Source organism: Acomys minous (genome assembly GCF_964271855.1).
Source record: "Acomys minous genome assembly, chromosome: 7".
NCBI lineage: Eukaryota > Metazoa > Chordata > Mammalia > Rodentia > Muridae > Acomys > Acomys minous.
Genome location: NC_140488.1, coordinates 16612418 through 16894032, shown reverse-complemented (window position 1 = coordinate 16894032; position 281615 = coordinate 16612418). Strand labels below are relative to the sequence as shown.

At 38.9% G+C, this 281615-nt stretch overlaps 2 protein-coding genes across 6 annotated transcripts; one reads left to right on the top strand and one right to left on the bottom strand.

The window, feature by feature from the left end:
• Positions 1-134016: 134016 nt before the first annotated feature.
• F9 (coagulation factor IX) lies at positions 134017-163765 on the top strand. The gene is made up of 8 exons (XM_084789201.1): positions 134017-134147; positions 139202-139365; positions 139772-139796; positions 145410-145523; positions 150180-150308; positions 153005-153237; positions 161025-161139; positions 161490-163765. The coding sequence occupies exons 1-8, from the start codon at positions 134081-134083 to the stop codon at positions 162035-162037; spliced, it is 1395 nt and encodes a 464-aa protein (XP_084645327.1). The 5' UTR covers positions 134017-134080; the 3' UTR covers positions 162038-163765.
• A 21001-nt stretch (positions 163766-184766) lies between these two features.
• Positions 184767-278817, bottom strand: MCF2 (MCF.2 cell line derived transforming sequence). 5 transcript variants are annotated; one of them, XM_084790498.1, is made up of 29 exons: positions 278344-278817; positions 259187-259255; positions 255051-255165; positions 252752-252842; positions 235643-235762; positions 234723-234839; positions 233215-233364; positions 230510-230643; positions 229770-229884; positions 228571-228690; positions 225944-226135; positions 223794-223985; positions 221892-222063; positions 220422-220469; positions 217045-217088; positions 215426-215508; positions 212316-212382; positions 211529-211644; positions 211189-211258; positions 209712-209804; positions 202808-202900; positions 201679-201804; positions 199571-199792; positions 195279-195371; positions 192431-192509; positions 191125-191188; positions 190110-190228; positions 188113-188219; positions 184767-185511 (listed from the first exon to the last, which is right to left on the bottom strand). In XM_084790498.1, exons 1-29 carry the CDS (start codon positions 278594-278596, stop codon positions 185479-185481), a joined length of 3297 nt encoding a protein of 1098 aa, XP_084646624.1. In that variant the 5' UTR covers positions 278597-278817; the 3' UTR covers positions 184767-185478. The 5 variants fall into 5 exon arrangements, with proteins under 5 accessions (XP_084646624.1, XP_084646625.1, XP_084646626.1 ...); XM_084790499.1 differs by lacking the exons at positions 252752-252842; positions 255051-255165; positions 259187-259255; positions 278344-278817 and adding an exon at positions 247211-247621; XM_084790500.1 differs by lacking the exons at positions 220422-220469; positions 252752-252842; positions 255051-255165; positions 259187-259255; positions 278344-278817 and adding an exon at positions 247211-247621.
• Positions 278818-281615: the final 2798 nt, after the last annotated feature.

The window sequence follows — 281615 nt, the reverse complement described above, 5'->3', positions numbered from 1 at the left end:
TACCACTTGGAACAAGCTTTATGCCAAGGACAGACCACTTCATTCATACAATCTCTCAATGCCATGGCCTTTTGAGTAAATGACTCTCTGTCTTGGGGCTGAGATATTATGTAGCAATAAGAGTTTTTCAGAAGTTTTATTTTTCTCTTAATAAATACATGGAACCCCAAAATTCACAGAGGCTTTTAGAGATATAAATATTACTCTAGGTCTATGTATTATCAGTCTGAGGAAGTATGATCTTCTGTCCTCCTATTTTGGCCCACTATGAGCTCAGTTGAACCAGAGAAATGTCTGTAGATTCATTATAATTAGCCACACTTATTACTATAAGATGAAGGAACTAAAAACACAAAAACATAAAAAATCTTTTTTTTTCTAATGAGTTGACTAAGATTTTGAACACAGAAAGGAATTTCCCGAGCCCTCAGGGATAAAAAAAAAAAAAAAGGTAGTCCCAATTCAGTAGTAAATATGGAGAAAAATTCCTAGCCTTGTTTCAGTTACACAGTCAGTGTGGCTAGGTCCAGGGCAGGGACTGGGGACACATGAGCCCGGCAAATCCTTTGTTTGGATGTTTTCCACCTGTGGTTACTTACTAACTGCCTAAAACCCACCCTCCTAAACTTCAAACCCGAATGTGAAGGTAATTTTCCCCAGCGCCCAAACTATCATTGTTCTCTCGCTCAATCCTCCTTTTGGTGACTAAAAGACTTCCAAATGTCCCTTTTTTTCTCACATCCTTTCAACTATATGTAAAAGATAAGAGACATTTAAAAAAAATTTTTTTTTGCTAAGAAATATCAAATGAGTGGTATCCCTCTACTATCAATTACATTTTGGAGACATTAACTAGAAGTTACATTCAGGACAAACAGTGCCTCCAGGGAATGTTACCACTTCCAAGCTGCCTTTGATGTTATTTTTGTTATTGCTGTTGTTGAGAAATACTATGTATTACATGATGAAGGAAGGAAAGCCAAACATTTCATCAAGTCAAGCATCTCCAAGTGATGTAGCTAGGACCAGAATTTCAAACATATTATTAGATTTCTCATAATTTACATGAGAAATAATTTTGGTACAATTTAGACAGTGACTGTAAAAAGAAGATAGACAATTCCAAGACTGAATTATCAGGACTGATAGGTCTCTATTAACACAATAGTTGTATAAGACATTATTATATACTGAGCTCTGGATATGGAGACTCTTCCTGAGCATCGCAATAGTTACTCTTTAAACTATGACTTTCTCTAGTTTCATGAATGTATTCCAGAACTTCCCAAATGAATGACATCCAAGTGTTTGCTTCCTTTTTACCAAACACTCAGCATTCTGCTTCTTCCTATAGATCCTGACATTCTTCCAGCCTTATTTTTATCTGCTTATATTAAATATTAGTTATATTAATACTCTCACATTAAAATAGATATGTTTAGTTCCTTGAAGGCAATAGTCATGTCTCAACAATCACTCACCCATATTGGCATCACCCAGTGTATTACATTGCACTCACAATGTGAACAATAAATATTTTAAACATAACACATTGCAATAGTGGTAGGTTAATAAGAGAAAGGCCACAGACAATCAACTTTCATATGGGCAGGTGCCCCATTATTCCAGGTAGAGCATATCCAAAATGTAACACAGTATTTTCTTTTTTAAAATATATTTTATTAATTTATTCATATTATATCTCAATTGTTATTCCATCCCCTGTATCCTCCCATTCCTCCCTCCCTCCCATTTTCCCCTTACTCCCTTCCCCTATGACTGTGACTGAGGGGGACTTCCTCCCCCTGTATATGCTCATAGGGTATCAAGTCTCTTCTTGGTAGCCTGCTATCCTTCCTCTGAGTGCCACCAGGTATCCCCCTGCAGGGGGACATGGTCAAATATGAGGCACCAGAGTTCCTGTGTAACACAATATTTTCATAAACCAACCTTCTGTCTTATATTTGTCTTCAGTATCAGTGGCAGACAAAAGAATATTTCAGTCTCCTGGATTCCCTTGGTGGGGGGGGATCATCTGTGGCAATAAAACAAAGCTTGACTGCCTAACAGAATTTAGAAACTGCCACAGAAGCAGAGGGCTATGTTTAAGAGAGGTAGTAAGTCCTGTGCTTTTTCAGACTGGAGAGAGAGAAAATGAAGCAATACATACCAAAGCAGACATAAGAAGACAATAAAGAAGGGAGCCAGTCTCTAAAAAGCACAAATAGGCATTTGGTAAGTCAGGGATGAGTAAAGAGCTTAACAGAAAGCTAAAAGAACTGTTGTCACAGGCTAGCAAGATGGATCAATGAATAAAGGCACTTTCTGCCAAGCTGGATGACCAGAGTTCAAACCTCAGGACTCGGATAGTGAAGTGAGAGAGCCAACACTTACATATTGTCCTCTGAAATGATGCAAACACACACACACACACACACACACACACACACACACACACACACACACATGCAGTTAAAACTTGTTTTTAAGAGCTGATGTCAGGAACTCCCTTCAGAGACTTGAAGATTGTTTTCATACATATCTTTCACTAGCTTGGTTAGAGTTACCCCAAGATACTTTATGTTTTTGTGGCTGTTGAAAGGGTGTTGCTTCCTTAACTTCTTTTTCAGCCAATTTGTCTTGTGTATAAAGGAAGGCTACTGACTTTTTAAAGTTAATTTTGTATCCAGCCACTTTGCTGAAGGTGTTTATCAGCTGTAGGAGTTCCCTGGTAGAATTGGGGGGGGGGTCATTTATGTATACTATCTTATCATCTGTGACTAGTGATAGTTTGACTTCTTTCTTTCCAATTTGTATCCCCCTTGAGCTCCTTTAGTTGTCATATTGTTCTAGCTAGGTCTTCAAGAACTATATTGAAGAGATTATGGAAAGAGTGGACAGCTTTGTCTTGACCCTGATTTCACTGAAATTGACTTAAGTTTCTCTCCATTTAGTTTGATGTTGGCTATTGGCTTGCTGTATATAGCCTTCGCTATGTTTAGGTATATATCTTATATGCCTGATCTCCCCAAGACTTTTAACATGAATGGGTGTTGGTGTTTTTTTCAAATGCTTTTTCAGCATCTAAAGAGATGATTGTGTGGTTTTTTTCTTTCAGTGTCTGTATATAGTGGAATACATTGATATTTTTCATATATCTAACCACATTTGTATGCGTGGGATGAAGCCTACTTGATCATATTTTTGATATGTTCTTGGATTCAGTTTGTGAGTATTTTAGCATCAATGTTCATTAGGGAAATTGTTCTGAATTTCCCTTTCTTTGTTGGATCTTTGTGTGGTTTAGGTATCAAGGTGACCGTGGCTTCATATACTGAGTATGATAAAGTTCCTTATGTTTCTGTTTTGTGAAATAGTTTGAGGAGCTCTACTCTGAAGGTCTGGTAGAATTCTGTACAAATTTTATCTGGCTCTGGGATTTTTCCATTGGGAGACTTGATGACTGCTTCTATTTCCTCGTGGGATATTGGACTATTTAATTTATTTACATGATCTTTATTCAAATTTGGTAAGTGTAATTTAGCAAGAAAATTATCTGTATCATTTTGATTTTCAAATTTTGTGGCATATTTGAAGTAAGGCTTAATGATCTTTGGATTTCCATTGGTATCTTTCATGATGTCTCCCTTTTTGTTTCTGATTTTGTTTATTTGGATATGCTTTCTTTGCCTTTTAGTTCATTTGGATAAAAATTTGTCTCTCTTGATGATTTTCTCAAAGAAACAGCTCTTGATCTCATTGATTTTTGAATTATTCTCTTTGTTTCTAGCTTATTGATTTCAGCCCTGGAATTGATTATTTCAAGACATCTACTCCTCTTGGGTGTGTCTGCTTCTTTTTTTTTTCCTTATGGCTTTCTGATATTATGTTAAGTTGCTGGTATGAAATGTTACCACTTTCTTTTTTAAGGCATTTAGTGCTATGAACTTTCCTCTTAACACTGCTTTCATTGTGTCCCATAGGATTGGGTGTGTTGGGCCTTCATTTTCATTGAGTTCTAGGAAGTCTTTAATTTTTCTGTTTTTCTTTCTTTCTTTCTTTCTTTCTTTGGTTTTGTTGTTATTGTTGTTGTTTGTTTGTTTGTTTTTGGAGACAGAATTTATCAGCATAGTCCTGGCAGTCCTGGATGTAGACCAGGCTGGGCTCAAACTCATAGTGATCCACCTGCCTCTGCCTCCCAAGTACAGGGATTAAAGGCGTGTGCCACCACTGCCTGGCATTTCTTCTTTCATCACTGACCCAGTTGTCATTGAATAGGGAGTTGTTCATTTTCCATGTGTATGTAGGCTTTTTGTTATTTCTGTTGTTATTGAAGTTAAGCCTTAGTCCTTAGAAGGCTTAAGGTATTATTTCAATTTTCTTGTATCTGTTGAGACTTGCTTTGTGACCAACTATATGGTCAAATTTGGAGACGGTTCCCTGAGGTGCTGAGAAGGTAGGCATATTCTTTTCTGTTTAGGTGAAATGTTCTGTAGATATCTGTTAGGTCCATTGGATTCGTGGCATCTGCTAGTTTCATTATTTCTCCATTTAGTTTCTGTCTCAATGATCTGTCCATTGCAGAAAGTAAGGTGTTGAGGTCACCCACTTTTAACGTGTGGGGTTCAATGTGTGATATAAGCTTTAGTAATGTTTCTTTTATGGATATTATTGCCCTTGTATTTATGGCATAGATTTTCAAAATTGAGGAGTCATCTTGGTGGAATTTTCCTTTGATAAGTATGAAGTGCCCTTCCTGATCGCTTTTTATTAATTTTAGTTGAAAGTCTATTTTATTAGATATTAGAATGGCTACTCCATCTTTGCTTCTTGGGTCCCCTTGCTTGGAAAACCTTTTCCAGCACTTTATTCTCAAGTAATGTCAATCTTTGTGGCTGAGGTGTGTTTCTTGTATGCAAAGGAATGATGGGTCCTGTTTACACATCCATTCTGTTAGTCTGGGTCTTTTTATTGGAGAGTTGAGTCCATTGATGTTTAGAGATATTAATAACCAGTGACTTTTAGTTCCTTTTATTTTGATGATGGTTGTGATGGTTTGTTTGTGTGCTTGTCTTCTTATGGTTGTGCTTTAGTGAAGTTATTTATATCCTGTGTTTTGTGGGCTGTAGTTGACCTCCTCAGGTGGGAGTTTTTCTTCTAGTATCTTCCTATATTTGTTTACAGGTTTATTCATTTCCTCCACTATCATCTTCATAAGGAAAGAATTGAGGTCATTTTCTTGCGTTTCAGTTGTGTTAGGTTGTCCTCGGCTGACTGCTTTGGGATAACTGGGTTTTGGAGATGCCATGTTACTTTGGCTTTTGTTGTTTATGTTTTTACACTGGCCTTTAGCCACATTTGTGTCTCTAGCATTGTGTGGTACTTTCTAGTGCACTTCAGTGGCCACTGAGAGCAACTCCTAGTTGACTGGTTATAGGCTGAGACTGCCTCACCTGTGGGAATCAGGGAACCCTTCTGTGGATCAGCCAGAGGACCTGAGGTCTGACCTAGGAACTTTCCATGAACCAGCTATGTGACCTGAAGTCAAATCTACCCATGTTCAAACTGTGGGTTCTCCACTTGGCAAGGAGACTGAGACCCTGGTGTTTTCTGACCCACAGTTCATTCAGCTACACTAAGAGCATGTGCACTGATGTGTGGCCAGACACTGGGGACCTCACACCTTGGAGTACCCAGAGTACTCTCCACACGCTAGCTGGGTGATCTGGAGCCAGGTCTGCTTGTGTCCCACACCATGAGGTCTCCACTTGGCTGGAAGCTCCAGACGCTGGTGTTTTGTGGCTCACAGATCAGTATGGGACACTGAGTACTCTGTGCTGCACCCCAGTTTGTGGTTAGACACTGAAGACTGCTCACCTGCCTGCAGGACCCAGGGACTTTTCTATGGATTTTCTGGGTGTCCAGAGGCCAGACCCACCTATGTTCCACACCATGTGGTCCTGTTTCACCTAGGAACCACTAGCACTAGTGTTTTGGAACTCTCAGTTTGTTCCTTCAGTTACTGAGCTATCACTACTATCCTGCTGATCAGACATAGTGTGTGATTAGCTCTGCCATCTTGAATCTTCCCACTTTTTCAGTATTTATGTGTGTGTGTGTGTGTGTGTGTGTGTGTGTGTGTACATGTATGTGTATGTGTTTGTTTGTGTGTGTACATGCATGTGTACCTGCACACACATACTTTTTGTGGTGAGTGAGGTATGTGAAGGCATTCTTTCAGCACTTAGCAGTGTTAACTATGCCTTAGCCTTCACTTTCTTCTTGCACAGAGAATGACTGACAGCCAACAGTAATCAATACAGCACTTTTTCATGTTTACATTGAGTAAAGCCAAAAACGTATGTATCCTATATTATCAAGAATAAGTTGGGACTTTGGAAATTTCCAATAGACATTACTTATAGACATGTCCAATATGGAAATGTCTGGTAGACATTATTCTTTCCCATTAATATTTCTGGGCAGCCAATAGATTACCACATTTTTAATATATTGTCTCAGGAAAACAGTCTTTTTACACCAACTCATCTATGTGTTAAGTGTAATGATGACAGCCTTCAAAACCTAAATGCTTCCAGGAAACCATGAGACATATCAAATGACCACAATTCTTTGGAAATAAGGCTTAGAAAGCTCTTCTGTACCATCTGGCCCTATCTAGTGAGATAAAGCCATTTTCTTCCTAAGTAAACTTACTAGCCTGTTTTTAATTTCCAAATTTCTGAAACATTTTATATTCTCTCTCTCTCTCTCTCTCTCTCTCTCTCTCTCTCTCTCTCTCTCTCTCTCTCTCTCTCTCTCTTCTTAGTACTTTTCAGATGAAGAAATGAGATGAAATAAAGGCAATTATTTTCTTTTTAAAATACTTTCTTTCCTATACAAATAGAAAACTGCTAGAGTCTTTCCTTCTATTTTTTCATACGCTACTATCCATGGAAAGTCATCAGTTATTATTTTAAAAATTAATTTTAGTATGTTTTAATTGAAATAGAATTACACCAGTTTCTCCTTTCTGCTTCCTCCCCCAAGCCCTTTATATAAATATATACTGATTAGTCGGTTTCTATTGTGTGTATGGTTTCACAACTGGCCCATTTGCACTTGACAATCAACAAGGGAGGATTATCCTTGGAAAAGGTTATTTCTCCTTCTTTCAGTCAATAGTTGCCTATAGTTCTTTGTCTACTGGTGGGACTTTCTGAGATTTAATCTTTCCATGTTACTATGTTCGTTGATATGGGCATTCTTCTGGTCTTCTTTATGCAGCCATTTCTAGGAGAGACTGTTTCACAGTGGACTTTCTGGTATTCTGGCTCTTAACAATCTTCTCATCCCTTCGCCAGCACTGTTCCCTAATCCACAGATGGAGGTAGGAGCTGTGTGATAAATATGTCTGGGGATCTCGGCATTGTGTCCAGATATGGTTTTCTGTGCTTGTCTCCATTCGCTATAAAGAGAGATTTCTTTGAAGAGAGGTGGTAGCTACACTTGTCCAGGAAAGGTGCCTCACACAGAAAGGGTTTGTGAACCTTGGTTCTTGAACTAGGCTTGAGGGTTTGTAAATATAGGAGGATTGGGAACTCTGTTATTTTTTAAAAACATTGAAAACTTAATAATTGAATTATATATAATGCATTTCAATCTATTGTTTTTATAATTATCATATTTTAATTTACCTTCTGACAATGGGTGTTTCTTTAAGTCAAAGTATCCAGGATATTAAGATGTTTTAGATGCATCTTGTTCATTTCTTGCCTCTAACCATGAATCAACCATTTTTTCAAGAGACTTAGTTCTTTTTATGACATATTACAAAACTAAAATCAGAGTACCAAGGCTGCTCACTGCTAATAGATTCACCATTACCTTTGGGCCATCTCAGTAGACTAACAAGGGGGAACTACATGTAAAGGTAAAATAATTCTTGTTTTTATACTGACATTTTTATTTCAGATTCAGGAATATACACTTAATCTCTTATGTATTTCATTTGTATCTCATTTTTTTTCAACAGAGAATCTTGTCTTTTTCACTGAAATGGAGATAATAATGTTTCTCAAGAACCCTGTTTTGTCCTTTTGTAGGTGACGACCCCATTTAGAACACATGACCTGGAAGATTATGCAATTTCTTACTTGCTTTTTCCGTATAAGATGCATTAATATCAGGCATGGTAGTACCTTTAATATCAGAATTAGGGTGACAGAGACAGGTGAATCTCTGTGAATTCAAGTCCATCTGGGTCTACATTAATAAAATCCAGTCTCAAAAAGAAAATAATCTTCAAGGTCCTATCCCCTAAATGAAAACCTACAGGTAATTAATAGCTACTATAAGAGAAAGACTCAGTCTTCTCCAGATAGGAGCCTCCTGGTCAGTTATCCAACCTCAAGTGGAAGAGCAGCAACTGCTATTAATTAGCTATAGGCTATTGCTCCAGCTCCCTTTTTTGAAATGGTTCTCGTGGCTATTTCAACTTCACAGGTCCTCTTCTGTTACCTTTGTGCAATGTTAAGCAATATTGAAACTTGCTTCAGAGATTCCAAATGTGTACATTTCTTTAATTTTAATGTTGGCTTTTCCTTTCCATTTTATCTGTTATTTATTTCTAACATAATTTTAATCCTACTCAACTGTTAAGAATTATTTTCAATATAGGACTCCATCAGAGAATGCGTCTCCTTGTGAACTCCAGTTTCTATAGACTCATATCCGCCTTCTCTCTGTCTCTCTCTGTCTCTCTCTGTCTCTCTCTGTCTCTCTGTCTCTGTCTCTCTGTCTCTGTCTCTGTCTCTCTCTCTCTCTCTCTCTCTCTCTCTCTCTCTCTCTCTCTCTCTCTCTCCTTCTTTCCAATCTTCCTTCCAGTGTGTGTGTGTGTGTGTGTGTGTGTGTGTGTGTGTGTGTGTGTATGTGTAACCTAGGACATAGGACATTATGCATACTGGTCAGATACTCTTACCACTAAACTAAATCTGCGTCCTCACCTTAGATCTTCTTCATATAAACTCCAATAATTTGTTATTTTAAATTCATCTATTAAATTTGATATTTTGAATACACTTTTCCTTATATCACATTTTTCTTTATCTTAAGAATAGTCATCAGTTTTGTGTAATTCTATTAAGTTTAAAATGCCCTAAGTTTGTATCATCTCCATTAATGCCTATTGAGGTTATATCCAGATTTTCATGATAATAAATAACATATATTGCATTCCTTCTCCTGAGTTATAGCTTTAAAACAAGTGCCCAAGTATGAGATTATTTAGTAAAAAGGTATGAACATTTTTATGGCTCATGATAAAAACTGCCAGATTGTTCATCAAATTGACTGAAGTCATTTATAATGCCACTATAAATGTATAAATGTTTCAATTTCCCCAAAAGTCTCACCACCGGTTATAATATTGTTCCTTTATTGTTGCTAATTTTAGAGGTACAATGTGACATCTCATCATTATTTTAATTTTCACTTCATTTATTGTTGGCAAGAATGCACCATTTCCAATGTTAATATACTAATGGTGTTTCAGCTTATGTAATCATTCTTCATATTCTTCAATCACCACCCAGGAAACTTATGTAAACTTCTACAAACTGTCAATATGTCTTAAAGTACATCTAGATTCCTATATATTAAATACAATTCTCTATTTTGTCAACTAAATGCTCTCCTGATTTTTCTGCATTTTAGTTGTATTGATTTATTATATAAGACTACTTTTTTGTAATGTAGTTTTCATCTTAATCAAATATTACCTCCACGGATTGAATAAGTGTTCTATTTTCTCCTGGCTTTTTAATATCTAGTAATACTTTTAGTAGATATTTTATTAATATAAAAAGTATATACATGTGTGTTGAATGTATATTATATGTATGCAAGTGTCTATAGAAGGCAGAAGAGAATTTTGGGTTCTCTGGAGCTAGATTTCCAACCAGTTGTGAGCAACCAATGTGATTGCTAGAAATTCAGATCCCCTGGAAGAACAGGAAGCACTCTTAAGTTCTTAGTCCACCTCTCCATCCTTAAACCTCTTAATATTTTAGAGTTTATTTTTACTTTGTTTTACTTTTTAGTTAATTGTGAATATTGTATATGTGCAAGGGGTTGTATGCACATTCATCAGGTTACCCATGGAGAACAAAGGCAGATCCCCTAAAGATGGAGTAACAGAAGTTTGTGGCTCACAACCTTCTGTGCTAGGAATCCTCAGAGGAATAGATGTTGGAAATAGAACTCAGGTCCTCTAGAAGAGCAGCATAGCATGGGTTCTAAATCTCTGAGCCATCTCTCCAGCCCCATTTTACACTCTATTTTTGGCTATTGATGATATAGTACATGGGTATAAACTTATATTAAGTTTTATGTACAATAATGTCAATATATCCTGATATCTTTATGGTGACTCATTTTGTGCTGCCTTGTGTAATTTAGCTGGACACATAATGGGCTCTCATATACATTGAGTAGAGTCTGAGGTCTTGTTTTTCTGAGGGAATTCAATAAGATTCAAGCAGACTATACTATTTGGTTGCTTTTTTAGAACAAAAGCAAAATCCCTGTTAATTTAATCTAGTGTCCAGACAATAGCCATCTCTTGAGAAGTACTCACGCAGCCTTTCATTTCCCCTCCTTCCCTCCTTCCTTTTTCTATAAACAGCCTTTGACTTTATTTTTATGGAGACATAACAAAAGCCATGGGCTCTTTTGTGGTTGTGAGGAATAGAGAGAACTAACATGTGTCTACAGGCCTTTTCTTAGAAATCTCTCTTGCTCATACCTTCCTTGTTCTCTATTACCCAACTGTTTTCTGACAAAAGCAAGTAAATGACGTTGACTAAAAAAAAAAAAAAAGAACACTTTGAAGAGTTTGGAGTGACAACCATATTCCCATTCATTCCTTACATTATGCAGGATATGTGTTTGAGTGCAAAATGAGTCACTGTAAAGTGAGTTGTGTCTCATTGGTGGGCAGAACTCTTAACAGTTCTTTTCCCTATGGTATCACAGACATGTAACTCTGTAAACCAAAGTTTGATAGAGCAAAAACATCAGGCATTTTTGAAAATCACTTCTGAGTTTAATTTTTAATTATGCATGCATGTTCCTGAGGCTCTCTCTATATGTCTTAGTAGCTGAATATTTAAGAAGTAAAAGAGGAAAGAATGAATGTAAGAATGCTTGAGGTTTTACAAGGTACCCAAAGATAATATTGTACTTGCCTGTAACATCACAGTACTATAATTCCCCAAAGTGAGGTACACAATTCTCTGGTTATGTTTTATAATTTCAGAGGGTTCTTTCTTTTATTAGGTTTTCTTAAAGTAAGTCCCTCTGTAGAGGACACAGCTTGCCAGATCCTCTGGTATGCCAAAAAATGTAGACAGATATGAAGACGGCCATCAATAATTTTTGAATTAAATTAAGTCTTCATGGAACAAATTTGCACAAGAAGGGCTCTGTGCATTTGCCAGTCTTTGCTCTGTAGTTTAAGCTGGCACACTTCTGAACTTAGGTACCAATAAGATGAATGATCCAGAAACTGCTTAGGAGGCAAATTTCAGTCTTTAGCTATCCAGGCTAGCACTCTGGAGACAAACTTTCCTACTAGTCATTGGGCCTGCAATTAAAGAAAAGAACAGCTGTGTGGACACAGTGTCATACCTTACAGAAGAATATCCAGAGAAATTTCCAGCAGGAGAATCCCAATTTTCTAAACTCTTACTGTGAGTGGGACACTGTTTTAGAGACCTTAAAACATTCCTTCTGTTGTTCACAAAACCTTGGAGTGGTGGGAATATGTTAATAGATTAGGGAACTGAGGTTCAGAGGGGTTTGGAAACTATCCAGGTTCATATAAATTATAGATGATGCAGCTAGAATTGGGACCAGGGTATGTCTTACTCAAAGTCTCTACTTCAAACCAACTAAATCTCAATGGAACACAGGCAATTTAGCAAAGGTAAAGCTGAGATACAGCCAAAATTAGGGGATGCTGGTGCTCAGTCTTCTTGTTAGCCTTCTGTTTACCTGTAACAGTGATACAGTGGAATGGCCGGGGGGGGGGGGGAGGAGGTACAGTAGGCAAAAAGAAAGGCAGCAAAATAGTGAGCAATGATAAGTTGGCCTGTGGTCATCTTCATGACCTGAGAAGCAACAATGCCCTTATCTCTTGGTGGCATTTGAAGGCCAATTCTCTTAAGTGGAGTTACAATAGTATACAAGAAAAATTGAACACACATGTGCCTTACACCTATTGTAATATGCCATTTGTCTTAGTCCATGTGTTCCAGTCTCCCACTTGTGTCTCTGATGGGGGGACCCCTTTGTCATCATGTCTTTTTTGATATCTTCCCCTTAATCTCATCTTGACACCAGCAAGGTTATTTCATGGTCAGGTCTAAATGTATTTCAGTTTTAAAATTATGTATGTACATATATATATATATATATATATATATATATATATATATATGTATTTGTGTGAAGGCTATGTCCCCATAAGTGCAATTGCCCCTTGAGCTCAGACAGAGGCATTGGGTCCCTTGAAATTATAGACAATTGTGAGCCAGCCACCAGTCTTTGAGACTGCTAACCCAACCTTGGTCCTCCTTAAGAACACTAAGCCCTCTTAAGCACTGGACCATCTCTCCAGTCCCACATGTCTGCTCTAACCATTTTAATATACAGCAATGTTATGTATTTCATATTATTGTGGAACAGATCTCTACAGACCTTTCATTTGTTGAAACAAAAGCTCTAGATCCACTAAACTATTGTCCTTGTCCCTATTCTTCCATCCCCTGCCTCCCACCATTCTGCTGTCTTTGCCTGTGAGAATGACTGCTTTAGGTACATTACATAAATGAACTCATACATTGTTTGTCTTTTTGTTATTGGCTTATTCCACTCAACAGACTGTTCTCTGGTTTTACTCACATTATGACATAGGTCAGCATTTCCTTGCTTTTAAAGTTTGGCTACTATTTCATTGTTTGTATCTGTTGCATTCCTTTCTCAGTTAACCTGCATTTGAATATTTGGATATTTCTATTGTTTGGCTGTCTTGACAAATTCTATGAACATGGGTGTACAAGTGTATATCTCATCCCCTGCTTTCAGTTCTTCTGGGCATAATAACTAGACAGTGATAGTTTGATTTTGACTTTTTGAGGAATTACTATACTGCATTCCATAATGTACTGTGTTGCATTCCACCAACAGTGCATGAGAATTCCAACTTCTCCATCTTCCTGTAAACACTTAAAAATCTCCCAGATTTTTTTTCTTTGTATACAAACCATTCAAGCATATATGCAGTGGTAGTTCACTGCACTTGCCTGCTTATATTTCCCTAATGGTCAACAATGCTAAGCTACTTGTCATATATGTCTTAGCCAGTTATATATCTTTGAAGAGATGTCTACTTAAGTCTGTTTTCCTGGATTTTATAAAGAATATTTTGTTATTCTGTTATATGTGTTTTTCACTAGATATTAGCCCTGTCTCAAAAAACATGATTTGCAGATTTCTTCTCCTATCCATATTTTGTCTTTCACTCTCTTCCATTCTTTGTGGCTTAATTTTTATTATTTCCTTTATTTTTATATTATAGTTACATCATTTCCCCCATCACTTTCCTCTCTCCAAATATTCCCATATACCCATATTTACTAGGGTTTTTTTCCCATTTTTAAAGTTCTTTTTAGCAAAGTCTCTCTATGCACTTTATATTTCAGATATTCCAACTTGTGATTCCCCCTGCTGCAGCTCCCAAAGTATTAGGATTGCAAATGTTTCCCATCACTCCTGGTTCAGGCCTTCAGCTTGATATAATACAATGTATCTATTTTTATCTTTGTTATCTTGGCTTTTAATGTTACATCCAAGAAACCATTGCCAAATTAAATGTCATAAAATAGTTTCCTTCTATTTTCTTCTACAAGTTTTGTACTTTAGGCCATAGATTTAGATCTATTTTGAGTTAATATTTTCATATGTGATCAGGTTCAACTTTACTTTTTTCAGAGGGTCATTCTATTTTTGTGCAACATCATCTTTTGAACACAGTAATTTTTTCATAGCATCTTTTCAAGTGTGTGCCAAAATCAGGAATGGTGGGTTTGGCTTATACAATACTGCTGTGGATGTATTGCGATACCACACAAAACTAAAGACAGAATAACCAAATGATCCAGCTTTACCACTTATTCCTGAGTATTTATTTTAAAGGCTTAAGTCAACATATCACAGAGCTATTGGCACGACAGTGATTGTTGCAATGCTATTCACTTAGCAAAGTTATGGAATCAAGTATCCATCAACAGAGTAATGAGTGCCAAAAACTTTGTATATACACACAAAAAATTTTGAGCATAAAAGTGAAGTAATGACACTTTCAGGAAAATCAATGCAACTGGAGACAATTATATTAAGTGAATTAAGTTAGTTTCAGAGAATCAAAGATCATATGTTTTCTCGCATTTGTTGATAATTTGTAGGTACATAAAATCATATATGTACTTAGAAGTGGAAGTGAAACTATTCAGGGCTAAATGTGGGACTAACGTGAGAGAAGGAAGAGAAAACGTAAAGTAGCAGGGTTGGGGAGATATGCTCAAAGTAAATTATATACTTGCATAAAAATGGTCTCATATAATCCAATATAGTAAAAAGAATGCCAGCTTCCAGGTAAGACCCCAAGTGGAGGAATTAGGACACCAGCCTTGCCACAAAATCTCTGCCCTACAGTTTGTCATAGCTGCATGATATGCTGGGACTACAGCCTAGCATAATTATCGTCAGATACTAGAGAAACTTTATCCTGCAACTGATGGAAGCATTTGCAGAGACTCTCAACAAAATATTAAGAGGCGCTTGGGGAATCCTGCAGATTGTAGAAGCCAAATAGGTCAAGGACATCACAAGAACACAGCCCACAGATTCAACTAAACTGGGCTCATATGACCTCACAGAGACTGAACCAATTGTATGGGTCTGATCTAAGTCCTCTGCATATATGTTATGGCTGAGTAGCTTGGTGTTCTTGTGGGAATTCTAACAGTGGGAGCAGAGCTATCCCTGACTCTTTTGCTTACTCATGGAACCCTTTTCCTTCTACTGGGTTACCTTGTCCAGCCATGACATTATGTTTTGTGCCTGATATTATTGTAGGTTGTTGTACCATATTTGGTTGATGTCCCTGGAAGGCCAGTTCTTTTCTGAGGGGGGATGAAGGGGTGAGTCTGTGGAAAAGGAGAAGTGGTAAAAAGAGAGACTGGGGGAAGTGGATGTAAAGTATTAAAGAAGAATTTTTAAAAACTCAAATAAATAAAAATAAAAAGAATGTCTATGCCTTACACATTCAAAAGCACATAAAACCCTCTGGGTAAAGGTTGAAATTGCCTGCAAGGTAAATCAAGAAACTTCTGGATGCTGTGGGGGTATTGAGAGTGCTTATTGTTGTCAGTGTAGTGGAAATATGCCATTATTGTTCTACCTTTCTTTCCTTCTGTTTTTATTTTTAAAAATTCATCCAAAGCAGATACCTGCTCAAGTTCTCAGTATACTCCCCAAAACATTGCCACCCACCACCTCATTTTCCTGTACTCCTTTAGCTCTGCAAGTTTAAATTATTGAGTACAATATCTTGAAACTCTTAATTCCCTTCAGATGAAATTTTAGATAAGGTATATACACTTGTTATAGTATGTCAGTCATGAAGGCCATTACACATGAGTCAGAATATCTGAAGGAATAATTATACATTAATGTATGAAATATTTAGGCTCACTTTAGTCATGATCACATACATATGAAACTGATACGTGGAGCCAAGAAAAATGCCCTCATACTTTTACCTTGTGAATTACTGGGCACCTTCTTCCATTTCTGTTTTTCTATGCAAGGTTTTTAAACCTTTTCAAAGGCATAATTCTTTTTCAGTGAGATCTTAAGCAAAATCTTAAAAGATGACTAGATAAAATCATAGCTTCTCTGCCTTAGCAGGTGGAAGGGATCTGACTGATATTTTTCTCCCACTTCTCTACCATCTGTGTTAGTCTCAGAGGTCTGTCTTCAAAGTCATAAAGCTCCATATGACACAATTTGCTTCATCCTATTTCCATAGTAGAACCAAAGCTATCCATGATGTTTTTCTCCCTTGTTTTCAGTTTTAGCCTCAAACCTTCTTACTCTAATCAATGGTGTTGAATGTTTACAAAAATTTCACTTAAGCATCCATATGGCTTGGCAGGTGTAAATATTCCTACAGGGTAAAAGAGTGATTTATCAGGTCATGGTAATTGGCTGGAAATACACTCTCCAGTTTTCTTAATCTACTTACCATGACTCTGACTTAATCATGCATGTTTATGCTCTTTAAAAATCTCCTAAGCCTAACATAACTTTTGTAGTTTCCCACTAACACAAATTCCATTCTGAATTCCTCCAGGCAGGCCCAGGCCCAGCTAGGAGCTGTGCCCATATGCCGTCTTATTGAATCTGATCCAAGATCGACTTTTCCCTGTGCATCCAATCCTCCACTCTGACACTCTCCCTCTGAGCCCAGACCCAGGCAGGAATCATATCTGTGTTCTCTCTTCCCTATTCTAACACAGGATATTCACCCATGTATCCCGACAGGCTGCACTTAAAGTTCTAGGCTAGAGCCACATACTTGAGTTCTCTTGGTCCAAGTCCAGCAGAGATCCATATCTTCCTGCTCCCTTGTTGAATCTGACCCAACTCACTGGATCTGTTCTGCCCTCCAGGCCAAGCCCAATTGGGAGCCACATCCACATGCTTTTTTTCAAAAAGTCTTCCTAGTCCTTGGCCCCACAATGCCTTGCAATACTCAACCTCAGCTGGTAGCTGCACCTAGGTACTTTCTTAGATTTCACTCAAGCAATCTGTCTTGACATTTAAGACCCCAGTACCACATGATTTACCAATGAGTTGTGATCATCCCAGTCTTTTCAATCAATAATCAATGGTTAGTATCTGAAAACTCTTCCTACCTAATATTAAATCAACTAAGGTCTGGCAACAGCAAGAACATAACCAAACTTTTATTCTATTTAGTCCGGCTAGCCTCTGGTCAAGGAAACACGAATTAAATGAATCCACATGCCTAGGTCCCACTGAAAAACCATGATGCTATATCACTCCAAAAGATGACTGGTTGTATAGGAATGTACTCTAATAGGAATTATCTAGATGAAACTCACGAAACTGAGTTTAAGAATAAAATTATGAACATGATCAAGAAATAAGGAATTCAAAATGGATACAAGCAAACATCTGAGTGAACTTACAAAGGAAAGAAATAAATTTCTATAGATGTCAAAGAACACATAAAGGGCTAAGTAAAGTTACAAAACAATATAAGATTTGAAAATTGGATTCAATAAAGAAATACAAATACTAAAGAAAACTCAAAACCAAGTGAAAAAAGAACTGAAAAATTGAAAGACCCAATTAGAAGGCTTGGGGAAAACCTTTTGTAATAGACTGCATCAAATAGAAGATGTAATATTGGGACTTGAAGATAAAATAGAGGAAATGTATTGTTAAATCAAAGAAAATTCTACTTAAAAATGAATATGCAGGAACTTTGGAATAGTGTCAAAAGATCAAATCTATGCAGTATAGGCATAGAAGAAAATGAAGGCTCCCAGGTCAATGGCATAGACCAATCTTCAAATGATCATAGAAGAAAATATCCCCAAACTAAAAAACCACATGCCCACAGAGATACAACTGTTATACACAGATCTTGAGATCCCCAAAGATCACTCAGGAGACACTTCTGATGCAAGTACACAAGGGTTGTTCATTCAAGCCTAGGCAGGGATTCCCACCTTCAACAGCACAGCAGATTGGGAATGAGAACTCCCCTCCCCTCCCCGACCACACCGCATCCCCAAGCTTAGAAAATGTGTGATTTTTATAGGTTTTAGACAAAGAAATGGGTTTTACAGCATATGATTGGATGACATTTGAAAAGATAGACATGTCTGTCCCTGATTGGCTGTTGCTATGTGCCAGACCATTTGCAATCAGTTTGACCAGCAGAAACTATATTTGGACTCTGGATGCTTTCCCAAAGCGAGCTGATTGGCTGTTAATAGGTGAGCACCTAAAGAATGTAAGATCAGGTTCATTTGTGGTGGAAGTAACTTAGTACAGAAATTTTTTCCCAGACCTAGAGGTATAAACAATTTTTTTCCTTAGAACATAAACGTCATCCAGGGAGTTCTTTCTGGGGTACAATTGGAGATCTTTGTTATACAATGGAGTCTGGTAGACCTTTAACAGAGAACGGAGTTGGTCAGACTCCACATTCCCTTAAAAATGGAGGTTCCTTTTCAGAAAAGGAGATACACAGGCTTTACACAACAAATGTTTAACAAATATACAGGACAAAAAAATCTCGAAGGCCCATTATAGTTAAAATATTAAAATACATAGAACAAAAGGTTACAGTCACATATAAAGGCAAATATAACAGAATAACAGTTGACGTCTCAATGGGAATTTTAAATGCTAAAAAAAAAAAACCTGGATCAATGTACTACAGATTCCTAAAGACAACAGATGTCAAACCAGTCTGCTTTACTCAGAAAAAATAACCACCATAGTTGAGAGAGAAAAACTTTTCATCATCAAAGCAGGTTAAAAAAATTCTTGTCAACCAAATCAGATTTACAGAGAATGCTGGAAGCAATACTTGAAATGCAGAGAGACATAAGCATGACCAAGAGGTTATAGAAAGAAAACAAATGAAGCTATAATCACTGAAACAGAAAGTGGGACTAAGAAACACAAACATACCAAAAAAAAAAAAAAAGACAAAATGGTCAATCCAAGATGGAGGAGCTAATCATACATGTTATCTTAACAGCAAAAGAGCAGTGATTGCAAAGCAACAGACAGGCCTTGCTGTGGACCCCAAAATGCCAGTGTCTCTGTTTTCCAGGTAAAAGGAGAGCCCATAGTGAGGGAAACCTCAGGTCCAACCTCAGGTCACCTGCTTAATACCAGGAAATTATCCCAGGTTCCTGCCCGAGTATGATCTCAGCCTCTGGCCACGCACGTACTCTCACCATCCCCTGAATACCTACCAGATACCTGAGCTTCAACCTCAGGACTTCTACTGCCCAGGATCCACAGAAACAGCCCTAGCTGCTGCTTCAAAGCTCAACCTGTCTACTTAAGGAGACAAACCAGGCATCTGAGCTCACAGGCTTCACAAAACGACTATACCAGTGAGCAGTGTCTGAGCACAGTGTCTGGACAACTGGAACTCATTAACCTTATAACAAGAAAGCCAGTAGTGGGACAACAGGCTGTGGAACTACCCCTGATGGACTCTGGGACTACCTCTGATGAAAAGAGGGCTCCCAGCCTCCTGAGGAACCTAGTGGGTCCTCAGAATCATATTATCTGAGGAAAGCCACAGGCAATTCCCTCAGACTCAACCTGCCAGCCTTAGACCATATCCACCAATCCAAGAAGGGCTACTGCAGGAACATCCCGCTTCCTTCCCAAGGCTGAGCTCAGCTAGGACAAAGTCTGACCACAGTATATGGGCAGTTGGGTCTCATTAACTTGGGAAAGCCAGTAGCAAGGCGATTGACTCTGGGACTGCCCCTGAGGAGCCCAGTCAGCCCAGTCAACCCAGTTGGCCCAGTCGGCCCTGAGAATCATACACTAGAGGAGACCGAGTGCCACAGGCAATTCCCTGAAAACCATCCACTAGTCAGAGACACATCCACAAATCCAAGGAGGGCTCCAGCAGGAACATCCAGCTCCCTTCCCAGGACTCTCCCATGCTTGTGAGAACTCCAGCAGGTACCAGGATCTACCAGTCAATGCCAGAGTGCTCTCCAGGGTTTGAGCCATTCCTCCACCATGACCATCTGAGACCCCATTTATTCTGATGAAGAGCCACTGCTGGACACCCAGAGATTGACTGCCAGCCAAGGCAGTCAAGGCAGCAATGGCAAAGCTGCCTTGGCAGCCTCTGAAGCCTGCTTGATGCTAACTACCAGTGAAGCACCACCAAACCTGCATGTCACCAGACCTGCTTGCCAGCTCCTTTCAAATATCCACCTGCTTCCTCTTATAAAATAGACTTTCAACCAAAATTAATCAAAAGAGATGAGGAAGGACACTTCATATTCATCAAAAGGAAATACCACAAAGATCATATCTCAATTCTGAGCATCTATTCCCCAAATGCAAGGGCACCCACATTTGTAAAAGAAACATTAATAAAGCTTAAGCCACATATTGATCCCCACACATTAATAGTGGGAGACTTCAACACCCTACTCTCACCAAAGGGTAGGTCAATGAAACAGAAATTAAACAGAGAAATAATGATACGAACAGATGTCATAAATCAAACGGAACCAACAGATATCTACAGAACTTTTCACCCAAACACAAAAGAATGTACCACCTTCTCAGCACTTCATGGAACCTTTTCCAAATTTGATAATACAGTAGATCACAAAGCAAGCCCCAATAGATACAAGGTCTAAAATAGCTTCCTGAACAGAACACCAAGAGCTCAGGCTCTAAGATCAAAATTAATAAATGGGACCTCATGAAACTAAAAAGTTGTAAGGCAAAGGACACTGTCAATAGAACAAAATGACAGCAGAAAGACTGGGAAAAGGTCTTCACCAACCCTACATCCAACAGAGGACTAATATGCAATATTTTTTCAAAAACTCAAGAAATCAAATACCACCAAACTAAATAATCCAATTAAAAATGGAGTACAGAGCTAAACAGAATTCTCAACAGAAGAATCTCTAGTGGCCTAGAAACACTTAAAGAAATGTTCAATGTCATTAGTCATCAGGGAAATGCAAATCAAAACAACTCTGAGATTCCATCTTACACCTGACAAAATGGCTAAGATCATAAACTCAAATGACAGCACATGCTGGTGAGAATGTGGAGAAATGGGAACACTCCTCTATTGATGGTGGGAATGCAAACTTGTACAACCACTTTGAAAATCAAGCTGGGGCTTTCTCAGAAAACTGGGTACAGCTCTACCTCAAGACCAAGCTATACCACTCCTGGCTTTCATATGATCCACAGTACATTCAGCCTACACCTCACCCATGGTAACTACTAATCTATATTCCTTCTTTTGTATGTAGGTGTGTTTTTCCTCCATATATATGTATGCACCACATGAGTGCCTGGTGCCAATATAAACCAGAAGGGTCCATTGGATTCCCTGGAACTGGGAAACTACCATATGGATGCTAGAAATTGAGCCCAGGTGCTCTGGAAGAGAAGCCAGTGCTCTTAACCACGAAGCTATCTCCCAAGCACCATACATTCATCTTTTACAGACTTTTCTATTCCAGACATTTTATATAAATGCTATTATACAATGTATGGTCATTTTTGACTAGTATCTTTTATGTAGCATAATGTTTCAAAGTTAAGCCAGCAAAGAATGAGAGTTTTATGTTTTTCATATCCTCAAAAATAATTGTAACTACATTTTTTATTGTAGTCTCTTTAATAGACATGATGGATGTCCTACAATGTTTAACTGTGTTCTTCATAGGCTTTCCTACAAGAATGTTTGGGCTATTCTGGGTTCCTTAAATTTCCATATAAATTTAGATAGCTTTTAATAGACCTATTTGAGTCTCCAAAAATATTACTAGAGTAAAACCATGTCTATTTAAATCATGAAACATTTGGTGAGTACCAACTGTGTTCAACACTCTCTTATGGCTGCTGAAATGATGCAGAAATAAAGATAATGCAAATTAGTTATGCTTTTTAAATCTTCTATATTCTTATCCACTTCTAGTATATTTTTTAGTTTTAAGGAAATGTGTACTACTCTCTAAGATTTATGATTTTTCCTCTTTCCCTTTTCAGTGTGCCAGCCCAGTTTTGTCTTATTCATTTTATAGTTTGTGTCTAATATGTAAACTTTCATGAATACTAAACTGTTTTGACAAGTTACTGCCTCCATTAACATGAAATATAATTTTATTAATTAATTTATTTATTAAAATCATTTCTCTCATAAATAATGGCTTATTGCATGAATAATATTTACAAAATCAATGTTTGTATTGATTGCTACTCTATATGGTATTTATTATTACAGACTTTTAAATTAATATATGACTATCCCCTAAGTTTTATCTGCTTCATGTTTTTTAATATATACTTTTAAAAGGTCTAATCACTAGACATTCTTTGCAGTGTAAGTATGTCTGTCTTTTTAATAGCATTATACATGATGACAGAAACCACTGCCTGTCCACCAAAATCAATTTCCTTTTTAATTCACAGAAATGGAATTGTCACTGAGCACATGGGATGGTGACTGAGGTATACTTAGAGGAAACAGAGGTCCTCTGTGGCCTAGAATGTTCCCACCAAAAGGAAAATCTTATTCTTTGGGCCTATTTTTGGAATAGTAGCTCAGCATTATAATAATTAATTTATTTTTGCAATTTTTGACATGCTTACAATCAATCCTGTCATTTTGTGTATCCTCTCTTTTTTATTTCTAACATTTTTCATACAATTTATTCTGATCATGGTTTCCCTCTATTTTTTCTCTTCCCAGATCCTACCCACCCATGTTACTCCATGCTTTCTTTCCATCTTTCCTTAGGAAAAAAAAATAAAAAATAAAACAAAGCAAGCAGACAAAGAAAAGAAAGAGCATGAAACACACACACACAGAGACAGAGACAGAGAGAGAGAGAGAGAGAGAGAGAGCAAAAAACCCCATAAAATTAGAAAGCATGATGGATAAGTAAAAGACAAGAGCTCCTCTCTCTCTCTCTCTCTCTCTCTCTCTCTCTCTCTCTCTCTCTCTCTCTCCATCCCCCTCCCCCTCTCTCTCCCTCTTTCCCTCTCTTTCTGGCACTTCCCTTCCTTCTCTCCTCATACTCATATAATAAGCTTTTCCATATTATAAAAAAAGACAAGTAAGGTAAAAAGTACTCAAACAAATCATTAAAAGACAAAATATCTCCAAAACTGCCATTGAGTTTGTTTTGTGTGGGGCCTCTACTACTAGGCATAAGCCCCCCTTAAATGTAACTGTATACCCAATGAAGCAACATTAGAGAAAACTATTTTTTTCCTTTGCAAACAGTTGTCAACTGTAGAGAGCATAGGTCTCAAGTAAGACCAGTCATTAGTTGGCTACTCCCACAATTTTTTTTTGCCACCTTTACCATAGCATATCTTGGAGAGAGGACAAATTATAGGCCGAAAGTTTTGTAACTGGGTTAGAGTACCAATCCCTCCACTGGGAGTCTTGTCTGGTTACAGAAGATGGCTGACTCAACTCTATATACCCATTACTCAGTAACTAGGGTCACCATCATAGATTGCTGCGAATTTCCATTATAGTTTTCTAACTCATCACTGTAGCACCCCCATTCCAGTTGTCTCTCCCAGTATTTTCTCTCTCCATTCTCCCCATACTTTATTCCTCCTGTTTCTGTACCTACCAACCTCCAATCAACCTGAAATATCTATTATATTTCCCCTTTCTAGGGAGACTCATGTGTTTCTCCCCACCCCTTAAGCCCTACCTGTTACTTATCCTCTCTGGATCTGTGGATTTACAGCAAATATCCACTTATAAGTGAGTATATACCATGTTTGTCTTTCTGGGTCTGGGTTAACTCACTTTGAGTTCAAGCCTCTTCCACACTTTCTCTTCTGTCAGGTTCACTGTATCTGATGCTATGTTAAGGTCTTCGATCCACCTAGAGTTAAGTTTTGTGCAGGTAATAAATGTGGATCTATTTGTTTCTTTTACATTCCAACATACAGTTAGAACAGCACCATTTGTTAAAGATGTTTTCTTTTTTCCATTGTAAAAGTTTCATTTGAATGAAGGTTTTTATTGTTCCATGTTTTACTTAGTTCAAAAAACTTCTAATCTTTATATGTATATTAACAGATACTTTCAGATCTTTTAGTATTTTAATATCAATTTGTATTTTCTAATATGCTTAAAATATATCATTAACTCTGCCTTACTATATCTTAAAATTAGTTAACATAACTCACATGCATTTTTACTGTCTATTCTGATATTAATATTACATAGAATTTTATTTTAATCTAATTTAATATTAAAGTAATGTTTTATTACTTTATTTTGTGAGACAATGTCTTGCTATATATCTCTGGCTTGCCTGAAACTTGCTATATAGATCAGTTTGGCTGTATACTCACAGAGATCTGCCTGCTCTGCTTCTGGGGTAATACAACTAAAAGCATGTTCCACTATGCATGGCTTAAAATAATTTTTTAAAATAAGAATAATTTGTGGTGGTTACATAAACCATAAAATTCTTCATTATTTTAAAGTATGTGTATATGTAAAGTGGAATGACAACAGATAGCAATCAACATGTAGAACTTTCCTTCATCATTCAGACTCCGAGCGGTAATACGCAGCCAGTTCATTTGTACATATATCCTCCTTAGTCATCACCAATCTACTTTGTGAAACAATAATACTGCCTTTTTCAGAAATCCATCTAAATTGAGTCACAAAATCAAGTAGCTTTTGCTTGTAGTTTCCAGCATTTCCTGTGGTGCTTTGGAGATTAGACCATATTGTTTTTATCAGTAGTTTACTCTTGTTTGTTGCTATGAATTTCATTGTATAACTACATTACAGTTATCTAACCCAATCACTAACCAATGCACATTTAACTTGCTCATAATTTTTAAACTCTTTAGTCCACAGCACCCATGTGCTTGGGAAGAACACCACGGTAGCAGGAAAGTATGGTAGAGGAGATCTTTCACGTCACAGTACACAGGAAACAGAGTGAATGAAACAGGCACTAGAAGGCAGGCAACCTTTCCCTCCATGAAGTATTTCTTATAGCTAGGCCCCACTTCCTAAAGCTTTCAAAACTTCCTAAAATAGTGCATCCAGCTGAAGTACAAGTGTAGAAACATATAAGCCTGTAGGAGATATTTGATATTCCAACTACAAGAGCACAAAATGTGATACACAGATTAATTGCAATCCCCTACTAAGACTCCAAGTATTTTTTACAGAAATTTTTAAAAATCATAAAATTCATATAGACCCACGAAAGACATCATATAATCTGAATCAATTGTGATATTGAAAATTGAGCAAATGAAGCTGGGGTCACCACATAGCTTAACTTTAAAATATATTACATAAACATTGTAATTAGTAAAGCATTGGAAGAAAAACGAATTCACAGACCAATGGAAGAAAATATAGGCTGTGTATATTTGTTAAAGAGTTTAAATGAGATTCCCCTATAATGGAGAGAGAACGCCTCAACTAGAGACCACAGGCTAGTTAAAAAAAAAAAGCCCTGTTCCAGGAATAAGTTACCAATTTTGGAGTTGTTGACAATTGAGTTCCCATACTCCACCACCCCTAAACATCACAGACTATGGCCATTGTTCTTGGTTTTACTCCAGAACCTAATAATTAGCCTCTATTGCTGAAGACACCACATACTTAACTCATAGAACATGGGTTTATCAAACCGGTACTAACCTGGAAGCTTCATCCCTACAGGTTAGCTTTCATGATTCTGGAAGGTGCTATGTACTCTATCAGAGGAGGAAAAACTAATCTCGCCTAGCTGTGAACCCTGCAAATTACAGTGGCCTGCCCAGTAAGTTATGCCCACTAATGCAATAGTGGCATGAATGTTGTATGACTAGCCACATATTTTCTGATCAGATTTAAGGCTTGATCCATAACATGGAACCCATATTTGGCAATGTTAACAAGTCCAAGTATTGTGATAGACAAGTCAGAGGCCCTAATAGAGAAGAACCTACTATTATTGTTCTGAAAAATAGACACATTATTAAACTGACACCTAATGACTTAGATAACTGAAGCACTCAATCTTCATTAGAGATGCTTCTTTTCGTAATAGATGGTTATTAGAGATCCACAACTGATCAACATGCTGAGAACAAGAGCCTGTATAATGTTCAGTCCTAAATGGAATACCTATATCCTACTGCCAAAGGCTCAAAGATCATCACTGAAAGGGAGAAGAAAGATTGTAAGAGACAGGAAGTTAATCATTACAATGAAATAGTGTTTGCTAGGCACAAGAAAGAAGTTGAACCTATTAACTTAGTATTTTGTATTAACATACATAAGATCTGGGCAAGCTAAATACAGATGATAATCCCAGAATGGAGGTAAAGGTAGGCATGAGCTCTCACCCCTATCTCAGAAGCTATTGGGAATTGATAGCATCTGGGAGAAAGAGAGTCTGTTTTATTTAGGGTTGTGAAAACTATAGGTTGATCATGAGCCACAGGATGACATCACATGCATCTGTATTCACTGTATATGGTCAGCACTAATTGGAATCCATGAAGTTTGGTGGGTAGGAAGACGGGCATGACTCTGAGAGCAGCTGAGGGACAGGAATGAATATAATCAAAAGTTATTGAATGGAACCTAACACTATTAATAAAAAATAGTTTTAAAAAATAGAGAATAAAAAACAATTAACTAATCATCTACATATATTTCAATTTGAAAAATGTAAAAATAATAAAATAAAGTAAAATATAATAAAAAATAAAATAGGCCTTTTTCATAAGCCATTCATATATCAATCCAAAATTGATTTAGTACTTGAACAGAAAATCCAGTGCAGACATCAGAAGCAGTAGAAGAGAGGAGGGCTCCCCTTTCTGAGGACTATCAGGGGGAGGGAGGGGGTATAAAGGAAGGAGGGTGGGACCAGGAGACAATGATGGAAGGGGCTACAATCAGGATGTAAAGTGAACAAATTAAAAATAACTTTTAAAAAAGAACAGCATAAATGAAAAACAAAAACAGAAGACCCAGAGTTGAAAAGTTCTTAAAATAGAAAACAAAGGAAAGCTTTATGACTTTGATAGTGACAATATTTTCATGGGCACTATATTAGTTACTTTTATTTATATTAAAACCAAATTTATGTGTATAAGTGTTTTGCTTATATGTCTGTATGTATACCAAATGGGTGTATGGTGCTCATGGAGGCCAGATGAGGGGTGTCAAATGTCTTGTAACCAGAGTTCCTTACAGTTGTTATCAGCCATGTGGGTCGTCTGCAAGAAAAGTATGTTCTCTTGACCATTAAACCACCTTTCAAGCCCCAAGTTACTTTTTCTTTTTTCCTTTTGGTTTTCAAGACAAAGTTTCTCTGTGTAACCTTGGCTGTCTTGGACTTGCTTTGTATATCAGGCTGGCCTCACAGAGATCCACCTGTTTTTGCCTCCCCAGGTGCTGGGATTACAGTTGTACCCCACTATGTCCAGCATTGCTTTTTTTCATTACACTGAAAAAAATAGCTGGAAATTAGTGTTTATGATCCTGGGAGGTATTTTGAATGCTACAAAAGGAGAAAAGTGATCATCAATATCACCCAACTACAAAACTTTTAATCTACAAAGCAGACCTGTCTGAAATATATACTGCTCCAATAACGGCATAAATGTTGTGGTAGTAACCAACTATTTTTTATTGGATTTAAGGCTCATTCCATGAGATAAAACCCTTATATGACATTGCTAAAGTGACCAAGGACAAAGATTGTTCCATGTTGACTAAGGGGACCATCCATAAAGATCATAATAATCTTAATTGATTTTGTGCCTAGTCATGGATTTTCAAAATACATAAAGTAGTGAGCTGGAGAGATAGCTCAGTGATTAAGGGACTCTCTGCTCTTGCAGAGGACCCAGGTTCAGTTCTTAGCACCCACGTGGCAGCTCCCAACTATCTTTACATCCAACTGTCAGGCATCTGATGCTCTCTTCTGACCTCTGTGGGCACTGCGTATACATGGTCACTACACACATGTGGTGGAGAGACATACATGTAGACAGAATACGCATACTCATAAAATAAAAATAAACCTTTAAAAATATGTGTAATAGGGCTGTCAACATAGCTCAGTGGCAGAGCACTGGCCTACTATATTCAGGGTTCTGGGTTCTAGCCTCAGGGCAGTAACTAAACAAAACACCCTCAGTGGTCCATCTTTATTGTCAACTTGACTAGGCTTAGAAACATACAGAAGCTTATATAATTTGCATGGGTATCTATGGGAGTATTTCTTGAGACAATTAACTGAGGAGAGAAGAAGGCCACCAACAAATGCCAGCATTTCTTTTTCTTCTCTTCCTGACTTTCAAGACATGAACTGCACTGTTCCTCCTCTCTGACCCCTCTAACATGATAGACTGAATTCTCTGAAAGAGCAAGTCAAAATAAATCTTTTCCCCATTTTTTGTTATAGCAAAAGGTATGTAATACAGTATCTAAAGTACAAATTGATACAACTATAAGGAGAGAGATAAATATACAATTTTAGTGGGAGATGAGTTCAGTGTTTTATTTCATAATTTGCAGAGCAAGTAGAGAGCCAAAAAAAAAAGTGACAAGATGCAAGACTTTAAAACTATCTTGTCTTCAGTGACCCTCAGAGACTTGAGAAGGAATAAAACTTAAATTCCTAAGTAAACCAGCAGTGTGGGTTAGCAGCTTCCAAAATGTATAAATTGACTTAAGACAGTTTAGTGCCTGACCAGTCACCCAAAACACTTTATAGCATTGGAGCCTCATCTTTAGTTTTCTGGCCCAATATCTCTGCCAGACTTGTTCACAGAGTAGGAACTATTGAGGACTTGCTTACCCTGACTTGGCAGAGTGTGGCTGTCGACTCTGCCTGCATCTAAGTAGCCCATTTTTAGGCAGATTCTGTTTGTGGCAGGAATGAGGACATTTTGCCCAGTGGCTATTTTGCCACCTTTGAAGCCATGTCCATAAGGAGGCTCTTTGATGCTCATCATCTTCTTTGAGGTCCACTGGGTGTCATCAGGAGTTAACTTGTCTTGTTGTTGAAGAAATTTAGGATTGTAAGAACAGCTTTAAATGCCATATTCTGTGTGTCTCTGAGGCTTTTGAAGACCTTATTCAACTCTTTTACCTCATGTATTGATAGAGTCATATCTATCTGTTAGACTTAGGTTATATATTCTTGTGTTAAAATCTGCCAAGTATTTGACATGCCCATGATTTGTATCAATATACTATTTTACAACCAAGCTTAGTTGGTTAGGGGACAATATCATTTTAGATCAAGGTAAAGAAGTTAAGCTATTAGAGTTGAGATAGGATAAATATTGAATCTCATTCAGAAATTTAGACCAAACAAGAAGGAAAACCACTTGCTTCAAATGAGACGAATGCAAATGGCCAAGTCACTATGAATGTAACATATGTAGAACTCATTATTCTCATGATTGTCATATGGTTCTCCCTGCTGTATGTAATTTATCTTATACATGTGTAATAAAATAAAAAATAAATGAATAAAATAAATAAAATAAAACTGTGAGTCAACATGAACAAATAAAATTTATAGACCTCTACTCAGTAACTCAGAAATATGCATTTATTCCAGTTATACATAAAACATTTATTTATACAACAATCTTTCCAGACCTTCATCTTCTTATACTTGGACTTCTAAGATAGTCTTCTATGTGCTTTTCCTGATCTCAGGGTCCCATTCTCCTTATTCCCTAGTCTGTATTACCATACAATGATGTTTCTGTAGCATTCTCCTGTTGTATGTCTTGATGTATGTAATGTCTCCTATTGTATGTAATGATTCTCTGCATTAAAACATTTGATGGATCTCTAACACTTACACGATGCAATATAAGTATTTTAAGAGTCATTTATTTTATTTTTATGTGGAATACAATGTTGCAGGATATTTAATCCCATTGTGAACCTCGAGCCTATGAACTGAGAAAACCTGTTTCTAGTTGTGAAATGGCTCAGCCCTAGCACCCACATTTATTTCAAGAACTTAATGTTTGTTGTAAACAGGTGGTTATGGTATGTCTCAGCTCTAGTGCACACCTTTAATCCAAGACCCTTCTATACACAGGATTTAATAAAGTTAGCCCTAGGTCAAGAGGCAGAGCAAGAAACCAGTTGACAGGATTAAAAAGAAAGAAGGAACATTTGAGATGAAGGGTATTTAAGACAGTGTTGAGAAGGAGAATGGGGCTTTTGGCTTTTGGCTTTTTCCTTCTAGGACCGGAGCTGGGTAGAAAGGCTTTTTCCTTCTGGGATGCTGGCTGAATAGGAAGGTCAACTGGGTGCTTTCTCTGTCACTCTGAACTAGTAGGTTTTCAATTCAGCATCTAGCTTCCGTGTCTTTATTGGTAAAAATCAAATGATAAGGATTTTCAATCTTTATAACAAATGAGTTTTGCCTCAATGTATATCAGTGTACCATGTGAGTGTGTGAAACCTGCAAAGACAGAAGAGAACATCAGATCCATGAGAATTTCAAACTGTTGTAATAGTATTTTTATTACTTATATTGTGCAGTTTTTAAAAGTGTTTATATGCTTGCCATGAGATTCTACCACTCACTTTTCCCATTTCTGTCTTATTCCTATTTATACTGCACCTGTAGGAAGTTACTAATTGTCAAATGAACTATGCTTCTGTTTATCTTTAAATTAATATGCCTTCTACAAAGGCTTCCCACAACTCTTCTAAAAATACCACAATCCCCATCTGTGATATATAAGACTTTATATTTTGTCTATAACAAGGTCTTTTAGAATGGATAAGAGCACCACTGTGTAATTTATTGCATGTTTTTAATTAAGAAACACTGTAAGTTTATTTACATGCTCAAAGTGATCTAACGTTACACAATGATAACAATATTGGGTGACTACATAGACGAAGTGATGAAGCAAATTTCAAGTACTGGAAACTTTATGTGGAAGCATCACTAAGCATGATTCATCACTCACCTTTATATCCTCAATATCTACCATGATTCTCAGCAGACTAGTGGAGCTTCATAGTTGTTATTTAACAGTCAACAGAAAGATTTTCTTTTTTTTACATTTTATTTATTTATTCATATTACATCTCAATGGTTATCCCATCCCTTGTATCCTCCCATTCTTCCCTCCCTCCCATTTTCCCCTTATTCCCCTCCCCTATGACTGTGACTGAGGGGGATTATCTCCCCCTGTATATGCTCATAGGGTATCAAGTCTCTTCTTGGTAACCTGCTGTCCTTCCTCTGAGTGCCACCAGGTCTCCCCCTCCAGGGGACATGGTCAAATATGGGGCACCAGAGTACGTGTGAAAGTCAGTCCCACTCTCCACTCAACTGTAGAGAATGTCCTGTCCCTTGGCTAGATCTGGGTCTTCACTTACCAGGAAACTGGGACAGAGGGGAGGACATCCTATTGGGACTCTAGGTGAGAGAAGCATGGGAGAATGGCAAAATAGAAGGATCCAGAAAGTCCTAGAAACCTACAAGAAGATCATTATGATGGGCAGATCAGGGCCCAGGGGTCCTGCTCAAACTATGGCAACAGAAAGATTCTTAGGCACAAAAAAAAGGTTAACTTAAAATCAGAGGACTGTATTTTTATTTATGTGGTTTTTTCTATATTATTTTCCCATTCCTATATACAAGACCTACCCTCAGTAAAGTCCTCTTTGAGCCTAGTACTTTATTCTATGTTGAGGAATTTTAATCCAGCAACATGGCTGCTGTGGCAAGGAGTCATATCCAAAGATGTAGATCTGTGTGATCCAGCTAGAATAGAGATGTTCCCTTAGTACACACCTTTAATCCGTCTGGCTGGAATACACACCCTTAATTTTTATGGCTAGAATATAGACAGGATATACCTTTAATCCCTCTGGCTGCAATTTAGTAAACACCTTTAATTCCAAATAATGTTATATCTATCTGAAGGGCATACAAAAGGATGAATCAGAGAAAAATTGATAGGATACACCCAACTCTCATGAGAACACACAGGTAAAGGAAGCTACTTAAAAGCAGCGCAGAGAGTGACAGTACAGTAGAGTTTAGGAGTACAAGACAGCTGGGTGCAGTTCAATTCAGTTCGGTGCAGTTCAGTTCAGTGCAGTTGAGTTTGTCCAGTTCCATTCGTGGAGTTCAGAGACAGTGTTTTCCAAACAGGGCTGTTCAGTGAGAAGTAGGGCAAAGCCAGTTTGGATCAGTCAACATAGAGAGGAGTTTTGAGCCAGAACAGTTGAGTTGAACCAGCCACCAGAGTTCAGAAAGAATTAGGAAGGGCGAGCTTATTCCTCAGTAAATCTCTTCAAACAGAGGCTGGCAATTGAAGCCTTTGAAAGTTCGGGCTTGCAGATGATTAGATTGTAAGGAGGCTAGAAGATTCCAAGCTTAGGCTTAGGGATATTTAGATAGAAATACTCTGAGCTCAGTCCAAGCTATATATCTGTAAAGCTTGGGTATGGCTCTCATCTCATCCCATCATCAGAGGAAATAAAAACAACATTTATAATTTTAGATCATCAAAGCGCCATGAAGACTTACAAATTGTTCTCCCCTTAGTTGCTCCTCTGGAAAAGCTGCAATGTAGGCATCACTCCCATGTTTGATGGTTTTCCAGAAGTAACTTCAAAAGACCTGTATCAGTCTCCCAGATTCTAGTCTCTAGTTTTCATGACAAACATTCAAATCTACTCAAGTGGATTCAAATATGGTATATTAAGTGTGGGAACCCGTGCCAAATTCTGCCATGTCAGAAATTCTGTGCATAGGCTGTATGTTATGACCTTCAAGTTGCTGACCTTTACCTCACCATGAGGTCTTGTGTTCCAGGCTATCCTTGGACTACTTTGAAAGAAGTAGAGAAGTCTCAACTTGGACCCACCCAGAGGATCTAGGAAGTTCTTACAAGGAACTACTCAGAGAACTAGAATTTCTACAGGGAAAGATTTAGGCTATTGCATTCTTGCCCGGGGGCTAGGGTGAGTGAGATAAGAATAGATCCTATTGACCTTGCCCTATTTATGTTCCTGCTAGTGGGCAATAAAGTGAATCTTGATCAGAAATTTCCTGACTTGATTTGTTATTTCTCGCTTCTCTGTACCCTACTTTCAATCCCCACTCCCTCTTTCAGGTGAACCCTGATTCAATTTTTCCCACGGGCTGGGACCCGACAATTAAGCATACTTCAACTATTCTCATGTTAAGTGTTTCATCTACTATATTCTTGCCATATAGAATTAGGGAGCATGTAATCATTTTCCTAAGTTTGTTTAATTGATTATCTCTTGTAATGGCTTATCTGGAATCCCCCCTCTTCCACGGTGTCTTTGTAAAACATATTTCCTTAAAAGCACCTGTCTCCTCTATATGCCTGTTGCACTTACTAAAAGTCTCACTCATTGGAATGTTAATGTGTCACTTTATTGTCAATTAAATTCTTGACTATTGACGGCAAGGACACACGTCTTTTCTTTTGTTAAATTTTGTTTGGATTTTGTTATTGTCTTTACATAGCCCAACCTATTTGTCTTTAAATAGTAAATTCTAAATAAATCATGAAGGTAATGATGAGGTAGCTGTGGTCAATGTTGTTGGATATCTTTTCTTCCAGTTAACCTCAAATACAAATCAATATATACTTTAGGAAAGACAGTTGTGTTTTCTGTCTTACCAAGAAGGCTTGATGCAAACAGAAGGAAGACACCATTTCCAGAGATCCTTATGTCTGATAAAGGAAAAGGAAAATGTTACCAGAATGCTACAGACAGAAACTTAGGCATGTGATTTTATTTCTTGTTTAAAATTGTTTAGACAAGGATTTTGACAGAGGTGCAAGATTTTGGCACATATTGTAAAAAGCTCTCACAAAACTGGCACAGAGTTTTTTCCCACCCACTTCTGAGCTGCCAGTACTGTACTACAGGAGATTCGTAGGGCCGACTAAATTGCCTCACTGATTTTCCTGTGCAAATGAGTGAAAGCAATATTTTTTAACTAGGAAATCATGTGTGATATCTCTAAGTTTAATCACATCACCCATGCTCCACAGTAGTGATATCCTAAAGTAAATTGTATGCAAAATCCCATTCAGACAGATGTTGTCATCAATGCTGTAGTACCATTCAGAGAAGGGTCTCTAGGCAACTTACTCAACATAAAATGACTGAAAAAATCACAGTTGCTCCTTTCTTTATTGATATATACTCAGTCTACATAAAGCTAAGTTCCATAAAGACAATTACAATAACTACATACACAGACACACAGATACAGACTTACACAGACACACAGATACAGACATACACAGACACACACATACCATGATGTGTATCATATTTTCCCTTTTTCATGCCTTCCACTTTCTCCCCTTTTCTCCATTCCTCTAGTCTTCTTCAATCTGTGAGTCTCCTTTATACTTTCATGCCATGCATGTATACTGATGCTAGATATATATAATCTACATTCAACCTGAGAGAGAAATGATGAAATATTTGCCTAAGTCTGGCTTATTTAACATAGTAACATATTTTTGCATCCATTCACCTAAAGATGGTATAGTTTTCTTCTACCTTGTGGATGAAGAAAACCTATTCCATAAATACCACATTTTCTCTATCCATTCATCTATTGATTGACATATAGGAGAACCATGCCTTCTCTTTAAACAGCAAATGCACTTTGATCTCTGTCACATTTGCTGAGTGGCCCTTTATTTAGGATCTAAGTAATATAGGTAAAATTGAAGTAAAAAGACTTACTTTAATTTATAAAACATTTGCAGTGTCCCACATATTAGATATTTGGATATCCATACACATAGTTGCCCATTAATTCGTGCTTCTGTGTAAGCAAGATTGGTTTCTTCTAAGGTTTTTAGATTTATTTATGCTATTTTTTACAGATGTGCGCGCGCGCACACACACACACACACACACACACACACACACACACACACACACCATGTGCCTGCTTGGTACTTATAGAAGTCCAAGAAGGGTTTGGATCCCCTGGAATCAAAGTTTCAAATTGTTGTGAATCACCATGTAGGTGCTTGGAATTAAACCTAGTTCCTTTTCAAGAGTAATGAGTGTCCTTTACCACTGATCTATCTCTCCAGCACTAATCCACTTTAATTCATTCTTTTATATATGTTTTGCCCATTTTTAGGCAATTGTGTTGTCCTTGGCTGGTGCCTTAGTTTGAGTGGGACCCCTGGGCCCAAATCTGCCCATCATAATGTTCTTCTTGTAGGTTTCTAGGACCCTCTGGATCCTTCTATTTCCCCATTCTCCCATGCTTCTCTCATCTAGAGTCCCAATAGGATGTCCTCCCTTGGGTCAGGGAAGAAATAAAGAAAGAAATCAAGGACTTCCTGAAATTCAATGAAAATGAAGGAACAACATACCCAAATTTGAGCAATTGTATTAGTTTCTTAGGGATGGTATAATTAACTACAACCAATGTAGTGGTTTAAATCATCAAAAATTTATTTCCCCTCAGTTCTACATGCCAGAAGTCCAAACTCAGGATGTGGGTGAGGCCATGGCCTCTCACAACTCCTCAGTGAGACCTTTGCCTTGACTTCAAATTTCTGGTGGCTTCAAGGCACCCCTTGCTTTATGGCAGCATAATTTCTGTCTGTTTATGTCTTCCCTTTACGTATATGTCTCTTTTCCTATTTTTATAAGAAAATTAATTATATTGGATTAGGAGCACCTTACTTGGACATGACCTTTTAACTTGATTGAATCTGAAAAGAGTCTATTTCCAAATAAGTTTATGTTCACAGGGAGATTAATACTTCAATATACCTTTTGTGAGGGGGACACATTTCAACCCACAAAAATTAATAACACACCGTGTACTTATTGACTTCTGCTGAGTTAAAAAGAACACAGCTTTATAGCCTGATTCCTGTTTAATGTGCCATGACATTTTCCTTGAGTGTTCAGAGGCGGGAATGTGTGTATTAAATAGTTTTGAGTTTTAAAAAGTATTTATAATGAAGTGCCACGTAACTATGTAGAAACAGGCTCTCAGGAACTTTTCAGCTTACTAAGAAAATACTTTTGAGATAGAGGTTAAGGCATCACAAGAAGGAAACAAATTAACCCAGAAAATTACATTCCACCAGGGATTTTTTTTTCTGTTTTAAAAGTCCTAGTGCTTGTTGATAAATAAAGTCCCACTAATACAAGTCCTTTCATCATAACAAATGGGTTTGCCCCTAGCTGAGTCTTCTTAAAGGTCATGCACATTAAATCAAAAATCGAAAGATAAAAGGTATGATGATTATACCAATAAAAGCACTTTCAGGAAGCATTTTCTCTCTGAGTTACATCTCTGGCGGCACCTTTGACTCACAGGTAGTACCACAAACTGTTTGACATAGTTGCTTTCTCATAGACCTGATGAGTATGAGCAATCTATACCCTTTGAAAACTTCACTTTTTAACTTAAATGGATGTAAAGCCCTGACAAATCTGCCCCCTTCATTTTTATTACTAGTCCTTCCACTCACACATGAAAGGCATTCCAAGGACTGAAGACTCAGCTCCTCCACTCCAGACTCAGTTCCTTAATGTCTTTTCAGCCTTAACACTAAACCCTACCATACTTTATTATAATGCTAAAGGTAACTGACAATCTGAAATGCCAGTCAACTTTGAAAATCAAATCTAGCATTAGAAAATTACACTGGATTATAATAAAAGAATCTTGTCTGCATATTAAACAAGGAAATGTTAATTAAGAAAAGTTACTCATGAGATTAATTAGTTGGAATCAATGTTCTAACTAAAACCCTTGATGTATGTCTCCCCAGGAGTCAGGATGTCACTATGAGAATTCACTAAATGAACACAAATTCATATATGCTGCACTGAAAAGAATGGCTTCCCTCAGGAAGACAAAGAAACCATCAATATAATATAATAGCCCCAAATTTAATGAAAGTGTTCATTGTAAGTGGTTAATGGTGATGGAAGAATAAAGTGACTAAGTGTGCCTTATGAGTAAATTTGTTGCCTTGCAAAATAAAAAAAAATCATACTCAGATTTCTCAGATGTCTGGTAGAATATATGTGAATGAGGGAAGACCCTTGGCATCTAGGAAAACTTTCCGTCCTCCCACATAAAGGAAGGCATTGTCACCTGAAACTAAGGAAACTCATATCTTCCCTCTTCTTCCTGCTGAAAACATGATCAATTTCTCTAGAGAAAGAATAAAGCTAAAAAAAAAAAAAAAACAAAGAAGAATAAAAAGAGTTTAGATTTGGTGGGCCCTCTCTAGTCAGAAAACCTAATGCTTAATTTGTGATCTTGGTGAACTCAATTTAATACATTGCATTGTCCACTAGTTCTAAGCAGAGAAAACATATATTACATTGTCCAATTAGATGGCAATGGTAAGTCACTAGAAAGAGTAAGCCTGGAACATCTGACAAATAATGAAGAGAGTGGAGAGGCTTGCATGCTAGTAAGGCATGAGATAATGTAGGACCTGATGGAACATTGGCAGAACTTTTTTAATTTCAGCCTAAGTAAAATATAGTAGCAACGTACAGTGTTGAATAAGATACCCCACGGAAACAAGCCCTATGAGAATAGACTGTGAGGCCAGTGGGCAAAAGAAAGCAGAACAATGAGAAAGATGAAGCAATTGTATGAATAAAGGAAGATGGTGCATTAGATTAGTATAGTGGTGGGTGTGGGAAAATTCTAGAGTGATAGAGCAGGACAAAGGAGGACAGAAAAGGAGAGTGGGAAGAAAACAGGGGAAATGAGAGAAAGGGAAATGCTATAGATTTCACAGTAGATTGAAAGGGATTTTATCCAACGGATAGCATGAATATAAGAGGATAAGAATCAGAAAAGTGTCAAGGAGTTTCCAAATTTTATAGCTACATTACTGAAACGGAGGGCTGGAGAGATGGCTCAGCTGTTAAAGACTAGGCTCACAACCAAAATTGACTGTGATCTGGAAGAGAGTTGAGAGGACAGAGCAGGGAGTAAACACAAGTTCTGAGTTCTGCTTTCAAGATGTTAGCTTAGAGATGGCTATGAGCTATTCAAGATGTGCTTCATACAAGTAAAGCCTTTAGTGGACATATTTACGTGAATACTAAAAACTGGAAAAGAAAATCACAAGAGTTAAGATAAATACTTTTAAAAGTCCAAAGTGTAAGCTTTAGTCATGCCAAAGTCATGAAGTTAGAAGACTGCTGACCCACCGAAAGAGACTGAGAAAGAGTGGCTAGTAAATAAGGAAGAAAAAGCAACAAACAAACAAAAACAGTATTTTCAAAAGAGAGAAAAAGAAAAAAATCAGAGCAGGTAAAACATGTTGTCCAAGAAGAGGAGGAGATGATTGATGGTGGCAAGAGTTGCTAATAGATGAAATTAGATGTGGATAGAGAATTGACTATTGAATTTGAGACAAGAACTCCTGGTGACCCTTAGAAGAAGTTCATAGAACAATGAGTAGGGAAGCCAACTTGGGGGTGTTTAAGAAGTGGTGTGCCCATTACTTTTATATCATTGTGTCCAAATACTGCACAAAATCAACTTCAGGAAGAAATTTCTCACTTGGAGTGCAGTCCATCATGGTGGGAGACACATGGTAGCAGGGGTGGCAAAAGCTTGTGATGTGGCATTCACGATCAGCAAGCAAAGAACTTCACCCACAAGTGAAGCTTCCCCATAACCCTTAAACCCTAACCCTACAGTCCTACATCTGCCATCTGTGCTCCATATGTAAAGGACTGACAATCTCCCAAAACATCACCATGCATCTCTGAAATAAGGAGCTATTTCCATAAAGAAAGACCTGGGCCTTCCAACCAAGGGCATACTACACACTAGAAAACATGACCACAATGCAAAAGCATCAAGCCATATTTTGGGGTACTGGGGAGATTGCTTAATGGTTAAGCATGCTGACTGCTCTTGAAGAGGACTTGGGTTCTGTTCCCCACATCTACATTATGGCTCATCTCTGCCCAGAACTCCAGTTACAGGGGATCCTATTCCTCTTCTGACCTCCATAGGCTTCCTGCATGCACATGGTGCAAAAACATACACTCAAGCAAATACACATATACATTTAATAAATATATTATCTTAAAAACCCATTTTGAGCCAGACACAGTGTCACACACCTGTAATCCCAGTACTCAGGGAGGCAGAGGCGGAATTGCTATGAGTTCATGGCCAGCCTGGTCTACAAATCGAGTCCAGGACAGACACGGTTACACAGAGAAACTCTGTCTTAAGTAAACAAAAAACAAAACAAAATTTTAAAAAACATATTTTGTGTATTATTAAACCTTAAGTAGAAACAACATTACTTACATATTCTGGACAGGAAAGACGTAAAGGGGAATTACTCACATACTTCAGATGTAAAAAAAAAAGTTTCCCTGGAAACTTCTAGTGCAAAAAGACAGAGCTAATTATTTTATTAACAGTGATTTTATTGTTTCCCTTTTAGAATTCCATGCTTTTATACACTGTATTTTGATCATACCTAGCCCCATCTAAGTCTTTCTGTATCCCCCTCAACCTGCCACCTGCCAACTTCATGACTTCATAAGGAAAAACAAATGTGACTTCAAAACAATTTGCCCAGACAAGTGGTTCAAGTATAAAAGCAACAGGCAGAATATCTTAGACATTAATAAATTAAGAACTCAGAAAATGAAGCCCTAATGAGCTCTCTTTTCAAAAAAAAAAAAAAAAAAACTACTTGATAATGAAATTCAGTCAGCCAAGAGAGGAAGCTAATGAGGAACTTAGGGCAAGATAAAGTAATGGGACAGTAAGGATTGAATCCAATTAGATGTATAACTGAACTGAGAGAATTGTGACTGCAAAATAGCATGTAAATATTATAAGCCTTGATTAAATACAGCAGAGAAGCAGCAAAAATGTAAAGGAGAACAGAGGGACTCAGAAGAAATGAGAAAGCTAAGTTGCTCATCTAAGGAGGTGCTAAGCTACTCAATTCACACTGTTTCAAATTAAGATATGTAATCCTACAAGAAATGAGGATTTCAACTTTGTAATGATTCTCATAACCTATTTTCCTTATCTTAAAGTTATCCTTTATTGCTTTTGGCAAAGAAAGATTTTCCTGTGGTGTAGTGACTTCTTCATCTTAATTTGTTAAATCAGAAGACAAATCTAGTAGCCTTTCGTGTTAGAATAACATGCTGTTTATATGACCCACCCCTTCTTTTTTTCATGTTTCTACCCACACATCTACACATGAAAACAAACAGGACAGTACACTGTAATGTAATCCGCAATGTATGGTGTTATCACATGGCTCTAAACATTTAGATTCTTCAAGTGTATGTGGGGGCTGGTGATACACCTCAGTGAGTAAAGAATTTGCTTAACAAGCATGAGAACCTCAGTTTAGAACTGCAGCATCCATGTAAAAGGCTAGGCCCAGAGCCACACACCTACAATCCCAATGTTGTGGAATCAGACAAGAGCATCCATGTCTGATCTTAAGACTAACTACAAAGGCTTTCTGGTTAGCTAATCAAGCTGAATACCTGAGGTCCAGGTTCAAGGAGAGACTTTGTCTCAGAACCTAAGGTGGAGAAAAACTGAAGAAGACAACAAACCTGGCCCTTACATGCATAGGGAAGCATGAATACACATACAAATGTGCACTCTCATATATAAACTCCAATTTATTTTTAACTTCTAAGACTATATAGTTGGAATTAGAGTGATGGTTCAGCAGGTAAAAGTATTTATTGCTCTTACAGAGGTCCAGGTTCAGTTCCCAACACCATCAGTTGGCTCACCACTACCTGTAACTTTAGTTCCAGGGAATGCCAAGCATTCTGGCCTCTAGGGAACCTCCGTATGTGGAGGGCACATAAACTCATAAAGACATACATGCATACATAAATGAAATAATAAATGTTTGAAAGTATATATTCTTTATAATTTTATAATGATAGTGTTTATGATTTTTAAATGTCTATTAAGTAAATTAAGTCATTTCATGTTAGAGGAAAATGAGAGAAAGTAAATTAGCTAAATATTTATCTTTGACCCTAAAATGAGGCTTTAACCATAAGTTTTCTAAGTCAGATTGACTCTACATGGTCATCAGTTTGGTCACTTTCAAGTTTATTTAAGTCTATACTGTTCCAACATGTAATCCTTTCTCCCTTTGTTTGTGATAAAATAATGCCTGGCCAAGGAACCACTGATAGAAGATATAAATTATTCTGTGAGCTAGAGAGGGAACCAAGAACTTTATTGTCTGTGACTGTATTTAGGGAGCTATTCCGAAAGAAAACAAAGGATCCTAATAGCAGTCGCACTGTTGCTGCAACATAGGCTAACTGAGCCTTTGGTGGCTGTGCATTCTAGATACCACAAACATTGTGCCAGGCAGTGCCTAAGACAGACAATGCCTATTTGGAAGCTTGTAGAAACAGCATAATCCTGAGTCTCTAGTTTGTGGCTCAGAATCATTATTTATAAACTTAGGAATCTGAAGATGAATGAATTATCAGCCCATATAAGACATGGCTAGTAAAAGTGTGTGCCCTATGGAAATAAAATAGCAATGGAGTCTCCTCTTAAAGTCCAAGTGGGTCCTACCATTGCAGATAAAAGCCAGAGTACATCAAATAACCTCCTAATGGAGATGGCTTCACATGTGGCAAACAAACCACTGGGCAAAATGTCCTCATTTCTACCAGACTTCTATCTTAAAAAGGGCAAGCTTGGATGCAGGTAGAGTCGATGGCCAAACTCTGCCAAGACAGGATAAGCAAGTCCTCAAAAGTTCCTGCCTCACAAATATGTCTGTCAGATATAATGAGCCAGAAGGCTGAAGATGCTGCTCCAATGTTAGAGAGCTTTTGGGTGACAGGTAGCAAACTGTCTCTGGGAAGCTGCTAACCTGCACTTCCTGTATATTCAGGTAATCAATTTTATTCCTTCTCAAGTCTCTGATGGGGTTGAAGACCAGGTAGTTTAGTTTAACAATGAAGCTTAGTTGTTTAGGGGTTAAGATGTTTTTAGGTCTAGGTATATGTTTTAAGTTGATAATGATGAGATATGATAGATGTTGATTTACATTCAGAATTTTAGACTCACCAAGACAGGAAAGACATTTTCTTTAAGGCTGCCAAATACAAATTAGCTTGTATGGTACTAACATTGGTATGCAAGGTATTAACTTTAGCTTCCCTAATGGAGATCAAACCCAAGTGTAGTAAGTGCTTTTCTTTTCTTTTAAACTATCTAGGTAGCCTCATTATTGTCTTATTACTTAACATTATTTATAGAGGTCATTCCAAATTATTTCATTGATGGTCTCCTCACTGATTTTTTAAAAATATGTATAGTCATCCATTGTATTGATGTACAAAGATTTTTTTCAGTCACTGCAGAACTTTTTTATACTTCTCTTGAACAATAAACATTTCTTCTCATATTTAAGGATAAATTTTCAAATAATAAATCTGAAATAGGACTATATTTCCTCTATATTTCTTGGCAAATTAGGAAAACAATATATTCTCTTCACTTGGTAAGTAAAGCTAGAAATCTTCCCACTTCATTAGTGGTCTTGTGAATGTAAATATCATTTTGAAAATAGCACAGGAATGTGTAACCATCTACATTTGACTTACTAATTTAACTAACAGTAATTTTCTCTGAGAAAATAATTTAATGAAGGAGAATGTCTTGAAGCAAAAAAATGACCATAGAAAATGTATAAATATTAAGACTAGAAAACTTATATGAATGTCTAATAATGGTCTTATGAATTAATATTGGCCAATAAAATTTAATATTATGTAGTATCAAAAATCATTATGTAAACTACATAGATAGTAGATATAGTCTATATTATTATATCACCATATTATCAAGTGAAAAAGTACAAAATACTGTAATATGATTGAGATAATGCCAAATTGAAATAGCTGTTTGTAATTGTACCAAAGAGAATTGATTTTGGGAAGTAGCTGCCTCATCAAATAGTAAATTTCACAGTTCCCTTTACACCCTTGTGAAATCATATGAGTTAGTTCTAACAAAAAATACTATACAAAAAGAATTTATGTAATCAACTTCCCATCCAATATATTCATTAGTTCATTTTCATTATCTGTGAGTTGTATGGCAAAACAAAAAATGTATTAAAGATTATATAATTGGTGTCAGCCTGAGTCCCTGTACATTCCACAGTTCCTCAATTATACTATTTTTTCCAGGCTTTCATGAGCAAGAAGTAAGAATATATACAATGACAATTTACAATGTTCTCCTTCTTATCATAGTATTATTTTAACAGTGTGTAATTGCAGTAGGACTAGCAAATTATTTTACTTTAATTCTATTTTCGCATCAATAAATAATAAAAGAAGTTGACACTTCAATTTGTATGAAAAAAATGGGCTGGAGAGATGACTCAATAGTTAAGAGCATGTGATTCCCTGGTAAAGGACCTGGATTTGATTCCTAACATCCACATGGTGGCTCAAAACTGTCTGCAACTCCAGCTTGATGCCCTCTTCTGGATTCCATGGATGCCATGCACATACCTGGTGCACAGATATATGTGAAGAAAAAAGAAAAATGAAATATATATACATACATATATGAGAGAGACAGACAGACAGAAAGACAGACACAGAAAGACAGACGCAAGCAGGCAGAAAGACAGACAGACAGAGGCAAGCAGACAGACCGAAAGACAGAGAGAAAGGAAGTTAGGCACATGTCTTCTCTTTCCTTTGGTTCTCCATCAGAAAGATAGCCAACAGAAGCCAAACATATGCCATCCAAATGACTATTCTAATGAAGGTTTCAGAACATCCCTGGATACAAATGCCTATTTCTTTTGACTCTCAAAATACCACTCACAGGTCTGCCCAATCTACCAGGAACACAATGATCTAAGAAACTAAGACAGACAAACAGCCACAGGCAGACAAACTGAGACAGACAGACAGACAGACAGACAGACAGACAGACACAGACAGAGGCAGTCAGACAAACAGACACAGACAGACACACAAACACAGACAGACAGACAGACGGACGGACGCAGTCAGGCAGAGAGACAGACGGATGGATGAACGCAGGGAGGCAGACAGACAAGCAGACAGACAGACACAGACAGACAGACACAGACAGGCAGGCAGGCAGAGGCAGACAGAGAGACAGACAGAGAGAAAGGAAGTTAGGCACTTGGCTTCTCTTTCCTTTGGTTCTCCATCAGAAAGATAGCCAACAGAAGCCAAACATCTGCCACACAAATGACTATTCTAATGGAGGTTTCAGAATATCCCTGGATACAAATGTCTATTTCTTTTGACTCTCAAAATACCACTCACAGGACTGCCCCATCTACTAGGAACACAATGATCTAGGAAACTAAGACAGACAGACAGACACAGGCAGACAGACAGACACAGGCAGACAGACAGACAGACACAGACAGACAGACAGAGACAGACACAGACAGACAGACAGACGCAGACAGACAGAAATATGCAGACAGACAGACAGACGGACGGATGCAGGCAGGCAGACAGACAGACACAGACAGACAGACAGACACAGACAGACAGACGGAAACAGACAGACAGACATATGCAGGCAGACAGACAGAGAGAAAGGAAGTTAGGCACATGGCTTCTCTTTCCTTTGGTTCTCCATCAGAAAGATAGCCAACAGAAGACAAACATCTGCCATCCAAATGACTATTCTAATGGAGGTTTCACAACATCCCTGGATACAAATGTCTATTTCTTTTGACTCTCAAAATACCACTCACAGGACTGCCCCATCTACCAGGAACGCAATGATCTAAGAAACTAAGACAGACAGACAGACAGACACAGACAGACAGACACAGACAGACAGACAGACAGAGACAGACAGACAGACACAGACAGATAGACACAGACAGACAGACAGACAGAGGAAGGCAGACAGACCGAGGCAGGCACACAGACAGACCGACGGACAGACAGACTAAAGGACGCAGGCAGGCAGACAGACATGCACAGACAGACAGACAGACAGACACAGACAGACAGACAGACACAGGCCGAAAGACAGACAGAGACAGACAGACAGACAGACAGACACAGACAGACAGACAGATACAGACAGACAGACAGAGACAGACAGACAGATGCAAACAGACAGAAAGACGCAGACAGACAGACAGACAGACTAATGCAGGCAGGCAGATAGACATACACAGACAGACAGACAGACACAGACAGACAGACAGACAGACAGACAGACACAGGCTGACAGACAGACAGACACAGACACACAGACACAGACACACAGACAGAGACAGACAGGCAGACACAGACAGACAGAAAGACGCAGACAGACAGACAGACTAAAGGACGCAGGCAGGCAGACAGACATGCACAGACAGACAGACAGACAGACACAGACAGACAGACAGACACAGGCTGACAGACAGACAGAGACAGACAGACAGACAGACAGACACAGACAGACAGACAGATACAGACAGACAGACAGAGACAGACAGACAGATGCAGACAGACGGAAAGACGCAGACAGACAGACAGACAGACTAATGGACGCAGGCAGGCAGACAGACATACACAGACAGACAGACAGACATACACAGACAGACAGACAGACAGACAGACACAGACAGACAGACAGATGCAGGCAGACAGACAGACAGACAGAAAGAGAAAAAGGAAGTTAGGCACATGGCTTCTCTTTCCCTTGTTTCTCCATCAGAAAGATAGCCAACAGAAGCCAAACATCTGCCATCCAAATGACTATTGTATTGGAGGTTTCAGAACATCCCTGGATACAAATATCTATTTCTTTTGACTCTCAAAATACCACTCACAGGACTGCCCCATCACCCAGGAACACAATGATCTAAGAAACTAAGACAGACAGACAGACACAGACAGACAGACAGACAGACAGACAGACACAGGCTGACAGACAGACAGACACAGACACACAGACACAGACACACAGACAGATACAGACACACAGACAGAGACAGACAGGCAGACGCAGACAGACAGAAAGACGCAGACAGACAGACAGACTAAAGGACGCAGGCAGGCAGACAGACATGCACAGACAGACAGACAGACAGACACAGACAGACAGACAGACACAGGCTGACAGACAGACAGAGACAGACAGACAGACAGACAGACACAGACAGACAGACAGATACAGACAGACAGACAGAGACAGACAGACAGATGCAGACAGACGGAAAGACGCAGACAGACAGACAGACAGACTAATGGACGCAGGCAGGCAGACAGACATACACAGACAGACAGACAGACATACACAGACAGACAGACAGACAGACAGACAGACACAGACAGACAGACAGATGCAGGCAGGCAGACAGACAGACAGACAGAAAGAGAAAAAGGAAGTTAGGCACATGGCTTCTCTTTCCCTTGTTTCTCCATCAGAAAGATAGCCAACAGAAGCCAAACATCTGCCATCCAAATGACTATTGTATTGGAGGTTTCAGAACATCCCTGGATACAAATGTCTATTTCTTTTGACTCTCAAAATACCACTCACAGGACTGCCCCATCTACCAGGAACGCAATGATCTAAGAAACTAAGACAGACAGACAGACAGACACAGACAGACAGACAGAGACAGACAGACAGACACAGACAGATAGACACAGACAGACAGACAGACAGAGGAAGGCAGACAGACCGAGGCAGGCACACAGACAGACCGACGGACAGACAGACTAAAGGACGCAGGCAGGCAGACAGACATGCACAGACAGACAGACAGACAGACACAGACAGACAGACAGACACAGGCCGAAAGACAGACAGAGACAGACAGACAGACAGACAGACACAGACAGACAGACAGATACAGACAGACAGACAGAGACAGACAGACAGATGCAAACAGACAGAAAGACGCAGACAGACAGACAGACAGACTAATGCAGGCAGGCAGACAGACATACACAGACAGACAGACAGACAGACACAGACAGACAGACAGACAGACAGACAGACAGACAGACACAGACAGACAGACAGATGCAGGCAGACAGACAGACAGACAGAAAGAGAAAAAGGAAGTTAGGCACATGGCTTCTCTTTCCTTTGGTTCTCCATCAGAAAGATAGCCAACAGAAGCCAAACATCTGCCATCCAAATGACTATTCTAATGGAGGTTTCAGAACATCCCTGGATACAAATGTCTATTTCTTTTGACTCTCAAAATACCACTCACAGGACTTCCCCATCTACCAGGAACACAATGATCTGAGAAACTAAGACAGACAGACACAGACAGACATAGGCAGACAGACAGACAGACACAGGCAGACAGACGGACAGACACAGACAGACAGACAGACAGACAGACAGACACAGGCAGGTAGACAGACAGACGGACGGATGGGCAAGGCAGATCGACAGGCAGACAGACAAACACAGACAGACAGACAGGCAAACAGACAGACAGACAGACGCAGACAGACAGGCAGACAGACGGACGCAGGCAGGCAGACAGAAAAAAGGATGGATGGACACAGGGAGGCAGACAGTCAGGCAAACAGAGAGAGACAGACAGAGAGACACAGACAGACAGAGAGAAAGGAAGTTAGGCACATGACTTTTCTTTCCTTTGGTTCTCCACCAGAAAGATAGCCAACAGAAGCCAAACATCTGCCATACAAATGACTATTGTGTTGGAGGTTTCAGAACATCCCTGGATACAAATATCTATTTCTTTTGACTCTCAAAATACCACTCACAGGACTGCCCCATCACCCAGGAACACAATGATCTAAGAAACTAAGACAGACAGACAGACACAGGCCGACAGACAGACAGAGACAGACAGACAGACAGACAGACACAGACAGACAGACAGATACAGACAGACAGACAGACAGATGCAGACAGACAGAAAGACGCAGACAGACAGACAGACTAATGGACGCAGGCAGGCAGACAGACATACACAGACAGACAGACAGACATACACAGACAGACAGACACAGACAGACAGACAGACAGACAGATGCAGGCAGACAGACAGACAGACAGAAAGAGAAAAAGGAAGTTAGGCACATGGCTTCTCTTTCCCTTGTTTCTCCATCAGAAAGATAGCCAACAGAAGCCAAACATCTGCCATCCAAATGACTATTGTATTGGAGGTTTCAGAACATCCCTGGATACAAATGTCTATTTCTTTTGACTCTCAAAATACCACTCACAGGACTGCCCCATCTACCAGGAATGCAATGATCTAAGAAACTAAGACAGACAGACAGACAGACACAGACAGACAGACAGACAGAGACAGACAGACAGACACAGACAGATAGACACAGACAGACAGACAGACAGAGGAAGGCAGACAGACCGAGGCAGGCAGACAGACAGACCGACGGACAGACGCAAGCAGGCAGACAGAAAGACGGACGGATAGACACAGGGAGGCAGACAGTCAGGCAGACAGAGAGAGACAGACAGACACAGACAGACAGAGAGAAAGGAAGGTAGGCTCATGGCTTCTCTTTCCTTTGGTGCTCCATCAGAAAGATAGCCAACAGAAGCCAAACATCTGCCATCCAATTGACTATTCTAATGGAGGTTTCAGAACATCCCTGGATACAAATGTCTATTTCTTTTGACTCTCAAAATACCACTCACAGGACTTCCCCATCTACCAGGAATACAATGATCTAAGAAACTAAGACAGACAGACAGACAGACACAGACAGACAGACAGATGGACAGACACTGACAGACAGACAGAGACAGACAGACAGACAGACAGACACAGACAGACAGACAGAGGAAGGCAGACAGACAGAGGCAGGCAGACAGACAGACACAGACAGACAGACAGACACAGGCAGACAGACGGACTGACGGATGCAGGCAGGCAGACAGACAGACAGACAGATGGACGCAGGGAGGCAGACAGACAGGCAGACAGACAGACACAGACAGACAGACACAGACAGACAGGCAGACAGAGGCAGACAGAAAGACAGACAGAGAGAAAGGAAGTTAGGCACTTGGCTTCTCTTTCCTTTGGTTCTCCATCAGAAAGATAGCCAACAGAAGACAAACATCTGCCACACAAATGACTATTCTAATGGAGGTTTCAGAATATCCCTGGATACAAATGTCTATTTCTTTTGACTCTCAAAATACCACTCACAGGACTTCCCCATCTACCAGGAATACAATGATCTAAGAAACTAAGACAGACAGACAGACAGACACAGACAGACAGACAGATGGACAGACACTGACAGACAGACACAGACAGACAGACAGACAGACACAGACAGACAGACAGACAGAGGAAGGCAGACAGACAGAGGCAGGCAGACAGACAGACACAGACAGACAGACAGACAGACACAGGCAGACAGACGGACTGACGGATGCAGGCAGGCAGACAGACAGACAGACAGATGGACGCAGGGAGGCAGACAGACAGGCAGACAGACAGACACAGACAGACAGACACAGACAGACAGGCAGACAGAGGCAGACAGAAAGACAGACAGAGAGAAAGGAAGTTAGGCACTTGGCTTCTCTTTCCTTTGGTTCTCCATCAGAAAGATAGCCAACAGAAGACAAACATCTGCCACACAAATGACTATTCTAATGGAGGTTTCAGAATATCCCTGGATACAAATGTCTATTTCTTTTGACTCTCAAAATACCACTCACAGGACTGCCCCATCTACTAGGAACACAATGATCTAGGAAACTAAGACAGACAGACAGACACAGGCAGACAGACAGACACAGGCAGACAGACAGACAGACACAGACAGACAGACAGAGACAGACACAGACAGACAGACAGACGCAGACAGACAGAAATATGCAGACAGACAGACAGACGGACGGATGCAGGCAGGCAGACAGACAGACACAGACAGACAGACAGACACAGACAGACAGACGGAAACAGACAGACAGACATATGCAGGCAGACAGACAGAGAGAAAGGAAGTTAGGCACATGGCTTCTCTTTCCTTTGGTTCTCCATCAGAAAGATAGCCAACAGAAGACAAACATCTGCCATCCAAATGACTATTCTAATGGAGGTTTCACAACATCCCTGGATACAAATGTCTATTTCTTTTGACTCTCAAAATACCACTCACAGGACTGCCCCATCTACCAGGAACACAAGATCTAAGAAACTAAGACAGACAGACAGACACAGGCAGACAGACAGACAGACAGACAGAGGAAGGCAGACAGACAGACACAGACAGACAGACAGACAGAGACAGACAGACAGACAGACGCAGACAGACAGATGGACGGACGGATGCAGGCAAGCAGACAGACAAATGGATGGATAGACGCAGGGAGGCAGACAGACAGGCAGAAAGAAAGAGACAAACAGACAGACACAGACAGACAGGCAGACAGAGAGACAGACAGAGAGAAAGGAAGTTAGGCACATGACTTTTCTTTCCTTTGGTTCTCCATCAGAAAGATAGCCAACAGAAGCCAAACATCTGCCATACAAATGACTATTGTGTTGGAGGTTTCAGAACATCCCTGGATACAAATATCTATTTCTTTTGACTCTCAAAATACCACTCACAGGACTGCCCCATCACCCAGGAACACAATGATCTAAGAAACTAAGACAGACAGACAGACACAGGCAGACAGACAGACAGACAGACACAGGCCGACAGACAGACAGAGACAGACAGACAGACAGACAGACACAGACAGACAGACAGATACAGACAGACAGACAGAGACAGACAGACAGATGCAGACAGACAGAAAGACGCAGACAGACAGACAGACTAATGGACGCAGGCAGGCAGACAGACATACACAGACAGACAGACAGACATACACAGACAGACAGACAGACACAGACAGACAGACAGATGCAGGCAGACAGACAGACAGACAGAAAGAGAAAAAGGAAGTTAGGCACATGGCTTCTCTTTCCCTTGTTTCTCCATCAGAAAGATAGCCAACAGAAGCCAAACATCTGCCATCCAAATGACTATTGTATTGGAGGTTTCAGAACATCCCTGGATACAAATGTCTATTTCTTTTGACTCTCAAAATACCACTCACAGGACTGCCCCATCTACCAGGAATGCAATGATCTAAGAAACTAAGACAGACAGACAGACAGACACAGACAGACAGACACAGACAGACAGACAGACAGAGACAGACAGACAGACACAGACAGATAGACACAGACAGACAGACAGACAGAGGAAGGCAGACAGACCGAGGCAGGCAGACAGACAGACCGACGGACAGACGCAAGCAGGCAGACAGAAAGACGGACGGATAGACACAGGGAGGCAGACAGTCAGGCAGACAGAGAGAGACAGACAGACACAGACAGACAGAGAGAAAGGAAGGTAGGCTCATGGCTTCTCTTTCCTTTGGTTCTCCATCAGAAAGATAGCCAACAGAAGCCAAACATCTGCCATCCAATTGACTATTCTAATGGAGGTTTCAGAACATCCCTGGATACAAATGTCTATTTCTTTTGACTCTCAAAATACCACTCACAGGACTTCCCCATCTACCAGGAATACAATGATCTAAGAAACTAAGACAGACAGACAGACAGACACAGACAGACAGACAGATGGACAGACACTGACAGACAGACACAGACAGACAGACAGACAGACAGACAGACACAGACAGACAGACAGAGGAAGGCAGACAGACAGAGGCAGGCAGACAGACAGACACAGACAGACAGACAGACACAGGCAGACAGACGGACTGACGGATGCAGGCAGGCAGACAGACAGACAGACAGATGGACGCAGGGAGGCAGACAGACAGGCAGACAGACAGACACAGACAGACAGACACAGACAGACAGGCAGACAGAGGCAGACAGAAAGACAGACAGAGAGAAAGGAAGTTAGGCACTTGGCTTCTCTTTCCTTTGGTTCTCCATCAGAAAGATAGCCAACAGAAGACAAACATCTGCCACACAAATGACTATTCTAATGGAGGTTTCAGAATATCCCTGGATACAAATGTCTATTTCTTTTGACTCTCAAAATACCACTCACAGGACTGCCCCATCACCCAGGAACACAATGATCTAAGAAACTAAGACAGACAGACAGACACAGACAGACAGACAGACAGACAGACAGACACAGGCTGACAGACAGACAGACACAGACACACAGACACAGACACACAGACAGATACAGACACACAGACAGAGACAGACAGGCAGACGCAGACAGACAGAAAGACGCAGACAGACAGACAGATGGACAGACACTGACAGACAGACACAGACAGACAGACAGACAGACACAGACAGACAGACAGAGACAGACAGACAGATGCAGACAGACAGAAAGATGCAGACAGACAGACAGACTAATGGACGCAGGCAGGCAGACAGACATACACAGACAGACAGACAGACATACACAGACAGACAGACAGACACAGACAGACAGACAGATGCAGGCAGACAGACAGACAGACAGAAAGAGAAAAAGGAAGTTAGGCACATGGCTTCTCTTTCCCTTGTTTCTCCATCAGAAAGATAGCCAACAGAAGCCAAACATCTGCCATCCAAATGACTATTGTATTGGAGGTTTCAGAACATCCCTGGATACAAATGTCTATTTCTTTTGACTCTCAAAATACCACTCACAGGACTGCCCCATCTACCAGGAATGCAATGATCTAAGAAACTAAGACAGACAGACAGACAGACACAGACAGACAGACACAGACAGACAGACAGACAGAGACAGACAGACAGACACAGACAGATAGACACAGACAGACAGACAGACAGAGGAAGGCAGACAGACCGAGGCAGGCAGACAGACAGACCGACGGACAGACGCAAGCAGGCAGACAGAAAGACGGACGGATAGACACAGGGAGGCAGACAGTCAGGCAGACAGAGAGAGACAGACAGACACAGACAGACAGAGAGAAAGGAAGGTAGGCTCATGGCTTCTCTTTCCTTTGGTTCTCCATCAGAAAGATAGCCAACAGAAGCCAAACATCTGCCATCCAATTGACTATTCTAATGGAGGTTTCAGAACATCCCTGGATACAAATGTCTATTTCTTTTGACTCTCAAAATACCACTCACAGGACTTCCCCATCTACCAGGAATACAATGATCTAAGAAACTAAGACAGACAGACAGACAGACACAGACAGACAGACAGATGGACAGACACTGACAGACAGACAGAGACAGACAGACAGACAGACAGACAGACACAGACAGACAGACAGAGGAAGGCAGACAGACAGAGGCAGGCAGACAGACAGACACAGACAGACAGACAGACACAGGCAGACAGACGGACTGACGGATGCAGGCAGGCAGACAGACAGACAGACAGATGGACGCAGGGAGGCAGACAGACAGGCAGACAGACAGACACAGACAGACAGACACAGACAGACAGGCAGACAGAGGCAGACAGAAAGACAGACAGAGAGAAAGGAAGTTAGGCACTTGGCTTCTCTTTCCTTTGGTTCTCCATCAGAAAGATAGCCAACAGAAGACAAACATCTGCCACACAAATGACTATTCTAATGGAGGTTTCAGAATATCCCTGGATACAAATGTCTATTTCTTTTGACTCTCAAAATACCACTCACAGGACTTCCCCATCTACCAGGAATACAATGATCTAAGAAACTAAGACAGACAGACAGACAGACACAGACAGACAGACAGATGGACAGACACTGACAGACAGACACAGACAGACAGACAGACAGACACAGACAGACAGACAGACAGAGGAAGGCAGACAGACAGAGGCAGGCAGACAGACAGACACAGACAGACAGACAGACAGACACAGGCAGACAGACGGACTGACGGATGCAGGCAGGCAGACAGACAGACAGACAGATGGACGCAGGGAGGCAGACAGACAGGCAGACAGACAGACACAGACAGACAGACACAGACAGACAGGCAGACAGAGGCAGACAGAAAGACAGACAGAGAGAAAGGAAGTTAGGCACTTGGCTTCTCTTTCCTTTGGTTCTCCATCAGAAAGATAGCCAACAGAAGACAAACATCTGCCACACAAATGACTATTCTAATGGAGGTTTCAGAATATCCCTGGATACAAATGTCTATTTCTTTTGACTCTCAAAATACCACTCACAGGACTGCCCCATCTACTAGGAACACAATGATCTAGGAAACTAAGACAGACAGACAGACACAGGCAGACAGACAGACACAGGCAGACAGACAGACAGACATAGACAGACAGACAGAGACAGACACAGACAGACAGACAGACGCAGACAGACAGAAATATGCAGACAGACAGACAGACGGACGGATGCAGGCAGGCAGACAGACAGACACAGACAGACAGACAGACACAGACAGACAGACGGAAACAGACAGACAGACATATGCAGGCAGACAGACAGAGAGAAAGGAAGTTAGGCACATGGCTTCTCTTTCCTTTGGTTCTCCATCAGAAAGATAGCCAACAGAAGACAAACATCTGCCATCCAAATGACTATTCTAATGGAGGTTTCACAACATCCCTGGATACAAATGTCTATTTCTTTTGACTCTCAAAATACCACTCACAGGACTGCCCCATCTACCAGGAACACAAGATCTAAGAAACTAAGACAGACAGACAGACACAGGCAGACAGACAGACACAGGCAGACAGACAGACAGACAGACAGAGGAAGGCAGACAGACAGACACAGACAGACAGACAGACACAGACAGAGACAGACAGACAGAGACAGACAGACAGACAGACGCAGACAGACAGATGGACGGACGGATGCAGGCAAGCAGACAGACAAATGGATGGATAGACGCAGGGAGGCAGACAGACAGGCAGAAAGAAAGAGACAAACAGACAGACACAGACAGACAGGCAGACAGAGAGACAGACAGAGAGAAAGGAAGTTAGGCACATGACTTTTCTTTCCTTTGGTTCTCCATCAGAAAGATAGCCAACAGAAGCCAAACATCTGCCATACAAATGACTATTGTGTTGGAGGTTTCAGAACATCCCTGGATACAAATATCTATTTCTTTTGACTCTCAAAATACCACTCACAGGACTGCCCCATCACCCAGGAACACAATGATCTAAGAAACTAAGACAGACAGACAGACACAGGCAGACAGACAGACAGACAGACACAGGCCGACAGACAGACAGAGACAGACAGACAGACAGACAGACACAGACAGACAGACAGATACAGACAGACAGACAGAGACAGACAGACAGATGCAGACAGACAGAAAGACGCAGACAGACAGACAGACTAATGGACGCAGGCAGGCAGACAGACATACACAGACAGACAGACAGACATACACAGACAGACAGACAGACACAGACAGACAGACAGATGCAGGCAGACAGACAGACAGACAGAAAGAGAAAAAGGAAGTTAGGCACATGGCTTCTCTTTCCCTTGTTTCTCCATCAGAAAGATAGCCAACAGAAGCCAAACATCTGCCATCCAAATGACTATTGTATTGGAGGTTTCAGAACATCCCTGGATACAAATGTCTATTTCTTTTGACTCTCAAAATACCACTCACAGGACTGCCCCATCTACCAGGAATGCAATGATCTAAGAAACTAAGACAGACAGACAGACAGACACAGACAGACAGACACAGACAGACAGACAGACAGAGACAGACAGACAGACACAGACAGATAGACACAGACAGACAGACAGACAGAGGAAGGCAGACAGACCGAGGCAGGCAGACAGACAGACCGACGGACAGACGCAAGCAGGCAGACAGAAAGACGGACGGATAGACACAGGGAGGCAGACAGTCAGGCAGACAGAGAGAGACAGACAGACACAGACAGACAGAGAGAAAGGAAGGTAGGCTCATGGCTTCTCTTTCCTTTGGTTCTCCATCAGAAAGATAGCCAACAGAAGCCAAACATCTGCCATCCAATTGACTATTCTAATGGAGGTTTCAGAACATCCCTGGATACAAATGTCTATTTCTTTTGACTCTCAAAATACCACTCACAGGACTTCCCCATCTACCAGGAATACAATGATCTAAGAAACTAAGACAGACAGACAGACAGACACAGACAGACAGACAGATGGACAGACACTGACAGACAGACACAGACAGACAGACAGACAGACACAGACAGACAGACAGACAGACAGAGGAAGGCAGACAGACAGAGGCAGGCAGACAGACAGACACAGACAGACAGACAGACAGACACAGGCAGACAGACGGACTGACGGATGCAGGCAGGCAGACAGACAGACAGACAGATGGACGCAGGGAGGCAGACAGACAGGCAGACAGAAAGACACAGACAGACAGACACAGACAGACAGGCAGACAGAAAGACAGACAGAGAGAAAGGAAGTTAGGCACTTGGCTTCTCTTTCCTTTGGTTCTCCATCAGAAAGATAGCCAACAGAAGACAAACATCTGCCATCCAAATGACTATTCTAATGGAGGTTTCAGAATATCCCTGGATACAAATGTCTATTTCTTTTGACTCTCAAAATACCACTCACAGGACTGCCCCATCTACCAGGAACACAATGATCTAAGAAACTAAGACAGACAGACAGACACGGCCAGACAGACAAACAGACAGAGGAAGGTAGACAGACAGACACAGACAGACAGACAGACACAGACAGAGACAGACAGACAGACAGACAGAGACAGACAGACAGACAGACGCAGACAGACAGATGGACGGACGGATGCAGGCAAGCAGACAGACAAATGGATGGATAGACGCAGGGAGGCAGACAGACAGGCAGAAAGAAAGAGACAAACAGACAGACACAGACAGACAGGCAGACAGAGAGACAGACAGAGAGAAAGGAAGTTAGGCACTTGGCTTCTCTTTCCTTTGGTTCTCCATCAGAAAGATAGCCAACAGAAGCCAAACATCTGCCATCCAAATGACTATTCTAATGGAGGTTTCAGAACATCCCTGGATACAAATGTCTATTTCTTTTGACTCTCAAAATACCACTCACAGGACTGCCCCATCTACCAGGAACACAATGATCTTAGAAATTAAGAAATTTGGGAATATAAATGTTGACTAACAATATATCAGCTTAATCTAATTGTTGAAAAAAAAGATATATGAGACTGAACAGCTGGCTTAGGTTTGTCAGACATTAGCTGACCCAAACTTCCAGACCCTGACAAAACTCCAGGGTTATATATCATCAGTCTTACTATTGCAACCACATCTATGAACAGCAACATGTCTTATGTTGAAATGCCTGCTACATTGTCTCTTGTGACTTTGTGCTGCTAGTTCCTTACCATGTTTAGAAGTCAGAAGCTGGACAATCCAAATTGCCATTTAAAGGAATCTATACCATTGAATGTCTCAGATGAGTGTTCTACTTCAGAGAGCTACCTCTAGCTCAATGAAAATCCCTGATATCCATGGCCTTTTAGAACTTACTCAGTATGTATGCTATTTTTTGTGTGTGTTTGAGATGTATAGCACATATGTTCCTGGCATCGCCTTCAAATCAATGTTCTACGTCTCTTAAGTAGTACCAACTCTTCTACATATCTTCTTATTTCAGAACAGAAGGGAGTAAAATAAGTCTCCTACATTCATTTATTTTGTATGTGAAATACATTACAGCCACACAAATGTCCAATACACTCCAACTGAAGGATATTTTCATTTCAGTAAGGCACAGATCCAAAGAAGTCGGCATATTGGGGGAGCCTAATAAGTTATTTATTTGTTTCAATTGGGAAATTTTTCCATATAAATATTTCTTCTGATTAAACTGACTATAGCTGACAAATCAAACTTTCTAATGAAACACTTTTTTCTTTTGTGTTTGGTTGCAAATAATTAATTTGGTTAGTGTACTTTCTCATTCCTTGATGTAACCAAGTGTGCAAATAATCAGTTGTTCAGGCTCATCATAGGTCTCTTATTGATTCCTTTATGGTTTCAGTAGTGTAATATTGCTGCAAAACTTTTGACTTATGTCCATTTTACAGAGATGCAAATTCAAAGAATTAATTGAATTTATTATGTCATATGGAACACAATCAACAGTAGAAGAACTGAATTCGGTTTTGTCAGACTCCAAAATCCAGATTTGTCCTGAGAGAGAAAAACAAAACCTGAGTGTGAGTGGTTTCTCTGTGCAGAATAGATGTTGTCCTTGTATGCATACACAATATGTACTGGTATGTGTGGGAGCACACGCCTACATACACAGAGCCCACGGGGGCTATGGGGGATTCTGCTCTATCACTCTCTGACATTCCTTTGAGATAACATCTCTCACAGAATCTGGAATTAGGCTGGCAGCCCATCTTCTGAAACTTCACTGCAGTTACAGGTGCTCATACAGCCCTACCCAGCTATTTACGTGAGTTCTGGGGAGCTGAACTTCAGTCCTAGTGTTTGCACAGCAAGTGGCTTTATCCACTCATCCATATCTCTAGTCATAGATGCTGTCCTCTAACTGTTGTAGCAGGAGTATCGGAGAACAAAGAGCACTGTATGTGATAGAGGAGTCACTGAGCCCAGTGGGGAAAGGACAGGATCTATCTCTGGGAGGAGCTAGGGAGACTTCTAGTTGTTGCAAACAATATTATTCAGGGTTATATGTGCTTCCTTTTTTGTTGTTGTTGTTGTTGTTGTTGTTGTTTGTTTGTTTGTTTTGATTGTTCGATTTGGTTTGGGGGTTTTCTGAGACAGTTTCTCTTTGTGGCCTTGGCTGTCCTGGACGTGTTTGTAGACCAGGCTGACCCCGAACTCATAGCAAACCATCTGCCTCTGCCTCCCTCGGTGCTGGGATTAAAGGCTCGTGCCACCATGCCCGGCTTATGTGCTTCCTTTTGCAATACCATAAAATGAGGGTAAAGATATACAATTAGGCCAAGTCAACAAGAAAAACGCTATAAATATTTATAAATATAAATAAAATGTCATTGTGCTGGGCAAGTCTATTTCTAGAACTTGAAAGACTGGGACAGAAGAATCAGAAGTTCTACATAGTGAGTTCCAGGTGACCATAGCCTATATTGTGAAGTTAAGTCTCAAGCAAAAATACAGGGGTGGAGAGAGGGGTTAGGAGGGATAACAGTAAGAATTTTGAAAAGCATGCAGAAACCTACATTTTTTAAGTTTAAGATTGTGTGTTGGTTAATGAAAATAGCCATCATAGGCTCATAGACTGTGGCACTATTAAGAGGTATGGCCTCGTTGGAGGAAGTGTGTTACAGAGGGTGAGATTTGAGGTTTCAGAAGCTCAAAACAGGCCTAGTGTCACTTTCCCTTCCTGCTTCCTGCCCATCCAGATGTAGAACTCTTAGCTACCTCTCCAGCACCCTGTCTGCCTGCAGGCTGCCTTGCTTCTTGCCATGGCAATAATGGACTAAACTTCTGAACCAATAAGCCAGCCCAAATTAAAGGTTTTCCTTTATAAGAGATGCCTTGGAGCTGGGTGTGGTGGAACATGCCTTTAATCCCAGTATTCTGGAAGCAGAAGCAGGCAGATCACTGTGAGTTTGAGACCAGCCTGGTCTACAAAGTAAGCCTAGGATAGCTAAGGCTACACAGAGAAACTGTGTCTCGAAAAAACAAAAACCAAAACCAAAAAGAATTGTTTGGTCACGTTGTCTCTTCACAGAAATATAAATCCCAACTAATACAGACAGACAGACAGACAGACAGATATTGTGAATCATTGGAGCTATACAGGTGGATAATGTTCCTTCCAGAAGTCATAGATTATCAAACAAAATGACCAGTGCCAGACATAGACTACTTCCTTTAGAGTTGTTTGTCAGAGAGGTTCCAGAGACATGCTCCCTTAAATCATACAGACTGTTTTCATTGCCCTTTTTTCACCAGAGTGTAATTGTGATGCCTTATTGAAGATAGCATACACTTTGGTCACTACACATAAAGAAAACAACCCAGCACTCATCTGGAAGATTCTTCCTTGATTGATAGCTTTCATAGTGCCAGAAAGTGCTACGCAGACCCTGTATGAGAAAGTCATCATCAGCCTTACCCAACTGTGAAGCCTGCAAGCTATAATGGCAAGCCCAGCAAGATGTGCCAAGTAGTTCAATAGTAGCATGGATGTCATAAGGTAACCAATACTGAATTTAAGGCCTACTTCACAGAATATAACACATGTTTAGGACTAAATGTGGCCAAGAACCGATATGTGGAAAATCTTAAGCCCTAAAGAGAACTCTCTACTATCATTTTGTTAATTGGATAGAATCAAACTGCCTTCATGTCTTTATACTCATATATTAATGCTGCTTTAATTCCTTATCAGAGAAGACTCTTTTTACAGTGGACAGAGTTTCCTACAAGGACCACAGCTGGACAAAGGACACAGAATAAGTGACTATACTGTGGATGCTGAGCTTTAAATGAAACATCATTATCAAACCCTTCACAGCAAAACTCATGGAACTTTATGGGGAAGAAGACAGAGAGCCTGTAAGAGCTGGAGGATGGGGGCGACTGTGGCAAAAACAATGTCTTATGGATATAACAGGACTTTTGTACCCATGAATTTATTTATACCTGTGGCTGGCTGCTCAAGAATGAGCTAGCCAGCATTCCAAAATGTATGAGAGTGAGACTCACAGGGCCACCTCCTTAGCAAAGGAGCTACTGGCACTTTATGGCTATTAGACAAAGGAGAATCAGTTTTCTTATATATGACCCCAGATGGGTTGCCCATGCTCCAGTGAATGGGTCTTCATCCATGAGCATATGGAGAGTACTAATTGGACTCAGTGGGTTAACAAAATTAAAAAGGCATGAAGATGGGGGAAATGGATGTAAATTGTCCTAGAAGAGTAATAGAGAAGACAGAGGTGTATTTGACCAAAAAAAAATATTGTATACATGTGTGAAATTCTGAAAGAATAAGTTTTGATTTTGGTTTTATAGAAAGGGTTTCTCTATGTAGTCCTGTGTGTCCTGGAACTTGCCATGTACAGTAGGCTAGCCTCAAACTCACAGATTCACCTGCCTCTGCCTGCTAAGTGCTGGGATTAAAACTGTGTACCACATGACTAGCCTTGAAATAATAATTCTTTTAATTGAGACTCCAGTTTGTTGTTGGTGGGGTTATTTTTCAGATTTTTATTATGCTTTAAACTACCCCCTAAGCTATCTTTTGCCTCCTATACCCACATCCCATGCCAATGTTTTTTATTAATTTATTTTTATTTTATGGTGACTGGTGGTTTTCTTGTGTGTATGTTTCTATGAGGGCATCAGAAACCCTGGAGATGGAGTTACAGACAGTTGTGAGCTGCCATGTGAGTGTTGGGAATTGAACCTGGGTGCCCTGGAAGAGCAGTCAGTGCTCCTAACCACTGAGCCATCTCAAGACTTTTTGTTTTAAAGACCATAAAAGAGTTGGAGGTTAATTTAATAATCTTACCTCCTTAGCTAAAGCAATCTGTCAAGGTAAACTGAAGAGGAAACATTTTCCATTTAAAACATCAGAAGTACTCCAGTATATATGCAAACAAAACACTGGTATTCTGATTGTCCTGGTTAGTTTAATGTCAACTTGACACAAACTGGAGTCATCAGAGAAGAAGGAGCCTCAATTGAGAAAATGCCTCTATAAGATCCAGTTGTAAGGCATTTTTATTAATCAGCAACTTTGAGGGAGGATCCAGCCCATAGTGGGTGGTGCTATTTCCTGGCTGGTGGTCTTGGATACTATAAGAAAATAGGCTGAGCAAGCTATGGGGAATAATCCACTGAATAGCACTCCTCTGTTGCTTCTCCTCCAGGTTCCTGCTCTGCTTGAGTTCTTGCTCTACATTCCCTCTGTGACAGAGTTATTCATGAGTTGTAAGCCAAAATACCCCTTTTCATGCCCAAGTTGGGTTTGGTCATGGTATTTTATCTCAGCCTAACTGAGACATCTTATTTTACAAACTCATAAAGGGCCAAGACTGTGTAGAGACATAAACGGGATTCTTCCAGCACCGTTCAGTCTCTAGCTTCTCACCTGTAATCTCCAGCTGAAGATGTAGAAGATGGTAAATGTAGTTTCTTCTTTTTTGTTACTTTCTTTTTGTTGTGTTAGTATAGTAGATATTACATCTCTTAGATATGAAGTTAGAAAAGAGAAATCCTGTCTGATAATGTCAATGATGACCTCTGTAAAGACTGTCCAAGAGTCAGAGCAGCTGGGCTCTCCAGCACTATTCTGAACATTCAGTTGTCCCAAGGAAGGGGTCATGAAGAGGAAAGAAAAATAATAAAGAGTTTATCATCAACTTACAGTTATTGGAAATTATTGCTCACTCTTCAAGGCTTATTTGTTCACACACAGTTGACCATTATAGCATTTTTTTCTTCAGCTATGTAAGAAATATATGATCCTAGTTAATTGTCATTTCATTATAACCAGGTGTAATGTTAGGGAAAAGCTATCTACCAATCCGTACCCAAAAGATATTGAACAATTTAAAAAAAGACAGAGGCCTTGGAGCTAAAGCATGTTACAGAAAGGCTCCTCCATCATCAGGATGTAACATTCATTTTAGATAACCAGGAGGGAAATAGAAGGTTTGGCCTGCCCTGCAAGGCAGCTGAACACTGCCCTTACTAGAACTACGGTTAGGATATACCAGTCAAACACAGTTCTGACTTCACTACAGCCATTGAATAGAGTTGCCATTACCACCAGTGGAAGAGAAGGATGTGATCAGAGCAATAGAAATAGTTATAATTATAGTAATAACAGGAGCAGAAGAAGCAATTAAGATACCTCCAAGATAAAGCAGTGAGCTAGGCTTACATTTACCGCCTCTAGCCTTCATAATTGGCTAGATACATCTTGCCTAAATGCTGTGGGCATATACACAAAGATTCAGAAATGTAAATAACTGGCTACAAGTTATGCAACTCATCAATGACAGAATTTGAAGCAATATTAGAACCCAGACTCCAAAGCCTACAGCAATAATTTTATGAAATGTCAGTTTCCTTGCAGAAGGCAATAAAAACCTAATGCCATCCATGTGTAGATCCTACATTAATGGCTTCACTGTGATGTGTGCTTATACAACCAATACTTCTATGATAGGCTTCTGTAATCAAAGGGGAAAGATGGAAATGAGCATCTGCAAAGAAAAAAAGTTTTCACCAACAAAGTAGGGATTGGGAAAAAGTAATAGAACCACTGTTTTGGATGCCAAATCACTCAATACATTTTAATTTAAAGGTAGAGAATTTGACCACTGTAAGACTCCAAGATTCCCCTTTTCCAAATCCAGCCTCTTGTAATGTTCACTAGAATGCTTAGATGCTGGACTTCATTCACAAGCATAGTAAATAACATTCTTCTAATAAGTAATCCAGGCTCATCTTTAAGCCTGTGGCAGTGCAGCAAATATTTGAAAAACTAGAATCACAACTAAGCCTACTTCTCAGAAATAACTATACTTGGAACTTTTCCTTCCAATTTTTTTTTACTATGCATATACAGGTCATATAAGTGTGTACACAGACACATACACACTCATAGTTTTATAATCTAAATATTATGTTATGAGAATTTTCTAAAGGCCATTAGAATTTTGGAAAAGAAAATGAAAGTTAAAGCTTTCTTAATAGTCTACCATATAGATGTAGTGTGATTAATTTAACCGTGTCTCTATCTACAGAGAACAGCAGTCCTTAGTCAAGAAATCAATGGTTATGTAAATAACAGGACCTAAATTAACTGAGGAAGTTTAAGAACCTCAGGATATTCCTTGGTTGCTGTAAGTTAATAGAATTCAGGGAGGCAGGAAAATCAAATGTGGTATTTTTAACCCATTCAAGGATCCCTCTGTATACATATATATTTAGCCTGTTGCTGATGTGTTGTGCCCAAAGGGGCCCCAGAGCAAGGTGGTTAAAGCAACAGCGTCTTGCCAAAATGACAGGAGTCACCCTAACATCTGTGTGTATCAGAAACCAGGACCAGAAAAACAGCTCAGGAGATACAACTGGCTCCACTAAATCTCCAGTTCTCAATTTTAAAACAATGCCTCCAATTACCAAATATAATCAAAACTTTTCAATTATTTTATTAGTTATGCTCTGGGTGATGATCCAAGTTTACTAGGTATAATTGATTAAACATTTGTTGAAGTAGCAATTTGGTGTTTTAATATATGCATACTATACATTGTAAAGCCTTTACTTAAATCAAGCTAATCAATACATTCATTGCCTCACACAGCTTAAATCTATTCTCTTAGTAAGTATCAAGTATACAATACATAATTAATAACTATATTCTATGAAATACATTGATTTATGAAAATTTATTTATATTATAAATTTGTACCATTGGTCCACATCTTCTACTAGTCCCCTCTCTCAACCATTGTCAACCAGCAACTAATCTGTTTGACATTCTTAGATTTCACATACAAGTGAGGTCATGGAGCATTTGTTTCCATTAGTGACGGTTCAATTTTAATGAGCCATCTGACTCCAGAAAACATAAGCACTAAGATGGCACAGCTACCTACTTTAAGGAGTGTCTATCTACTGTTACCCAGATACTCTATTTAAATGAAGAAAGAACATATTTCTCTGTTTTTCCTTTGGAAAATGTTGTTTGTTTTCTTTTGTTCTTTTAAAAGATGAAACAACAACAAAAAACAGGGTATCAGTAAATAGTCCAGGCTTTCCTCACATTCACTATATAGTTCCAGCTGGTCGCCAACTCCTACATTCTTTTCCTGGATGCTAGAAACACATGCATGCACCACTATTCCAAGATATCAATCACATATCTTGTTCATGGCTTTGCTTTGAGAAGGATTTTGCAACTATTCCTAATAGAAGTAGAAATATGAAATAGAATATGGCCCTTAGAGATAAGTAGGTAACTGGGGCTTTTGGGTTTTTTGTTTTTGAGACAGGCTCTGGGTGTCTTAGAACTCACTATGTAGACCAGATTAGCCTAAACTCAAAGAGATATCCCTGCCTCTGCTTCCTAAGGGCTGAGAATAAACACATGTGCCACCACACCTAGCCTTAAACAAGCCATCTTTATGTATATTTTAGTATAATTTATTCACATTACATTCCAATTGTTATTCACTCACTCTTACCTTCCTGTTACCTCCCTTACTTCCTCTTCTGCCTATTCCTCTCCCATAGGCCTCTGATGGGAAGGCCCTCCTACCCCAACTGTCTGGTGATAGGCTATTAGGTCTCATCAGGATAGCCTGTGTCCCATTCCTCTGTGTGTCCTCTAGGCCAACTTGCCAAGGGGCAGTATCCAAATCGTGGACACTAGAGTACATGTCAGAGGTGCAGCAGCAGTAACCCCCCCCCACACACATACATGTGGAGAATCGGCAGTCCATCAGCTACATCTGAACAAGGGTCTTGGTTCTATGCATGCATTATTCTTGGTTGGTGCATCAATCAGTTTGTGAAGGCAACCCTGTGTCCAAATACGCAGGCCTTGATGGTTTCCCTGTGGAGATCCTACTCTCCCAGAACTTCCATGTCCCTACTCTGCCCTACCAACCTCAGAGCTCCACCCAGAGTCTAGCTGTGAGTCCCAGCATCTGTCCCACTCACCCACTGGGTGGAGTCTCTCAGAGGACATCTATGTTGGGCTAATATCCACTTATAAGTGAGTATATACCATGTGTGTCTTTCTGAGTCTAGGTCACCTCACCTAGGATGATCATTTCTAGTTCCATCCATTTGCCTGCAAATTTCAAGATTTCCTTGTTTTTAGTAGCTGAATACTATTCTATTGTGTAAATGTACCACAGTTTCTTTATCCATTCTTCAGTTGAGGGACATCTAGGTTGTTTCCAGATTCTGGCTATTATGAATAAAGCTTCTATGAACACAGTTGATCAAATGTCCTTGTTGTATGCTGGAGTATCTTTCAGGTATATGCCCAGGAATGGTATAGCTGGTCTTGAGGTAGCCTTTTATCCTGATTTTCTGACAAAGCACCAGATTGATTTCCAAAGTGGTTGTATAAGTCTGCCCTCTCACCATCAATAGAGGCGTGTTCCTCTTGCTCCATGTCCTTGCTAGCATATGCTGTCACTTAAGTTTTTTATCTTAGTCATTCTGATAGCTCTAAGATGGAATCTCAGAGTCGTTTTGATTTGCATTTCCCTGATGACAAGGGACATTGAGATTTTCTTTAAGTGCTTCTTGGCCATACAAGATTCCTCTGTTGAGAATTCTCTATTTAGCCCTGTACTCCATTTTAATTTAGATTATTTGGTTTGGTGGTGTTTAATTTCTTGAGTTCTTTATATATTTTGGGTATTAGACCTTTGTCAGATGTAAGGTTGGTGGAGATCTTTTCCCAGTCTGTAGGCTGTCATTTTCTTCTATTGACAGTGTCCTTTGCCTTACAGAAGCTTTTAAGTTTCATGAACTGTTGGTGTTCTGTTCAGGAAGATGTCTCCTGTGCCAATGAGTTTAAGTCTCTTTCCCTCTTTTTCTTCTGACAGATTTATTGTGTATGGTTTTATGTGGAAATCTTTAATCCACTTGGACATTAGTTTTGTAAAGGGTGATAAATATGAATCTATTTGCATTTTTAACATATAGACATCCAGTTAGACCAGCACCATTTGTTGAAGATGCTGTCTTTTTTCCATTGTGGTTTTGGCTTCTTTCTCAAAAATCAAGTGTCCATAGGTGTGAGGATTTATTTCTGGGTTTTCACTCAATTCCATTAATCAAGTAGGCTATTTTATGCAAGTACCACGCCATTTCTATTAATGTTGCTCTAGAGTACAGCTTGAGATCAAGAATCTCTTCCTCAAGAAGATCTTTTATTGTACAGGATTGTTTTAGCTATTCTGGTTTTTGTTGTTGGTGTTGGTGTTTTCCATATGAAGTTGAGAATGATCATTCAAGGTCTATAAAAAATGTATTGGTATTTTGATAGGGATTGCACTGAATCTGTAGTTTGTTTTTGGTAAGATGGCCACTTTTTTTTACTGTGTTAATCATACATGAGCATGAGAGATCTTTCCATCTTCTGATATCTTCCTCAATTTCTTTCTTCAGAGACTTGAAGTTTTTTTCATATAGGTCTTTCACTTGCTTGGTTAGAGTTATACCAAGATACTTTATATTATTTGTGGCTATTGTCAAGGGTGTGATTTCCTTAATTTCTTTCTCATCCCATTTGTCATTTGTATACAGGAGGGCTACTGACTATTTTTAGTTGATTTTGTATCCTGCCACTTTGTTGAAAGTATTTATCAGCTGTAGGAGCTCTTTGGTAGAATTTTTGGGGTCACTTATGTATACTATCATATCATCTGCAAATATTGATACTTTGACTTCTTTCTTTCCTATTTGTATACCCTTGGTCTACTTTAGTTGTCATATTGATCTAGCTATGATTTCAAGTACTATACTGAAGAGATATGGAGAGAGTGGACAGCATTGTCTTGTCCCTGATTTCAGTAGAATTGATTTAAGTTTCTCTCCATTTAGTTTGATGTTGGCTATAGGCTTACTGTGTATTGTCTTTACTTTATTGACTCTTAACATGAAAGGGTATTGGATTTTGTCAAATGCATTTTTGTCATCTGAAAAGATGATCATACGGGTTTTTTTTCTTCAGTTTGTTTATGTGGTGGATTACATTGATAGATTTCTGTATATTGAACCACCCTTGCATGACTGGGATAAAGCTTACTTGGTCATGATGGATGATATTTTTTATGTGTTCTTGGATTCAGTTTGTGAGTATTTTATTGAATATTTTTGCATCAATGTTCATAAGGGAAATTGGTCTGAAATTCTCTTTCTTTGTGGGGTCTTTGTGTGGCTTAGGTATTAAAGTGACTGTGGCTTTGTAGAGTGAGTAGCCAAGGCATTTTTGACAAATGATTTCAAAGGATAGTGATCCAGAAATAACTAGAGTATATACCACAGTATAGTGAGTCACTGGGGTGTATCATCATAGCCAGCAGCTACATTCCTTAGTTATTCCTGTATCTGTATTGTGTCATGTGACTATATGTGAACAGTGGAAGGAAAACAGAAGTAAGGTGCGTATCATGTTTTGTATGCCATCTGTGGTGGTTTAAATAAGAAATGCCCTTCATAGCCCTATGTATTTGAGCATTTGCATCCCACCAACTTGTACTGTTTGAGGAAGTGGTACAGCCTTGAAGGAGGAAGTACATGACTAGGGGCAAGCTTTGAGAGTCCCTAGCCTTGTCTCGTTTCCTATTCACTCTCTTCTTTTGGTTGGTGTGTGCAGGTAAAGATGTGATCTCTCAGTTTCCTGCCTTAAATACCTGCTATGGTACTTTTTTATGTAGGACTCTTATTCTTTCCATAAGTTTCATTTGTCATGGTATTTCATTTCAGCAATAGAAAAATAATATATGATCCTTTAACTTTTTTCTTTTCTGTGGTAATCATGGAGGATGATAGCATAACAAAAGGAAAGGGACTGCATAATTGAGCCAGCTTTTAGAAAAATACACAAAACCAAAGTACCAGTACAGAACACTTGAACTTCATGTGACTCATAATAATTATTCATTATATTGTCATTAACATACATAGATGGTCTGTTAAAATGACAGGAGTCATTTTAAAAACATGTTGCTCTCCACCCAGCCAAACCTGCTACTTCTCTGTGATCTAACATGGTGAGTGCCTGATTTGGGAGAGATGAAACACAAGGATAAGACATGTATAGCACTCCAAGATGGGGGCAGAAGTCAGGCAAACTCCCAACAAAGGGATAACAATGCACTAAGAGTATCAGTCAGAGGGAATCAAGGCATAAGTTCTTGAAAATCAAAATGATAAGAGAAATCTGAAATCAAATTTCTTTTGGGCCATTGAGTTGTCTCATGTCTTACATGAGCAATGAACCAATACTAACAAGTGTATATTTTAGTCAACAAGGGACATTTGTCTCTGTTATTCAAATCATTTTTGTTCCTTAAATAATCTCCCTCTTTGATTTATGACTGGTCACTGCTGATTTTAGGTCAAATTCTAATTCATGTGTCCTCTTAAGATTTTTGTAACTGGTTAAGGCAACAGTAAGGTATGAAAATAATTTGATATCCTAATACATAGATTAAAGATGTTAATGAAAATTTTGATTCCACAGATATTGCTCAAAATGACATCATTCTGTTACTGTTACCTTGAGTGTTAAATGTTCCCTATATTAATCTCTGCAAACAAAAATTTACATTGAATAAAATGTTAATCTCTGCCTTCAGATGAATTACTGAGTCCTTAGGGATTATAGGACTATTTAAGTTGTTTACTTGATCTTGATTTAACTTTGGCAAGTGCTATCCATCTACAAATCCATCCATTTCATTTATATTTTCCAATTTTGTGGGTTCAGATTTTTTAAATAAGACCTAATTATAATTGCTTGGGTCTAACCTTGAGCTATTATTAGTGATAATAATGATGACTGCATAGCAGTGCAATAGTAGCAATGACATTAATTATAATTGTATTAACAAATTGGCTTTATGTTGTATCTTCTACCTGTGCATCTGTCTATCACCCCTCAATTGTCATCCCTAGTAGTGAGTTATGTGAAGGAATGTGTTATACACTAAAACAAATGTTAACTAGAGCAGAGAGACTTCTGAAAGCTTCAGCCATGCCAAAAGGTGACATATGGAGCTGAAGGTATGGCTCTGGGTAGAGTACAGACTTAGTTGTTTTGAGACTCAGAGTTTAATTCCAAGCACCAAAGGAGAAACTGAGATCTACACTGTCTTTTGTGACCCAGGTTCTTCTTGAAATTTACTATATCTGACACCTTAGTCCCTTACTGATAGGGGGCTTATATCCTTAATATATAAGGTATATACCTATATAACTATGTAAGTTCTATATCTAGTCTATGCTTTGTACACAGCTAACACGTAGACATGTTGAATGGAACTAAGGTCTAAAATTCTTCAAAGTTAAGATTCTTATATTTATGGTTGTGAGCCTAGCCTTTAACGGCTGAGCCATCTCAGGTTACCAAGAGGAGACTTGATACCCTATGAACATATAGAGGGGGAGGTAATCCCCCTCAGGAACAGGCATAGGGGAGGGGAGTAAGGGGAAAATGGGAGGGAGGGAAGAATGGGAGGATACAAGGGAGGGGATAACCATTGAGATGTAACAAGAATAAATTAATTAAAAAAAAAAGATTCTTTTGGATCTCTTCCTTATTGATTAAGTCTGTTTTCACAGTCTTCTGTCTTATTTTCTTTCTAGGGAATAATATGAGCCCTGCAAGCCTGTCACACTCAACTCTAACACTGAACAAGCCCCTCTTAGAGTATGTTGGTTCCTGATCTCAGTTGGTACAACTAATACTTCAACACTTTCTCCAAAAGAAACCTTCGACTTGATATAACACTACCCCCTCATGACACATGCTCCCCTTCACACACACACACACACACTTCAAATTTTTCAAAACTACAGTTCCTTATTAGATGCATACATTATTGGAATAGTGCCAATAATTTCTACCTTGTCTCTTTTTTTTTAGTAGTTATATATTTTATTGTGCACAACATGGTAGTTTGATGTATATGTATTTGCAGTGTAGAAACATCAAATCAAGTTGCTCACCATATCCACCAAATTACATTTCTGCCATTTTAACATTGCATTTCAAAATCTTCAAATCTATCTATTAACAAATTTGGAATATACTATCTTATTAATTATGATTATGATACTGTGCAGCTAATTTCTAAGATATACTATTACTATTAAATTTTAACACTGTACCAGTTTGTTCATTCCTTTATTCTCTATTCTTGTATTTTACTGCCTCAACTCTCTACCACTATTCTACTCTTTGTTCTATGTAATGAATTTTTGGCTTCAAAATATGAATTCTACCTTGTCTCTTAAGATGTGCCACAATTTCTACCATGTGATCCCCTTAAAGGATCCCCTTAAAGGAAGTGATTTCATTCCTTTAGCATCAAATATTAGTCTAAAGATAGTTTCATATGATCTTTACTTCTTACTAAGCCTGAAAATTACTACATGTAATCAAGCACACCGTAACTAGAAACCCAGAGAATGTACTTTTTATATGATAAGTTATTGGATAATGTATTAATTAAGATAAGAGAACTCAACCTGCTTTATGATAGGAATTGGTGACATACTCTTGTGAGTAATTACAGATGAATGGAGGTGGAAAGAGAATACTGATATAAATCCTTTTGAGGATATAATGAAAATTGTGTATGCTAATTATAAAAATGCCATCATCTTGGATTTGACAATGTGTTCTAATTTTTAATAGCACTACTGGAGAAAGTGAATGCAGTCTGTGTTATTTCTTACAATTGCACATCATCCTACAATTATGTCAAAACAACTTTAATTTAAATTAATGAATAAGAGTCTTCAAAATTTAGTATTTTAGAAGTTACCTAAAAATTCCTGTGAATCCAGAAACTATAGTTACTAGCACAGGACCTGCTCAAAACATGCGAATCAATAGTTAGTCATGGTTGAAAAAGGGCTCATGGGATCCTGCTTCATACTGCAGTACTATTGGCTATTGATTGATAGATTCTAGAAGAAGGGAAGATTTTTTTCCAGTGTTACATCTGCTGGGGAACCCACAAGATACCAGTGCATAGTTCGATCCAGTGACACTATCAAATCCAGAAAGATACAAACAACCAAAAGACACGAATATGAGAATGGGTTTAGTAGAGAAGAGGATGGGTGGACAGGGAGAGAAGGAATATGTTAAAGAGCATTGACAGCAATTAGAGAAGATTATATACATGTATAAAATTGTCAAAAAGTTCAATTAGCTAAAAAATGCCTTGTGTGTACATGCAAAAAGGCATAGAAATTTTTTGTGAAGTGACTGGATTGGTTACTGATGAGGAGAATACAGGTAATGTACAAGTTATGCACGTTGAATAAGTTAAAAAAAACACATAGTAGTAAATGTTCCAGACCATTCAACATTTGAGAATAATACAATAAAAACTAGTCAGAACAAATTACTTAATCATTTTAATATCTATATATGCAGGACAGAATAATAGCTCTAGGATTTCTAACATTCTACTAAGAAATATAAAGCATGAAATAAAATGTTTTATTCTAAGTTAGATAGATAGACTATGATTAAAATTCACATTGCCAATGACATACTGATATCCCCATAGGTCAGTGCATCACTCAACTCTCATCAGAGAATCTTGTTGCAGCAGATGGGAATTAATCCAGATACCCCAAACTAGACAAGGTGCATAGAATAAGAAACTTTGGAGCACTCAGCCCTAAATGTGATGTCTTTATCAAGCACCTCCCCTCCCTTCAAGGCTCAGAGTTTTATGTGGAAGAAGAGGAGGCAGAAAGAGGCTATGGTCATATGATGGGGGAGGAAGTCCCTTTCTATCAGAGGTCTAAAGGAGGGGAATAGAGTGAAAGAGGGAAGAAAGGTGGGAACAAGAAGATACAAGTGAGGGGATAATAATCGTGATGTAATCTGAATAAATTATAATAATAAAAAAAGATTGTAAGAGCCAGAGTTGGTAGATGACTCTGAAACAGTCTTTCAGATACAACAGGACTGATGCACATATGAACTCACAGAGACTGAAACATCATGCACAAGTTCAAGCCACATAGGATCCCAGTGCTAAGAGGGGAAAGTAGACATGGGGGAACACCCGTAACCAAGAAGCTATTTGAAATTGATACCTGCTGGCAAAGGGAAAATCATTTTTCTCTGATAGAATTACCGGGTATATCAACCACACTCCAGGGCATGCCCCATGCTCAGGAGCCCAAGAGTAGTTGACCAACACAAAACAGGCTCCAGGATTTTTCAGTGGGCTATTGCTGTTGTTCTTGTTGTTGTTGCTGCTCCTGCTGCTGCTGCTGCTCTTGCTGTTGTTGTATTTTGTGGAATTTTTGTACTTTAAGGTTTTGTGCTCTTTTGTTTTCTTGGGATGAGTTGGCCTTTTTCTTTTGAGAGAGATAATGAACATGAAGTTGGGTGAATTGAGACATAGGGAATAGAGATATAAAGGGATAAGGGGGAGGGAAAAGAATGTAATCAAAATATATTGCAAACAATATTTTTAAATAATTTTATATATGGAAGAAACATTTTTATGATTCATGATGATCAAAGAAGCCCCAAGTTATAACCCAAAAGTCAACTAAACATTTTTCTAGTATTAAAAAAGAACTCTTTTTGGTGGTTGTAACATAAATTAAGTCATTGGCATGATTGCAGATATGCTATAATTGTTGAAGTAGTGATGCTGCTTTACTTCCACATGCATATTCACTAGAAAATAATTATAATCACTTGGGTCTATCCTTGAGCTATTATTAGTGATCATAATGATGACTGCATAGCAGTGCAATAGTAGCAATGACATTAATGATAATTGTATTAACAATTTGGTTTTATGATAATACTTTCAATCTAGTGTCTAAATGGAAAGAAGTAAACCACTTTTAGCGAGAAACCCTGAGCTAGTTACAAGTTAGCAGTACTGTCTCCCTATGACCTTTGATGGTATAAAGCAGACAGCATACAGCCCCAGTTCTGAGTGAAAAATAAAGGATGACCTCAAACTTCCCACTTGCAGAGTCATTAGCCAAGACATCAAACTTTTAAGGAGAAATTCAAAGAAGTAGCACCACCTATACTCAACAAAGTAAGAAAGATCCAGCTCTCCATGTTTCCATTACTAGAATGGAGATTTGGCCAGAATTTCCAAGTTATGAGCTAAGCCAGAAAAGGAAGAACATGAACACACAGAACTAAAATCAGCCATCACTGGCAGAAAGAGACCCAGAAGAAAAAGCGTATGAGGCTTACAGGATACAAGGATAGGCCTGTGCACATTTGCCTTTCCTCATTTCTACTCACAATGCCTTTGTTGTTGTTGCTGTTGTTGTTGCTGCTGCTGCTGCTGCTGCTGTTTTCATCTGATGCAATGTTTCTTTCAAGTAATCTCAAATGCTTGCTTCATTTGAAAGCTTCCCTTCATATAGATATTTTTATAGTATAAAGTAACTTACATTATCAGTTTGAAAACCATCAATTACTTTTACTTCCTTGGGGATTATAGGACTATTTAAGTTGTTTACCTGATCTTGATTTAACTTTGGCAAGTGCTATCCATCTACAAATCTATCCATTTCATGTATATTTTCCAATTTTGTGGGTTCAGATTTTTTAAATAAGACCTAATGATTCTTTAGATTTCATCAGTGTCAGTTGTTACATCCCCCTTTTTATTTCTGATTTTGTTGATTTGGATATTGTCTCTGCCTTTTATTTAGTGTGGCTAAAGGGTTGTCTGTTTTATTGATTTTCTCAAAGAACCAACTCTTCATTTCTTTGATTCTTTGTATTGTTCTCTTTGTTTCTAATTTATTGACTTCAGCCCTTAGTTTGATTATTTCCTGCCATCTACTTCTGTTGGGTGTGTTTTCTTCTTTTTGTTCAGGTGTGCTGTTAAGTCACTGGTGTGAGGTCTCTAAAATTTCTTTATGAAAGAACTTAGTGCTATAAACTTTCCTCATAGCACTGCTTTCATTGTGTTCCACATGTTTAGATATGATATGCCCTCATCTTCATTGAATTCTAGAAAGTCTAGAATTCCTATTGTTGAATTCCAGATTTAATCCATGGTCATCTACTAAGATACAAGGAGTTATTTCAATTTTCTTCTATCTGTTGAGGTTTCCTTTGAGAATGACTATATGATCAATTTTGGAGAAGGTTCCATGAGGTACTGTGAAGAAGGTATATTCTTTTCTGTTTGGGTGAAATATTCTGTAGATTCAGTTAGGCCCATTTGATTCATAATGTCAGTTAATTTCATTATTTCTGTGTTTAGATTCTGTCTCAATGACCTGTCCAGTGGTGAGAGTGGGTTGTTTAAGAAGTCTCCCACTATTGATTGTGGGGTTCAATGTGCAATGTAAGCTTTATAATGTTTCTTTTACAAATTTGAGGCAAACAAGAAGTCATTGGTGGATTTTTCCCTGGATGTGTTTTAAGTGTTCTTCCCCATCTCTTTTGATGAATTTTGGTTGAAAGTCTTTTTCCAGCACTTTGCTCTGGTGTAATGACTATATTTATTGCTAAGGTATATTTCTTTTATGCAGCAGAATGATAGGTCCTGTTTTCACATTCATTCTGTTAGTCTGTCTCTTTTTATTGGGCAATTTAATCCATTGATGTTGCAAGATATTAATGACCAAACCAAATCTAAACAATATCTATCAACAAATTCAGCTCTACAAAAAATACTAAAGGAAAAATCCAACCTAATGAGGCTAACTACACCCAAAACACATAGGAAATAAATAATTCCATGCCAGCAAAAACAAAAGAAGAGAAGCATACACAAACAATACAATAAAAGATCTTTTGGAAGAATAAACATCTCTGATTTCAAGCTGTACTACACAGAAACAGCTTTTAAAAACTGGCCTGGTACTGCCATAGAAACAGACAGGTGGATCAATGGAATTGAAGTGAGGTGGATCAATGGAATCAAATCAAAGACCCAGAAATAAACCCACACACCTATGGACGCTTCATTTTTGACCAAAAAAATTTTCCAAGCAAACAGTCACAAGAAGCAAGCTGGTGTAGCCATTTTAATATCTAATAAAATAGGCTTTCAATCAATTAATCAAAAGGGATGAGGAAGGAAACTTCATACTCATCAAGGTAAAATCAACCAAGATGACATCACAATTCTGAATATCTATGCTCCAAATACAAGGGCACCCACAATTGTAAAAGAACTATTAACAAAGCTTAAACCACACATCAATCCCCACACACTAATAATGGGAGACTTCAACACCCCACTTTCACTGAAGGATAGGTCACAGGAACAGAAACTAAGCTGAGAAATAATATCATTAACCAACTTCAGCAATCAAATGGATCTAACAGATATTTACAGAACTTTTCACCCAAACACAAAAGATTATACCTTCTTCTCTGCACCCCATGCAACCTCCTCCAAAATTGATCACATAGTAGGTCACAAAGCAAGCCTCAACAGATATAAGAGGATTGAAATAATACCTTGTATCCTATCAGATCACCATGGTCTAAGGCTAGACTTTAACAACAGAAATAACAGAGAGCCTACACACATATGGAAACTAAACAACTCTCTACTTAATGACACCTAGGTCAGGCAAGAAATAAAGAAATTAAGGACTTCCTGAAATTCAATGAAAATGAAGGAACAACATACTCAAATTTATGGGACACATTGAAAGCAAAGCAGAGCTATGAGGAAAATTCAGAGCACTAAGTGCCTTTAAAAAGAAATTGGAAACATCTCACATAAACAATTTAACCACACATCTGGAAGCCCTAGGAAAAAAAGAAACAGAACCACCCAAGAGGAGTAGACGTCTGGAAATAATCAAACTCAGGGCTAAACTCAATAAATTAGAAACAAAGAAAACAATTCAAATAATCAACAAAACCAGGAGCTGGTTCTTTGAGAAAATCAACATGATAGACAAACTATTAGCCAAACTAACTAAAAGACACTATCCAAATCAACAAAATCAGAAATGAAAATGGAGACATAACAACAGACAATGAAGAAATGAAAATAATTAAAAGATCCTACTTCAAAGGCAGATATGCCACAAAATTTGAAAATCTAAGGGAAATGGACAATGTTCTTGATCGATTAAATTTGTCAAAATTGAATTAAACTCAGATAAACAAATTAAGTAGTCCTATTTCTCCTGTAGAAATCAAAACATTCATTGATAGTCTCCCAACCAAAAAAAGCCCAGGGCCAGACGGTTTCTGCCCAGAATTCTACCAGATTTTCAAAGAAAAGCTAATACCGATACTCTTCAAGCTACTCCGAAAGATACAAATGGATGGAACATTACCAAATTCATTCTATGAGGCTACAGTCACGTTGAAACCTAAACCCCACAAAGACCCAACAAAAAAAAAAGACAATTTCAGACCGATTTCTCTTATGAACATTGATGCTAAAATATCCAATAAAATACTCACAACCCTAATACAAGAACACATCAAAGATATTATTCACCATGACCAGGTAGGCTTCATTCCAGGCATGCAGGGATGGTTTAATGTATGGAAATCCATCAATGTGATCCACCATATAAACAAACTGAAAGAAAAAAAACACATGATCATCTCCTTAGATGCAGAAAAAGCATTTGACAAAATCCAACACCCATTCATGTTTAAAGTTTTGGAGAGATTGAGAATACAAGCCACATACCTAAGTATAATAAAGGCTATATGCAGCAAGCCAATAGCCAACATCAAATTAAATGGAGAGATACACAAGGAAATTCCTCTAAAATCAGGGACTTGAGAAGGCTGCCCACTTTCTCCATATCTCTTCTATATAGCTCTTGGAGTTCTAGCCAGACCAATAAGACAACAAAAGGAGATCAGGGGATGGATCCAAATGGGAAAGGAAGAAGTCAAATTATCCCTATTTGCAGATGATATGATAGTGTACATAAGTGACCCCCAAAATTCCACCAGAGAACTACTCATGATGATAAACACCTCCAGCAAATTGGCTGGATACAAAGTTAACTCAAAAAAGTCTGTAGCCTTCCTATACACAAATGACGATCATGTAGAGGGAGAAATTAGGAAAACTACATACTTCACCATAGCCACAAGCAATATAAAATATCTAGGAGTAACTCTAACCAAGCAAGTGAAGGACATGTTTGAAAAAAACTTTAAATCTCTTAAGAGATTGAAGATGACAGCAGAAGATATCAGGATCTCCCTTGTTCATGGATTGGGAGAATTAACATAGTAAAAATGGCCATCTTACCAAAAGCAATTTACAGATTCAATGCAATCCCTACCAAAATACGTACACATTTTTTAAAGACATTGAAAGATCAATTCTTAACTTCATATGGAAAAACAAAAGACCCAGAATAGCTAAAACAATCCTATACAATAAAAGATCTTCCAGAGGAATCTCCATACTTGATCTCAAGCTATACTGTAGAGTAGCAGTAATTAAAACAGCATGGTACTGGAACAGCAATAGGTTGTTGATCAATGGATTTGAATTGAAGACCCAGAAATGAATCCACACACATATGGTCACTTGATTTTTGACAAAGAAGCCAAATCTATTCAATGGAAAACAGGTAGCATCTTCAACAAATAATACTGGTCTGACTGATTGCCCACATGTAGAAAAATGCAATTAGACCCTTATTTATCACCATGCACAGAACTCAAGTTCAAGTGCATTAAAGACCTCAACAGAAAACCAGAGACACTAAGTCAATTAGAAGAAAAAGTAGGGTAGAGCCTGGACCACATTGCCACAGGAGACAACTTCCTGAACAGAACACCAACAGTCCAGGCCTTAAGCTCCACAATTAATAAATGGGACCTAATAAGGCTGAGAAGCCTCTGTAAGGCAGGAGACACTGTCAAGAGAATAAAGCAACAGCCTACACACAGGAAAAAGATCTTCACCAACCCTATATCTGACAAAGGTCTAATATCCAAAACATATAAAGAAGTCAAGAAATTAAACACCACCGAGCAATCCAAGATGGCGGCGAGCAGTGTGGACCATGTTTGAAAGCTCCAGTGAACGATTCAGGGAATTGCACAGATTTCTGGGCCAGAAACACCAAGGTCCCCACACCACGGCAGCAGAAGTGCTCCACGGTTCGGAGGGACCAGAGTGCAGAGGACCTGCTTGCTCCTGCACATGGGAGGAGCTCGGACTTTCTTGGATCGGAGCAGCAGCAACAGAGACAGCAGTGTCACCAGCGGCACCAGCGGCACCAGTGGCACCAGCGGCTCCAGCAGCACCAGCAGCAGTGGCTGAGGTTTGCAGCTCAGAGCCTTCCAGTGGAGGCGATTGGTGTGGTGGACGGTGGGAGTTGCTGCGGGAGAGGGGACTCTAAACAAGATTTGGGTCGCATGGTGAATTGAGACTCAAAGTGGATTCAGCAGACAGTTCAGCCCCAGAGTCCTGGGTTTGCTCAGTGAGCTGTGCCGTGGAGAAGCTGGTTCAGCTCAGCAAGCAATTCTGCCCGAGGCACAGCTCCCCTGCTGTGACACAAGCTGGGTGGAGCGCTCAGTCCCACCCTAGGCGCTTGCTCAGTGCAGTCGCAGTGCTCCTGCTGTGGCAGACAGTTCAGGCCCTGAGAATCTAGCTGAGCTCGACTCGTGGTTCGGACCCAGTATCCCTGGATGGACTTGGCAGGGGACCCAAAAGGCTGTGGATACCTTGGCCTAATCCAACGCTCATTCAGAGACCCAGAACGATTGCAGGACCCACAGCAAAGGGGAGCTGAGGATCCCTGGCTGTGAGAGCCCAAAATGACAGGGCTAACCTCCTGCCATCCACACCAGTGAAGTATCAGGGCTTCCAGCCTATGGAAATCATGAGAAAACAAGTGAATCTATCATCAGTCTCCCTCCACCCAACTCTGGAAGTTACTCAACAAAAACAGAGACGGCAAGATGTCTAAAGGACAGCGTAAAAGCATACACAAAAAAATCCAAAACAACATGGCGTCTCCAGTTTCCAGCTATCCCAAAGAAAACAACCCAGAGAACTCAAATACAACAGAAACACAAGAAAATGACCTCAAATCCTTGGTAATGAGGATGATAATGGAGGAAACAAATAAAATTCGAAATCAGATGCAGGAAGACGCAGCCAAGCAGGTGCGAGACATAAAAGAAGCACATAGAGTGGAACTGGAAAATTTTTAGGAAAATGTAAACAACCAGATGAAAGAAATCAAAAAAATCTGTTCAAGATATGAAGATGAAAATGGATTCAATGATAAACACACAGACAGAAGAAAAACGAGAACGTGAGGCCTCAGAGAAGAAGGCGAATGACACAGTGCTGAGTTTTAGAGAGATCGGGAATACAAGGCACTTTCCTCAACATAATAAAGGCTATATATAGGAAGCCAATAGCCAAAATCAAAGTAAATGGTGAGATACTCAAGGAAATTCCTCTAAAATCAGGAACAAGGCAAGGCTGCCCACTCTCTCCATATTTCTTCAATATAGTACTCGAAGTTCTAGCCAGAGCAATAAGACAACAAAAGGAGATCAAGGGTATTCAAATGGGAAAGGAGGAAGTCAAATTATCCCTATTTGCAGATGATATGATAGTCTACATAAGTGATCCTCAAAATTCCACCAGAGAACTCCTACAGCTGATAAACACCTTCAGCAAATTGGCTGGATACAAAATTAACTCGAAAAAGTCTGTAGCCTTCCTATACACAAATGATGAGCTTGCAGAGGAAGAAATTAGGAAAACTACACCCTTCACATTAGCCACAAGCAATATAAAGTACTTAGGAGTTACTCTAACTAAGCAAGTGAAGGACTTGTTTGAAAAAAATTCCAAAACTCTAAAGAAAGAGATTGAAGATGACATGAGAAGATGGAATGATCTTCCTTGCTCATGGATCAGGAGAATTAACATAATAAAAATGGCCATCCTACCAAAAGCAATCTACAGATTCAATGCAATCCATATCAAAATACCTACACAATTTTTTAAAGACATTGAAAGTTCAATTCTGAACTTCATATGGAAAAACAAAAAACCCAGAATAGCTAAAACAATCTTGTACAATAAAAGGTGCTCAGGAGGAGTCTCCATACCTGATCTCAAACTGTACTATAAAGCAATAGTAATTAAAACAGCATGGTACTGGCACAGCAACAGGCTGGTTGATCAGTAGAATCGAATCGAAGACCCAGATATGAATCCACACACATATGGTCACTTGATTTTCGACAAAGAAGCCAAATCCATTCGATGGAAAAGAAATAGCATCTTCAACAAATGGTGCTGGTATAACTGGATGTCTATGTGTAAAAAAAAGGCAACTGGACCCATATTTGTCACCTTGCACAAAACTCAAATCCAAGTGGATTAAAGACCTCAATATAAAACCAGAGACACTAAGTCACTTAGAAGAAAAAGTGGGGAAGACTCTGGAACATATTGGCACAGGAGACAACTTCCTGAACAGAACACCAACATCCCAGACATTAATGTCAACAATTAATAAATGGGACCTCATGAGGTTGAGAAGCTTCTGTAAGGCAGGAGACACTGTCAAGAGAACAAGCGACAGCCTACAGACTGGGAAAAGATCTTCACCAACCCTGCATCTGACAAAGGTCTAATATCCAAAATATATAAAAAACTCAAGAAATTAAACATCACCAAACCAAATAACCCAATTGAGAAATGGGGCTTGGAACTAAACAGAGAATTCTCAACAGAGGAATATCAAATGGCTGAGAAACACTTAAAGAAATGCTCAACCTCCTTAATCATCAGGGAAATGCAAATCAAAACAACTCTGAGATTCCATCTTACACCCATCAGAATGGCTAAGATCAAAAATTCAAGCGACACCACATGCTGGCAAGGATGTGGGGAGAGAGGAACACTCCTTCATTGCTGGTGGGAATGCAAACTAGTACAACCACTTTGGAAATCTATCTGGTGCTATCTCAGAAAAATGGGAATAGGGCTTCCTCAAGACCCAGCTACTCCACTCCTTGGAATATACCCAGAAGATGCTACAGCACACAACAAGAAAATTTGCTCAACCATGTTCATAGCAGCCTTATTCATAATAGCCAGAACATGGAAACAGCCTAAGTGTCCCTCAATAGAAGAACGGATAAAGAAACTGTGGTACATATACACTACAGAATACTATTCAGCTATTAAAAACAAGGAATTCCCGAAATTTGTGGACAAATGGATTGAGCTAGAAATGATCATAATGAGTGAGTTAATCCAGAAGCAGAAAGACTCAAATGGTATATACTCACTTATATCTGCATATTAGCCCAAGGGACATGTCCCACGAAAGCCTTCACTTACCAGGAAACTGAGACGGAGGGGAGGATATTCTAGTGGGAATCTAGATGAGAGAAGCATGGGAGAATGGCAAAGTAGAAGGACCCAGAGGGTTCCAGAAGCCTACAAGTAGAACATTATGATAGGCAGATTTGGGCTCAGGGGTCCCGCTCAAACTAAGGCACCAGCCAAGAACAATACAGGCGGTAAACTTTAAACCCCTACCCAGATCTAGCCAATGGACAGAACACTCTCCACAGTAGAGTGGAGAGTGGGATATGACTTTCTCACATACTCTGGTGCCTCACCTTTGACCATGTCCCCTGGAGGGGGAGACCTGGTGGCACTCAGAGGAAAGACAGCAGGTTACCAAAAAGAGACTTGATACCCTATGAGCATATACAGGGGGAGGTAATCCCCCTCAGGAACAGTCATAGGGGAGGAGAATAAGGGGAAAATGGGAGGGAGGGAAAAATGGGAGGATACAAGGGATGGGATGAGATGTAACAAGAATAAATTAATAAAGGAGAAAAAATTTTTAAAAAAGAAATTAAACACCACCAAACCAAATAACCAATTATGAAATGGGGCTCAGAACTAAACAGAGAATTCTCAACAGAGGAATATCGAATGGCTGAGAAATACTTAAAGATATGCTCAACATCTTTAGTCATCAGAGAAATGCAAATCAAAACGACTCTGAGATTCCTTCCATCTTACGTGCATCAGAATAGCTAAGATCAAAAATTCAAGTGACACCACATGCTGGCGAGGATGTGGAGAAAGAGGAAGACTCCTTCATTGCTGGTTGGTGAGAATGCAAACTTGCACAAGCACTTTAGAAATCTATCTGGCGCTTTCTCAGAAAACTGGGAATAGGACTTCCTCAAGACCCAGCTACTCCACTCCTTGGAATATACCCAGAAAATGCTCCACCACACAACTAGGACATATTCTCAACCATGTTCATTGCAGCCTTATTCATAATAGCCAGAACCTGGAAACAGCTTAAATGTCCCTCAGTTGAAGAATGGATAAAGAAGCTGTGGTACATTTACACTATGGAATACTACTCAGCTATTAAAAACAAGGAAGTCTCAAAATTTGTGGACAAATGGATGGAACTAGAAATGGTCATACTGAGTAAGTTAACCCAGAAGCAGAAAGTCTCACATGGTATATACTCACTTATAATTGGGCACTGGCCCAAAAAGCATGTCCCATGAAAATCTTTACTTACCAGGAGATTGGGATAGATGTGAGGACATCCTACTGGGACTCTAGGTAAGAGAAATATAGGAGATTGGAAAATAGAAGGATCCAGATGGTCCTAGAAACCTACAAGAAGAACATTGTGATGGGTGAATCAGTGCCCATGGGGCTCTGCTCAAGCTCTTGCACTAACCAAGGACAATACAAGTAGGAAACATCAAACCCCTACTCTGATCTAGCCAAAGGACAGGATATTCTCCACAGTTATGTGGAGGACAGGGACTTACTCTGACATGAACTCTGGTGCCCCATATTTGACCACCTCCCCTTGGCAGGGAGGCCTGGGGGCACTCAAAAAAAGAATAAGCAGGCTACCAAGATGAGACTTTATAGCCTATGACCATACAGTGGGGGAGGAGGTCCCCCTTGGTCATAAACCTAGGGGAGGGGGATAGGGTGAAAGCGGGAGGGAGGCAGGAATGGGAGGATACAAGTGATGGGATAACAATTGAGTTGTAAACTGAATAAATTAAATAAATTTTTTAAATGCCTGCACTGAAAAAAAGCCAAAACCATACAATGGAAAAACAATAGCATCATCAACAAATGGTGCTGGTCTAACTGGATGTCTACTTGTAGAAAAATGCAAATAGACCCTTATTTATTACCATGAAGAAAACTAAAGTCCAATTGGATTAAAGATCTCAACATAATCTGGTTATTTATGACTCTTTTAACTCTATACCGCATGTTGGCGAGGATGTGGAGAGAGAGGAACACTCCTTCATTGCTGGTGGGAATGCAAACTAGTACAACCACTTTGGAAAGCTATCTGGCACTTTCTCAGGAAAATGGGAATAGCGCTTCCTCAAGACCCAGCTATCCCACTCCTTGGAATATACCCAGAAAATGCCCTACCATACAACAGGGACATATACTCAACCATGTTCATAGCTGCTTTATACATAATAGCCAGAACATGGAAACAGCCTAAGTGTCCCTCAGTAGAAGAATGGACTAAGAAACTGTGGTACATTTACACTATGGAATACTAGTCAGCTATTAAAAACAAGGAATTCCCGAAATTTGTGGACAAATGGGTTGATCTAGAAATTATCATAATGAGTGAGTTCACCCAGAAGCAAAAAGAGACAAACGGTATATATTCACTTACATCCAAACACTAGTCCAAGGGATACGTACCATGAAAAACTTTACTTACCAAGAAAGTGGGTCAGAGGAGAGGACTTCCTATTGAGACTTTAGGTGAGACTAGCATGGAAGAATGGGGAAATAGTAGGATCCACAGGGTCCTGGAAACCTACAAGAAGAACTTTAAGACAGGCAGATCTGGGTCCTAGGGTCCTCCTCAAACTAAGGCACCAGCCAAGGAGAATATAAGCAGTAAACTTCGAACCCCTACCAACACCTAGCCGACGAACATGATATTCTCCACCATTGAGTGGAGAGTGAGATCTGACTCTTACACGAACTCTGGTGCCCCTTTTCTGACCACGTCCCCTGGATGGGGAGGCCTGGTGGCACTCAGAGGAAGGATAGCAAGTTACCAAGAAGAGACTCGATATCCTAAGGGCATATATATGGGGAGGAGGTCCCCCCTCAATCACAGGCATAGGGGAGGGGAGAAGGAGGGAAGTGGGAGGGAGGGAAGAATGGGAGGAAATAGGGGAAGGGCTAACAATCGAGATGTAATATGAATAAATTAGTAAAAAAGGTTAAAAAAAAAGATCTAAACATAAAACCAGACACACTAAGTCTGTTAGAAAAAAAAAGTGTGGAAGAGCCTTGAGTTCATTGCACAGGAGACAACTTCATGAACAGAACACCAATAGTTCAGGCTCTAATATCAACAATTAATAAATGGGAGGGACCTCACAAAACTGAAAATCTTTTGTAAAGGAAAAGACACTGTCAACAGAAGAAAATGACAGCCTACAAACTGGGAAAAGATGTTCACCAACCTTACATCTGACTGAAGGCTAATATCTAAAATATATAAAGAACTCAAAAAAATAAACACCAGAAAACCAAATATCCCAAAGAAAAATTGGGGTACAGAGCTAAACAGAATTTTCAGCAGAGGAATATCAAATGGCCAAGACATGCTTAAAGAAATGTTCAACATCCTTAATCATCAGGGAAATTCAAATCAAAATGACTCTGAGATTCTGTCTTATACCTGTCAGAATGGCTAAGATCAAAAACTCAAGTGATAGCACATGCTGGTATGGATGTAGAGAAAGGGGAACACCCCTCCATTGCTGGTGGGAGTGGAAACTTGTATGCCCACTTTGGAAATCTGGCACTTTCTGAGAAATTTGGGGATAATTCTTCCTCAAGACCCAACCATACAATTCCTGGGCATACACCCTAAAGATGTTCCACTGTACAACAAGGATATTTGCTCAACTATGTTCATAGCAGCCTTATTCATAATAGCCAGAATCTGGAAGCAACCTTGATGTCCCTCAGTGGAAGAATGGATAAAGAAACTGGTACATTTACACAGTGGAATACTACTTAGCTATTAAAAACAAGGCAATCTTGAAATCTGCAGAGAAATAAATGAAACTAGAAAATATCATCCTGAGTGAGGTAATCAAGACCCAGAAACACATACATGGCAGGAACCTAGCATAGTTGTCCTTTGGGAGGCTCCATCCAGCAAAGAATGGAAACAGATGGTAAGACTCACAGCCAAACATTGGGTAGAGTGCAAGTAGCCTTGTGAAAGAGTTTGAGGAAGGATAGAAGAACCCTGAGGGAACAGGAGCTCTACAGGAAATTATTTCTTAATCACTTCTGCTTAGCCTTCAGAATTAACACAGCAACTTAAAAGTGCATAGAATATATGATGATGACATGCATGAAAGATGAACATCTGCATTTTGGGATTCCAAATGGGCATAAAAGTTACATTTAACACTGTAGTATATTACCCTACTATATTCCTCAACAAAGAAAGTTTGATATATTATAGATGAATATTGCAGGCCTGAGTTGTAGAAAAGATCACATTTTTAAAAACTAGAAAACATTTTGTATGAGAATAACATTTAATTTCTCATTGTTTTCTCCATTAATTCAAGCCCTAGGAGTCATAAATGGCATATTACCACCCAGTGTATCTGGAAGCTATGTGTGCATTATCTTCAAAAGCAAGACAGTCACTTAAAACACAAAAAGAAGGGAAAAATTCCTGTGAGCAGACAAAATACGTTTTGAAAAGCATAGGCACCAAATAAATATGCTCTTCTGGCTCCTCTGTTCATTGCCATTTTTTAGTTACTTTCTTTGTGCCAGGAGTTCACTTTTGAACTCTTAATTTTATTTTTGGCATGAATGAACAGGAATGCATACCTCTTTTTCATGTCCTGCAGCCAATGAAAAGCACCAAACAAATTATAAAAATCCAAACCAGAATCAGGCTATACTATCCCATCCTACTTTATTGCCCTCATGGGAATTTGTCCTAAATGCCAAAGGATGAACACAAGGCAGTGCTAATTAGATTGGTGCATTTAACATTTGTGAAATATCTTACATATGAATACACCACATACAAGAAGTTGTATTCTTTTTAGCCATAGCTAGTTAATGATCAGAGGGTAATGGCTAATGGAAGAAATATTCATTTCGCTTTCTATAGTTAAAAGGCAAAATCATTAACTAAGCATAAGTGGAGGCATTTTATTACCATATGACACTAATTCCCTTGCTTTAAATTACTCAGCTTCTGAGCAGAAAACATGTGGATTATGCTCTCCCACAGAGGGAGGTTCAAAACAAGGATGTTTGCAATTGCCACACTTCAGCAGAAGTGAAGATTTTCTGCAATGTAATAGAGACGTTTCCTTTAGCAATGCAGTTTAATTTACAAAAGTCTAGAAACATCTACTAAGGTAGGAAATTTAGCCAAACAAAAATAGCCAAAGGGAATACTTTCAACCCCACTGGCTGCCTCAGTGCTTGGCTTCAAGAAGAGGTGAGGGCAAAGCTTAGCATTGTCTATACCCTTTTCACACACTTTCAGTCTTTAAAATGATTTGCCTTGATTTTCAAGTGAAAAAACATACGCATTTCAACACAGAAAATGTTTATGGCTTCCTATCTTAAAAACCCTAGCTGTTTTCTTTTAATATGGACATCACTATGGTTAAATCTACTTCTTTAGCAGGACTAGGATAATGAGCAGGAAAAGAGGCCAAGTTATGGTTGCTTGAACCCAACATGAGTTCAACAGAGACCTGAACAAGGGCCTGTAAAGGAACATACCTCCTAAGATTCTCCCAGAAAAATAGCTATCAAAGTGATAACCAGAATAAATAATTAACTACCAGTGAGCTCATATCTAAAGAGAAAGAGGTTGTGCAATGAAGTACCATTTTGCCAAATCATTAGCATGTTCTGGGAGACAAGAACAAGGAAAGGCAGAAACAATCAATCCGAAATCCAATTTTAATATTAATGTTCTGTATAATCAAAGCGTTTGAACAAGGCATAGGCTCCCTTTGCCTTAGTTTCTTTATCTAAAAATCAAGGGGGAAAGTATGGGCTAGAAATTGATAATCTCGCTAAGCTATATGAATTAAGTGAAAGATTTAAGTGTACAAATAGTACTACCTTCCCAAAGCAAGGTTAGCATGTGTATATGTTTAGCATGTGTATACCTTTAAAAAATGGGATGGGCTGATTGTTTTAATTTAAATGGGTCAACCCTTCTTTGTGAATACATTTCCTCTTCTCCTCAATGTCTAACTATGTAACTATACTTAGGAACAGGAAGCTTTGCTACTTTGAGTTAGCTGGAGAACTCTTCTATGGGAGATAATGGTTTTTTATTTAGGACAAGGACCATGTTTGGTTACAAAGATGAGTCCCCTGGGCAGTGCCTTAATGGTCTTGGCTGAAATAAGCATCACAGCTAAACTACTTGCCATGAGGAAATTCAAAGGCTGCATGATTGGAAAGAAGTGAGCTAGACAAGAAAAGGAAAAATGTAGAAAGCATGAGCAAGAATCCAGGTGTCCTAGGATAGCTGTATCATAACCATAAAGAATGATGGCACATATAGAGTCTATTCCCTAGGTACTAGAGTTGAAAGATCAAATTTAACTGGACATCTGGCATTTTAATTCCAAGTGAACACAAATGAGTTTTTAGTGTAAGTATAACCCAAATATTGTTTGAAGTATACAAATTTAATAGTAAAATCATTTTGTTTATCAGAAAATCTAGTGTTAATAAATACACTAAAATTTTCTTTCTTAGATCAGAAATAGAAATCACAAACATTTTCAAAGCCCCAAACTAAGATTGCTCAGCTAGAGTTGTACCAAACCTCCCTCCATACTGCCAGTACCCCATAGTGTTTAGGTTAATTAGGAAAAGGTGTTTTCTCTCCAGACCAGGTTAACACATGAGGCTTATTAAGTAGTTCATGGACTGGATTTCAGCCACCATTCTCTCTTCAATCCTGCTTTACTTCTACATCTTCAAAGCTCTCACAACACCAGACTCACATAGCCCAAAGTGAAGCATATGAGGACGGTGAAGGTATTCTAGCACTAGAACGCAAGATTTGTAAGGAGAAATTTAGCAAAAGAGAAGCAGGCTTATACCAAGAGATAATCTTCAGAGCAATGCTAAAGATCTTGTGGCCATAGAGGAAGAAAAACAAAGAGTAAGTCCTTGGCCCTCCTCAAGCCTGGAGACTAGTGTTAATAATAAGGAGCAAAGTAAAGCCTGAAAATGGGATGATCTGAAATATGAATAAGGTTGTAAAACTAAAGAGGGAAAGAGTAGGGTGCAAGTGAAGGAAAGTGGGGACGGTGAAAGGGTTGGGACAGAGAAGTCAATGGGAGGAGACCTCTGGGACAAGCTGGAGACCTGCAACAAGGTAGGCTCTTGGGAGAACATGGGATGACTCTAGCTGAGACGCCTGGCACTGGGGGATATGAAGACTTAAGTGGTCACCTGGGGACACCAATCCATCCACAAAACTGTTGACCCAAAATGTATCCCACCTACAAGATGGACAGAGATAAACCTGTAGCAGAGATTGAAGGAATGTCCAATTAATCCCTGGCCCAACTTGAGACTCACCTCGTGAGAAGCCAGCCTCTGTCACTATTAAACAAAACTGTGCTATGCTTAAAGACATGAGCCAAGATAACTGTCCTCTGTGAGTCTCCATGCACCAGTGTATTGAAACAAATGCTGAGACCCAACATTAGACCAAGATCTGTGAATCTTGTGGAAGAGTTGGAGGAAGGATAGAGGGACATGAAGGGGACAAGAACTCCACAAGAAGACCAACAGAGTCAACTAACCTAGGCCCATGAAGGCTCACAGAGACTGAACTACCAACCTAAGGGCATTCATGGACTGGACATAGGCACCCTACACTTATGGAGCTGATGGGCAGCTTGGTCTTCATGTGGGTCCCTTAACAACTGGAGCAAAGACTGTCACTGACATGGGCATAGTTCACTGCTATTGGATCACTTTCCCCTAGCTGGGCAGCATTGTTTGGCCTCAGTGGAAGAAGATATGCTTAGTCCTGATGCGCACATGAAGTCGCTGGGTGGGATGGCATGCAGGGGAGCTTCCTTCTCTGAGAAGAAGGGGAGGAGGGCTGGGAAGATAGGAGGGAGGTGGCTGCCATCAGTATGTAAAGTAAATAAATTAATTAAAGAAAAATTTACAGGTCTTTTTCAGGGTACAAAAGATAAAAAATAAACATTTTGCACCAATGAAAAAATTTAGAACATTATAATAATATTCTTCATCCATATCAATGATTATACTATTATATCCCATATTCAATAATGCTTCTTTTTCCTGAATTTCTCCCTAAAGCCATGTACTTCAGTTTAAGAAAATAAAAGGTCAGAAATCTTAAAGGTGAGATGAGAGAACTAAGTTAGCCATAAGAAATAACAGAAGAGTGACTCCAATGACTGGCTAATCAATGCTTTGTGCATGTTTCTAAATATAGGAAACAATTTCTCCTTTACTTTGGTCAGTTTTTATGGTCCTAGGTCAAGTTCTCTGGAAATACTAGAACCGTGACTCTCATGACTCTGAACTGTAAATATAGCAGAAGTAGGAGGATTACTCTTTCTGTAAGCCACTAGAGTTGATATTCCAGTTGCAATGTTATACTAATAGAATGTGAACTATTATTCTAGAAACATTAACAAGAAAATGTAGTTCCATAATTGAAAACCAGATTTCCAGTCTATGGTAGTCTGTGAGTACTAAAATATGAACTTGAGTTCAAGGAGGGAGAAATGGAATGGACTCTTGAAAGCTAATTCAATCCTGTTGACTAATCATCTTGTGTTAATTTTGGAACTGCTGGAACTGTCTGAACTCTCATATGAAAGAATTGTAAATAGACATTTGGAAAGGAGAAGAGAAGGACAGGTCAAGTCTCAGAATAATATTTCTAATAAGGATCATGAGAAAGTTTCCTGCCCTACAATGTATTCCTCCTCTTCTGTTCATGTACATCTTAAAGGAAGCAGTGAATGTCTCCTTTCCAAGGTTAAGTGCACCCCATTCGGTGCTCTTGTTCACATCCCTATTCTAGGATATCACTCTATTGGATTTCGTGTTTTTTCTCTTTTCTTTCCACTTTCAAATTATTTTTCTCTGCCACATTCCTCTTGGCTTGCTTATACACTCATTGCTTTGCCAGACTTAATCTACTTCATTCCCAAACAAACATGAGTGATTCTCTAGTAGCACCCTCTAGTAACCAGGTGCAGATTATCCCTGATGTACAAACTATATTGCTCCACTCTTGAAGTTGAGTAGGCATCTTTGGCTATTTCCGACCCACATGTTGTGAGTAGAAGCTAAGAAGAGAAAGTATGAATTATCAATGTGCCCATTTTCTTTGTAGTAACTCAGGGGGTCCTCATGTTCTAGACAATACAATCACAGATGATTCATACTTTTTAGTCAAGTAGAGACTTCTCTAGGTTAAAATAAACACAGCTTAAGTGAGAAATCTGACTACATATTACAATACTCAGATTTGAGCAGTATTTAGTGGTTCTGTTGTTGTATTGGTGGAGGTGGAGGTGGTAGTGGTATACTATTGAATGAACTTAGAGTGTCACACAAGCTAAGTAAGTGCTATACCACTGAACTATATTCCTAGTCATAGTGCATTATTTGTGAGCCCAATGGCACCTTGCCAGTCCTAATCAGTGCTATCAAGCTAACATAAAGCCATTAGTGTAGATCCTAGTAATATGAGTGGCGCTTTTATGAGAAAGGGTAAATTTGGAAACAAAAATAGATGGTTAGAGGGAGCATACTGGGAAGAGGCACATGATCACACCAGTTAGAGAAGCCTGAAGCAGATTCTCCCTCATAGTCTCAGAAGTAACCAATATAGCAGTGGCTGGGCAGATGGCTCAGTGAAGAGAAGCACTTGCTCTGTGGGCATGAAGACCGGAGTTGGGGATCTCTAGGACGCATGTGTAAAATCTAAGTATGGCTACATATGCTAGGGGTAGATGGGTGGAGAAGGGAAAATTGGTGAGGCTTCCTGGGCCTTGTTTCTTGTCCAAGACTACTGCTATTGGAATGAACATGGTAGGAAAGTGGAAGAAACAAAGAAGATAGCACTGATTAGGACTGGCAACCTTAAATAAGGTTGTACTGGAAATCCTTGGGTTAAGACTCCAACACATATATTTTCTGGAGACACAAAACAGTCTATTGTACTCTCCCAATCATTTCATCTCCTCATGACTAACATGATCACTTCTCTGAATGTGATCCATTTGTCTCCTGACCATATGTTAACTGATTTTTAAAGTATTATAAGCCTTTGATTTTTTCCAGTTATGCAAGGGTCTTTCTCTGCATAAAGCTAACAGAAACTCACTGCAAAAAAAGAGCTGCTTATTGAAGTAGGCAAGCATTGGGATAGAGAAAGAAGATTGATCTATGGGCAATGTTACAGTGAGATCTAACCTTGTTTTACATTTCCAACTGCATTTTTTATGTCTTCACTCAGACATTTAACCATTACTGCATGACCAACATTCAACACCCCCCCAAAAAAAACACCCTCTCCCCTTGTGAAACAATGATGTTATATATTTCTATGAGTGATAATTAATCTCTTCACCCAGGCCTGAAAACTCACTGTAATCTTTGTTTCCTCTCCACTTCATCCCCAAAATTCCATCTGTTACCAAGTCATCAGTGGAACTCTCTGATACATCTGTCAATACTGCTTCTGCTTCTTCTGACTTGCTACAGACTATAACCCCTACTCGAAGGGGTACAATGACCTAACTTGTTTCCACACTTCCACCGGTATCCTATATGATATGATCACACTTGTGTTCATAATGAGAGCTGTCTGACAAAGTTTAGAATTTATCTCAACTTATCTTTCCAGTCTCATGTCCTGGCACTCTTCTACATGTCTTTTACTTGTCAGCAAAACATGACCCACAGTTTTCAGTCCCTCTTTAAGCCTTTATTTTCTAAGACAAGATGCTGCATATTTACTGCAAGCATGAGATACAACATTTAGCTTGCACTTCTCTGTGCTATAATTAGAATAGCTCACATTTACAAAATGTAGTTCAGAATACATTTGCCGAACTGAAGTGCATACTGCTCTATGTTTCATGAGAGTTATCGCAATAATCTTCAGATTTGCCCTTTAACAGTCTATAATCTTTTCGAGTTGAAACATTAACTTCTTTGTGGTTTTTAATCCTGAGATAACACAACCAGCCTAGGGAATTGGGAACGGTAGCCTTTAGAGCATGCTTCCTGCCCAGTGAAGCATGCCATGGAATGCAGAGGATGGCTGTACTAGACATTATTTGGGGCACTAGTTTCAACCTCTTATAGCTTTCTCTCCTCTTTGTTTGTGCTGTATGCTTATCTAGCTTCCAGACAGCACTGCCTTCCAAGGTCATAACCTATTTGATCAATACTCTAGCTCTTTATCCTTTCTCCATCCCTAGCTATATATTATATTCTTCTACCAGTCTAAGACTCAGATCTAAGACAACATTTAGCATGGCCTCAGGACCACAAGGCTAGAAAATAATACTTTGACCCTTTTCTATTAAGGACCAAACAATTATAGGACTGCTTTCAGATTTTGTGCTCAAAGGTCAATACTTTGCCAGCTTCCTTTAGTATGAGCAGTTTAGCTTGACAGTGCCCATGCCTACCACCTTCCATCAGTTATTCCTGAAATTCTGGGTCCTGCTGTGGAGGGATGTAGGAATCAAAGTTGATTAGTTGGTTGCTTGGCAAAATCTCCTCTGATGCCACTGGGTTTATTGATCAGAGAGAGGTTTTGCATTGATTTCCCCCATTGTGTGTGGTATCCTTATCACCTTCCAGCACACAGCTCTTTTATTGATAGTTTTTCTAGACTGAAAAAGAGCTAGCATTATCTGCTTTTTCCCATTCTCTGCTGCTAAAAACCCTGTCATGTGTTTATGTTTCTGAGATGAGTGATAAGAAGGTCTTGTCTAAAGGGCTGACAGAGGGCAGATCTAGTACCAAAGCATGTGTTCTGGTTCTGGTTTACAGATCTTGAATCAAAACTGGAGAGTCATGAGGCACGCATTTACTTGTCGACAAATATCTAAAGAGCTGATCATTGCAATAACTACAGGGGATCCAGACCTTTTCAGCTACTAGTAGTTCACAGCAGAGTATGAAAGTATCAAATAGATCATTTCTATTCCTATTAAAACCACTGAAAACAGGCATTTCTTCACATTTAAGAGGCCTATGTTCAGCTTTTTATAATCAAATTCTGCCATTTTTGTTGCAAAGAACATTAGAGTTTTACCTGGAGAATTTTTCATATAGATCCAGTAGGCAGAAAATGAAATATTTCCAAGGCAGTGGCTTGTTTATATCCTTTCTCTGCAGGGATTATTCTGCCATAGAAAACATTTCATTCATAGAGTTTTGTTCATTTCATCTCTTTTTCTTGTGTCTTGTGAAAACCCTATTGTGAATGAACATGAACTTTAAAATGCCACATTTTAACAAGGAGATCAAACCTACCCATTCAGATATAAAAAGGAAGCCATGGTACCATAGAAACACAAGAAAACAGGCTTGGTACCAAATATAGGCTTAGGGATCAAAAAAAATGTTCTTACAGATGACTCTAAGGTAACTCTTAAACACAAATAGAGTAGATGAATGTGAATCAGCTTGCAAGGACCAGAAGAGAAGAGAACCTTGGTCCAAGCAGAGAAGAGAGTGGGAACAAAGGCTGAGGGATGAACAATAGCAAATACCAACCGCACACACAGATCACTGGAACATCAACAAGACATGGGACATGATAGACTGTATCAGGTCCCCAATTTCTTAGAAAATGGAAACAACAAAATGTGTGCAAGTTTCCTATATCTAGTATTTGGGGAAACTTTTTTTTTCTCTCCTAATAGGATAATAGTCATTCTGAGTAGTTTGGGTACCTGTGTCATCTGGGTGTCTTTAAGTTACTGTAGACATTTTAAATGGTGATCAAAGTCACTGGCTCTCCTTTGAAAGCACAGAGAGCTTATGCCCTTTTATGAACGTGTCAAGTAATAATAATGTACAATTGCCAAACCTGAATGACAAACTCTCATAGAACAGGGGGACCATATGACAGGCAGTTACTACAGGTGGAGTGATCAAAAGGAAGATCTCATGAATAGGAACAAAGAAAAGATGAGTGAGAAGGAAGAGAGAAACACAGAAATGGACAGTAAATTAGAGGCAGAGCTGAGCATGGTCCTTTGAAGATGGTGAAAACAATGGAATCATGCTGAAGAAAGCCAGGTAAACCCGCCCCCAGTCAGATGCTGAGTAACCACCTGCAGCCTAGCCCGTGACAGCAATTATTACTTTCCTGTGGCTATGATAACAAACTACCACAAGATCAAAACCAGAAAAAAATACTTTTTCATAATTCAAAAGGACAACTCCAAAGCAAGGTGGTACCAAGGCTATACTTCCTGTAGAGGCTGTAGGATGACTTCTTCTTTGCCAGTTTTGGATTCTGGTAGCATGCCTTAGCTTTTGTCCACATCACTACAATCTCACTCCATTTCTTCATGAGTCTTTCTGCTTTGTGCCCCTATTTTCCTCCTCTTTGTACCATATGAAGATATTTGTCATCAGACTTAGAGCTCAGATGGATAATCCAGAATGATCTCACAATGAGATCCTTTAATTATTTTTAAAAGGGCTCCTCTTATAAATGAGGCCACATTTAAAAGTTCTAGTAGTTAAGACATGGGCCTGAAAAAGGGAAGGCCCCTCTACCCACCCACCCCAGCACATCAAGTCTCATCAGGACTGAATACATCCTCTTCCCCTGTGGCCTGGCAAGGCAGTCTTGCCAGTAGGGAGTGATCAAAAAGCAGGCAACAGAGTCCATGTCAGAGACAGGCCCCCCCTCTCCCCTTACTAGGGGTCCCACATGAAGCCTGAGCTGCCCATTGGCTACATTTGTCTAGAGGACCTACGTCCAGTCCATGTAAGGTCTTCAGTAGATGAGGAATAGGGGAGGGGGAGGGGAGAGGGAGGGAGGTGGAACTGGGAGGAGAGGGGAGAGGGGGCTACTATCAAGATGTAAGGTTAGTTAATTAATTAATTAAAAAGAAATATAGCATAATGAGATAACAGTGACTTTAAAAACTGCCATTAACACAGCATCTGGCCCATTCCAAGTGCTCATAAAATATACACTGAATGACAATTTTTAAACTGTCTGCACTGTGTATAATAATTCAAAATAATATTTCTTTTTGGTAAAAAAAAAAAAAAAGGTATGGCCATGTATTTGATGTAGCCACCAGCCTATTATCGAAAAATAGAAGTGGGGGTTGGGAAGGTGACTCAGCAAAATTTTTGCAGACCAAGCAGGAAGATATGATTTCAAGCATGAAGACCTGAGTTAAGATCCCTAGCACCCATGGTCAAAACAAGCCAAGTTTGGTCGCACAGTGGTATGTGCTTATAATTCCGCATTGAGAGACAGAAATTTTTCAAGAGTTCACAGGCTACCTAGTTTACCAATTGGTGATCTCCAGATTCAGTGAGTAACCTCGTCTCCAAAACTATGGTGGAGAAGCGAGAGAGGTCATCTAATGTGAATGAACAAGCATATCTCCACACACATGTATACACCAGAGAGAGACAGACAGAGAGACAGAAAGAGAGAGAGAGAGAGAGAGAGAGAGAGAGAGAGAGAGAGAGAGAGAGAGAGAGAGAGAGAGAGAGAGAGAGAATAAATATACCCCCAACTAGAATTATTTTCTAAAGTTTAAAATGAAAAGAAAAGTAGCGCAAAAGAAAGCCGGGCGTGGTGGCGCACGCCTTTAATCCCAGCACTCGGGAGGCAGAGGCAGGCGGATCGCTGTGAGTTTGAGGCCAGCCTGGTCTACAAAGTGAGTCCAGGACAGCCAAAGCTACACAGAGAAACCGTGTCTCGAAAACCAAAAAAAAAAAAAAAAAAAAAAAAAAAAAAAAAAAAAAAAAAAGCTGTAAGATTTCAGATTATTCATTAAAGAAAATTAGCATTTTCCTAGGAAATCCAATCTCATGAACAGTGAGACAACTAACCTTTTTAAATAACTTTTTTCATTTTTTGAGGTTATAATGTAATTATATCATCCCCCCTTTCTTTTTCCTCTTTCCAACCCCTCTCATGTTTCAACACCTTTGCTCCTTCAAAGTGATGACATCTTTTTCTACAATTTTTATGAAATATTTTTACATATGCATTTATATTACTACACATATATACAATAAACTACCTATAGCAAGAAGAACCACAAAACAATCAGAAATTATATAAATGTTACATTCATAGTGTTTTGGCTATTTGTATTTGACAGCCTTGAAGAAAAACATCTTTCCTATCTTGGTGTGTCTAAAATTCTGAATATAAGTCAATGGCATCTTTTTTATTAAGTGTTGTTACATATATAAAGATTTTTATACATATATATGTATATATACACATGTGAGTATATTTCTAAGTATATAAATATAACTGTCTCAGTCTGTATGATGCTCATCTTCTCTCCTAAAGATAAATGACAGGAAGATTATGAATACAGCACTACACAGAGGAGAAGGATGCTAGCATTGTCAGACTCTCTCTCTTTCCCATCACAATTTCTCTTAGACTCATCATACATATATTTATGGAAGAAGTTTATATATAGCTTGCCTGCCTAAGAGCACAATTCATTCCACATAAAATGTTGTATCTTCTAAGGGACCAATACTCTATACATCTTATTTTTCTGCTAATTTAATTGTTATTTCTTAGACTTAAAAGCCCTCATTAACCAGCACCCTCAGTTTGTGAGTCATATAAAATAATCAAGAAAACATTTCAATAAGTAAAGCAGCCAGTGCCTAAATTTGATATGCCTAGCCCAAAATGACAGTGAAGACTTTACCACACCTGACAGGTTCAAGGATTAACTTTTTCCCTTTAAGACACTATACACAAAAACCAGAATTTGGAAATTTATACCAAATTATATTTTTTAAATTATGTAATCCAACTGCTACATGACCTGTTATTCATCCCAGTGTTTTGTTTTCAAAGCAGGGTTCACATGAAGAAACCATTTCCAGAAACAATACTTGGAATAATTCAATCAGCCCTCTTGGCTCTGCGTTCCTTTCCTTTCCCTGGCTCCATGTGGGAGCTAAGAGGCAATTAGTGCTGTCTCTGTGCACTCTGATGAACCATGGAAGAACTCAATTCTGAAAGTCCAACTGTTGCTCACTTGCACCAATTAAAGGACTGTGCTTAAATCTGCTCCAGGCCATAGTTTAGAAATGGGCCTTTGTGAGCAAAAGTCTCAGAAGGAGAAAGGCAGTGAAAATTAATTAGTACTATTCCTAGGTACCAGCAAAGATGCTGCAATTCCACTGTGCTTTATGAAAGCTCAGTTGGGACTTGAAGCCTTGCTCAGACAGTGCACTAGCTCACCTATTTTTAAAGCTGATTCTTACAAATGACAGATACTGGCAAGTCAGTTCAAGCAAAGTAAAATTCAAAGGGCACCAAAGTAAAAGTTGAGCTAATACAATATACGTGGTTTTAACCTTCTGCTTTAGAAGAGGTTTGTATATCAAAAATGGCTCTTCAGACAAGTAGAGATATGGAATCTGCTTCTAAGCTGTCAATGGTGACATGACATTTCAGGATAACAAAAGGAAAAATAGCACTCAAGTCCACTTTTATGTCACCTGTTGTTGAATGTCAGAATAAATGGTGTCATATGTCCAAACAGTTAGCCTTTCCTCCCCAGTGCAAAATTTTCTACCTCTATCCTGTCTCATGCTGCTCCTTTCCAACACATACAGAAAAAAAAGTCACCACTCTAAATTGACCCATCATGAGGATGGAAAGCAGCAATGTCTTAATTATAAAAGACTGTATTCACTAAAATAAAAGTTGATTTCATTGTTACATTGCTTCGAACACACTGTCACTGCTCAGTCTCTGCTTAGCATCCTGTAGTCAGGCAAACTATGAGATTATCTCCCACCAAGCTTTAAAGACAAGTGGTGAGCCCCCAACAGACAGTCTTCAAACCTAGGGAGGGAGGGGTCAAGCCCTAATAGAGTGATGAGACTTCTGGATACAAACTTGGTTCTGTATCTATTCCCTCGGTTTGGGTTCTCTTGGATCCACAAACTGACTTCTCTTTTTCAATGATCTCTGCTAGCTACTTGATATCCTTTGTCCTTTAAAGTATTAGAGTGTCCCAGTCTTTAAACGGCTTCTCTTCTTACATCTCTTCTGTGATACTGACAGTTAAACCCAAGACTTCACATCACAGACGCTGCTCAAGTGCTCTACCACAGAGCTGCACACTCAGCTTCAGTCTTGCTTTTCTTTGTGCTTACTCCTTCAGGAGGTTCCTTCCTCTTTTTCCTTTAAATTCTATCTTAACAGACAACTCCCAAATGGAGACATACTATCTATGAGACAAATAATTGTTTCCAGCTACCTCCTCATTACTTCCACTTCAATATATCAATAGGCATTTACATCTCTTCCTTTGCACACTCCACACCTCACTCCACACTGTACACCTCATCAATAATAAAATCTGTAAAAATGTATTTGCAGTACTTTCAGACTACAACCAGAATCCCATTGTTTTTTCATATCATCCTCTATATGAGCCTAGTATAGCCACCAAATTTTAGGGTCAACTCCTCATTGGCCTGTCTCTGCTCTTCTGTGAGACAGCCAGAGTGATCACTGTAGTATGTAACACTTATCTGCAAAAACCCTTCTAGTGGTTCCCCATTTCCCAAAAATAACAACTCAATTCTTCGTGATGACCTGTAAGGCCCTCCATAATCTAGATCACAATATGATTCCTAACATTATCTCCTACCAAATCTATGCCTCCATCCCTCTAGACACAGTGCCTCAGCAACTTGGGTACCCTTAGGCCCAAATCAGAGCCTTTGCATTGACTGTCCTACCTAGCATGGAATGTTCTTATCCTTAGATATCAGCTTGTATCATTCCCTGAACTGAATCACTCAGTGCTACCTTATCAGTCATGTTTCCCTTTGCTATCAGTTACCAAATGATACCCTCTCCCATATGCCACATGTGTTCCCCATCCTACCAGCTATCTTTAGCCCATAATACTTATCACCAATATATTATACACTTCATATATTGTTGAAATCTGTCTCCCCTGGCATACGAATGGGTGCCTGTTCTGTGAAATAAGGAATTATGTCCATCCTATTCTTTATTCTATCCCAGTCACCTTAACCAGAATACCTATCTCATGAAGAATAACCAATAAATATCACAAATATACAGATTAAATTCCCCAGATCAATTAGTTAATAAATATGTATATATAATTTATGTGTGTGTTTATATATTTATAATATGTAAAGATATTTATATTTATATGTGTATAATAAATATACATATGTCTATATACAAGTGGAAGGGGTAGATAACTCAGCAGTTAAGAACACTTAATGCTCTTGAAGAGGACCTAGGTTTGGTTCCCAACACCCACATAGCAGCTTTCAAGTCCAGTCTCAGGGCATTCTGCACCATATTCTAGCTTCCTCAGGCATGGCATGCACATGATACACAGGCATGCATGAAAGTACCATAACATAGCAAATAAAAATAAATACATCTTTAAATGTGTACATACACAAGGCAAAAACATTGAATAAAATTAATCTTCAGGCTACTGTTATCTGAATTGAGAAAAATAATGTAGAAAAAACAAATCATGTTAGCACTGAAGCAATAATATGAAGAACAAGAAAGGATTTTTTGGGTAGTAGTGTCCCCAGCAAAGGAAACAAATCCTAATTCTATAGGCCTGATGCTTACCAAGTTTATGATGACATACTACTGACAATTCAATTTCCATACAAAAAAATGAATTCTACAGATAGACAAAATTACCAGGTCTGATTGTTTCTTTTATCTGGAAGTTCACTGTCAATAAAAATAGAAAAGACTTGATAAAAAAATAACAAACACCATGGGAGAAAAATGTGGCTCAGCAATGGATTCATAATTATTTGCCCTTTCTAAAGTCTTGCCGTCCTTGCCACTCCTTTCTGTCATTTGATTAGAAAAGCTATCTCTACAGCAAATTATTAAGTCAAGAAATTCATCTCTACCTGCATTTTTTCTTTTTAATATTTTTGTTCCAAGATATATTTTACTCTGACAGGATTTCTCAGATGAAAGCAGAGTTCAAGATAGGTTACTACACACAAGTCTAATTAAATATTTGAGAAAATGAGTCTTTTGACACAGAAAAAGCTCAAAAATATGTATTCATTTCCTTCTTAGTAAACCAAAAAATTCTAGGTAGAAGCTTAAAATGATTGAAGAAATGCTAAATGTAAATATCAACACATCTCCTGAGGTGTCAGGGTTAGATGGGAACACTGTTTAGGACCCAGAGTTTTGGCTTCCATGATTTTAAGACAGATATTAACTCAAAGTCTGTTGCATGATGCTAGGAGACGCAAATATGAAACTGAATGATAAATATCTCCATTATAAAGTATGTGTCAAACTACTGGGAGAAGCAGATGGGGGGAGCTTCTGCTTAGTTCCTAAGCTAAATTATAATAAAACCATAAGTGGTGAACCTTGTATGTTATGATAAAATATCTTTGAAAGCAATATGATACTTATTTTCTAAGCCACGGCTTTGATGAAGAATAACAAGATTTTGAGAAAATCAATGGACTTTTCTTACTTTTTTTATACTTTTAAATTATAATTCAGACAAGGGATGGGATAACAATTAAGATGTAATAGGAATAAATTAATAAAATATATTTTAAAAAATAAATTAAAAATATAATTTAGTTACATTATATCTCGATTGCTATGATTAGGCATAAATTCTTTGTTCTCAATTTATGTCACAACAATTGATAACCATAGTGTTGACCCAATTGGTAATTAGCTATCCTATACAAATATGACTCTGGAATCTTTGGTGCAGGGATACAGCAACTAACTACTTTTTTATTGGAAAAGTATTTATTATAACAAAAATTAAGCTATGAGCTGAAAACAAGTGGATGTTATGCTATATTGCACCATGATTGCAAATGAGCCAAAACCTGTCTAAAAGATTAACATTCCAGGGCAAACTGCATCTTTTTACTTCAGTAAGTTGGCATGCACACAATTCATTAGAACATAATTGCAGAAATAAAAAGTCATGAATATGACCTAACACATAAAAACAGCATTTCATGATAGTGAAAAGTATTAAAATTCAAAAACCATATCTTTTTAACATCTTCACAATCAAATAAACTTGGAACCATTTGTGGGGAGTGATGGTGTGAAATGCATTTAGAATTTGCTTTTTCATTTTCTTGATTAGCACGTAAGTCTTAGGGCAATGGCACACATGTCGGTTGCTTACTTAGAGTTCAGAAGCAGTATGTGGCATGAAAGACACTGGTTGCTGCTCTCTAAACACCAGACGGCACACACAGAGATGGAATCCTACCTTGATCTTATTAATAGTATCTTCTATTGGACCAAGCTATGGCAAAGATATTGTCAGAACACTTGCATGAGATATAATGAATAATGCATATTTAAATCTTATGAAATGAACATACATGTACATTTAAAGAGTTTTACACTCTGAGCTAGAAGTGCAATGAGTACAGGGCCTGTTTTCTGGTTGCAACTAACTACTTTTTAAGATGCTGAGATGTATATCTAATCAGGCGACTTATATACCAATATTGTTTAAGTGAAAAGTCCTGCAATCTAACCTGTATAGTTACTTATGTGCTCCCTTTTATCTTGTGCTACTGTACTTTGTTTTCTCTGCACGCTTTTGTTCAGCTGACGTTTCTCACAGAGGTCTTTGATCATGATCACTGCATCCTCTACCTGTAATTTATCGAGAAAATACCACTTAATTTGCCTCAGCAGCTGAAACATAAGTGTGATTCCTTCTCAAATCATCCACTGATACAACCCACTTCTTCAAACCATAAAAATGACTAGTCTAATATCCTATAAACCTGGTGCAGTTTGAAATCAACCTCTTCTCTCACACCAGGACCACTGCATTGTAGAAGTTCCTAACGCTGTCCATGGATCCTTCCATTCAGAGACATTCAAAGAGACTCCATAACAGTTCTGATTTTTAGCTTCCACTCTGGTGTGGTAAGCACTTAACAGAGATCAAAGCCTTAAAATTATAAAAGGAAAATAACATTTTATTAGATGCCTATCAAATTAAAAGATCTTCGTAGACATTATCTCACTTATTTATTCATGAGTAACCTTTTAACTGTCAGATAGTTGACCATAAGCAAAATACAGAAGGTCCTTACATTCACATAGCTTACAATTAAATGTGAAAGGCACATGCCTTAAAACTTTTTAAAATGTTATTAAAATGATGCCTCATAAATTGGTGCCTAACCCAGCTGTCATCAGAGGCTTCATCCAGCAGCTGATGGAAACAGATGTAGAGACCCATTGCCAAACACTAAGCTGAACTCAGGGAATCCTGCGGAAGAGGGGAAGAAAGGATTGTAGGAGCCAGAGGGGTCAAGGACATCACAAGAAAATCCAAAAATTAAGTAACCTGGGCTCATAGGGGCACACAGAGACTGAACTGACAACCAGGGAGCCTGTATGGGCCTAACCTAGGCCCTTGTGGATATGTTACAGTTGTATCGCTTGGTGTTTTTTTGTGATGGGGAGGCATCTTTTGATGCTTTTGCCTGCTTTTAGGATGTTTGTCCTCCCACTGGGTTGCCTCATCCAGCCTTTATAGGAAGGGAGGTTCGGAGCCTTATTGCAAGTTAATATGCCAGGTTTGGATGATAACCCTGGAAGGCCGGTTTTTTTCTGGAGGGAAATCGAGGAGGAGTGGATGGGAATAGAGGAGGAGGGATGAAGGAGGCGGAGAGTGGAGGGAGCAAGGGGAAACTACAATTGGGATGTAATGTATGAGACAATAAATTAATAAGAAATTTATTAGGCAAAAAAAGAAAAATCTGAATAAACTCATGTTCGGAAAAACAAAACAACAAAAACATCTACTTCTGCTTTGAGGTACAATGCAGTAAGTCACAGAAAAGAAAGACTCCTGCATGGCTAACTACTTAAGCATAACTACCTATACAAGCTATATTTTAAATGCCTGCCTGAGAGAGCCTTGGTAAACTTCTAGAGAGCAGACAACCATTTCAAGTCCTGATATGCACAAAAGAATGAAAAAAACTTTACAAAGACAAGGAACAAATCCAACATAGCAACAAAAATGCAGAAAGAAATAACAGAGAATGGGCTCAAGTATGCTAATAGCAATAAATTCACTTCATATAGCAATAACAATACTTCCTCATAGAATGATTATTAGTAAAATAATAAAACAAAAATAATTTTTAAAAGATGACCTAAAGTATCTATGGCGGTATGACAAAATAATAGTTTATATTACAGTCAGGTAACCCATACATGCGTGTTAGAAACTCTAGGGTGATGCCAAGCAGTAGTGGCATACTCCTTTAATCCTAGCACTCAAGAGGCAGAGGCAGGACGATCTCCATGAGTTCGGGGCCAGCCTGGTCTACAGAGTGAGTTCCAGGAAAGCCAAGCCTACACAGAGACCTTCTCTCAGAGAGAAAGAGAGGAAAGAGAGAGACAGAGAGAGACAAACAGAGAGAGAGAGAGAGAGAGAGAGAGAGAGAGAGAGAGAGAGAGAGAGAGAGAGAGAGAAAGAGAGAGAGAGAGAGAGACTAATAACAATATATATGTTCATCGATTAATAAATAAACACAATGTGTTATGCCCACCCACTGGTCACTTTTTGGCATAGAAAGTAACAAAATAATTTTGCTACAAGATGTGTTAACTTCAAACAGAATACACACACTAAGTGAAAGATGCATTGAAGATCATATATCACTAACTGACCAAAACAGGAAAATACAGAGACAGAATTATACATAGGCTTAGATTTTTCAAACCCTACTTTGTTTAGGGTTCTTAAACACTTCCCTTCTAACCACCAACCAGAGGAAGGGAAGAAAGAATGTCACTAGGAAAAAGGGCTTGTGGGTCTGTTTAGACATAGTGCCTTGGGCCAATTCCACCCTGCATTGTCAGGATACCAGCAGTCCTGTCCAATAGCCAACACCAAACAGCACAGGAATCTGTAGAGATGGCAGGATCGAGCAGAAACAGCAAGGCTCCTCCGAATTAGCATAATTGGAAGTGGCCAAAACTAGCCAGAGTACCACAAGAAGCGAAGCCCAGCAAAGAGCAGCAAAGTGTTGCACACCGTTGAAATGCCAAAAGCCTCCTCCCACTGCCCATGGTTCTTTTTATACTCCTTCCAACCATCACGCGCCCTCTCATGTGTCTGCTCCCAACAAAACATCACATACTTTCTCACAAGAGATCTTTCAGAAAAAGTCACGTGACCTCTCGCAAGACAGTTTTCAGCAAAACACCATGTGACACCACTGAGTGCTCAAAGAAACCAGAAATGGTCCACTTCACAGAATGCATAATGTTTTCTGGAATTTTGCATTGAAGGAAAAACATAGAAGGGATTAATAAGTATAGAGTGCCTATCAGAAGTGACAAAAATAATCTAACCTTATCAGTGATGGTTTTTCAACTCTGGACCAGATTAAATTCACTGATTGAATACATGAAAACAATGAATGTTACAACATGGAAATTATAACTCAATAAAACTCTTATGATTTTAAACTAACTATATTATCCTTATAAGAACTTATATTTTAAACTGAATACATGTACTCACAAATTAAATACATAAAATGAAATAAAGGTTTTAATGGGCTAGCAAGACTTCTCAGTGGGTAAAGGTGCCTACCACCAATCCTGATGACCCACAGTCCTTGGGACCCACGTGGTGGGAGGAGAGAACCAACTCCCAAAAGTTGTCCTCTGACCTCAATCACATACACACAATTCACACAAAATAAATAAGCACGTTATAAAATTTTTAAAAATAAAAAGACAGAAAATTAGAACTTCATTATAATAAAAAGATGGAAAAATGCATCAAACATTAGCCAGAGGAAGCCTCGCTGTCATAATTCTGTAAGTATCAGATAAAGTAAATGACGATAAAGGGCAACATTGCATACCAAAAAGAAATCAAAATCTTTCAATACCTTTCTAAATAGTAAGAAGTCAATATCATAAAGATATGAGGTACTGGAGATCGAACCCATAGTTTTCCTGCATGCTAAGCAAGCACTCTGTCAAGGTTCTCGTCTCTGCAGAATTCATGTTTTTCTCATTGGCACTTGGCTCCTTGGCCTTTCAGTTTGGAGAACACTGGTTTCTCTTGCTAACTAAAAGGCCATCTGATAGCCAGAGTTATTATTCAGCTGAACTGTGCATTAGACTTATTTCCATCGTGTCTGGCTGAGATAATCTGAGAGAATTAGATGAACACGATTTCTTCCCCAATATACATCTGTCCCCATGTCATGATTGTTTCCTCAACTTCCAAATCAACTGTATTTATTAACTTCAGTAATCTTTGTATTCAACCATTGTTCTTCTTCTATAGACATGCTTTTTTAATTCAAAACCTCCCAATTCAATCTCTGAACTATGCCACAGTCTCATTCTGCAATCAAAACATCAGCCTGATGGTTGATAAGGATTTAATATGAGGATTTAACATTCTTAAACATTTATCATTCTATAGAACAACTAAATCAATCAGTTTGAATCAAAGTTGTTGTGGCCCTTGATAATTTGCTATCACAACCAAAACTCTCAGTAGTATGAACGTGAAGTGAGCTCATGTAAACTGTGTCCTAGTGCTTGGAAAATATTATTTTAACAGTGTAACTTTGGGGAGAGATATAATAGTAAAAGCCTTGGGTAATTCTAATGTTAAAATCACAGAAAAAAAGATAATGCTTTAAAAGCCTATGCTTAGCAGCCACACAAACTTGAACTTAAGTTCTGTTGTGTCCAAGATGTGACTTTGAGCAAAGTGTGTCACTGCACTGAGTCTCATGTCCTCATCTATGAAGCAGAAAGAAGCAAAACTCCACCGAGTTCAAAGTAAAAAGCAAATAGGGTGAATGAACCTGTGGATCCCAAGTCTATGGTTCCAATAGCCAGGCAAAGCCAAGATGTTAGACATATTTGAACTAAGTCTCAGCAGTAGATTATTACATATACTTCACTCTTACCAACTGTGACTGCTACTTGGATTACCAACTATCTCACTTTCCATATATTAATTCACGTAGTTCAGTCCTGACAATCACTCTGTGATGGAAGTGTGAATGTAGGAGCTAGGCACAAGAATTTTCCAGCCTCACACATCTGGACTTGAATTGTGGCTCCTCAACTTAGTACCCATGCAACATTGGTCCAGCTATAAAACCCCTCAACTAAAGAGGATCACTGTCGGCAGGCTGAGCACTGTGATGGTGCAGGCCTTTAATCCCACCACTCCGGGGGCAGAGGCAGGCAGACCCCTATGAATTTGAGGCCAGTGTGATCTATAGAGTGAGTTCCAGGACAGCCAAGGTTAAACAGAGAAACTCTGCCTCAAAAACCAAAAAGATTATTAATGTCATGATCTGCAACAGGAATATAATTCCTACTTCATGGAAGGATTTAAAAGCATTATAAAAAAGTTCCTCACATAGATGTTTAACAACTTCCTTCTGTCTTTCACAAATTAATAGAGTATGAAAATGCTTTTATATTATTTTATCACTTATTAAATCTAAAAAGCAAGAGTTGTAGAAATATAGTAGAAAAATAAAACTCAAGCCATCCTGGAAAAAGCAAACAGTATAAAATAACATTTTTATCTCAGGACTTTTCAGTGTTACTCTTGAAAATAGTGTTGTTTTTGTTTGAATGTTGCATTATTTCTCCGTTTTATTCATTTGACAACACTTCATAGTGTTTTGTTGGGGCCGTGCTTACTGAATTAAAGCATATTGTGACACTTGAAAAAAAAACATTTACAGAGGCCCTATGGTGGCCAAATGCAGACTACATTGATGTGAGGCAAGCAGAATAAGGATTCAGCCCAGTACCTAATTTCAACAAGCCTCGAACGCCAGTTCCCAGAAATGTTCTAACTGGTTTCTTCCCAGAACTCTGGCACAGGACCTTGTACACAAATTTGTTTTCTCATCTCACCTCCCATTCATTCCAAACTTTTTTCTTACTCAAACTCCTTTTATCCACTAACTGTGAAGATTCTAACTTCAAATTACCTGCCCCCCCCCCGGTTGAGAGTGAGGAGTAGACAATAAAAGAAGATTCATTAGACAAAAGGTACAATGTTTCAGAGAGGAGGACTGGGCTTGCTCATAAATTTTACCACACGGTAATAATAGTTAATAATAACATATCATGGGGCTGGATGGATGGTTCAGTGGTTAAGAGCACTTGTTGCTCTTCCAGAGGACCTGGGTTCGATTCCTAGTGCCTACGTGGTAGTGCACAACTCTGTATAACTCCAGTTCCAGGGAATCCAAAACTCTCTTCTCACCTCTGTGGGTGCTGCCTGCATGTAGTGCACAGACATACATGAAGACAAAGAAAACTAAACAAAAAGACTGTAAGAGCCAGAAATAGTGAATGACTCTAAGGAAATGGCATCTTCCAAACACAACAGAACTGATACATATATGAACTCACAGAGACTGTGACAGCATGCACAAGATTTGTGCAGGTTCAAACCAGACAAAATCCCAGCCCTGAGAAGGGGAAGTGGACACAAAGCTCCACCTCTAAACAAGAAATTGTTTGTACCAGTCTGGTTATGCTGGCACACACGTTTAATCTAAGCACTCAGGAGGCAGAGGCAAGTGGATCTATGTGAGTTCAAGGTCAGCCTGGTTCACAAAGCAAGTTCCAGGACAGCCAGGGCTATGTAGAGACCCTGTTTCAAAAAAACACACTAGGAAGAGGAAGATAGAAGAGGCAGAGCAGGAGGAGGAAGGGGTGTATTTATAATTGATACTTATTGGAGAAAGAGAAATTGGTTTTCTCTAGTGGAATGTCTCTGGGTATATTAACCACACTCCAGATCAAGCCACATGCCTGGGAATAATTGGCCAACACCAAAGGAACTCCATGTTTTTGCTTTGTGCTTTTTGTTTTGTTTTGGTATTTCTGACTTATTAGTTTTTTGTTGTTATTGTTGTTTTCATTTTCTTTTCTTTTCCTTTTTTTTTTTTTTTTGAGAGAGAGAGAGCAAGAAAAAAGAACATTCAGTTGGGTGGATAGGGAGGTATGGAGGATATGGGAGGAAATGGGACAAGGGAAAGAATGTAATCAAAGTATATTGCATAAGATTATTATTTCCCTTATACCTTGTCATTAAGATTATACTATAATTATATTATATCATTTTCTTTTTCTTTTCTTTCCTTTTTATTTCCCCTTTGGTTTTTCGAGACAGAATTTCTCTGTGTATTCTTGGCTATCCTGGACTCTCTTTGTAGACCAGGCTGGCCTCAAACTCAACAAAGATCCTCCTGCCTCTGCCTCCTGAGTGCTGGAATTAAAGGCTTTCAAGGTGGCTCCATGGTTAAGAGTACTGTCTGCTCTTCCAGAAGTCCTAAGGTCAACTCCCAGCAACCACATGGTGGCTCACAACCACCTATAATAATTATATCATTTTCCCTTCATTTTCTTCCCCCTAAACCTTCCCATATACCTGTTCTTTCTCTTTTTTTTAATTCATGGTCTCTTTGTTCATTAATTGTTCATATATGCATACATGTATAAGTAAATATAAAGATATTCCTAGATATGACCTGTTCAATCGAAATATTACTTCTATATACATGTGCAGGACTATTTGGTAAAGGTTAACAAATTGCTAACTGATGCATTCTTCTCTATGGAAGACTATTTCTACTTCTCTCAGCACCCTTTAGTTGCCTGTAGTTGTTCTTTGTGTAGGGTTAAGGTCTCATGAACTTTCCCCTGTCCACTTTGACATGTCTATTGGTGCTGTCCTTGTAAATATCATACTTATGAAGCCGTGTTGGTTAAACTTTATGAGTGTAGATTCTGACATTAGTAGGAAGCACAATCTCACTCTTACAATCTTTCTGTCCATCATCAGAAATGTCCCTCAAGCTTTAGGTGAGGCAGTCTTTGTACATGTATTCACTGGGACTGGTGTCCACATATTTTCAATTTGTTGTGTTTCTCTGTAACAATCTATGTCTGCTGCAAAAGAGACATTTCTTTGGTGAGGTGTGGGATCTACACTATACAGACACTGTATAAGGACAAACATTTAGGATATAGTTAGGGATTGCGCTAGTTTAATAAAGTAGTTGTTATAAGTTCCCCTCCAAGATCTGTGACTTTACTAGCCATTGGTAGTTGAGTACAGTTCTAGTACCAGGAATGTTTTCCTTCTTGTTGAAAGAGTCTTGACTGCAACTGTTGGTTGGCACCATGGTATGCATACCATCACTGCACTCTTAGGGTTATCGCACTGTGTTGTTCATTGTTGTGAGTAATTGGCATCATAGCTGAATACAGATCTGGGTTGTTTCCCACCTTTAGAAAAATGCATGGCATCTTCTGGTACCACGAAAGTTAGTCCTCAAGGAGCATGCATTCTGGTCAGTTCCTAGGCAAAGGCATCTGAGCCCTGTGTCTGAAATGTATGGTGTCATAAGCAATAGGGACTTACCTTCTACCTCTTGGAAGACAATCACAGGTAATAGAAATACTCTGCAATGTTTTAGTAGTCTCCTAAAAAACTCTGTCCAATAACTCAAAAGCAGGCTTCTCATGTCTAATGTTGGGATTTTTTTAGATAGACTTTGTCTCTTAAAGGGAGTATTGTCAACCAAAATGAGAAAATGTCATTTAAACTATGTATTGTATTTATACTCTGAATTACATGTATTATTGATTTTAGGTAGTTAATAATAATATTGTTCCTTATGAATTTTTCAGACATACAGTTATTTTACTCTCCCCCCTCCTTCTTCTGTATTTAGCTTCATATCACTCCCTAATTAAAGCCAGAATACTTAAAGTAATCTGGTACAATAAAAGAACTTCTGGGGGCATAACCATTCCTGATCTCAAGCTGTACTGCAGAGCAATAGTAATAAAAACTGCATGGTATTAACATAGAAACAGGTAGGTTGTTCAGTGGAATATAATTGAAAGTACAGAAATAAACCTACACATCTAGAACACTTGATTTTTCACACACACACACACACACACACACACACACACACACACACACACACACACAAAGCCAAAACCGTACAATGGAAAAATAAAGCATCTTCAACAAATGGTGCTAGTCTAAATTGGATGTCTGCATGTAGAAGAATACAAAAATTTATCATCCTGCACAAAACTCAAGTCCAAGTGGATCAAAGACCTCAACAGAAAATTGGATACACTAAATCTAATAGAAGAGAAAGTGAGGAAGAGCCTTGAACTCAGGAGATAACTTCCTAAACAGAACATCAACAGCTCAGGCACTAAGATCAATAATTAATAAATGGGACTCCTGCTGGAGAGATATCTCAGGGGTTAAAAGCACTGACTGCTCTTCTGCAGGCCCTGAGTTCTTTCTTTTCTTTTCTTTTCTTTTCTCTACTGTGAGGTCCTGAGTTCAATTCCCAGTAATCACATGGTGGTTCACAACCATCAATAATGTGATCTGATGCCCCTTTCTGGGCTGCCGATGTACATGCATGAAGAATTCTGTATACATAATAAATAAATACATCTTTTTAAAAAATAAAATAAAATAAATAGGACCTCATGAAACTGAAAAGCTTCTGTAAGGCAAAAGACACTATCAATAGGACAAAGCAGCAGTCATCAGAACAGTAAAAAATCATCACCAACCCTACATCTGAAAGGGCAAATATCTAAACTATATAAAGAACTTGAGAAATTAGACACACACAAAAAAAATTAACCCAATTAAAAATGGGGTACAGAGATAAACAGATTTTTCAACAGAGGAATATCGAATGGCTGAGAAACAAAGAAAATTTCAAGGTCCTTAGACATCAGGGAAATGCAAATCAAAACAACTCTGAGATTCCATCTTACACCTATCAGAATGGATAAGATCAAAAACTCAAGCGAAAGTACATGTTGGTGCCGGGTGTGGTGGCCCATGCCCTTAATCCCAAGACTCAGGAGGCAGAGGCAGGTGGATATGTGTGTTCAAAGCCAGCCTGGTCTACAAAGTGAGTCCAGGACAGCCAAGGCTACACAAAGAAACGAAGAAGAAGAAGAAGAAGAAGAAGAAGAAGAAGAAGAAGAAGAAGAAGAAGAAGAAGAAGAAGAAGAAGAAGAAGAAGAAAGTACATGTTGGAAAGGATGTGGAGCAAGAGGAACACTCCTCCATTGCTGGTGGGAGCGCAAATTTGTACAACCACTTTGGAAGTCAATCTGGCACTTTATCAGAAAATTGGAAATAATTCTACATCAAGATCCAGCCATACCACTCCTGGGCATATACCTGAAAGATGCTCCACCATATAGCAAGGACATTTGCTCAAACATATTCACAGAAACTTTATTCATAATAGCCAGAACCTGGAAGCAGCCTAAATGTCTCTTAGTTGAAGAATGGATAAAGAAACTGGTACATCTACACAATGGAATACTACTCAGCTATTAAAAACAAAGAAATCATGAAATTTGCAGGCAAATGGATAGAACTAGAAAAGATCATCCTGAGTGAGGTAACCCAGACCCAGAAAGACATGCAATGGTATGTACTCACTTATGAGTGGATAATAGCCATAAAGTATAGAATAACCATGCTACAATCCACAGACCCAGAGAAGCTAAGTAACAAGAACAGCCCAAGGGAAGATGCTTAAATCTAATTCAGAAGGGGAAATAAAATAGGCATTGGGGTGAATGGAGGGAGGGAACTTGGTAGGAAAGTGAGTGGGGCAGGAAGCAAGAATGGGGACTCGGAGTAAAAAGAATGGGGAAGAGAGGGCCGAGGGAGAGAATGGAAATTGGAGGGGTCATGCCAGAGACCTTGGATAGGGGAGGCCCCAAGAAGTCTATGGGGGTCACCCTACCCGAGACTCCAGTAGCAGGGAATATGGAGCCTGAAGTAGCCACCTCCTGTAGCCAGAGAGACAGAGGAGTCAAGGACTCCACAAGAAGAACTACAGAGTTAACTAACCTGGGCCCAAAGGAGATCACAGAGGCTGAACCACCAACCGAAGAATATGCATCGACTTGACCTGGGTCCCCCACACATATGTAACAGATGCATAGCTTGGTCTTCATGTGGGTCTCCCAGAAACTGGAGCAGGAGCCCTCTCTGACTCTGATGCCTGCCTTTGAATCCTGTTCCCCTAAATAGGCTGCTTTGTCTGGCCTCAGTGGGAGAGAATGGTCCTAGTCTTACAGCAACTTAATGTGCCAGAGCAGGATGGTGGCCATAGGGGACATCCCTGGATGCTTAGATTTTTCAAATCAAAACACAGGTAAAAGAAATCAAAGCTCCCACTACACCTCCCCCTTCTGTGAGGAGAAGGAGAGGTGAGAGTGGGAGGAGGGAGAGGTGTCTGAGGCAGGATGCGATAAATGTTTACTATCATTCTTTAATTTAAAATATTAAGTTTTTCTTTTAATTGCCCCATTTCCTACTTGGTTTTCTTTTGCGTGGGATAAATTACTAATTAAAAACAATTCAGGTAGAGTACACCTGAAGTCCCAGCACTTAGGAAAGCAGAGGCAAGCAAATCTCTGTGAGTTCGAGGCCAGCCTGGTCTACAAAGCAAGTCCAGGACAGCCAGGGCTACACAGAGAAACCCTGCTTCAAGAAAGAAAGAAAATACAATTTAGGGCAGGTTTTTTTTTTCTTACAACTCCATGTCACAGTCCACTGAGGGAAGTCAAAGTAGGAACTCGAGTAGAGGATATGGATGGATGGTGCTTATTGGCTTGATTCCCCTGCTTCTTTCAGCCTATTTTCTTAATACAACCAGGAGCACCTACCCAGGGATGGTGCTACCCACAGTGGGCTAGGCCACCCAATGTCAATCAATTATCCCCCATTCTTCAACTCAACTTCTAGAAGGGAGCAACTCAGGGATCTTTATTTAATTTTTGTTTCCTTATCAATTAATACTAGGTTTATCTTCTCTCACACTTGCCTTAGAGCAGAGGTGATATGGCAGGCGTGGAGCAGAAACATCATTGGGTGTCTCTGCTGTATTTGCATATGTTAGCTCTAGTAGTTTTATTCTTAGACTTTTTGATGCATATTCCTTACAAATTTTTAAGAAATAATGAACAAGTAATAAGGGATATTTAATAATACCCGAGGATGGAGGAAAAAACACTTGTAAATATACATGAAAATGTTAAAGTCAACTATATAGGCATAGTGATCAAAATTACAGTAACATGCTAAAGGGGTTTTTGTTGTCACTAGCAATTGTATTTTTCCACAGCAAATATTTCTATTTATCATTTTTCTATTTTGAGTTGGTTTATATTCATTGCATACAATGCTTCAAGTCTATCACATATTTTATGTATTTTGTCCATAAATACACCCCCATGCCTTCCCTCATTTCTCCTTTTACTCCTCTCAGTTTCTGATTTACTTCATATCATAAATGCATGCTTTAAATATTAATGTATACAATCTAGGATCTACAGATTATTACTTTGTAAACCTCAAATATTGTTTAAGCTTTCTTGAAAATAAAGCAAATTCTCTGGTTTAAGGCTGTTGAAAACCATATTATTTTTAGATTTTTGTACGCATTTATTAAGATCATAGTTCATATTCCACACTAATATCCAGTACAAAGCATGCAATTTAATAACTTTGATACCTTCATCAAACCATTATTACAATGAATTTGAAAAATACTCTGGCCATCCCCCATTAGTAACAGTAATGGCCCTTTTCTTCCTGGTCGCTCCCTTAGGCTCTCAGCAATTACTAATCTTTCTGTCTCAGTGGATTTGCCTCTTTTAGACATTACATAACTTGAAAGATATAATAAATCCCTTTCTGATTGACTGCTATAGATAGAATAATTGCTTCAAGGTTTACCCATGGTGTAGTATTTATAAATATTTCATTGCTATTCTATTGCATGGATAGGCCACAATTTCTGACCCATTTGTCTGTTTGATGGACGCTTGTGCTGTTTCTACTTTGGGTCTGCAATAAATATACTATGAGGCAATTATTTTATGCTTTGACAATCAACAGAACTTGTAGGAAATGGGCAAAGACTATAAGCACACACTATACCAAATAGGGAACACAAAAGTACAAAAAGCCTACAGAGACATAGTCTAATATGTAAAAAGAAAAACTCATTTAAAACAAATACCACTGTTAGAGGTTGGTCTGATGTATTCTGATGCTAATCACTGGCTCTCAAGATCTAGTTACTCCTCTGAACCTTGCCTCTCTGATTGGCTGAATATAGCCTCTGGGCAAGGCCAAAAGAAGAGGCAGGGTGAAGGTTTGAGGGCTTTGAGCAGAGAGGATCTTAGGAGAGAGAGAGTGTGGAGGAGGAGGAAGAAGGAGGAGGAGAATCGCCATGGGCTAGGAAAGAGCCACATGAGCCCAGAGGAGGAACTCTGAAGTCCCACATGAAAAGAAAGGATCCAAATGAACAACCATAGCAAATATTTTGGGATTATGGATAGGAGGTAGCCCAAATAGAAATTATTAGAAGCAGTGCCATGGGATGGAAACTCGGGGATAATCTAGGATTCCTTAGGATGTAGTATCTGCCTGGCCCCAGGTAAAGGCTTGTTCTAAAATATGTCATGTGTCTGTGTCTTTATTAATTCTTTATTAATGCTGTCATAACTATAGCCCAGGCCATACTTTTAAGTTAACCACAATATACCATTTTAATTCCTTTTAAACTAGAAAATAATATAAAGGAGAACAGTATCAACAATTGGCAGGAATGTGCAGTATAGAAATCTATATTCACTCCTGGTGTGGCCAATTTGGAAAGCAGCAACTGATATTATGTAGGAAACGTAGTACAATTACTATACCAAAAAAAGCTTGGAATAATGGCACACACCTTCCATCCTAGCACTTGGAAGATAGATACAAGCAGATCTCTTTGGGTTTGATATCAGCCTGTCTACAGAGCAAGACCCAGTCTGAAAAAATAAATAACTACACTACTACCAGATACTATGTTACTGGATACAAACCCCATATAGACTACAAAACTGTTCCCTTGAGGTACTCATAAACAAGTAACTTCTGTTTTAGGAAATGTTGATGTTGGTTACTCAAAGAGTAGGAAAATTTTCAGTATTATGAACACCAGACAATATTCAGACTTATTAGATAGGCACATAGAAACAAAAGTTGATCTTAAGTTGATAATACTGGTTTTCTTTTTTTTTTTTCTTTTCCTTGAAAATACTTGTTTTCAAATGTAAGAAATATAGGTATACACAGGTATAAGACCTGCGCAAGAACAAACCAGTCAAAATTTGAACATGGTCATTCTCCACAGTTGTGGGGAGAGTGGGGTCTGCCTCTGACACATACTCTGGTGTCCCTGATTTGATCACTTCCCCTTGGTGGGGAAACCCGGAGGGCACACAGAAGAGTAAGCAGGCTATCCGGATGAGACCTGATAGACTGCAATCATATGGTGGGGGAGGAGGTCCCTTCTGTCAGAGGTCTAGGGGAAGGGAATAGGAAGGAAGAAGGAGGGAGGGGGCAATAGGAAGATACAAGTGAGGGCATAGTAATCAGAATGTAATGTGAATAAATGTTAATACATTTTAAAGCAAATGACCATGGATGGAAGAGAGACTTCCAAAGCCACACCCCTAGCTGAGGAGTTGTTAGCAGTTGATGAGTGTTGAAGGAGGAAGAGTCACCTTTCTTTGGCAGTGTTGCTGCTGATAGCATGCCCATGACCTAGTAGACAGGCAAACATCCCTTCACACAAAGTCAGTACTAACTGAACTCCGGGATCTCTTAACAACATTTTAAAAACAAGATATGAAGCCAGGAAGGAGACAAGTTGATTGGTTCCAGGGGTTGTTCAAAGGAAATAGTGGTACATGCAGGTACAAAATTCTCAAAGATTACATAAGAATATTAATATTAAAAATAAAAAACTTCAAAATAATTGGAAAGCAATAATCTTGGGCATACACTTTGATTCATAAGTTAAAATGTATGCAACTAACCAAAACAGTGATTTTTAAAAAAAGACCTCCAAGTATAAAACTAATTGATGTTTTTATAAAGGTAGTACCACTTCTTAAGAGAAGTGTTGAGATAATTCCTTATTTTCACCAAAAACTCTATTACTTCACTTCATATACAAATATTCTCAAGATATATAATACTCTAAAGTACAAAAGTTAAAAATTATAAAGCTTTTGAGGCAGGGTCTCACTATGTAGTCCTTGCTGGTGTAGAATTATGTAAACCAGGTTGGCCTCCAACTCACAGGGATCTTCCTACCTCTCTCTCCCAAATGCTGAGATTAAAGATGTGTGCCACCATGGCCAGATAAAACTATAGAATTCGTAAAATTCAGTGCTATGAATATAATGTGGAACTGTGCAGGCACACGATGTTCAAAAAAGAACTTCAAAAAGAAATCAATGCTTAGCTCAAATTAAACACTGATGTTAGTTTTATTGTTATGTAATAAGAGTGTAACAAACAAACGTAGTGGCTGCTTTAGAACAATGTCCTTTTATTATGTCATAGTTCTGTAATCAGCAGCACAAGTAGTCGCAGATGAGATCTCAGCTTACGCTCTCTCAGGACTGAGATCAAAATGTCAGGATAACTGGGCTCTAATGTGGAAGCATAATCCATTTTCAAGATTGTTGTAGTTGTTTTTGGAATTAAATTTCACTTATCTATAGGACAAGTCCCTGGTTTCTCATTGGCTATTAGCCATGGGTTGTTCTCTACTCCTAAAGACCAACTGTTGGTCCTTTCCCACGGCCCCTTCCTTCCTCAAATCCCCAGTGCTTCATCAAATATATTTAAAGTGTCTCTGCCTTTTCCTATCAGCTGGACAAAGCTCTGTGTTTTTTCCATATTTAGTTTGATCAGGCTCACCAAGAGCATGTCCATGTCATAGCATCAGATGACATGGAGACAGAATTATCAAAACAAAGCTCAGAAAGATTTAAGAAACCTAGCTACGCGCTGAGCTCCAGGTTCAATAAGAGACTGTGTCTCATAACAAAAGTCAAAAGTCACATGAAAACACCATCAAGACTGTCATCTACCCTTCATATACACATGTGTGAGTATACACGCACACTCCCACAATGCACCCACACATGGAAAAATCACCTACTACATCTAGAACTAGAGAAATACTGTGACAATGAGATGAGGCAATCAAGGAGGGCAATTAAAATAAACCACACATAATTACCTAGTATGAGTGCAACCATTATAAAAATGTTTTTAAAATCAATTAAAATTATTTCAACCTAGTTAAAAAGCAGAGAATCTCAACAAAGCGCATGTATATACATATATATGTATATACATATATATAGTCTGAATACATAGAGAGGGAAAGAAAGGGGGAGAAATAATAAAACTACAAAACTAAAAGAGGGATGTCAATAGAGCTCAACACATTAGAGAGGATTTCATCCCAGAAACCCAAAAGTAAATGGAGAGAACCAAATATTCTGTGTTTTCCTCTGACCTTTGACATCCACACATATACCATGCTATGCACTTTTATCCTCATACAAAATAAGTTAATAAATAAATACAATATTTTAAATCTAAAACAAAGATCACTGCATATTATAAATATGCACTGAATTATAATGAACCTCATAAATATGCTAGTATTAAGTTTAAGTAAAAATTAAAATAAATCTGAGTACTAAGGAGGAAGAGGCAGGTAGTTTTCTGTGACTTTGAGACTAGCTTGGTCCAGGCCATCAAGGGCTACAGGGTTAGACAACCAATCAGTTGTTCTTCCCTAAAGAAGACTATTTCTCCCACTTTCATATTACTTAGCTGCCAACACTTCTTTGTAGGGTTGAAGCATTGCCGGCTTTTCCCTGTCCAGTTGAGCATGTCTATTGGTGTCTTCCTTGTTTAGGTAGTCATGTTGGTGAGCTTCTATGGGTGTAGCTTCAGAAATTCTTAGAGGACTAAATCTCATAGCAAATTCCCTGGCCTTAAACTCTCTTTTCTTTTCTTTTTTTTCTTTCTTTCTTTCTTTTTTTTTTCCTCTTAAAATCTTCCCTGGTTCTTAAAATTTTTTTTGCCCCTCTTCCACAATGTTTCCCAAGTTTTAGTTGTAAGAGTGTCTTGTGGTTTTATCCATTAGGATTTATAACTCTGTATTTTGATTGGTTGTGATTTCTTGTAATGGTCTCTATCTGTTGCAAAGAGAAGTCTTCATCCCCTGATGAAGGATGAAGACTATATTTATCTAGGGGTGTAAGGACGATTGTTTAGATTCTTGCTAGGGATTGTATTGATTTAGCAAAGTAGTTGTGATTGTAGGTTTTCCTCCAAGATCCAGGACTTTAATTAAGCCTCAAATTTCTCAACATTTACAAAAAGGACCACAAAAATAGTTGAAAGAAAGAAAGAAAGAAAGAAAGAAAGAAAGAAAGAAAGAAAGAAAGAAAGAAAAGAAAAGAAACTGAACCACAAATGCTATTCCTAACTTGGTTAACCTTTTTCCCCAATTTTAGGTTGGACTCAGGGGTGTCTCTCTTTCCCTTTATCTTTCTTTCTTAGGTATGGAGATAGGAGATGAAAAGAAAGAAGGGGGAATATAGAAATATACAGGGAAGATAGGACAGAAAGTAGATTATTGAATCTACTCCTCAATTTAAGGCCTTAATTTTTACTTACAGGGTTATTATTAATTCACTGGTGTAGAATTTTTGTATATCGATGCAAAATAAGTTTAATTTTGATACATTGGTATAGAATTCAAGTTTAAGATTTTTCTTCATACATTATGTATATATATATACATATATACATATATTCTAATATGAAGCATTATAACCATACAATTCAACCATAATACAAGGTTTACATCCAATACCTTGAAAGTGATATTGTAGGCTGCTTATTATAATTAGGTAATACAAGTTAATTGTTAGTTGATCAAATAATTGTTATTTTAATTACTAGTCTATTTTTATTGAAAGAATATATACATCCTAGGTTTAATAGATAGATATGATTCTATAGATAGATAAGATAAAATAGTTTGATAAGGTCTTCAAAAACCTCAGAGGCCTATACAATATGGCATTTAAAGATGTTTTTATTATTTTAAAGATTTAACTCCTGGCAACATCCAACCTACCTCAAAGAGGATCATGAGTATCAATGAACCTCCTTATGGAGATGGATTCAAATGTGGCAACTAAGCCACTGGGCAAAAATGTCTCCTTTTCTGCTGCAGACAAAATTCTGCCTAAAAATGGTCAAGCTTTGTAAAGAGTCAGAGTAGACTGCCAAACTCTGCCAAGACAGGGTAAGCAAGTCCTCAATAGTTCCTGCCTCACAGATATGTCTGTCAGAAGGTTGAAGGTGATGCACCAATGTTATAGAGAATTTTGGGTGACTGTTCAGGCAGCAAACTGTCTCTGTCATTTTCTCATTTGGGAAGCTGCTAACATGTACTCCTTGTATACTCAGATAAATAATTTTATTCCTTCTCAGTCTCTGATGGGGTTGAAAACCAGATAGCTTGATTTTGCAATTAGGCTTAGTTGTTTGGGGGTTAACATGTTTTTAGGTCTAGATAGATGATTTAAGTTGATAGAGGTGAGATAATTGATTTACATTTAGAATTTTAGATGCACCAAGATAGGAAAGATGTTTTCTTCAAGGTTACCAAATACAAATAGCCAAAACACTATGAATGTAACATTTATATAATTCCTGGTTCTTTTGTGGTTCTTTTTGCTGTAAGTAGTTTATTGTATTTATGTGTAATAGTATAAATTTATATGTAAAAAAGAAATAAAATATGTTGACAAAAAATAATGCTGCATCCTAACAAGTTGTTGATAAAGTATGTCTAAAGTGAAATCTTAGATAATTAAATCTTTTTTCAAAAATGAAAAAAAAGGAAATGTTCTATAAGTACTGCACTAACCGATTGTGCCACTGGAGCACTAAAAAGAATTCCCGAAATTTGTGGATAAATGGATTGAACTAGAAATTATCATAATGAGTGAGTTCACCCAGAAGCAGAAAGAGTCAAATGGTATATACTCACTTATATCTGAACACTAGCCCAAGGGGCATGTCCCATGAAAGTCTTCACATACCAGGAAAGTGGGTCAGAGCAGAGGACGTCTTATTGGGACTTTAGATGAGAGAATGGGGAAATAGAAGGATCCAGACGGTCCTAGAAACCTACAAGAAGAGGATTATGATGGGCAGATCTGGGCCCAGGGGTCCTGCTCAAACTATGGCACCAGCCAAGTACAATAATGCAGTAAAATTCGAACCTCTAACCAGATCTAGCCAATGGACAGGACATTCTCCACAGAGGAAGGATAACAGGTTACCAAGAAGAGACTTGATACCCTATAAGCATATACAGGAGGAGGAGGTCCCCCTCAGTCACAGACATAGAGGAGGGCAGTAGGGGGAAAACGGGAAGGAGGGAGGAATAGGCGGACACAAGGGATGGCCTAACAATTGAGATGTAATATGAATAAATTAATAAAATATTAAAAACAAACAAACAAACAAAAAGAAATGTTCAACACCCTTAGTCATCAGGGAAATGCAAATCAAAACAACTCTAAGGTTCCATCTTATACCCATCAGAATGGCTAAGATCAAAAACTCAGGCGACAGCACATGCTGGTGAGGATGTAGAGAAAGAGGAATACTCCTTCATTGCTGTTGGAGTACAAGTTTGTACAACCATTGTGGAAATCATTCTGGCACTTTCTCAGAAAATTGGGAATAGTTCTCCCTAAAGACCCAGCTATACCACTCCTGGGCATAGACCCAAAAGATGCTCCACTATACCACAAGGACATTTGCTCAACTATGTTCATAAAAGCTTTACTCATAATAGCCAGAATCTGCAAACAACCTAGATACCCCTTGACCAAAGAATGGATAAAGAAACTGTGTACATTTACACATTAGAATACCACTCAGCTATTCTGGCTTATTTGTTTTCATTTTATCTTTTTTGTTTTATTATTATTCCCTTTAGATACATATTTATATTTTAATGAGGCAGAGGAAAAAAGGGTATGGATTTGGGTAGGTGGGGATCTTGGTAGAGTTGTGGTAGGGGAAAATATAATAAGACTATATTATATAAAAACTTCTATTTTCAATTAAACATAAAAGCAAAAACAATTAAAGACAAGCATGTACCTCTAATCTCAGCACAGTAGAGGCAGAAGATGGTGTCAGAAGTCAGCACTAAAAATATGACCCTGTCCCCAAAACTAAACTAAAGGAAAAGAAATACATTTTTAATTCAGTGAGAGAAAAAAAATGACATGTTACCTATCAGGCAGCTCATAATTCCCTGTACCTCCAGCTCCAGGGGATCCAACAGCCTCCTGTGGCCTCTAGGGGCACCTGCACTCATGTGTACTTACATCACACACACCGACACATAATTTTAAAAATAAATACATCTTTTCTTTTAAAAAGAAAGAGAAGGGGAAGTTTAGAGGAATAATAATGAAAATAACTTGCTGTGGATAGTCTTCCCACACAGGAAGATATGGGGGCTCAGTAAGATAGTTGATGACTTTTCTCCCCCTGAAACCTGCATAGCATCTTCTAACACTGTGAAAGCCAGCCTGCAGAGAGTGAGATGCGAGATCCATTCCAGAATCATTTCTCTATATCCTGCAGCCAAAATATGAGGTCTCTTTAGGCATAGGCTCTTACCATCTAGTTCTGGTGAACACGCAAGGACAATGGTAATAGCCTATATTGTTTTGGGTGCTTCTAAACTACTGCGATCAATAATTCATATGAAAATTTCCAACCCTTAAAGTGAGATTGCATTTAATAACCTATTGCTTCTGGAAGCATTATTATCTACCTATTATTCCATACTAATTTTAAAATAAACAAATAAAAACTAAACAAAATAAAATTAAAATGTACCATCTGCTTACCAACAAAATAATATTTAAGAGTGGAGAAGGTTAAGGCACAAAAATCAAAGCAAGATTTCACACTTCACTTGAGGTGTTAAAATACTAATACAACAGACTGCAGCAAGTGACATAACAATATTTTAATATCCACAGTGATTGCTACAAAATTACATGATAAGATATTTTTAAACTGTAAATAAAACAAGATGGAATCTTCAAACTTCCACAAAAATATGTGCAAATAAAAGCGGACAGTAAAATCCAGAGAAGGCAGAAAACAAATAAGATGTAGGGGATCACAATTAGTCCTGCTTAGGTGTACCTGCGTTGACCAAGAACTTCCTGAACCAGGTGTGACATCTGCTTAGGCCAACCTACACTACCTGGAAACCAGCTCTTGGGTGCCAGCCTCCTGCACCTTGCCCATACCCACATACAGATTCCAGAAATTTTGCTCCACAAGTCCAGCTGATACAGCTTCCTAAACCAAATGGATGGGTCCATGAACCCCTGTTTAGCCTGGCTCTGCTGCCTGAGAACTTTCTGGACCAGGAGCCCAGCCTTCATGGTTTCCTTTACTCTTCCACCCACACTGCCAAGGAAGCATGCTCCAGCCTCTTGCAACATCAAGAGATTTGCTCCTAGAACACAGACCATACAGTGTCCTGCTTTCCTTGCTTAGAGGCATCTATGTCCCTCTGGAACTTCCTATACTAGTTTCCTAGTTTGGTTCTCTGTTTCTATGATTTAAAAAAAAAGCATGACCAGAGGCAATGTATAGAGGAAATGATTTATTATATCTTACAGGTTAAGTCAGGGCAGGGGTTCAAAGCAGGAACACCATGGCAGGAATAGAAGCACACATCATGCTTCTTACCGGCTTGCTCAATCACCTTTAGTTAATCCAGAATCATCTGCCTAGAAATAGCACCACCCACAGTAGGCCACCCTTTGTCAAATCAATCAGCAATCAAAAAAAAAAAATGTCCACAGGCTTGCCTACAGGCCAATTTGATAGAGACATTTTTCCCAGTTGAGATTCTCTCTCCCAGGTATGTCTAGGTTTCTGCCAAGTTCACAAAAACTATGACAACCAGCCAAAGAAAAATTAGCATCTCAACCCCACTAAGACTAATTCCTCTTTTAAATTTTATAAACATATCCACTGAAATAAGAAAGGCAACTCAAAGGAAAGAAAGAAGGCGGGAGGGAGGGAGGGAGGGAGGAAGGGAGGGAGGGAGGGAGAGAGGGAGGGAAAGAAAGTCATAACTAACAATCTAACTCTAGATGTGGAATCCCCAGTTCAGAAACAGAAACATCATAAAAATCCAATTATGGGCATAGAAGATTACCATAATGAGAACATAGAGAATATTTTCAGTATAATCCTAGTAGAAAATTTCCCAAGCCTATAGAAAAAGATGCCCATACAGGTAGAAGAGGCCTACAGAATACTAAGTATACAAGACCAGAAATGAAACTCTTTACAACATATTATAATTAAAACATTAAAGACACAGAATTAAGACAGGTTGTTAAAAACTGCAAGAAAGAAACTTAAAACCACTATAAAGTTTTAATAAAAAGTTTTAAAACAAAATGAAAGAACAACACAACAAAATCTATGAAGCAAGTGAAGAGTTTTAAGAGGAAAGTGTACAGCACTTACTGCCTACATCAAAAAGGTTGGGAGACCTCAAATCAATAATTTAATAATGCACACGAAGGCCTTGAAGAACACAAGAACAAGTGACACTCCAAACCAGTAGATGAGAAGAGATAGCCAAAATCAGGGCTGAAACCAATGAAACAGAAATTTAAAAAAACATAATATAACAAATTAATAATAAAAGTCCTAAAGAATCTATGGAAAGAGGGGCCACATAACAATAAAATAAAGTCAATATAAAACAGGTTCAAAGACACCATCAAGCTAGACAAAGACAAACTCAAATCATTTCCTCAATGGGTTATCTAATACCAAATGGTCAGCCCTAAAAACATACATAAAAATATCACTATACAGATCAGCAGATTATATGTAAACATATGTGTGTATATGTATATAATATATATAATATATATGTATATATACATATTATATATATATATACATATATATATATATATATATATATATATATATATATATCAGCAATTAAAGAAAGGGAGGCCATGAGTTTGAAAGACAGCAGGGTGTGCATGGGAGTGGTTGTAATGAAGAACAGGAAAGAGGTAAATTATGTAATTATAATCTCAAATATTAAAAATCATAATTAAAAATAAGTTGTTGTATTCCTCTTCCCTGGGGGAGGGGGCTGTTGGCCACCAGCCCACCAAGGAAAGAGAATCAGAAGACTAGATACAGGGCCTGCAAGGCCATAAGTGCAATGGAGATCGAACACTCTGAGAACCACTTTAGGAGCTAGTTCAACTTTAATCACGGAGAACAAAGGCTATGTAGCTGTGGGGGAATGGGTGGGGGCTTCTAGGATAGATGTTCATAGCTGGTTCAAACCAGGCACCTTCATAATGCTTATTTTATATTTGGCAGCATTCTCCTACTATCATGTGAATGGGAACACAGTACCTAGGTATCCTATAGGCTCAGGGAGGGGATATATCTGCACACATGCTCATGCAGCTGATCTCTTACCATGGGGGGGGGAATATGGTTTGATATTCAATAATCAGCCAATGAAATACACATTTTCAAGAAGAAAGACTTGGTAGCACAGGGCTGTAATCCCAGCCTATAATCCCAGAGAGAGGATAAGGCAGGGAGATCACAAGTTCTAGGCCTGCCTAGGCTACAGAATAGTTCAAGGCTACCTGTGTAATTAGAGAGACCCCTTCTTAAAGAGAAAAGTTAAAAATGGGATGTGTGATATCCAAGGTTCAATTCTTAGTAACACACACACACACACACACACACACACAGGTTAAAAAATATAGTTGTATTGGTTGACACAGAAAAAGCATGGCAATATCCTATACCAATGCATGACATAAAAAATACAAATCTACCAAAAGTCTATAAGTAACATCATATTTATTATTAGAAAAACTAAATATTTTCCTCACTGAGACCAGGAAAAATTAAGGAATTTTTGCTCTCACCACTATAATTCAACATGATAATGGGCAAGCTAGTAACTGAACAAGGAAGAAAATATATAATAGCATATAAACTAGAAGTAAATAAATAAAAGATAGTTGCATGTACTTTGTTTATCTATTTCAATAACTCCAAATAACTTTCAAAAAATAAAAAATAAAAAAAAAGTCTCCTGCAACTAGTAGTTGAGTTCTGCAAGGCCAGAGCACAAAATCAATAGACAAAAATCAATGAGCTCTTCTTCCTCACTGTTGGTGCTATATGCCCAGGTGACCTCCTGCCACCATGCCCTCCCCACCATGATGGAAATGCATCTACCTCCTCAAACTGGAAGCCATAAAAAGCTCTTTTTTCCCTTAAAAAATCAATTCGATTCTTACTTAGTAAAACTGAATATATGAAAACAAATTAAAAGCACAATAGCAAAACCTCCTAGGGTAAATTATGAGTAATTAGAGCAAGGTTGCAGGACACAAAGCTAAAATATAAAAGTCAATTGCTTTCTCACACAGTAGTAATGAACTAGTAGATTTTGACATTTAAAATACAAAATGCCATTCACATTAATACCATCAAAAATGAGATACTTAAATATAAATATAACAAAATAGCTACAAAATTTATATGAAGAATACTCTAAGCTCTGATGGAGGAGATTAAAGATCTCTAAATAGAGATCTTCTGTGCTCATGACTGAGACTCAATATTGTTAAGATGTAAGTTCTTCACAACACAGTCTATACATTCATGGCAATTTATATTTTTTAAAAACAGCAAGCCATCTTGTGGCTATTACAAAGACTAATTTTCAAGGTTATTTGGAGATATAATAGACTTAGAAAGAGAATCAGAAGCTCAAATGCTGATTTTACTGCACTTCAAGGCTTACTGTAAAGCTACAGCAATCATTAAGTATGGTACCCTTTAAAGAATATATAAATAGGTCTATGCAATAAACAGAGAGCCTATAAACTGCTCTACAAAGTAATTAACTGATCTTTGACAACGGAACAAATATTTCAACAAATAAGGATGAAATAAATCAACAATCATGTACAAAAAAAGAATCTAAGTACACACTTTATAGCCTTGACAAAATTCTGTTCAAAAAAAATCACAGACTTAAATGTAAATTGTAAAATTCCTAAGAGACAAGATAATACAAAAGAAGATAAAAATAGCCGTATGTTTTGGAAAATCCATGAAAGCAGAAAAAAAAAAAGGGAAAAAGAAAAACCAAAAAATTGTAAGTAAAAGAAAAGACACTGGATGGGAAAGACATCTGTAATGAAATATCTAAGCAAATGTTGTTGTCCAAAATGAAGACCTCAAAATTCAACAACAAGAAAGCAAAGAATCTTATTAAAACCTGGGACAGGGACCTTAAGACACATTTTTCCAAAGATACACAGATAACAAAAAAAATATTGGGCATCATGTCACTAGGGAATTGTACATTGAAATGATGATTTACACCTCTTAAAATGGCCAAAATTCGAGATACTAACAATACCAAATACTTGGGAGGAACTGTGCAAGAGGAAGTCTCATTTAGGGTTGTGGAGACGGTTCTGCTGGTAAAAGGTGTCTTTCACAAGAATGTAACTTCAGATTCCAGCATTTACTCACATGAAAAACTAGTCTTGCTGGAAGGTTTTCCATGATCCTGTGAGTGATCCTAACCTATAGATAAGGACATCAGTAATTGGGCTTAGTAGGATATTTTTTAAAAGAAAACAAAGTTGGAGGAAGATACAAAGTTGGGAGGGGAGTGTGTTAAGGAGATACAGGGCTAGTTGGGGTTGGGTGGGTAAATGATGTGTACATCTGATCTGACCTTAATTGCACTGTATACATGTAGTAAAGTCTTAAAGAATGAAACCATTAATAAAAACAAAAGCCAAGCATGTTGGAATGTACCTGTGATCACAGCAGTGAGAGGTGTAGGTCCAGATAAGAGGACTCCCCAGAGCCAACTGGCCAGCCAATCTAGCCAAATCTATGAACCCAGGTTCTGTTAGAGAGGCTTTCTCAAAAAATAAGATGAAAAGCAATAGATGAACAAGAGAGAGAGAGAGAGAGAGAGAGAGAGAGAGAGAAAGAGAGAGAGAGCGCTTCATAACATGAACTTTTTTCTGTCATATGATTGCTATTCTTCAAATAATTTTTTCAGCATTTTAATAAAAACACCCAACCACAGGTCCTCAAATCTCAATGAATCCCAAGAACACTTTATATTATTATAGCCCATGTCTGGGGAAAAACATGATAAGAATATTTATTATCACCTTATCATCAGAAATAATGCATGATGGAAGATGATAACATATTTAATGTTCTAAAAGAGAGAAAAACACTGAACCTTATTAACTAGCCAAATTGTATTTTTAATGAAAGTAAAGTGAAGATATTTTCAGATAAACATGAGTAGAAAAATATGTATCATGACACCCACACTATGAAAATTGTTAATGAAAATCCTTCAGAATGATGAAAATAGTACAGCTGATTAGATTTTTTGTTCTGCACATTAAGAGCTTCAGAATGGAAATGTGTGCCTAAACACAACAGATCTTTCTTCATTTTAAAATGTCTTTGAGACATTCTCCACAGTTGAGTGGAGAGTGGTATCTGACTATCACACAAACTCTGGTGCCCCATATTTGACCACATCCCCTGGAATGGGGAGACCTGGTGTCACTCAGAGGAAGGATAGCAGGCTACTAAGAAGAGACTTGATACCCTATGAGCATATACAGGAGGAGGAAGTCCCCCTCAGTCACAGTCATAGGGGAGGGGAGTAAGGGGAAAATGGGAGAGAGGGAGGAATGGGAGGATACAAGGGATGGGATAACCATTGAGATGTAATATGAATAAATTAATAAGATAAATAAATACAAATAAATAAAATAAAATGTCTCTGAAAGATTTTTGGTTGTTCACATACAGTAAAAGTAGAGATGATATAATTTAAGATTTCTAAGCTACATATAAGTAAATATATCAAAACAGTACCACATGGGGCTGTAGAGAGATCTAAGTTTAAGAACATTTGTTCCTACAAAGAACCAGGGTTCAGTCCTCAGCACCCAGGTAGCAGCTTACAATTCTTGTTCTAGGACAAATCTGACACGTTCTTCTGGCTTCCATGGGCACTGTATATACGTGGTACACTGACATACGTGCAAGCAAACATGCATACACATAAAATAGAAATGTCTCCTTAAAAATACCACAAGTAAATACAAGTACTTTGAAGTAAAAAAATACAAGTAAATTGAAGTACAGTCTTATGATATTTTCAAAATTTTACTTAAAACAGATTTTTTCTCATATAATATATCCTCATGACACTTATCCTTTCCCTCTACTCCTCCCAGTTTCTCAACCCCTCCTTCCTCCTTCCTATCCAGATTCACCTTGTTTTGGGCTCTTGTTGGACAATACACAAACAGCCTTCTAAGTGATAATAGTGGAATAAAATATAATGTAATAAGATAAAAAACTAATACATCATATTAAGACAAAACAAACAGAAGAAAAAGAGCTCAAGAAAAGGCACAGGGAACAGATTCAGACTCAGAAATGCACTTGTTCACACACTCAGGAATCCCATAGAAACACTAAACTGCTTTTGGTCAAAATATATACACAAAGGACCTGTCGAACAAAAGGAGAAATTGGAGAAATTTAAAAATATAAGCAAATAAAGATATAAATAAAATAAAAGGTTTTAAAGATAAAATGTTAAAGAGATCCCTGACATGACATTATGAGACCAGAACCTCTGAAGATGCTACCAAATTCATCTTCTGTTGGCTGTTTACTGCTGGCCATGCAGCCTGACCTTAGGAGTAGTTTGTTTCTCTAGTGAGACTCCCTTAGAAAAAACAAAATTTTTAATTTGCAAGTGGTTATTAATTGGAGATAACTTCTGGGCTGGTGGGAGCTATTCCCACTACTTCTTTCACCTCTAGGACACATCTCATGCAGCCTTGCGCAGTCCCTATACATGCTGTCTCAGTCTCTGTGAGTTTATGTGTCTCAATCCTGTTAATTTAGAGGGCTTTGTACCCTTGGTGTCCACCATCTTCTATGGCTTTTACATTTTTTCTGCATCTTATTTCATAATGTTTCCTGAACCCTAGGGAAGAGATTTGATGAAAACATCCCATTTAGAGATGAGTGTTCCAAGATCTCTCACTCTCTGCATATTGTCTGGATGTCAATCTCTGAATTTGTCCTCAAATGATGAAAAGGGAAGATTCTCTGATGACATCTGAGCAAGAAACTGATCTATGAGTATAGCAAAATGTTATCTTATGGCTACATTCTTCTAGTAGATCAGTGGTACTTGGGTTTACCCTAGATACCTAGGCTATCTAGTCTCAGGTTCTTTGTCACACCAGCAGTGTCAGGTATGGGTTCCATCTTGTGGAGTGGGCCTTAAGTCAAATCAGATTTTGGTTGGTTACTCCCACAAGATTTGTGCCCCACTGCATATCTTGCAGGCAGGACACTATTGTAGATAAAAGGGTTTGTGGTTGAGTTGGTGTTTATGTTTTTTCTGTTGGTAACATGCAGATAACTTTCATGTACCAGAAACACTAGCATTTAGGGCTAAAAGCTCTAGTTAGGCACCAGCTCAACTTCTCTATGTTCACTGACTTGAGAAAGAAGCAGTTTCCCAAATGAGAAAATGACAGAGACAGTTTGCTGCCTGAACAGTCACCCAAATTTCTCTATAACATTGAAGCATCATCTTCAGCCTTCTGGCCCAATATATCTGACAGATGTATGTGTGAGGCAGGAACTACTGAGAACTTGCTTACCCCATCTTCCAAGTTTGTCCATTTTTAGGCAGAATTCTGTCTGCAGCAGAAATGGGAACATTTTTTCCCCAGTGGCTTATTTGCCACATTTGAAGCCATCTCGATAAAAAGGTTCTTTGATGCTCATCATCTTCTTTGAGGTAGGCTGGGTGTTGCCAGGAGTTAACCTGTCTCATTGTAAATGTATCTTTAAAATAATAAAAACATATTTAAATGCCATATTCTGTAGGTCTCTGAAGTTTTTGAAGACCTTATCTGTTTTACCTTATGGGGTTGGATTTTTCAAACTTCATTTTAAATCGTCTTTGAAAGATTGTTGGTTGTTCACATACAGCAAAGGTAGAGATGATATAATTTAAGATTTCTAAGCTACATAGAAATAAATATATCAAAACAGTACTACATGGGTCTGTAGAGAGCTTTAAGGTTAAGAGCACTTGTTCCTACAAAGACAGTTTTGTACACCTAATGAGATGATCATGTGGGAGGGGTTGTCTTTCTTATCAATTTATGTATGTTGGACCATCCCTGTGTCTCCAGGATGAAATATACTTGATCCTGGTGGATGATCTTTTGATGTGTTCTTGGATATAGTTTGCAAGTATTTTACTGATATTTTTTTCTGTATGTTCATAAGTGTAATTGCTCTGTAATTTTTTGGTTGGGTTTTTATGTGGTTTGGGCATCATAATTACTATGGCTTTATAAATTTTATTTTTATCAAAGAATGTTGTTTTTTCACCATCTTTTGTGATTGAAAGTTTAGTAGTCTGGAGTGGCATTTATAGAGCACCTGTCAAGTCCTTTCTAGATTTTAGAGTCTCCATTTAGAAGTCATCTGTTATTCTAATAGGTCTGTCTTTATATGTTTCTTGGTCATTTTCCCTTGTAGCTTTTAATATTCTTTCTTTGTTCTACATGTTTAGTGTTTTGATTATTATGTGCTGACAGAACTTTCTTTTCTGGTCCAACCTACTTAGAGTTAGGTTGTACTTCTTGTACCTTGACAGGCATCTTCTTTGAGTTAGGGAATTTTTCTCTTATGATTTTATTGAAAATATTTTCTGTGCCTTAATCTGGGTGTCTTCTGCTTCCTCAATTCCTACAATTTGTAGATTTGGTCTTTTCATAGTATCTCAGATTTCCTGAGGGCTTTTGTGCCAGGATTTTTTTTTTAGATTTAACATTTACTTTGACCAAGGTATCCATTTCTTCTATTGTGTCTTCAATGCCTGAGATTTTCTCTTCCGTCTCTTGTATTCTCTTGGTGAAGCTTACCTCTGAGGTTTTTGAGTTCCTAAATTTTCCATTTCCAGATTTCCCTTAGTTTGTGTTTTCTTTATTATTCTATTTCCACTTTCAGGTCTAAAGCTGTTTTATTCATTTCCTTCCACTGTTTGTTCCTGTTTTCATAAATTTCTTTACAGGATTTATTCATGTCCCCTTTAAGAACGCCTATCATATCCATCAGGGCTATTTTAAGGTCTCTGTCTTGTGCTTCAGTTATGTTGCAAATCTCAGGACCCACCGTAGCAGGGTTGCAGGGCTCTGCTGAAGACATATTGTCGAGGTTGCTATTGATCGTGTGTTAACACTGGTGTCTAGGCATCTAGGTTTAGGAAGATCATTATTCTAGGTGCTGATGTGATGTCCTGTCTTGTCTTTATTGGGATGGTGTTTTGTTCCTTGGCTTCAGTTGTAATCTCTGGTTCTTAGGAGGGTGTGGTAGCTGTGTGCTGCCTGGTAGGGAATGCTTCTGGGCTCCTCCTAGGGGTTGCAACTGGGGGTATTGGGTAAAATATGTTTCTAGGTATTGGGAGGAGTGGAGATAAGCTGTGGGCGGGGCACTGGTGTGTGCACAAGAGGGAGGAAAGCATGGTCTCCCACCAGATTTGCTTAGTCCCCTGGGAAAGGGAGCAGAGAGTGAGGAGAGACCACAGAAGGTGGCCTGCTACAGAGCTGGGGATGAGACTGGGGGATTGGTTTGGGAGGAGCGAAAGGAGAGTGGAGATCTGAAGCTTGCCCACCTGCTTTGCTGGCCTACTTGCTTCTCTATCGGGCTGAGCTGGCAGGTTCCCAGGAAATGTCTGTTGAAGTTGGGGGCTGGGATAACAGGAGTGGGGAGGAGATTGCAAGAGAACATCTGCGTTACCCATTGGAGGTGGGGACAGAAAGGGAGCAGGTGATTTGCCACAGAGCTTGGCATGAGGCTAGGGAACTGAAGAAAAAGAGGAAGAGGTGAAGATTTGCTTCCCTGTCTAGAACGGAGACTTTTTTTTCTTATGAGTTGTTTGTTTGCTGTCTGTTTGTTTTTGGTGAGAGTGATTTTTTTTAGATAAGGTCTCCATAGATAGCTTTTGCTGACCTGGAGCTTGCTAGGTGAATAATGTTTATCTTAAACTCACAGAGATCCACCTGCCTCTCCCTCCCAAGGAATAGAATTAAAAGCATATGCCTCCATGACTAGCTGGCTTATTAGTATTTAATACTAGATGAGTCATAGTATAATGTCCTACATTAGTATATACTATTGTGTAATAATGTTAACATCTTTGTATATAACCTGTATGTAAATGTACATACAGATATACATGTGTACTTACACATATCCATAGGTAGAGACATATACATATGAACATATACACATGTGCTCAGAGACAGGGTCTACATATGTTACTATATTGACACATGGAAAAAGAAAGATTATAAATACCTGGTTATAATGAAGTGTATAAAAAATCTCTCAGATTCATAAATTCCATTTATATGTATATTTTAAGATATTTTACCATAAAAAATCAAATAATGGGATTCCTTTTTATCCTTAAACTCTATATTATTGCTCCCTGATGAAAATAAACTGAGTTCTCACTAATAAACATTGCTGCCAACACATCTGTAGCTCTGCTCCAGTAGCAGAAGCTAATGAAACCATGCACTTTAATGATGAACCCTGCCCATTCTCTTGACTTGACCCAAGAAACAACTGGAAATTGCCCAAAGACCCACTGAGGGAGATGGACAATAATTTCCCAGAAGTAAATCCAGTTCAGTTTGTACTTTGGAACAATTGATCAGCCCTGACACTTGCACAACCTACTAACAAAGGTCAGGCAGCCCCTGAGCACCATCATGGCAGAGTCACCGAGTCTCATCACCATCTTCCTTTTGGGATATCTACTCAGTGCTGAATGTGCAGGTTTGTTTGTTTTTCAATACTATATTGAATATGCTTCTCTTTTAGATACAGAAATGTTGATAACTACCTTTTTTAACTAAACCCAGATTCCATGATTTGACAGCTATAGTTTGCAATCTACCAGACAGCATGTCAGCTGGTAAATACTGGCTCTCTGGTAACTTTACCTCCTTTATTTAAAAAAAAAATGAACTAGATTTATAGTGCTTGGGGTGCATTTTTATTTAATAGATACAGTTATGCTTATGATTTGACAATATAATTCCTCTTAAAATTTCTGTCTTTGGTTTAAAAAGAAATTAAAAGTGGGAAAATGTCTTAACAAAGAAATTGCAGAATAAGCAGGAAAACATGTTATTCTGGGATTTTAGACTCACCACCTTGAAATCAAAAGGGGTACCATAAAAGCCACAATGGTTTATTTACATAATAATTCTTTCTTGAATGTACATGTGTTTCAGTGTTTTAGAACTAGATGGTAAAGCATAGTTGTAATGTTGAAAAATATGTGTTTACAATTTCATTTCTCAATTAAAATTGGAAGGTTAAGTTTTTGTTACTAAGTTATCTGTCACAAAAGCTTTTACACAGATGAGAATATATCAGCTCATTTGTGAGTCCACAGGTCTCAGATCTGATGCTTACAGAATCATAATACTCAGAGACCTCCCTAGGAGGCAAAAAGCTAGAAAGCGTAGGAACTTAGTTCATGCGAAGAACAACATATTGGGTTTTTGTTTGGTTTCTTTTTTTCAATAACAGTGACTTTACTCCCCAGAGGAAGACACACATAGAAGAACTTACTGCATTTAGGCAAACAGCCTACTCACCCAAGACGCATTTATCACACTTACTTGTCAACCTACTAACATTGACTCTAGCAGCTGACAGTGCCCGGATCAGGGGTGCCAACCCTGAGCATACCCAGAAAATAGGCTTGTCTTCTGGTTGCCCACTCCAGACATGATGTCAACTGTGGAATCAGACTGAAAGGCTGAAATGATGACATGAGAATGCAAAGGTTAACCTGCGCTAGCAAAGTGGGTAGAGATGAAAAATACATGTCGGAAAACTCATTATGTGGGCCATAAAGTCAGGTCATTCACCATATTGCACCGGATTGACCTATGTGAGAACAAAAGACCCAAGCACTTTCTTATAAAGACCCAAGCACTTCTTAGTAGTGAGGGAAGAGTGGGTGTCAGAGGACTGCTGTTCATCAGAAAACATTGGGTGAGTGTAAAATGATAGTAAAAGCATGATTTCAGAGCTGGGGCAAGAATGACTAGAGTTAATCCTCAAGGGGCATTAAATATATGCTCCTCAGACAGTGCTGAGGAGAAAAGCAATAAGATTTTAGAGTCAATTTGGTCTGGGGGCCAGGGAAATGCCCCTCAGAGTGGGGCAGTATTCATGTAGCAGTATTATTTGTTAAACTGTTGTGGGCTTCAGAGAAGAGACGCCTCATGCTCTTAGCTACTGCCTTACTGTGCCAACTTAGAATTTGTAAATCAAAACTAGTCTGTGGAATGAATTTGGCTTTACAATGTATATGGATCAAAAGTGTCTTTCATCCATTTGGATATGAGTACATTACTGTTATGGGGCATGGTATGTGACAAGGTTCTGCTTTCTACCTAGAACACCATGAAGCCAGAGAGGAGATTTTAATAGGATGGGATAAAGTGTGTACCATATGCCTAGGGAGTACAAAAGAAGGAAATCAATGGACATAAAATCTCCTGGCAGATACACTGTTTGGAGCAAGATCTCAAGAGATAAATAGTTGTTCAGTATCCTTGAATGTTTCACCTGGGGCCAGACAGATGTCTCAGTGGTAAAAGTGCTTGCCACAAGCCTGACAACCTAAGTTTGGTCCCCAGGATCTGCACAGTGAATGAGAGGCCTAACTTCCAGGATTGTTCTCTAATGTCCACATGCACAAGAAAACACACAATGTATTCAAACCATACATACATACATACAGATACATGTATATACATGTATGCATATATGTAAGCATACATACTTTGAGTTTCTATGGCTGTGTTAAAACACCATGATTGTAAGTAACGTGGGGAGAAAGTATTTATTTCAGCTGAGGGAAGCCAGGGAAGGAACTGAAACCAGGAAGGATCCTTGAGGCCGGAGCTGATGAAGAAGACATGGAGAAGTGCTGCCTACTGGCTTGCTCTCCATGGCTTGCTCAGCCTGCTTTCTTATAGAACCCAGGACCACTAGCCCAGGAGGCATATCAGACAGTGAGCTTGGCCCTCGTACATCAATCATCAATCAAGAAAACACTTCACGGGCTTGTTCAAGGCACATTTTCTTTTTTATTTAAATGTATATTACGTTTATTACAATTTATTCACATTACATTCCTATTGTTAGCCTCTCCCTCTTATCTTCCCATTCCCACCCTCCTTCCTCTTCTGCCTATTCCTCTCCTGTAGAGCTCTGATTGGGGGAGGTCCTCCTACTCCAACTGTCTGGAGGCAGCCCATTAGGGCTCATCAGGATAGCCTGCATGATGGGGGGCATACTTCAATTGAGGATCCCTTTTCTAAATGACTCTAGCTTGTATCCATTTGACATTAAAAGCTAGCCAGAATACAAACACACACACACACACACACACACACACACACACACACACACACACACACACGAGAGAGAGAGAGAGAGAGAGAGAGAGAGAGAGAGAGAGAGAGAGAGAGAGAGAGAGAGAGAGAGAATATGGAGCATTTTATGGAGATAGCGACCCACACAGAAAGAACCACATCCACAATAATAAGAAGTATCCCAGGTTCTCCATCTGGTTTCAATACTGGCTGTTAGAAGTAAGGCGAGAATGTAGGGTGGGTCAAATCATCATACTTTTAAGTCCTAAGCTAAGGAGATTGAACAGTAGAGAGCATTGTGGAGATGTAACACATGTAAGTTTAAGAAGCACACCCCTCACTGTGTTATAACACTCAGTGTGGTAACACTCTAAATAACTGATGAGGCTCCAAGCTAAGGAGGGCAACCTTAAATCTCTTGCAATCATTCAATGGAAACAAAAGAGCAGAGCCTGGATACTAGTCATAGAGGGATGAAGAACTGTAGTGATAATAATGAAATAGAATTGACATGATTTAATAACCACATGCGTATGAAAGGCTTAGGAAACATGTATAGTGTCTAGGGGCTGAGTATAATGTGATGATATCAACACAGCACAGGGTCTGTAGTCTGACTTCTGAATATAAATTCAGGCTGATCCTTTATTGTGTAACAAGGAGCAGTCAGAAAATACATGCAGTCAAAAGGGTTCCTTACATGCCTACTACCAGTGATGATAATGGTAATGTTTCTTGCACAGAGGGCAGTGCATAGAAGAGCTGGAGAATGGAGAAATCTGAGAGAGGAAAAAAGGGGGATAGCATGAGAGACTTGGGAAGAAAATGAGTAACCAGGATACAAGGACCTATAATTTACCTCACAGATATTGCCAACATACTGCAGTTACACCCATTTTACATTTAAGAAAGTTGAGGTCCAGACATTATATGACTTGTCCATATTCACACAGTAAGAGTCAGATACATGTGATTCAAGGCCTGCCCAATCTGATTACACACGCTGTTTTTTTTTTCATTCCTCCACACTATCAATCAGTAGCACTGTAAATATTCTATAGGCGTGACTTGAGCCAACCAAATGAATTGCAGTGAGAACTGAGGTACCAATTTATGAAGGTGCTCATAGACACCTTGGGGATACACATACCTCCCTCACCTCAATGTTGCCTAACAAGCAAAGCAGAGACTAGGGATCAAGTGAATTGAGGAAGTGTCTATGAATGTAAGACTGATTTTATCACATGCCTATCTATGGAGGCCAAAGGACATCAGATCCCCTGGTACTGGAGTTACAGGCCGTTGTGAGCCATCTAATGTGAGTACTGGAATTAAATCCAGATCCTCTGTGAGAGCAGTAGCTGTTTTTACTGGGGATGAGCAATATCTGCAGCCCCAATATTGATGGTCTCTTAAGGAAAGAAAAAAACTCTAAGCATCTTTTCAGGTCCCTGTTATCAATTATGTACATACATAAACATATATAAACATACACACATACATATGGATACATACATGTACATATGCAGAGGGAGAGAGATGGAGAGACAGAAATAGATACAAAGAGGAGGAGACAAGGAGAAGGAAAAAGAAGAGGGCAGAAAATTCACAGATCTCAATCCTCAAAAAAGCAGAAGTGTCCTACAGAGTAGGCACTCATAGCTAGAAGAAAGCACATCATGAATTTCAGTGAAATGCTTACATCACTGGTGTTCATATGCTAACTAAAGGCATCTTGGGTCTGAAGATAAAATCAATTATGCCATGACTGTTTCTCACTATCCCATAGGAGGCATTGGGGTCACATTTGCAGATGGCCTACAGTTGGGATGTTGTTGTCGTTTTTTTAATATATTTTCATACAAAATATTTTGATCATGTTCTTTCCCCTTCCCCAACTCCTCCTAGGTCCTCCCTATCTCTCTACCCACCCAACTTCATGCTGTCTCTCCAAACAAAAACAAAACAAAACTCAAAACAAACAGAAGCAGGCTTCTGTTCTTTGCAGGATATTTGTTGCAAAGTCACTGGGAGACTACATGTTGGAAACAGCCCAGCCAGGGTAATGATGGATCACCTTGCAAGGATTCTGCACTGAGCTATTTTCAAGTGATGACAAAGTGTGATCTTAACTGTTTATTTGAGAACTTTCTTTTTCATCCAAAGTTAAATACAAATACAACTGAAAATGTGACCTTTTATTATTGGAGCTCTACTGACTAAAAGTAAAATTGAATTTTAATTCCTAAATGTCCATGTATATACAGTATTGTGAGAACATCACAGATTTTTGGCTCTGTGCCCCAAAGAGAAATTAGCTATGGAATTATTTGGATAAAAATAAAACCTTTTCTTAAAAAACATATTTAGTTTTCAGAGTGTTTTTTTTTTCTAAAACTAAAAAAAAAAAAATGTTCTTTTAAATTTCAGTTTTCCTTGACCGTGAAAATGCCACCAAAATTCTTACCCGTCCAAAAAGATATAATTCAGGGAAACTGGAAGAGTTTGTTCAAGGAAACCTTGAGAGGGAGTGTATGGAAGAAAGATGTAGTTTTGAAGAAGCACGAGAAGTTTTTGAAAACACTGAAAAAACTGTGAGTATACCCACATCATACCAATACAATATGTCCCAGAGCAAAAAGTGGAAAACTTTAATTTTTAAAGAGAGTGGAACTAAGAGATGGCTCGATATTTAGAGCACTGTCTGCTATTCCAGAGGACACAGGTTCACTTCCAAGCATCTAGGAGAGCCAACACCCCTCTGACCACTTTGAATACAGCATACACATGGTGCATATATTTGTATGCACACAAGTAGAACACCCATACACATAAAACAAAATGAAAATTATTTTTAAATCAATTCTTAAAGGAAAGAAACTCATATTTGACATCTTAAAATATCAGTACATATTCTATCACAAATGTTATCAAAGAAAAGGAATTCACATCAAAACACTTCAAACACTACCATTAAGCTGTCCTCTTTTTTTCTTACAGACTGAATTTTGGAAGCAGTATGTTGGTAAGGAATTCACTTTATTTCCTAGCTACTATATGAAACATTTAAGAATGGGGGCATCTGTATATAAATAGAGGCTGTACAGTCTCAATAACAAACTCCACATGCAGGAAGAACGCAGAACAATTGCATCTTAGAGCTGAATGAAGTTTTGTTGTCACTAGTGGAATCAGAGATAATGTTGGCAGTTTACTATGTTAAATTCACATCATCGCAATGGTCTCCAATGCCTTCTGTGTCTTGACTCACCATCGCTTCCTGTTGCTCTTCTGACCACCTCTACTACTACTGTCCTTGTTCCACAAAGGGGCTCCCTACACAGCCTAGTAGTTTTCCATGTTAGAGGTGTTATTTGGATGGTCCTGTTAGCCTACTCTTCCCAGCTTCTGCTAGGCTCACTTCCTTACGTTGCTCAGTGACTTTTCCCAAACTCCACCAACTCAGTGAGTCCTCCCCTGAAGAGGTATTAATATCCCAACCTGCTCTCTGATGGCTCTTCCATTTTAGCTACTTGTGTCCTGATCTGTTTTTTACCTACATGTTGGGTATCCCTTATCCAATATGCTGGCAACCAAAAGTTCTCTAGATTGTGGCTCTTTCACAACCATTATTTTCATATATATAATGAAATATCTTTGGCATGGGACCCAACTCTAAATACAGAATTTGTTATATATGCACGCATATGTTTATATGAATATCTTTTAAAACATGTAGCCTTAAGATCATGTCATACAATAATTTTAATAGTTTTGTTTATGAAACAATTTCACAGCATGAAATTTTCCATTTTCAACATCATGTTGGTACCCCCAAAGTTTTAGATTTTTGGAGTGATTTAGAATTTGAGCTTTCAGATTGAGGATACCCAACCTGTAAGACTTTTCAAAACAATGTATTGTTCATTTTCCCAACCTATTTGAATGCCAGCTCCATTTTGGCAGGAAGAAGTTGCTTCACTTGTTGATGGGTTCCTGACCCCTACAACGACATCTCAATGAAGGCACTCAGTAAATAGCTGCCTAATGAAGTGACTCCAGAGGAGAAATGTAACACTTTAACAACAACCAATTTTATCATCTGTCTTTGTACATTTTAATTTTTTTTTTATTTTTTGTCTACAAATACAGATGTCAAACAACTCAAATCCAGAAGTCGTGTTCTGAGGGAAGTTTCACAGGTTGACCTCCTTCAGATTAATTGATTGCACAGAACAGATGAACTGCATTGACAGGAGGTTCAATTATGTTTTCTAGAATTCCTCTTCTGGAGGAACTACTAGAAAGCCATCCATTTAAACAGGAAGCTATGCCCTCCCACATCAATCAGCAATCATAGAAATGCCCCACAGATCCAGTTGGATGGAGGCATTTTCTCAAAATGAGGTTCTTTCTTCCAAGATGACACTGGCTTATGTCAAGTTAACAAACAACAACAAAAACTGTTCAACCGGCACAGATGAAAACCTTAGTTTAATCCTCAAAGTATAATGCAGCATTATTGTTGTTTGTGCGTATTTGATACATGGTTTCAGGATTGGCCTGATCCTTGCAAAACGTTCTCTCTCTCTCTCTCTCTCTCTCTCTCTCTCTCTCTCTCTCTCTCTCTCTCTCTCTCTCCATCCCTCCCTTCACCCCTTTCTCCTAGCCTGTATTTTTTTGTCTTGGAGTGAGACTCTGAGATTTCCCCCTTCCAAATTAGCATGACCACTCATATTGTCATTGTTCATATCTTGTTTATGCAGCCATTTCTAGGACAGACTTTTCAGAGCAGATTTTCCTGGTGTTCTGGCTCTTACAATCTTTCTGTGCCCTCTTCTGTGATGCTCATTGAGCCCTAGATGAAAGAACTGTGACACAAATGTATTTACTGGGACTAGGCTCCCCATGATCTGTTGATCTCTACATAGTGTCCAGTGGTGTTTTCTATGATGGCCTCTATTTGCTGTACAGAGAAACTTCTTTGATGAGGGGTATTTCGTGGGTACTTATAAATAGGGTATAGTAAACACTGCACTTAGTTGTCCTAGAAAGTCATTGCTCAACTTCAAAGTATGCTTCTGGGGCTGGGCTGGATCTAGGGTTAAGAGGGAGAGAGAGGGATGGAAGGAGGCAGGGGTGGGGACAGAGAGAGAGAGAGAGAGAGAGAGAGAGAGAGAGAGAGAGAGAGAGAGAGCAACAGACAGAGAATTGCCTGTCTGAGGATCAGCTTCCAAATTGGTTATCTAATACAAAGTGATACTTACCTGTGTATATAAGGATAAAGATTTACATTTTACAATGTAGTTAGGAATTATGCTGGCTTAGCAAAGTGGCAGTACTAGATTCTCAGACTCAGGATCAGGAGCATTATCAATTGTGCTAACCAAGACTCCTATAGATTGTCTTCTAACATCCATGATTTTAACAACCCTGAAACCATATAAACACAAAAAAGGGCCCAGTAGGTTGTAGTTAAATATTTTTGCATGTATGTTTATGTAACAATAATAACCAAAGAAAAAGAGATTAGCAATTTGAGAGTGGGGAGCATGGAAGGAGTTGGAGGGAGGGGTTTGGAGTATACAAAGGAAAAGGGGGAAGTGTTGGAATTATATTTTAATTAAAAGGTAGAAAAATGGTAGAATACAGAAAATAATAAAAATAAAATAAATGCTAAAAAATAAAAGCTAGGGGTGAATGGTGCTTACCTATCATGCCTGCATTGAGGAGGTGGAGACAGAAAAGCCTCTGCAGCTTGCTGGCTAGCTGGCTTAGCCTAATCAATATTCTCCAAGTTCTGTGAGAGAAAAAAACAATGTAATGTTTTTGTTTTTCTCCCCAACTTCAGAAAACAATGTAATGAGGAAGTGAAAAGGCACACCCAGGGTTGGCTTCTACACACACACACACACACACACACACACACACACACACACACACACGAAACCAAAATCTATATCAATGTTTACTTTAGCTACATTTAAACTCCCATAATCCCTTCACACTGCCCCTCCTATACATATAGCAGCCCCAGCCCAACCCCACCACCAACCCAGACCTAACTCCAACCCCAGTCCAGACCCAGCCCAGCCCAGACTCACCACCAACCCAGACCTAACTCCAACCCCAGTCCAGACCCAGCCCAGCCCAGCCCCACCACCAACCCAGACCTAACTCCAACCCTAGCCCATACCCAGCCCAGACCCAGCCTCAGTAGCATACTTTGAAGTTGGGCAATCACTTTCTAGGTCAGCTAAGTGCAATGTTTACTATACTTTGATTACAATTACCCATGAAACACCAAGGGCATACTTCTTGTTCTACTATTTTCACTACCAAAACCTAAAACGAGAAATAGACAAGAAACAAACAAGAAATAAAAAGGAACAAATCCCATGCTTGCTTTCTCATGTAGTTAAGATTCCTAGCTGTCACAAAATTAGCCTGTACTACTCAGAAATATCCTGGGCCCAGGCTCCTCGCTGCTGTGTCATTCTCTACCATGACTTCACCATAAAAAGAGCCTGACTGAACTATCATCTGTCAGGCACCTTTGAGTACAGTTCACAGAGGCAGTTTATAGAATGCCTATCACATTTAACCCTCACAATAGTCCCATGGGTAAAGCATTATGAATTCTGTTTCACAGAGAAGGAAACAGGCTTAGAAATGGTACAAGATTTGCCTTGGATCACCCAGCTGGGTAGTCACAAGTCACAAGGAGTTACCAACTCCTTTCTTTCACTATAACACCTCATGATCTTGCAATCTGTATGTAATTAGTAATTAAATAGGAATCTAGTAGTCGGTTGTTGTTGTTGTTAAGGGTTTATTTCTTTTATCTTATGTATAAGTATTTGCCGGCATGTGTGTCTGCACCACATGTGTGCCTGGTAACTGTGGAGACAAGAAAGGAGGTACCAGATCCCCTGGAACTCAAGTTACAGACTGCAATAAACAACCCCATGGGTGCTGGGAACTGAACTCAGGTCCTCTGCAAGGACAACTAGGGCTCTTAACCAGTGAGCCATCTCTCCGGATACAGGACCTAGTGGTCTTAAAAAAGAATCTTACTTGGCAGGGTCTTGTCTCCTGTTGTCTGTGACCCCTGCTAACTCTGGCTTTCTCCTGGCCTATAGTACACACAGACAAGAACCCAAAGGAGGCCTAAATGCAAAATAAAATGACACTCATTTTGAAGATATGTCTCAGCAAATGAGTTTCCTGTGTGGTTGGCTCCAAGCCCAGATCCTTTCACTGAAACACCCTAAATAATTCAGATTCATTGGTCTATAATATTAAGTGCAAATGTAGCTCATTTTTAGACCAGTTCTGAACATCAATAATAATAAACCAGAGATAATGTATTTTGTTTTCATAGAATTGGAACAAATTGCAGTATCTGTGCAAAAGCACATTGGATCAAGGGGCAGGGAGAGCAAGCTCTAATTTTTACAGCAATCCCGTTTTCCAGAGAGTTTATTTCTGAAAATGGATGCTAGTCCCTTAGTCACCAGAACATAGATGCATGCTTCCATAAGAGAACAGGAAAAGTATGCGGGCATCTAAACAATATATGTCAAGGAGGTTGGCTATAAAGTATGACGAAGAACTAAAAATGTCTTTTTGATTCTCCCCATTGTTGTCCTTCATCTTTGATAGCACTTTATCTCATGGTTTTCTTTCTCATATGTGGAGTCTTACAGACATAGTCAGCAGTTTCTCTATAGCTCACATTACATAGCTCTTTCCTTACAGCTGGATTCACCTCATCCCCCTGAAGCTTCCTTAGTAGTATGAATGAAGGTCAAACACTAAGAAGCCAGTCTGGCCCTTTTCATCTTGCCCATTCCTTCTTCCTGTTTTTGTTTTTGTTTCTTTCTCTATTCTGCTATCACTGTCTTCAAAGATTGTGTAAGTGTAGAAACCTCAGAAAACATAGAATGGAAACAGTAAATGTATTCCCAAAGCACGTCCAATGGTGCTTTTAAGTTTCAGACGATGATGCACTGAACCCAGTTGCCCTCTTGGAGCCTAACTGGTATGCAGAAAACTATCTTTAAGTTTCTGGAACCTCTTCTGTTGTCACAGGTTCTTACTTTATGTGATAGGTAAGCATTAAAAGGCAATACAAGAAGATAGATACCGTGACTGAGCTGTCAGTTCCACCAGTGAAAACACCTTTATTGTCTAACACAGCTTGCTCTTCAAGACCTACAGTAACATTTCCTCATATCAAATACAAATACTATTTGTTGAAGTGGTTCAATTTAATTTAATTTATGGTTAACCTGTTCCCATTCCATGAGGAGACACTGACAATCCTTCTCATTGTCTGATGATTGTAGTAATTTCCATGCAAAGGCATCCTCCCTCTTCCTTCAGATTGTATAAACTGTGTATGCCTCACTCTGTGTAATTTTCCAGGATAGCATTAGCCTGAAAACCTTGGTGGAAGTGGCTTTTAGAAACTCAGCAAAACATGCATCACTTGGCCTCTGCACAGCTAGCTTGCAGCTTAGTAGTTCTTCTCTGACCCTAAAATCAGAATCCTACCTTCATAAGTCTATTCAGTGGAGGGCTACGTATTCTAAATAGTTTATCTCATAATTCAATTTCTTAACCTGTCTTAAAGATGGAGATCAGTGTGAATCAAATCCTTGCTTAAATGGTGGAAAATGCAAGGATGATATTAATTCTTATGAATGTTGGTGCCAAGTTGGATTTGAAGGAAGGAACTGTGAATTAGGTAAGTAACCTGTTTATTATTCATGGTTCAAAGTTTCCTTTCAAGCCAGATGAAACAGGAAATTTAAATATTTATATACCATATATTTCTCTTAAAACATACTTTGAAAGCTTATAAACATTCACTTTCTCTGTATGAGCTTTCAGGATGTGAATTCAAGCTAGTGTTGAGTGGGAACATTAAATTTTCTTTATTTATTAATCCTTAATACAGTCATATGTGCTCAGTACAATTATTATCCTCATTTTATGAACACAAGAAAACTTCGGCTTAAACATCAGAAGTATAAATAGTTGAACCACATGCCTGTAATCCCAGCACTCGGGAGGCAGAGGCAGGCGGATCGCTGTGAATTCGAGGCCAGCCTGGTCTACAAAGCGAGTCCAGGACAGTTAAGGGTACACAGAGAGACTCTGCCTCAAAAAACAAAATAAATAAATAAATAGTTGAACCAGGAAGTGAACTTCAGCTGCACTGTACTCAAAACTCTGAGGAAACTACACCCATTAAATTATTTGAACTTGTAACTGCATCAGTGTTGATCCAGCCAAAGGAAGTAAATAGGCTTTAGAAATTGGCATGCCCAGCCCCCATGTGATAGGAACTCTTCCAGATGGACAAAGCATTTATAAGTTAAATTTGTTGTAAAAATCAGAGGTTCTTCCTCAATTCAACATGTTGGTTATACAAAGAGTAACAGAAGAAAGAAGTAACTTGCAAATGTGAGATTTTTGTTTATCTTTTCTTCTTATAGCCTAGGATATTTCTAGAATATTTTGGTCATTTGAGCAGTAAATCTCAAAGTCCTTTACCTGCTTGATTACTGCCTCTGGATGCAGTATTGCTGACATTGTGACTGAGAGAAGCACATGGTACCAAGAAAAGATTCTGCACTCTGAAATTCTAGAAGAATAGAGATGCAATCTGAGGAAAAGCATTTAACACCACAGGTTACATGGCTAAGGACAAAGAGTAGAAGAGTAGCGGGACACTATTAAGGCAATAGAGCCATCTCTCTGACAGGCGAACAAGGCACAAGATGAAATGAAAGGCACCAGCTGCACTCGGCCTATTGAAAAAGGGGATAAAAGTCCCTGTAATATTGTTCAGTGCCAAGAGGAGGTTCATTGATCATCTTCCTTTGAAACCTGAAAGATCTCAGAATAAAAGGAAAAGTTGAAAGGACAAAGGGATTCAAAAAGAATGAATGAAAGTGGGTGAACTAATATACTCGGGCTGGACTTCCATTTGTTTAAGATTCCTTATGTAGCAAATAAACCACTGCTTGACTCACCACCACTCCTGTGGGTGTGTTAATTGGTCCAACATCTCTAAAGTGCCATTTGTTCTGAAAGATTGTAATTTAAAATTCAGACTTAGTGAAATTTGTTCCTCATATTCCAGACATATAAAATAAAGGAATATTTTGTGTATTTACTCATTATTGGCTCAAATGATGATGCCATTGGAGTAAAAGGAATGAATAACTCATTCTTTGCTGTGCTTGAAGGTTACAGCATAGACGTTTGTAACTGCAAACATAAACATTGGGCTGGAGAGATGGCTCAGCAGTTATAAGCATTGGCTTCTCTTCTAGAGGAAGTAGGTTTAGTTCCTAGAACCTACATGGTAGCTCACAACTTTCTGTAACTAAAGTTCCAGGGCATCCAATGCTCTCTTTTGGCATCAGCAGGCACCAAACATGCACATGGTGCACAAACTTACATGCAAGCAAAACATACCCATGCCCATGACAAGTATAATAATAAAATAAATTTTAATATAAAAATATACCTCTGTCTAGTTTAATGTTCACGTAGTTTCCTTTATGTTTACGGATGTTTTGTCTGTGTATCATGTGCATGTAATTCCCATAGGAGCCAGAAGATGGCATGGGGTCCTCTGGAACTGGAGAAAAAGGAAGTTGTAAGCGTTCCTGTGGCCTTTGGGATGTGTAGTCGGTTCATCTAAGAAAGCAGCAAATGCCGTTAACCAATGAGCCAGCTCTCTGGCTCTCTACCTTGTTTTAAAAGATAGATGGTTTAAAAGGAGGACGAGGACACCCTCGAGGAATGTGAACATAAGCTCAGAATTCTATAATAGAATACACTGTACGTGGGAGGTTATGGTCCACAGAGAAAAAGTGTGAAGTCTACAGCTGGCAGCATCTCAATACTCCTTGGCTCCCACACTTGTTTGATCAGGACTCTGTTGCTGTGCTGCAGCCACCACCACACTTAGCCTCTAGGGCTTATTGATCAGATCTAAACAATTTGATAAGGAGGGTTTTTTTTTTTTTTAATCTTTTCAGCTCAGCTGGTTCAGAAAAAAAATGGGAATTCTGTCAGAATGCTCTTATCTCACACACTAGAGGAATGCAACAACAAAGCATATACAAACTCCCATTTAAGTTTCTTGCCTCAGGCTGAACTGAACACAAATCCGAAAAGTCATGAGGCAGCACAGTGCATGGGGATGTGAGCTCATGCCTTGTCTTGGAAAAGAAAAGATTTCCACTATTGTGACCTTTTGCTTTCTTTTTCGTGTGTTCATCAGGGAGACTTAGTTGAGGGAACGAGGAGTAAACACTTGAGACATGCTTTCTAGTTAAAAAAGAAGAATTAACTGGCTACTGAGTCTCTTTGCCTAGAGTAAAAAAATCTCTGGATTTCCTCTACTGCAGGAGAAGTCCAAATGTCTATCAGGTAGATCAAGGTCTTCAAGTATTCAGGCATCCTTTCCTCCTGAAGAATGTGGAAAACCAAATAGGAAGAAAAACTTACAAACAAAGGAGTACTGCCTGAGAGTTTGTTGTGCTGTTGTTATTATTGTTTGTTTGTTTTTTAGTTTTTCAACACACCATAGTCCCAACTATTTCATTTACTATATATTTTGGGCATGGGAAAATTGTTGAGTTTAGCTGAATAGCATGTTTTCTGGCAAACCTGTTAAACAGAACAAAATTTTGTTAAGGCTCTGGTGGGCAACCCAGTGCTATCAGGAAGAGGTATAAAACGAATGCTTTACAAAGTTCTTCAGCGGATATTCTAGGTACCAAGGCCAGCCTTAGGACCAAGGAAAACCCATACCCAACCTAGTGTGTGACATCTAAGTCCTCAATATTTGATTAATGAGTTCCATTCTGTTTCTCAGGTCCTGCTCTATTGACCTCTCCCCTGGAATTTCTTGTGCTTATAATTCTATTTCTAGAATCCCAAGCCTTTTGACTGCAGGCAAAAGTTTGCTGATGCTACACCAATACATTCCACCACATGCACCAACCAACCCAGAGATCAGGAGTATCAGCGACACATTGGGCCAGAAAGGGCAATAGCAAATAAGAAAATGATGGAGAGGTCTGGTTGCTTAAGCAAGGACACAGAAGCAGACTAAAAAAATCATACCAAGTTTACTCATTCTCTTCATACTTGCCCTGGACACAGGTAGCTTGTTCTCACCACCCACCTCTGTTAACTTATCTCAACCTCATATTGATGGAACATTTTCTACAAGTGGTATTTGATTTGGCTGAACATTTTAGTATTGCTTTGTAGCAACAATATGATAGCTAGGAACAAGAAAAGAGCCAGAGATGTTACCATCAGTAATGAGGAGAAAGATCTTCAAAACTGAGTAAATGCAAAAGACCAGACACTACATTTTTTGGTCATGTACTTAGTGGATTATTAATATCAAAACTAAAATTTCAGGTCAGTTTCTTTATTCCCTTGCCCTGATAACAGTTTGTTTTCCTCTCCTGATTTACTGGACTGTGAACTATCTATCACATTAACTTTAAACAACTAAAATAAATAAACATACAGAAAAGGTGTTGTATATGAAAGCAATAAAAATATCAATTCAATTTATACCATAATAAATAAAAAACAAATTTTAGAACAGAGTGAAAATTAAATGCTTAGTAGTAAAAGAAGGATGTAAAAGTACTCAACACACACTCTGGCTTCTATGGACACACACACACACACACACACACACACACACACACACACACACAAGTACTTTTAACAAGTAGTAGAATAGATGGATGAAAATGTATTAATACAATGAAATAGTACAGAGCAGTATAAATTAACTATTGGTATACGAAACCAAATAGATGAATCTCACAAAAAAATTGCTAAAATACAAATAAATATGTGCTGTTTACATAAAGTTCATGAATGATCAAAGGTGTTTATTATGTTTGAATCCCAGTAAATGTTAACTTTTATAAAGGAGGAAGGGTAGAATGATTAGGAGGGAACATTACAGGACTTGTGAGGGTTGATAATGTTCTCTTTATTAACCTGTGCAGCATTTAAACAGGTGCATTTACTTTGTAAAGCTTCACACCAAATTTTTATTGATTTTCCTGAATATGTGCTTTACTTCAACAAATAGGTTTCTAGTTGTAGTTCATGATTTAGTCAAAGTACAATATTCAGTTACTTGGTGGTACACAAAAGCAAAACATTGCTGACACCATCTTCATGACTTACTGAGGATCTTATTTTACCTCATTTTCTACTCTTAGCTCTAGGCTCCTAGATTGTTTCAACTTATGTTTAACCCATATATGAGCCTGTTGTTCCATGGACTTTTTTGAAATGTATGTCAGATGAGCCATTAGGTTTTCTTTTCCTTTTCTTTTAGATGTAACATGTAACATTAAAAATGGCAGGTGCAAGCAGTTTTGCAGAAATGGTGCTGATAACAAGGTAATTTGTTCCTGCACTGAGGGATACCAACTTGCAGAAGACCAGAAGTCCTGTGAACCAGCAGGTCAAAATCTAAATAAGTTATTTTTTAAAAATTGTCTTTGAATCTTTAGCATTTAAATGTTATTTTACACTTTTAAAATGATCGTTTTTATTTTATGTATATAAGTGTCTTGTCTGCATATATGTATTCATTCAAGAGTGTACGATGCTTGTGGGAGTAAGACGAGGGTATAAGCTCCCTTGAACTGGAGTTACGGAAGCTTAGTGAATTAGGTGCCTACTAACCCTCCGTAATTCCCGCTGTTACCCAGTTCAGGGCATCTGCAGTAGTAGTCAGTGCTCTTAACCACTGAGACATTTCTTGAGCCCCCAAATTACCTTAGTTTAATACTTACTTGTATCTACTTTGAAATTAAACAACATATTGGTTGCTTTAAATGAATAAGTTAATTTTCCAAATGGCACCATCATTTCAGACTTAAATTCAATAATTATGTACAGCCTGAACTCATTTCTGAGCTGTTTTTTTCCTTTGATTTCTATATCACAAATAAATGGATCTGTGTGATCTCTATGCACAATATTTAAGATTCAGTGAGATCAAGTCAACAATGCATTATCATACAACAAAAGACATTTATAAATACTTGGATGACTAGTAAGTTTCTGGTAAAGAAAGATGCTAACTGTTAAGCATAAGTCTACTGGGGCCTAGCTACTTCAGTCTATGAAAGTTACTTCCTGACTGAAGTCATAAACTGAGTCTCTGTACTTGCTGTCAGACTTGATCAAGCAACTCTTTATGCTCTCCCAGGCTGACCAACATAGTCTTTACAGTGAAGGGGAGTGGTTCATTGTGGTGTGAGCATTCCACCATATTGACATCTACCTGCTGTACATAGAGCATCTCCACACTCATAGCTCCTCTCAGAAGCCATAGTTTTGACTTAGAGAGAGGGAGGCAAGCTTTGGAAGACTAAAAGAAGGAAAATAAACCCTTCCATGTGCAAGCATGAGGACTTGAATTTAGATATTCAGTATATAAAAGCCAGTGTGAACCCAAAATGTAAGGGGAAGAATAGTGAGTCCCAGGTTCAGTGAGGGGGCCAGTCTTAAAAAAAAATGTAGACATCAGAGACATAAATGAAGATGCTTGACGTCAACCCCTGGTGTCCACACATGCAAGCATGGGCATGCACACCAGCACGCACATGTGACCACACATATATCGCATACTTACAAATACAAAGTAAGCACAATTTTGAAGCAAACCAGATACAGTTATGCTTGCATTTCCAAAGCCAGATCTTTTATTAATTTGGTACATTAAATTATGAACCATTCCTCTGTAACGGTGGATTTGATACCAATCTCAGCAATGTACCAGGCAGAGGAAATTAAAGAAAGGCCCAGAATACAAGAGTGGATCTTCTGTAAGTAAAATGAAGAGTCTGTGACGCTTCACCTTCTGCCTGCTTCTTCACATACACTGCCTTAGAATTGTGTACATGTGTGTCTGTGTGCACATGCACATCTATGAATATTTGTCATAAAAAAGCTAACTTCTAATGAAGGCAGCTGGCACAGAAGCTTAGTCCTTATAAGCTTTTCAATGTTCTGAGAGAAGAAACTTGAAAAGCACCTCCAACTATTAAGAGTTCTATTTGAATGTAGCCTTAGCTTTAGTAAGTAGGCCAAACCTAAAATAAGCTGTTCTGATTTTTCAAAGATAATGGTCTCTTTTCTCAAGCCATTGTTGACCACGTATACTTATGCATATGTATTTTGAACTCATTTCCTACTTTTTTCTTTTTTTTTTTTTTTTTTTTTTTTTTTTTTTTGGTTTTTTGAGACAGAGTCTCTCTGTGTAGCTTTGGCTGTCCTGGACTCACTTTGTAGACCAGGCTGGCCTCGAACTCACAGCGATCCGCCTGCCTCTGCCTCCCGAGTGCTGGGATTAAAGGCGTGCGCCACCACGCCCGGCCATTTCCTACTTTTTTCAACCGCAAGCTGCCTTCATGATATTTAGCCATAGCTGGTTGCTATAGAAATGTCTGTTATATGGAACGTAACTAAGAGGAGTTAAAACATGAAAATAAAGTGTTTAGCTACAAATTTTTATTTTGGTGGTCCTTTCATGGATCAGTAGACAATTCGTTGGGAAATAAATGAAATGTTGGAGATGGGAGGTGGTCGGATCCAAGTAAATATGGATTTGATAACCATATTAACAATCTATTTGGTAAATTTTTGACAAATATGTAATTGAATCATAAAGTTCTCTCTTCAAAACTTCCATGTTGGAATCTCTAGTGCATTAATCATCTACAAAAAGACCCTGCTAATAGCAAGTAGTGGAAGCCCCTTTTATCTTATCCTAAAACGAAAGTTACAGAGCATCTCTGCTAGGTTTCTATTCAGGGGGAGGGAACTTTGATGTAAGACTTTAATTAAGAAACTAGACAAAAGTACTTAGATTTTTTTAAAGTCCTAGTAAGTTTGATTTTAGAATACTTACTTCATTTCATAAAGATGGTGGATTCCAGATCCAAGCATTCTCCCCATGGAAGCTTTGAAAACTCTGCATGAAAATAATGCAGTCAGCCTTTTAGTTTGAAACCGTATTCATTTTTTTAAATGTTGATGGGTCTTCTCCAAAGTGACAGCAATGAATGGGGCTCATTCTTAATTTTCATAATGCATTTCCATTTGCCACTATGAAATATAAAACTATTCTCCCTTTTTCCACTTTTGTAGTTCCATTTCCATGTGGAAGAGTTTCTGTTTCAGATAGTCCTAAGAAGATCACCCGTGCTGAGGCTATTTTTTCTGATATGGACTATGGAAATTCTACTGAAGCTGAATTAATTCTGAATAACATCACTGGCAGTGCCATTCTGGATAACGTCACTGGAAATACTGAATCATTTAATGACTTCACTCGAATTGTTGGTGGAGAAAACACAAAACCAGGTCAAATCCCTTGGCAGGTACTCTATACTGATAGTGTGTCTAAATGCTGACTCTCAGATGGCAAACTACAGATCAGATGAGGAACTGGGCTAGGGTATTAGAAAGACCCATAGGGACTGTGAGATGTATTTGGGTAAATTTCATCATTCAGCAAAATAAAACCCCTATCGTTAAGCATCTGGTGAAAGACGAGCCCCGGGACAGCTGCGGGACAATGTCAAAAAGAAATTTGGCATTAAACAAATAGCACAGTAGGATTCCAAACAAGCAACTTTTCAGCGATAGGGATGTCTGTAAATGAGGGTCGGACACACACACACACACACACACACACACACACATACACACACACACACACACACACACACACACACACACACACACACACACACATTGGGACTCAGCCCCTGAGGAAACCAGTGAGTCAGAAAGTCTCACTATTCTTGGTCAACTAACCCTCTCCAGTGACCTTTCTTTGAACAGATTCTCTTGGGTCCTGACATTGTAAGGATTTTCATTCTATTTAACATCAGGGCAGCTAATTCTATTTAATTTTCTGTATTCTCATGTGTTTTTATACCTTATATCCACAATGTCCATAAACAGAATGGCTTGCATTAGTCACTTTTCTGTTGCTGTGACAAAGCACCATGACCAAAGGCAACTTAAGGAAGGGGGGACTTGCTTTAGTTTATGATTCTAAAGGGTAAGAGTTGATCTTAGTGGGGAGGCATGGCAGCCAGAGTAGGAAGCTGAGAGATCACATCTTCAACCACAAACACAAAGGCAGAGCCAGAAAACTGGAAGTGGGGTGTGGCTACCAAATCTCAAAGCACACCCTAGAGATGTACTTCCTCCAGCAAGGCTGCCCCGCTCCCCAAAACAGCACCGCTAGCTGGCAACCAACTGTTCAAATATCTGAGCCTATGAAGAGAACAGCTTTCACCTTAACCTTCATGATGCTCCATGTGCTGGAGCAGTATAATGCAATTTTGTCCAGGGACTTGTTGACTAAGAACATCCTTTCCTCTTTAAATAAAGCAGAATGTTTCTATTCCGAAGATGTTCACATTGTGATCTTAGAGTTACCCCTTATTAAAGGAAATGGGGGGGGGGGAAACCCAGTTAAACCATAACTAAAATGGGAGGGGAAATATAGCCTCAGTTTAGTCACGTGATCTGCATTTCCCACAATATTTCCTAAAAGGACATTTAGTAACTCTAGAAGCCCCTTGATTTTCCTTTTAAGTAAAGAGACTATTGGATGGTGTCTGCAGCTCTAGGGGAAAGACAATGGAAATGTTATATACTATTTCAAATATTTCCAGGTCCTTCCTCACTACAGTCTTTATGTTATTGGAGCTGTTGCCTGTTTCCTGTCAACTCTTGCTAGGATCAGTGGGAATGCTCACTGACAAATGCATGTTAACATGCACAGTTACTGACTATTTCAATGACAATTAAGATCACTTGCACCAGTAATCTACCTGTCTTACCTGTAACTCCACAAAGAAGCCAGGTGTCTTCCCCTGCCCACTCCCTCCAGCCTCACTCCACCCAAGATAAAGACAATTCACCTAAACCTTGTGTAGAGGGGTGTGCATGTGTATGTGTGTGTGTGCACGTGTGTGCATGCGCATACGCAAGCAAGAGCTCGTGTGTGGAGTGCTGGCACCTGAATCCAGTGCCATCCTTACACTAAGCAAGCACTGCTCTCCCACTGAAGTATATAGCCAAGGGTTTTTCTTTTCCAGAAGTGAGGCACAAAGATATTTCTTGGTTTGAGAGAGAGAGAGAGAGAGAGAGAGAGAGAGAGAGAGAGAGAGAGAGAGAGAGAGAGAGAACGAGAGAGAGAGAGAGAGAGAGAGAGAGAGCCTGCCGGTTCTGCATTTTTCCTTCCTAGCCAAGGAATCCACACCAATCTCTGTCCAGTTCCTCAGGAAAGATCACTGCCTTTTAAAAATAGAAGATAAACTAGGTTTACAAAAGCTACTTTTCAACAAAGAAGGAGGAAGTGAAAGCAACCACAGCCTCTTCTCACTTGTGAAATGGTCAATCTGTCAGATAGGAGTGCTACATTTTTAATTATTTTATTTATTTTACATGTATTAATGTTTTGCCTCAATGTATGTCTGCATACCATGTACCTGCCTGGTTATTATGGACCTCCAGATCCCCTAGAACTGGAGTTAGAGATGGCTGTGAGCCACAATGTTGATGCTGAGAACCACTTAACCACTGACCCATCTCTCTAGTCCTGAGCTTGCTAGATTTAATTACAGACAAGACTGCACCCAGCTGCTGTGGCCAAGGCACTGAGAGAAAGCGAGAAATAGTGTTTTCAATGACCATCATATTAAATTTCTGGTTCTGGAATCTGAAATACCACTTGCAACTGTCACCTAGAAAAGTGTCTGTACTTGGTGATGTTTCCTAAAAGCCTTCCATTCGGAGTTGACTCTTGTTGGGCAAGTCAGTAAGAGGAAGGAACAAAGAATTGACTTTCATCAGGAGCCACCAGCACTTTGAATGAACTAGACATTCTTAGTCTGACCAAAGGGTTTGGTGGGGCTGGTGCTATCTCAGTAGTAGAGTGCTTGCCTACCATGAGTATGGCTTGGGTTCAAGTCTCATCACATACTCACATGCGCACACACATGTACACACATATGTGTGTGTGCATACACACACACACACACACACACACACACACGTGCGTGCACACACAGAGACAGATGTTTAAATGAGTTGTCTGCATCTTGCCAAGGAAATGAGGAAGAAGAAGATACCTGTTTCTTTGTGGACTTACAGGTAAAAGCTATAGCCAGTAGTCTGGTCTCAACTAAGAAACCCTTTCTGAATCCCTGACTCAGTTGGTAGACAAGAGACTTATTGTACAAATGTTTTGGAACTGTCAACCAGCAGAGATCTTCTGACCTCCCCCCTCCCCCGCCAAAAAAAAAAAACCCTAGCAGTCCTAGCCTGAGACTCAGAGAGTGTTCATCTACCAGGTGAGAGATCCATGGCACAGGCTAGGGGATTCCAGAAGCCTGGCCACTGTCACTGTCTTTTCTCACCTTATTCCATGGCTTCCACTTTATTTGTCTGGCTAGTGGCCAGGGCCTAAGTGGCCTGTCAGGACAGACAGCAGGATCACTTCCTGGGAGCTCTAGGAGTCCTGAGCTGCACAGCTACCCAGTTCAGCCAGGCCAAAGGTGTAAGGCAGGCAGAAGAGGTCATTTCCCCCATGTTCTCCCGCAGTAGACCAGAGCTCCTTGGAAAAGAAGCAGAGTCTGTGAAGGAGCTCTTCAGGGGATGAGAGGCAAAGCCAGAGAGTTAAGTGCTCTGCACATTAACAGAAACACGCTTTTCTTAGAAACTGTATCTGACTGACTGAGAAAACTAAAACAGCTATATAGGGAAGAACAAAAGCTTTGGCAAACGGTAACACCTATATTACTAGATCACTTTCATCAACAACTCCAAAGTAGAGGTTTGAGGAAACAGCACAGCGCCTGTCTAAAGCTTTAATTTAGTTTTTTTCCCACAGTCATGGGCTAGTCCTACAATTCTGAGCATGTGTAAACCTTTTCTGCTTTCTGCTAAAATCTGTGTAGACCTATATAAATACCTGATCTTTTTCAAAGAGGTATTTTTATCTTATATTTGTAGTCTTGGCATAAATATCCTCCTTAAACAGCTTCATTTTCCCCATTTCCAGCTTTTCCCAGCTTAGTGCCCCAGCTATCGTTGAAGTGACCTGAGCTCTTGGCTTATGCTGCCATTTGCAATGATTTACTACATCTAACTTAAAATATGAATGATCCAGAGATGTTTTCTTTTACATGGACTATAGTAATTCTACAGATCTGTTTTATTTATCCATGTGTGGTAGTGTACACCTTTAATCACAGCACTCAGGAGGCAGAAGCAGGTAGATCTCTGTGAGTTTAAGGCCAGCCAGGTGTACAGAGTAAGTTACAGGATAGCTGGGGTTACATAGTGAAACCATGTCTCAAAAACAAAACAAGAACTGTCTTCCTTAAAAAACACAATCTTGTATTATTCCTAGCTTAAATAATAAAATTCCAATTAAGAGGAAAAAAGAAAATGGCACATGTAATCTCTACATCTATAAAGCTAGTGTGGACAGAACATTTGGACTATTACTCTGCAGTATTGTTTGATGAAGTACATAGCAATGGTCATTGTATTCAATGGTAATAGCTAAGCATTAAAAAACCAAAGTGAGTATCCTTTCTGTGTTGAATAAAATAACCTACTGCCATGAATTTGGTAAGCAACATCTGTGGGCCTAGCAAGCAGTATGCCATTTATCTTACTTTATATAATATCAAATATGGAATAAGTTACGTTGTTAGAAAGCTGAAATCTATGGCAAAGGAGAATCTGGGTTCAGTGAAAGGGGAAGCTGGAGTTAAAGGTTAAAGAGAGAACAATGAGACCGCAGCTATTGTTGTGGGCTGCCATTGCCATGAATAGGATACAGCAATTATATGCATTTTGTCAATGTATATAGGTGTGTCTGAGATGAGAGTGTTAGACAGAAACAAGCTCCTACTAGACTGTGACTGTGAGAACATATGACAGATGAGAACTTGGATACCTTGCTCAGAACATATGCTTTCCTCTTTTCCCCATGACTCTCAAAAGTCTTATAAGAACTCATCCTTGGCCAAGCAGACAGCTCATCTTCCAAGTAGCTAATACTTAGCTACAATCCTGAGATGGCCAAGCAAGCATTCCAAAACCACGCATTTGTAATCTTTTAATTGCAAATAGATCTTAGTCCTCTTTTCTTGGCAAAGGTGTTTGCTAAAAACATCAATTAGTGATTGGCAAAGAATGCTCTTCAGGCTTAAAAGGACACATCCATATTTCACAGTCATCTACTAGAGAGCAGCAGAATCTTCAGGCAGCAAACCTTTGGCAGAGTCATAAAGAATGTACTGCAGTCTGTGTGCTCTTGGGCTGTGGATACCATTTAGGTTGACCTAACTAACGCACTAAGCTGGGAGCTGTTCAGTAATACCGTAATAGTAGCCAAAAGAGAAACAAATTTCTACTGTGGCATGTTAATTCTACTTCCAGAGACAGATGTGCTGGGTTGTAATATTCAGGACCAGCATAGAACCATGTTGCTCAAATTCACTTGATGGTAAAAATCATTTGGGGTCAGGGTCAGCCATCTCTTATTTTGACCAGTACACTTGTACAGTGCTGTATGCTGACAAGGGTCTCATATCAAAGGTTAAGTATTTTGTATTTGTACTCTTTATCTTAAGCCTAATGAGATAATAGAACATGTGCTTAGGGCACAGAAACTTGGGGTATTGTAGTCACATCTTTTACTACCTCCTACTTCCCTGCCCATGGTACCTCATAGTACCTACCTCTCCCCACACTTACCCATGAGCACTGCCATTCCCTAATCCATGGTACTCAGGCAAATGTCCTATAGTTGCTCCAACACAAATGCTATTGCTGCCTTCCTTCCTACAGAGGAAAGATTGTTGTCAAGTGTACATAATCTAAGTCATTCGGTGGAAGGTGCATACTAACATAGCTTCTCTGCACCCAGAATATTGCTCCTCCAGCAAAATCAAAGAGTGAGTAGAGAATTCCAGGGCCTCGACACATCTTGACATGGAAGTGCGTTTGTTTTGCAATCACCTTTCTCCTTTGGTGGCTATGGTAGTCCATCAAGGGAACAGTGATGTACCCTCCCCTGTTAGGGACTGTGCAAGAAGTGTGGGGATCATCTGGTGTTAGTAATGGGCTATCAAGACTATGTGTGCTAAGCTGCAGACTGCAGCCCCTGCACACCTGTGAAGGCTTGCAGTCAGCCAGCAAACATCCATCCCTATGCCAGAAGTAGTATAGCACTAAATAGGTTTTAAATGATGAGTCGTGAAAGCTACCCTAGAAGAAAAAGGAAGGTTTTCTATTTCAGTATCTTCAACAGCACCTATATCCAGGCTTTAGAACAAAGGGCCTCATATTGGCCCTATAAAGTATGTTTCCGTCTCGTATGAGCATTTTTAAAACATAAAGATTATCCAGCCATGAGAATTTGGATTCACTATCCATGTAACACTTCTCAAGCCTAATTGTGAGAACTGTACGAATAGTCTAGAGTTCCATTCTCTCCAGCCCTACCCACCAATGTTCTCATTAAGTCTTTATGGGCCCCCAAATCTAGAAACCCAGATCATAATACGAGAGTTGGCTCTCTGAACACCTGTAAGGGATTCTGAATGCTCAGGAACAGAAATGCTGGAGCCATGCAGAACAGAACTATGGAATCGCACCCACTATGCTATCTCAGTAGCATGAGTGGGTAAGTAGCTTGAAATGTTAGTTTGTTCATTTGTGAAAGGAGAGTCTAATAGTCCATATCAATACAGTTATTAGCCCCAAATAATCACACAAGAAAGACATATAGATTGTTAAATCTAGGTTGTAGAAATGCTGGTGTTAGTTATATAATTATGTTTTTTCTGTATTTTTGCAATTTGTTAAAATATAAAACAATAGCTTTAAAAAAAAAAAAGAGCCAGAGAGCCTGAATGTGGGAAAGAAGGCAAGAGATCAGTAACAATTCAGTGAGCCCTTCAGGACTCTGTGTACCAAGCTACTACTTTAGTGTCCAGGACACAGTAGCTGTTCAGTAAGTTGAATTCAGGCCCAGAACAACCTTCAAAAGGACCATCTATGCCCCTCACTCAAAGGGACCAAAAGCCCCCTTTGTCTTGTTTAGGCACCGGCTTAGCCAAAGGACTATTTACAACCTAGGCAAAGGGCATCAGTTCCCAGAGGCTAGCGGGCTCCTGCAGTTTACCGAATGCTGAGTGCGCCCTCTAGTGTCCACATTTCTCAGCTTTATCTCTGAAAACGTGGATCAAAAAGACCTTTGCGTTGCAACTGATATCCTCTAAGTTGATTTAGACATTGATTTGGTAAAAAACACTGATAGTCCTGTTTGATTATGATGTGAATATATGCAAGAGAGAATGACTTATCCTCTTACCTATAATGTTCATGTTTAATGCCAGACATGTTTGCCCACATTGTCTAAAAATCAAGCACAGCAAAGCAGGCTTTTTAGAGCAAGGACAGCCTACATTTTCAAAAGCCAAAGGAAACTGGCTATAATTACGGGAAATGGAAGGACTGTGTGAACCCTGATTGTGATCAGCACATAGGTGACTAACAAGCACAGCCCCTGTGGATTCCTTAGGTATCATTTCATAGTATTCTAATTTGGACAGGGCTTGAAAGAGCCCCTAAAATAAGCGGTCATTTTTATTTTCACTTGACCTGTAGCAAAGAGATGTCTTTATACAAGGCAAGAGATTCGATCCTAACTCTTTGTCCTGAGTAGTTAGTTGGTCATTACTTCCTCACTTATTAACTGTATCTGCTGGAGTAACTTGTGCCAGAAGCCTCTCTGCATAATATGGGAAAAGAACTCAAAGGCCCCACATCGCATACCAAAAAAAAAAAAAAAAAGGCACTCCTCAGACTCACCTCATCTGGAGCACCATCTCTACCTCCCTATCTCTCATTCGGTATTCACTTCAAGCCCATTACAGAAACAAGAGTTCAGTCTGTGCTGCAGAAACACTAACTCATCTGCACAGCTGACACTTTCCAGAAATCCTCCGTTTCTGCCAAGAACCTAGAAGCCAACTTTTCCCCCACTGCCGCAAACACCATATGTATTCATTTTTCTCTGGATCGAATATCATATGCAGTTAGACTCTTAATTTTATTTCCACAGGTCAATTTAAATGGTAAAGTCAAGGCATTCTGTGGAGGTTCCATCATTAATGAAAAATGGGTTGTAACTGCTGCCCACTGTGTTAAACCTGGTGATAAAATTGAGGTTGTTGCTGGTAAGTTAAAAAATAGATAATAATTGGCAACATCAGTGTATAATGGACATATCATATTGCCTAAAGATCCAATGGGATTGTTACTGAGTAAAGTGAGCTAAGGGTAGAGGGGTCATAATTTCAAATCTTAACTTATTCCACCTTCCAAGCCCCATAATTATTTTTGTGAACCCATAAAGCACTGTCAGCATAGTGCAATCATTTATTGATATGCCAATTTCCCCACCCACTATATTCGATCATTGAAATCTTGGTTGCTAGTGATCAGTGGGCCAGGCGGACTGTAGACCCATGGGAAATGCATTCATGTGGAAGACTATAAACTATGAGAAACCATTTGTTTTCAACAGGTGACTATAACATTGACGAAAAGGAAGACACGGAGCAAAGTCGAAATGTGATTCAAATCATCCCTCATTACCACTACAATGCGACTATTAATAAGTACAGCCACGACATTGCCTTGCTGGAGCTGGATAAACCTTTAATACTAAACAGCTATGTAACACCTATCTGTGTGGCCAATAGGGAATATACAAATATTTTCCTCAAGTTTAGGTCTGGCTATGTGAGTGGCTGGGGAAAAATCTTCAACAAAGGGAGGCAGGCTTCCATTCTTCAGGTCCTTAGGGTTCCACTGGTTGATAGAGCCACATGCCTTCGGTCCACAACAGTCACCATCTATAACAACATGTTCTGTGCTGGCTACGATAAGGGAGGCAAAGATTCCTGTGAAGGAGATAGCGGGGGACCCCATGTTACTGAAGTGGAAGGGACCAGTTTCCTAACTGGCATTATTAGCTGGGGTGAAGAGTGTGCAATAAGAGGCAAATATGGAATATATACTAAGGTTTCCCGGTACGTTAACTGGATTAAGGAAAAAACAAAGCTAGCTTAATAAAAAAAAAAAAAAAACAAACATATGTCCAAAGTCAATTCACTGGGATTGAAAGTGGACCAGGCCCTTTACTAACTAGTCTTTTTTCCTCCTCTTGTTAAGTTTAAATATATAGGTTCTATAAATACTGATTTTTCTCTGTGCAGGGGAGGATCCCAACTAGGGTCTACATTGTACTAGATCAAGTAGGTTAACAAATATAATCACTAGAGAAATAATCTGGTAAGAGATTTACCATTTCTGTAAGTCCAGCTTGCCAAAAATAGAAAAATGAAGCTTATCATGTTGCCTACCAGGCACCGTGATTGTGATTATTGACTATAGAGATTTGTCCAATTCTCCCTCCTTAGCAGCAATCCATGTTTCAAATCTTCCTCATACAGAATCGTTAGCCCATTTAAGTCCAGAAACACATAGGAGACGCTGATTGGTTCAAACTCATTTTTTTAAAAAAAGCGTTAGTTCCTCTCATGTTTTTCTGAATCCTGTATCTTTTTCAGCACCCTAAATCATTGTTCCCCTCCCTCATTCCCACCATCTCTTTCTCCATAGCTATTGAAGGCAGAAGAGGTTTAGCTGCTGCTTTGATGGTGAACATACATGTCAACCCCAGACTGGCATTCAGTTTGGTCTCAAACTTACTTTGAATAACATGGGGATGAAGGTGTCTATGACCGTAATTGGAATGGTCCATTCAATACATCATCCAGCATAGTTTCCTAAGAATGTGTAATCAGTGATCATGGAGGCCTGACTAGGGATGCCTCCGAGAAAGCAAACTCACATGTCGTTACAAGTATAAGAAAAAATTACATTGATCAAAATAAAACAATTAAAAATCCATTGTCTCTTGTTTGGAAAATGCTAATAGAAAGCAAATGATGAACCAGGAGTGACAGTGCATGCCTTTAGTCCCAGCACTTGGGAAGCCAAAGTAGGCAGATCTCTGTGAGTTTGAGGACAGCCTAGTCTACACAGTGAGTTCCAGGATGGGCAGAGATACACAAAGAAATCCTATCTCAAAGAAAAGAAAGAGAGATTAGATGATGAATATTGTCATATAATTATATTGTGCACAGTAGCATATTGGTAAATATTTAAACAAGAAGGTCTCTTTAAAACACCTCAAAACCATATTTGTAGCAATTTATTTCTATGGTGTAAATACCTTTACCTTGGTAAATTTCAAGCTATTAATATGAAGTTACTGAACACGGAGTTTAAAAATAATAAGCAAAATCACTTTTAAACCTGTTTCAGTCTGTTTTTCACCTAGAACTGGCTACATGACTCTTCAGCATTCTCCAGTGCCAATCACAAGTTGTAAACAAGATAAGCAACATAAGTGTCATGTCTCTCCCAGCAGTCTCGAGTATAGTAGCTGTTGCAAACGGGTTTTCTACTCACCAGTGAATTCTGTTATTGTAATTAATCCTATTATATTGAATTTTCTAGAGGGGCACTGATAAACCGACACATTTTTTTCAGCTGTGACTTAATAACCTGGCATTTTAATACTTATCTGGATCTTTGTACGAACCTGTTTGGTATTGAACCAGTCACCCCACACTTAATGATGCATAAATGGAGCAAATGACAAAAGCATGACTGAACCCAGTGGCACTGCCACCTGCCCTCACCACACAAAAACCTACTTCATTACTGCTGATGCTACTAAAGTTCCACTACTTCCTGCCTCTTTTGTCTTGAAATTAGTGTCAATAAACATCTTTCCAGATATCTTCAAGTGTTTCTTGTTAAGTCACTTAGAGGAGAATCCCAAAGAACACAATCAGAAAAGCCCTGAAAAGAACATGTCTGATGAAATGTAACACTGACTTTATGCTCTGATGTCCCCCAGCCTCGTGAGGGTTCTGCGCTCCATCAGAAGAGAGCAATGCTCTGAATCTATCGACAGGTTTGATTAAGTGTGTGCGTGGCCACGAATAAATCACATACCCTTTGAGCAATTAATACTTCCATTTTTAAAATGAGAGATTTTGAGGAGACACTGGTCAAAAAGCCCTTGAGCTATTAAGAATGTGTAGGTTATTTTGTTCTTCATTCCTTTATTCAACAAATATTTGAGAAGTCCTCGGTGTAGCATCACCAAAAATGATGATTAAGTTTTGAAATAAGTATGTTTGTGTTTGGAAAATTTTACAAATATGTATGTAAATTATCATCAATGTCTACTATACTATGGCATAGTAGTTGCTCAACCAATGTTAGCTGGGGCTAGACAGATGGCTTAGTGGCTAAGAGCATTTTCTGTAGCACTTACTTCTTGTAAGTGACCCAGGTTCAATTATTAGCATCACACCAAGAGGCTCACAACCATTTGTAACTTCAGTTCCAGGAGATTTGATGCGCCCATCTGGCCGCCATGGGTACTGAACACCTGTGATGCACAAGCAGACAAGCACACACACACACACACACACACACACACACACACACACACACACATAAAGATACACATTTTTAATATTAGGTGAATTGAAGTTCATGTTTCTTCCAGAATAGCAGTTAGTCTTGTGCTCTGCATCCTGAAAGGGAACCATACTTAAAACATTAAAAAACATCCCTGAACTTTAAACTTCATGAACAAACTAGAGAAATCAGTTCTGTTATCATTGGCTAAAGGAGAGGAAGAGAAATGAACCACTATATGTGTCAATTTTACATTTAAGGAGAATGCTAGTTCATGCATGAAGCATGTTACTTCAAATTTGAATAACTAATGCTCTCTGACCCCAGTGCTCAGTTAGGAAAAGTGAGAATCACTGATCATGTTGTCATGGAAACCATCCCTTATAAAAGCAGCAATGATGAACTGGCCTCACACCTCAAGCCATTGGCCTTCCATGTGGCACAGGAAAGAGCTTCTAAGCTGCCGAACCATAATTACCCTTTCTCCCATGAGTTCGAAAACGACTGACTCCATTCTGGGCCATCTGTGACATGTTGCCACAACTAAATATGTGGGCCTTTAAGCACCAGGCCTCACTGGATCCTGCCTAGGGCACATTGCAGTCACTATATAAGAGCCATTAGTACATTCTAAATTGCTGTAACTACTTAGCCTAAATGGGCTGAAACATGCTGGTATAATATTGGAAGTGACAGATTAAAATAGAACTCTTGCTAAGTGAAGAAAAGTGTGTTAATATCATGCACGCATTTTACCTTGATGTTTAAATCTAATTGCCTGTAGTTCTTTGGAATACTAGTTGCTTTATGGTGTCTGGAACCAAATATAGTCAATTTTCTCTGCCAAGAGACAAAGAAAGGGTATTCTTCTGAAAACAACCATTTACAAACGGCTTCCTTATAAATTCTGCATAATTTCAGCCTAAGAGTGTCAAAGATGCAAGGGCCCCTAAACACCATCCAATCCGCTGCACTTTTACAAATGAGGACACTGAGGCAAAGTGAAGGCCAGGCCCAGGGAACACAATGGCAGAGCCCAGAAGAGAGTTCAGATCTCCTATCCTGCACTGTGAAACATACCGCTTTCAACTAGAGTCCATTCCTGCTGCTGTCTGCCTTTTTACAGCAGCCAAGGCTATCTGTGCTGATGGAAATCTATTCAGAACATCTCGGAGTGAAAGCTGTCTGGCATTCTTACTAATAATACTTTGAGTGGAAAACAAGTGATAAAATCAAGAGCTGCAGGTAGCCTGGAAGGCACGGTGGCTGTCAAATAAACTGGCAGTGCAGTCCGTGGCTCACAGCAGGTACTGAGTAAACACATAGATATAAACTTGCAGGACTAGTGTCTGCCCTTTTTCCCAACTGTGAGCACTGGGCCTTCCAGATGTGACATTTGACTTGTAGAGTGCACTGCTTGGTGTCATCTGGCGCACCACCACTCCAGCAGCATAATATTTTCTTCTTCACAACCACGCTGGGGAAGACATGTGCAGCACTAGGAGATTGCAGGCTATTGCAGACGCTGTTGGAGAGCTCAAGGGAGGGTCTTCTAAGGCCCCCCCAGCAACTGGGAGGCTAGCAATGTGGCAAAGATAGGCGTACCAGGAAAGCACTACAGCTGCTGACAGGCCTGTCTGGGTAAAGCAATCAGAAATTAGAGTGCTTTTTCTTTTTTCAACGTGAGGTTTATGTCCATCTAGAAATCTCAGCTATAGCCACAAATATCTAGAGTGCTCTGTAAACCATAGAGGCTGTTGAAGGATTTGTAGCAGGGGAAAAAAAAATAAAAGACTGTGGGAACCCTGGGAACACGTTCTTTCCAGCCATTCCACATCCACAGATCTGTCTCCTCCTTTCCTCCCACAGTTTCAAGCAGACGTTTTTCATCCTGTCCTTCAGGCCTGTTAGTTAATCAACAACTTCTAATAAAGGTAAGGGTACCAAATGCAGTCATTCGAAAATCTACAAAGAAGCAACAGTTACTGAATTAGGGTCAAGGCATTTTGTCCACACTGCACAGAGCATGGCAGAGCTCTTTCAGTCTCCTGGCCAGATCATCGCACTGTAGTTCAGGAGCGAGCCTTTTGAGAGACACAAGTGACAGAAACAGCGACATTGTTGATTTCAAAGACTTGCATTCAAAAATCTGCTTCAAGGCCAGCAAGATGGCTCAGTGGATAAAGGCAACTGCTACCCAGCCTGACCACCTAAATTCCATCCAGCGTGACAGAAGGAGAGAACCAAGTCCCACAATTTTGATATAACAACCCTCCACACACACTATGGCCTGAACACTCATGAACGCAAAGAAATATAATTTTTAAAAATTAAAGGTGCTTCAGTGTAATGTGAAACTTAAAGTTCCCAATCTATAAAATCTTACAAACTATCAATCTTAAACTTTTAGAGTGATTGCAGATCTGTACCTGTGACATGGTTTGCTTGCTGAGCACATTAAGATTTAAAAAAAAGATCCACACATAGTACAAGTTTAATAAACATCCCTCAGTCCATTAAAAAGATTTTCTTCATAATATGAATAAGTTAATGAAATGTAAAAAATAATAAAAAAATAAAAGAAGATTTTCTTCTTGAACTCTATTTAAAAATAAGCATGCGTTTTTATGAGGCTTACTTCTAAAATTCTTTCCTGGAAGAGAGAGAAACAATGGCTATAGCCCCTCCTAAGGTCCCAACAACAAGTAAGGTTTGAAACAAACATTCACTCAGAGAAACCAATGAGTTTATGCGGCAAACCTACAGAGCAAGGAGTGGGGGGTTATGGGCAGAAGCTTAGGTCGTCTTAAGCTTGTCACACTCGAAAGTGTGCACCCATTAGGGGTGATGGCTTCCGCAGGGATGTGTAGATGGAGCTCCTCCTCTCGTCCTTTCCTGCGTATCTGACCTCTAGCCCCTCCCCCAAGCCTCTGAGTCCACTGCAATTTGGGCAGGATTGCACACAACTGTTTCGGAGGCATGACCGGATATGACCCTCCCCGCTCCTTTCTTTTATAAAGGGGGGTAAATTGTCAACATGCCCAGCTGGCCTGATCATTGGCAAGCAGGCCCAACAGAACAAGGCAGTTGCACCTAAGAACTCAGGGAGACTGTGGCAGTACACATATGACCCATACAAGCTCACGCCAGACAGAAATCCTGGCGTGGAGAAGGAGAGGAAGGGACAAAAGCCACCCCTAGCCATGGACCTATTAGCAACTGATGGCTTTTAGGACACAAAAAGTAAGTTTTCTTTAAGGATAACAACACCTGATAGGTTGAGCACATTCCAGGGCAGGCTCAACACCCAGCAGTATTTCTGCAACTCAATTTGCACTCAGTGGGTCAAAAAAAGAGCATGTGGAGTCGGGTTAGTAGAGAAGTAGGGGTGGATTGGGATGAGTTGGGCAAGGTGGATAAATCCGATCAAAAGACATTGCGTGAAATTCTCAAAGAACGAATAAAAGTATTGTTTTAAAATTTGAGAAGCTACTAGATGGAAGTTTCTTAGTACACTAAAGCTTAGCATGAGCAGGGGAATGAAACTCGAACTGTTACTAAGCAGAACCATCACCTAGCACTTAACTGAGGAAGGAGCATCGCTGTGTTCCTTTGTTTCGTTATCAAGGCTCACTGCTCACACCTCTGCAGAGCTCTCAAATAAAGCATGCTGGCTCCCAGCAAGACTCCATTCTGCAGTTAGTCTTTGCTCAAATAAATGCTCTTAAGTTAATTTTTGTCTAAAGCGTTCCTTTTTAAAGGTTATTTCGTTCATTTTGTTTTCTCTCAGTGTTTTGCCTGCATCATGTCTGTATGCCGTGTGCATGCCTGGTGCGTGTGGAGGTCAGAAGAGGGCATCAGATGCCCTGTACAACAGCAGTATCTGTTCTTCAGATTTTACATTTTATAAACCAAGGAAACAGGAGTTTAGGATTTATTTATTTTTATTTTATGTATATAGGTGTTTTAATTGCGTGGATGTTTATGTACCACGTGTATTCAGTGTGTGACGGGTTCCTCTGGAGGCCAGAGGAAGGCATTGGATCCTCTGGAACTAGAGTTCCATATGGTTGTGAGGCACAGTGTGGTGCTCGGAAGTGAACAAGGGTCGTCTACAATAACAGCCAGTGCTTTTAACCACTGGGCATTGTTTGCAGCCCAAGAGGTTCTAATCTTAAGCTTGATCTTCTAGGTCTGAAAACAGAACACTTGAAAGATAACATAGATGTGAAAACATATGGGAGGCCTGCTTGCTTCAATGAAATGCTTGTGTCCAAAAACAACAGCTTGTCTGAGATGCTAAACTTCATTATTAGGTCATTTGAGTACATATTCTAGGAAAGAAAAAGTTAAAAAGGAAACTAAGCTCTGAGTTCATAAGCATAAGACATAATAATACCAGAGCTACCCAGAGAATAGATAAAGCACTGCTGAGAGAGGTTCCTTTAGCTTGAAGATCAAGAAAGCATCACATGGTGACAGCACAGCAAGAGGCACAGGCTCTAAGCACTTCTCTCTGCTGATTTGTTTCACATTACCTATGCACTGCTGATAAGTCCTTGGGGTCTATGAAGAGAGGACTGAACAAAGTCAGCTTCTGGCTCTGTCTCCCTTTCTACAGCATAGCATTGTTATTGTTGTTCTTTAATTTTTAGATTTATTTTATTTCATGTAGATGAATATTTTGCCTCATCTACATAGGTACATTGGATTTTAAAAGATTTGATTAATTTATTTTATATATATGAGTGTTTTGCATTCATGTGTGTACTGTATATTTTCATTGTGCCACAGATGCAAGAAAAGAACACCAGATTCCCTATAAGAAGGGTTATGCCCAGTTGTAAGCTGCCGTGTAGGTGCTTTGTTTTGTTTTTTATTGAAAATAAATAACTTCATACAGTATAGTTTAATCATGGCTTCCTCTCTCTCATCTCTTCACAAATCCTCCCCACCTCCCCATCCACCTAACTCCATGCCCTCTTCTCTCTCTCTCTCTCTCTCTCTCTCTCTCTCTCTCTCTCTCTGTCTCTCTCTCTCTCTCTCTCTCTCTCTCTCTCTCTCTCTCTCTCTCTCTTACACACACACACACACACTCTCTCTCTCCCTCCCTCCCTCTCTCCCTTCATTTCTCTAAAATAAATTGGCAAATAAAAAATTAAAAACAAGCCAGAATAGAAAGAAAAGGCACAATAAACACATACACACAAAAACAAAACCATAAAAATGCAACAGCAGAAGCCATAATGTTCAAACAAAAGACCAGTAAGGTTAAAAAAAAAAGCCCCAACAAAGCACTGTGAGACAAAAAGCCTACAAAAATACCATTTAGTTTATTTTATGTTGGCCATCTACTACTGGACAAGGGGCCTGCCCTTAAGTGTAGTTTGTATATGCAGTGAGCCTCCGCTGGAGAAAACTAGTTTTTATTTTGTGGGTGCTTGGCAATTGAAGATATCTTCTGGGTTATGGATAGGAGCAAATTGTCTCTTCCCCCCTTTAAGAACTGGGACACCATCTGTAGCCGGTATTCTTAACCATCCCTGACATATTTATTGTCTTTGGTGTTCAATATAAATATATTGTTCCTACTTTAGATACTCAGGAATTTTGCACAGGAGTGTGGTTAGTAAACTCTGTTTTTCCTTCCACACTTCATGCCTAACATTGGTTTATTTATCTAGCAAGCGTGCACTGAGTTTCTTGAAGTCATTGAATTCTTAGTTTGGATGCTGGCTTTTAGAGCTGTGTTTTAATCATGTACAGGACTATCCTCTGCACTAAATAGCTGCCATCTTCCGGAGCTCTACTGGGCCCAGAAACTCAAGTATTGCTGCAAATGGGTACTAAATACATGTTGCAATTTTTAATTTTAAAAAACTTTAAAAGGAAAATGTAGGGCCAGGGAGATGGCTCAGCAGGTAAGAGCATTTGCTGCCCTTGCAGAAGACCTGGGTTTGCTTCCCAGTGCCCAAAAGGCAGCTCATTGCCATCTGTAAGTCTGGTTCCAGGAGATTTTCTACCCTTCATGGCCTCTGCAGGCACTGTACATACATGTGATATATATGCTCACAGGTGGGAACACACATACACATAAATAAAAATATTTTAAAAGAAGTAGAATGAACCAGGCAAGGTAGAACACTCCTTTAACCCAGCACTCAGAAGGCAGAGACAAGGAGATTGCTGTGAGTTTGAGGCCAGTCTGATCTACAAAACAAGTTCCCAGCCAGCCAGGACTACATAGTGAAGGTCCTGTCTCAAAATGTTTTAAGAAGCAAGATGTTCATGAGGTAAAACTACTGAGTTATCATGGCTTTAAAAAGGTTCTCAAATGGGGAAATAGAAGGATCCAGAGGGTCCTAGAAACCTACAAGAAGAACATTATGATGGACAGATCTGGGCCCCGGGTTCCTGCTCAAACTATGGCACCAGCCAAGGACAATATGTGCAGTAAACTTCGAACCCCTACCCAGATCTACCCAATGGACAGGGCATTCTCCACAGTTGAGTGGAGAGTCGGGTCTGACTTTCACACGAACTCTGGTGCCCCATATTTGGCCACGTCCCCTTGATGGGGAGACCTGGTGGCACTCAGAGGAAGGATAGCAGGCTACCAAGAAGAGACTTGATACCCTATGAGCATATACAGGGGGAGGAGGTCCCCCTCAGTCACAGTCATAGGGGAAGAGAGGGGGAAAGCGGGAAGGAGGGAGGAATGGGAGGATACAAGGGATGGGATAACAATTGAGACATAAAATGAATGAATTTATTTATACATATATAAAATAAAGAGGTTCTCAAATGACAACTATTCACCACATTCTTAAATGAAAGTATTTCCTTCACATAACACTTTCACTCATTGTATGTCCATGAAGATTTATTTTCTAGTAACTTTCCACTGTGCAAATATATGTTTATAGTAATTTGTAGATATTTATAAAAACTGTGAGAAAGAGTTCTTGCCTGATTTTCAATCAGCACTTAATATAACAACAACAATAAAAAAAAAACTCACAGGGACATATGGAAGGTAAAATAGATGCAATTTCAATCACCATGGGAGAAGACATCTTATTCCATTTTCCTAGTCCTAAAAGAGAGCAGAATATTTTTTGTATGAAAAAATTACTGAAATAAAATTGTATAGAGAATAACATGAACTCTTGGATTCTAGTCTCTCTGTCTTTCTGTCTCCCTGTCTGTCTCTCTCTCTGTCTCTGTCTCTGTCTCTCTCCCTCTCTCTCCGTCTCTCTCTGTCTCTCTCTCTCTCCCTCCCTACCTTTACCATCTTTGATTTTCTGTTCATTATCCAGAACCATATTCTTTTACTAAGTTATGCATTAAAATATAATTTGCATAGTTTGCACTCCGTAATTTTATACAAATGTTATCATATTGATTCTATCCTACATTTTTGTGAGATTATATTTATTGGTGATACTATGTGTGGCTCTAAATCATCTGTTTTTATTTCTATACATATTTAATTGTATCACAGTCTATAATGTAGTTATCTGATTACCTGCCTATTGTTTATGTTATTTTCAATGTTTTTATTCTGCTAAACAATTCTAGTATAACTATTCTGCAACCGTGTGGGTACATGTCCTTAAGAGAAATCACTAAGCTATAGTCCACACACTTTAACCTCACTTGATATGAACAAGCAACTCATTAACCACTCATACCAAGGTACGCTCCCAGTAGCAGGGCATCTTTAAAAATACACACAGATTTTTCTAAGCTAGTGATGCTCATAGATAAAACACCTACTTTGTGTCAGATCCTGGTACTTTGAAAGCACCACAGCTGTAAATGTAAGATATATTTGTATCTTTTCTATGTTCAAGAAGAAAATCATTTTAGCCTGTAACATTACATTCTAAACTATCATCAGAACTTTTCCTTTTCTCTTCTAAGCCACATTTAAAGTGTCTGTAAAAGCACAGCCTACTAAATTACATATTTATCATTTGAAAGCTCATACCTTGCCATCTGAAAAGGCGTGCTCAGATTGTCCTACAAGCTATTACCAAGGGAGCTCAGCCCACCGTCTTCTTCTCATGTTCTACATCGTTCTCTTCGTTCTCTTCTCTTCGTTGTGACTCTGTCCCTCTCGGATGCTACCGCCTGCTCTGCAGACTTATTAGAGGAGTAATCAAATTAGTGAGTTTCTCGCTCAAATATTTAGATAAAATCTATCACTGAAATGCTTTACATTGTGTTTTGTTCTGGGTTCCAGGCATGTTTCCTTTAGCTGAAGGAGCTTATCTTTACAAAGTCCAACCACTGGCTGTTCTCACGGTGCATCGTTAGTCCTATTCAGCAGGAACAAGCTAAAAATATTTCCTCGGAATTTAATGTGTTTATTTATTTATACACGTGAAAAATTAGGTGATCAAATAGCAGCCGGTAGGCACTCACAAAATACCAGGAAATAGGAGCCTTTGAATAGTCCATGAAATTTAATAAAGAAAATAAATTTAGAATTAGAAAAGGATAAATTGTTTTCTTTTTATTTTCCCTCATTGGTACTACTGAGCTATACTCTTAGATCTAAAATGTATTCACCTTTTTTAAAGAAAATAGAATATCTGGTTGCCTGCCAGTTCTATCAATTTACTTTTAGGCAATATAAATAGGTTAAGTTTTGTCTTTAATACTGTTAGTCTTTTGCATGTATTAAACCATAAGATCCCTTCCAGGATGACTGCCCCAAAACATTTCAGAGAAAGGAGAAGTCACTGGCATATAACAAAAAATGGCTTGTTTTCTGTGTGATTGCTCACTTGACTGTAGAGTCAGCTGCCCGGCAGAAAGGCGGTTTCTGTGATTTTGTACTTACTTGTAATAATAGTAATACACGAACAATAGCACTGTTCTCAGAGGTCCATGACAAACTGGATTGATTTTTTCCTAAACCGTAACCAAAATCACAGACCTAATTTCTCTTCAAGTGGAGTATTTCTTCTCATTCACCCTTTCCAAACTACACTCTGAATGTCTTTGCTTCTTAACAGAATATTGTCAGCCAGATAGTGACTTTCTTAACATCTATGTATTCTATACTGTAAGAAGAATACATCATTTTGGAAATCTCAACAGTAACATTTACTATTCAGCCAACACAAACATAACTTGAATGCACATTTTATTTCTCAGGTAATTATCTGGAGATGAATTAAATATTGATTAACTAATTCACTGATAGTACTTCCTCAAAATAAATGCACAAAAAGGTACCTACCTTGTGATAGATCCCAAACAAACTCAATGGTCCAAAAATGAAAAATTCAATTAAGCCAAAGTCATGGGCTGTGGTATCCCCCTCTACCTTAAGATGCAAATTATAGTTCCTATGTGAAACATAAAGAAAATGCTTAGTCTGCCACTCCTAGCTAAGAGACTTTTACAAAAGCAAGTAAAAATTCAAACAAATGTATGTACCTAAATGCTTTCCAGGGACATTATGGAAGCGGACTTTTTTGTGGGTATCTAAGACCTGAAAGTAGGTTTTTTTGTTGTTTTATTTTCTTTTTTTACTATTTTTACATATACATTTATATTATTACACATATACAATAAATTACCTACAGCCAGAAGAACCATGACACAATCAGGAATTATATAAATGTTACATTTGTAGTGTTTTGGCTATTTGTATTTGACAGCCTTGAAGAAAACATCTTTCCTATCTTGGTGCATCTAAAATTCTGAATGTAAATCAATCTCCATCACATCTTGTCATCATCAACTTAAAACATCTATCTAGACCTGAAACTGTTTTAATTGCAAAACGTTCAGATTGGGCAATAAATCATACTATCCTCAAAAAATATGTTAAACAACTAAGGTTAGATATTTTAATGTAGAATTAATGCAACTATCTTTGCATTATAAGTACATTTACAATGTAATTACATTTTGAATACTTCAAGGGAAATTGCTGCTATGTCTTATAGAACACACATTCCTGGCCCAATAAAATCAATATACTGCAGTTACATTTATGAACAAACTCAAATACAGCATTTTGTGTATATTGATTACAACATTCAAGATCATAACTACATTTGAATCTGCTGAACTTGGTATTATCTTAAATTATTAATATCTTTATTAATACCACTGTATGATATTTGTGCATAGGGACATATTATTTAAATATTGTAAAGACATATTTATTTTTATTTTATCCGTATGAATGCTTTACCTAGATGTATACAAGTGCACCATGTGTGTGTACCTAGTGCCCATGGAGGCTAAAAGAGATCTTTGATCTTGTGAGACTGGAGTTGCAGATGTTTGTGAGCCCCACTGTGCGTGCTGAGAACTGAATCTGGGTCCCCTGCAAGAGCAGCTAGTGCTTTTAACAGCTGAGCGCTCTCTCTCTCTCTCTCTCTCTCTCTCTCTCTCTCTCTCTCTCTCTCTCCCCCAAGTGATGGATATTTCAATAATATCTAAAGTCAAAATTTTCTGGAGAATACAGATCAACAAGATTTTATTACCTTATCTAACTACACAACACTGGGGTAAAGTAAATGCTTAGACAGTTGATGACATGGAAATCTATCACACTAAGGCTCTCTCAAGAGCAATACAAAACTTGATGTGGTGGAAAAGGACAAAATAAAAAGAAAAGTAACTAGAAAGTGACGTTAGATACCCCCCAAAAATTCTTTCATGTGAATTCACACTTAGCTCTATACACTTAAAAATAAACACAGGCTCAGAGCAGACTGAAGTTGTTGTTTTGCCATCTAGTTGTCAAAGTGTTTTCATAAGCCCCAAGTCCACTGAGGTTACAGTAATACAGTCATTTCCAATTAAAGCTAATTAAATATGTAATTTTATGCTCTTCGTTAGTTAGATAAAAATTAAAGTAATTAATTTTGTCCTGAATTAAGTAACAGGCATCTATATTTAAAATGAGAGGTGTAAGAGTTATTTTTTAAACTATACTAAATCTTCTCAATGTTGAATGCAAATGTCCACAGCAAATATAAGTCAAGCAGAAAAACTTCACAATTTTCCTTTTGATTTTTAATGCCATGAACATTTTCTAGCAAATGTATTGCATTGCTCTTTCTTGCCTACACTGGTTTTGCTGAATTCCTTCTAAAAATCTGATTTTAAAAATATTTTTCGGAGGATTTCATTCACAAATACCATATTTACAATCCTGAAACCTCAACTTCTTTCCCTCAACCCCTCCCGTGCCCACTCACACACTTCTTCTCAGATTCATGACTTCTTCTTAATTATGGTTACACACACACACACACACACACACACACACACACACACACACACTGCTGAGTTCATTTCATGGCTCATGTCTATATGTATTTAAGGCTGAAAAACCTAATGTGGAGTTTTAAAAATATGTGTTAAAGAATTGTATAAGGGACTCTTGGTCTTTTCTCATTAACTATTTTAACAAACAAAAGCAGTTCACAAAATATTGATCATACAGCTGTTGCTTCTTTTTCCTTTCTGCCTTTTGAGATAGAGTGCCATTACATAGCCCAGACTAGCCGCCTGCCTCATCCTGAGTTCTAGGATTAGAGCAGTGCCCTGAAATTGAAGTCTTCAGTTATGGTAATATGGAATCAGTTACCTTGGAGACAATGTGATTCATTAGAACCAATTAACTTTTGATAGTGTTGAGAATAACACTGCCTTAGAACGATTCTATTGTAATGTTTAAAATGGAAGTCTAGGCCTGGAGAGAAAGCTCAGAGGTCAAGAGCACTGGCTACTCCTCCAGAGGTCCTGAGTTCAATTCCCAGCAACCATATGGTGGCTCACAACCACCTATAATGAGATCTGGCGCCCTCTTCTGGCCTGCAGTTGTACATTCAGGCAGAGCATTGTATACATAATAATAAATAAATAAATCTTTAAAAAAAATAATAAAATGGAAGTCTATTCTACAGTGCTCAATTCTGCAAGTGTAGTTTTGTCCAGTAGTCTTTCATGGCACCTCTTATCTTATTTGGTGCACACCTTTAATCCCAGCACGTAAGGAGGCAGAGGCAGGCAGATCATCGTTAAATTCCAGGTCCACCTGGTCTACAGAGTGAGTCCAGTATAGCCAAGCCTACACAGAGAGAAACCCTGTTTCAAAACAAAAACAAAACAAACAAAAGAGTTTAAAATTTGAATAAAGGTCATTTTTAATGAGAAAAGAAAGTATTAACTACAAAATGCCAGGATCGCAGTGCCCTGTGTTTGCTTTTAGAAGCTTCATCATGCTAGCTTTTATTTTTAGATCTATGGTTCAACTCAAAGGAAATATGTGTAGAATCCAGCATAAGGATGCTAATTTTTTTCCACGTGAATACCTAATTGGTTAAGACCATTTTTTCAAAACAGCCTTCCTTTCACCATTCCATTGACATGACTCCTTGAGTTTAAAAAAAAATTGCAGATTCTATGTCTGAGTGACATCATATAGCAATGTGTTCCTGTGCCTGATCACCAATATCTGGAGCAGCTTGGGTGAAGATGTTGTTGGAATAAGTATAAGAGAGATGACTGTTGTACAACATGGGGACTATTGTTAACAAAAATTGAATGTATTTAGTAAAAATGCCAAGAAAGCATATGTCTGTGCCCTCCAGACACAACAGGACTGGCGCATATATGAACTCACAAAGATGGTGGCAGCATGCACAGGACCTGCACAAGTTCAAGCAAGATGGGGTCCTAGTCCTGAAAGTGGGAGGTGGACATGATTTTCCATCCCTAACGCAGAAGCTATCTCTAAGTGGAGAAACAGACTACTTTTTTTTTTAGTTTATATATTCAGTTTACATTCCGATCTTAGACCTCTCCCTCCTCTCCTCCCATTCCCTCCCTCCCACCCTTTTCTCCCTATACCCCTTCCCCTTGTCCTCAGAAAAGGAGCGCCCCCCACCAACCCACCCCAGCACATCAAGTCACTTAAGGACTGAGCTCCTCCTAATCCACTGAGGCCAGGCAAGGCAGCTCAGTTAGAGCAAAGTGATCAAAAGCAGGCAACAGAGTCGATGTCAAAAATAGCACCCACTCAACTAACTAGGGGACGCATCTGAAGATCAAACTGCCCATCAGTTACACATGTATTAGGGGCCTAGTTCAAGTCCATGCATGCTCTTTGATTGGTGCTTCCATTTCTGTAAGCCCCCATCAGTGTAGGTTAGTTAACTCTGTTAGTCTTCTTGTGGTGTTCTTATCCCCTCCAGGTCCTACTATCCATCCCTCCCACTCTTCAATTGGACTTCCAAGCTCTGCCTACTGCTTGTCTGTAAGTCTCAGCATCTGATCATCCTGAGTTAACCCAGACCCAGAAAGATTCACATGGTATATACTCACTTATAATTGAGCACTAGCTCAACAGAGATGTCCCTTGAAAGTCCTCATTTAGCTGGAGATTGGGGTAGATACTGGGACTTCCTATTGCGACTCCAGGTGAGAGAGTTATGGGAGAATGGGGAAACAGAAGGATCCAGAGGGTCCTAGAAACCTGTAAAAAGACCATTAAGGCTTGTGGATATGGACCCAGGGGAGTCTGCTCGAACTACTGTACCAAACAAGGACAATGGATGCAGTAAACCTAGATAGAACCCCTATCCAGATCTAGCCAATGGACAGCACATTCTCCACAGTTGTGTGGAGAGCGGGGACTAACTCTACATGAACTCTGGTGCCCCCTATTTGACCACTTCACCTTGGTAAGGAGACCTGGTGAAACTCAGAGGAAGAGTAAGCAGGCTACCAGGAAGAGTCCTTATAGGCTGGATCTTATAGTGGGGGACAAGGTCCTCTTCTGTCACCTAGGGGAGGGGAATAGGATAAAAGAGGGAGGGAGGGGGAATGGGAAGATACAAGTGAGGGGATAACAATTTATATGTAATCTGAATAAATTACTTACATTTAAAATGTTTTTAAATTAAAAAAAATATCCAACACATATAAAGAACTCAAGAAATTAAATACCACCAAACCACCAAACCAAATAACCCAATTAAGAGATGGTGTTCAGAGCTAAACAGAGAAATATCAACAGAGGAATATCGAATGGCTGAGAAGTACTTAAAGAAATGCTCAATGTCCTTAGTCATCAGGGAAATGCAAATCAAAACGACTCTGAGATTGCATCTTACACCCCTCAGAATGGCTAAGATCAAAAACTCAAGTGACAGCTCATGCTGGCGAGGATGTGGAGCAAGGGGAACACGCCTCCATTGCTGATGGGAGTGCAAACTTGTACAACTACTTTGGAAATCAATCTGGAGCTCTTTCAAGAAAATTGGAAATAGCTCTACCTCAAGACCCAGGTATACCGCTCCAGAGTGTATAACTAAAAGATGTTCCACCACACAACAAGGACATTTGTGCAACTATGTTCATAGCAACTCTATTTATAATATCCAGAATCTGGAAACAACCTAGATGTCCCTCAACCAAAGAATGGATAAAGAAACTGTGGTACATTTACACAATGGAATACTACTCAGCTATTAAAACCAAAGAAATCATGAAATATGCAGGCAAATGGATAGAACTAGAAAAAATCATCCTGAGTGAGGTAACCCAGACCCAGAAGGGCACACATGGTATGTACTCAATTATAAGTGGATTTCAGCCATATAATACATGGTAAACATAACAAAGAGGGTCTGAGGGAGGATGCTGAAATCCCACTCAGAAGGGAAAATCGAATAAAGAGAGGCAGTGGTTGAAGAGAGGGAACAGGTAGGAGAGAAAGTGGAGATCAGATCATATGCACTAAAACCAGATACATTAAAATCTAATAAAAGGGAAACTGCAGAATAGCCCTGTTGACAGCATCCTTTGCCTTACAGAAGCTTTTCAGTTTCATGAGGTCCCATTTATTTCTTAATTGTTGATCTTAGAACCTGAGCTGTTGGTGTTCTTCTGTTCAGTAAATTGTCTCCTGTGCCAGTGAGTTCAAATATGGTTCCCACTTTCTCTTCTAATAGATTTACTTTACTATTTCTGGTGTTATGTTGAGTTTTTTGATCCACATGGACTTGAGTTTTGTACACGGTGATGAATATGGATGTGATTGCATTTTTCTACATGTAGACATCCAGTTGGACCAACAACATTTTTAAATTTTATTATATGGAAGATATCTGAAATCTCAATATGTGCAGATATACAAATATATCTTTATATGTATGTGATAGTGTGATGACTCCTGTCATTTATACCATATACTTTGGTCAATTCCTTCAAGTTTTCAAATTTCTTCCGTTTTAAAGCTTTGGTTTTTTTTTTTCATACACACCTTAGAATACAATTGGTCAGTTTTGAGTTTTATACTGCATTGAACCAACAGATAAATATGATGGCATTTATATGTAATGTGGCTAATTACACATATTTCCTGACATTGATAAATCCTATCTACAAACTTGGTATATCAGTTTTTAACTCAACTTAAATGTACGTGAGCAAATTTCTGTACATTTCAGCATAGAAGCCTTGCACATTCCATTATTTAACACTTTAGGTTCCTATATAACACATAAGTTCTTAGAAATAATGCTGTTTCAAATTTTAGTATTTTTTCCAATTCTTTGTTGCTAGGAGATAGAATTAAAAATTTGTTATTGTATAATTATATGCACTATAGCCTTGTGAAATTCACCCTGTAATTTTAGTGCATGAATCCTTATACATTTGTACACATGTATAAACCACAAATCACGGCACTGTTTCATTTTATCTCTTCCTGAAGTTACATCACTGGCTAGGAATTCTAATAAAATGCTTAATGGAAATTGTTAGAAAGGATATTTGTGACTTCTTTCTAGTTTTGGAGTGAAAACTTCCAGTATTTCCACATTATATAAAAAAAGCTAATGGCTTTTCATCAATGAGTTGGAAAAAGGTCCTTTTCTTTCCAGTGTTTTAATATGGATGACTATAGAGTTTTCTCAATTGCTGTTCTGTGTCTATTGAAATGATTACATATAATTTTCTCCTCCATTATGTTAATATTGTGAATTACACTGATTTTAAGTAGGTAACACAAATATTTAAAGCTGTGTATTTCCCTTTTTCTTTAACTACATACAGAATTTTGATGTTACATTATCTTGTTAATACAACTTGAAATCAACCTAATTTCCTCTGTGGTTTTTACATGATCACATATGCTATTTACATGTAAAATGTTTAAATTTTAAATACTTGGAGACACTGATTGGTAACATAATACCTTGAGACTATGTGCTGGCTAGTGTTTATGTCAACTTGACACAAGCTAGAGTCATGTTCTTAGAAGGAACCTTGACTGAGAAAATGCCCCTACCAAATTGTCCTGGAGGCCAACCTGTAGGATATTTTGATTTTGATTTTGTTTTATGAAATTTCTTCATTTTACATCCTGATCACTGCACTCTCCCTCCTTTCCTCCTGGTTACACCCTCCCACTCTCTTCCCTCTTCTCCCCTTCCTCTTCTCCTCAGAAAAGGGGAGCCTCCCTCCCTTACAAACCCACCCTGCACATCAATTCACAGCAGGACTAAGCACATCCTCTTCCACTGAGGCCAGAGAAGGCAGCCCAGCTGGGGGAAAGTGATCCAACAGCAGACAATCGACCCCTGCTCCACTTGCTAAGGGAAGACCAAGCTGCCCATCAGTTATATATGTCATGGGCCTAGATCTAGCCCATGCATTCTCTTTGGATGGTGTTTCAGTCTCTGTAAACCCCTATGGGCCCAGATTAGTTGACTCTGTAGGTCTTCTTGAGAAGTTCTTGTCCCCTCCAGGAACATCCTTATTTCTCTCCACTCCTCCACAAGACTCCCCCAGCTCTGCCCGTTTGACTGTGGGATTCAGCATCTGTTTTGATCAGCTACTGGGTTGAGCCTCTCACATGACAGTCATGCTAGGTTCTTGTCTGCAAGCATAACAAAACATCATTAATAATGTCAGGGGTTGGGCTGGAGAGATGGCTCAGAGGTTAAGGGCACTGTCTGTTCTTCCAGAGGTCCTGAATTCAATTCCCAGCAACCACATGGTGGCTCACAACCATCTATAATGAAATCTGATGCTCTCTTCTGGTATGCAGGTGCATATGCAGGCAGAATACTGTATAAATAAATAAATAAATAAATTTTTAAGTGTCAGGGATTGATTCTATCCTTTGGGGTGTGTCTCAGGCTGGGCCAGTCATTGGTTGGCCATTCCCTCATTCTCTGCTCCATCTTTATCCCTGCACATCTGGTAGGCTGGGTAAATTTGGGGTCAAAGGTTTTGTAGGTGGATTGGTGTCCCCCTCCCCTCCACTGGAAGTCCCACTGGCTAAGAGGTGGCCACAAGGGTCTCCAAGTCCTCTGAATAATTAGTGATTGATGTGATAGGGCCCAGCTCATTGAAAGTGGTACCTCCCCTGAGATGGTGGTCTTGGGTGCTATAAGAAAGCAAGCTGAACAAGTCACTAGTAGCAGAGCAGTAAACAGTACTCTTTCAGGGCTGCTGCATTACCTCCTACTGTGAGTTTTTGCACTGAGTTCCCTGGATTATGAGCTACAAGCTGTAAGATGAAATAACTCCTTTCCTCCCTAAGTTGCTTTGGGTTATGGTGTTTTATCACAGCAGTAAAAACCCTAAGACACTGTATATGATTCTAGTCTCTTTAATTAATTAAAATTGGCTCATACAACAGCATATGTTTTCTTAATGAACGTTCTTTGTAGTCTTAAAAATAACTGTGTGTGGTGCAATTGTTGAGAGTAGGTTTTAAATAGCTAATCATCAGTTCTGACTGTTGGTATAACATGTTTTGATTACTAGTCATCTAAATAATTCAACAATTATCCAAATAATCCAACAATGAGTGCAGCAATCCTACCAGAAGTGGCACAACTTAGAGTACTTTGGCTTTCCTAAGTGACCCAGTGTTTCCGCTGATCATTATTATCCTGTTTTTGGTCTCACTTTATACATGGAACTTGGAACCAAATTATTGGCTACTAGTCTGTCAAATATGTGTAATAACAGTGTACTGTTACATGGAATTCAACACAAGTCACAAATCAGCATTTCATATCAATTTTGTTATCTATGTGCTATGCTTTTATAGATAGGTAAATGTCACTAAGTATAAAATCTATGAGAATGCTAATATAGAGAGTATTATTTTTTTTCCTTTCTAAGGGCAGGGTTAATAGAAACATTAAGTTACTTCTCATTGCTTCCTGTAAAATTCACACTGAAATCATGGATCCCTGCACAGGTATACAGGTGTGTGTGTGTGTGTGTGTGTGTGTGTGTGTGTGTGTGTGTGTGTGTGTTTAAGCGAAGCCATCCACACAGAAATAATATGTTCTTAGACTAAAATAAAAACATACATTAGTAAAACATTCTTGGATGGTAAGACTCACATCATCAAGCATAGTCCCAGTGTTACATTCGGAAGGACTTGTTAACAAGAGATCACAGTATGTGAAATCTCTCAAACCTAGCAACCTTGTAAAAAGGTTAACATATTTAAAATGTTTGATTCACAAACCCCAATCTATTGAAGAAAATATTGAATGCTAACAGACATAATTTATTTGCAGCTTTATTTCTAATTACAGAAAGATTTTTTTACACTACACCAGTGTAATATTCGGCAAGTATGTGGAAATTTTAGCCTTCAAATATTAAGCAGTTTAATCATATTGTATCTGTAAATTGAGGCATCCAAAAACCTATGGTTACCCAATTAAAACCTGTAAACTATCTCCTACAATCAGTCAGCTCTTCTTTTCTTCTATTTAGATATTTCACCAACATAAATAGTAAACAGATTGGGATCAAGCACTCTTACGTGTGTTCAAAGTCTTTTTTGACACACTGAGCCCTTCAAATAACCTACACAGGACTTTGGGGGGCAGGTTATTACTTTAAAGATTTATTAGTAATTCTTTTTCATGTGCATGGGTGTTTTGCTTTTATACATATATGCATATTCATGCAGCACATGTGTGCCTAGTGTCCCAAGAAGTCAGAGAGGGTATTGAATGCCCTGCGACTGGAGTTACAGATGATTGTGAGCTGTCACGTTGGTCCTAAGAGTGAACCTCGGTTTTCTGCAAGAGCAATAAATATTCTTTTTTTAAATTTTTTATTAATTTATTCTTGTTACATCTCAATGGTTATCCCATCCCTTGTATCCTCCCATTCTTCCCTCCCTCCCATTTTCCCCTTATTCCCCTCCCCTATGACTGTTCCTGAGGGTGATTTCTTCCCCTTGTATATGCTCATAGGGTATCAAGTCTCTTCTTGGTAACCTGCTGCAATAAATATTCTTAACTGCTGAACCATATCTCCAGCCCCAAGACTCATATGTGTGACTGCTCACCTTCAGAGCTAGAGTGTACAGTTAATGTGACTTTTAGCTCAAGTTATTGACACTATGAAGACATAGTTGTTTCATTTAATAGTTTTTTAAAAGTAATTATGAGGACTTTGTTCAGTCTTCTAAGCAATATCATCTCACTTCTGGTGCTCTTGAAATTAAACAACATGCCGGCCGAACGATGGTTGCCCTTGTTGCTACATAAGGATAAATGTATAAGAACTGGATGATAGTTCAGTTCAATATTTGAACTGACAAAGAGAATTGTGGCTCTCTTGTAAAGGGTCAAAGCAAAGAGTCTGACATTTTAGAGTGTGTTAGATACATGATTAATAAATGGCTTAGGCAACCAAGTGGAATGTGGTCTGTAGCGTTATGAAAGCCTGATCATCAACTAAATCATCTGAGCCCTAACTAAATAACATAGCCTAGAATTTTCTCCCAGTGCCTTTCACTCAGCAAAAATTAGCCAGCTTCTAGGTGGCTCTGTAAGCACACTGAAGCAATGAAAATGAAAGGCATGCCTGTGGCCTCTGCTGCTGGAGATTGCATGACACAGACAAGCCAGACACTTTGACTCACTACCCATGCGTACCAGCCTGAAGTCACCACAGCCGCTGCAAGCACACCTACCATTCATTGACCCTAAGATTCTTCGTGGAGAATCTTCTTCCTTAGAGGTGTTCTGAAGCCCTGTGCCTTCAATCTGTTAGGGCCTTACTTCACTCAGCCTGTAAAGTCTCAATGGACAACCATGTTAGACGCTTGATTGTGAAGCAACCTGCCTAACCACCTGCTGTCTGTGGCAGAAAGAATTCACGCTCTATTTCAGGAGCAAAAGTGGCAGCCTTAGCCTCTCTCCTGTGCAGGACCAAGGAAATGGGATTGTTTTGTGATGGAAAACAAACAGACACCAGGGTATGAATTTGTGGAACCTGAAGGTTTCATTTTTATTTGGAAAAGAAGAATTACAGCATGAAATGTACAGAAGATAATAGAGCACAACTTATATACTACCTGAATTATAAGCAGAAACTCAGAAAAAGAAACAAGCATGAAAATATTACACTTCAAATGCAATTTGTAAACTACTCTCAGTTCATCTTGGCACATAGAAAAGGCAATAGCCCTGAAGAGAGTTCCCTAATGCCCCCACCCCCCAGGACTTCTGAACTCTGCCATTGTCTTGTGCGGGTTAAAAGGAGCACTAGGTCTAAAAAGCAAAGTAAATCATAACGCTGTGCTTCACTTGACCTTAACTATTCTACAGCCCAAAGTTTAACTTAATTAATAATAAGCTAAATAATTCAAGGCACGCTGATTGCATTTGGTTACAAAGTAGACAGGGAAGAAACAATTTTCAAGTCAAAAATATTCTGAGATGAGATTTTGTCCGGCACAATGTCTTACACACTTACTATGCAATTTAAGGAAAAGAAAGTACTACAAGTAAATCGCTTTTAAGTGAAAGGAAAGAAAGAAGGATATGCTGTTGGTTCTTTGCATGTTCAAATATATTAACCTGGAAAAATTATCCCATCATTTGAGCTGAGAGTCTTTTGAGAGGTGTTTTTCCACATGGGCTGAGAAAGCAGGCAGGCAGGAGCTACTTGCCAGTTGACCAGTAGCTTCTTTACACCAGGAAACTCACCTCCGACATAAGTCTCTGCAAAAGAAGTGGAACCCATTATTTCTTAGGTTGGTTTGGTGTGTGTGTGTGTGTGTGTGTGTGTGTGTGTGTGTGTGTGTGTGTGTGTGTGTGTATGCAGAGACCAAAGGGCATCATGTGTCATCCTTAAGAACATCACACCTCCTTTGAGACATGGTCTCTCATAATTTCTTTTAAGCTTTAAGGCAAGGGTGTTGTGGGCCATATCACACTGCTCTTTTGCATGTTTTCCTTGGTAGGACTCAGGAAGGTATTCAAAAAGGAACTCTAATGGGTTTTCCTGCATTCCCAATGCCTGTGATTAAAGCATTGGTCACTTTATTTTCTGACTCCATAACTGGATAAATGCTACAAGACCCAGTTCTGACAAACCCCTCAAGACAGAAGCATCTATAGGCAGGGCACAAACACCAACTGCTCTCCTCTGACTTCTTGCTTTCATTTGACCAGCTACTCCAATCTAATTCATCTACCAACAATATAAATTAAGGGAATGTCATTTATTATTAGAACTGGTCTAAACCAGTTGGTTGCCAATTAAAGGAAGTAGACCATTTCTTTCTACAAGCCATTCAATAGGTCTTGAGGGTCAGGCTTACATTACAATATTTTTTTAAAAGATGTATTTATTTAATATACAGTGTTCTGTCTGCATGTAAGACTTTCAGGCCAGAAGAGGGCACCAGATTTCATTGTAGATGGTTGTGAACCATCATGTGGTTGCTGGGAATTGAACTCAGCACCTTTGGAAGAGCAGGCAGAGCTCTTAACCTCTGAGCCATCTCTCCAGCCCCCTTACATTACAATATTATTTGCCTGTTTTAGTCTCATTCTCACATGTATTAACAAAGGTTTATAGAGCCTATTTGATGTATGATAGTAGAATGCAGTGGATTCAAAACCACAGAAGAATCGGGATTTTGTTGTTGTTGTTATTTTGGGGGTTTTTGTTGTTGTTGTTTTGTTTTGTTTTGTTTTCCTGAGACAGGGCTTCTCTGTGTAGTCTAGCTGTCCTTGAACTCACTTTGTAGACCAGGTTGGTCTTGAACTCAGAGATTTACCTGCTTGTTCCTCTGGAGTACTGGGATTAAAGGTATGTGCCACCAGCCCTGGCTCAGGAGATATTTAAATAAGCCAGATATTAAAGACATTTTCAAGAGTGCTTTATTTCTCATTAGTTTTTTAACTTAAAAAAAATTCATTTTTTAATAAAAATATTTACTCAAAATTATAGTTTTCCTAATTTAAATCTTATTTATCATTTTAATGTATAATTATTAAGTATATTTTCAATAGATGTAATTTATAAAGTAAATTAAAGTTCCTTTAAAAATTATGGGTATATTATATATGCCTGTGGCTCTTGGAGGCCAGAAGAGGGCATAGAATCCCCTGAAACTAGAGACACAGATGGTTGTGAGCTACCATGTAAGTGTTAGACATCAAACCCGGGTCCACTGGAAGAGAAGCCAGTGCTCCCAACTGCTAAGTCCTCTCTCTAGTCACCTTAATATTAATGTTCTCAATATTTTAAGAACAAATAAAGCACTCTGTCATTCAAAATATGAGAACTAGAATATAGAGAATTAAGACAAATTTCTTGTCAGCCCTTAATTTCTTCCTCTTTAAATTATAACCCACAAAATCTAACCTTTCTCACACTAGTAGTGTTAATATTAACTAAGAAATAATTGTGTTTAAAAAAAGAAATAATTGTGCAAAGTAATTTCGAAAATATATTTGTAGCTTCATACGCCTGGGTCTATCCTTCATTCCTAGGTGAAAAACATAGGTCTAGACAAAATTATGCAGAGCTGCATATACACATATACAAAAGCATATGGAGAAGTGGTGACATCTGAGTAAAGCCTGTGGATAGCACTGATGTCAATCTCCAAGATTTGGTATTCTCCTCTAATTATAGAAGATGCTACCACGGAGATAACTATATGAAGGGAACACAAGACAATTCAGTAGTATTTTTGTTACCTTCTTGTGAAACTAATAGTTTCAAAAATTAAGCTTAAAAATTCCATATACACAGAAAGATGTTATGAAATAAACACTTCAGGTTTTTTTTTTAAGCTAAGATTGACAGAGTCGCGAAATCACCTTCTTCTTCTTCTTCTTCTTCTTCTTCTTCTTCTTCTTCTTCTTCTTCTTCTTCTTCTTCTTTTTTAGATAAGGCTTTTCTGTGTAGCCTTGACTGTCTTGGACTCTTTGTAGATGAGGCTAGCCTCGAACTCACCGCGATCCGCCTGCCTCTGCCTCCTGAGTGCTGGGATTAAAGGCATGCGCCACCACACCCAGCTCAAAACCATACATTTATAAGCCTAGCACTGGACAGCCTAAAGCAGGAGACTACGCATTTGGAAACTGGTTATTTAACTAACTTTAGTAGCATTCTGTGTGTAATTGAGATGTATTCCACATAAAGAAGTGATTTCGGAAGGCTTACAATATTCACTTCAAATCTTTTCACTATGGAATATATTCAATAAACCTCAAGGATCCTGACAAAGAGCTGTTCGTTATGTGCCCTGTCTATCTCATCAGGAAAAGTGCCTCTGGAAATTTGATGTAGTGTGCCATACTAACCATTTGAGACCTATCTTCTCCATTGTCATTGTAAGTACGGTAGATATAGTTGTTTGAATGTTCTGCTGCTGCGGAGCCTTCTGGAGATGGTGGCATCTCAATCCAAGCTACAAGAAAATGACAAGTGTAGCAGTTAAACATTTCTAGAATATATTATCATTCTTACCTCCTCCCCACCCCCAACCGATACACACACAAAAACTGAATGTTAATTCTATCATATTTTTATTTGTTACATTCAAATAATACTTGTTAGATTCTGCCTGGTGTTGATATTATTTTGGCTTAGGTTGTCTCTCTTAGTACGCAGAAAGCATGCATTACACATTCTATGCTTTATAAAAGCCTACGTGTACCCAGGCATGGCACTGCACACCGTTGATCTCAGCATGCAGAAGATAGAGGCATGTAGATCTCTACAAGTCCAGGACTAGCCTGGTCTACAAAGCAGGTTCTAAGCAAGCTAGTGCTACATAGTGAGACTCTGTATCTACCCCTCACCACCGCCCCCAAACTGAGCTTTGGGTAAGCGGTACAAGATTTCTTTTTTTTAATGAACTGATTTAGATAAAGTAATCTTTGACTGTTAGTTTTAATGGTCCCCTTGACACAAGCTCAAATCAGATGGAAAGGCAGTCTCAGTGAGGGTTTGGGCAAGATAATGTTGGCCCATGAGCAAGTCTGTGGGGGATTGTTTTAATTACCTTAAATGGTGTGGTAAGACCTAGCCTGAAAGTAGGCAGTATTATTTCTTGGTTTGGAACCCTGGACTTCTCAAGCATAAGAAAGTTATCCAAGCAAGCTATTCATGAAAGCACAATAACATGAATGCATTTCTTTCTTTCTGCTTCCTGACTGTGGTCATGATGTGACCAGCTGCTTCAAGCTCCTATGACTATGACTTCCATGCTGTGATAAACTGTAACCTGGAATTGTAAACTGTAATAAACAATCTCTTTCCTCATTAAATTGTTTTTTGTCAAAGTAGTTCATCAAAGCAACAGAAAAGAAACTAGGGCAAATTTAAGTCACAAACTTACAGAATCCCATTTTGGCCGTAGTAAACTATTTATGTCACCTTGGAAACATTAGATCAGCCTTCTCTGATGTGATTTCCCTACTTGTCAAATGAAGAAATTAATACTAGACTCTCCCTTTGTTGACGGGGTTGGGAGTTACAACATAGTGATCTGAGAGGGAGCTAAAGTCTAAATGGATAACTAAAGACTAAATAAGGTCATCATTCCTTGTTCCACCTTAGCATGTAGGGTTAAGGACTATTATATCAAATACTGAGTACTTGTCATTTCTCTGGGAGTCTATGCTGTTGTTGCCAAAGTTATTCCAGAGATCTTGTAAGTTTGTACACCATCTTGTATCTCCTTACTATCCTTAGCCACCTTACACTTTAATTGCTTGCTGAATTATCTACCTTCCTACCATTGTAAAGATGGCAGCTCTACAAAACCCCTGATGCACACTGATCATGTTAGCATTTGGTGAACCAAATGTATTGCATAAAATCATTTCAAATGATACAATTCTCATAAAAAAAAAACAAATATCCCAGCTCTCGACACAAAACCAATGGTAAATGAACAGTATATCCATCAAAGCCAATATATATGTTGTATTCATTTGTCTGTTCTCTATTACAAGGGATCAGCATTGTATAGAAAGTTGGTCAAAATTCAGGTAGCTGGCCCTAACACCCAAAGATCTGAGGCAGAGAAAGCCAAAAACTTTGTCTTCTATATAGCAACTTCCCAGGTGATGCCAATGTTATGGGTCCAGGACCCACACTTTGAAAATCAGTGCTCGGTAATGCCCACCAGGGTGTTTTTCATGTGCAAGAATTAAAAGCTTCCTAAAACAGGTTAGCTTCCTTTTTGTTATACAAAAATAAGACATGGCTAGATTCTTTTTTACAAATTAGGAACAAGAGTTAAAAATTCACATAATTATGGATCGCATCTTGAGATAACCAAGACATATACCTGTGGAACTTGCTTCTGCCCGAACTGGTACAATTGCCTTCCTGAACTCCACCATGGCACTGGTTTGCTCCAGTTCTGCTCCTGCTTCCATGACATTTATAAAAATTTCCTCTTGCTTTCTGAAAAAGTCACACATAAAAATAGGTGAGCTTTTGCATAGTCTAAGAATAGTGAGAAACTAAAATGGTCGATCTTAATACTATGTGTTAAAAATAAGCTGAGAGTCCATTCCAACAGCTTGTCTGCCCTTATTTAATCCTGTACAATAGCTGATAATATGAAACGGCTTCAAAAACTGAAGTCCTAGGATTCAAGCCAGCAGGTTCCTCTTATGTAAAGATAAAACCGCTCCCTTCTAGACCCAGGACAGGTATGTGTAAAGGCTGTGTTGTTCTGAAGACTTTTCATCTTAATGTCAGGTAAGATGTATATAAATATGAAGGTAAATTTTTAGCCTACTCTCACTGGTAAGTTTGCACCAGCTTCTCTTACAGCAACTACTAGATATGACAGAAAGTCTTTATTTCTCGTTAAACATCATGAATCTAGACAGGAAAAGACCTTCAAAGTGGCTTGGTTCTCCTTAAGGTCCCGATGAAAATTATATACTATCTCAGATCTTAACTCCAACATACAGCTTAGACCTAAGAAAACATGGTGTCTCTGTTATCTGCTATCACAGAAGACTGGCTGTTGTCTGATATATTGTAATTTCATAGTTTGGTGCTACATACAGCAAACAAACAGAAGATGACAAGAATAGTATTCTGGGGGCTGAAGCGATTATTCACTGGTTAAGATCAATTGCTGCTCTTGCAGAGGATGCAAGTTCAGTTCCCAGCACCCATCCAATGGCTAGGAAGTGTCTGTAACTCCAGTAGTAAGAGATCCACCACCCTCTCTGACTTCTCCAAACACTAGGCACACATGCACTGCACATATGTACATGTAGGCAAAATACTCATAAAGAGGAATACAATTTAAAGAATTGTTTCTAAAAGAAATGATCACTTACTGAGCATTCCTCTGCTGACAAGGAAGTTGATCTTGTTCTCTTGACTGTTCCTGCTGGTCTTTAGCTGTAGAATAAAACAAAGCCTATGTGTCATTCAGAAGTCATGGTTTGTACTTCTTTGAAGGCCAATAACTTTCACACACACCACAGGGGGGCAGGGAGAGAGAGGGGGAGGGAGGCAAGGAGAGAGGGGAAAGGGAAGGAGGGAGGGAGAGAGAGGGGGAGGGAGGGGAGAGGGAGAGGACAGGAGAGGAGAGAGAGAAAGAGAGAGAGGAGAGAGAGAGAGAGATAGAGGGAGAGAGAGAGAGGGAGAGAGAGAGAGAGAGAAGAGAGAGAGATTTCAGGGATTTAAACTAACCAGCAAACAGAAATCTGGAAAGTCCAAACCATGTACTACGGTCTGGGGTGCCAGCTCAGTGGGCAAAGCAGTTTCTACACAAGTATAAGAACCTGCCATTGAATCTCTAAACTGACAAGAAAAAAAAAAACCTTGGGCTCAGCACTCATGCAGTAAGATAGAGTGTGAAGACAAGAGAATTCTGGAAGCGCTATGGCTAGCTAGCCTGTTTATGCAGCAGCAGAACAAGTTCAATCCTCAAACAGGGTAGAATGGAATTGATCCTCTGATCTCCACAGGCTCACTGTGGCATGCACACGCGCACACACACACACCTATAGTCACATACATAAACTTGTACACATATATCATAGACACACACACACACATCCATCTATGTTTACATTCACAAGCATATACACACATCTATAGTCACATAGAAGAACATGTTACATGTTCATCATACACACACACATACGTATATATACACACACAAATATTCTTTTTCTTAAGCATAAGTTCAAAAGTGCAACCATCCATCCCAACCTTTCTGAACACTGGTTTTCGGAGGTTCATCTCACAGTCGCCTCCCAGGAAGGAATGGAAACTGACACCTTGTTGGTTCTCAACTGGTTCTGAACCACCAGGGTTCACCTTTGAGTTTAAACTAGTATTTTTTAAGCTCTCTGAACTCAATGTTACTTTTTTAGGTTAATAAATCCTTTCGTTGTTATTAAATGATCAGCCCCATCCCTAGGAAAACTTTTCACAAAATCAAAGCTAAGGAGTTGTTATGTTTCTCCTTATAAGGCATGCTTGAAATTACTAGTCAACGACAAAGAATGGATGCACATGGGAGGGGAGGTGGAAAGGAATTGGGAGGAGTAGAGGGGAGGGAAACCGTAATCAGGATATTTTGTGTGGGAAAAAAAACCCTCCGTTTTCAACCCCCAAAAAAGATGAAATTACCAATCAAAAGTTCTTGCTGCTTCAACAAAATTTTTCTTATTTCTTTTAACCATAACATTTTCACATCAATATTTGGAGCCTAAAAATTAAAACAGAAGGGAAAAGTATGTTTCTGTTTGAAAGGAATGCTGTCATAATAAAACAAATGCAATCAAACACGAGTCTCTATATAAAGCACAAGGTTCAAATTCTACCATTTTGCTTCTTTTTTCTTTTTAAATATGTTTTACATATACATTATATTATTATACATATATAAAATAAACTGTGTATAGCAAGAAGAACCATGGCACAATCAGGCATTATATAAATGTTACATTCTTAGTGTATTGGCTATTTGTATTTGACAACCTTGAATAAAACATCTTTTCTATCTTGGTGAGTCTAAATATCTGAATGTAAATCAGCATCTATCATATCTCATCATTATCAACTTAAAACATCTATCTAGACCTAAAAACACCTGAACCCCTAAACAATCAAGCTTAATTTAAAAGAGTAAGCTCTGTGATCTTCAACCTCATCAGAGACCTGAGAAGGAATAAAACTTAATTATCTGAGTGAACCGGAAGGTTAGCAACTTCCTTAAATCATTTAGGTGGCTAATCTTCAGCCATCTGATTAGAGGAGATGTTATGATCAAAATAATTCTAAAAGTGTCTCAAGGAACAGAATAACAATTGGAGAATGTGCAGAGATCTTTTCATTTATTTTTGCTTTACTAGATTGTGTGTGTGTGTGTGTGTGTGTGTGTGTATGTGTGTGTGTATGTGTGTGTTTCACTTTGTTTTAACTTTAGTAAAAACAAAGCAAACTCTAATATTTTCAAAACTAAAATCAATTATGTCATAATGTTATAAAACACTGATACTCACATGACAGAGTCCCTAAATAGTCTCCAGTGCTTATAAAGTAAGTCTCTTCTATGGTACTAACTATTATATAAGGGAAACCAAGAAGGGTTTATACAACATTATAATATAATCATTACAAATCATGTCCCAGACAATACCGTATGGATCCACCACAAGTTGTGACATAGAAGTTAATGAAATTGAGATACTCTATCATGATATCTCACTGTTCTCCCTTCCCTGAAACAGGGTGAGCCTCAGAGCACACCTGCCCAGGATCTTAACTATGCTCTCTCAAAGGCAGGAATAAATCTAAACTGTCATATCTTCAAGTCTTTGAATGCTGAAGACAAAGAGAACTCAACACTAACTCTAGAAACTTCACTGAAGAAGAAAAAAACAAAACAGAACAGCCCAAGTTGAAAGGCATGAGATTTTATAAAAGGTGACCAACATTTTTCCCAGTGCAGATTTTTAAATCTTTTTCAAAGACTTATTTGATTTAATTTAATGTATATGGTTAGTTTGCCTACATGTGTGTTAAGTGCACCAATGCCTTCACTGCCCATGGAAACCAGAAGAAGCAGTCAAATACCCCTGGAATTGGAGTTGTAGGTAGTTGTGAGCTACCTATTGTGGGTATTGGAAACTTAACCAGAGTTTTTAATCTTAATGTTGGGGCTGGAGAGATGGCTCCATGGTTAAGAGCATGTGCTGCTCTTGCAGAGGACCAGACTGTGACTCCCAGCACCCATATGGAATAGATTAGAATGGCCTGTAACTCCAGCTCCAGGGCATTTGTTGCTCTGTGCTGGCTTCTAAAAGCACTGCAAAATGGACAACTTCACACACATACACACACACACACACACACACACACACACACACACACACACACACCTAAAATCCTTAGTATGAATGCTATGGGAGAAATCAACTGCTTTCTGATTATATTTAAGTCTTGCTCCACTAGAAAAAAACACAGGCCTGGTATTGTAAAGCTGGTTAAGAGCCATGGTTGGGGAGCTCATAGGATCCAAAGGTAAATCTACTAGTATTATTCTTTTTTTAAAGATTTGTTTATTTGTTGTTATGCTTACGGCGCTCTTCCTGCATATACACCTACCTGCATGCCAGAAAAGGGCATCAGATCTCATTACAGATGGTTGTGACCCACATGTGGTTGCTGGGAATTGAACTCAGGACTCTGGAAGAACAGCCAGTGCTCTTAACCTCTGAGCTATCTCTCCAGCCCTAGTAGTATTTTCTTACATGAACATACTGTCAAACTGCTCTCTATATTGACCTCTCTCTACCTTAGTGCAACTCTCAGATCTCATCAGAAATGTGTGTCTGTACAGTGTTTGAAAGGTAACAAAGAAGCTCACAGTAGAGAAGTTAAGTGACTATGGAGTGCTCAGACATAGATGGTCATCTATATTACACGCCTTCCCCAAGGATCAAAACCATCACAGAAGAGGGAACAGGAGGGAGACCAGACCAATCCTGGTTTCTGGCCGTTACAGGACTGCTGCTGCACTCAAGAATTCTCAGCAGCTGTGGTTGCCTTCACAAGGCCAAGCCAATCAACATTCCAACCTGGTGTGGGAGGGGATTCATGGCGACTTCATCCCTAATTGAGGACCAATTAGGCTTCTGGGATAAAGACAGCCATTTTTTAGCTGCGCAGTGGCACACGCCTGTCACCCCAGCACTTGGTGGCGCAGAGGCAGGAGGATCTCTGTGAGTCCAAGGCCAGCCTGGTCTACAAAGGGAGTCCAGGAAAGCCAAGTCTGTTACACAGAGAAACCTTGTCTTGGATGTGGAAGAAAGACAGCCAGGTTTCTTTAAGAATGAGGCATATGGTAAGCTCTCCACAGGATGCCCCCATACCAATAGAAATTGGTGGGTTATTACGTTTAAATAAATACATAAATATGTAAATAAGTTTTAAATCTTAATGCTAATTATGGTTTCTAAGAAGAATAACCAACCTGAATAATGTAAGTCTCTTCTTTCTCACCATACCAAATTTCAAACTTGCGGTTATCACCTTTCACGTGCTCTGTGATTCCAGCTTCTTCCATCTACAACAAAGCAAACTTTCCCTGAGCATCTGATTACCAATATGGAATTACATTCATCATATTCTTTCATAATATAAAGGAGACAACGGAATGTCTCACTTAAGCAAAACACACATTTTATTTTCAACAAATAAGAAATGGAAATGAAAAATATAGCCATAGGAATGAGAACTTCAGTGCTCTTATGGAAATAAATATGCTCTCAGGGCTCAGGTGCCATGCTCCAGTCCAGTACTTGGTATAAAACAAATTTTTTTCAGAAATAAAAGTAATTAAACAAGCTGGGTGTGGTGGTGCACACCTTTAATCCCAGCACTCAGGAGGCAGAGGCAGGTGGATCGCTGTGAGTTCCAGACCAGCCTGGTCTACAAAGTGAGTCCAGGACAGCCAAGGCTACACAGAGAAACCCTGTCTTGAAAAACAAAAACAAAAAAAAAGGTAATTAAACATAAATGGGGGAAATCTACCTGAAACTGATTCATTTCATTGACTTCTAAAGTAATTATTGACCAGATCAATTTGATCTTACAAATTTATTCTCCATAAGGTATAAATAGTAAATGTATGGGTCAGAGGAAAACCAGCCAAATTCACAAAGATTTTTTCTATTCCTAACAATCCCTCAGCCTCTATAGCAAAGGAAATACATACCTAAGTTGAAAGGGTCACAACCTTCTCAACCCCACTAGGAAGACTTGTGAGGTATGCAGCATGAGCTCCTCCCACAGCTTTCTTCTCACCCTTGTTTGTGCTTTGCACACTTTTCTTTTACCATTTGCTGCTAACCTTGGCTATTTCCATGTGGGACAACTTCACTCCCTTGTGTAACATTTTCTTTAAGTTTTTCTCTGCCTTTTCTCTTTTCTTTCAATTGTTTCCTAATTGTCTGAAGGAATATCACACTGTTCCACTTGTGAACCCACAAAATAACCCTAATTAAAACTAATAAACATTAAGGTCAGTGCTCATGAGATTCCTGCATTAAGGTAAAGGAAAACAGTTATACTTAGAAATGCAACTCAGCTACGTTAATTAAAGAGCCACTGATATCCACTTTGAAGCAATCTAAAGTAACTTTCAAATGTCCCCAAGTAGATCCTTCTTACGTCACTCTAATCTAGCTCTGCTCGAATATTAAGATATAGTAATACTTATGTTGAATCTTTTAAAGTGTGAATTATGCTTCAGCATATGATGATAGGTAGCAGACATACAGACTTTAGAATCAGAGAAGGCCAGGCTAGACCTTCACCCATCTCTAGCATTCATCAGTCATGTGCCTTTGCGTAAGAAACTAGGTTTTTCTTAAATTCCATATTTTTCAACCATAAAATTTGGAAAGTAAGTATTTCATAGAGCTGATATAAGGATATGTTATTAAACAGCATGTTCAGATCATATACATTTTTGTGGGATTGTGTGCATTCCTGTATGTGTGTTCACTTGTATGTGGGTATGTGTGTACATGTACCTGTGTGGAGGCCAGAGGTGACATCACATATCTTTCACAATAGCTCTCCATTCTATAGATGCAGGGTCTCTTGCTGAACCCAGAGCTCACCTGATACAGCTACTAACTAGCCAGCCTATTCTGGGGATTCCCCAGAGCTTAGATTACAAGTGGCAGCCACACCTACATAGCATTTTACATAGGTACTAGTGATGTGAATTCAAATCCTTACACTTGAACGACAAGCTCTTTACCCTTCTCTCCAGTCCATAATGAGCTTTGAACTTATGGCTTTGCTTCCCATCCTTTCTTATATTTGAATTGCATCGTTATTGATTTGGAGATTTCCCTGGAAATCAAGATATTTTTATCTAACACCAAGTTATCACTATATGTGTATGCGTTAAGTTAAAACAACAGTTGATAATAAGCAAGCACACAACCTGATGGATCTGATGAAGCCATATCTCTTTATCCAATTATGTGTGGCCTGACATATGGGTTTCCTATGGGTGCAAAGTGTTTGCATTATAGTACATAGTCATTAGAAAGACACAGCTTGGTGTGATGAAATCAAGACAAAAATTCATCTCAGGAGAGAGAAGTTGATCAGGTTTATTTAGTAGCACACTGACCACTAATGATAGACTCTCATGACAAGTAAGCAAGAGGAAACAAGCATAATGAAACCTAAGAAACAGTCTACTTTTTTAGTCTATAGAATCACCATTTTTCCAGGAATCTTCAGCTAAAATTTTGAAAGCATCACTGACTAATGTTCTATTAAAGATATGATTATATCAGAGAATCAAAGAAAAACAGACAGATTTTCTTCTTTTAAATGTCAAGTAGTATTTATTTTCTGTATCTGGTAAGTCACTAAGCCCTTATGTCTGCCTTCCATTGAAATGTTTCCTGCATCAGTTCCTCCTTCTGTTACCATGGTAACTATTGTAATCCTTCTGGCTTCATTACCTCATCAGTCCTTCTTTACTTTAATGAACTTCAGAAACACTCTGGTGACATGCCTATCATCATATCGAATGTAAAATAAAATAGAAAATCAATACAAATAAGAAATTCTGCATTAGGTAGTGACAAAGTCACCCCACAAACACAATGTGAATCAAATTGGCTTATGTAAAACATGCTTAGAAAGGTACAGTACCTTTTCAAAAAGTACACATGTAGATGGCAAGATCTAAAACCTGTCTTGGCTCTCAGCTAATGTTTATTAAAGTCATAAATTATCCAGATACCTAGGCTTAGAGGTTGACTATATTAAAAAGGTAACTGGGTATTGGTGATGAAGCTGTGGAGCTACTGTGGGTTCAGAATTGAACAGAAAAGGAGCAATGAGCTGTGATGGAGAACAAGGGTGACCGTGGGTAGGGATTTTGCCAGATACAGCTAGAGATGGCTGAGCAATATGAGGAAAATCAAAAGCAGGGCCTGCCTCTCAGGTGGCCTCCTTACACTAAGCCCTTAAGCCCATGACAGGCCCATCAATGTAAGCACAGCTAAATTTTCATTAGCTCTCAACTATACTGAGAAAGCCAACCATGAAAGAAAACATTGATGGAAAATGACTAAAAGGAAAAATGACAAAGATAGTAGTGACTGAAGAATTGAAGGTAAAAATCTTCTTATCTCCCAGTTATTCTATAAACAAATGTGTTGCTTTTAGAATTTAAATTTGATTTTTTTGAAAGGTAAATTTTATTAGGTTTGAAATAACCAAATTTACCAATTATAACCTTATGTGAGTTGGAAGTATTACTGGGCTGCTAATGACTTTCACAAACAACAGTGTCCGGATTTTAACACAAAACTAATGTCAAGACACAATGGTAGTTTGGGTTCTAGAGAAAACAGAATAATTCCAAGAAAAGGAGAGCATGTATATGGGAAAGATCCAGTTGTAACTTGGGGTACCCAGAAAAGATGGGGCCAAGAAATGGAGAAAGGACAAAGAAAGGCAGGGAGGAATATGCTAAGCGCAACACTTCTCCACTCTGAAAGTGCAGTGAGAAGGGGAAAAAACCCTTTCCTCTTTGTTCTCCTATAACAAGGGCTTCTTGACAACAAGACCAAAAGTTTTACCCAGTAACTTTGGAGGAGTGCTCACTGGTGAGCCAGGTCACTGGAGAGCACCTTGGAGAATGTCTGAGACCACAGCGATAGGGGAGTTGAATGTTCTGCACCTGGGCCCAACCTCTTGTCCTGATTTCAGACTCCCAAAACCCATGTCAAGCTAGAGTTGGTGGTACATGCTTAGAACTCTAGTGTTCCTTCTGCAAGATGGGAGGCAAAGACGGGGTCCCTAGAAGCTCTCGGGCCAGCAAGACTGGTGTACGTAGCAGTGACCTATAGGACACCTTTTTTCAAACGAGATGGAAGGTGAGAACTAAGGCCTGAGGTGTCCTATGACCTCTAAACTAGCACTGTAGCAAACATGTGCCTGTACGAAAACACGAGCACACATGCACTGCTGTTTTTTTTAATTCTTTTGTTTGTTTTCAAGTCAGGGTTTCTCTGTGTGTAAGTTTGACTGTCCTGGAACTCACTCTGAAGACCAATGTTGCCTTGAGCTCACAGAGATCCTCCTGCCTCTGCCTACTGAGTGCATGTGCCACCACCGGCCAGCTTAACACTCTTTTAAACAGAAGAATGTGCAGCTAAAGAAGAAAACCTAAGCGATGGACCACACACCAGACAATATCGTACAGCACAACATGTGTGTTCTTACTTTTAGGCAGTGCTTAAAGCTGTACGACGGGTATCTAGCAGCACCTTCTCCAGATTCCACACGCCTCTTACAGAACACAACAGCTTTTTCATACAAGAAAAGGTGTCTCTGCATGGGTTTGAATCTTGCAAAATCCTTCATTTTTGTGGGACCTTTCCGGTGTCCTAGCCAAACACTGAATGCACCTTGCAGAATCATCTTGCCCAATTCATTCAGATTTCCCTAGAATAAAAGTATGAAAGCCAATTTGTATTCATGTGTCAGACGTTGACATCTTTGTGTTTAGCTTGACCGAAGCACATTTTGCCTAATTTTTTTTTCTCAAATCAACATGTAAAACTTTATTGCTGAGGACCCATCACATTTTCATCAGAGGTAATGGATAAATCAATCGGGTACTTACCTGTACGTTTACCCTTTACAAGCTCATTTTCATACAGGCTGCTGGTCAGGGTGCAAGTGGGGGTGAGGAGAGGAGTCAATTGGCATTACTGTGAAGCATATGAACTTCAATAATGATCTACTCTACTCTAGACTAGGGCATACAGCAATTCTGGGACAGGATGGCAGGATACGCCATTTGATATAACAGTGGCATGAGCGTCAGGGTGCAACTAACTGCTTTTGTAGCCCTCCTCTCTATTTTCTTCTATGGAAAATAATTTTTCATACACTATATTCTGGGTACAGTTACCACTCTACAAAGTTCCCTTGGCTCTCCCCACTTTTCCTCCCTTCTAGATTCACACCCTTTCTGTCACTCTTTAGAAAACAAACAAGCATCTAAGGAATAATAATATACTAAAATAAGATAAAACCAAAAACAAACAAAGTGGAATAGGACAGAAGAAAAAGAACCAAAGAAAAAACACAAGAAACACATATAGACGCAGACACACACACATTTGTACAAACAGAAATCCCATAAAAACATATAACCAGAAGCCATAATAGATTAAAAAACGTTTAATCCCCTGAAGGTTAAAAGCTTTTAATTCCATGATAAAACATTATGAGACAAAGAGCCTCCAAAAAAACTGTCATTTGAGTTCTTTTCATGTGGGCGATCTACTGCTGGGCACGGGGCTGCCCTTAAGAGTGGTTTTAACGGGTGGATCAGGGCCCAGGGGTGTCTGCTCAAACTATTGCACTAACCAAGGACAATACAAGTAGTAAACACTAAACCCCTACTCTGATCTAGCCAATAGACAGGACATCCTCCATAGTTATGTGGAGAGCAGGAACTAACTTGACACGAGCGCTGGTGCCCCATATTTGATGACCTCCCCTTGGAGGGGAGCCCTGGTGGCACTCAAAGAAAGAATAGGCAGCCTACCAAGACGAAACTTGTTAGCCTGCGACCATAAAGTGGGGGAGGAGATCACCCTTGGACATGGACTTAGGGGAGGGTAATAGGGTGGGAGTGGGAGGGTAGGAAGAATGGAAGGATACAAATGATGCGAGAACAATTGAGTTGTAATCTGAATAAATTAATAAAAATAAAAGTGACTTCTGGGGATCGAACTCAGGTCTTTCTACTTGAAAAAAAATAGAGTGGTTTTAAGCCATGTTCGCTGTGCTGTAGCATTTTCCTTTGACCCATGCCATGTCTCACTTATATTGTACATTGTTGTGAGGTTGCAGCGTAAAAGAACCTTCCTTTTCTTTGGCTTCATTGCATTTCCCATGTGGAGCTATTTCAGCTGGAGCAATGCTCCTATCTCTTCCTCATTCCCAGTTGGTACTTGATATACTACCATCCCAAGTTTCCCCTCTGGATGGAGCTGACCCTTTCATTCATATCTACTCTAGACTAGGGCAATTCTGGGACAGTGTGCCTGCTTAGCCTACCAAAGTATTTAGTCAAGCAAAATCTCGTAAGTTCCAGACTTGAAGGCAGGCTGCTACAGACCAGGAAAATGTCATAAAATTCCATTTGGCTGCTGATCTGCAGCCAGTTCTCCACTCATTATTATCAATAATACTGCTTATATTTTTAGTCCCATTTGTCTGCCTCTTATATATTTCCCAATTGAATCCAGGAGGCAAAAAAGAGATTCTTCCAAGCTTACACCCTAAAATTCCAACGATCACTACAATTTACTTACAATATAGCCATTGATTGCAATCTGATGCATAGAGTCATTCACTGACTTCAGTAAGTCCAGCATTGTGTCAAGTGCCTCCTTTAATTGAGTCGTCCCCTCGCCTTCTGTGCTGTACTTTAAGAGCTCCTGTAATTAGAAGTCAAGAATTAAAATTAACATTAATCACATATTAAAACTGCTGGAAAATGAATAATTTGAAGCTAATGTGATTTTGAGCGGTAATCCAATGACACCGTCCTTTTTAGAGTAATTTCTTTCATACTGTCTGTCACATTAACATTATATTTAATAACAATGTCAGAATTGGGAAAGAAATAGAATAATGACTAAAGAGTATAAAACAAAGGGCATTCAGTGCTTTTAGAGCTAAAAGGACAACAGCTACAAAAGCACATCAGAGATTCATTTTCAAAACAATTACATGCGTTTTCCTCCTCCACATATACTAATTTATCAACCATGATGCATATAGCATCATGAGAAACATTTGAAAAGAAACTATGTTGTATTTATACATAACATAGCTTCTACTAATCCTTTGCCGTTAAACTAGGGAAGTGTCATTTGCATTTTTCACTAAAAAGAACAATAGAAAAATACAATCTCAAAATGAATGAATATATATTTAGATCTTAACAATATGAAAAATTCTTTCATAAAACATTATGCTTAAATATATCTCAAACTTGTATGGAGGATCAAGAGCTAACATTCCATATTCACACAGCTTAATCATCTTGGGTATACCATTTGTACAACACCATGAAAGAACACGCCGCAAGAATCTTCCAGGTCAATAAGGCCATTGCTCTCTTTCAACCTATTGCTAGTGCTTCCTAGTCAACCACTTCCTTTGCAATGACTACCAGATCTGACTTTTTTTTAAAGGCCAGTTAAGTAGGTGCTGGAAAGATGGCTCATTGATTAAGAGCACTGGCGGCTCTTGCAGAGAAGCTGGGTTCTATTCTCAGTACCTACATTGTGACTCAAAACAGACTATAACTCTAATATCCTCTTCTCGCCTCCGTGGGTACCAGGCATGCTACACATACATACATGCATGCAAAACACTCATACACACAAAATCATTTTTAAAGTAAAGAAACAAGTAAAAGCTTCATGTAATTACCTTTAAAAGCAACTGATACTTAGTGATTCGTTGAACTGGTTTGAGCAAATAGGAATCCAGACCAAGTCGATGTTTTAATTTTTTTTGACATTCCTGTCATTAAAAGATAATGATCAGCTGGGTACAGTGGCACATGCCTTTAAACTCAGCACTCTGCAGGCAGAGGCAGGCACATCTAAGTGACATAATAATCAATAAATTTTAAACTATGAAATTCAGAGGGAGCCGAGCGTGATGGTGTGCACCTTTAATCCCAGCACTCAAGAGGCAGGGACAGGTAGATCTCTGTGGGTTCGAGGCCAGCCTGGTCTACAAAGAGAGTTCTAGGACAGCCAGGGCTATAGATGAAAAGAAGAAGAAGGAGGAGGAGCAGGAGGAGGAAGAGGAGGAAAGAAAAGAAAAGAAACAAAGAAATGTAGAGGGAACACAAGAATCAAACAAAATATATATATGAAAATTCCAGATAACCAGGGTTAAGTTCTCAGCATCCACCCAGTGACACACACTCATCATAACTCTAGTTCCAAGGAATCCAATGCACTTTTTGACTTCCATGGGCAACAGAAACATATATGGTGTGCAAATTATATATGTATGTATGTATGTATGTATGTATGTATGCATGCATGTATGTATGTGTGTGTACATACATATGTATGCTGGCAAAATATACATAAAAAATAAATGTCTTTAAACAATTTTAATAAAAATACAAAGACATGAATTCACTGATTAGACCAAGACATGAATCATTTGTATATCTTAAGGAACATGTATCAGAAAAACCACTGCTGCATATAGTACAAAAATTATGAGAAATAATATACTGGAAAAACTGTTATGAATACCATTTTAAAGTTTTAAGAGCACATGCCAGCACTCAAGAGTAAGAGGAAAGTGGATCCCTAGACGTTCAAAGCCAGCTTGGTCTACATAGTGAGTACCAGGCCAACTAGGGCTACATAATAGAGAGATCCAATCTCAGAAAGAAAGGGAAGGAAGAGGAAGAAACAAAGGAGGGAGTGAAGGAGGGAAGGAGGAAAGGAAGGAGGGAAGGAGAAGGGAAGAAAGGAAGGGCTTGGAAGGTAGAAAATTACAGCATTTCAAATACTACATATAAATGCACGTTGGTATAAACTACATAAAATTTGAGAAAGCAAAATATGACAATAGGTTAGAATGATTAAAGCGTTCTTCAGACTGTCCAAGAAAATTAACAAAAGACCAGCTCCACAGGCGAAGGCCCAGAAAAGAAATAGGTTGTGCTAAATATAAATCTGACTGGGTATGAGAACAGAGTATTTTTTAAGATCGCAAGAAAAATACAGACTTCATCAACTGGTGCTGCATTTCATTCAGTAATTGGCTTGCTGCCACTATAAATATAGGGGTCATGACACTGGGTCCTGGGAACAGTGTAGGGACCATAGTTAGGAGAGGATGGGGGTAGTGAGGACGAATGCGCATATGGGAAGTGCATAACACAAAAGGACTGGGAGGAGGATGTACCTGAATAAGATATAGGGCCTTTCACTAGATGTGAGTAAAATTCAACACATAACCTAACTCAAATAAGAATAAACAACCAACACATAAAGGTGATAGACTGATGCATTTGATCTCCTTCATGAAACCCAACTAGAATAATGAACTATATTTTTCTCAAGACAAAAAAATTAATTGAGAAGAGAGGAAATATTTGTAAAGCTTAAAAACTAAAAGTCAAACTCACACATGATGTCTAATTATAAGCTGAGAGAGGAAAAAGACAAAAACAGTTCAGTTTTTATGTTTGCGAATGCCCCGTTCCCCTTCTCAAAGACTTACCCAGTACCTCTAAAAGAAAAAAAGTTCAGTGTTTATGAAATCAATACAAACAATTGTTGGTAAGGATGTGGAACAAGCAGGCTCATACATTCTTGGTAGTAATAGAAAACTGCAGTCACTATGTAAAACAATCTAACAGCTAGCCTTTAAACAGAACCAAGCATGGTGGCTCACACATTTAATCCCTTCAGGAAGCAGGAGCAGATGTATCTCTGTAAGTTCAAGGCTGATATGGTATCCATATAGTGCATCCCAGGCTAGCCAGGACTACATAGTAAGATCCTGTTCAACACATAACATAAAGTTTCCATAGGTAACTCCTAGGTATATAGTTACTATAGAATTCCTCCTAGGTATATAGACAAAAGAAAAAGAAAATTTTGCTGCATGTTTTTGTAACAGGACTAGAGATGGCTCAGTGGTTAAGAGCAATGACTGCTCTTCCAAAAGAGCTGAGTTAGCTTCCTAGCTCCCACATAGTGGTTCACAACAGCTTCAACAAATACAGAACCCTCTTCTGGCCTCTGAGGTCACTACATGCACATAGTATACAAACAAACATGCAGGGAAAACATATATACACTATAAAATAATCAAATTTCTTAAAATGTTTGTATAATAGTTATGGTAAACAAAAGATGGAAACAATCCAAATGTCCATCAATTAATAATCATATTAATCAAATATGATCTAACAACTCAGGAAAATATTCAAACAGAAAAAGAATGAAGTAATCCTATATACAGTGGCATGAAGCTCAAGTTAAGTAAACAGTTCTCAACCTGTTAGTCATGGACTCTCTGGGATTGCGCATCAGATATCTGCATATCAGATGTTCACATTATGATTCATAGCAGTAGCAAAATTACAGTTACAAAATAGCAATGAAGAAATTTTGTGGTTGGTGTTCACCATAACATGAGGAACTGTATTGAAGGGTCGCAGCATTAGGAAGGCTGAGAAGCACTGTGTTAAGTTAAAGAAGCCACATAAAAACACCATATAGTGTGTTTTTGTTATATGAAATGCTCAGAACAGGCAAATATGAATGGATTGGGGAAAATCCATGTAAGGGATGACTATTAAAAAGTACAAGGTGTCCCCCTCCAGGGGACATGGTAGCACTCAGAGGAAGGACAGCAGGTTACCAAAAAGAGACTTGATACTTTATGAGCATATACAGGGGGAGGAGGTCCCCCTCAGGAACAGTCACAGGGGAGGGGAGTAAGGGGAAAATGGGAGGGAGGGAGGAATAGGAGGATACAAGGGAGGGGATAACCACTGAGATGTAACAAGAATAAATTAATAATAAATATTTTTTAAAAAGTACAAGGTGGTATAAATCTCTCTTTCTTCTTTATGGCTTGATCCATTACTTGGTTGCTGTTATTTATTTGTTTTCAAAGGCAGGATCTCACTATGTATCCCAGGCATCACTCACACTCAAGATCCTTCTTCTTCAGGGCTGTCAGTGCCACCATGACTGACTTTAGGGTGAAAAATGTTAATGGTAAAAATGTTCTTAAATTAATTGTGTTTATAACCATACAATTTAAGAATACAATTAAAGTACTGAATTGTATGCTTTAAAACTATGGCTCTTAACCTATGGGTCATGACCACACTGGGGAGGAATGACCCCCCAATCTGGGATCACTATAACAGGACAAACTGTATTAAGGGGTCACAGCATTAGGGTGGTTGAGAGCTCCTACTTTAATGGGATGAATTTCATAGTATTTTATTTGCACCATAATAAGTCAAAACCAAAATTAAATGGACATTAAAATCTAAAATAAAATAAAAATAAAATCTAAAATAAAAAATTTTTAAGCTGCAATAAGTACAACTGAGTCATGTGCACACCCACGTTATTCTCTATAAAAAGTAAATCAGACGGCCTTTGGACTATGGGATATAAGGTTCACCTGAAATCACATCATCATACTGAAAGCAAGGAGCTGAATATCTATATACCAAACAACTTTGAGGCTCACATCCTTTTTCCTTAAGCATAACAGCCGCTAATGGTGTTTATAATGAACAGCAGTCTGGAAGATCTAAGCAAATGAAGAAAAAGTACCGAAAGATAGATATAGTAAGAACCCCCCACACCCTGTCTCTCAATAGCACACCAAAGGAAACAACCTGAGACAAACAATCCAGGCTGAGGACCATTCTCAATAAACCCAAAAACACAAAAGAAACTTTTCATCAGATTTCACATGCTTGTCTTTAATGTAACCTGACAATTAACAGGCATTTCAAGAGAGCATTCAAGATGAGTGGCAGGTGCTAATGAAGAAAAAGAATAGAAAAGCAATTTGAATGCAGTTGAAACTATAGAGACAGAATAAAACTACATTAAAATGAAGATCTATTATTATCTTCATATAGATAAATGAAAAAATTCTAAAACAAAAATCAGGATTCCATTAAAAGTTACTCAGAGTACAGAAAAATTTGAGCTGGCACAGTCACTGTGGAAATCATGATGGAAGTTCTTCAAATAACTATGACAATAGCCTAGTTGATAACATATTTGCTTTGCAAGCATGAAGACCTGAGCTAGACACCCCAGAACTTGCACTTGGCAGCCAGTGGTGGTGCACATCTTTAATCCCAGCAAGCAGGAGGCAGAGCCAGGCAGATCACTGGGTTTGAAACCAGCAACATCTGCAGGACAGCCAGGGCTATACAGAGAAACTCCGTCTTGGAGAAAATAAAAACCCAACAACAACAACAAAGATGTGCACAGTGGCTTGCAACACTTATACAATTATAGTCCCAACACTAGGGAGGAAGAGCTAGGCAGATCTCTGACACTTAATGGCCAGTTAGCTTGCCCTACTTAGCTTGTTCCAAGCTAATGAGAGATTCTATCCAAAACAAACAAACAAACAATAACACTAAAGGTTGATCTCTGGCCTCAACACCCCAGTCACACATAATACATGCACACATGTATCTGCAAACACATGAACATACACACATAGACATATTTTTTAAAGTTAAAACTAGATCTACCATATATATGACCCAGCTATACCATTCCTAGGACTCTAACTCAGCATATTAGAGAGATACTTGCACATCTATGACTGCAGTACCATTCACAGTAGCCAAGATATGCAACCAGACTAGAGTCTCTTCAACATATGAATGGACAGTGGTATACAGTGAAGTCTCATTGGGTCATAATGAAGAAAGAAATTATGTCATTTTCAGGAAATTAAGAATAAAGCTAAAATCACTATGCTAAGTAAAATAAGCAAAACTCAAAAAGAAATATAGAACCAAGAAGAATATATATACATATAAAGAGGTATCATTTATATATTAATAAAGGACTATTTGAGAGGAGGAAGGAGACTAAGGAGATTAGTGTTGGAACAAGAAAGGAGAATAGGAGGTGACTATGGTCAATACACATGATATACTTAAATCAATGTTATAAAATCCATCACCTTGTATAACAAGTATTATGCAAAAGTAAACTCTCAATTAGGAGGAATAGCAGTTAATTCCTGAGATCAGAACAGACAGACAAAAAGCTTGGAAAACAGAAAAAAGATAATTATAGAACTAGTCTAGGATTCCAACATCAGTACAACAGGAATTCCAGGAAAAAGAAAAATGGTGAAACTTAGGTGAAAGGAAAAAAACTAGAGTAAATTTGGTCTGGAGGTTCCAGTTTCAGGGCAATCAGGAGGCGCCAGGGTACTGCATAGGCTTAGAATGCTTCCTGGTACATAAAAGATGCAGGTTTCACACCTTTACCACAAAAGTCAAAAGAAATAATACCTAAAATATCAAGATAATGAAGAAAATGATGCAAATAATCAAATTCTAAGTCTTATGTCCCATATCTTTCAGAGAAACAAAGTCAAAATGGCGTCATATATTTCTTCTAGAAATAGTATCTTCACATTTCTGGGAATGATTATTTCTTAGTTAAAATTCTATAATTAGCCAATGCTACAATCAAAGCATTAGGTACAATAAAGACACTTCTCATATAAGTTCTCCAAAACGTATGCAAATATATTACCTAACATGCACAATTTCTAAACAAACTATTAGATCTATTCTACCAAACAGAGGGTAAAACAATAAGAAGGACATAAGGCTGGAAAGATGACTCAGTAGTTTACAACAGTTGTTTTTGCATAGGACACAGGTTCAAGTCTCAGCATCCACATAGTGGGTCACAACCATCCAAACTCTAGTTCCATTCAAACCATCGCCCTAGTCGGACTCCCACAGGCGTCAGGTATGCACAAAGTGCGCATGTGTCCACACAGGCAAAACGCACATACGCATACACATAAAATTAAATAAATCTTCTTTTCAGACTTGCTATGTGCACAGAGGACAGGCTACTGAAGAGAGCAGTGAGAAGTACCTCCAAATGATATGTACCAAGACCCTGAGATGAAAGCTGTAAGCAGGTCAGAAACTCTAGAAGGTATTTCTTTGGATGAAATTTAAAGACAGCCAACGCATGTAAATATATGGAGAACATTTTGTTTTATGATTCCTAAAATTAGAAAAGACTGAGCTAGGGAGAAAGCAAAACATATAGAAAATTAAGTGAGTAAAAAGAAAATTGTAGTAAAAACACAAGAGAAGGAAAAGCAACAATATTTTACTATATGAATCATCTACACAGAGAAATTCCAGTCTTAATAATTGAGTTAAATATAGCCAATCAGTCTAACAAAAATATACTGGAAGCTTTGGAGAAAAAGAACTTGATGTGGCTATGGTCATGGGACTGGGAGCAGTGAGAGAGACCTAAATCTTCGTTTTCTAAAGCAGGAAGAAGAAAGACAAGCATGTTATTTGGAGATAGGGAGGCAAATACCAGAAGTAGCTAAAAGTGGTTGCCTCTGGGGAACAGCAAATATATATTTATATGCCTAAGTGTGCTTATGTGTGTACTTTGGTTGAAAGCAGAATGCTGCTTCGCTTATATACGTAAATAATTTAGCCAAAGCAGAAAATGAATTTACTACTGAGAAATATTCCAATATTTTCCAACAGGAATGTATTCAATACATAAATAATTAATACCTGGAAAAAGGCACATTCTGAATATTTCCTCCAAATTAACTCCGACCTTGGTTTATTTTGACAGTACTTGGCATACATCTGAAAATCATCCTTCTGTAATGAAGCACAAATGCAAATATGTTACCAATTTATAAACATGAATTTTGTTTTCAAAAAGGCTGAGCAAGAGTATGTGGCCACCGTGGTAGTGAATGTGACAGAGAAGGACCTGCTTTGTGTTCCATTGGGCCAGACAGCAGGGTACATAACTCTACAAACAATTTCAGAACTCCTGCTTACAAACTTGGCAGTTGGGCAAGAAAAGCCTTATCTTTTTAAACTATTTATTATCATGATCTAATAATAGGTGCCAAAAATGAGTTTTCTGTGCTATTAGTACACTAGTGAGCTTAAAGCTTACTTCCAAGTTAGAAGTAGTGCTTGGTTCATCACTGGGACATCAGCACATCTCAGAACATGGCTGAACAATTTGCTCTCCCTTGAATCATCTTTCCCGAATCTTCATCTATTGGTCTGTCTCCTACTCACCCTTTAACTTTCATCTCATGAATGTCTTCTATCTAGCCACTGTTTCTGCCCTCAAGCTGTGGATGCTGCCCTTCTTTTGAGCCCCATAGTACACTCTGTGTATTTCTAATGAGTAGAATTCATCCTGTACATGATTTAAGGCTTCTGTTTCTCTACCTAAGTGTTCTTTAGCTTGGTTTCCACATTGGCCAGCACAGTGCTTGGTAGACAGTAAATACTAAGTAGATGGGTACTGAGTGGCATATCATCAAGAAGTACTTATTAAACCAGTACTATCACTAGTAGTTGGCAAGAACTCTGCCAACTTTGACAGATACAAAGATTCATAGGATATGAGACTTTCTCATCAGGTTGGGAAATAATTTATGTATACATGTAAAGGTACACGGTAAACATAAAATCTCTTTTGAGTAGCATAGGGTTGGGTATTTTTAAAGATGAGATCTCACTAAGTAGTCCAGGATGGCCTGAGACTCACAATCCTGATTCTACCTCCCGAGTGCTGGCGCCATCATGTCTCACAGAGTACCACAATGTTTAAGAACTAGACTCCAAAGGCTATTGAACCAACTGCTATTTGAAAATGGAATGGATGAATTTGGTCATTGTTAAAAAGAATCTTTTATTCTAACTTTAACGAAGTTCAATGTGATTTTAATATCTCCCATCTCTCATATTTTCATAACTAGGGTGGTCTCTGGATTCCTCTGTTACTACCTGGGTAATTGAAATGTTTAATACCACAGAATACAAATCTGCCCTGAGTATCCCTTACATCACTTATCCAACAAAACAAGTTTACATTAAATACTTGCTGGAATTGATGTGTCTTCTCCAAAGACATTAAAGGGAAAGGGAGGCATAGCTTGTCTCTAAACCGGCTTCATACTAAAGATACTTTTTGGGTTGTCAATATTTATATAATTTGAAAGCAAATAACCAGACTAACCCTTTCCAGGAAGCAAGGTCCCACTCTTTCTGGAGCGTTAGAGCAATCTTCCAGGCTGCTCATGAAAATGCTGTCAATTTTTCAGAGAAAAAAAGTTAGTTATTACATATAATGACAAAGCAAGCAGTAGCATTTCTTTTCCCACTGTTTGAGACAGGGTCTCTCTATGTAGCCATGGCTATCCTGGACTCAGTTTCTAGACCAGGAACTCATAGAAATCTACCTGCCTCTTCTTCCCGAGTGCTGGGATTAAAGGTATGCACCACCATGTCCAGTCAGTAATAACTCTTTTTGGAAAAAAAATAAAATCACCAGAAAGTTCAATTTGGCAATTACATACTTGTTATGGAATTCATATATTTCTGCCATATTTCCGAAAAGAACATCCTTTTTATTTCTCAGGAGAGGTGGCATAAGATCAAACATCTGTGGATTATCCATCTCAGATCTGTAGCCCTATTAAAAATAAGTCAAGTTTCCATTTTTAATATTTATATTAATGTTTCATTGGGCCACTGACAGTATACATGCAACAAAATATATAGGTTTGTGGATACAGCTGTGTGCACTTTGATGTTTAGATTCCTTAGCTACCACAGTTATCTGGGGCATTATTTAGAATGAAGGATAAGGAAGTCAAGGCTTCCACTCCACAGTCAGAATAAAAAGTAGTACTTTGGCCTTCATTCTTTTATTGTAGTGTTGGAAACCAAACAAAAAAACCAACTATGAAAAATTATAGTACAGAATATAAAGTTCTTCTTAAATTGAAAGTAAGTGCTTAGATTTCTGTTCAGACCAAATTAGTATCATGGCGTTTGTGTCAAATTAGTATTTTTATCCCACCCTCAGTTCTTTCCATCTCAGCCTCTAAGTAGCAGCCTGGGAATAATTATAACAATGCACCGTGTCCCTAAGAGAACAGCTTCTCTTCTCTAAGATTCTGAATTTCGTATCCCCACCGCTGAGAGGCAATGTAAATGTAATCACTTAAACAACATGTAGTCTCAAACAACAGCAAATACCCACTGCTACCATGGGACAGCAATGGACAGAGACAGAAACACAAAACTGCTTAGAACACATTCTAATGAAAGTAGTTAGGAAAAATAATTCGCTATACTTACCAACAAAACAGTGAAGAGTTCTCGAACATATGACCTCTCTGTCTGGATCAGCTCATTCAGGACATGGCTACAACAAACAGACCGTAGGTATCAGTTAATGTACCATGTTGCAATAATTCAGTTATCATTAAAAATAATCTAAAGCAACAGTTCTCAACCTATGGGTATCAACCCCTTTGTGATCACATATCAGATATCCTGCATGTCAGATACTTGCATTATGATTCATAGCAGTAGCACATTTATATGAAATAGCAATGAAATAATTACATGGTTGGGGGAGTCACTACAACTTGAGGAACTGTGTTTAAGGGTTGCAGTATTAAGAAGGTTGAGAAGACTGATCTACAGTCATAGGGGAGGGGAATAAGGGGGAAATGGGAGGGAGGGAGGAATGGGAGGATACAAGGGATGGGATAACCATTGAGATGTAATATGAATAAATTAATAAAAATAAATAAATAAATAAAGTAGAGTAAGCTAACAATATATTGAAACTACCCGGGGGGGGGGGGAGGGGCGGTTCTAGCATCAAACTATGAAGCTTATTTTATGGTTGTTGAAAAAAGTACCACTCAAAAGGCTCTTAAATAGCTTTAAAAGAAAGAAGGCCAGATGTGGTGGCACACACCTTTAATCCCAACACTCAGAAGGCAGAGGTGGAAGAATCTCTGAGTTGAAGGCTAACTTGTTTTCCAAGCCAGTCAAGGCTACATAGCAAGAGTCTATCTTGGGGGAGGGTGCAGAAAAACAAATGTCCAAGGGCCATGAGCTAACATAAAAATGGTTTTATTTTTCGAGACAGGGTTTCTCTGTGTAGCCTTGGCTGCCCTAGATTCGCTTTGTCGACCAGGCTGGCCTTGACCTCACGGCTATCTGCCTGCCTCTGCCTCCCAAGTGCTGGGATTAAAGGGGTGCGACATCACATCCAGCTATAAAAATGATTTCTAATTCACTTAGGTTAAATATAAATTTGCTAAGACTGAATGCTAGCTTTTGATGTTTCTGAACAGTGAAATTTCCTGAGCTCTAAAATCATCTCCTTTTCAAAAAGAAAAAAAATGATACTAGCCCTTTAAACACCATTTTCCCCAGTTCCCACTAACTTTCTGGTTTTTTTCCTTAGACGGATGGTAAATTCATTACACTCACCTAAACATGAGATAGAAGTAAAACTTAAAATTCTGTAGCAACACTGTGTGCCATTCATGTGGTTTCCAAATGCCATATTTAAATTTTACTCCCCTCTCTAATATAAGCAACCTATTTAACCTCTACCTTTGTACATTTGTTCTTTTCTTTTTCATACTTTAAAAAATTTAGATCCTAATTTTCCAAAATTAGTTTCTTTAAGTTATCTTAAATAATCTTGGGATATATATAGATATAGATATATAGGTATATAGATATCTTCATGCAATTTGGTGCAAAAAAAACCTTGGGTACTTCTAAGAACAAGATATGAAACTTTATTTCCTTTGGTTTTTTGAGACAGTCCTCACTATGTAGACCTCCTGTCCTGGAGCTATGTAAATCAGGCAGCCTTCAAACTCAGAGATTCACTTACCTCTGCCTCCCAAAGGTCTGGGATTAAAGGAATGTTCCTCCAGACCTGGCTCATATGAAACTTATAGGTCAGGATTTTCAAGTTTAGAATATTAACATAATATTATAAAAGCATATAAAGGGTCATTGTTAATATCTGTGAAATCGTATCTATAATCCTGTATAACTTTTCACAAACCCTTTCATTGATTTTACTTTCTTTTAAAATGAAAAAAAAAATGATGTTAGTTTTAGCTGTCAGTTTGACAGAAAACTACAATAGCCTGGGAAAGCAGAATGTCAACTGAAAAATTGCCCAGTCTGTTTGCTATGTAGACAAGTCTGTGGGGCGTTTTCTCAATTCATGTTAGAGGGCTCAGCCACTGTATGTAGTGCCACTCCTGGGAAAGTCATCCTAGGTTCTATAAGAAAGCAGGCTGAGCAATTAGTGGGAAGCAAGCCAGTACGCAGCACCTCTCCATGGCCTCTGCTTTAGTTCTTGCCTCCAGGTTCCTGCCCTGACTTCCCTCATGATGGACAGTGATCTAGAAGTGCAAGACAAATAAACCATTTGTTTCCCCCAAATTGCTTTTGGTCATGGCCTTTATCACAACAGAAAGCAAACTAGAGCAGATGGTATGACCGAAGGGTACAAACTTTCATATATTAGTTGAGTCATCCTGGGAATGGTTACTATCATTACTATCATTAATGACATGTCACATATAAAGGAAATGCACTTAAAAATAGAACTGACACACTTGTATTCTTACCACAGAAAAAGCAAGTGCCAGTGTTACTAACTTGCTATAGAAATCACCTTATCATATCTCACACTGTGTATACTGAAAGTGTCCATTTTTGCTTCCCAGTGATTTTTTTTCAATAAAAGTGGGAAACAAAGGTATTGGAAAGATGGCTCCCTCACTGACTAAGAGCACATGCTGCTCTTACAGAGGACCCAGGTGTCGTTCCCAAGACATGCATGAGGGCTTACATTTGTAGCTGTAGGTTCAAGAGGCCTGCCTCCCTGGGCACCATGCACAGTCATGGTGCATAGACATGTAGGCAAAACCTTCATACACTACGTATGTATGTATGTATGTATGCATACATGCATACATGCATGTATGTATGATTTAAACTGGAAAACACAAAAATTAAGAAATAAAACTCTTTCATTTTCCCTTTCAATCTAAAAATGAAAGCTTCAAAAATTCCTTAAAAAGGGACTGGGCCATAGCTCAGTGGCAGAGCACTTGCCTTACAATGCACAGTACTACCAAAAATAGTTCTTAAGTCTCATAAAACAGTTCGCAACTGTTCAGACCTAAATCCAGCTAACAACTGAGACGTAATATGAATAAATTAATTAAAAAAATAAAAATAAATAAAAAAACAGACCTAAATCCAGAAAGTGTGCACCTTGTTAATACTCTTTTAATATCCTCACTAGAACTTTAGTTTGCAAACTGAAAAATCTAAGCACATGAGCCTTGGACACTGAACCAGCGCCTCCTGTGGAGAGGTAGATATATGAATGTAAGTTAAAAAAGAAAGAATACTTCTTTAAAATAGCCAAGCTATTGTCCAATCTTGGAGACTCCTCAGAAGTCCTCTTCTCTTGGCTATCATGAACGACTTCAGTCTGAAATAATGAAAATAAAAGTCAATCATGTCTATGTAGGTACAGTACTTTCTCAAATACATCTATATTACATTAACTTCAATCCTAACTTTGATGATAAATTAATATACAACACTTTTTTTTATAAAAATGACTTGGATGTATACTAGTAAAATATATGCTTTGAGTTACCTAAGGGCACAAATTTAAGGTACCAACTGGGATTTATTTTGTAGACTTTCATTTAATCAACAAATGTCACTTGCTAGTCTATGGTAATAATAATAGAAACAAGGTCAAGCATCACTATAGGCCACACAGAGTGAACTAAAGCGCTTCACGCATGTTATTTGATTTTTATCCTAACTTCATGTGTCCTATCATCCCCTGTTAATTAAGTAGTCTGATGTTAAGAGAACTTATCGAAGACTATGACATCAGTAAGTGAGAGTCTGGCATTAAAAGCCATGCTCTTGCTACCACTTACTACCAAGGACATAGCAAGTAATACATAGGGTCCTGCAGCTGTGAAGAGGCTACTCTGCAGATATCAGCCTATCACAGATAGCCAAGAAGAACAAAATCTTAGGCACATGCACTTACTTACTTCTTCCCCTTTAATACACTCCAGCACCTTCAGTGGCTGCCTGAAACTGTGGACAGTACTAAATCCTCTATGTACTACACTTTTCCCCATATGTGTGTGTGTATATATATATACATATATATGTATATATATAATGTCATTTATATATGACTTTTAAAAATCATATATATGATTTTTAAAATGTCATATATAAATTAGGCAAAGTAAGATATTAACGATAATAACTCATAATAAAATGTCTTCACTTATAATAAAACATATATAGCTTCTCTCTCTCTTTCTTTAGAATTTTCCATTTAATTTTGAACCACCATTCACCTCAGGGAACTAAGGCTGCAGAAACTGAAATAAGAAAGAGTGCTATGCACATCAAAAAACAAATAGAAGCTGGGCATGGTGGTGCGCTCTGAAAGCAGTAGATCTCGGAGTCTGAAGCCAGCCTAGTCTACACAGTGAGCCCCAAGACATCTCAAAAAAAGAGGGAAGGAAAGAAGGAAGGAAGGGAAAGGGAAAGAGAAAAAATTTTAAAAGAAGCAAATAGATGCATTTCCTGCATCCTCAGTCAGTTTCTGATGGTCCATGATAAACTGGACTCTACCCTTCATTCTTGCAGTGCTACACTCATTCATGAAAGAAAGCACCATCTGCAGAAAGAGCAAGTATTGCTTAAGTGTGTGGAGGCGAGCAGCATGACGAACTGGAACTGATATGCAATCCTCTACAGAAATGATCCTGAATTTAAGCCAGGACTTTTTTAAAAAACTGCTCACACAGTGGGACTATGCCAGTAGTGCAATTAGACCCAAGGCAGCAGATTTTTCTTATATGTGTAAGGTTTTCAAATTCACAAGGTCAGTGTAACGAGTGGAAAACAGGCCTGAAACCCCCATACTAACACTGCAATTATAGCAGCATGGCCAACTTTGAATTCATTAATCAATTATACTTACTTTCACATTGCTCTCAGCTTGAATCTGTCTCCAGGACTTCTTCACTGGTAGATAAATGTGAAATAATGTTAAACCAGAATTAAAGTCAACACTTTTAGTGAAAATACATGTATATTTACTAAAAAGAAAGCTAATACTTTGATATATTTGTTAGTATTTTAAATCACTCTACGGAAAACAGCAATTGGTTAGATGTCTACATAAATCCAACTTTTCTTGGAGCATGATGTTGCTATGTACTACCAATTTTCTCATTCTCTACACATTCACTTACTTTTAAAAAGAAAGGGGTATTAAGTGTTCAAAATTATATGCATATTTACTATACATTCTGCCACATAAACATTCAATCAGATTACAGTTCGCTTACTGACTGGATCAAAGTGTTCTTTGCATCTAGCCCTACATATATGAGATGAGGGAAGACAGGGGAGAGTAATGAAAAGAACAAATTATGCAGCTGGCAAGATGGTTCATCAAGTAAAATTGTTTGCTAGTAACCCTGATGAGCTAAGTTTGCTCCCCAAGACCCATATGTTGGAAGGGGAGAAACAAACCCAGCAAGTTGTCCTCTAGTCTACACATGTGTATAGTTTTACACACACACACACACACACACACACACACACACACACAAATGCAAATAAGAACAAATTATGTATGAAAATGCCATAATGAAAGCCACTTATATATTAACTTGAAAATTAATAACGAAAAATCCAAGTTTAGCCTAGTAAATTATAGCAACCACCATTTATTTGACACTTACCCCAAATAGGTCCTGATCTAAACCCAATGATTTGTTTTCTTTTTTAATTCTCAAATCCTTGCTAAGAGATAGAAAACAGTATCTATCTCATTTTTCAGATATCACTAAGGTTAATATCATGTTCAGGACGTAGAAGTGAATATAAACCCATACATGTTTCTAATTGCTACATAAAATATTTACAAAGAAAGGTAAGGTGCTCATAAAAAAATAAAAAGTTCAAAGCCTTAATCTTTATTTTTAAACAATAAATTCTCAGCACTAGGACAAAATAAAACAGGATGGAGAATAAACTGAAAATAAGCTCAGTGGTAGAGAATTTGCCTAGCATATGTTCAACTCTTAGCACTGAAACAAACAAAGTAAGATGTTCTTTAAAAGTAAAAGGCACAAACAAGGCAGAGAATATCTTCAGTTATGAATCATGAAGGCTGCTCCTCATCTGGGGTACATGAGTAGTGCTCTGAGCATGGAAGAAATGCATCTTTCATCCTCCTCTCCTTGGCAAGAGTTAGTGTCAGGTACACTCAAGGAGTGGGTGATCTTTCGTATTATAAAATATGTATACTTCACTGTCATTTATTACCAAATATTGACACATGAAAGTTATACATAACTATACCTTAGACTTAGTGTGAATTACCATATAAACCTAGCTTCTTAATAATTATTGGTGTGTCTCACCTTAAAGATACCAACATACAAAGATCTAAACTTACTTCTAATAGTAAATTATGGATTGGTTGCAAATACATTGAAAGATGCAAAGGGGTATATATGTGTATCTCTGTAACACATCTTTTTCTAAAAAAAAAAAAACAAGGTAAATATATTCATTCTTTCAACAATGTAAAGACTTACAAAATAGCTGAGCACCTGTGTGCTATAACAAGCTAGCTCTGTGTTTGGGTATATACAAAGGTGGCTTCCAAACAGATCCTATCCTTGCAGAGCATCCTGTTTAGCAAATGCAATGGCAAACAGGTAAGTAGGAGGCAGTTGAGAAAAGGAATAAGGAAACTTCTTGTTACATGGGATGAACACCCGTCTGAGCCAGGCTACAGGGCAAGAGCAGAGACTAGAGAAAAGCTTGTCTGGAAGAAGTAGCCTTCGGATAGGAGCCAACAAGGAAGCAGTGGAGCGGGGGGGGGGGGGGGGGGGAGGGGAAGCAGTCCAGAGAAACAGCAGCAATCTCTGTCAACTCCACAAGGTCACACAGAAGAGAAAAGGGAGCATGAGAGTGTGGCAATGGGAACCAAAGGGACTATTGTCAAGGCCACTAGAGATGTTATTTTTGACTTAGAAAGTGGCAGTAAAGAAGAAAGTAATGATGGGAATAACTAGGTGCACAGATGGCATATTTAGCAACAAAAGCAATTAGTAGGATAAGAGTAAGCAGGAACAACTAAGCTGGGACAAGTGGGGATATCAGAGTACCAGTCAACAAGATAAGGATTTGCAGAAGAGATATGTTCATGGAGGGTATGGTGAGACTGTTTCATTTGGAAATGTGCATGTTGTAAATAGTCTGAAGGTTAAGTGACAGATTTAAACTAGAAATAGAGCTTTCAGAGCCCAACCATATCTTAAGCTTTATTTTTCCCTGGTACAGCCCTTCTATAACTTCCCTTCATACTCGGTGTGAATTCATCAAACATCTTATCACTTCCTGCTAGTTGCTAATGCCTATTCTAGGTGGAAAATAAATTGAAAGAAAAGAAAAGAAAAGAAAAAAGCAGAATAAAAAACCAGTTTGACTCATTTTATTAAAAAAAATTATCACGTACTTTGATTTGGTCAAATACAAGGTTTACCAATTCCAAGTTTTTAAATCTTGTCTGGCGTATGTTATAACCTGCATTACCCATAGATTGATAGTGTAATGTGCAGGTATATAGCTTAAATAGTGATCTGGTTTCATTTACAAACCATACTGGTTGATGGAGAAAACCATGTATATCCATCCCAGTCACTTACTCATTAAGGTGCCTTGTTTCTCATGAACACACTAAGTAGCCTTAAGCTGAAGCAAATTCAAGCTACTTCAAACACATATTTTGATTATGAGTGATGTGGGAGTCTTGAAAAAAAATGAAGAAAACCCTGACTGACATTAATTTTACTAACTTTTTAAAGACATTTTATTATTTATTTTGAAGTATGCCTACGTGAGTGTGACTAGGCAGATGGCTATATAGGTGCCCACAAAGGCCAGAAGAAGGCATTAGTTCCCCTGGTCCTGGAGTTACAGGGGGTGGGTGGGCTGCCATGTGGATGCTGGGAAGTGAACTGGGGTCTTCTGCAAGAGCAGGAAGCACTGTTAACTACCGAGCAATTTCCCATGCCTCTGCTTCTTTCTTTTTGTTAAGCGGTCATTTTATGAAAGAAACTTGACTTTAAAAGCAATACCCTATTCTATACACAGTCATTTTTTAAAGTTAAGTTCAATGATGAGAGAGAATAATGGATGCTTTGTACGAAAAAATAGAGCTATTTGCAGGTAGAATTCATGAAGGAACTGCTGCTGTTTTTAGATGCCAAACTGGTTTTTCATGTACACAAACTCATAAAATGTATTGATGATAAGTAATATAATAAAGATGGGTACCTTTTGAAAAAAGTTTACATGCTTGAAAGAAAGAATATCCAATTCCCACTGCAGAAAGAAAGTGTAATGCCATTAAATAAGAATACGAGAAAGAAAGAAAAATGAAATAATACAAAACAAAATTTTCTTTGAATAACTAATGACATGAATGGGTCTTGGACAGCCTAGTCCCAAACAAAAGTGCTCTGCTTCAGAAGACTTGAGCTTTTGGGGTATACTAAGAAAGGAGATTTCATCAGAAGGAAGAAATAGTCCAATTTATTGAGTAATTCTTATTTTCTGCAATTCTATTTGACTTTCTCTTTATAATCACCTTTTAAGTCAGAAGATATTTGTCCCGGCTTTACAGACAAGGAAACTGAAGCCATCAATAGGAAACTGCTACAGTCCAGAGACCTAACTGATGTCTGCGTTGTGCTTAGAAATCTCAACTGTTGGAGTTAACCAGTTCATTTTGTTACTACTATTCTTTTTACTTTTTAAAAAGTTTCTTTGATAGTTCCAGTATCTTCAGTATATTTTTAGTATAGTCAATATTATTCATTTAAACCATTGTTTCCACCGTCTTATTTTATGTAGATGCATTCATTTTGGAAGGACCAACCATATAACTTCCAATACATTTGTAACATGACCCGTGCTGGAAATGACTTGTATCTATTCATTATCTCTGGCTCAGGCCTGTTTGCATTTCAAAGTGGTTTGCTGCACTAGTAAAGTGATTGGTGCAGTTTAACTCAGAGAGACTGAATTTAGCCATATGTTCACATCTTCAAACCTAACTTGTACAAAAACCTGCCATGTACCGCTGCTTTCTCTCCAAAAGCTGCAGAGTTAGCTCCAGGAAACCCTTGTAAGAATAATTCTTATTTTCAGACTTTCTGGTTCAACGCCATTAAAAAGAATAACTATTTTTCACGTAGAATTTAGAACGGAATGGGATATTACACAATTAAATAGACTTCAGAGATTACAACAAGGAAACGGAATCTGTAACAAGAAACTACTAACACAATTAGCATTACCAGCATCTATTTAGAAAAGGCAATCCACGCTTATTATATAAGACACTAAAATACAAGCATCATAAAAGAACCAAACAACTGCTTACTGGAATAACAATAAATATGCATATTTGTAATTGCATGTAGGTGCATATAAGTTTCACGTCCTTTTGAAGAAAATGTAAAAGTCTAACACTAGCAAAATTGTCACACTCATTTCTCAAGTTAGAATGCTCCATGCTGAGGTGTCCATCATCTGACAGAATTCAGTGCTACTACTGTGGCTTGTAAACATAAAGGAATCTCATTCTGACCTCTGCCTTGTACATACAACACATGACAAAGAAGCTAAAAGATTTTAAATTTATCAGGATTTAAAAAGTATTTAGTAGATATATCAGGTGCATCAGTGGAAACAATAGCAAGCCAAAAGAGAAATAGCAAATGTGAAAACAAGCTGCTTTACCATGCTTAGGTGAAAAGAACATTGCTTGTGATATCATCATATTTTCAGGTGCAGGAATCACACACTGGTCTGGCCTTACAGGTGCATTTTTCGGGTTCGTAGAACCAGCCTTTTGGTTCTCAAATATACTTCGAATATTTTCAAGCTTGAGTTGTACATTCTGCATTTGAGCCTGTGAATTACATAAGACTTCGATGAGCTGCAGAGCTGAAGAGATGGATCAGCAGTTAGGAATACTGGCTGATCTTGCAGAGGACCTTGGTTCAATTCCAAGCACCCACATGGCCATTCAGAACCATCTATAATTCTAGTTTTTGGGTTAGCCAGCACCCTTTTGTGGCCTCCATAGGCACTAGGCATTGCATGTAGTATGCATATATACATCCATGCAGTTAAAACACATATACATAAAATAAAGTAGAAAATTATATGAGTGCTATGCATAGTGGGTCCGAGGAGGCAGAGGAAAGTGAGCATTGAGGCGGCAGAGGCAAGTAGATCTCCGTGAGTTCAAGGCCAGCCTAGTCTACATAGCTAGTTCCAAGTCAGCCAGGGCTACATAGCCAGAATTGTCTCAAAAAATGTATGAGTTATTTTCTGAAATAAGTCATAACTATTATTGCATTCCTCGTGTACAGTTTTAAAATTAATTTCAGGACTGGGGAGATGGCTCAGCCCCTAACATACCTGCTGCGTAATCATGAGAACCTGAGTTTAGAACCCCAGTAACCACATAAAATCCAGACATGGCAGGAGCATCTATAACCTCAGTGCTGGGATAGCTGAGACAGGAGGATACTCGGAGATCATTGGTCAGCCAGTCTAAGTGAATCAATGAGAGCCCCAAGTTCATTGGAGGCTCTGTCTCAAAGTAAGGAGAGTGCCTAAGAAAAATACTGCTGGTCAATCTTTGGCTCTCACGTGCATGCATACATGTACATACCCACACAAACATGTAGATATACTATATACCAAATAAATGAATATGTAGGTATGAAAGTCATATGCCTTAGGTTATATGGTAGGATAATTTTTTTGTTATTTGTAGACTAGGGAGATGGCTTTTGGGAAAAGTGCTTTCTGCACAAGCATGAGGACCTGACTTTGAATCCCAAAACCCATATACAAAGTGGGGCATGGCAGTACATACACAGAATCCCTGGGGCTTGCTGGTTTGCCAGTCCAGCTGACCCAGCCAGTGCTAGGTTCAATGAGAGACCCTGTCTCAAAATGAGGTAGAGAGAAGAGGAAGCTGCCAGATGTGAACCTCTGGCCACTGAATGTAACATGATCATACACACATGTACAAATATGCATACGAACATATAACACAAAGACAGCAACAACTTATTTTGGATTTAAAATATAACTAGAGCAACTTTAGGAACTTTAGAAACACAACAGTCTATTTATTGTATAAATATAAAACCAACGTCTCAATGTAAACAACCTGACAGCTACAAATGTGTCGATCATAAACCTGATCTTGACACTCCACTCCACTTAAGGGCCCTTCTCTGAGGATGCAGAACAATATATATATATATATATATATATATATATATATAAGCTCATAGCACATTTAAAGCAATAGGCAGGCTGGATATAGTAGCAGGAGGCCAGCCTGGTCTACACAAGGAGTTCCAGACCAAGTAAGGCTACAGTGAAACTCTGTCTCAAACTTAATAATAATATTAATAATAGTATAAATACCAGGAATAAATTCAAAGCTCACAGTAAACGTTAGTCTTACTTAACAGGAAACATATGCCTTTGAATTCTCTGAGACACGACAGTGGCACTATCACCTCACAGTTCTCAGGAGGACTGTGTATACACACACGAAGATCAAGTTGGTTGTAAGTAGTTTGTTTGTGTGTCTTTGACAAAAATGTCTCTCACCTTGAGTTCAGGAGAGAGGAGCACATCAAATTCATATTGCAGTTCTTCAATATCATAATTGATGAAAGGCACAGACATTTGAAGGAAATTATTCACATCCTGAACGGCTTTTTGGGCATCTTCTTTAGTCTGAAACTTATCCACTCCCTGATTAGCCAGGAGGCACTCCCCTTGATCACAGCACTGACGTGCCTGATGAGGAAAATCATAGCAGCAAATGTAAGAATGGACAATGGATACATAGGCTTGCCATTGAGAGTTGCCTCCTGTTATTGTATTATTACATCTTAGTGGAGGAGAGGGGGATGCAGGTAGGTGTACAGAGCATATTCATGCCATAGCTCACATGTGGAGATAAGAAGGCAACTTGGCCAGAGTCAGCTCTCTCCTTCCAGCATGTGGGCCCTTTGTTGAAAAATAGTCTGGCCCAGAAAGCCTGGACTAATTACTATCTCTTTCTTTCTTTCTTCCTTTCTTTCTTCCTTTCTTTCTTTCTTTTTTGTTTTGTTTTGTTTTGTTTTGTTTTCTTTTTGTTTTTGTTTTTCGAGACAGGGTTTCAGGGTTTCTCTTTGTACACCAACCTGGCCTCAAACTCACAGCGATCCACATGTCTCTGCCTCCCAAATGCTGGGATTATAGGCATGCACCACCACAGGCTTACATGAGACCTTGAGATTAAACTCTGCTAATAAAGCTCATCAGCACGTGCCTTTACCCGCTGAATGATCTTGTGGGCTACAGTAGTCTCACTTCTGACAATTAGAATTATCTTCAGAGGCCAGCAATGGTGGTACCCAATTTTAATCCCAGTACTCAGGAGTCAGGTATAGGTGAATCTCTGTGAGTTTGAAGCTAGCATGGTCTACATAGCAAGTTCCTAGCCAACCAGAGCTGTACAGTAAGACTGTGTCTTCACTTAAAAAAGAAAGAAAGAGAGGCTAAAGAGATGGTTGAGCAATTAAGAGCACTGGCTGCTCTTCCAGAGGTCCTAAGTTCAATTCCCAGCAACCACATGGTGGCTCACAACCATGTAGCCCTCTTTGGATGCACTCTTCTAGTGTGCATGAAGACAGAACACACATATACATAAAATAAGTAAATCTTACAAAGAAAGAAAAAGAAAAGGAAAAATGCTTTCAGAGCTGTTAAAAATGCTATCTGGTGTTGCCCCCAGAAATTCTGATTCAAAAGCTCTGGGCTGCCAGCCAACCAGTGCTCCACAGGTATTGTCAATACACAGCCAAGGTTGGAAAGCACTGCATTTATTTCATAACAAGTAATTTTTTCTGCAGCAGGAGTCTGGCCATTTTCTCAATACTAACAGTTTAGTTGCATGTTATTTTCTATAAATCAATGACTGAAACATGAAACTCCTAAAAATATATATATAAAACATACTAGCAATGCCTAATGAGTGCCAAGGACAAGAATAAAGGCGAGTGGTTTTGTTTTGTTTTGTTTTGTTGGACTAGAAGAGGAGATGTGCAGATTGGATGCTTATGTTCAGATGTGATGTTAACAAGAGGCATTCCTGTTTACATTCCTCTGCCATGACCAGATCTGTAGGGTGGCATTTCCATTCACTGCTTAATCATAAAATAGGGCTGACCCACAGGCATGGCAGAATATTTTTCAGTCACCAGTTAATTTTTAGTACTGTCCTTTATGAAATGTGGAAGGAATTTAAGGCTTCTGCAAAACGTCCCCTAGGCTTTTAAGTGTACTGACTGCAGAATATCACCAAGTTTCAGAGACAGACTTAAAATAGAAAGGAAGCCATCACAGCCTCGGTCTCCACGTTGAAATCAGGGCAAAATTGGTATCATACTGAATCTGTCATGAATAGTGCATAGGGAGATAGACTGAGAAACCACAATCAGGTGCAGTCTTTTAGGACCTCTTGTAAATATAAACCCAAAGCTATAGACACTGACCCCTTGACCTCTAAGAAGAGGAAAGATGGACCATAAAGCATATGGCCAAGTACGTAAGAAGATGAAATGTGTACCATAAGGCATATGGGCAAGTATGTGAGAAAATGAAAGGAGGACCATAAGACATATATATGGGCAAGAATGTAAAGATTGTAGAACCCAAGAAGAAAAAAAATGTGGTCTTTTCCAGAAATGGATCATTTCCCATCATATTACCTGCTGTAGGAGTTTGTGCATTTTGAAAGTCCTGCTCAGCTGTATCCGCTTTGATCTGATCTCATTAATTAAAATATCAGAAAGGTAGCGTAGCTCGTTGCACCTCTGACAGATTAAATCAAGTGCATAGTGGTGATTAGATGCAAGCTTGTGGCCATGTAGTATCACAAGCCGGGCCTTGGCTACCAGTTCCTGATTTGAAAGAGGAGAGAAAAAAAATCACAACTGTATGATCTCTGCTCATACAAGAGAGCAGGTGGAGAGGAACACTAACGAACACATTTAACAGGGGAAAGATATGGCCACAAAAACAGGATTAGTTTCAAGTCATTTTCCTGCATTCAACAAAAGAAAACACAAATGACCATACAGTGATAACGATTAGTTAAGCAGTGACATCAACCATCAGAAGCCCACGAATTTCTGGATATAACACAAAAGTGAACTAGCACATTTCACTCCGGCTATAAAGATTGCCTTCTGTATGCACAGATGTAAAACAGAAACACACGCAGCACCCAGTGCAAACACCAGCCAAATGAAAGTTAGTAGGTTTCCATCTCAATTCCAGTTGCCGTTTACTTGAGTGCTTTTGACATACCTAAAGTGAATATCAGAAAGGATTCTCGTGGCCTTACCTCTCTTCTGTCAACTACTGACTGCTATAGTACAGTGACTGAAACATAGCAGGGATATAGAGGAAAATAAATCAAACTGAAGCCAAGATGAGGCAGTGACTAGCCTGTCTAGCTATTGGAAAACCCACAATTAAAATAGAGTTGGTTTAAAAACAATAAAATAGAGTTGTTGTTTTTTTTTACCTTAATAATATTTTAATGTTTAAATGAGTTAAATATTTTTAAACATTTTTTCTTTTTACATATACTTTTATATTATTACACATATATAGAATAAACTACCTACAGCAAGAAGAGTAATGACACAATCAGTAATTATATAAATGTTACATTCTTAGTGTTTTGGCTATTTGTATTCGACAGCCTTGAAGAAAACATCTTTCCTATCTTGGTGCATCTAAAATTCTGAATGTAACCCAATCTCCATCACATCTGGTCATTAGCAACTTAAACCATCTATCTTGACCTAAAAACACCGTAACCCCTAAACAACTAAGCTTCATTGTAAAACTAAGCTACCTGGTCTTCAACTCCTTCAGAGACTTGAGAAGGAGTAAACTTGATTATCTGAGTTGTTTTTATAAGTGGACTAGAACAGTGTTTCTCGCCCTTCTTAATGCTGCGGCCCTTTAATACAGTTCCTCAGGCTGTGGTGACTGCCAAGTTTACCATTGTTTTGTTGCTACTTCATAACTGTAATTTTGCTACTGTTGTGAATCTTAATGTAAATATCTGATATGTAGGATAGTTGATATACAATCCCTGTAAAAGGAATATTTGACCCCTAAAGGGGTCTGGACCCACAAGTCAAGGACCACTGGTCTAAACTTTCAGTTCACACCTGAAAGCACTGCTGTCCTCACTGGCATTAATTGGCAATTTGGCACAGCCTAGAGTGCGAGGAAAGCCTCAGTCTTCTTCAGGGCCCTGCCCTGCCCTCCCTTAAAGACAGGCCTTGACTTGGGACCTTAAGCCAATTAACCCTTTCTTCCCCAAAGTTGCTTTTCTCGGAGTGTTTTATCACAGTAATGGGAAGGAAACTAAAACAGCTACTGAACAGAATGCTTCAAATGGCAAGGTCTGTGCCATATGTTTTCCATCACATTAGAAAAGGGTATTAAAAATGAACAGAGGCCCTGGCTGCCAAGCCAGTTCACCTTCTCTTCCCACTGAGTCATAGGGAGGGGTAAAGTGCAGTCACAGAGTTCTGCAAGCCTAATTCCTTTAGTGGTTACTGCAACTCATTTTTTCATGTTCGTGGTTCACTCATGAGTCTGTCTTCTAAGAGCATATCTGTAAAAGCATTGCTTTGCTGTGATATACAAGACAGGAGAGCGGAGGCAGCATACTAAGTATTAAAGTCATGAATCGAAGCATTAGAATTAACAAGAACACTGACAACTGTTTTTCCTTTGGGCACATACTATACATCCAGGAGCTATGCTAAGCCCTCCCTATACATCTAAATGAATCCCCATCCATTACTCTATAAAGCGGGACATTTTACCCCCAAGTTCTAGAAAATGAATTGAAGTTTAGAAATCAATTCACCCAAGGTCTACGAGCTTGTTACACTAAGTAGAGCTGTCTGTGTGGGTCTATAATTGATTCAACTGCATATGTCATAATTTCCAGATACTAAATAACCTTTCTGAGACAAGATCTCATGTAGAATAATAGACTTACCTAAAACTCAGTATGTATCTGAGGCCCCATTATATATCATTCTCGATATTCATTTTTCTACCATCTCCAAGACAATTTACAGTCTTGTTCCTACAGATGGCCCTTCTAACATGTCGTACAACTTTAATAATTTCTTACAAGTACATGATGTACCTGCAGTGTCATCATAGGGCCATGCTTAAAATGGGTTTTAGGCTAATATCATTCTGTTGGTTGTAGAATTATGAGAAATTAAGTATAATAAGCATTTATACTAAGCTCTAGTGAAACATAAACACAGCAAACATTAAAATATCATCTCACCTGAGATTTTTCATCCAAGAACTCTATTTTTTTAAGTCTCTGTTTTACTTGAGCTACGTTTCCTGTTACATCACCCAGTTCTCTTTGTTGCTTTAATAAAAATTCAATTTGAGTCACAACCTAGAAGCAAAAAAATAAAGGTTTAAAAGCACATGATTTATTAAGCATTCACCTTTAGTAATGGTCGCATTACATATATAAGAATGCCAACATGACAAAACAACAGTTATACAAAATGTGTTCAGCTATTTTGTTCAAAGAAATAAACATAATTGGTTAAAAATGTAGCCTTGTAGCTATCTATGCACACAGGATTTATATAAGATCATTGTGTATATGTGCATCATGTATATACAGACATACTTGCATGAATGTGTATACATGCATATGTATATATGTATATATATGTGCATATGTTTTCCCCAGCAATGTGTTAACTGGCCCTGGAAACATAGAACCTCCAGCAGCAATGAGCACACCTTGCTCCCACATCTTCATCTTTGATACCAATTCCCATAAAAAGAAACCAAGGTTCCTCAGAAAAATGGCTGCTTCCAAGGCTAACACAGAACACAGAAAAGATGAGCTTGAGTTACATAGTCATGCCAGAAAGGAAGGAGGCTCAGAGGTTAAGAGCACTGGCTGCTCTTGCAGAGGACCTCAGTTCAATTCCCAGCGATCATGTAGTGGCCCACAACCCCCTTCTGGCATGCAGGACTGCATGAAGATAAAGCACTCATATACAAGAAATAATTTTTTTTAAAAAAAGAATAATGATGGGAGGCAATATAATGGTATTGTACTGTCATTGAATGTACTAATTTTGATAACTGAACCCATGATTCTGTAAGACAATGTTCTTACTATAAAAAAAATGCCCATTGATCTTTAGATACCACATACCGCAGGTATTGTTTCTTTAGAGAACTATCTTACAGCCTGAAGGCTGTAAGATTGTATTGAAAATAAGTTTAAAGAACCAACATAAAGATAGAGAAAAACTGTCCTTGTCATACTCAATGCTTTGTTACAGTTGAAGAAGTGAAGGCTTGAATGTTAACAGAGATTTTCTTTGTTCCAAGTTAAGGAACTTGTCACCTTTATTCTCCCCAAGATAAAAACTGGCATCTTGCAAGACTGCCCTTCTAATGCTCATAAATAAGGGCCTCCATCACCAGGAAAGAGCAATTTTAACTGACCTCTTGAAAGTCTTGCTCAAACTTCCACAGTTGTAGATACTGCTCCATTTTTAGCTGGTGCTTTTCCCAAAATCCATCAAAAGCGATTTCCATATCATGCACTTGAGCCAGCAACCTTGACAAACAGAAATCAAAGAAATAACCACTTGTGAGGCAGGTATGCCGCTACATATAGACTGTTAAGAAATTAAACCCTCCCAAGCAACATGATGTACTTGTCTTGCTATGGTCCCAAAGTGACAGGGTCAAGTGAGTATAGACTGAAATCTCTGAAACCGCAAGCCAAAATAAACATTTCCTCCATAAGGAACAAAAATGAAAGAAAAAATGAATGAATTAGAGGCAAAAGCTAGGCATGGTGGCACCACACACCTTTAATCTAGTACTAAGGATGCAAAGGAATGCAGATCTCTATAAATTTAAATCTAGCCCAATTTATATGGAGTGCCAAGCCCACCAGAGCTACATGGTGAGATCTTTTCTCAAAAAAAAATAGAATTATAGGCAAAAATAGTTTATGACACTGTGACACTTGGCTCGAGCAAAGAAAAATCAATGTCTGGGGAACTTAGTTCTGCAAGCAAACGAATGTCTGCAGATTAGCCCAGAGAAGAAGTTCCCAGACTTCCAGAAGTCCAGAAATACTTTTCTTACCTAACAGCAACAAACAATGTAAAATTCCTAGTTTGAAAATGTAAGTAACTTTTAAAAAAAAAAAAAAAAAAGAAGGGAGCGCTTACTTATTAATAGTTTGCCAGTCACCGCTTATTTGCTGAGAACATTCAAGACTTGAACTGGCAATTTCTTCAGTGTTAGGCACTTGCAGGTTCGTGAGCAGAAATTTTCCTTCTTTGGTTACAGCTGTTAAGTCATTCTACATAAAGGTACAACAGGATGTGTCAGGCAGTTAGTAATTGAACACGAATGAGCTGAAGGGCTACAGAGGGTGTATGACGTAGAATATAGAAGCAATTCTAGCGTGGACTTTGCTTTCACAGTATTTAAGGATCAAAGGATCAAATCTGTAAATGTGAGGCTCTGTGACTAGAGAAATGGCTGAGTTGGTAAAATTAAAATAAAAAATAAATAAATAAAGTACTTACCTTTGAAACACGAAGCCCTGAGTTTGATATCCAAAATGTACATTTTTTTAAAAGTCAGCTATGATGGTGTACATTTATAATAGCTGTTAGATGTAAGCAGATCCCTGGGGCTCATTGGTCAGCCAGCAGAGCCTACTTGGTTCTGGGCCACTGAAAGAGTCTGTCTCAAGAAAATAAGACAGGAAGCTGGAAAGATGGCTCAGTGGTTAAGAGCACTGCCTGCTTTTCCACACAACCTAGGTTGGATGTCTGCTCTTCCACACAACCTGGGTTGGGTTTCTATCACCCTCATGGGCCAGGTCCAGGAGATCTGACACACTCTTCTAGTCTCCATGGGCACAAACAGGCAAGCAAAATATCCATAGATTCAAAAAAAAAACAAAAGAAAATAATAAACAAATTAAAAACAAGGTAGATGTAAAATGAAGAAAGAAGAACATCCTCTGGCCTTCACACATATGTACCTGCATACACATGGCATGAACACTGACATAAACATGAAGCTCAAAGAAGCTCCTTCCTTACAAGCAGAGGCTGAAGTCGCAAGTTGGTGAAATAGATGTTGAAAAAGAAGTAGCAAACATTTTGTTTCTAGCTTCCGGTTACAGACAGCAAGTTCTAAACAATCATGCTCTATTCTGATAATACTCTTCATGTCAGATAAGACCATATTAACACAGTAACAAGTACAATATCAGAAAGCATGATGTTACAAAGTAGATTTAACACGTATTCAGAAAGAATCATATACTTTTTCTTTTTTGCTTCTCTTTTTGGTATTTCAAGACAGGTTTTTCTGTGTATGCTTGGCTATTCTGGAACTCACTCTACAAACCAGGCTGGTCTCAAACTCACAGAGCTCCACGTGCCTCTGCCTCCTAAGTACTGGAGTTAAAGGCATGCACTACAACAGCCCAGTTCATACACCTTTCTAAGTAATCATTACTTACTACAATCACTTCCTGACTTAAATCATATTTTATCTCACATCTGGGTTTAATTAACACCATGAAACATATGTTTGAGAAGTGGTCTATAAACATACACATTCTTCAGATATCTAAACTATCCAGAAATTCCTTCAGAAGGTCCAAAGACTTACAAAGTTATGAGTAGATATCTGTCATAAATAAGTAATGAAGCACAATGGAATAATATGTAATTAATGTGTGATGCTGTAACTTTAATTCCCATCACCAAGAAAATAAAAAATTTTTTAAATCAAACAACTAATATTAGTAAAGTACCAACTGTGTGCTAATGTATTGCATGTACACTACACACATATTTCGCTACATCATCTGAACAGTGCATACAAATCAGTCATGAGTGGTGGCACATGCTGTAACTGGTGAAAGCATGATTCTCATGAGTTCAAGGACAGCTACAGTTGTGAGCTTAAAAATCACCCTCAACTACACGAAACCCTTCCTCAAACAACAACCACAAGAGCCGTGCATCAGCATCAGCATCAGCATCATCAGCAGCATCATCAGGCATCACCTTACTGCATGCAGGGTTTGCCTCTAGATTAGGATGCAAACATTTTGTCTCTCATATCTTAACTGAAACATATCACCCTATACAGAACTCAAGACTGCAGGGGCACCCAGCATACATATTATGGGTGAGGGAGATAAATAATGCTCAGATGCCCGAATTTCCTTGTTCAAATTTTCCCCCAACATTTTAAGGAAAGTGCCTCTAAATTGCCAAAACTGTTTATCTCCTAATACAGATGAATAAAGTCAGTTCCCCCAGGGAACTGAAGAGTTGCCTCAACAGTTAAGAACACTTGCTTCTCTTGCAGAGGACCCAGGTTCAGTCCCCAGCATCCCCACGGCAGCTGATATTCACCTAGAACTCTAGTTGCAGGGGACGTGATGCCCTCTTCTTCTGGTCTCTGAAGGCACCAGGCACACATATGAGGTACAGACATACATACAGGCAAAATACCCACATATAGAAGGTAAAAATAAAAGAAAAATACTTTCAATGTATCTTTCATCTTCCCTATGTGAAAATCAGTGTGGAATTAACACATTGAACACCAATCCGGAACAATAATACCATGTGGCAAGGTGTGATGGTGCACACCTGTAATCCCAGAACTCAGGAGGTTGAAGGGAAACTATTTGAGGTGATCGTGGACTACCTAGTGACTTCCAGGTCATCCTGGGATACACAATGAGAACCTAGTTCTCAAACAATCACAACTTAATGACAGACTATTTGCCTAGCATTCAGGTCCTGGCTTCCATTCTTAACACGAAAAAAAAAAAAAAAGACTCTGAGGACTGTGAATGATAAAAGTCATGTGCTCCCTTTCTAGTCAGACATACCTTCAACAGATGATACCTTTCAGCACGAAGTGACAGGACCTCTTCTATTGAAGGAATATCATCTGGGAGCTCTGTTTCAGCCAGTTCTGTTCCAAAGGATTGCAACATCTGAGCCATTTCTTTCACGGTAACAGCAAACTTTTCTATGGCCTGTAAAAAGCCAGATGATCTTTGATGGAAACTCTGACCACATATCAAAATTTATATCAGTAACTTGATTTGCTCTATATAAGAGTATAAACAGCAAATATGTGCACGACGAACTCTACTAAGAAAAGTTGGCACTACCCCTGACAATTAATGCTAACACTGCAGCTAAACCTCTAAGAGACTAAAAGGTGGTGTCAAAACCCTTGGATATACATTTCCACATTTCTGGGCTTGTTCCTTGGAAACTATTTCTAAATGGTGCCACGTGCTGATAATTTGTTGTGTGGCCTTGAACATCAGTGTCTTTCTTCCTTTATCAAACTCAGCACTTAGCAAAACCGCTTTATACTAAGTTCACTTCTAAAGGGACATGAGAACAGCCATGCCACTTGATGCTAAGGAACCGGAGAGCAAATTGTCACAACAATTCATTGCAGGTACTGCCAAAGATCTGAAACTCTTATCCAAAAGGTGCTTTGCCCTAAAATGGCAAGGAAGGCTGCACTATTTTCTTTCCAAAAATCAGTCCCTCACAGGAAGAGGGGGGAAATGCAGACACAACATAAATCATCTGTTAGACATGTATCTCAAGATATTTGCTCATTCGTTTAGTCTTTGCAGATATTTAGGGCAAGACACTGCTCACTCGAACAGTTAACCTTTGTGTGAACACCCAAATTGCTGAATGAAGCTGCCACACACACAGTTTGAATAAGGGCTAGTCAATGTGACCCTGATTTGATGGTCATCATTATTTTCTTCAGAGAAGTTCTCATATCATGCAATTAAAAGGTAAGACACTTAAATCATAGGCTTTATTCTACCAGGGAGGCCACAGCCCTTACCTCCTTGAAAATCTCTAAAACAGGATTCTGTCTAATCAAATAGCCTTGGGAGTGGCACTAAGCTGAAATGAATACACTTGTACTTTTCTGAGGATCTCCCATGTACCAAGCAGTGAGTCAAACATTTTTTACTCATTATCTCATTTAATCATCCCAAGAGTCCTCATTTTATGGATGGAAAAAGACTTGGAGAGTTGGTATATATTGTCTAAGATCCAAGACATAACTCAGCAGTGCCAGGATTTGAACCCAAACCCCTCATTTCTTTGTTACTGTATAATCACAGAAAGGGACGGGCAGAGAATCCCTCTCTTTTTCACTTGGTTTCTCCTTTAATTGCTTTCCTTAGTGACTCTTCATCATTTCTAGATATCTCTTACAGAAGAAAACCAAAATGTTGAATGATACATGTATTTGAGAAGTAGGAGACCCAAAAATCTGCTTTTCCCAAGTAGGAAAGTTTTCTAGATAGAATGAAGGATAGACTCTACAGTAAGGGCAGAAGCAACATACATTTCTGAAGATGATCCATTCACTGTGGCAGTACTGCAAGGTGCCGCCTAACTCAGGGGTTAATTGCTTGTCATCAATGTATGTCAGCAAATCACTAACTGAGCTCAGCATAACAACCTATGTAAATAAGCAAGAAAGACACTGTTAACTGCCCTTCATGACATCCTTCCATCAAACTGCAAAATGAATTTCAGCAAAACCTTAGAAGAATGTTATCTGGTATAAAAGTTTCAAACGGTTCTTTCCTGTGCATGCCCCACATAGCTGGATGCATTAACCCTCTTTAGAAAACAACAGTTTTTATTTACAAAACATCTCTATCAACCAAAATTAGCTTCTACAGAAACCAAAACACCTAATTTGTCTTTGTCTAGAAGATTTCGCTATTAATGAGCAATCTTGCACACACACATAAATATATATGCATACACACATATACATACACACACGCACACATAAAAAGAGTTTCTGTGCTCAGAACAAAGCAAAAGGACTTTATGTAGTAAGTTACAATTCAGGTATTAAATATTATGAGCACTCTATTCCAAACAATAAAAACATACACAGATTATATTTTCAAAATAAAGATCATGGTGCTCTGAGGTAGCTTAGGATCATGGCATTTCAGATACAAAAACCACACAATGGTAACTGAAAATAAAAATTGTTAGTCATATTCACACATAGATATATGACACATGTATAACATGTAACATATTTTTTCAAAAGGAATTGCTTTGTTATAAGTTTCCTGAACTAGTCCTGTTTAACAGTAGAAGCAGGTGGCTATAGGACATTTCAGAATTAATTTTTTTTGAGAAACAAATTTTAAGCGTTACATAAAGACATATAAAACAAACAGTATAAGATGCAGAATACATAAGCATTAGAAGGGCCAAAGATTCAAGCAATAATCTTACTGGTAATTTCAGCATAAAATCCTCCTGGCTAAATCGAAATCCAATGTCTGTGAAAGTCCGTTGAAGAAAACTGGTGGGACGTAAAACCAAGACTAAGTGTAAGCTCCCAGGGAAAGAGGCCTGCAGCAAGAAATAGCAAAGGTGTGAGCAGGCACATAGTTGGCGACACAAACTCCCAACTGAGCACAAATCCAAAAGGATAGCATTGGAGGAAGCAAACCTTAAAGTCATAGAAGTCAGTAAAAGGTCAACAAGTTTAAATGGATGCTAATAATATCTAAGAACATGGAAATAAAAATAAAAATAACACAGGGTTATCAAGCCAGATCCTTATAATGTTCAGTAAAGAATTTTCTCACAGGACACAAGCAGGCCCTGTTTTGCAAAGAATTAGACTCTGAAGCCTTATCTTGAAGTTAGCTTTGCTTTTAATATCTTTATTTTTAATAATGTCAATATTTTAATCGTTCAATAGTTGTATGCTATTATAATTAGATATCTAAATATAACGAGTAAAGATCACATCAAGGCAATTAGCATTTCTTTTACATCAAACATCAGCATTTCTGTGTTAGGAACTTTCAAACTCTTCTAGTAATCTTGTAATTACAGAGTGTAATTAACCCTGCCTTATAGGACCCAGAACTACTTCATCCTCTTCAACTCTATGCTGGTACCTATTATCCAGCATCACTGTATGTCTCTTCACTCTCCCTTCCTATGCTAAGGGACCGCTAGTCTATGTTCCACTTCAATGTGATCAACTTTTGTAGCATCTGCCAATGACTGAAAATATGAAATTGGCTCTTTTCTGTGCCTGCCTCATTTAACTCCATAAAATTTCCATCTCCACTTCCATCCATGTCAAAAAACAAACAAACAAACAAACGATGGATGGTAGTCATAGTTTTACTGTGTATAAACATTTTATCTTTTTATCCATAGATGGACATCTTGCATGGTTCCACACATTGTCTATGGTTGATAATGTTGCAATTGACACAGATATGTAGCTAGGTATCCCTTTGAGATGCTGATTTCAGTTTCTTTGGGTATATCCACAAGTGAGATTGTTGGCTTATACACTAGTTTTATTCTCATTTTTTGTTAAGAAGCTGTTTTCCCATGATGACTGTACTGTATAAGGGGTCTCTCCTCTTGTTGTCTTTGTCAGCATGCTGGTTTTGGTCTTTTGCATATTAGCCATTCCAGCCTTGTGATTTTGCTTTGCATGCCCATGATTAGTGATGTTGAGCATGTTTATATACCTGTTGTATAATTGTATAACTTCTTTTAAGAAATGATATTCAGAGAATTTGCCAAATTTTAATTAGACTGGGCTTTTGAGGAGTGTTTTGTTTTGTTACTGAGGTTTGGTTTTGGTTTTTATTAATAGTCTAGGTATTAATTCCTCAGTAGTCAAACAGTTTACAAATACTGTTCTCATAATGAAGGCTTCATTAATCCTATTTACCTATTCATGTTCTAAAGCCCTCGTTTTTAGGGGTGTGTGGGTGTGGGTGTACACGTGCATGTGCACATTTTACTGATTCCAAGTTATTTAAAGACTTTTCTTAAATTTTCTGGTAGTGTTAATAGTTTTATAGTTTTGGGTTTTTGTATTTTGGCCCTTGATCCAATTTGAGTTACTTTTTTATGGTGAGAGATAGGAAACTAGTTTCATTCATATATGTACATCTCCAATTCCACTTATTATATATCCTCTTGAATTTTTTTGTTGATCCTGAGATAACCCAAAAAGGCAAAGGGAGCTGAAATATTGTCTATCTACACTAGACAATGGGTAAAAACTATGTTATAGAATGATATTTTTTCTTTCATCCAAGAAAGTCTTATTTTCATCACTATGTGTTCATTCCACTTAAATGAAAGCTGATCAAGTGCTTTTAGGCATTAAAGGTATACAAATTAATTAAGTGCTGCCCTTCCCCAAGAAAATGACAGTTTAATAACTGAGTGTGTTAGTAATCAGTAACACTATAGCACAGTAAGTCAGAAAATGAACCAAAAGAATTAGAACAATGTACGCAAAGAAGCAATATCACAAAGTCTGTGAAACATGCAAGGACCAAAATGGCCTTAAAGAAAAAAGAGAAAGTAATTTGACATGAACTCTGGTGCTCCATATTTGACACCTCCCCTCAGTGGGGAGCCCTGGTGGCATTCAAAGAAAGAGTAAGCAAGCTACCAAGATGAGACTTGATAGCCTATGACCATATAGTAGGGGAGGAGGTCCCCCTCGGTCATAGACCTAGGGGCGGGGAATAGGGTGAAAGCCGGAGGGAGGGAGGAATGGGAGGATACAAGTAATGGGATAACAATTGAGTTGTAATCTGAATAAATTTTAAAAAATTAAAATAAAAAAAACAAAATGTTATCCTAACTTCTTAGTTTTTTCTTAGCTTCTAGAGAAAAGCTGGAACACAGTAGGCAGTTGTTTAGTTCTTATTTCTGCAATAAAATGTTCTGACTAACAGTGACTTAGGGTTTAGGGTTAATTTCAATTCACAAGGACCAGATATAGTCCATCATGCAGGGAACACAAACCCAAAAGAACATGGGGGAAACTGGTCACATCCACAATGAAAAACAGAGAAAAAATGAGCATGCCATGATTGCTTGTTTTCTCAGCTCCTCTCCTTTCTTATACATTTTAGGATAAGCTGCTCAGGGAATGGCCCCATCTGCAATGAGCATGGTCTTCCCACACTGTAATCAAGGCAACCTTCCGTAGGTCAACATGATCTAGATAATGACTCATGGAGACCCTCTTCCCAAAGGATTATAGATTGTATCAAGTTGACAATTAAAACCAACCATCACCACAGTGAAAAATACTTGCAACACTGGGCGTGGAGACACATGCCTGTAATCCCAGCACTGGGGAGACAGAGGCAGGCAGATTTCTGTGAGTTCAAGGCCAGTCTGTCTACAAAGTGAGTCCAGGACAGCCAAGGCTTCACAGAAAAACCCTGTCTTGAGAAAAAGAAAGAAAGAAAGAAAGAAAGAAAGAAAGAAAGAAAGAAAGAAAGAAAGAAAGAAAGAAAGAAAGACAAAAACAAAGAAAGAAAAAGATAATTACTACATATAAGAATTCCAAAGTAAAAGAATAGGGAATAGCAATAAAAAGAAATAGCATGACCCAATATTAATGTATAGCACATATTAAATGCCTACTCTGTGTCAAATATTTTTGCCAACACTTATAGATCTACTTCATCATAGCTCAGTTTCTGCTAGGGGAGGGGAATAGAATGAAAGAGGGAGGCGGGGGGGGGGGGGAGGGCAGGAGGGGCAGGGAACAGGAAGGTCCAAGTGAGGGGATAACAATTAGGATGTAATCTGAACAAATTACTTAAATAAAAAAAAATATTTCAAGCAAACTCATTTTAAGTTCAATATACTACTAACAATTGAACAAAGCTACAAAAAATTAACAATGAGTTTGAGAACTCCTTGTAACTCCTGTTCAATTTAGTTAAGCAGTTAAAAGTCTATTTAAAATATAATAGCAAGCTAGATCTTAGAGCTGAAGAAGTGACTCAGCTGCAAAGAATACTGGCTGCTGTACCAGGACCCAAGTCAGACAGCTCATGGCCATCTGTAAGTCCGGTCCAGAGGGATCTGTCATCTTCTGTCCTCCTCAGGTACTACACGTACTACAATTATGTGGTGCACAGAAGTACGTTCTGACAAACACTCATATACATAAACTAAAAACAGAATATCCATTTTTTAAATACCCAGATCTCTGTGTGTTGGAAGACAGCCTGGTCTACAAAGAAAGTTGCAGGCTAGTCAGGGCTTCATAGTGAGACCCTGTCTATATATAGATGATAGATAGATAGATAGATAGATAGATAGATAGATAGATAGATAGATAGATAGATGGATAGACAAATGAAATAACAGAGGCTGGAAAAATGGGTCAGTGATTAAGAGCACAGGCTGCTCTTCCAGAGGACCCAAGTTCAGTTCTCACAGTCTACATCAAACAGCTTACAATTGTCTGTAACTCAAGTTCCAGGAAGTCCAAAGCCCTCTTATGGCCTCTGAGAAAACTTGTACATTCACATACATGCACCTACACACACACACACACACACACACACACACACACACACACACACATCAAGAATGTATAAAATATTAACAATGAAATAAAAACAGTGGTATCATGCAAGAGTTTGTGCCCATTTTCCCAACATGGCAACACTTGACCTGGGCTGACTGGTCAGTGCCCCATTTTAAGATGTTCTCTAATTCTCAACAGTGCTCACCACTTCCACTTCCTGTCGCTTCTGCGCATAAGGGAAGTGTGCTGTTGGACAAATGCTACATTCTAGGCTGTATTGTAACTAAATCCAGGCTACTTCACATTGCACTGTCATCCTCACATATGGTGTGAGCATTTCAATTTGTCACCTTTGTCTCACATGTAGGGGTCATGGACTGAACTGTCAACTGATTCTCATACCATCCTCGTCATGTTTCTCCAAATTCTCCATGCTGATAAGAGTCTAGTTTTGCAGTCAGGTGAACTAGGGTATTAATTCTGCTTTTAAACTCTCCCTGTACAGATGCCTCTGGGGCTGCAAGCGATTACTCAAGTTTAATGATTTAAAACAACACAAATTCCCACTGTATTTCTGGAGGTGAGAAGTCCAAAGTTATCGACTATGGGCTGCCTTCTTTCTCTAGCTAAGAATCTATTGCCTGAACACTTTCAGTTTCTAGGGACTGTCCATCACCTCTTGAGTTTACGACCTTGCAATTGTTTTGACTTCCCTGTCTGTCTTTGCATTTTCTCTCATGCTTTCTCTACTTCCTTTTCTTTTTTTAAGACACTGGGCATGGTGGCACATGCGTGCCTTTAATCCCAGCATGCTGGGAGGCAAAGGCAGGTAAATCTCTGTGAGTTCAAAGTTAGCCTGGTCTGCAAACAAGTTCAGGACAGCCAAGGCTACACAAAGATACCTTGTCTCAAAAACAACAAGAAAAGATACTCGGGATGGAACCCAAGGTCGGCACATGTCAGATACGATCTCTTCTCTGAGTTACACCCCATTCCTCTCTCTTTTGATACTGAAGATCCTTTGGTGATCCAAGTCCCACCTTGGAAATTTTGGATAATCTCTCAATCTCAAGATTTTTTTAAATTATCAAAGACAGGGTCTCGTCACTGTGAAAATCAATCTGGTACTTTCTTAGAAAATTAGAAATAGCTCTGTCTCAAGGCCCAGCTATGCCACTCCTGGGCATACACCCAAAAGATGTTCTACCTTACCACAAGGACATTTGTTCAACTATGTTCACAGCAGCTTTATTCATAATAGCCAGAATCTGGAAACAACCTAGACGTCCCTCAACCAAAGAATGGAGAAAGAAACTGTGGTACATTTACATAATGGAATACTACTCAGGCATTAAAAATAAGGAAATCATGAAATTTGCAGGAAAATGGATTGAACTAGAAATGATCATCCCGAGTGAGGTAACCCAGACCCAGAAAGACACACATGGTGTATACTCACTTATAGGTGGATATTAACCCAACATGGATGTCCTCTGAGAGACTCCACTCAGCAGGGAATCAGGACAGGAGCTAGGATTCACTATTGGACTGCAGGTGAGAGTGGTATGGAAGAATGGGGAGATAGGAGGACTCAGAGGGTCCAGGAGCCCCATAAGAAGACCATCAAGGCTGGCAGATATGATCCTATGGGGGCTTACACAAACTGCTGTACCAACCAAGGATAATGCATACAATAAGCCTAGACCCCTATTCAGATCTAGCCAATGGACAGCTTGTTCTCTCCATGGTTATGGGAGAACAGGGACTGCCTCTGACATGAACTCTAGTGCCACCAATTTGAGCACTTCTCTTTGGTGGGGAGGCCCGGTGACACTCAGAGGAAGGATAAGCAGGCTATCTGGATGAGACCTGATAGGCTGTGATCATATTGTGGGGGAGAAGGTCCCCTTCTGTCACAGGTCCAGAGGAGGGGAATAGGCAGAAGAGGGAAGGAGGGTGGGAACAGAAAGATACAAGCGAGGGGATAACAATTGGGATGTAATCTGAATAAATTACTTAAATTTTTTCAATTAAAAAATGAATTAGCACAAATGTTTTAATAATGTTCACTGTGAGTATGAGTTTCAGAAGAAACATTTAATAAATACTGATTGACACTCCTACCCTTGCATGCTTAAGGCTTTGAGAAGTACTGAAAAATCTTTTAACATATATCTGCTCTATATGTATCTTTTGTTTGGTTGCTCATTTGTTAAATAGTATATGTGCTGGGAATTTACAGTGCATGCATGAGGTCTTGAGATCATTCCTCAGCATCATAAACAACAAAAATATCATATGAAAAAAAGGGTCTCTGAGAAGGATTCGTGTAAGGCTGTAGATTAATTTCTTTACAGGGCAGTTTGTTCAGGGCCGATTAAGACTATGTGACTAAGATTGAAAACTCAATGTACTAGATTTGCATGTGAACATAGTGTGAACACAGAAGTTATAACTAATGCATGTACACGGTCTGAACTGCATGCTTCTATTCCATAAAATAAACGGCTGATAAATCAGGTGAACAATTTGACACAACTCACTTGTTGAATAGCTGCATAGCTATTGACCTCAAGCATCTACTAAATCTGAGACAAGCTTTTGAGTTAGCATAATATCTACAAAGATAATTTCGGAATCATTCAACAGCACAAAGCACTGCAAGTGTAACTCTTTAGGCAATAAAGGAACCACTCGTGCTTTGATGGTGCAGTTTCCTTTACGATGATGTCTCTGAAGTTTCTCTCCCTCCACACTATATTGAAAAAAAAATCCTAAGGAGAACCACGCTTTTCAAATCCTCAGTAATTATTGGACACCAAAAAGACATTTGGAGCCAGTGTTTAGAATAGTAAGTAGAGAGAATGGTTTCTCAAATGAAGGGAGGAGTAACTGAAAAATGTTGCCTCAAGGGAATTGACAGTTAGACAGCCATCCTAACTTAGGTCTATTTCTTTGCTTATTTTATATCGTATGTGTATGTTTGAATGTGTGTGTGTGTGTGTGTGTGTGTGTGTGTGTGTGCGCGCGCGCGCACACACACACGCATTCTAACATATATTCAGAAGCCCAAAGAGACCAAAAGAGGATGTCAGATTCCCTGGAACTGGAGTTACAGATGGTTGTCAGCCTCCTGATATGGTTGCTAGGAACGGAACTCAGGTCCTCCACAAAATCAAAAGAGTGCTCTTAATGACTGAGCCATCTCTCTCTAGCCCCTAATTTATGGCTATTTCTCATCATAATTTATTCATTGATTTAACATCACATTCTTCATTTATCTTTCTGAGAACTTAAATGTTTGTGGATTTTTATAAGTATCTCAGATTGAATGCTCCCAAGTTGTATCGGCTATGGCGGCTCATGTCTGGAAGGCTAGCATGCAGGAGCTTGTTCCAACCTCACAGTCTAGGCCAGCCTGGGCTGCTTACTAAGACTGTATCAAAAACAGCTGGTTGTAAGTAACCTTGCTTTAAGGATCTAGGTTTTGTGGTGGGTTTTGTTTGTTGCTTGGTTGGTTGGTTTCTTTTTTACTGTGTCTCTCCTAACTAAACCAGAACTGGTCTCAAATTCACAGAGATCATCTGCCGGGCTCGGCCTCCTATGTACTGGGATTAAAGGTGTGCAGCACCATGCTCAGCAAAACCCAGAGTTTTAAAGAGAAATGACTGGTAACTTTTTGAAAACACTGTACAGTATAAACAAAATACATCTGTGGGCTACAACTGTTGAATGAGAATATTCATATATCTGAACGTGGGGCTAATATGAAATATATATACTATACATATATTATATATGATATACATGTCACATATATATATATATTACTCTCCTCTCTGTGCTTGATATGAGAATCTAGATAGAGAAAAGTTAAATTGGTCAGCCACTCAGATTAAGATAAATTTGTCCATGTTCATGTGGGTATATATATAGGAAGGTAGCAAAAGTGCTTTATTTCTCTATATACAGAAATGCTTATAACTATGATTTTCAAGACAATATATTTTAAATGAGCATTTTAATGAAAAATCAAACAGCAATCATAACAGATATGCACAGCACAGCAATCACAGACACCATTGACCACTGAGCTGTGATGTTTCACTTTAGTGATACAGCATTTGCAAGTGCCTTAAGAATATCTAATCTGTGTGGTTATATAAACATGAGAAGGCACAATTTGTACTTTCTCCAAAATTAAACTCTACATTCTAAATCCATAAATCATTTTTAAGAACTTTCCGAAACAGCTAAGAGAAGCAGTCGTAGATCAGTCTTCTTCTATTTTGTTTCTTCTTAGGAAAAAAACAAAAAGAAAAAAGAAAAACTGTATGAGAAGAATCAGCACTGGTTTGAGTTTCTTGCAGACATTTTTATCTTTTGAGGTTCCAACATGCGGCTACTTAAAGGCACAGGAACATGCTGCCCACTGTCACGGGGCTTGGTCCTATGAGCCCAGTCACTGCTCTAGTGCCAACCCAGCTATCTGCAGTAGCTCTTCTTGGTTCTTCAGAGAAATAGACCCAAAACACGTTCTCTACTATCTTTCCCTCTTAGAAAACAGATTCTCTTGCCTTTGACTCATACCAAGCCCAGGACTACCCAAGTACATGGTCTTTCAGTACATGGTGCATAAGCCTGATGCACCATTTAAATAACTGCTAAAGCCATGAAAGTAATGTAATTTAATATTGTTCTGCCTGATACTTTTAAGGAGGCAATTCACTCATCCTACGAAGGTGATAGCTATTTCTTTTTAAAAATCATAAGGGTATTTTGCCAGCAAGTATGTCTGTGTACCATGTGCATGCCTGTTGTCTGCAAAGTCTAGACGAGGGCATAGGATTGCCCAGGACTAGAATTACAAATGGCTGTGAAGTTCTCTGTAGGTGCTGGAAGGCAAACCTGGGTGCACTCTGGAAGAGCAGCCAGCAGTCTTACCCATTGAACCATCTCTCCAGCCTCTCTCGTTATTTCTTTGGAAATATTCAAACTGTGTTATACAACATAAAGTGTTGCTTAATTACTATTTTAGAAAGCAGTTTCTATTCCTATAGCATATCATTCTTAACCTTTCAGGCAAAGAAAGACAACAATATTAAGGACCCTTGACTGAAAGGCATTACCTGCATTCTAGGCTCGTTAGATACGCTGTTCACAGTAGGTATTATCCCTTCTTACAGATGTACTGAGTGAAGCACAGTGGATAAACAGCGCTGCTAAAGCCTATCTGAATCATAAATAGCTTTTTCCAGACACTTAACCTTTCATGTACACACAGATTTACTCTTTGAAATTTAGAAATGAATTCATTTGACTCTACAAAATGGGAACGGAAACAATTTTTTAAGTTCTAAAAAAACAATTTACCATGATGTAGCCCACGGAATGAAAACTACTATAATCTAATATCATGACAGAATACAATGTCATGGGAAAACTCTATGACTTAAAGCCACAAAGAAGAGTTTTCTACCGTAAAAGCCACTTCCGTTGTCTCTCCCACCCTACTCTCACCTGCACTCTGCAAGAGTACAGAACATATGAGTTACTTCAAGTGTTGTCAAGAGCTTCTAATCCCATCCTCACCGTTCAGCCGCTCACTCCATTTCCACCAGGTAATCATTTTAATCCTTTCTTGATTCTTCACATTCTACTAGACCATATTGGTCAGCCTACCATAGCCTCCAGAATTAGTCCAAATCCAAAAAAATACCTTCCCAAGTAAGCCATTTTGTCACTAACTGGAGGGGCCCAAATGTTTTCACTCTCGTCAAACAAAGCAAAATTTCCTACCACTGTACCTCTAGTCTCCAGAATCAATCCAATCAATTACATTTTAAAATACCAGTTCTAAGGGGCCACTTAAAGTAACTCATTTGGTGAAAATAAATTTTATGGGGGAAAAAATCAGGGAAAGGTAAGAGAAACACATATAGTGACTTAAAGTGTAAACAAATGAACGCGTCTTCTATGGAAGGCCTTCCCCACTCCCAGCTTGAAGTTCTTTTGAAGTAAATATTTACAAATATGCTTTACCTCTCTACTATACTGAGAGCACCTTTAGCCAGTAGCTATTACATATTTACCATTGAAACTGGTGTCATAGGTAGCACAGTGAAGATACACCTGTACAATTGACATCTGTGTGCTGTACTTATGTGTATACTAAGGCAGGTATACATAATACTAAGTTTATTACTGAAAAGTATGCATGTACAGAAAAGGATTAGGAACTTTCAAAAAGGTGAAGGCAAGGCCCCTTTGATGATAAAACTGCTGATGTCAGTTCCGCACAATATTCCAAAAACACATACATAGACATTTTACACACATCATAAGTTGTCCATTAAATGTCTGAAGCTATTATTCTCATAACATAAAATCATGTGTATGGCTAAATACATAACTTTATCAAAATAAACATAATTAAAATAATTCTGTGCTAAAAACGTTAATAGAAAAATAATTCACTCAACTATTGCCATTGGCTGCCACTCAACAACAATGTAATTCTTTACTTTCCTTGTCCTGAGCTGAATTTTAATTTAGTTAGGCTTTTTCTATAAGTAATTTTTTACTTTTTATTTTTGTGTATATTGAGCAGACAAGTTTGTACCTTAAACCATCACAACAATAATATGAAGTTTTTTTTAGGTGATATTTAATGACATGTGGATGACTAGTTTGTTATTAAATTAGCTAGAATTATTTCAATGTTTCTCTAAAACAAATTGCAAGATCATGTTAGAAATTTCCTGAGTAAATTAGAATATGAATATATGAATGAATCAATGAATGAATGAATGAAGAAAATGCAGGTAGGAAAGTTTCTGGAAAGTAAATGAAGGAGGGACTTGAAATTTTTAGCTTAGGTTGGAAAACAAGTCACTTGCTTGTCCCTTAAAACAGTTGTCAGTAGGCTGGAATTTTGCCCCTTGAAAGTGCACATTTCTAACAGAACTGAAACTACACAAATTTCCTCTGGTTACAGATGTTTAAATGTTTCCACTTTTAAAGTGACAGCTAAGCAGCGCTGCCTTTTTAAGTGCTGATGAAATCACCTCTAGACACATCCAGGATACCACACTCTACTTGACCGTTGTCCAAAACCAAATATAAATCCTTTTGTTAAATGTTCTTTTAACTAGTGATTTAAAGCTATGCAGGCAAACAATTCCATATTGTTAATACACTCTTTAAACAAATGACATGACCAACAATACTCTCTGATAAACTTGATGACATTCAGATTTTGAAGCGATATTCTACCGCCTCCGCTTCCTTAAATTACCCTAGGCCAGTCTCACTGTAATCACATCAATGCAATTCACGAAAATACAAGCCTCCATTCTCCCCATCTGTCCTTAAAAGCCCCACTCAGCAATTTGTGCTGTAGCACCATGCTGCAGCATCCCTGCACTTGAACTTGGGAATAGGCTTTCCAGGACTGCAGGCAGAGCCCTTACCGCATTCCTTCTGAACCTCATCTTGCCTCTCGGGGGATTTGCTTCTGCCATCTCGCCTATACACAATTACACTCTTCTTTTCCGATTGTCAACGCAACATTGATGAAATACGAGCTGCTTCTTGGGTGGTATTTAAAGCCAGCAGCCAAAAATCGCTATCAAACAAAGCTACGGCTGCTTCCATTACCACCGCCGCGGCAGAGCTGCAAAAAAAATTCACTATCCCTGATTAGTCAGCTGACAGATCCTTCCCTGCTGCTCATTGTAATTCAGAGTTGACACAGTCCCCCAACTACTTCGCCTGATTGAACCTTGTGGATTAGCTTGTGCTGGACTATTGAAGATCAGGCACGTCCTAAGAGTGGAGGAAGAAGGAGAAAAACCCACTCTCCTCTATAGGAACAGGCTGGATAGGACTGGCTTGCCTCTGCGCAGTTCGATTTTTTTTAAGGTGGAATGTGAAGATTCTTTGTGAAGGTAGTACTCACTGATACCTTGTGCTCTTGTCCTGCTCTATTCTGAGACTTAAACTTCAATTCTGTATTGTTTTACTACATTCTATTCTGGGTTTAAGCACTGAGAAAGGTTACAGTTTGTGAAGTTGTATCCTAATTGTAATCTAGAAAGAACAGAGCATGTGTTCCAACTTTTTAAGATGGAGAAGATTCTCCCTCAAATTAACCTTCCCCCCAAATAGCTTAAAAACAGAGCATTCTGAATGTTCTTGTTTGTTTGTTTGTTTGTTTTAGGTTTTTAGAGACAGGGTTTCTCTGTATAACAGCCCTGACTGTCCTAGACCAAGTTTGGTCTCTTTGTAGACTAGGCTGGCCTTGAACTTACAGAGATCCACCTGCCTCTGCCTCCCTAGTGCTGGGGTTAAAGGTGTGCATCACCCCTGGCTCTGAATGTTCTTACCACAAAAAAAAAAAAAAAAAAGATAAATGTTCAATGTGATAGTCATGTCCTGTGTGTGTGTGTGTGTGTGTGTGTGTGTGTGTGTGTGTGTGTGTGTGTGTAACCATTACATTTTATCCCATTGATTCATACAATTTTTGTTTAGTTGGTTTTTGGTTTTGTGAGACAGGATTTCTCTGGCTGTCTTGGAACTCTCCGTAGAACAGGCTGGCCATGAACTCAGAAATCTGCCTTCCTCTGTCTCCCAAGTGCTGGGATTACAGGTACCGCCATGCCTGGCCATGTTTTTTTATTTTAATTTTATTTTATGGATATATGTGTGAGTCTCGGTGTTTATCTGTGTACCCCATGCAGGCAGGAGCCCACAGAGGTTAGGAGGGAGGTCGAATTCCCAAGAAGTGGAGTTAGAGATATTTGTGAGCTGCCATGTGGGTGCTGGGAACTGCACCTTTGTCCTCTGGGAAAAAAAAGCAAGTGCTCTTAGCTGCTGAATCATCTCTGCAGTCCTGTATGTACAATTATTACGTGTCAGTCAGCAATAGCCTCAAATGTCTTCTCTCATTGGTTATAAAACCTAGCCCATCGGCTGTGAGTTAAGGTCTTCAATTGAACTATATAGTGATCTTACTGAGAGTAATCACCCACATGGGGTTTTAACTCAGTGGTACCACACATGTGGCTCTGGGTTCTATACCCAGAATCAGAAGAAAAACGGCAAATGTTCAAGTAATGGACCACAAACATCCCCTGTTACACAATGGTTACTTTCACCAGAAGTCCTTACACAATGCTAACTTTAACTCATGAAATCAACTGGCATTCAATGGTCACCTTCTTCAAGAAAAATTAAGTTTAGATTTTTTTCATACAATGCTTTGATCACAGTCCAATATACATCTTTATCTCATCGATAGTAACCTTTACTCCAAACATGTCTACTAGCCATTGATTGTTGAGGTATAATTAATGTGAGCTTGAGCATGAGTATATAAATTATAGCAAAGGCAGAAACATTTAAAATGCTAGAAAGAGGGGCTGAAGAGATGGTTCAGTGGTTAAGGGCACTAACTTCTCTTCCAGAGGACCCAAACATGATTACTAGCATCGATGCCAGGTGGCTCAGAACCACTTATAACACCAGTTCCAAGGGATTCAACATCTACTTTTGGACTCCTGGAACACCAACACTCAAATATACACATACCCATAGATAAACCTATATACATACATAAAAAGGAAATAAATCTTTAAAAAAAGAAATAAGATAAAATATCATAAGCAAACAACATCTAACCAATGGCATCTGCAGAACATTTTTGTTTTGTTTTATTTTGTTTTGTATAAGTGTGATCCTTTGAATGAGAATGTCCCCCATAGGCTCATGTATTTGGACAGTTGGTCCTCAGCTGGTGGCATTGTCGGTGGAAATTTAGTGCATGTGGCCTTGTTGGGGGAACTAATTATGGCTCAGGAAACAAGTTTTGAGAGTTTAAAGACTCATCATTTCCAGTTGTTCTCTCTTCTTCATGCCTGTAGCTCATGATGTGAATTCTCAGCATACATTTCCTGCAGCCATGCCTGCCTCTTTCTGTCATGATTCCCTGCCATAATGGGCTTTCTTCCCTCTGGAACCAGAAGCCCAAGTAAACTCTTTCTTCTATAACTTGTTTTGGCCAAAGTGTTTTATCAGAGCCACAGAAACTAATACAATGAGTGTGATAATATGTGCAATGACACATCCATGTGTGCACAGAAGCCAGACGAAGATGTTGCGTGTCCTGCTCTGTCACCCTCTGCCTTGCTCCAATGAGACAAATTCTGTCATAGAACCTAGAGCTAGGCTAGCAGTCAGCAAGCCCCACTGATTCTCCTGTTTCCATGGCATTTTATGGGTTCTGAGAATTTTAACTCAGGTCCTCATGCTTGTGTGGCAAGTACTTTTATATACTGAACCATCTCCCCAGGCTTATATTTTGTGTTTTAGAGACAGAGTCTCAATATAGCCATAAAATCTTGTACCCCCAATCTTGCTTAATTTGGTAATTTAAGAATAAAAAGCCCCTGATCTCCAAGCTGTTTTTGAGAATAGAATGTACTTCCCATCTGGGAAACAGCCTTAGGACAAGAAGAAACAAGTCATTACCCTCTACTGACCTCAAGTTCATAAAACAAGGGAAATAGCTTTTATTTCATTGTAGGCATTGATACAACTCAATAGTACATGAAGGGCAGATATATCATCACAAAAGAATTTATCTTTTCTTAAAGCATTCAATTTAGTTGTTTATCTATAATCTATGAAATGAATTATATAAAGAAACAGGTAGGAAAGACACCACTTAGAATTCATAAAATTTCAATTCCTGCTCTGGCTTTTTATTTACTGCATCATATACCTTTCAACAAATTTTATATCCATATGTAATGTAAGTATGTATGAGATCATTCTGGTGCTTGATGATAGTTCTTTTTTTAAGATTTTATTTATTTATTATTAAGACTACAGTGCTCTGCCTGCCTATACACCTGCGTGCCAGAAGAGGGCACCAGATCACATTATAGATGGTTGTGAGCCGCCATGTGGTTGCTGGGAATTGAACTCAGGACCTCTGGAAGAGCAGTCAGTGCTCTTAACCTCTGAGCCATCTCTCCAGCCCCCTGCTTGATGATAGTTCTTAATCAAGAAATAGAGGTAAAAACGCTACTACATAAATACAGATACTCTTGAGTGGGAAAATATACTCATAAAGGCTTTGCTGTAGCTTTGTTGTTTGAAACAGGGTCTCATATAGTCCAGACTGGCTTTATGGTCACTACATAGTGGAGTATGAACTTAATCTGCCTACTCGCCTGCCTCTGCCTCCTTAGGACAAGGAGTATAAGCATGTACCACCATGACTGATTCATATAACCCAGGGCTTTGTAGGCAGGCACTTTACCAACAGAGTTACAGTCAGTGCTGTCATTTTATTTTAGTAAATTGTTTGACTTTTTGTGGTATCTTCTCTACTATGTGATAGCGATAAGTGTCAATTTGACAAAATCTAAAATCACCTGGGTGATGGGCTTCTGGATGTGTCTGTGAGGATTATTTTAACTGTGGGGAAGGCCTGCCCACTGTGGGCAGCACCCTTCCCAAGGCAGTGAATCCTGGATTGTGTGACATTCATTTCTCTGTTGTTTTGGCTGAGGATATAATGAAATCAGCTGCTCCAAGTTCCTGCCACTATGACTTCTCTGCCTATAGCCTAGAATCATGAGCTTTCTCCCTTCTGTTGCTTTCCCAAGAGAGCTTTATCACAACAACAGAAAAGGAAATTAAGATGCACTGTTCACGATTAAATACCTGTTCTAAACAAATAACAGGAAACCACTACTGAATGACGCCCAAATAAGAAGTAATTCACAATGAATATAAAGAGAAGATCTTACTCACTTTGCTATTATATCTGGCTCCAAGTGTTACTATATTTTTTTGTGTTTATCAACAAATAATATAGCAAAAAAGCACTGACTCAGAACTTCAACAACCTCAATATTTGTCATTCCTTTGCAACCAAATGAGCATCCTCTGGTGAGAGTGGTCTTTGAGTAAGTCAGGAGAAAGAGAAGACCAAAGAAGCAAGAAGTTCTGGCGAGTTATTACACATGAGCTGACAAGAGATAATGACAAAAAACCTGACAGGCACAACAAATGTTTGAAAAGGCAAATGCTTTTCTTGATTTAAGCATTATACAATGGGTAGATGTATGAAATCTTACATGATAATCTTAAATATGAAACATATTTTTATATAACAGCTTAAAAATAAACAATTCCTGTTGTATTGTTTGTTGCTTAGTTCTCTGGATTTTTTTTTTAAGTAAAGTGAGGGAAATAAAAAATTAAATGGAAAAAAAAGAATTTATCATGATTATACTGTAAGCCCAAAGAACAAGTATCCTGGGTCCCAGCAACATGGTTCTGAGAAAGAACATGGGCCACATGAATTTTCCACAGACCTCCTCATCTGCCTAACTTTCTACTAAAGGGAGGCTTCGAACAGCCACTAGCTCCTGGACATCCTAATAATGTAAGTCTCTCATGACTGTGGGCAAGATTGTACCGTATCTTTTAGGAAAACTGTTTTCTCTTTCTGGGTCTTTGAAGACTAAAGACTACCTTTCAGTTGGAAAGACACAGAATTTGGGAGGACTCATCTCTGTATTCTATCCTAAGAAAAACAAATCTAGAAAGATACACACCAAAAATGTTAAAGGGGAGGCTTATCTCTAGGTGGATGGGGTACCAACTGCTGCTTGAAACTTTTTCCTTTATATTGTGCTATGTACCATAGGTATACAACATAGCTATCTCCGTTTTCTAAGAGGTCCTATCAAATATATGCCTTCCCTGAAAGTCATATAGAACCACAAGCCTTTGCTCACGTATAACTTGAACCATCAATTGCTCATTCCTTCCCACTAGGATTTGTATTGGGGAGAGAGAGTTCTTTACTTCAGACCACAAAATCTTCTTCCAACTTTCCCTTCTCATTATATCAATTTTATTGTACCTATACTTTCAAAAGGCTAAGTATATATATAAAAGAAGAAGCTAGTACTAGAAAAGTGCATGGTACTTACTGAAATTTTCTGGAGGGAAATTTTGAGGGAAGACCATGTATCCAGTCTTCGATCCAGAATAATAGTAAATCGGGAGTCAGATCCACTTTGCCTACAAGAGAAGAAGAAATAGTCTTTATCGGTAATAACCCTTACTTGTTAAGTGTCTTTATTTCTGATTATGTATTTTATAGTGGATGCTTAACTGAAGCCAAGTTTAGATTTGAAGTGTTAGCTTAGCTAGGAGTAGTGCTACACGCCTTTAATCGCAGCACTCAGGGAGGCTGAGGCATGTTGATCTCTCTGAATTTGAGGCCAGCCTGGTCTACAGAGTGAGTTCCAGAGGCTGGAGAGATGGCTCACCGTTAAAGGTCAGACTCCAAACCAAAAATATAAGAGTGAGTTCCAGGATATCAAGAGCTACACAGTTAGACCTTATCAAAATAAACAACAATAGCAAAAAAACCTGCTCTCTTTAAAAATTATTTTTAAACTAGAGTTTAGAAAGATGACTATTACTAAATATAAAACAAGTTCAAGAGGGCTGGGAGTAGTGGTAAATGCCTGTAACTCCAGCACTTGGGAGGCAGAGGCAGGAGGATCTCTGAGTCCGAGACCAGCCTGGTCTACAGAGTAAGTTCTAAGACTGCCAGGGCTACACAGACAAACTCGGTCACAGATTTTTTTTAATTAAATTTTTATTCTCCTATCTGTTATTTAAATTTTCCTTTTCAATATTTTAAGTAGGGAAAGGAAGCATCTGGAGAGATGGCTCAGTGGTTAAGACCATTTGCTCCTCTTGCAGAGGTCCTGTGTTTGGTTCCCAGTACACAACCACCAGTAACTCCAGTCCCAAGGGATTTGTTGCCCTTTTCTGGCTTCCACAGGTACACACACAGATGTGTCACTCAAAAAAACGCATATACATAAAAAACAAAATAAAAATACATAACATGAAATAAGAAATTGTTTTATGATAAAGATGAGTTTGGAAAATGGATTTGGAATCCTGAAATCTTTGTGATGAGAAAATTCAACAACTACTGCCTTTCATAGCATCAAGCTTAACTTCACTTGAAAAATATATATAGTTAAATATATCATTTTTCACTGCTGGCTGCTCTTTGAGCTTGAAGGAGGGTAGTATAATAGATAATATAACTTTGATTTGCCCTAAAAATACTTTTAAGCTTCAATAAGCGCACTATAAATTTGCTCTTCCTGAGCTTGATTTTTGTTCATAAGACTCTTCAAATAAATTATGTTCTCTATTCTTTGGGGAATAATAAGTAGAAATTTCTCCCTTTAAAAATTTTATCTTGGTTGGCATGGTGGCACAGCCCTTTAATCCCAGTACTCTGGAAACAGGACTAGGCAGATCTCTGTGAATGTGAGGCCGGTCTGTTCTGCATAGGGAAAAGTGAATAGGGAAGTACAGGCCAGCCAGCCAGTACTACAAAGTACAACACTGTGTTTAATAAATAGATAGATAAATAAGTTATATTGAACATAACATAATCTCTGAAGTGTGTGTGTGTGTGTGGTGTGTGTGTGTGGTGAGTGTGCGTGTGTAAGTAGGGGCATTGGATGTCCTTCTCTGTCATTCTCCGCCTGTTGTTTTGAGGTGAGGTCTTTCCTTATACATGGGGCTCAAATTTTCTTAGCTAAACTGGTAACCAAAAAGTCCAGAGATTGTCCTGTCTCCACCTCCTCATAGTTGGGATTGCAGGCGTATATGAGACACCTGGCTTGTTATACAAATGCTGGGATCTGAGAACTGGTACTACTGATCACGCAGCCAGCTTCCCTACTGCTGATAAATGTCTTCAGCCCCTCTAAGGAGGCCTTAAGTTTTTCATTTTAACACACAGTAGTGCCAACTGATTTATTACCAAATTATCCCACCTAGTAGCTCCCAACACCACTGCTGAGTATAAGATACAGTTTTTTATGTGTAATCCTTAGACAAAAGGAAAAATAGCTTTCTTCACTCTTGACTGATAAGGTATTCTTTTATGTATGACTGCAATACTTTGTAAGAGTCAAGACTTCTAGATTGCTATATCTGTTTACGTAGATCTTCTGTATAGCTATATATTTTCTCCTCGGTGTATATTTTACAGTATATTTTTAAATAATTTTATAATCCAAATAGCTGTCATCCTCCTCTTTTGTTATGTTTATCTACTTTAGGTGAATTTACTTATTATTGACAATGACAACAATAATAACTATACTAACAAGCAATCTTCCTGTTATAACCTTCAAGTGGATATTTGATATAAAACAACATTTTTGAATGTAGTGGAATAATACATACATTGCAATAGATGTCAAGTAATTGAGAACTTTTGAAATTACATCCTCTGGTATGCATCTGAAGTTACAGTTTTCTGGAAATGTAATGATCCAAGTGTTGTCCTTTCCCCGGCCACCTAAAATAAACCAAATCAAGAAAAGTATCAATGTATGTGACAAAAAACGAGGACTTTCATATTTAAAGAGGATGATTGGGGTAACCAAGAGTTTTATGAGAATCACAAGTTCCATATAAACCAAAACAACAATAAGAACAATCTAGCAAAATGATTTCTAAAGTAATAGCAAAACCAGAAAAACAAGCAGGATAAAATGAATAAGGAAGTAAGAAGAAAAGTTCATGTGATATGCACAAGAAATATGGCTGAAGAAACAGACGAAGATGCTAGGGTTGTGATTCTAAATTCCAAACGAGAAACTGACAATACAAAACTTCATAAACCTGAGCATATGGAAACAGAGTAATACACAAAGTAAATGATATAAAGGTTACAATTAAAGTTCAAAAATCAAGGCTAGAGCGATGGCTTAGATGGCAAAGTGCTTTCCATACAAGCATAAAGTATGGCAGTAGATCATGCAGAACCCAAATAAACATGGCAGCATGTGCTTCTTACTAGAACTGTGTGGACAGAGGCAGAAATCTACCCTGTTATACTGTCTAAGATTAGGCAAACTCGATTTTAGAGCCAGGAATATTACTAGATACAAAAAAGTTCAGGAGAGCTGGGCATAGTGGTGCACGCTTTAATCCTAACACTCTCGGGAGACAGAAGTAGGTAGATCTCTGTGGATTTAAGGCCAGCTTTTTTTACATAGTGAGTTCCATGATAGGCAGAGGTACACAGTGAGACTCTGTCTCAAAAAGACCAAAAATTAAAACAAAAGAAGGAAAGGAAGGAAGGAAGAAAAATTCAGGGGCTGGAGAAATGGCTCAGCAGTTAAAAGCCCTTAATGCTCTTGCAGAGAATGCAAATTTAAATCCCAGCACCCACTTTTTAAAAGTAAAATGAGTACTCTTCAAGTTGATTAGGTAATGTTTAAGTTGCCAACTTAACAAGGGGACACAACCCAAATCCTTGTGCACCTAATAACAGAGCTACAAAATGTAAAAAATAAAACTGATGATAGAAATTTCACCACCCAGTCCTCAACATCTGACAGATCGTAATCGCTCTCCCTCTCCTTCTGTGCTGGTTACTTTTTGTAAACTTGACACAAACAGGAGACATCTGGGAAGAGGGACCCTCAATTGAGAAACTGCCTCCATCAGATTAGCCTGTGGGCATATCTGTTGGGGCTTTTAAAAAATTAATTAGCTGGGCGTGGTGGCACACGCCTTTAATCCCAGCACTCAGGAGGCAGAGGCAGGTGGATCACTGTGAGTTCAAGGCCAGCCTGGTCTACAAAGCGAGTCCAGGACAGCCAAGGCTACACAGAGAAACTGTGTCTCGAAAAAACCAAAAAAAAAATTTTTTTTAAATTATTAATGTAAGATATTCCAGCTCAATGTGCCTGTGCCACCCCAAGCAGGTGGCCCAGGTTGTTTAAGGAAGCAAGCTAAGCAAGGCCTGGAGAGCAGCTAGTAAGCAGTTTCCCCCATGGTTAGAGGCTCTGCTCCTGCTTGAGTGACTGCCTCATCTTCCCTTAATGATAAGCCAAGATTAAGACTTGTAAACCAGGGGCTGGAGAGATGGGAGTTCAATTCCCAGCAACCACATGGTGACTCACAACCATCTATACTGGGATCTGGTGCCCTCTTCTGGCCTGCAGGTGTACATGCAGATAGAGCACTCATATACATAAAGTAAATAAAATCTTTTTTTAAGGTTTATTTATTTATTGCATATGAGTGCTTTATCTACAGAAGAGGGCATCAGATCACATTATAGATGGTTTTGAGCCACCATGTGGTTGCTGGAAATTGAACTCAGGACCTCTGAAAGAGCAGGTAGCACTCTTAACCACTGAGCTATCTCTCCAGCTCAAAATCATTTTTTTAAAAAGACGTGTAAACCAAATAAAGCTCCTGTGTCAGTGAAGGGTTTCTATAGGAACAGAACTGAACCAAGAGAAGACATCGCATCTCCCCTGTTCCTTTTGGTCATGGTGTTTATCACAGCAATAGAAAGCAAACTAAGGCATCCATTTCCCTCTAATCTCTCTTCCTCTCTCGCTTTGCAGACAAGCTGGCAAGATCTAGTACTATTTAAGCAAACATCATTTATCAGTGGAAATGATACATGGCTCCTCTACAGGCCAATTATCACTGACTGACTAATCTACTAAATTTTAATCTATTAAACTTATTACCATCGAGCACCTAGATGTACTGTACTGGATAGTACATCTGTAATAAAAGAACAAAGGAGATCTTTAAATTCTAAATTGGGGGGAGGGTTAATCATGTTTGTGTATTGGAAACATTTTTTTCAAAAGAAAGTATAAACAAGCATTTAAAAAAAGCAAACACAAAAATGCTGACAACAAAAGAAAAGTGAGAAGTGTGTGAACGGGATGGAGGCAACAAGCTCTAAGGATGGTTCCATTCAGAACACAATTTAGGAAACACCGAGGTCCGGAAGTGCTAGAACACTGGAGTAAAGCAAAAGCACTTAAGACATGAGAATCCCACTACTGTCTGGGAAACACTAACGATTGTTTTATAATGTGCATCAGTGTTTTGCCTGCATGTATGTGTATATGAGGGTGTCGGATCCCCCTGGAACTGGAGTTATAGACAGCTGTGAGCTGCCATGTGGGTGCATGAGGTATTGAACCCAGATCCTCTGGAAAGAGCAGCCAGTGCTTCTAACCACTGAGCAATCTCTCCAGCCCCAGCACTGACAATCCAAAAACTAGTAAACCCAGTGTGTGTGTGTGTGTGTGTGTGTGTGTGTGTGTGTGTGTGTGTCTGTGTGTGTGTGTGTATCTGTGTGTGTGTCTGTGTCTGTGTGTCTGTGTGTCTGTGTGTGTCTGTGTGTCTCTGTGTGTGTGTGTGTGTGTGTCTGTGTCTGTGTGTGTGTCTGTGTGTGTCTGTGTGTGTGTGTGTGTGTGTGTGTGTGTGTGTGTGTGTGTCTGTGTCTGTGTCTGTGTGTCTATGTCTAAAGACACTTTGGGATTGCATACACTTCCAGAGTTAGTCTGACTTCCCTTGTTTTATACCTTAGGGTCTCACTTGGATCATTCTTTCTTTCTTTTCTTTTCTTTTCTTTTCTTTTTTATTTTTTTCTGTACTGGGTAAAGACTGAACTCAGCTCCAACATGACCCAATTCTTATGTTTTAGGTTAGGGCACCATTATTTAAAAAGGATTAGGGCCTGAAGAGATGGCTCGGCAGTTAAGAGCAATGGTAGCTCTTGCAGAGGACCCTGGACTACTTTTCAGAACTTGTGTGGCAGCTCAAAACCAGTTCCAGAGAATCTGATACCCTCATGCATGACAGACACCTCATACATGTGGCACACAGACATATATGTAGACAAAACACCTGTATATACATACATATAAATATATACACATACATACATATATATAATATAATATAATATAATATAATATAATATAATATAATATAATATAAAAAAGATAAGAGCCTGGGTGTGGTAGAGTGAACCTTTAATCCCAGAAATTAGTAGGCAGAGGTAGATGGTTCTTTATGAGCTTGAGGTCAGCCTTGTTTACAGAGCAAGTTCCAGATCAGCTAAGGCTACATAATGAGACTCTGTCTATAAATGAAGGAAGGAAGGAAGGAAGGAAGGAAGGAAGGAAGGAAGGAAAGAACCCAGCCCACACCCTTGTGAGACACATACATTCCTCCACTGTGGGTGTCTAAAGATTTAGTCTAAAAGTCAAAAAATGTACATGAATAGTAAGGTTGGTTTTAATTGCATATTTAAAACTGTCTAAAAGTCCTGAATTATTCTGAGTGTCCTTTTGTTTTGTAACTAGATCCACAATATATAAATGATTATTAAAACATTTTACCATCTAACATATAGATGTATATGTATATAGGTATGTGTGTGTGTATATATATATATATGGATAGCAAGCTATTTATATAAGTTTCAAATGAGCTCTGCTGACCAGTTCAGATATTTATCTGCCCTTAAATACATAATAAAGCTCACTTACCAGACAGGAAGGCAATGTTTTGCATTAAGAAATGATTGATGTCCTTTAACTGGAGGAACAGGCCAGTTTCTATGAGAAACAAGAGAAGAAACAACAGCAATGTTAAAGTGTAGTTAGAACCATACAGAAATCCTCACTCTGCCCAAAAGAACTCTGGGGCTCATAACAGATTTGTGTATATGGACACACCAACCATCATCTCCTGTTTCTGCCCTTAGCAACAGGGAAAGGCGGCCGTGCTCTTCATGGCATCACTGGGTAAATAGAGCCAGTGACTCACTTTTTTAAATCTATGTCTAGAACAGGAACTACTCTCACTCATGAGAAGACTAAAAAGAAGGTTCAGAGCACCCTGGTTTTTTGAATAGCCATACACACACTGTAGCATACTGTATTCCACTTCCTATAGTGACTCATTTCAAAGAACTTTATCAGCAATTACAAAGCACAATTAGGGTTTTTATAAAAAAAATTTTGGGGATTCTTAAAATAAACCATGGTAACTATTAGTACCCCCAAGTTAGTAAAATACATGGTATAATCGTTCATCACATGTTTCTAAACATGAAAGAATTGGATTCAAATCCAGTTTACTGAACTATATAAGCTATACAAACTCAGACATGCCAGTCACATAGACTCAGTGAGGCTCCGTGTGCTTATCTGTAGCCTGGGCATCATCATTCCCGTCTAACAAGGTGCTGTTGTAATGTGAAACAGCTCGCTTACAGTAGCAAATACCTAATAAACAATGGTGTTTTAAGTCACTGTCCCTGCATTATTTCATGTTTTAGTTGCTCTAGGTCCTAACTGATAGCTTGCAATGTTCAAATCTACCAAACACTACAGGGATCAAAATGAAAACTCCATTATTTGCCTCCAGTACATGAACAAGGATAACTTTTTAAAAAGAAAATAGGTCATTGAACTAGGATATTTGGGACTGCTGTTTTAATGCCTGTGGTTTCACATCTCTTACTGAAGCCATATTTTTCACTTGCTCTCTGGTACAAAGTACCTTCAAAGTGCTCACATTTGGTGGTGTCAGGCTAATGACACACCTTTGGTCCTGAAACTGTCTCATATAGATGCGCTGTATCAAGGACAAGCCTCCTCAAAAATATTAAAACAAAAGCTTCAGAATATCATATCTTACAGGCCTACCCAATTGGAAACATAGAGTAGTCAACTGGTATTTTCATAAAGACGTAATGGGAGCCCACAAAATGGCTTAACAGTGAGCCTGACAACCTGAGTTTGGTCCCTGAGACTCACATGGTAGAAGGGGAGAACTGACTCCTGTAAGTTGCAAGTTCTCTTCTGACCTCTGCACATGCGCAGTGCACAAAGTAAATATATAAACACGTAAGAACCTTTTTTAAAAAAAAATATGGTTGGCCAGACCATAAAAATTAATTCTTAAAATTGTCTTATAATTAATATGTGTATGTATATACACATATATTTCCATATGCTTAGTTTCCTGGTATGTTCCAAACCAAAGTATACACATTAGCATATGTTAAAATAAAATCTTCCACATTATAGTGCCTCAAATATAAAATAATGTTTATAAAAGTCAAAACTGTGTCACACGTTGGCATTTTTAGACATGGAGATATGGTAGAAGGATCACAGAATAAAAGACGAGATTTTTTTCTCTGTCCTCACATGCTTCCAAAAGTAGTAACGGCCTAGGGTTTGAATGAAAAAGCGTTAGAAGCAGATGTGATGGCACGTGCTTATAATCCCAGCACTTAGGAGGCAGAGGCAGGTGAGTCTCTGAGTTCAAAGACAGCCTGGTCTACATAGTGAGTTCTAGGACAGCCAGGGCTCCATAGGGAGACCCTGTCTCAAAACAAACAGCATTAGAACATAAAGGCACCCCTACAAAAGAAACCCAGATTTCTCTCTTGATTTGAATAGTAAGAATATTTATTCAAATAAATTGATTCATCTTATGTCAGATGGCAAACTGGAAATCATGCACATGCAGCCTGATTATTCCTGTACCATTAGAATGTTGTGGAACTATAAAAATTATTACTCCGTGATTTAGACACCCACATAATAAAAGTGGCCTTGTGCATAAAGCAAAAGGCTGTGAGCTGACATAAGAAGAGGAAGGAAGATTTCATTTTATTTCTGCCACTGAGTAGCTCTGTAATCTTGACCAAATCACTCAGGCATCCTTCCCCTCATTAATACAGCAGATACTTTAATACAGGTACATATATTCTAGGAGAGCCAACAACGGGAAAAATCGCATACATAAGGAAAATATAGTCAACCATCCCACTAAAATAACATTGCTATGCTAATGAAACGGGAGGATATGAGGGTTAAGCGAGATGCTATCACTTTTAGACATAGTCTAGGGGCTGGAGACATGGTTCAGTGGCTTTGAACACTGGCTGCTCTTCCAGAGGACTGGGGTTCAATTCCCAGCACCCACATGGGAGCTCACAACTGTCTGAAATTCCAGCTCCAGGGGATCCGACACTCTCACACAGAAATACATAGCAGCAAATTACCGATCCACATAAAATAAGTAAATCTTTTTTAAAGAAAGGAATAGTCTAACAATTAATTAAATCAATGGGAATTAGCAATGGGAAGGGAACAGAAGACAGATGGCTGACACTGAGTATTCAGAGGACAAGGTGAAGTGGAAAACACTAAATTCTTAGATTCAGAGAAAGCAACGATGTTGAGTTGCACCTCGTTTGAATCTGAGGCGCTTGCATTCTCATACGGATTTTCTCCTGTGATGTAAAAATGAAAATGAGTATGATTCGTGACGTTTCTCTTGCAGACTCCTTAAACTCTTACATCTCAAAGTATAAGAAATAAAAAAAAGTTGGAGATGCAGTTGACTTAGTGGCATGCTTGAAGCCCTGGGATCCACCCCAGCAACAGACAAACTACACATCTTGGCATACATTTGTAATTGCACGTAGCACTCATTCAGGAAGAAGATGCAGGAGTATAGAAAACATTTGAGGTCAATCCCTGAGTACATCAAGTTTGAGGCCGACCTTGGCTACATAAAACCTTGGTTCCAAAAAACAAACAAACAAACAAAACCTTTTTTTAAAAATCTTGATCACAATGCTGGACCAAATTCACATTACAACAGCATCTTCCTTGCTGAACAAAAATACCTTCGACAGGAAGCTGGCCAGGCAGCTCTCTTTAACAGACAAATAAATGAGATCTGGTGCCCTCTTCTGGCCTGCAGGTGTACATGCAGGCAGAACACTGTATACGTAATAATAAATAAAAAACAATTTTTTTAATGTCAAAACTATCTATAGGCAAAATGGCTGCTGGCAAGGTAGAGAAGACCATTCCCCTAATCTCACTATTTGCAGTTTTCAAAGCCCAAACAGCTCTGTGCTGAGTTGCCACAGAGGACACTCAATCATCTAGCTGGATAACTATGCTCTTGTGGGTCTTATTTCAGAATGTGTACCTCAATAATGGGAGTATAGATTACATTCCAGAGATTTCAGTTCTACTGAGCTGAGTAACAGTGCCTATAGAGAAAATGATCGTTTAAAAAGTAAGTAATTGGTATGTACAAGCTTTCTCATTTTATAGAAAGAATTATTTCAGATCCCAAAATGTAATAGCAATAATTTTCAGCCCTGGCACTTTTATTTTACATTGGCACTCTTTTGTGTCCATTTTTGCTCCAACTGGGGTTGCTGTTCATATATGATTGGAGAAAACTGGTTCTGAACCCACTGCACACACATGCCATTTAGCCCACACTAAAGGGTCACGGCAAATAAACTGCTTTAAGGAGCAAATGCTTCCATTCTCCTGCTTTCCTAAATAGAAACAGGAGGCAAAAGCCATGCACATGTAAAAATGAAAAAGAAAAGAAATGTCAACCAAGAAGAACATATCACCAACTCCCTGCCTGCCACCTAGGGAAGAAATGGACTAAATGGGTAATGATAGCTATCGTCGTGGAGTGCTTACTGTTTGCCAGTCATGCTGCACAAGACATTTAAATGCATTGCTAGTCTTCAAAACAAACCTCCAAAGTTGCTATTATGTGCAGTAAACTTTGAACCCATACCCAGATCTAGCCAATGGACAGGACATTCTCCACAGTTGAGTGGAGAGTGGGGTCTGACTCTCACACGAACTCTGGTGCCCCATATTTGACCACGTCCCCTGGAGGGGGAGACCTGGTGGCACTCAGAGGAAGGACAGCAGGTTACCAAGAAGAGACTTGATACCCTATGAGCATATACAGGGGGAGGTAATCCCCCTCAGGAACAGTCATAGGGGAGGGGAATAAGGGGAAAATGGGAGGGAGGGAAGAAGAGGAGGATACAAGGGATGGGATAACAATTGAGATGTAATATGAATGAATTAATAAAATATATATTTTAAAAGTCTCATCTTTTAAATAATGTATTAATTTATTTACTTTATGTGTATGGATATTATGTCTGCATGTCCAACACCTAAAGTATGCCTTGTGCACATGAAGGCCAGAAGAGGGCATCAGATCGCCTGGGATTATAATTACAGAGGGCTGTGAGGTGCTATTTGAGAGCTGGGGGTCCAACCAGGGTCCTCTGGAAGAACAGCCAGTGCTCTCAAGTGCTGAGCCATCTCTCCGTCCCCCAAAGCCTCATTTTAAGATCAAGAAATAAGCTGAAGGCAATAAGCAGGCAGGCATGCTCTCCTTCAAGAATCCCCTATTAAATAACCACCAGGTGCCAGGCACTGTCTCACTCTGGAGCAGAGTGGAGCATAGATTCAGAAAAGGTTCCAGAGCACAGCGATCTGGTCTGCTACCCTTCGGATAGGACATGTGACACTTGTGCTATGAAAACCACACTCAAATAGCTCTCATGCAATTATTAGCTAGACATAGCTTGACAGTCTCCTTTCTTCCCAAGCCACAGCAAGAACATTCATAATCATTTGGGGGGAAAAAGTTCATTGTTTTTACAGTCTGAAATTTTGTTCAATTCTTATTTTATGTGTATTTGTATGTCTGACTGTGTGTATGGGCACCAAATGCACGCAGGCCCCTGCAGAGGTTTGAAGTGGTGCCAGGGCTCATAAGTGCTGAGCACTCTGTCTAGCCTCTATGGTCTGAACTTAACAGCAATGCTTCCTTTTAGCAATTATCTCATTGAGAGTTTCCTATGGCTGGTGTGTGGGACAGACAAAATAATGTTTTGTTGTGAGTCTCAGGTCCAGCCACAAGATGGATGGAACTCTAGGAGTGTAATTTTTTCCCTTTCAGTCTGAAAGCCAGATATGCCATACCATCTATAAACAGCAATGGCTTAGGACATTCAAATGATTGATGTGCTTCCTTGAAAATGTTATGATTTAAAAGGTAAAGCTAATAAAAGGGTAATTCTGAAATCATCAGAAAGAAAATTCCTATTAGATTACAGCCGAACAATATAGTATATTGTTCTTCAATGAATGTACAGTATGAAAACTTTACATATACCAAGACTAATAAATACGAAATCCTTCTTTTGCTAACACATATTGGAGCCTTTTTCCAATCCATTGCAATGCACCAAACATCTAGTGAATTCCTATTTGGATCCTCTCTGCATGGGAACGTACAGCTCCTTACCTTACTTTTTTAAAAAAGAAAACGGAAAAGCAGTATGCCCCTGAAATTACAGCAATAGAAGGCTGAGGCTAGAGAGTACCAAGTGTGAACCCAGCGTTAGCTACACAGAGAGACCTTGCCTTTAAAAACAAAACATGTACTCCTCCATTGCTGGTGGGAGTGCAAACTTATACAACCAATTTGGAAATTTATCTGGTGCTTTCTCAGAAAATTGGGAATAGCTCTACTTCAAGACCCAGCTATAGCACTCCTGGATATATATACCTGAAAGATGTTCAACCGTACAACAAAGACATTTGCTCAACTATGTTCACAGATGCTTTATCCTTAATAGCCAGAACCTGGAAACAACATAGATGTCCATCAACCAAAGAACGGATAAAGAAACTGTGGTTCACTTACACATTAAAGGATAATCATGCTACAATCCATGAACCCTGAGGTACACAGGTTGGTGTTCTTGTGAGACTTTCAACAGTGGGAGGGGCCTATCCCTGACCTTTTTACCTATTTATGGGGCACTCTTTTTGTCCTACTGGGTTTCCTCATCCAGCCTTGATATGAAGGCTTGTGCCCAGTCTTATTATATCTTGTTAGCCCATATTAAGTGGTGGGTATACCTGGGAGGTCTTTTGGGGGGTGTGGATCTGGAGGAAAGAGGACGTGGGGGAGGGACTGGAAGGAGTGGAGAGAGGGGAAACTGTGGTTGGAATTTAATGTATGGGAGAAGAATAAAAGGCTTTTTTTTTTAAGAAGAAGACAGATGTGGTGGCACACGATTTTAATCCCAGTACTTGGGAGCCAGAGGCAGGCAGATCTCTGTGAGTTCAAGGGCGGCCTGGTCTTCAAAGCAAGTCCCGGACAGCCAAGATAACACAGAGAACCCATGTCTCAAAAAATTTAAAAGAGAAAGAAAGAAAAATAAGTAAAAATAAAATAGGCCTTGGAAGTTCCAGCACTCAGGAGACAGCTGTAGGCCAATCTCTATGAGTTCCAGAGAGAGAGAGAGAGAGAGAGAGAGAGAGAGAGAGAGAGAGAGAGAGAGAGAGAGAGATTATGCTTAAGGAAAGAAGCAAAATGGCAAGACACTAAAGGTTATATATTCTAAGTTTCCATTGATAAGAAATACAAGGAAAAGTGAATATATTCTAAGAAAATAATGTCTTTGAACAATGGATGCACTTTGCCCACTCTCCTTTAACAGAACTTCCCTTGTATGCATGAGGCCCTGGGTTCCAGCTTCATTAGCCCTGCTAATACTTTTTTAAGTATTATTTAAGGGGGTAAGGGTGTATATTTTGAAGTGTGAAGAACATGGAAGAGCTCGCCTTATTGGTCATGTGGGAGAATAAAATCTTCCTGCTGGAAAACAATAAAATCCAATCCTTTTGAATGCATAGCAGAGCTGGTAGGAAACCGAAGGAATTCTGGAAGCTGAAACTGCAATGGGCAAATATACTGAGGGAGAAGCCGGTTGTGCATAGCTCTTGCACCCTGGCAATCTGTCAATTTCCAAGTAACTGAGAGTTGTGTTGCTATTTTTGTTTACAGTGCTGTAGAACAAACCCAGGTGAAATACTGTACTGCTGAGCTACACTTCCATCCCAAAAGCTTAGTGTTAACGGACACACACTCCAAAGGATTTAAATCCTACAGCTTTGGGAACTAGAGCAGAGAAAATATAGACTATCATATGCATTATCTACTGGAAAACAGTGGGGTTTTTTTCTTATAGAATGTAAAACACACAACATGTAAAGGAAATTTCTTTCACCAAAGACCTGACTTTAAAAAAAAAAGTGATGAGTGGTTTGAGAGTGTAGCTCCTTGGCAGAGGACAAGGTCCTAGGTTTAATTCCCCAGCACCAACATTTTTGAAAAAGCAAGTAGGCAAGCCACAGGTGAAGATATAAAACTAACATAAAATTAATAACTATGTAAAGGATATAATAAAGGAGTATAAGTCACTACAAAAAAAGACAAACCTTATAAATAGGAAAAAATAACAAAAAGCAGCCATTAAAGAAAAGAAATAAAAGCTGGGCTTGGTGGCACACACTTTAATCCCAGCCCTTAAGAAGCAGAGGCAAGTGGATCTCTGTGAGTTCGAGGCCAGCCTGGTCTAAAAAATGAGTTCCTGGACAGTCAGGGCTACACTACATGAAGAAATCTTGTCTCATAAAGACAAAAGAAATAAAATAATCAATAACTATTTTAAAAGATGCTGTACTGCATTTGTAATGTAAATTTTAAAGGCAGTTCAACAACCACTTTTCTGTACCTTTTTTCAAGATAGGGTCTCTTCAAGGCATGTCATGCCCAGCAGTAGTTGACCAACAGAATGACTTTTTGTCTCTTTTTCTGTTTGCTCTCATTTTTATTTTTTGGAGAGTTCTTATTGGTCTTCTACTTGTTTATCATAATTTCGGTTTTGATTTGTGGAGAGTTTTTTGTGTGGATTTATGTATTTGTTTTCTTTGTTTTTAGAGAGTGTAAGAAAGTACACAAAGTTGGATAATGAGGTAAGGAGGGTCTGGGAGAATTGGAGGAGAGGAAAACATGATAATTGTATAAAATTTCTTTAAAATATTGTATTAGTATTTATTTACATGTACATGTGTGCATGTCTGTATATGTGCATGTGCCTGAGGTTAGGGGCACCCGCTGGAGCTGGAGTTACCAGCAGTTGTGAGCTGCCTCATGTGGGTGCTGGGTATTGAACCCAGGTCCTCTGCAGGGACAATACATGTTCTCCAGCCCCAAACAGACATTTGTGTGTTTACTTTATTTTTGGTCATGAGACAGGGTTTTTGTTTTGTGGTGTTTTGAGACATGAGATTAAAGGCATGTGCCACCACCACTGGGATGGAATTCTTTTAAATTAAAAAAAAGGAGGGGGGAGGCCAGGAAAGGTGGCTCAGAGATTAAGAGCACTGGCTGCTCTTCCAATGGACCTGAGTTCAATTCCCAGCAACCACATGGTGGTTCACAATCTTCTATAATGAGATCCGGTGCCCTCTTCTGATGTGCAGGCACACATGCAGCTGCCTGTATAATCCACTGTATGTATAATAAATAAATACATCTTTAAAAAAAAAAACAAGATAGGGTCTCATGTAGCTCCAGTTTGCTTTGAACGTACTATGCAGCTGGGGGTGGCTTTGAGCATCTGACTGTCCTGCTTCTACCTTCAGTTTGGCTTATGTGGTGCTGAGGAATGAACATAGAACTTTGGGCCAGCACTCTCCCGACTGAGCTTGCTTCAATCAACCTATCATTTGATAATTTAAACAGCATCTTAAGATTTATTTTTAAGTATGTGGGAGCGGGGAGAATGCCCCTGGAACTTTAGATCCCCTGGAACTGGAATCATAGCTGCTTATTAGCTGCAGATATGGGTGGGGAAAATTATACTCAATTGTACTCAGGTCCTCTAGAAGAGCAACAAGGGCTCTCAACCATTGAGAGAGAGAAAAAAAGACCCTAAACAGTATTTTTTTTTAATCTGGCATTAGCCAGTGCCTATATATGCAATATGATAATTACAGGTGAGTTTTAGGCTTAGATTTGACTCTTACCACAGGATTACTTTGCGTTTTTCACAAAGCATGTATTTTGAAAGACAAAATTATATCAGCAATTACTACAAGATGAAATAGAGCTAAACAATAATCAAAATTAAGAATCAATATGAGAAGCTAGGCGTGGTGGGACATGCCTGTGATCCCAGCACTCTGGGATGCAGAGGCAGGGGTACTTCTGTGAGTTTGAGGCCAGCCTGGTCTACAAAGTGACTCTAAGGCAGCCAGGGCTACTGGGATTACAGGCGTGCACCAAGCCCAGCCCCATTAAACCTTTTTTTTTTTTATGCTTCCTTTTCTTTTTTTATTTATTATAATTTATTCATATTACATTCTAATTTTTATCCCTTCACTCTTATCTTCCCATTCGCACCCTCCCTCTATTTTCTGCCCTATTCCCCTTTCCTACACCTCTGACTCTGGCAGGGAGCGATGCCCTCCTCCCCCACCCTCTGATTACAGTCTATCAGGCCTCATCAGGATAGCCTGCATCCCCAATCTTTAAATTAAAAAAAAGACTCAATATGAGTTACATAATATAAATAGTATAAAATAAGATACAAATTATTAAATGTGACAAGTAAAAGATCAAAGAAATTCTGAGATGGCCTTCAAGCCTCTAGCTGGAAAGCGGGGGTGCGTCCCGTTAATTTCAGCAGTACATGAGAGGAGGAGGCAAGCTGAAGCAGGATTGTCACAAGTCTGCAAACAGTCTAGGCTACAGTGAGTGCCAGGCCAGACTGAAATTCTGAAAGCCTGCTTGTCTTTTAAAAAGGGAAGAAAAGAGTCATGCACCATATCAAAACAAATGGCTGGAAGTATTGCCTGAGTACCTGCTATGCAATTGTCATCACTGTACCAAAGCACTGAGGTTTCCACAGCATACAATAAGGAAGAACGTCCAAGTTTGAGAAGAAGAGATGGATATGAGACCTTCAGATGCTCAGCCTTCATGTGTGCTTTGGAATGAACCAAGGGATGAAGTGGAATTTTAGAGGAAGTTGAGGAATAGAAGGAAGGAATGAGATGATAGAAGAACAGGCTGCAAGGCAGTAATCCATCTTTCAACACAATTTCATTGTTGTTTAGTGTATCCATCAGCCACTCTAATAATTCATGTGTCCAAGCTAAAAGCCAGGTCCCATTAATGTCAGCTACAGAAGCCAGTTAGGCATTAACATAGATACTGGGGCAGGAGGCAGGGAAGTGTTCTTTATCTAGAAGCAGAAGGCAATTCCGGCCCAGAGTGATGAATGTTACAATTGTAACATTGTGGGAGCAATGAGCATGCAGTAAAAAGACATCCAGAACTAACTGATTAAAAAAAAAAAAATTCACGCAGAAGAAATGAGAAGCAAGCAGCTTTTCTAGCCTTGTCCTTGAACACTACCTCTGGGGAAGGACCCTTCTGGAAACCGCTTAGGGCTCTAAAGGATTTGAAGGTGGTCCAGTCAGCTCAGTCAGTCCTGGACCAGACACATTTGCATGGGCTGGAAATGAAAAGGTAGTCTTTGTAAGCACTGATATTCTCATGCATGTGTGTGTGCATATAGTGCAATGACATGCAAAAAAAAGCATTGTGATGCAAATGAAAGTTCTTTAAAACCTAGAAAAAGGTAAAACCTGCGCTGGCACCCAGCTTTTTATATTCCTCCAGTTCTAAATTGATTAAATCTTTAAAATTTACAAATGATAAAGGTCTTTGCTAAATGCAAAAGCTATGTTAAAGAAGCATTGTTCTTTCAGAAATGTGTTTGCATCATCTTCAAAATGATTGTCAGGGAAAAGCTATTTATAGCCAAAGAATTTTCTTCTTTGGATAATTCTGAAAGCATGCCTTGAAAACAAAACAAGTTGGACATGGCGGCACCTATTCCAGCACTCCCGAAGGCTGAAGTGGGAGGGTTTTCCGTAAGATCAAGGTTAGTCTGCACTACAGTGATTACCAGGTCAGCCTGGGGTAGACTGAGACCCTGTCCCAAAAAACAAAAGCAAAGAAAACAAAAGCACTGAGGAGGGAAAAAGGAAAGGGAAGGGAAGTAAAGGAAGAAAGGAAGGAAAAGAAATGAAACCAAGATAACTCTCTCCAGCACACAATTTTATTTTATTTATTTACTTTTCATGTTTTTTTTTTTTCAGAATGGGTCTCTATGTAGCCCCAGATGTCCTGGAACTCATTTATAGACCAGGCTGACCTCAAACTCACAGAAATCCACCCAGTTGCCTCTTAAGTGCTGGGATTAAACATGTGTGTCACCATGCCCTCCTACCTTTACATTGTTTCTAGGCTTGAGTCTCCTCAGGCCAGATTTGCAGGTTTGCAAGCAACAATGCCTTTACCCTCTGAACCACCTTGCTGGTAGTTTTTGTTCTCCTTCTCAACTTACATTGCTAAAGAATAGTTGGTGGCATGACGTTAGAAACTGTGTGCTAGTAAAATAACATATCTAACGCAATAAAGCACTTTTCTCATCTCCATCAGCATTCGTGACCACACACACACACACACAGAGAGAGAGAGAGAGAGAGAGAGAGAGAGAGAGAGAGAGAGAGAGAGAGAGAGAGAGACTCTTTTTATTTGATGTCTATGACTGTTTTACCTGCATGTCTGTGAGCCACGTGCATGCTATACCTACTGTCTGTGGAAGCCAGAAGAGGTCATCAGATTCCCTTCGGAGTGAAGTGATAGGCCACTGCGGGCAGTCGGGTGGGTGCTGGTAATTGTAGCTGGTTCCTCCGGAAGAGCAAGTGCACTGAACCACTGACCAATCTCTCTATTCCAGGGATTGCTTTTTTATTCGTCTGAATCATCACCGCTCAGTACCCACAGTGTAAACGAGTCCAGCCACGCTTGGACATGAGCTTAAAGATGTAAGCATAGGGGCTGGAGAGATGGCTCGGAGGTTAGGAACACTGACTGCTCCTCCAGAGGTCCAGAGTTCAATTCCCAGCAACCACATGGTGGCTCACAACCATCCAGAATGAGATCTGGTGCCCTCTTCTGGCCTGCAGGTGTACATGCAGGCAGAGCACTGTATATATAGTAATAAATAAATCTTTAAAAAAACAAAATTAGAAAAAAACTGTAAGGATAATCAAAAGCATAATAGTTACAGGCACCAACTAAACATTCAAAACATATTAAGTATTAATTACAGTCACCTATCTTAAAGTTTTCATTATAACATCTGACCTTTTGAGGACAGCTATTTCAAGCACAAGCTATAAAAGTAGGCAAGATGGCCCACTAAAGTCAAAACCCACACTACCCATGTACTCTGTGGCTATTCATTGCTTTTTGGGCTTAGAGAATCCAATTTTGAAATGCAGAGCATCTGCAACAGCAAATCCAATTAAGATGGTTTACTCTGGTTTATAATGCATGTGGGAGAACACACAATATCAGTTAGTGGTACTTCTAAGATTACAACAAAGGATGCCAAACTGACCCTCTTTTGTAAATTAACAGTGTAAAATGACATAATCAAATGATGAGACTTGCAAATGCAAATTCAAAAATGCCCCAACATATGCATAGTCCCTCTAAATGGCGTCAAGAAAGCTAAGAATAACTATGCCTCATCACACCAGTTCATTTTTTTAATAGAAGAAATATTTTTTAAATAACTCTGAGGTTTTCCTTGTCAACAGACTGAGTTCTCAATAGCTAAGGTGTCAGCTAATTAGCCAACAGGCACAGGACTGCAAATGAAGACCCTAAGGAGCAGAGAACTTGCAGTAGCCTTGAATCTAAACACAAGACCTGATGCTGACTTAGCTGAACTATGTTTTGAAGAAGCAGGCACAGTTCAATGTCTATCAGACTTCCCAACCACAAAGATATTCAAAATCCATAATGTAGCAGCAGGTGAACTTTCTCCTTTACCTAGAAACTTTACAAAGAATCATCAATAACTTTGGGGGGGGTTCAAGACAGGGTTTCTCTGTGTAGCTTTGACTGTCCTGGACTCACTCTGTAGACCAGGCTGGCCTCGAACTCACAGTGATCCACCTGCCTCCGCCTCCCAAGTACTGAGATTAAAGGCATGTACCATCACGCTAGGCCATCAACAACTTATTAAGAATAACCTCTGATTCAGGAAGACAGGACACACTCAGGATACCAGCATTCAGGAAGGCTGATAAGAAGATCATGAGCTGCTTTTTGAGACCCTTCCTCAAATAATGAGGAAAAGAGTATATGAAATCCCTGTTCTATATAAAGCATAGCTCAGTGGTAGACTACATGCTTGGCATGCCCTGGCCTCTGATTCCACTCCTTATCACACAATAAATAAATTCGTGCCCATAAAAGATTACAGAAAAATATCCACAGCTTGAGCCACAAAAGAAGTTTTAGGCCAGCCTATAAAATATACTTTAAGCCGGGTTTGGTGGCGCAGGCCTTTAATCCCAGCACTTGGGAGGCAGAGGCAGCCTCTGAGTTCAAGGCCAGCCAGGCCATGTCAAAAAACTTATATATATATATATATAAGTTTATATATATAACTTTATATATATATAAAGATCCTATCCCAAATAAGTAAACAAACTCCCTAAATTGACCTATAGGTTCTAAGCAATTCCTAGCATATTCTAACTAGATTTTTATACACAAATTTAAGCTAATGATAAAAGATAAAATTCTGAAGATTGGTAAAGGAGCCAGAAGAGGCAAAATAATCATTTTATTACTTTTATTTTTATTTATTTTGAGCAGAACTAGAAAGATGACTCAACAATTGAGAGCACTTCCTGTGGCCAGACATGGCAGCACCTTAATCCTAGCAGAGACAGAGACAGGCAAATCTCAGAGAATTCCAGGGCTGCCTGGACTACAGGCTCCAGGTTTAGGGGTTCAGTGAGAGACCCTGTCTCAAAAAACAAGGTGGAGAGCTACAGCAGAAGATATCCAAAATCAACATCTGACCTCCATCTGTACACACATGTGCACCCATGCAAACACACACAATTCACATGCATTAATAAAAAGGAAGACATCCCAGACTAATTATTTCTATTTTTCAGGTAATTTTGCAGATTTTGGTTACAATGTTCCATTGTTTACAGTATATCAAAATGAACAGTGAAGGATGGGGCCGGGAGCAAGAGACAGTAAATGACAGTAAAAAAAAAAAAACCTCACAGGAGCAAGAAGTGACAGTTAACAGAGAGAAAGGATATATGAAAAGATTAAACAAAGCAGACATTATAAATTAAAAGGCAGAGAGATCTGTACCCATTTGCTATAGAGGCAAAGAGCCTCCAGTGGAACTCCCGAGCACTGTATACATCATATTAAAGTAACTGATGCTGTCCTAAAGACAGTCTTGAGTCATCAGAAAAGGATGCAATTATTTCCAGGTTCAGGAGTCTGGAAGGTGAGTATTCATTTTGAAAAATGGTTAGAATTTTGAGAAGAAAAATAAGCCAGTCAGTGCTGAGTCTTGGTTTCCCAGAGACTGCTTGGTTTCTCAGAGAAGTTTGGCATGGGAAACATTCAACAAAGTGGTCTAGAGGTGAGGATGTAGTGGGAAATATTCAACAAAGTGATTTAGAGGTAAGGATGTAGTGCAGTTGGCAAAGCACTTGCCTAGCATGCATGAAAGCCTGGGTTTGGTCCATAGCACCACATTAAAAACAGCAATGGTGGCTTATACATGTATTCCCAGCAATGGGAAAGCGAGGGTAAGAAGATTATGAATTCAGGGTCATCCTCAACTACATAGAACTTTTCAGGGCAGCCTGGGCTACATGAGGCTGGTTTCAAAAAACAAAATATTTAGCCTCATAAAACACCCATTATCCTTAGAATACATTTTACAACATTGTGCGAGATATACAAATAAATGTTGCCATGTATACGTTACTTGAACTAAAACTTAATGATGTCAAATTGCAGTTGAAAGAAAACTGTACATGAACAGGTTTCCACAGCTCTTAAAATCTTAGTTGGGTGAGGTACTGTTAGATTAATAGTTTATATTCTTCACTGAGTGTAAAATATTTTTCCTCTCCATAATTAGATAAGGTAGCATATGAGAAGGGAAAACCATAAAAGCAAGCTCAAGAGAAAAGGTTGTAATAAACATGTTGCTGTTTATTATTCAGGCCGAGCTTTCAAGATAGCCCATAGAAAAGTAGATTTAATTAATGAACTTCAGTTAAGAGAAGACAGGAAAAGATTAGGTTTACTTCTCCCTACTTCTTCCCAGATCTGGGCCTCTTAATCATTTCCACCTGAATGTTCCTCAAAAATCCCACACTCCGTACTGAACTCCATGGTCTGGCATATGATCTCAGCTGTAGGTAGCATGTACTTAGCATGTGTGAGGCTCTGGGCTCCACTCTAAACACTGAAATTAAATGATAAAACACCTGGCACCCCAACTTGCCCTTCCTCTTCCACTCCGAGTCTTCGCTTTGTTTAGTCTTTTTCTATCTGTCTCAAACTCTCAGAGATCTCCCTGCTTGTTCCTTCCCAGTACCACACCTGGCTTCCATTCCCAGTCTCTCTCTCTCTCTCTCTCTCTCTCTCTCTCTCTCTCTCTCTCTCTCTCTCTCTCTCTCTTGAGATCTTGAGATAAGGTTTCTCTGTGTAGCCCTGGCTGTCCTGGAACTTGCTCTGTAGACCAGGCTGGCCTTGAACTCAGGGATCCATCTCTCTGTCTTCCAAGGTGCCACCACCGTCTGGCCCCCTTGGTTTTTCAAGACAGGGTTTCTCTGTGTAACCATGGCTGTCCTGGAACTAGCATTGTAGAGCAGGCAGCCTCAAACTTTGTAGACCAAGATAGCCTCAGACTTACAGAGATCCATGTGCCTGTGCCTTCCTATCGCTGAGACTAAAGACATGTGCCACCATACCAACCTGCTCTAGTCATTTTTAAAATCATGTATAATTCTGTAAACAAACTATAGTCTCCCTTTCTGCTTTGTTTTTGTCCATGTTATTTTCTAAGTCTAGAACACCTTCTCTGACTCTGCCACACTCCATTCCCATGCCTTGGCCACTTGGAAACTGTTTAATTAACTCCTCATGCCTTGTACATCCCTCTTATCTTGAGACCTTCCCACTCCAGAAACAAAACTCTATCAGTCATCTCTGGGCTGCCTCACAAGAGAACCTGTGCACACACATAACCATGTAATAAGTGATCTTTCAAAAGGTTCTTCGTGGCAACAAAAAGTTTTCTGAGCACACTTGTAGATATGTCAATAGTTTAAGTATATAATATCTTTTTTGCATTTAAAGTTATAAGCTATGTGGGATAGTACACACCTTAACCCGAACACTTAGAAAGTGGAGGCAGGACGATCCAGAATTTGAGATCAGCCTTGGGATCTGTCAAAAAGCCAAAGGAGTGAGATGGCTCATCAGGTAAGAGTGCATGATGGCAAGCCTGGCTACCTGAGTAGCCAGCCACATGGCAGAAGGAAAGAACAGATTCTTGTAAATTACCCTTTACCTTCCACATATGTGCTAAGGCACATGATCCCACACATACACACACAAAAGACAAAAAAGTATAATTTTGAAAAAAATAAAATTATAATACAAGCTGTACATGGTATTACAAATCTGCAGTTTCAGGTACTCTGGAGGTTGAAGCAGATCATTTAAGCCAGAAGTTCAAAAGCAACCTGGGCAATTTTAAAAATACCTATATCAAAAACAAAAAATAATAAAGTTATAATATCCTAGAGTGTGTGCTCCAGCCACAGATGTACTTATCTTCATGGGCAGCTAACTGCTGAAAACACTGAAAGACAAGTAAGAGCTGCCAGTCCCTCCACCCCCTACTGCATCCCTACCCCCACCCCCATCCCCACCTCCACCCCCACCCCCACCCCCACTAAAGCACAGCACAGTGAGTGGTATCATTTAAGTGCTAGAATGTGTGGATGTGTTGCAATGCCAGAGAGACTGGGGAATGGCAGCGTAAAAACAACCTGGGCTTTTAGAAACTTCCAAGGATCAAGAAAAATAACCTAGAACAAAGAGAAATGCCTGGCAATAGATACATCTCCTTGTATTTCTTCTCTCTCTCTCTCTCTCTCTCTCTCTCTCTCTCTGTGTGTGTGTGTGTGTGTGTGTGTGTGATGAAATGGGTATTTGTCCACTAGGATTGTAGCTCAGAAGTAAAGCATTGCATTTAATCCCAGCACTTGAGGCAGAGACAGGCAGATCACTGTGAGTTCAAGGTCAGCCTGGTCTACCAAGCAAGTCCAGGACAGCCAAGGCTACACAGAAAAACCCTGTCTCGAAAAACAAAAAAGAAAGAAAGAAAGAAAGAAAGAAAGAAAGAAAGAAAGAAAGAAAGAAAGAAAGAAAGAAAGAAAAGAAGTAAAGCATTTGCCTAGCATCATGCATCCACAGGCCCTGGGGGATCAATCACCAGTACCTCTTTCTCTCATATCTATACGTGTGTGTGTGTGCGCGCACGCGCACAGACGTGCATGTGGGTGTGTTAGGAGTGGGTACACATGGGAGTGTCCTAATCCCGCACTGAGGATTATTTCGAGGCCATGCTAAGCTACAAAGCAAGCCTCTATTTCATTTGTAAGTGTTTTTTTCTATGACGTTCGTTTTTAGCTCTCACTGCACACAGCCTGTGCACAGGTTTCCCATTGGTTTCTTTTGTGGCCTCCCAAATCCATTTAGATTGCTCTTAAACCCTGAAGGAGTGTGTGCCCCACTGCCACACTTCCCTTAATGATTTATTATTACATGCAGAAAATAACATTGACCACTTCCAAACAAAATACTCAAGACCAAAGGGTTCTTTGTTACCAAGCTTTAGATAGAGCCCTGAGCTTCCTGTGGTTTAATCAAAGACGGCACGACCTCCTTCCAATTCGTGGTCAGCTTCGAACAAGAAGTGGAATTTGGAACACGCACTGTGGCTACCAGATTTGAGAAAAGAAAAGGTGCACCAAGTCTAGTTTTTCATTCCCAAGTTCCCAATACAAGGAGCATCATTGGGTGAGCATTCGTGGGCAGCAGCTGCAGCACCTGGCAGATATTCCTGGACTCCCAGTGGTCCTATTGGAACATTAAAGTCCTTGGACCCTCCGAATGCTCTGTGATAACACCAAGCCCAGCAATTCCAACTTGCTCAACATCAACCCCACCCCCACCGCCACCCCACCCCCTGCTTTGCACCACGTTTAAGCCTTTACCAAAATACAGTGGCAGCAGTGAGAGATTTGTTAGCTTTGGTTTTGTCCCTCCAAGACAACTAAAAAAGAGCTTTTTGCCTTTGTAGTAAGAGCCGCAGAGAGGCAGGAAACTCATGAGACCAAGCTGGAAAGATGTGGCGGTCCTGGTGGAAAAGTCCAAATCCTTGGCAGTAGTTGCCTACAAACTCCTCCTCCAACAGCAGGCCCGCGACTTTCAGAATCCGAGAGCCTTTTTGACTTGGTCCTAGCACGTGTTAATGAAACAAACAACAACTGGCCACAGAAGTAAATAAACCTCGCTTTTTAAACTACAGGGAGTGTTTAAGAGAAGTGCATCCTCACCCTCAGGGAGGCTAGTAGGAAGGTCCCTTGTGTTCCCAACTTCACCAGGAAGGCGCCTATGTGAGTGGAAAGTGGGTAGGGGGCATGAAACGGTATCACCTTACCTGGTGGGACTTCTGGAGGTCCGCCCGCGGGACTTGAGCGGAGTTGAGAGACACACACACCCTCAGCACGGCAGCTGGCCAGGGGAACCAAGGAAAACAGCCTACAAGCTAGGAGCACCACCGCAGGGGGTGGTGATTAGAGAGTGATGTAGGGAAGAAAATAAGAGGTAGGGGGGAGAGCAGGAAAACACTCAGAGCCTGGGGAGGACAAAGTGCACCAACTCCCCCCACCCCCAGCAGGCTGGGGAGGGATCCTGGAAGAGGGGAGAAAGAGCTCAGCTTCCCAGGCCACCGGGTGGGAGTGCACCGGGAAATAATACTCACCTGCAAGGAAGACTGCCTGCAGCAAGCCGAGGTAGTTCTTCCCGTACTTCTCCGCGATCCTAACGCGATGCAGAGCCATGGCCATGTCCACCTGTACTGGGACCGCCTGCGTGAAAGGCACAAAAGTGCAGTTCCTGGTCCGGGGAGCCTGGGCAATAGCCCTAGGCAAGTTCCTGAACCGCAGACACCGCGAGGCCACGGCCAGAGCGGGAGATAGAGAGGACTCCGCACGGGCTGGCCCTGCTTCTGCCATCCTCAAGCCCGACTCGCCGGTTTGGGACCCCAACCTCAACCGGCCCCTGCGGGACTCTGGCCCTCAAGCAGCCCGCCTGTTCCAGCACAGACGCGGCCGGCCGGAAGGGTCGCAGCCAGCGCAGCTCTGCGGCTCAGAAGACTAGAGCCCCCTAGCTGGAACCAACAAGCCCCAGAACAGAGAGCGCAGCGCGTCTGGAGCCCAAAAACTTGGAGAGACTTTGGGATTCTGGCAGCAGAGCGCTTCTGCCCTCAGCCACTGAGAGTTGAGAGCAAATCCACTCCCCGTGGGTGTACACCCACGTCTCCGCCTAGTTTCCAGAAGGATGAACAGGGGCAGGACATCAGGATCAGAAGGGACAGCCCCTGCAGAGACGCCCACTGAGTAGGAAAGGCTGGCGCACGTGGTGGGAGGGACGGCCTGACCTCGTACTGGCAGTGGGAGCTGGAGCCAGAGTTCCTTCGTATCCTGCTTCCCTGGGTGGAGTAGAGATGAACAGTGTAGGCACCTGCAGATAACACTGTAGGAGCAGTTTGTTGATGCCAAGAAAGCAGTCCTCGATAGTCGGACAGGGCGGGGCCTGAATGGGCCTTCTCTGACCCTGCCCCCTCACCAGCCTGCAGGGGCTCAAGCGCACTCACTCAATTGTCGACCCTTGTTTCCCAAGGGCTAGGGTCCTGGGAGGCACCGGGCTGCCATCTTTTATAGGTTTGGGTAGTTTGACTGGCTCTGGAAAGGACACAAGAAAACAGAAATAGGCTAGCAGTGAGATGACTCTGAGGGTCCTGGCACTTGCTTGGCCAACCTTACCATTAAGATAAAAAGTAAGAGAAAAGAACTGACTCCTTAAAAGCGTAACCTGACCATTCCATGCGCTGTGCACATACATTATACACAACTAATAATAACCAAAGTAGGGTCTGGAGATACAGATCAGTTGGTAGATAGAGTGCTTTCTTACTATGCACAAGCCCCGGGGTTGCATCCTTGAGGAGATGGGGGGCTCTGGAGGATCAAAGTTATCCGCAGCTACATAGCCCAGTCCAGGCCAGCCTGGGGCTATTTACAAAAGACTCTGTCTCAAAAACACTCACATACGCATTTAAAACCAATAACAACAAAACAAACAAAAACAGGGACCAGCAAAAGAAGGTATCCTCTTGAAGAACCAGGTAGGAAAAGATAGGAGGTCTCAGCTCTTTCCTTATTCTGAGCCCAAAGTTTCCAAGAAAGAAAGAAAAAAAAAAAAAAGCTTAGGGGCTACAGTAGGAAGAATGAGGAGAAGCTCTTAAAGTTACAGCACCATGAATTTGAAGGCCAGGAGGGAGGAGTGGATGGGAGAAACTGGGGGGATAAAAGAGAAGAGAGAAATGTAATTAATGGGAGGCAGAGGCAGGCAGATTGCTGTGAGTTCGAGGCCAGTCTGGTCTACAAAGTGAGTCTAGGAAAGTCAGGGCTACACAGAGAAACCCAGCCCTGAAAAAAAAAAAAAAACCAAAATGAAATAAATAAATAAGAATAAAAGCTATGGCAACTGAAGAGAAGCCAGGGGTGTCAAATTAGAAACATTGGAAGTGTGATCCAGTGTTCCTGTCCTAGGATTTGCCCCAACTTTAATACTGGCAACCTTTATGAGAACTGCAAGCATCACTCTTTTCTTTAGCCATCATCCTTTTCAAAAATTTCTGACCAGGCCAAGCAGGGCAAATAGACTTTAAAAAGCACTTTGTGTGTGGGGAACCACCGATTTGTACCTGAGGAGAGTCACTAACAGGCAAGTATACAATTTGAAATCGTAACTCCTGACTCATGTTAGCCTAGGATTGGCCATGGAAAGTTTGGGCAGCAACAGTGAGGTGGGAGTGCAATATTGATTACTAAATTTCTGTCTTTAGTGTTTATATCATTCAGCCAAGTCTATAAGTATTACTTCTTTTAGGTAGGACAGAGGAAATTAAAATAAGAAAATCTTACTTTACGTATTATAGTAAACTAGATTCAAGTTTTGAGAAAGCAACTCCAACATGCTGAACTTGTAAATAGACATTAAAGTAAAAAGATATCCTTACTACCTACCTTGACTTTGGAGAGGTTCTACAGAATTCAGAAAGTCTCAGAGTTACCAAATGAAAACTCATTTTAGAAAGGGATGTCCTTTGATAGTCTTTATTTAGCGGAGGACTGGGATAGATGCTGGGACTTCCTATTGGGACTCCAGGTGAGAGAGGTATGGGAGAATGGGGTAATGGAAGGACCCAGAGGGTCCTGGAACCCTTCAAGAAGCCTATCAAGTCTGGCGGATCTAGACCCAAGGGTGTCTGCTCAAACTACTGTAACAAACCAAAGACAATGCATGCAGTAAACCTAGGCCCCCTACTCAGATCTACCCAATGGACAGCACATTATCCACAGTTGTATGGAGAATGGGGACTGACTCTGACATAAACTCTGGTGCCCCATATTTGACCACTTCCCCTTGGTGGGGAGGCCTGGTGGCACTCAGGGAAAGAATAAGTAGGTTACCAAGAGGAGACTTGATAGGCTGTGACCATATGGTTGGGGAGGAGGTCCCCCTCTGTCTTAGACCTAGGGGAGGGGAATAGGGTGAAAGCGGGAGGGAGGGAGGAACGGGTGGATACAAGTGATGGGATAACCACTGAGTTGTAATCTGAAAAAAAAAACTATTAATTAAAAAAAAAAGAATAGAGATAAGAGCAACTTTAAATTTTGTGTAATTAAAATTGAATAATTTTAAAAGCCACATCAAATTTTTGAGCTGGCTTTTCTGCTATAGATGTAGGGGACATCATTCACTTTTGTTTGTCTATTTAGCATCTTCATACCACAATGTTCTTATAGAGAACCCGTTTGTCCCACTTTAGGTACCTGTGATACAGCCAAGACTGCTAGCAAATTCTAGATTCAGGGTGGGACTGTGGCCATGGCTTACTAAATTATTATAGTCTGCGTCCTAGGTCACTGAATAGTTTTAAGCCAATGAGATACAATTCTATAACTT

Coding starts and splice junctions, on each gene's coding strand:
- F9 (XM_084789201.1), top strand. CDS start 134,081: ATGGCAGAGTCACCGAGTCTCATCACCATCTTCCTTTTGGGATATCTA. Junction 134,148..139,201: donor ACTCAGTGCTGAATGTGCAG/GTTTGTTTGTTT, acceptor TTTAAATTTCAG/TTTTCCTTGACCGTGAAAAT. Junction 153,238..161,024: donor CAGGTCAAATCCCTTGGCAG/GTACTCTATACT, acceptor TTATTTCCACAG/GTCAATTTAAATGGTAAAGT.
- MCF2 (XM_084790498.1), bottom strand. CDS start 278,596: ATGGCAGAAGCAGGGCCAGCCCGTGCGGAGTCCTCTCTATCTCCCGCT. Junction 226,136..228,570: donor TCTTGGATGAAAAATCTCAG/GTGAGATGATAT, acceptor CTTTCAAATCAG/GAACTGGTAGCCAAGGCCCG. Junction 211,259..211,528: donor ATATATGAATTCCATAACAA/GTATGTAATTGC, acceptor AAAAATTGACAG/CATTTTCATGAGCAGCCTGG.